The sequence below is a fragment of the Carya illinoinensis genome, chromosome 13 (genome assembly GCF_018687715.1).
Source record: "Carya illinoinensis cultivar Pawnee chromosome 13, C.illinoinensisPawnee_v1, whole genome shotgun sequence".
NCBI lineage: Eukaryota > Viridiplantae > Streptophyta > Magnoliopsida > Fagales > Juglandaceae > Carya > Carya illinoinensis.
This window is the reverse complement of record NC_056764.1, coordinates 33,432,360-33,644,847: the sequence shown is the minus strand read 5'-3', so window position 1 is coordinate 33,644,847 and position 212,488 is coordinate 33,432,360. Positions and strand designations below refer to the sequence as shown.

The 212,488-nt window shown below is 36.5% G+C and overlaps 8 protein-coding genes across 16 annotated transcripts; 2 read left to right on the top strand and 6 right to left on the bottom strand.

Moving 5' to 3' along the window:
- Positions 1-13,326: 13,326 nt before the first annotated feature.
- LOC122292525 (peroxidase A2-like) lies at positions 13,327-15,767 on the bottom strand. The gene is made up of 4 exons (XM_043100926.1): positions 15,462-15,767; positions 15,020-15,211; positions 14,087-14,252; positions 13,327-13,989 (listed from the first exon to the last, which is right to left on the bottom strand). Exons 1-4 carry the CDS (start codon positions 15,672-15,674, stop codon positions 13,574-13,576), a joined length of 987 nt encoding a protein of 328 aa, XP_042956860.1. The 5' UTR covers positions 15,675-15,767; the 3' UTR covers positions 13,327-13,573.
- Positions 15,768-24,766: 8,999 nt separating this feature from the next.
- On the bottom strand, positions 24,767-27,405 carry LOC122292570 (peroxidase A2-like). Of its 2 annotated transcripts, none has more exons than XM_043100983.1 (4): positions 27,058-27,405; positions 26,615-26,806; positions 25,471-25,543; positions 24,767-25,284 (listed from the first exon to the last, which is right to left on the bottom strand). In XM_043100983.1, exons 1-4 carry the CDS (start codon positions 27,274-27,276, stop codon positions 24,875-24,877), a joined length of 894 nt encoding a protein of 297 aa, XP_042956917.1. In that variant the 5' UTR covers positions 27,277-27,405; the 3' UTR covers positions 24,767-24,874. The 2 variants fall into 2 exon arrangements, with proteins under 2 accessions (XP_042956917.1, XP_042956916.1); XM_043100982.1 differs by having other exon boundaries at positions 25,378-25,543; positions 27,058-27,402.
- Positions 27,406-42,412: 15,007 nt separating this feature from the next.
- Positions 42,413-44,695, bottom strand: LOC122292558 (peroxidase A2-like). Its single transcript, XM_043100967.1, has 4 exons — positions 44,288-44,695; positions 43,744-43,935; positions 43,356-43,521; positions 42,413-43,231 (listed from the first exon to the last, which is right to left on the bottom strand). Exons 1-4 carry the CDS (start codon positions 44,660-44,662, stop codon positions 42,819-42,821), a joined length of 1,146 nt encoding a protein of 381 aa, XP_042956901.1. The 5' UTR covers positions 44,663-44,695; the 3' UTR covers positions 42,413-42,818.
- Positions 44,696-54,653: 9,958 nt separating this feature from the next.
- Positions 54,654-60,609, bottom strand: LOC122291861. Of its 4 annotated transcripts, none has more exons than XR_006236782.1 (3): positions 58,590-60,609; positions 55,656-55,716; positions 54,654-55,544 (listed from the first exon to the last, which is right to left on the bottom strand). XR_006236782.1 is itself a non-coding variant. In XM_043099884.1 (2 exons), exon 1 carries the CDS (start codon positions 60,232-60,234, stop codon positions 58,606-58,608), a length of 1,629 nt encoding a protein of 542 aa, XP_042955818.1. In that variant the 5' UTR covers positions 60,235-60,609; the 3' UTR covers positions 54,654-55,716; positions 58,590-58,605. The 4 variants fall into 4 exon arrangements, 2 of the variants coding, with proteins under 2 accessions (XP_042955818.1, XP_042955817.1); XR_006236783.1 differs by having other exon boundaries at positions 54,654-54,715; XM_043099884.1 differs by having other exon boundaries at positions 54,654-55,716.
- A 2,023-nt stretch (positions 60,610-62,632) lies between these two features.
- On the bottom strand, positions 62,633-151,085 carry LOC122291998 (callose synthase 9). 2 transcript variants are annotated; one of them, XM_043100125.1, is made up of 53 exons: positions 150,865-151,085; positions 150,468-150,622; positions 148,548-148,752; positions 141,604-141,701; positions 141,216-141,379; positions 133,491-133,587; positions 132,559-132,669; positions 132,342-132,467; positions 131,536-131,625; positions 128,421-128,518; positions 128,191-128,308; positions 123,895-124,020; positions 123,426-123,502; positions 123,256-123,334; positions 119,040-119,162; positions 104,995-105,097; positions 104,708-104,831; positions 104,393-104,582; positions 104,208-104,260; positions 104,005-104,065; positions 103,841-103,922; positions 101,427-101,476; positions 100,379-100,465; positions 99,823-99,908; positions 99,702-99,726; positions 96,421-96,515; positions 96,166-96,247; positions 95,866-96,026; positions 95,636-95,756; positions 93,325-93,422; positions 93,142-93,232; positions 92,813-92,973; positions 92,604-92,713; positions 81,500-81,634; positions 81,063-81,131; positions 80,809-80,986; positions 80,556-80,670; positions 78,819-78,938; positions 78,005-78,120; positions 77,829-77,912; positions 77,622-77,734; positions 75,601-75,653; positions 75,358-75,534; positions 72,660-72,707; positions 72,211-72,369; positions 71,360-71,473; positions 71,194-71,282; positions 70,749-70,907; positions 70,567-70,669; positions 65,071-65,190; positions 64,311-64,361; positions 63,990-64,172; positions 62,633-63,078 (listed from the first exon to the last, which is right to left on the bottom strand). In XM_043100125.1, the coding sequence occupies exons 2-53, from the start codon at positions 150,549-150,551 to the stop codon at positions 62,842-62,844; spliced, it is 5,799 nt and encodes a 1,932-aa protein (XP_042956059.1). In that variant the 5' UTR covers positions 150,552-150,622; positions 150,865-151,085; the 3' UTR covers positions 62,633-62,841. The 2 variants fall into 2 exon arrangements, with proteins under 2 accessions (XP_042956059.1, XP_042956060.1); XM_043100126.1 differs by lacking the exon at positions 150,468-150,622.
- Positions 151,086-157,077: 5,992 nt separating this feature from the next.
- On the top strand, positions 157,078-158,709 carry LOC122291185. The gene is made up of 3 exons (XM_043098824.1): positions 157,078-157,758; positions 157,926-158,043; positions 158,525-158,709. The coding sequence occupies exons 1-3, from the start codon at positions 157,078-157,080 to the stop codon at positions 158,707-158,709; spliced, it is 984 nt and encodes a 327-aa protein (XP_042954758.1).
- Positions 158,710-166,621: 7,912 nt separating this feature from the next.
- On the top strand, positions 166,622-167,086 carry LOC122291184 (uncharacterized mitochondrial protein AtMg00810-like). The gene has a single exon (XM_043098822.1). The coding sequence runs from the start codon at positions 166,622-166,624 to the stop codon at positions 167,084-167,086; it is 465 nt and encodes a 154-aa protein (XP_042954756.1).
- A 6,523-nt stretch (positions 167,087-173,609) lies between these two features.
- On the bottom strand, positions 173,610-208,880 carry LOC122291995 (callose synthase 3-like). Of its 4 annotated transcripts, none has more exons than XM_043100122.1 (44): positions 208,777-208,880; positions 208,543-208,581; positions 208,157-208,405; positions 207,943-208,043; positions 201,110-201,225; positions 200,920-201,013; positions 200,617-200,727; positions 200,404-200,520; positions 195,409-195,501; positions 194,333-194,424; positions 192,842-192,968; positions 192,239-192,376; positions 192,064-192,140; positions 191,894-191,984; positions 191,399-191,521; positions 191,186-191,303; positions 189,380-189,714; positions 189,144-189,196; positions 188,999-189,059; positions 188,698-188,779; positions 188,566-188,615; positions 188,389-188,475; positions 187,005-187,139; positions 186,814-186,908; positions 186,551-186,635; positions 186,316-186,476; positions 185,942-186,065; positions 185,747-185,847; positions 185,531-185,660; positions 185,299-185,450; positions 184,007-184,116; positions 183,765-183,890; positions 183,581-183,649; positions 183,266-183,452; positions 183,036-183,189; positions 178,432-178,551; positions 178,233-178,351; positions 178,019-178,102; positions 176,600-176,712; positions 176,273-176,502; positions 175,382-176,179; positions 175,213-175,263; positions 174,540-174,725; positions 173,610-174,095 (listed from the first exon to the last, which is right to left on the bottom strand). In XM_043100122.1, the coding sequence occupies exons 3-44, from the start codon at positions 208,359-208,361 to the stop codon at positions 173,847-173,849; spliced, it is 5,850 nt and encodes a 1,949-aa protein (XP_042956056.1). In that variant the 5' UTR covers positions 208,362-208,405; positions 208,543-208,581; positions 208,777-208,880; the 3' UTR covers positions 173,610-173,846. The 4 variants fall into 4 exon arrangements, with proteins under 4 accessions (XP_042956056.1, XP_042956055.1, XP_042956054.1 ...); XM_043100121.1 differs by having other exon boundaries at positions 208,702-208,825; XM_043100120.1 differs by having other exon boundaries at positions 208,543-208,851.
- Positions 208,881-212,488: the final 3,608 nt, after the last annotated feature.

Genomic DNA, 212,488 nt, shown 5'->3' with positions numbered 1-212,488 from the left:
AACCCATCTACCAAATAAAACTTATCTAATCATTAATAGTACCCTTAGGTACCCAATGTTCCTATCATTAGCTAGTCGTTCTCACAATCACTACTCTTGGTTCCCAGTTAAACTGTCAACATAATTTGAAAATATTATGAAGATAAGGGGATGAGTTGTCAATAACTCAGAACGTAAAGAACATATACTAGTATATAGACATGAGCCTTTTAAGAGAGTTCAAAATGGAGAAACAAAACATTTCAATTTCCATATACAAATCTCAAAATGTTATAAGAAAACAGAGCGACATTTTAAACTATTCATATTCAGAAATGAGCTATTCATAATCAAAGACCCTTTGGTATAGCATGACTGAACATCTTCATCTTATCATATGATTATTTCATATCATATCGCATACCATGTTTAACCGCCGTGGTATGGTTGTGTTATCCCTATTGGCCAAACCAGGTAGTATCATAATGTAAAGCTTTCCCTTATTCATTCTCGGAGCCCCGAGTGTGTACACAGGCAAAAACATGAAAAAAAACTACTTTATTTTCAAAGTGGATGCACTCATATTAGAGATGTTAGTACCAACCATATAACAGAATCAGAACAATTGTATCAAAACCATAAACGGAATAAGACATAGAATCAGAATAGAATAAAAAATTCATGCCAAAAGTTTTTTTAGATGCATATCATATCAAATAAAGTCCTAAACATATTCATATCATTTTCACATAATAAAAAACAGATTCAGAACATCTTCATATAACACGTACAAAATTTTTAGACCTCATGCTCGTTCTTTTGCACATTTTAAAAATAACATGTCAAAATATTGCTCATGTCTACACTGGTCATCCCAGAAAGCATTTTCTCCTTTATATAGATTTCATGAGTAATGCAGAATACATAACTGAGGTTGTTTTCATATTTCTTTTCAAAACATTTCATTCACATTTTCCTAAATTAACTTCAGTTTATTTTCTTTTTATACAAAGTCTAATATAGAAACTCCGCTTACCCTTGTAGCATATTATCTACGTTTTGGGATCGTAATGATCTGGTTGTGTCACAATAACCTAAATGAAAAAATATTTGTTCACATGTTAATACCCACACTAGTACATAACTTAATTAACAAAAATTCCACCTTCATTAGAATAGAGTAGAATGAGCTCATAACTAGTTAAGTACATCAAACAGCCCACAAACAAACAAATCCAATGATCAATCCAATACACTTCATCACTAAATCATCTAACATTAAAAAAAAAAAACAGCCTGCATAACAAACTCTAAAACATTTAATGTGGACTCAAAACTGTCAATATAAAAACCCCAAAATAGCAACCAAATAGCCAACCATCAACATACTAACCCGAACCTTCACATATCAACACACCAAAATCAACCCAACAACAGTCATAAAGCAAAACTGGACAGTCACGCAACTAACCAACATCAACCCAACAACTAAAAATATAAATCTAAACACAAAAATTCTATGTGCAGTCATATTTACGTACTTTTTTGTATACTTTATTGATGTGATTGGTTGAGTATTATAAAAAATTGATTCAACCAATCATATTAGTAGAGTGTACAGATAATACATAAAAGTGATTATACGTAGCATTACTCATCCAAATAACCTAATGTCAACTCTAATAGCCAATGTATAACCGAAACAGTAACAAATCAGCCACTCCTCAAACCCCGAGCATCCACACCATTCATTGCATGTCCAACACAATTAGTCCAACATCATGACCGGTCGAATACAATCGACCCGCATGATACATTCCACAAAAACATCACATCCACTCATATGCTATCCACCTTTTTTTATTTGAACTAAGAAATTAGAAATCGTCAATTCCCAACACATAACAACATAAAAAAAAAAAATTTCAATAGTACCAATATACAAATAATGTAAACAATATACAAATAACGTAAATAATAATACAAAGATGCTACTAACGCTCTAATTACCTTACCAAGTTTTCGTGCATTGAAACCAATGAAAATTGATAACTAGAGGCCGGACGCTGTCTTAGGTTTATTTCAATGCTCTGCGATAAAACATAGTGACATTAATCAAAATCTACATTTGGGGTTTATGTATGACAAGGTAACCCAAGCTGTATGGTAGAACTTACCCAGATGGAAAAGAGAATTTGCTACAGTGGTGGCTAAGATGAATCTGCTATGGCACCCATGATAATTGAGCAATAGACTTGACCGAAAGACAGAGAATAAGAGTAAGAGAGAGATCTGAAAATTTAGAGTGACAGGATTTGAGATGCTTACCGTCGTAACGAGAAGATAGAAGGTGGTGTTGGCAGCGGCTATGTACCTTGAGTATAGAAATGCTCGGCATGAGGAGGAAAATCAACCAGAAACAATGCTTGATGGCAGAAGCGTGTGATCACGTGGTGAAGGGAGGTAATATTGTGTGCGAGAAAGGGAGGGAATCTCTTGAGAAGATGCGGTGAGGTAAAGGAAAAAGAAACAGAATAGGGGGTAAGAGGACACGACAAAGCCACTTACCAGCATTGTTTAGGCGGTGAAGCTCGTTGGCAACAAGATTCTCGTACACCAACAATAGTGAAAGACCAAACCCTAGCCAATACAATATTAAGAAAAACGTAGAAATGAGAATGGATAAGAGGAAGAAGAAGTTCAAGGGAATCGGTTGACAGAGATTTGGGAGGGTTAGGCTTGACTTAGATGATCTATTTATTTAGTTTACACCAATTTTTGATCAAAGGAATTAATTAAATTTGGTATCACGCGAAGATCTTCATAAATTGTTTTGGATGTCAGTTCTGTTTGCATTTTGAGGCTTTCCATCTAGAAATGGCACTAGTTTACATGGACTTCCCGCAATTCATGGGTGAGGAAGAGGAGACAAAGAAATTTAGTTACAGTTTGGAAGTTGGTGGAAATGGAAGGAAACTTACTTGGAAAGGTATACCAAGGAGTATTCGTGATAGCCACAAGAAAGTAACAGACCATCAAGATGGATTAATCATTCACAGAAACTTAGCATTATTTTTTTCTGGGGCCAATATGAAGGAGTTGAAGCTAATCTGTGGTCGTATATGGGAAGTGCAATAAGAATTTTGAGACATGCACAAACTACTTTAAAAAGTATGTACGTAGAAGAGGCGCTGAAGTTGGAAAAATTGGAAGGTAGCTAGCTAGATCATTGATACAAGTATAACATTTTTATATTATCCCGAGAGACTGTAGAAAAATGGAGAAACAAAATGCACAAAATTGAACATAAATTTGACAAAATGGTGACACTCTCGTGAGGGTATTTGTCCCACAAGTTGGTAATAAATAAAGGGAATTAAGTAAGTAAAATTGTGCACCAATAACTCCTATTTATAGGCCATCATACACCCGTTGGCAAATAGCACAACCATTGGTAATTCAATGGTTGTTAAATGACACAACCTTAAGAAATGACACAACCTTTTGACTAAATCAAAAGGTTGTGTCTTTTAACATTTTATTAGTCACATAACCCAAAGGGTTGTGCCTCTTAACACTTCCTTAAACATCACTCCTTGTGGGAACCATCACCATGGAGAGGGCGTCATTCCAAGGGAAATACTGTTTGGTGATCACATCCATTAAAATTACATCTCTACTTGATCACACAAAAGGGTGATGATCTAGTTGAGTAAAATTACCTTGGTACCAATATGAGCTTTCCACTACTCAACTCTCATCTGCATACTCTTGCAGTTCGGCATCAGAACATGACAAGCCTCTACGTGCACATATTTTTGCCATTACCTTATCTGACCACACGCTTCACTATATGTGCTCCCACAGACCACATATAATGAGTGACTTCAATTCACCAAAACAAAATTTAGTGAACGGCATTAATTCTCTATAACTTAATCAATTACCAATAATCTTGTCACAATTGAAGACTTCAGGCAACTACATAACACATGTATCGACTTGCACTGAATTTTCATTAAGCACTTCCTCTAGAGGCTATTCTTGAGGTTTTCCTTAATCACTTATCAACGATTTTGCAAATGATTAACCGTTTACTTGGGTAATCAAATCACATTTCACTAAAACTTAGTGAATGACACTGAATTTTCGTCAAGTACTTCCTCACCTGAGTCTTTCCTTAATCACCTTATCAGCGACTTTACAAATGATCAACTTGTTACTTAGTCTTGCATTGAAATTTTATCAAGTACTCACCCTAAGGCCATTACTGAGGTTTTTCTTGATCACCTTATCAGTGACTTTTCAAATGACCAAAATTTTTATTTAATTATTACCATAACTCCAATTTTCTAGGTGTCCCCAGAATTTCTTGAGTTATGAATATTGACCATGAGATCGCTTCTTCTAAGTTTCTCTCAATCCCATTCTAGTAACATGTTCTCTGAATTTTTCCAAAAATAAACCTTTGGTCATCGAATCTGCTACCATCTCGGTTAAGGAAATAAAATTAACTTTGACCTCACCTCTTTCCACTATGTCTAAAATATAGTGATAATGCACACCAATGTATTTTCTTTTTTGTTAGTGAGATGGCAGACTGATTATCACAAAACACATTGATTGATTCTATGGATGTACCTAAATTTAAACTTTCAATAAAGTATTTCATCCATACCGCATTACTCACTGCATTACTACAAGCAATATATTCTGCTTCCATCATAGACTTAGCAGAAAAGCCTTGTTTCTTACTCAACCAAGAAACTGCTGTTCCACCAAACAGAAATATGTGTCCAGATGTAGATTTTCTATCATCTACATCACTTCCAAAATCAACATCACTGTAGCCGATTAATTCTAGATCACTGATTCCAAAGTGTAATTTTAAATTTTTGGTACCTTGTAAATATCTTAATATACGCTTCAATACTTGCCAATGTTCTTTACCTAGATTAGATTGATATCTGCGTACTAATCCTACTGCATGATAAATATCTGGTCTTGTACTTGTCATTGCATACATGAGGCTTCCCACAGCTTGAGCATAGGGAACATTAAGCATTTCACTTATTTCTTCCTCATCTTTTGGGCACATACTTTTATTTCAAGTATAACCTTTGAAAACAGGTATACTTAAGGATTTACAATTTTCCATACCAAATCTTTTAAGTACTTTTTCTAGATATTTTTCTTGATATAAATACAATATATTTGAATTTCTATCTCTAGAAATTCTTATACCAAGAGCATAGATAGCTTCACCCATGTATTTCATTTCAAATTTAGATTTCAAGATTTCTTTCATTTCATTCATCATATCTAGACAATTACTTGCCAATAATATTATATCATCAACATATAATGATAATAATGTTAACTTATTATCATTTTTTCATATGAATACACAGTGATCTATGTAACAGCCCGCTAGAAATTCAATTAAGGAATTTCTATTGACTTTAGGAACCTCGTGAAAACTCTGTAAGTTTACACGAATCGACTAATCGCATAAATTTTAGCCTGTCAACATAGTTAGTGTTATCACTCACTATGGTGCTAGAAATGCGATTTTAATTATTTGAGATAGTTAAAAGTGTCAGAATACATTATAGTCTACACCACTAGGCTTAATTAAATATTTAGAATTTTTTCAGTACTAAGTTTATTACGTTTATTTTTGGAGTGAATAGTAACCTCGGTAAATGTACTGAGCGCAGTGTTTTCAAAATCATAGTGTGAAATGTCCAAATTAGGATAGCGATATTTTATTTGGACACTTGGCAAGATCTTAACCACACATAATGAATAGTATTAGATACTTGGCACAAAGAGAAACCATTAGATGGAATTGTGAAGGAAATCAAGGTGTGAGATCATGACACCTAAGCAAAATACACATTTGGAAAATATCTTAAGAATAGAGATTTAAAATACACATAGAAAGATTTTAGCCACCTTACTCTTCCAAGTCTACTCCACATTTGGAAAATATATTGAGCTGATTTTTATAGATATTATTGGATAGAATATTTTGAGATAATATTTTATAGATATTTTGGGTAGGAGAAAACCACACTCAACTCTCAACTCCAGCCTTATCATCTCCCTTATCTCTTCCATAAGCATCTCCAGCCATCACCCACGAACTTATCTTCATTTACACGTTTCTTTAAAAGAATATCAAACATTCTCTCTCGGACAGCTTTTAGGAGTTCTTTTGCATGCCCATTTCGAAGCTGTTTTCCTCGTGATCGCGCTTGAGGTTTTATAAGAAACGCGGAGATCGAGGTAAGTTAGCTTTTAACTTACTAGCAGTCTACTGTGTATGTGTGCTAAGTAAAAGAACTATAGTGTATGTATGTGTGTTATCATATATGTCATGCCACGCCAAGTTATCACGTAATTGTTTATTATACAGAATTTATTCTGTCATCAATTTTTATCTGTTACATAATATATTCTGTTATGTATTACTGTACATTACAAGTACGTCATGCTAAGTATGCCATCTATTACATGTATGTCAAGTCATGTAATATTCACTGTTGCAAGTATGTCATGTTAAATATGTTGTCTATTATATGTTATGCCATGTTACGAAATGTTTCTATCTCAAGTTGGTCATGTATTTCAAGTTATGTTCAAGTCACGTTTCATCTTGAGTACATTATGTTTGTGTAGAATACATGGGGCCACAACAACTGTGGAGTATGTATTTTACTACAATTGTGATGCGTAGAATACATGGGGCCACAACAACTGTGGAGTATGTATTTACACGTAGAATACATGGGGCCACAACAACTGTGGAGTATGTATTTTTCATGTTAAGTCAAGTTTGTGTAGAATACATGGGGCCACAACAACTGTGGAGTATGTATTTACACGTAGAATACATGGGGCCACAACAACTGTGGAGTATGTATTTTTCATGTTAAGTCAAGTTTGTGTAGAATACATGGGGCCACAACAACTGTGGAGTATGTATTTACACGTAGAATACATGGGGCCACAACAACTGTGGAGTATGTATTTTTCATGTTAAGTCAAGTTTGTGTAGAATACATGGGGCCACAACAACTGTGGAGTATGTATTTACACGTAGAATACATGGGGCCACAACAACTGTGGAATATGTATTTTTCATGTTAAGTCAAGTTTATGTAGAATACATGGGGCCACAACAACTGTGGAGTATGTATTTTTAATGTTAAGTCAAGTTTGTGTAGAATACATGGGGCCACAACAACTGTGGAGTATGTATTTTTCATGTTAATTCAAGTTTCAGAGCAAGTTCATGCTAAGTCAAGTTTCAGATCAAGTTCATGTCAAGTCAAATTCAGTTCATGATTCAATTTAAGCTATGTCAATTATGCTATGTTGTACGCTAAGTTATGCTTTAATTACTTATGAATTTGATTATGCATTTATGCTTTTACTGTCATATATGTATCATTAGTCTGTATGGAAGTTTTTTGTTAACTTGCTGAGATTTGTAATCAAATCTCACTTTGGTAGTCTCAACTACCATTCCCCCCGAATGGTAGATCTTGTTACAGGACCTGAAGGAGAATCAGGAGCTGATCAACTAGACACAGTTGACTAAGTGACGGTGCGACATAAATGTTGATATAGTAATTAACGTAAATTACTACTTGTACGATTGAGTTGCATCTCTACTACTTTTTGGATCATAACCATTTTGGACTAGTGTTGTGATCTTAGTTGTTCAATGGATTTTTATGTATGAAGTATGTTTTAAGCATTTGGGATATTTTCAATTTGGTGCATAGTATTGCTAAAGAAAAAATTTATCCGCTGTGAATATTGCATATTGTTAGATGCATGTTAAGAATATTGCATCTTATATGTCATGAACGGGGGCAGGTAACCTTGTGTTGCATGTCTCGACGCTCTAAATGTCCGTCCGATCCCAAACGGAATTTGGGGGCGTCACAATCTAGCTGACTCATTTCATATCCCATTTCTAAAATGGCTTGTGAAATTTCAAGTACCACTATCTTGAAGATTGCTTAAGTTCATACAGTGACTTCTTCAACCTGTAAACTTTTCTTCATGTCCTTCAATTTGGAATCCTTCTGGTTGAATCATAAAGATATCATCTTTTAATTCACCATTAAGAAAAGTTGTCTTTACATCTAACTGATGTAATTTCAAATTCATCCTAGCAACAATAGACATGATAATCTTTACGGATGTGAACTTTGCCACAGGCGAATATGTATCTACAAAGTCTATACCTGGTTGTTGGGTATATCCCTTGGCCACTAACCTTGCATTATATTTTTTCAAACTACCATCAACTTTAAATTTTCTTCTTAAAACCCATTTGCAACCAATAACCTTTCTATCTTTTGGAAGATCTGTTAACTCTCAAATATTATTTTTGTTTATTGATTCTATTTCATCTTTCATAGCCTCAAGCCATTTATCTGAATCGATACTATTGATTGCCTCAGAAAAATTTTCAAGATCATTTTCTAAATTTTTCAAACTGGTATTCAGTGCATAATGATCTTGAAATAATATCGATGGTCGTCTGGTTCTTTTACTCCCACTATCTCCAACATCAATTCTTGAAGATTGATTTTCATCTGACTTTCTTTTATTCTTATTATTCTGTATTTAAATAATATCAGAATTTTCATTGTCAGTGTCAGTGGAGATCTGTTGATTCTCTAAATCATTTAATAATTAATCTATCTGATGAACTGGAGTAATAAGGTTTGTATTTTCTAAGAAAACAACATCTCTACTTTCTATCAATCCTCTTTCAGAATGATAAAATCTGTAGCCACTTCCGTTTTCTACATACCCAATAAACCTACATTCCCAGGTTTTACTTTTTAATTTATCCCTTAATGGCCTTGGGATAAGCACTTGTGCCTTACAACCCCACACTTTGAGCTTACTTAAGTCTGGTTTATGTCCTATCCATAACTCGTAAGGTGTAAGATGTTTTGGTTTGGTTTCAACTCTATTTAATATATATATTGCAGTTGATAATGCTTCACCCCAAAAATGTGTTGGTAGATCAGCATATGCCATCATTGATTGCACCATATCCAATAGAGTTCTATTTCTCATTTCTGTAATACCATTTTGTTGAGATTTATATGGCATAGTATAAATGTGTCTTATACCATTCAATTTGCAGAAATTATCTAAAGCTTCAAATTCTCCTCCTCTATCACTATTCAAACTTTTAATGGGGCCATCCAACTAGGCTTCTACTTGTAATTTAAATTCTTTAAATTTCTCAATTGCCTTAGATTTATGTTTGAGTAAGTAGATATGCCATATCTTGAATAGTCATCAATGAAAGTAATAAAGTACTCAATTCCTCTATGAGTTTTAGTTTTAAAAGATCCACAAACATCAGAATGTATAATTTCTAGTAAATCTATGTATTTTCAACTTTTTGTTTTTGAAAAAAATTTACTACTCATTTTTCATTTGATACATGGTTCACATATATCAAAATTATTTGAGTTTATTTGTAGTATTAATCCACGTTTACACATTCTAATCATCTTATTTTTATTTATGTGACCTAATCTTAAATGTCATAAATATGCACAATCAGTAGACATATTAAAATTATCAGAAATGGATACTTTATTCATATCAATATTCAGTACATACATATCGTGATCTTTCACACCTTTCACTGATACATTTTCCTTACTTATTACAACGGTTCCAGACTTAAACTCAACTTTATAGCCTTTTAGATCTAATACAGGCACTGATATTAGATTCCTACGAATACTAGGTACATATAATACATCACTTAGTAAAATAACGGAACCATTTACTTTAAATTTACACGTACCTTGATCCAAGATATCGTAGTATGTGTTGTTGCCTATGTACACTCTGTGCTCTCCTGTTTGTTTATCTTCAAGTTTGATAAACATATCTTTGTTCCTGCACATATGTCTTGTTGCTGCAGAGTCAACCCACCATGAATTTGATGCTGGTTTTACGAGCATTACTTCTGAGACTGTCATCACAATTTCCTTACTTTCTTGTGCTTTTCCCTTATTAGGGTATTGTGATTTGTAATGCCTTTTCTTCCCACACCTAAAACAGTTTCCAATAAATGGTTTCATTTGTTTCTTTTTCAACCATTTCTTTTTCTTAAACTGCTTTGGCTTCATTTTGTTTTGTGTGGAACGCATGTCCTGAGCCATTAACAAATTATATGATTCACCATCTCTATTCCTCCTCTTCATCCTTTCTCCTTCAAGTACTAAAAGTACTGGAAGTGATGTCATTGTTATTTCATTTCCACTATGTGTTAATGAAGTAACAATATGATCCCAAGATGAAGGAAGACTATTAAGTATAGTTATAACTTGCATTTTATCAGTGAGAGGATGACCCGCATCATATAGTTCTTTTGCAATCAACTCCATTTGAAGTACATGATCGCCAATGTCATCATTCTTTTTCATGCAATTTCGGTTATACTTATCTAATAATAATTATATATAAATATCCGATCGTAAACCATACTTTGCTTCAACTGCATCCATAATTTCTTTAGCAGTTTCATAGTCTTCAAATAGAGGAATAATGTAATCATTCATATAATGTAAGATTAATGCTTTTGCCCAAGCATTGTGTTCTACCCATTGATCTTCACTTGTCACGTCACTTCCATTTCCATTTTCTACATTTTTCAATGGCTTTGGTGTTGTCAATGTATATAAGGTTTTCTCATGGGTTAGAAGAAAAGTTATATGCCTTTTTCAAGCCCGAAAATTTCTTCCATTCAATTTTTCTATCCCCAAGGAATCAATACTTTTCTTCAGTGTCATAAGTATTAAACCTTAATAATTAACAACGAAAAAAATGTAGAAATAATAAATGTATTCTATTATAAATAAACTTAATACAATAGTTCAACTATGAATAAATTAAAAATTATTACAAACTTAATAATTATAATACTTGGATTTAATCCAAGGAGACAACCTTGATATTCTCCTATTTTTATGTAAGGAGAATAATGAAAGTGACGTCCCAATCGAGAATTTTCATGACCTTTCCTCGATGTTTCACCCCTTCTAAAGAATTTTCCAAGATAATTTTGACCAAAAAATGCTTTTTTATGATTTTGCACAAAATTTGGAGCACGACGATTTTTGAATGGACCAAATCGGGCTTGAAATGATCTCGAACGGCTCGAGAAAGCAAATCTGTCATGAACTGGTTCAGAAAACCGGCTAAACTGGTTCAGCATGCTAAAATCGAGTCTAGCAGAAAATTGATGGTCAATGTCTCTTGTCTCGGCTATGTCAATGGCTCCGTTATCGGCACAACTCAGATATTGGCTTGCAGCACAGCTTGAGAATCGGCTTGGAGATTGGCTCGTGGCTTGTTGGCTTGTGACTCAGTCAGCGGCTCTGCTGGATGGCTCGGCTTGATGATTATAGATTTATTCTTGGCCAAAACGAGATTGTCGTGTGGCATTATGGGCTAAACGACTATGTCATTTATCCCACACAGATTTTGATTCTTCTAACCGTTTGACGAAACAGTGTCTTCCTTTTTGCACTGCACCTCTTTTAAAACCCAAAAACTGGTATCCTTACTTCCGTCTGGTGAAATGGTCACTAGTGTTGAGGATTCTGACGTGCTCCCGAGGTCCACGAATTCTGGCAGAGGAGATGAACTCCGGCGACCCCCCGGAACGGTGACAGTGGGTGATGAAAAATTAGAAAATGCACTATGTTTTTGTGAAAAAAAGATTCCAATAATTTTCTTCAAAATAGTAACAACTTACAAGATTTTGAAGATTTCCAGTGTTTTCTAATCCTCCCATTGTGATTTGAAAAAAGTTTCTCTCTTGGATTTTCAAGCCTTAAAAAATGACTATAATATGCAAATGTGGTTGCCAAACCAAGCACTTGCCTATTTATTGTTTTCAAAATGCGTGAAAAAATTCTTTCTTACATAACCTGGCTCTTGATACCACTGTAGAAAAATGGAGAAACAAAATGTACGAAATTGAACGTAAATTTGACAAAATGGTGACACTCCCATGAGGGTATTTGTCTCACAAGTTGGTGATAGACAAAAGGAATTAAGTAAGTAAAATTGTGCACCAATAACCCTTATTTATAAGCCATCATGCACCGGTTGGCAAATAGTACAACCATTGGTAATTCAATGGTTGGTGAATGACATAATCTTAAAAAGTGACACAACTTTTTGACTAAATTAAAAGGTTGTATCTTTTAACACTTCATTAATCATATAACCCAAAAGGTTGTGCCTCTTAACACTTCCTTAAACATCACCATTTATGGGAACTATCACCATAAAGAGGGTGTCATTCCAAGAGGAACACTGTTTAATGATCACACTCTTTAGAATTATAGAGATATCTAGCAGCTTCTTACTCTGTAAATTTATGGGTACGTAGATTTTACATTTCTTGTCAAAGTTACGATTTGCTTTCAAAAATTTATCAGTCAAGCTAAATCTACCTCCCACACATATATGCATTAGTCCTAAGACTTGCGATCACAAATATTAATAATATTGTTCATGTAGTATTCATGCAGTGAGGCTCGATGCAAATCATATTAACTACAAGTTTTATTTGGCAAATGAAAGGTCTAATTAATGAGGATTATGGAAATTAAGGTAAACTTTGAAAACCAATTAGCAAACTAGAGATCATCATCATGGAGTTAATTAAGCAGCGTCACGTATGTAGTCAAATATCGGTGTAAAATGTGCTAATTTATTGCTGGAATATTATTCGAGTCCCTTGGATAGATAGACCGAAAGCAAGTAGTTAATATCCACAAGCTAACTTCCGCAAGAATGAATGATTACGTAGGCGTTAAGATGATTAGTATTGTTCATTCTCTGCTAAAGAAATGGGATTTTCTCACTACTTTCGACAGTAGTACTCAATATATGGGTGCATGGAACAGGCCGGCCGGCCGGCCGGGCTAGTCCAATAACCAAAGTTTTATAAGGGAACCTCTCTCTAAAGTGGGGAACATTGATATGCCGTTTATTTATGTAAGTGATGGGTCCATTAATGGAGGTTATTCACACACACACACATATATATATCCACTTTCATACAATTAACATATAAAGTACACCCAACATTTTCTGAAATTTTTATATCAAAAAACATCTACTAAAGTACTACATTACCCGGCCAGACGTACAGCAATATGAACTGATATTCTTCTCATTTTTACTACAATGCTCGAAAGAAAAAAAAACAAAAAAAAAAAAACTACTTTTAGCCACTAACAGATTCTATAAAATGAAAGTAAATCTATAAACTGAACTAACTTGACGTGATATATTAGATTGTAAAACTATTTTTTTTATAAAATAAATCTAACATATCACATAAAGCTATATATGATAGTTTATATATTTCCTTTTGTAAGATCTCTTTAAAGCCGTAACACTTCTAAAAAAATATTATTTCTATATCTTTTAGCATTGCTTGTTTCACACACAGACACACATAACATATATATATATATATATATGTATATATAAAATATGTATAAGGGTATATATTTCAGTTGACTCTTTTACAATCCAATCTAATCTCTCCATTGTTGCCAGTGAGGGGCCTTATATTTCCCATGTTGATCATGGACTGACCAAAGCTGTCAAAGAAGTCACTCTGACTATTAGCAAAACGATTGACAATGCCAACTGTATCAGCCCCACTTGTTGAGAACAACTCTTGATCTGTCTGGAGAAGCCCTTGGTTGTTCTGAAGGTTTGTGAAGTAGTCATTATCAAAGCCATCTGGAGAGGAGCGGTCAAGATTGGTTAGTGTATTGTCATTCGACCCACCTTGAGGACATGTTTGCCGAAGCGTTTCCAGGTATGTTGTGTCCAGGCTAGGGTCCGGGTTCCCACTGCTATTGAAGTCATAAAGGCGGTGGCTGAATGTCGCACATCGTGCCCTTCCAAATGTGTGTGCGCCTGCAAAATTATGAGAATGCTGATTAAAAAGATGATGAAAAATATTCACAGTATAAACGTATAAGGTTGTATATATATGTAGTTTCGTTTTAGTTACCAGATAAAGCAACAAGATCAGTAGAATCAAGTCCGACATTATTAAACTTTTGAGTAATCTGTTGAAGAGTTTCGAGAGCATTTGGAAGGGCATCAATAACTCCTGCTCGGTTGGCGGTCCTGCTATCTCTTCTTCCCAATTGAACTTGCCATGTGCGGCCTCCAGCCTACAACACTAAATACTATTATTCACTGGTGTTGGGGGGTGGGTAATTAAGGAAATACAATATTAATTAATTTCAAGATCATCGCGTACGTACGTGGTTTATTAGTATTGCTTAGAAAAAGGTTATAATTAATTAATGATGATGGTGCTTGCTAGAAATGCATGCATGCTCATGTCTTTTGGGATTTTTTTGTATTAATTTTTATATATATCTGTCTTGAGACAGCGTTTATATATAGTTCGAATATTTCTTCAACGACGTTAATATTATATATAGATTGTGACATCAAATTAAATTAATGTATGAGCACATCATGCATCCCGTACTACTGGCTTTCAAATGAATTATGAAAATATAGTATATGTGTTGTATTATTCATCCATTACTTATAATTAGTTTTGTCCAAACATTGTATGGCCAACATGTCATGCATGCATGCATGTATGTTGCATGTTTGCGTCCAGTCGGTTGACCTGTTTGAGTTTTGAAACATTTTGCGGCCAATAAGATTTTATTGATAATCATTATATATAAGTACTAAAAACTGAGCTTAGAAACAAAAAAGCACTAGAAACTGATTATTAAGAGTTCAGAGTACTTATAATAGTAACACGTACGTTTTTGGAGACGAATCAAATATATTTATTTTTCTACCAAAAAGGAATTCTCTCTCTCTCTCTCTCTCTCTCTCTCTCTCTCTCTCTCTATATATATATATATATATATATTATGAATTAATTGAGAACTAGTCATGAATAATTACGTACCAAAGAAACCGATATCTGAGAAGAAATGGCTAAAATATCTGCGCAGGAAACTACACCAGGGCAAACATTCTCTAAGGCTGTTTTGATTTCATCAACGACGCTAAATCCATCAACTGAGCCAGCATTAGGCCCTGCATCTTTCTCGCTCTCTATGCCATCTGCGTTATCCAGCAATATGGAGCCATCGCAACCCTACGTATAACGTACACCCAACATATACAGCTAATTAATTAATAGTCATCAGATCATCATCTTTCTGATATATATTGTACTTAAAGAAGATAAAAAAAAATCATTAAGAAAATTATTCTCTAGCTAGCTATTTCTGTCAAAATTATATATATGCAGGTTGACATGCATGCAGTGCTCGAGAGTTTTTGAACTCATGCTCATGGTGACCATCAAAGCCATTCATACAGGGAAAAGAGAAATGCTAACTTACATCAACAAAGCAGTCGTGGAAATGAAGGCGGATGAGTTTGGCACCAATTCTGACATCGTTTTGGGCAGCTCGCTCCACCACACCACGAACAACACTTGACACATTCGAACAAGTGCTATCGTAAAAGGTAGTACTCAGCTGAGCATTTGAACTCAGAAACATGATTAACAAACTGGCAAAAAGAATTGCCATTTCAACTAAAGACGAAGACATGATACTTCTTTTTTGTTTTCGATCTGCAGATCAGAAATAGATCGAACCCCTGTACTGACTGTTTGTTCAAAACTTTGAGTACTTGCTGTGAAATGGGATGATCGATCGATGGATTTGGTCGTAGTTATAATACTGTGACCCTAGCTTTGTAAAGGGGTCAGAGTACTACTGAGTCGTACGTAGTAAATGAGTCGGTGAGTCGTACGTAAGGCACCGCCTAATAAAACCGAGTCTTCTTTCTGCTCATTAAAGAAGGGACTTGAAAAGTCATCCTTCATGCTCTTGATTAAATGTGAATGAAAATATTCAGATTATGTGCGCTGCAAGATTGATCTTCTTTGACTTCTTATTTATTTATTTTTGGATAATAGTCTTTAAGGATTGAATGGATCTTCTATGAACGTAGAAATCTCAGAGAGACAATTATTTATTTATCGATAATATATAAATCCAATATATATATATGTGTGTGTGTGTGTGTGTGTGTGTGTAGAGCTAGTTCCGGCCATTAAAAGTTGGGGATCAAAAAGCCTCCGATCAGCCAACTGTTAAGACCCATGCACGTACGGGCCGTACAAAACTTGGTTCACCAATTTTGTTGTTGTGTTTTTTACGTATTGTGAGTAATGTGTGTGTATAGAATCGATCACATGATATATGGTGGTCACAACGGGCTTCAACGAATTCATAGATATAGGTCAAAGATTTGAGTAGGGTATTAATTAATGAGAACTGCATGCTAAAGATATAAAGAGATTATACAAAATAAATTCTAAAACTGATGTGATTTCATGAAATTCATTATATGCACTTTAATATAATAAAAGTAATTTTACTATCTGACATACCATATCGAGTTACATCAGTTTGTAAATTTACTTTTATATAATCTATTTGTGATTAAAATATTTTCCTTAATTAATATATGTTGAGTAGTACTGCCACAAGTTAAATTTCAACCAAGTCGAAGGATACTAAACTAGCTTAAAATATTGTCAAAGTGCGATCGATGAAGATCATGGATTATTCTCTTCAAATGTGGGAATTGTACATGCAAGTAATCAACACAATAATTCTCATAATATACATACACATATACATATATTAGAAGATAAATATTGCGTATATATATATATATATATAATAATCCTCATAAACGTCTAGTCGATATTCACGACGATTCTTTCAAATATCTTAATTTCGGTGTCCCCACTACGTCCCAATTCTGGAACGATTAGACTTGGCCAACTTTGTACACGGAAGTACTCTTGGTTGTCACACGACATAAGTTGAGAAAAGTAGTTACTCAAGTGTGTATGTATTTATATCGATCATTTAAGTCTCCCCCCCCCCCCCCCCACCCCCTTAATATTTTCTAAATTTGTACGTAGACTTTTCTACAAATATTGTATATGAATTATATATATAATTAATTAATGCATTTGCTTGAATATTAATTTGTATCGGACCATCATCATCAAGCTGTCAAGAGTACTATACCGTCGAAGTTTCAATTTTACCTAATATATATTGTGGAAGCTGGGGACACAGGGGCCCCAGCTCTTGATTGATCAATAATCGGGAAGATTTTTCATCTATGGTCTTGATAGTCAGCAGTACTACTTATCGCTTAAATAGTTATTTATTTAATTAATTAATTATACTAGGAATCTAGATTTTGATCTAGCTTTACAGTAATTAGGTTATACTTCATTAAATATAAATCAAGCTAGCAAGCACGCATTGGTTCTGCATCGGTTTGGTTGTTTTTTTATTTTTTTATTTTTTTATTTTTTATTTATTTATTTTTTTATTTTATGTATGCACGCAAGCTTTCGATAACAGTACAGTAATTACTTAATTGCCTCATCAGCTAGCTAGCTTATTTCTTGATCAGGAAGATCAATATATATATATATATATATTATATTGACTATTCATTTCTTGTCAACGCAATGAGCCATATATATATATATATATATAGAAACTTGTGGCTCTCTAGAAAATGGTTCTATCTGAAAAAGGCCGGTTTTTCATATTTAATTATTTGTTGTTGAAACCAGATTTTTATCCGGGCGTAGAATTAGGTCATGCACGATGATGGAAAAGTCGTATGATCAGTACCAACTACGTGGAAAAATAATGGAAAATGGATTTTTATCCGGGCGTAGAAGGTCATGCACGATGATGAAAAAGTCGTATGCATTGTCAGTACATACTACGTGGAAAAATGATGGAAAATGATGGAAGTGTCGTTTGATGAAAACTAGATCTGCATGAGGCTTTTATGTGGTTCTGTGTTATGGCCCATATATGAGTTGTTAATCCACTGTGAAACGTCATATACATGATATAACAATTGAACTTAATTTCGTGTCTTTGTTTTCCCTCTATATTAGATCAGCATTGGCATATATTGGCTTAGCCAAATGGTGCAAGTGAAGTATGCCTAACATCACTTGAGTCTGCAATAGATAAGGCATTATATATGGGATTTGGATCAATATTAGGCAGTATGCCTAATATCCCCGGAGGTCATATTTGGTTGGTACTATTCTAGCGCCCCATACCCACATCAGGGTCAGGTTTGTGCTATCCCCGATAGCCAAACTGGATAGAAACAAATTGTCATGCAAGAGGGTTTCTAGATGTAACATCAATAGGGCTGTAAATGAACCAGTCTATTCGACAGTCCCTAGGTATTCGCCCGGTTATATTTAAATCGAACTCGACTTGTGAAAAAAAAAAAAAACTAGATCGTGAAAGCAGATACTAGTTTGATTAGTATATGACACATACCCAACTAAATTCAACTTGATTCGACTAAGGCTTATTAAAGCCCGCTTGTTTATGCCCGAGTCAACTCGATTAAAACTCATCCTTATATTGATATATATATATATATATATACACATGCACCTATATATGTATATATAAATATATGTACTAGCTAATAATATAAGTATAACACTTTTATAATTAAATATATAATACGTAACCTAATTATTTATGCCTATATATTGAATATACTTCATAGCTATATATTATAATTTGTACAATAAGTATTCGATAAGATTTAATAATTACATATACTAATATGTGGGAATCATATATGAAATAGATATATGATATCATATTATGTGTATGTATTAATAAAATATGTAGGCATATAATATATTGCTATTATAGATAAATATCAACTAGCTACATATTAATTATTTATAAATGTTTAAAATGATATAATTCAATAGAGTTTGTACTTATTAGTTGTACAAATTCAATATTAGATTTTTTATTTATCTAATTTATTAACTATTAAATCTTATTCAAAAAAATAAACAAACTAAACAACTCGAGCCGAGCTCAAGCTCCGCTCGACTTGAGCTTGATTTTGGGATGAATTAGCTCAAGTTGAGAGTTTAGCATACTAAGTCGAGCTTAGACAAAGGTTAAATAAAAATCTCAAACTTGAGCTAGAGGTTGAGCTTGAGTTTTTTGACTTGGGCCGAGCTTGGTAAGCCAAAAACTGGCTCACCTCGGCTCCATTACAACCCTAAACATCATATCATTTATAATATTGAACATATACAAATATAGTCGTATACAAAATTTCAAATTTCAAGTTGACTCTTTTTATATAGTTGAGAACATAGTGCCAAAAAGGCTTATGTCTACACTAGTTATAATAAAAAAATGTTTTAATTTCTTGTTCTTAGATAATGAAATAATGCAGAAAAAGTGACCGAGGTTGTTTTCATAACAAAGTATTTTCACAAAGTCAACCGCATTCAATTCTATCATAGGAATATTACTTCTTTGAACTTTTCAACTTCTCTGCTTTCTTCACAACAGTGTTAAGAAAAATCGATCTTCACCTAAACATAATTATTACAACCTATAAATAATACAATTAAGAGTTTTGTTATATACAAGCAAATTACGCACTAATCTGCGTACTAAAATACATTCATTTATATTCAAAATTTAAATTAGCATTGTTTTTAATAAAGTCTACTTTTTGACTAATCACAATAGATTGATGCATATATTAATATGCATTTGTGTTTGCAACTAGATTTTTCCTACAATTAAACAGCTTGTACAACTAAAATAAATGATACAACTAAATGACTCCACGGCAATAATCCCATGGTTCCAATTCTTCTAACCTGTCTACTACTAAACTCCAAACCAGCAAAATAACTCCTAGAACGTCTTTGCCTATAAGAGACATTCACACCTAAGTTCTCTATATAGTTTCAGAAAACCACAAATATCCATTTGTAACTCAGTCTCCCCGTCCATAATTAACTCACGAAAACAACCCCCATTAAACAACCATAACCACTCATGGAACACCATACACCAACCCTATCAAACAACTACTAAAATTCCCATCGCTAGCTCAACCAAACTATCAGCTTCATAATGGCCTAACTGTGTAAATCCACAACTGTCACTAAGTATTCAATTATCTGAAATCTCTCCCAATAGTGCCAATCCACACATGCTTAGATTTTTGGAGAATATCAGCATTATATGAAAATCCCCAACATTTGATCAAACCAAACATCAACTCAACACTAGTAAAGTTCAGAGATTTACCTGTATATATATATATATATATATATATAATTATGTCAATGAAAATCGATCTTACTTGATCGACATATGTGTAAACTAAAGACAAGGTTTAGGTGGAATGTATAAGCTGCTAGCTAGGACCACGCATGAACCACATTACAGATTTCATTTAATAGGTTTAAGCTAAGGAATGATAGAGAGGTCCATTTCTTTTAATTGTCTTTTTTACGTCCTAGTATCACTTTGGCTTTCAGAAAGGTATGCATCCATGTAGTAGATAATTGTTGTTGTAAGTTTTGTATGCTTTTGAAAGCATGATGCATCAACAACCTTTGTACTTGGGATGCTATTCTTTCCAAGGAAGTATTTGCCTGTTGGCATCCTTCCTTCAATTAATTGCTCACGCTTCGTGTTGCAAACTAGCTTCCCCAAATCTAAGAAATTATATTGGGTTTGGAAAACTAGTTGCAGAGATTATGAGTGCAATTCATGTCTTTGGTGTTGAGATTGTAATATTTGATGATGAGCACACTTTCAGTTGGGTTAGATTCCTGACTTTGTGGTTATTGTGTTAATAGCTATGCTTCCTATTTACATATTCTCTTTTGAACTCGATATTTTATTTTGTCACTCTGGTTAATTTTCCTACAATTCCTAGTTTGCTCGAACTTGTTTTCAACAATTATTTATTTATTTTTATTTTGGTTCTACTACTCTAAACTTTCCATGCCATAGGGACTCTTGCTAGCCTTAAATTATGATGTACATAAGCTACTAGAGTGTTCTGTTTGCATGAATCTAATGAACCCTCCAATATACCAGGTATTTTTTTTTCTTAGATTCCCAACTTAGAACTTGAACAATGTCAAAAGGACTTCAATTTCATTACAGCTCTTAGCGTTCAGTCTTTGCAAATTAACTTGCTAGATGTGTTTCTTTGTCATGATAATATCATACATAATCCATCGTCGACATAACCCCCCCCCCCCCCCCCCCCCCCCAAAAAAAAACACATTTTTTGTTTTATTTTTCAATTAACAGTCATCTCTAATTCATATCTCCCACACACAAACACATCATTCTCAAAGACTCCAAAACCCGAAAACATAAATTCATCTACTTCCACTTAAAACATAAATTTATCCATAAGACCATCAATATGAAAATTCCAGAAACACAAATCTACATTTCCACAATCTCTAGTTACCAAAAATCATAACATTCACTTAATTACATAAATCTGATCAATAGTCCATAACAAATTGAAAACCCATCTACCTAATAAAACTTCTCTAATCATTAATAGTACCCTTAGGTACCCAATTTCCTATCTTTAGCTAGTTTTGCTCACAATTACTATTCTTGCTCACAAACATCTCTATTGAGTCCCACATTGTTCAAGTAAGATTTTTGTATGGCCTTGAAGTTCTATATAAGGTTGGTTTAGGAGGCCAATGCAGTGCACACTCTTATTCACAAGTCTAACACTCTTGTGAAAATTGATAACATAATTTTTATGTTATTAGTTTTTATAAATTATTGTTATATATATATATATATATATATTTTTTTTTAATTTATAATTTTGATTATATAATAATTTGGATTTAAAAAAATATTTTTGGCAAAAATAACTTTTACATCTAATGGGACATCAGTACCCTTGAAGTGGGCGGGGCTGGGGTGGATGTGATGTTCACCCCCGCCCACTTCAAGGGTACTGATGTCCCATTAATGGAGTCCCTAAAGGTTTCTTTCATTCCTCAAGAGGCCTAAGACATGGAGACCCCCTTTCTTCCTTACTATTTATTTTTGGCACTAAAGTTCTTTCTAGATTAATTGCTAGAGAAGAATCCGGGCCTTATTAATGGCATTAACATCAATAGGACTGGTCCTACTCTCACACACTTGCTCTTTGCTGATAACTTGATCATTTTTGGCAAAGCAACTACTCAAAAGGCCCAAACATTCCAAAACTATCTTGAAAAATATTCAAATTGGTCTAGACAGAATGTACATTATGGTAAATCTTCCATTCAATTCAATCATAACATTCTACCTTAAGAAAAAAGAAACATAAAGGAGCTTTTAAGATTCAAATATGCTTCTTCCAGAATTAATTATATATCTAGGAATTCCCCTTTCTTTTACTACTTCAAAGAAGATCTACTTTGATGAGATTTAGGAAACAATTGTTAAAAACTAGCAGGGTGGAAAGCAAAACTCATTTCTCAAGCGGGTAGAACCACTTTAATTAGATCTGTTGCAAGTGCTATTCCATCTTACATCATGTCAACCATTTGGATCCCAAATTCTATTTCAAAACACATGGACAGATTATTCATCAAATTTTGGTGAAATTTCACACAAAAATCTTGGAAATCAATTTGCCAACAAAAATCTATGGAAGGTCTTGGATTAAGGTTGACCTTAAACTTTAATAAAGCTCTTCTTTGCAAGTTAAGTTGGCAAATGATAAATGGGAGCAATTCCATTTGGAAGGCAATCCTTGAGCACAAGTATCGAAAAAATTCCTCATTCCTTGAAATCTCACCAAAAGTCTTAGACTCCTAGTTTTGGAAAGGGATCTTAAAACAAAGGGATTTGCTGAAAAGTAGTGTTTACCACCAAATAAACAATGGCACCAACACTAGAGTCTGGAGAGACCATTGGATACCAACTCAAAATACCTTTCTTCCCATCCCTTAGTCTTAATCCATTCACAAAGATCCATGTTTACTTGTAGATAAATTTACCCTAGAGGACCCCAGAAGATGGAACACTCCTCTACTTCAAGCTCTCTTTCATCAAAACATAGTGAATGAAATATAAAAAATCCTACTAGCCCAAAACAACTTCCATTCGAGAGGGGATAAGGTGATCTAGACTCCAAATGCTTCAGGGATCTTCTCAATGAAGTTTGCACATGCAGCAATCACTTTGAATTCTAACCAACACCAATCTTCAATAGCTCCTACAATGTGGAAAAAAGTTTGGAAAATCAAGATTTAGGATAGATTAAAACTGCTCATTTGGAAAATCCTAAACAATATCCTTCCCACAAAGCCCCTACTAAAAAATTGCATTCCTATGAATGACAATCAATTAAACTACCCTATATATGATTCTGAGGAAGAAACCCTCACCCACTGATTCCTAAACTGCGCCTTCTTTAGAGTACTATGGAGACAATCCTCCTAACCCAAAGACATCTCTTGTTTTGCTTCCAGTGGGATTACAAACTGGATAAAGTGCTTACTTACACCCTCAAATTCCCTAAGCATACCCTCTCTAGAAGAACATCAGTTTCAAATCTTTGCCGTACTAGCCATGGATAAGATATGGTTTCTAAGAAATGAACTTTTGCATGAGTACTGCTTTAATCCTACATTGGATATATTTGTTGATGGGTCCTAAAGAGTTTTAAAGAACATTGTAATGCTTAGGGCAATAAACAACTTAACAACCTTAAGAATTGGAGGGCTATATCAAAAGGCCATTATTTGCTAACATTTGATGTAGCAATGAAAAACACAGGAAGTACTACTGCAGCAGTTTGCAAGTCATAGGATGACTCTGTGGTAATAACTAGCTTCATAAAGAGTCAGAGCTCAAACCAGAGAGAAGCCACTGCTTTGTACATAGGTGTCAAGGAAGCAAAGCCTTAGCTTACTAGGAAAATTACAATCGGTAGAGACTCCAAGTGGTTATAAATGCAATTGAGGAACCAGAGAGATCTGGTGACTGGATAATTGAACCTATAATTATCAGAGACAAAAGAACACTCTTACAATCTTTAGAAAGTTGGAGTATTCAAAAAATAATTCGAGACCACAATCGATGTGCGCATTCCATTACTCAATGGGTGGCTTCCAATTATATATATGGAAGCATATCCCTCATTTCTATCCCTACTTGTGTGTTAGACTTTCATAGTGGAAAAGATCCACCTTAAATAGTATGTAACTAACTTAGTTGAATTGCTACCATTCCCTTTTTATGCAAGATCTTGAATTAAAAAATCAAAAATAAAAAAGTACTACTTGATCAGTATTGTTCATTCTTTGCCAAAGAGATTTTCTCACCACTTTTGACAGCACTCAATATATGGGTGTAACAGGCCGGGGCAGGCTAATCCAATAACCAAAGTTTTATAAGGGAACCTCACTATGGTAGGGAACATTAATATGCCATTTATTTATGTAAGCGATGGGTCCATTAATGGAGGTTCCTTTACATATTCACTTTCATACAATTAACATATAAAGCACACCCAACATTAATTTCTGAAATTTTTATATCCAAAAACATCTAAAGTACAGTAGCTGGCCATACAACAATATGAACTTATGAGAAACAAACAAAATCTGCGAGCATATTTTTATATAAATTAAAAATAAATCTATAAATTGACATAAATTGATGTGGTACGTTCGATTATAAAATTACTTTTCTTATAAAATAAATCTAATATATTATATAAAACTATATATATATGACAGTTTGTGAGTTAATTTATTTTAGTGGGATCTCTTTATGCCAGTAGCGCTATTATTTGATATATCTTTAATTTGGCATGGCTTGTTTCACACACACATGTATGTATGTATATTTCACTAGTTGACTCTTTTACAATCCAACCTAATCTCTCCATCGTTCCCGGTAAGGGGCCTTATATTTCCCATGTTGATCATGGACTGAACAAAGCTGTCAAAGAAGTCACTCTGACTATCAGCAAAACGTTCGACAATATCAGCCGTATCATCCTCACTTTTTAGCTCTTGATCGGTCTGGAGAAGCCCTTGGTTGTTCTGAAGGTTTGTGAAGTAGTCATTATCAAAGCCATCTGGAGAGGAGCGGTCAAGATTGGTTAGTGTATTGTCATTCGACCCACCTTGAGGACATGTTTGCCGAAGCGTTTCCAGGTATGTTGTGTCCAGGCTAGGGTCCGGGTTCCCGCTGCCATTGAAGTCATAAAGGCGGTGGCTGAATGCCGCACATCGTGCCCTTCCAAATGTGTGTGCGCCTGCAAAATGAGAATGCTTATTAAAAAGATGATGAAAAATGTTCACGGTATATACGTAGGTTGTATATATGTACGTAGTTTCGTTTTAGTTACCAGATAAAGCAACAAGATCAGTAGAGTCAAGGCCGACATTATTAAACTTTTCAGTAATCTGTTGAAGGGTTTCGAGGGCATTTGGAAGGGCACCTGTAACTCCTGCGCGGTTCGCGGTCCTGCTATCTCTTCTTCCCAATTGAACTTGCCATGTGGGGCCTCCAGCCTGCAACTCGTACTAAATACTATTATTCACTGGTGTTGGCCGGGGACGTAATTAAGGAAATACAATATAAATTCATTTCTAGATCGCGTGCGTATACGTTGGTTCTTTTGTTTGCCTCATTATTGTTTAGAAAAAGGTTATAGTTAATTAATCATGATGATGGTGCTAGCTAGCTAGAAATATTGCATGCATGACAATTACAGTGATCGATCAGTACTACTGATCATATCGAAATAATTTTATATTTATTTTTAATATTGTATCTACCATCTGCATGCATGCATGCTATCTTTTGGGATTTTTTTTTTTTTGGTAATTCTATATTTTTATCGAGTCAGCTTATAGTACTTCGATCGCATATAATTTCTATGATTGTTTAAGTTAATTTAGGCATAGTTAGCCCCAGAAAATTAAAAGATCATATGAATTAAGTAAAAGAAATGCTAACAAAGATATTACTAATTACCAGAAAATAAGTTGACTAATATCATACGTTATTTTATATTTAAACACACACACACACACACATATATATATATATATTATATAGCAGCTTGTGACATCAAATTAAATTAATGGATGAGCACATCATATATATATGCAAGCCGGCCGTGATTACGTTCAAATGATTATGAAAATATAATATGTGTTGTATTATATATCTATTATGTGGTGTTTATGCACTTTACGACTCTAAATATAATTTCTCTAACTTACTTCTATGTAAATTTTGTCTAAACATCGTGTGGTCAACAAATTAATTAATCAACTGCCATGCATGCATGTGTGTCATGTCCAGTCGATCGGTTGACCTGTTTGAGTTTTGAAACTGCATTTTGTGGCCAATAAGATTTTATTGATAAATCATAATTAGAAACTGATCATGAAAAGGTCGTAGACATGACTGATCATGATAGAAATTAATTTGTTTATTAAGAGTTCAGAGTTAGAATAGTACTATCACGTTTTTGGAGACTGAATTAAATGCATATATTTTTCTACCAAAAAAGGGTTCTTTATATATATATATATAATGAATTAATTGAGAACTAGTCATGAATAATTACGTACCAAAGAAACCGATATCTGAGAAGAAATGGCTAAAATATCTGCGCAGGAAACTACACCAGGGCAAACATTCTCTAAGGCTGTTTTGATTTCATCAACGACTTCAAATCCATCAACTGAGCCATTATTGGGCGCTGCACTTTTCTCGCTCTCTATGCCATCTGCGTCATCTAGCAATAAGGAGCCATCGCAACCCTACGTATAACGTACACCCAACATATACAGCTAATTAATTAATAGTCATCAGATCATCATCATCATCTTTCTGATGTATATTGTATTTAAAGAAGATAAAAAGAATCATTAAGAAAAATCTGATCTATTTCTGTCAAAATTATATATAAGCAGGCTGACATGCAGTACTTCTCGAGAGTTTTTGAACTCATGATCATGGGGATCAAAGCCATTAATTATTACATGGAAAAAGGGAAATGATCATCACTTACATCAACAAAGCAGTCGTGGAAATGAAGGCGGATGAGTTTGGCACCAATTCGGACATCATTTTGTGCAGCTCGCTCCACCACACCACGAACAACACTCGACACATTCGAACAAGTGCTATCGTAAAAGGTAGCACTCAGCTGAGCATTTGACCTCGGAAACATGAACATGATTAACAAACTGGCAAAAAGAATTGCCATTTTAACTAAAGACGAAGACATGATACTAATTCCTAGCCTTTTTGTTTTCGATCTGCAGAGAAAACGAACCCCCTTTACTGATTGTGTATTCAAAACTTTAAGATTACTTGCTGTGAAATGGGATGATCGATCGATGGATTTATAAAGGGATTAGAGTACTACTGAGTCGTGCGTAGTAGTTGAGTGTGAGAGGTACGGCACCGCCTAATTATAACCGAGTCTTTCTTTACCCTCATTAAGGAAACGAGTTGAAAAGTCATCCTTCATTCTCTCAATTAAATGTGAATGAAAACATTCAGATTGTGTGGGCTGCAAGAATCTTCTTTTTTTTCTTATTTATATATTTTTGAAAAATAGACTTTAAAAAATACTAATTGTACATAAAAAAATTAAATTATAAAAAAATGTACTTTTCCACATATTACCTAGTGATATACAGAAAATTATAAAATTTAAAATTTAAATTTTAAAAGAAACTGATAAAATGAATTTTGTAAATGAAATTATAAATACATACATGTAACACTATTTATATGTAGTCTTTTAAGGATTAAGTGGATCTTCTATGAACGTTAAAAAGAGACAACTATTTATTTTTTTATCATTTATAAATTATACAATATATAGCTATATAACTATATACAGTAAAAGTAGTACTTGGTCAACGAGCCTCCGATCAGCCGACTGTTAAGACCCATGCCATGCACGGGTACAAAACTTGTTAATTTAGAAATTTCTATGCACGGGTACAAAACGGATGCTGTTATAGCTAGCTAGACAATACGTGCATATTATGCATGTGTCCTCCACGTCGGTTTGTAAGAACATACGAGAGTTCTTTCAAAATATCACATATATAAATGTGGGTACGTATACGACTGGTGCCACATGATCAAACTTAATTGTATTGAGGCGATCAGACTTATAAATAGCTAGCGTGTATTTTTTTTGTTTTTGTTTTTTGGTGGTGTTTTCTACGTACTGTACGTGTGTACGTACATGTGTGTGTATATATAGCATCACATTATGGTCTTCACACGTTCAAGGTTTGACGAGTTCGTGTAGGTCAGATCAGATTTGAGTAGCGTACTATATGCTGAGTACTAGAGCCACAAGCTGTTAAATTTCAACCAAGTCGAAGGGTAAATTAACTAGCTTAAAATATTGTCAAACTAGTGCCATGAAGATCATGGAATGTTCACTTCGAATGTGGCGGGAATTGTACGTTCCAATAATTAAGGGAATAATCCTCATATATGTGTTGTGTGTGTGTAAGTCGATCGCGATTCTTTCAAAAAATGTCTTAAATTCGGTGTACCCATGCACTACGATCACCCAATTCTAGAACGATTAGACTTGGCCATCTTTGTACACGGAAGTAGTCCTGTTTGCCACACGACATAATTTTCATGCATGCAAGAAAAGACGATACATGATCAATTATTCTATGAGCTAGCCTTGCATGCATGCATATCATGTCAACAATTGCATGCATATGAATAATATATATATATATATATATAATGCTTTTGCTTGAGTATTTGTATCGGGCGGCCATGATCATCAAGTCAACATTACTGTAGTCTGTATTGTACGAGCGCGTCGACGTTTCAATTTTACCTAATTGTGGAAGCTGGCCAGGGATCAAAGAGCTAGGGGGCCCAGCTGATCATGACGATTAACCAATTCATGAGAAAACTCTTCGTCTATGGTTTTGATAGGCCGTACTTGTCGCTTAAAAAATAACCACTGATATATACTAGGAACCTAGATTTTCTTTACAGTAATTAAGTTGTAATTCAAATATATATATATAAATCGATCTAGCGCCTAGCACTTGTTCTGTAACGTTTTGGTTGTGTTTTTATTTGCAAGCATGCAAGCTTTCGATAACAGTACAGTCTGTTGAAATTACACTTAAGAAAATAGTTGCAGGAAGAAAGATTCACCAGATGAACGTGCCATGTACAAATAGGAGAATATAATTCTGTTATACTGAGCTGTAAATATAATTGTTTTATTTATTCTTTTGTATCTATAAATAGCAGTAGGTACTCGTACATGATAGTGCAATAGACAGGCAACTATAATTTTTCCTCTCCGGCCAATAACAGCTAGCATTCTGTTACTTGGTCTCCTACCTTGCACCCACACCACTTAGCTACTTCATCTTCCTCTACCTTGCGTCTATACCATTCTTAATATGGTATCAGAGCAATGAGTCAACATCGAATTCAATATGCAATCCAATCCTGAGACCAACCCCCATCATCCCACTAGCCCATTCTTCATTCAACCTGGTGAAGGAGCATCCTCTCCACTGGTTCTCAACCTATTAACAACAGAGAATTATGTGACCTGGGCAAGGACAATGCGTCGAGCCCTCAACATAAAAAACAAGTTTGGATCTATTGATGGTAAAATTCTCAAACCAACCAACGTTTCTGACCCTCTTTTTGCTCCATGGGAGCGTTGCAACGACATGATCATAACATGGATACAATACTCTGTTAGGTCAGAATATAGATCGAGCATTGCATATGCCGAAACTGCTGCCAATACTGTTTGGAATGACCTCTGTGAGAGATTTTTCTATCCAAAATGCTCTTCGCATTTTCCAACTTACAAAGTCCATATCCTCCTTAACCCAAGACACAAATTCCGTCAGTCAATACTACAATAAACCAAAAAGCTTATGGGGCGAGCTTGAAATTTATGAGCCCATGCCTCTATGCACTTGTGGCTCAGTCAAAATATTGCTAGAATACACCTATCGCAGCAAGTTGATGCAGTTTCTTATGGGACTTGACAATTCTTATGACTCTATTCGTGCACAAATTCTACTCCATGATCCATTTCCAGCTCTACATCGAGTTCTCTCCTTGGTTCAACAAGAAGAACGGTGCCAACAACTTCATTTTGTGTCTACACCTCTTGCAATGGTCACATGGGGACCAGATAATTGCCACCAAGTGAACTCTTGCAAAGATCGTTTGTTTTGCTCCCACCGCAACATACCTGGCCACTCTTTGGAGCTTTGCTTCAAAGCAAATCTGCACCTACCTATGTGCTCCCACTGTCACATACCTGGCCACACTAAAGAAAAATGCTATAAACTCAATGGCTTCCCTCTCGGCCACAAGCATAGCCTTAAGTTTACAACATTTGCTAACCAATCTTCTCTTGCGCAGGAAGAAATCAATCATGATTCATCTATTACTTAGGAGCAGTACAATCAACTCATTGCCTTGCTCAATCCATCTCACATTGACGCCACCACTCCTATTGCCAACAATGTGCACACTAGCTCCTCCCCTGTGTCTGGTATTTCATTTTCTAATTTTGCACACACATGATAATGCCTAAAATGCCACAACCTCATGGCTGATTATCAACACAAGTGCTAACGATCACATGATTTGTAGCCCCAATTTTTTTACACACAACGTCACCTCAGTTTCTAATATGATCAAACTCCCTAATAGATCCACCACCGAAGCCACACACATTGGTGATATTCATCTCTCTAACCAATTGATTCTTCAAAATGTGTTATGTGTCGCTGAATTTTCTTTTAATCTCATTTCCGCAAAATCTTTGACAAATAACTTCAATTGTTGTCTAATTTTCTTTTCACATTCATGTTCCAAGACCTTTCATCTTGGATGACGACTGGAGTGGGGAGGGTGCGTGATGGCTTGTATATCTTCAACTTGCAAGATCCAACTCGATTACTTTGCAATCCTTTTGTCATACTTTATTTCCTTCAATTTCTGTTAACAATGTTTCAGTCTCCAAGTTTGATCCATTTACATTATGGAATTATAGTCTTGGACATAGTTCCATGACTCAACATATATTGCATAATATTAACAAAGCCAGTTTCAAACTCTTGGCTACCTCCAAAATTTCTTGTGATATCTGCCCTCTTACCAAACAACACAAACTCCCTTTCCCTCAGTCAGAATCCAAAGTTAACCACCCATTCGACATTATTTTTGTCGATATTTTCCCTCTCCAATAACAACATTCTGTTACTTCGTCTCCTACCTTGCACCCACACCACTCAGCTACTTCATCTTCCTCTACCTTGCGTCTATACCATTCTTAATACAGTCACTTAATTACCTCATCTTTTTTCTTGAGAAAGATCTATATATATATATTGTCGACTCATTTCTTGCCAAAAACATGAACCATAAATATATAGATCAAACTTGGCTCTCTGGAAAATGGTTCTCTCTAAAAAGGCCGCATTAGATTTTACCCAGGTTCATTGATGATCAAATCGCATGTAGAAGGTCATGATCATGGAAGTGTCTTATGATCACAACTATGACAAAATGAGGGAAACTATTATGGAAAAGTAGATCACAAAATAAAAAAATTTCGGCACCTGTTATGGTACTCTACATCCACTCAAAAAATGAAGTGTAATAAATATATAGTTATTATCTCTAGAGCTATGCTTCCTATTTAAAATTTCTCTTCCTAAACTAATGTATTTTATCATGTCAATATATAGTGGCTCTTCCTACAATTCCTAGTTTGCTCGAACTTGTTTTCATCAATTATTTATTTGTTTTTATTTTGGTTCTACTATTCTCAACTTTCTATGCCATAGGCCGAGACTCAAGCTGCCAATGGAACTTTGAAGTTTCAACCATAATTGTAGATGGTTCTGTGTATTTCAGCTTTGATTTTCAATAAATTCAAGATTTCTGATGCATTGACCTTGTACTATCTTACAATGTAATTTCATACAAGTATAATATATTTTCTTTAGTTTTGAATTATGGGCCGGACAAAAGCTGATGCTCGGAAACATCTAACTAAGGCGGCCTTGGATATCTAGTAAACTTTGGTGCAATGTAAGAGCATTTGCTAACCGGTAATATAAGTACTTTAAGTGATCATATGTCGTCTCAAATTCCATGGATTGTGACCGTCACTACAAAAAAACCGTGACTTTTCGGCATTTGAAAAAAACCAACAATGGTTAAAATAAATGCCACTAATTGTCTAATGGCATTTATTTATTGGTGCAACCAAACACCAGTAATGGGTAGTCACTATTTACGGGTTCCAAATTTTTTCCGAACGCTGGGACTTGAAAAACCCATTATCAGCATTTTTGTACAAACTAATGACATTTATTTAAATGCTGCCACTAGTATATATGTTGTCATCACATTGAATAAATTAACAGTGTTTATCTAAATAATAGATCATTCCAATAGTGCAAGTAGGTTCTTACCTTGAATTTCTCATCTCCAATAAATGACTTCAAGATCTAGACAAAGGAGAAAAGGATGGCCATATCAAGTTAAAGAAATAAGGAATATGCAAAAGATAATAGAGATATATTGGAGATATACCCTTGTAAGATTCAAATCAATAACCTCATGCCATTGAGATTTCTTCATCCTCATTGGGTGTTAACCTGTGCATGCATGAAGTTGTTTACTAGGTTTTGCAATTCGATTAATTCTTTTCATATTTTATCGAACTCCTATTTGGATATAACATCTTCTAGCTTAGAAGTTGTTATCAAATACTGACAAGTTTGACTTGTAGGGTTTGAGCCAAACCCCAAACCGTGTACACATCCAGGCCATTCTGGGCTCATAACTTCATAATAAACATCATTTGATGTCCAAGCCATAGTTCATCTAAACCCGGTTTCCATGGGGTCTGTGTCTCGTGTCAAATTTCCTACATCTCGATTTTTAAGAAATAATAAAAATAAACATACTTCATCTTATAAATCTATTTTTTTTAAATAAAGTAATAAATTTGACAATAAGCATACCACTTTCTTCCTTGTCTTATCATTGAAGTGGGTGCCATTCTTTTTCGTATGAGTTGTGACAAACAACTGGGCTTGACTTGGCAAGACTGCCATTGATTTTTGTTGTGTGTAATATATGAGCTAAAACATATCTTGAAGGAAAGGGGCTGCCAGCTAGATGGGTGAGATATTCAATTTTACACCTGCGAATTAGGAACTAACACATATGAATTGCAAAAAACTAAACAATAGGCTGGCATGCAGGGAATCATTTTATATTTTATTTTTCTAGAAGGGATACATCCCACCCGATCTCTTTCCCCTCTCTCTCTCTCTCTCTCTCTCTCTCTCTCTCTCTCTCTCTCTCTCTCTCTCTCTCTCTCTCTCTCAAAAATCTATTAATATTGCACCTCTAAAAATTTACAGCAGAGAACAAAAATTAATAACTGAACCAAGAATCTACAATTTTTTGAAAAATCTATCATTCACGTACAATTTTTTTAAAATTAATAACAGAAAATTTACAACAAAAAATCTAATATTGCACCTCCAGATTTCATCCTCTGCAGCATCCTTATATGATTAAAACAATGTTTAAATGAATTCATATACAATTTCGTAACTTCTCTAGACAAACACATTTCAATTCCCAGTCCAATAATATTCGAACTGGGTTAATCTAAATGACCCTTTCTATTTGTTTCCGATTTCTTCATTTTTCAGTGAAAGGATGTGCCCCCTTCTCTTCATATATCTCTTTGTTGGTGGCTAGTTGTTTTTTCACTCATTGTTTGCAAATTACTCTTCATTTGCTCCCATTTCAAGCATCAAACTTACTATCCTACTTCAACTTCATGATCATTGGGACATGTTTGAGATCAAGTCAAAATAACAACCACAACCTAGCTAAATACGTAGAATAAACAAATAAGCAACTTACAATGCTAAAATTGATTGGGTTCTAGATCGAGTTGAGGGAAGGAGATGAGAGGAGCAAGGAAAGAGGAGATGAGAGCTGGGTTGTGAAGAGGAGAGAGGAGATGAGAGAATTGACAAAGGGAAGAGGAGATGGGAAAAGGGAAGAGATGAGATGAAGGGAGAAACAAAAATTCACTCAACTCACTCACACCATAACATACATTATAAGTCTCATATGTGTTAAAATTCTATTAGCCGGTGTAAAAGGAAAAAAAAAAACACCTGACTTGTTTGAAGCATTTCTCATATTGAAAACAAAGAACTAACAAATATTCAATAATAAATAGATATTAATTAAATAAGGGTAGTGCTACTATGCATCCTTAATTTGTCCATTTGGTGTGCCCCTAGTGCAAATTGCAATTTTCTTTTTCCTTTTATTTTTTCAAGCATTTTTAAAACATGTTTAAACATTTTTTTAAAAAAAAATACCAATATACTAATAGTTACTTCCTTAATCAGAAAGCAAAATTTATTTTTTTAACCAATATACTAATAGTTACTTCCTTAATCAGAAAGCAAAATTAAAAAAAAAAAAATAAATTCAAATGCATGAGAGGTCAAAATAAGGGGCATACTAGCATTATTCATTAAATAAATACCGCATCATGGGCATATCTTGCATAATTTTTTGATCTTCTATTGTGAACAACTACCTGCTACTTATGACACTTCTTGCCTCTATTACATTTTGACTACAACATCACAAAAATTATAAGAATTATGATTGCAATAACTAGTTGGTTGACGTTTCAAATCTCTAATAGAAATACGTTAATGTTACCATATATTTTAGATCAAACCAAAGATTGGCCAAATCTGTTAGTTGTGATAAGTCTACCATATTGAGACTTGCCTTTACCACAACTTGTGCTGCAGAGTTGTCCTTTTCAGTAAGTAACTTTTTCTTCAATTCTTGTTTGTAGTCTTTCCATTTATTCCTCAAATCCTTTAGCAGCAATTTTTTGAATACATATAATTTGTCATCAGAAACTTTAAACTTGCCCTACATTCAAAATAAAATCATACAGTATGTGTCCTGCTTTCTAACAAAATTTTCAAAATATGCCTATTTAATTAATAATAGTGGTTTAATACAAATTCTATACCATTATAAGATCTCATGCTTCCTCCTTTGTGGCTCTAGGCACCGACCCCCAATCTTTGTAAATTATTGAAACCACCCTATTAGTTCTAGCTATCAGGTCATCGAACCTTGCCACCTTTGAGTCTTTCTTTTTGATAGGTTGGCCGAGACTATTGAGCTCTATTGCAATTCACTCCCCTTTTCGTAGATGTCAAATATCATGAATCTAGTGCAACGGTCTTTTTACTCTACCCCCATTACTATCTAGTGACATTGTTAGTATTTCTTAAATGTGAATTCATAATAAAATAAATATGAAGCGGGAAAAAAAACATACCAACAATGACAATAAAATGATCCCCAATGTAAGAGAATAAGTTGACATTTTTTGCTTGCGATTGTGGTGCTATTGATACAGATGTGCATGACTGGGTCTCTCCTTATGTATGTGTGGATAGTTGGGCCCTCATTTGTATAGATGTAGAAGGTTGACCCTTTATGTGAGGATAGTGTTGGCTGGGAAAGACAATCTATAGAAGGGGGTGACCTATCGACAGAGAAGTATGATTGGGTCGCCCTATCAAGGGACGGGTATGATTGTGTCTTATGATGGCGACTGATACTAAAGTAGATTGTACTTAATTGCAAAGTTTTTGCCTTTTTTTTTGGCTCATTGTACTACCTATACAAAAACAAGTTATTATATTTGCAAATCCTTATTTGATTACAAATTAACATATGACCCGTAGAATTGTAAAATATGACAAAAATAAATTAGATAAAAAATAAAAAACATGAAATAAGAAATATTTTATTATTATATAGAGTTTAGATGGATAATCTAATGTGTGATTAGATTTTAAGTTGAATAAGCAAAAAATTAAATTATGTGATATTTGGCAAATTTGGCTAATGTGATAACCAACCCAATGCTAATGCTCTAATTACAAGGTGAAATGAGAGAAAATAAGGAGGCGGAAGGTGCTTTGAAATGGAGAAGAAACTCATGTCATTAATTTATATAAAAAGTCACCCATTGTTGGTACGGTCATAAATGTCTCATCCCCTCTCCCCTTTTAATTTGCAGTGTGTAGACAAAGGGTACGTACTACTATTGCTAGAGTTTTGCAATATATATCCCACTCCCAGCATTTTCTGGATATAAATTTTTTCCTTTGGAATTGATTAGGGTAAGATTGCATGCCCTACACATGATGCAAACGAATTCCATTGAAACTAACTAACATGCAAGTGTTCATTATAAGGCTTCCAAACCTCTTTCTATAACCAGAACCTCGTGGCCGAGTCGTGGAGGCTTCCTAAAACTGTTTTATGATGATACTCTTGCAGCATGTGACATGCATCATATCCTCGGCAAGTGCAAATAATATCTTACCATAAAATTAGATATACTACGTATATGCATGCAGCATCAATTACGCGGTGCATGGAATGAGATCCTAATAATACATCTATATATAGAAATATGCTCAATGCAAATCGATCTTACGTGAACGACGTTAGATTTGTAAACAAAATTTCTTAACGTTGGAATATATATATTAATCATCCGAGATTTTACTTTGTTACGTTCAAACAATTATCTAATAACGTGTGAATGAAACATTTAAACATCAAATCACAAATGTTCGAATGTAATAAAAAAAAAATGTTCGAATGAAATTCAAATGCTAATCGATCAGGTAGATGTTCAAACATTATTTTGTTACGTTCGAATGTAACTTTCTGTGATGGAATTCGACTCATAAAAAAATTCCACGTTCAAACATGGCATCTCACAGCAGACTTCCAATAGTCAACAAAAAAAAAAAAAAAATTGTGATAGATGGTCGTATAATAAACCGTTACAAAATATATTCTGTAACACCTTTTTGGTGACGGTTTGTGTCCAAGCCATCACCAAAATGTTTTTGTGACGTTTGGCTAATTTTTTGCATCAGTTTCATCCATTAAAAAAATATAAAATCTCCCCCAAACCCTTACCAAAATGTTTTTGTGACGGTTAGCTAATTTTTTGTAACAATTTCATCCATTACAATATATAAAATCTGTTGTAGTGATACGTACTAAAAAGATTTGTCAAGCCTGGCCTACTATTAATGCAGTCACAAGCAACATACGTGGGTATATATATAGAACCTGCTTAATAAACTGGTTGTGGATTCCGGAATCATCATGGATCTAGAAATTCAAGCCTAGTACGTACTCCACACCTGATCTCGTCAGGTTAGTTTAATTACCTGCATGCGTGCAAGCCCAGTACGTAGTAGATGCGTGCAAGCAAGCAGAGTGTTACCAAAATTCAAAATATTTCTTCTCATTCATTATGATAATTTTTTTAAATTTTTATATAAAATATAATAAATAATTTAATTTTTTTAAATCTCAATATAAAATTAATATTAAAAAATTATATTATAATAATATTTTATTCATTACTATTTAAAATATCTTATCTGATTTATATAATCAAACGAAAAAAAATTTCATAAACAAAAAGCTAAATTGAAAAAGTCCTACAGTACGTACCCCATATTCCTGCCTTCATAAAACCTAATTTTATTTAATAAATGATTGTTCAGAATTTTCAAGATCGAGACACATTTGAATTTCTAGAGAGTCAAGGCCAGTTAAGTACTACTGAAACACACACATGATAATATGTATATATATATATATGTTCGATGAACTTAATTATAAGTCAGAAACTTTGAATAAAGATACTACTACTTTTTGGTACAGATGATGCATTTGACAAGTAATACTACTGAGCATGCACAAGTTTTTCAACTTTTTGACAAAAAAGGCCAGGCAATTGTTATTATATTGGAATAATTACTGCATTCGAGCTGTGGCTATCTAGATCATACATGCTGCGCTTGATTGATGCTATTATTGATATATATATTATACATATATATATATAAGTCTGTCCAGCTGATCTGCATGCTATATATTATATATATATATATATATATTATATCCTTATTTTTTCAAGTTTTTACCCACATTGTGTGGTAGTAATATCTCATGAAGTCATGCTCGTTTCATTTTTCCAGTCCTCTCAGTTTCTAAATCAAGTATTAAATGTGGCTAGCTAGCTAGCAGCTTCATGTTCATCTGAAGCTAGCTTCTCATACAATTAATTAGTACGTAGCACTGATCGTGACTTAATTAAAATCCTTTAAAATATACTATCAGAGCAATGCTACACAATCTTCCAACTTTCACATACTACTTTTTTTTCAAATTTTTAATATTTTTTTTTTAGTTTATTCTTCTCAAATTAATTCAATTCTTTTATTTATTATTCATATATTAAATATTTGATAAAAGAAAAAAATAATAAAAATTAAAAAAAATATGACGTGTAAAGATGACGTGAATAATAGAAAGTTGTGTAGATATTTTCTTTCAAACTAAGCATGTGGTACTATTGTTGACAGAAAGCGTTAATATAACAGTAGAATACGTGTCACAACCCCCAGGAGATTTGCTCGGGACCACACCTCGGCACGACCCATGGAGGGTCATGACAGTCACATGGCTAGTCTGCTTGCATGCCTTGGCTCAAACCATGACACGCAGCAGGCGAGCATGGAAGCTACTGACCGTGCACAGACCATGCATGCAGGCTTGTGCGTGCCCTTGAGCGTGCATCTGCGTGCATGCATGCGAGCCCCCACACCACCTAGCGAGGCCAGCCCATGCCTTGCGGAGCAGGTCAGTAGCATGCCCACCAGGCATGCCATCCAGCGCATGGCTCCAGCACATGCCTTACAGACTCAACGCCCAGGCCACCAGCATGCCCATCATGCCGTGCACCACCATGGCTCACCTTCAGCAAGCCATGCCCACCATGCCGTGCACCACCATGGCTCACTATTAGCTAGCCATGCCGCACCACGCTGGCTCACCATCAGCCAGCCATGCCGCGCACCACCATGGCTCACCACCCAGCAAGCCATGACCGCACCACCTGACCATGGACCAACTTGACCACCGTGCACCACCTAGCCCACCATGGGCCATGCAATTTCCTAGAGGGACCTATTGGGGGTTTCCAATTTGTTTTTCTTATAAATAGGACCTCCTTCATTTGCTTTAGTATCTTTTGGCAAATTCCTAGAGGGAAGACTCTTGTTTGAGAGATCACAAACTGGTGCCTTTGCACTTAGACTTTTTGGGTGCAATTCGTGAATCCCAAAGAGAGAATCACACTTTGCAATTCGTGAATAAGTGTGATTCAATCTATCTTGTTCTTGCAACTTGGTGCAATTCATGAATCTAAGTTGTGTTTATCAATCTATGAGGTCTATTCATTACTTGTGCAATCCGTGAATCAAGTATTGATTATCCTCTTTATGTGTTTGTTCATTCAAGTTCATTAGTATTTTGCTATTGTTCTTGAGTGTTCTTTATTTTGTTCTTCATTGTTCATGCATGTTCTTCATTTTGTTCATGCATGTTCACCATTGTTCTTGAGGCGTTCTTATTGAATTTGGCTCATTCAATCCGCCCAAGCCCCAAAATTGCCCCACAGAAGTGTTAATCCACTTTCCATATTGGTTTGCTCCATCTTTCATGCCTTAGCCGCCCACCCCAATTGCCAATCAAGGTTCCTATAATTTAGGAACCCTAGTTGACCCATTCCATACTCCATAGCCGGCCATACTCATCATTCATCATATCCCAAGATTTTAGGAGAGTCATCTCCAAGATTTGAGGGAAATCATCTTCCAAGATTTTAGGAAACTTCCTAAAATCTTTCTTCCACGTCACTCATCTTCAATCCTAGCCACCCATCTTACCTTTTCCAAACCCTAAACACATCATCCAAACCCTAAACCTATCTTCCAAGTGGTGCCTACACCATAGCACTCACTAGTGCCGTGCGCCCATCACCCTTGAACCACACCATCACTCTTCATCTTCCATCACTCCATACACCCATCTTAGCCTAAACACTTAACCCCGCCATTCCCAAGTGGTCATATTGACCACCTTTGCATGTGAGCCAAGTAAGAGAGGAACCAAGGTCCGGTCATCGCAAGACCACAATTGGCGAGGAAGACTTAGTGTTTTGGGTCTAGACCGAGGACCCCAACAATACGTCTCTTGTTCCCATGAAACCTTATCCCTACGGTACTAAAAGATTTTGGAAGCCAGCTAGCTAGCTAGGCGTGTACGTACGTAGAGTCAACGTTCCTTCTCAACAACCAAATGATAGTCAATTAAGGTGTTAATTGGATAGTCAATTGACATAAAAATTAAAAATGAAATAAAATATTATTATAATATTATATTTTAATATTATTATTATTTAAAATTTTAAAAAATTAAATTATTTATTATATTTTATATAAAAAATTTTAAAAGATGTTATAATAGTAAAATAAAATAAAATAAGATAAAATATTTTCTATATCAGAGTAAAGGACAAACGCGGTCGATCGAGTAGTAATTTCGCTTAATTAACCCCAAGCCGAGAGCTTTCCGAGAGAGTACCTTCCTCATGCCAAGCTAGCCTTTGATCAACAAGTTGTGGGATGCCAAGTTGTCAGACAAGTATAAGAAGTAATTTGTATTACGTATAGAGGTGTCAAATCGTGTTAACAAGTCGTATTCATATCGTATTAAAATATGTATATACTATACTATATAGGTCAATTATAACTCAACCTGTTAACCTTATTATGTCAAAATCTTAAACCTTAATACGACCCATTAATATAATGGGTAGTATAGTGTTAACTCATTTTAACCTATTAGTAAATATTATGAAATATGTTAACATAACATAATACGATCCGTTTCAAACTGTTCATATAAATGGGTTGAATAAGTTCGAAATTAACTCGTTTGACTTGATTAAATTTAGCAGAATTTTAAATAAATGCTAAAATCATAATATCTATAAAAATAAAACTAACTAAAAGTTTAAAATTACAATCCAAATAATAAAAATATCGAAATTAAAATTCTAACAATTTTACTTTTAGGTATAAATGTATAATTGTAACTTTAACTTTCTTAACGTATCATAACGGGTTGACTCGTTATCAACCCATTAAGCAATCGTGTCTTAACGAGTCAACACGTTTTGATCCGAACCCGTTAAGACTAAACCATAACCCGCTATTATTGTATCATGTTCGTATTGGGTTAACTGATCATGTAACATATTGCCACCCTAATTACGTACGATCACCCATGTGTAAAATGGTGAGCAGTAGTCCTTCCCTAGCTAGGTTTTTAAGGGCTAATTTTATTTATATTGCGTTTGGATGTTAAGCTAAGTTCAATTCTTTATGAAGGAAAATACTTTAGCCATAAAGTGATTACACAAAAGTAATTCTACAAATTGACGTGGTTTAATGTGGTTTGTCAAATTGTAAAGTTACTTTTAATTATGTAAAGCAGATCTAACGGATTAGATGAAGGCATATCATTTTCTGGGTTTGTTTTTGTATGATTCCTTTGTGGATGCAGTAGTACTCATTTATGAATGGTAGTGAGTTGAGATAGTGAAGTAATTTTTGTAGGGCTCACCTAAGATGTGTTTAGATATTAAAATGAGTTTAGATTTATTTATGAAAAATTAAAAAAGGTTGTGGGACGTCCCGTGTGTAAAGATGTATTGAGTTGAAAAAAATTATAGGTCTCATATATAAAAAGATTTTAAATTGAGATGAATTTAATGATTTAAGAATTATGTATTTTAATATTAGATTTAATTTAAAATTAAATTAAACTGATTTGATTTCAATACACTCTAACAACCAACGGGATTAGACTTGTGCTAATTAGCTATCGCCCAGCAAGGACAACTGGGCATGCCGACAAGCACATTTGGGAAGGCCACTTCGAAGGCCTCTCAGTACCGCTGCAGCTAGCTAGGGGTCCCAATTACGAACGATCAGACTGCATATTAATTAATTCATTTTAACTGGATTCTGTTAATGCTATTTAAGCCGGCCTGTTACATCATGACTAATTGATTGGTTAATTTATATATATATATATATATATTTCGCTTCGATCGGTTGTACGTATGATCGATCTGCATGCATGGCTTATGGCTATTGCTCTATTGCAGTATTTGGAGAATTTTATCAACTGGATACATATATATACTCGTACGACGTTAATATATCATGCATTCATAAGTAATTATTTTAATTGGAAACGATATATACATGGTGATCTACCCACAAAGCATCATATCATATAGCAATTAATCAAGTAGTGCTACTTCCTTGTTTTCCAAGAAAGAAAAATGATAGAGAAAGACCAGTCGTGATATTGTTCTTATCAAGCAGAAAAACACATGCAGTACGTATATATAGTAACATATAATATAAATCTTTGGTCTTTATATATATATGTATGCCATCACGGGCGTTACATTAATTTCTCCTCTAGCATCGAAGGAGACAAACCCAAGAGCGAGCTAGAAAACACACCTGTCACATCACTGAGGGAATAATTAATTAGCAAATTATCAAACACTTAAATATCCCCCTCTCACAAATTAAAAAGATCGACTACTATATATCTAATCGATCATACCTGCATCGATCGGCCTTTAGGATTCAATGGCTTTTAATTTCTTTTATTAAAATATATATCCTTTTTAATTTAATATAGTTTGATAGATAGATAGTTTCATGACATGATATTAATTCAGTTGACCCTTCTACAATTCAACCTGATTTCTCCATCGTCACCCGTCAGGGGGCTTATATTTCCGAGTTTTATCATTGACCGAGCAAAGTTTTCAAAGAAATCACTCTGACTATCTGCAAAACGGTCGACAATGTCAATTGTGTCGGCCCCACTTGTTGAATACAGAACTTGATCGCTTGTAAGGATCCCTTGCTTGTTTTGGAGGAGTTTGAAGTATTCATTGTCAAAGCTATCGGGAGTAATTGGATCGAAGTTGGCAAGTGTATTGTTGTCTCCGCCGTCAGGACATCTCCGGCGAAGCTTTTCCATGTATGTCTTGTCTACGGTAGGGTCTGGGACGCCGGTGTTGTTGAAGTTGTAAAGGCGGTGACGGAAAAATATGCATTGCGAACGACCGAATGTATGTCCACCTGCAAATAAATTTAACAGCCATGCCTACCCATGATCACAACTTCGAATAATTATATCATGTTGAATTAATATGGTAAAAATATTTTATAATTTATCTAATTTTTTTATGGATAGATTAATTACCAGATAAAGCAACAAGATCAGTGGCGTCGAGTCCAAAACCATCAAACTTGATTGTAAGATTCTTAAGTGTATCGAAAGGAGTTGGAATGAGATCATTAGCTCCTTGTCGGTTGGCAGTCCTACTATCTCTTCTTCCCAATGGAATTTCCCATGTCGGGCCTCCAGCCTACATTATTAACAACTAATTTATATAATATAAATACTACATTTAATTGTTGTTTTTATGAGCTTATGTTCGATCGATCGAGACACAGAAAAAGTTAATTCGTATAACATACACTTAGAGAAAAATATATGATCACGTACGTATACTAATTAAAGTGAAGTACTTTAATTTAATTTCTAGCTAATTAATTATTAATTAAGATGATGATGATCATAGAATTACCAAAGAAACCAAGATCTGAGAAGCAAGGGCTAAAATATCTGCACAAGAAACAACTCCAGGGCAAACATTTTCTAACGCAGCTTTAACTTCATCTACGACTTCAAATCCAAGAGCTGAGTTGTTATTAGGAAGTGCCTCTTTCTCGCTCTCTATTCCATCTGCGTTGTCTAGCAAAATTGAACCATCGCAACCCTGCACCCATTCATACCTCTGCAGTTAGATTAATGTGCATGCATGCATGCGCTCATGTATATATGGTTATACAAACTCGAAGGAAATGCCACATGATCGCCTACGTATAGCAGCTTTTTCTCGGACTTCGTTCTTTTTTTTTTTTTTTTTTAAGGGTTTGAAGCTCGTAACAGTTCTATAAGGTCCTGATCGATGATAAAGAACTGGTCTATATTGATCATTCAAAGCGAAGTTCATCAATTAAGCATTGAACGATCCATAAATTTACACATGGATCGACGTACGTACGTAGGTACGTACTGATCATCATCGATCAATATTAATAAACGATATAATTAGATAAAAAACTTACATCGACAATACAATCGTGGAAATGGAGACGGATGATTTTGGCACCAATTCGGACGTCATTTTGAGCAGCCTCTTCTACCACACCACGCACGACGCTCGACACATTCGGACACGTGCTCTCATAAAACGTGGTACTCAGTCGAGTAGCATTAGACAGTGAACACCAAAAACTACTGGCAACAAGAGTACTAAATATTGCCAATTTAACTAAAAAAGAAGACATAATATCAATCTTCTCTTTTTTTTCTCTGCTAGCTGATCTAGAAAAGAAAAAATTAGATAAAGAAAGAGAGAAATGAGCTCTAGCTAGCTCTTTTATATCGAAATGGAACTCATGATCAGAGGTTGTTTGCTCATAACTACTGTATGCGCGCATGTGTGTTCTTAAGGTAATTACAATATGCAAGGTAGAGGCACTCAGCCTTATATATAGATCTAGGAAGAGTGATCATTGTTGATTTAGCTTGCCATATTTTATATATATGCACGTGACTAGACTAGCTATCTAGCTAGAAAAGTCATATATATATATATAGTAATTGATCATATACTTTGAATAATATTATATATATATATATTAATCTGAATCATATATATATATATATAATTTCGATCAGGCTGTGCCATATGATGATCGATCATGCATGATCTGTGATCGGCTAGTCAGTACTTTGAATTAATCTTCTTTCGTTCTTCCCTTTTGTTGATTGATTATTTGTCAGCTTGTTGGCCTTTTCGCATATGTACGTGGACGTGAATCGTCAAGCTGGCACTATCTTCGATTAACGTAGTCGATCCGGAGTATGTATTTAAAATTCAATGGAAAGAACTAAAAGCCATTAAGTACCTTTCATACATGCAAATAATTACAGTGCAATTTAAAATAGTTCTTGTAGCTTAATTTCTCCTCGATATTTTCACGTGCATGGAATTATGAATTAGTCATAATAATAATAATAATTGAGCTAGCAGCTTAGATAATTTTGTTATCATAAAATATTGGTCATGATCATTAGATATTAATTTAGACGACATCGACGTCTTTATAATTTTTAATTATATATAGCTAGCGTACGTGACTAATTCTATATATAGTAATACATGAATTGTTACGTACGTACTTACGTGGCTGGCCACCCTGCCTAGCTATATATACATCAGTCATTATTTCGCATATAATATAGATATTACTTTAACTAGCTAGTTAATTAATTAATACATTATTTTCCATTAGAAAATTTTCAACTATTTCTCATGTGCGTGATCGTGATCATGAATTAGGGGTCCCCCGTTTGGATATCCATCTCAAACCAATCTCATATCATTTTATTAATTTTCTTCTCAAACATATATCGATACGAATATTTTTTAATTTTTAATTTTCAATTTTTTCATCTAATTATCATTACCTAATCATTATAATTTTTTTAAACTTCTAAACAAACAACAAAAAAGAATTCAACTTTTCTAAATTTCAAAACAAAAATTATATTAAAAAATTATATTCTAACGATACTTGAATTTTATAATATTTTTATTCAACATTTTCTCTTTCATTTCACAAAATATAATAAAGCATCCAAAGTCAAACCATTTCACTACTATTCACAAATAGTCTCACTACATTTTATAGATTTCTCATCCTCTCATTTTAACATTCAAACAATGTCTTTAGTGCATGTCTAAAGTAGAATATATGGTACTTCACATTAATCATAATGATCATGTTGTCAAAAGTACTGATTAGCATGCATACATATATGTTGAAGATGTGCCAAGCTTTTATTTTTCCAACGACTTGCCGTTTGCTTTTCCGTGTATTTCATTAATGGCATGCTTTGTAATATTGGGTAAGTGGCAATTATGTAATTACCTAGTTATATATATATAAAGGCATGTGAGCCTTACGGGTTAAAAGCAGAGTTAGAATTTTATTTCCTTCTTCTTCGTGAAGACGACGCCTGAGAGATACAGAGATCAGTGAAACCCTAGTTTTTCATCAAGATCAAATCAGCACTTTGAGGAGAAGATCAAGTGCAAGAAAGGTGTGGTTTCGTTAGAGAATAATACAAGAAAGCCACCTTCTATTTTGTGCGATGAGAAATGGTTGTAAGTGATTGTAAGCTCTATTCTGAAGTATTCTTCAATAATAAAGACTCATAGACTGTTCCTGCCGTGGATGTAGACCATTAGGGTCGAACCACGTAATTTCTTGTGTTGATTTTGCATTTATTTTATTATTCTTGCATTTATTTTTGATCTTGCATGAATATATATTGTGATTTCAAATTTCTAACTTGTTTAAAATAGAAAACCAAACTGATCACGTTCATCATTTAATTTTCTTGAAATTTTGGTTGTCCTTTGTTCAAATTAATTGCATATTACAACTAGTTACATTAATTTGGTTATTTGAGTATTTGTTGTGAGAGGGTTGAAAATATAACATGTGGTATCAAGAGCCAGGTTCGATGGGGACTGCAAGGTTCGATATTGAAAATTTTGATGGAAAGAATGACTTTGGGCTGTGGAGGATCAAGATGAAAGCCCTTCTCACTCAACAGGGTCTCCAAGAAGCTCTTCTTGGAGAAAAGAAAATGGAAACTGTTGAAGAGAAGGATAAGAAAGAAATCTTGAGGAAGGCTCACAGCGCACTCATTCTTTCTCTCGGAGACAAAGTTTTGAGGGAGGTAGCCAATGAAGACACCGCTGCTGGAATTTGGTTGAAATTAGAGAGCCTCTACATGACAAAATCTCTAGTCAACCGACTGTACAAGAAAATAAAGCTCTACACATTCAAGATGTCCGCAGGTATATCGATTTCTGACAATCTAGATTCTTTTAATAAAATTATTTTAGATTTGGCTAATATTGATATTAAAATTGATGATGAAGATCAAGCAATTTTATTGTTGAGTTCTCTGGATAATACTTATGCTAGTTTGAAAGAGACCATGATGTATGAGAGGGAAATACTAACCTTAGATGAGGTTCAGTCCGTATTACACTCCAGAGAATTACAAGCCATGTCTGAAATAAAATCTGAAACTGGGGAGGGCTTGACTGTGAGGGAGAGAGTTGAAAAAAGAGGTCAAAAGGGAAAGAATAATAAAAACAATGTAAGGGGTAGGTTCAAGTCTAAAGGGAAGCAATTAAAATGCTTCTTGTGTCACAAAGAGGGGCATTTCAAAAGAGATTGCCCTGATAAGAGATCTAACAAAGGAAATGGGTCTAAGGAGGAGGGGGATGCCTCGGTTGTGAGTGATGAGTATGAGAGTGCCGAGGTTCTAAATACGTCCGATGTTGATTCAGGAAAAGAATGGATCCTTGATTCAGGATGTTCTTTTGATTCAGGATGTTCTTTTCATATGTGTCCTAATAAAACATGGTTTGAAACCTTCACTAGTTTAGATGGGGGGTTTGTGATGCTTGGTAACAATAAGTCTTGTAAAATCCAGGGTATAGGGTCGGTGAGACTAAGGCTTCATGATGGTATTGAAAGACTCTTAACTGAGGTTAGATACATACCTGAATTAAAAATGAACCTAATCTCACTAGGTGTGTTAGACCTATCTGGGTACACTTTTAGATTTGAATCTGGATCTTTGAGGGTTACTAAGGGTTCACTTATTGTGATGAAAGGAGTCATTAAAAATGGCTTGTATACCCTCATTGGGAAAACTGTTATAGGTGAGTTTTCTTCTATCCTAGAGAAAGGTGAGGATAAGGTAACTCTATGGCACAAAAGGTTAGGTCACGTGAGTCACAAGGGATTGTTAGAACTCCATAAACAGGGGTTGTCAGGTGAGAAAAAATTGAAAAATTTACCTTTTTGTGAGGATTGCATCCTTGGGAAAGCTAAAAGGGTAAGCTTTAAAACAGCCACTCACACTACAAAACAAACCCTGGACTATGTGCACTCGGACATTTGGGGTCCAGCACGGGTCAATTCACATGGAGGGAGAAGTTATTTCCTCTCTATAATTGATGACGATTCCAGAAAAGTGTGGCTATACATTCTTAAAAATAAGAGTGACACTTTTGAGAAATTCAAGGAATGGAAGAAATTGGTAGAAACTCAAGTAGGAAGGAAGGTTAAGAAATTAAGAACTGATAATGGACTTGAGTATCTCTCAAGTGAATTCGATCAGTTCTGTAAGAAAGAGGGTATGGCTAGGCATAAAACAGTAAGGGAAACCCCTCAACAGAAAGGTCTAACTGAAAGAATGAATAGGACCATATTGGAGAGAGTTAGATGTTTACTGTCAAACTCAGGATTCCCTAGGTCCTTTTGGGCTGAAGCTGCGACAACTGCAGTCCATTTAATTAATAGGAATCCTTGATCAGCCATAAGGTTTAAGACTCCTCAAGAAATGTGGACTGGAAAACCTTCTAACTATGACTACTTGAGGGTGTTTGGGTGTGTTGCATATGCTCATACCCAAACTGACAAACTGGAACCAAGAGCTATGAAATGTATTTTTGTAGGGTACCCTGAGGGAGTAAAAGGGTACAAATTATGGATTGATGAGTCAGGAATACAAAAATGTATCATTAGTAGAGACGTGGTCTTTAATGAACATGAGATGGCTCGGGTTAAAACTAAAAGACCTGAACCCACTCAGGATACTAACCCGGAGAAGATACATCTTGAGGTGGAGCAACCTGAGAATAATTTGAAGAAATTAGAAGGCCAGGATGTTGAGACTCAAACTTCCACTTTAGGTGATAAGGACCAAGGTGGAGTTAGTTCATACAACTTGGTCAGGGATAGAAAGAGGAGGGTTATAAAACCTCCCATCAGGTATGGTCAAGCTGAGCTGACTGCTTTTGCTTTGACCGTAGCATATGAAGTTGTAGAAATGGATCCTAGATCCTACAAGGAAGCCATGGAAAGTATTGAGTCTCAGAAATGGGTACAGGCCATGGATGAGGAAATGGATTCTTTGAAAAAGAATTATACTTGGGAAATGATTGTTAAGCCTGAAAAGGCTAAGCTGGTAGGGTCTAAATGGATCTACAAAAGGAAAGAGGGCATACCTGGAGTTGAGGGTCCTAGGTATAAGGCTAGGTTGGTAGCAAAGGGATTCACTCAAAGGGAAGGGATAGATTTTAATGAAATTTTTTCACCTGTTGTTAAACATAGTTCAATAAGGTTAATTCTATCTTATACTTCTTATGAAGATTTACACTTGGAGCAATTAGATGTAAAAACGGTTTTCTTGTATGGTGAACTAGATGAGAATATTTACATGCAACCCCCTAAGGGTTATATAAATAAGTCCAACACTGATCATGTATGTTTACTTAAAAAATCATTGTATGGACTTAAACAGTCCCCAAGGCAATGGTACAAAAGATTTGACTCTCATATGTTGGACAATGGGTTTAAAAGGAGTCATTATGATAGCTGTGTGTATTTTAGGCATTCTGGGAACCACATTATCTACCCACTCTTGTATGTAGATGACATGCTTATAGCATGTAGGGATGCCGAGCTAATTGAAGAAGTCAAGTGTATATTGAAAACATAATTTGAGATGAAGGAACTTAGGCCAGCTAAGATGATATTAGGTATGGAAATAGTTAGAGATAGGAAAAGAAGACTTCTCTATCTATCTCAGAAAAACTATATCACCAAGATCCTCAACAGGTTTGGTATGTCTAATTTAAAACCTGTTAGCACACCAATAGGACAGCATTCAAAATTGTCCATAAGTCAAGCCCCTAAAACCGAGGAAGACATTAGACTTATGCAAGGTATACCCTATGCAAGCATGGTGGGAAGCATCATGTATGATATGGTGTGCTCTAGACCTGACTTAACCTATGCTGTTAGCATGGTAAGTAGGTTTATGAGTAACCCTGGGAAGCCACATTGGCATGCTATAAAGTGGGTATTACAGTACTTAATTGGAACACAGTGTCTAGGTTTGAGGTTTGGAGGGGATGTGCAGCAGGGGAGTGAGTTAGAGGGATTTGTGGATTCTAACTATGCTGCTAATTTGGATACCAGAAAGTCTTTATCTGGGTATGTATTTACAGCATTTGGAGGGGCTATTAGTTGGAAAGCTAATTTACAATCTGTAGTTGCTTTATCAACAACTGAAGCTGAATATATTGCTATGACAAAAGCAATAAAAGAGGCTATGTGGTTAAATGTTTTTTCACATGAGTTAGGCATATTTAAAGGGGTTATCACAGTTCACTGTGATAACCAAAGCACTATACATCTTGCCAAGAATTCAGTATACCACGAAAGGTCTAAACATATAGACATTCGACTTCATTTTGTAAGGGATGTAATAGCATCTGGAGAGGTTAAAGTAGAAAAAATTCCAACTGAGGAAAACCCTTCTGATATGATGACAAAATCCCTACCAGCTACCAAGTTTAGGCATTGCCTAAATTTGATTAATATGAGAAGCTATTAGAGCTCGGATTACTTTGCAGGAACAGTCTAGAGGAAGAAGAAGATCAGTTTGCAAGGATAAAAGACTTGACAAGGTGGAGATTTGTTGAAGATGTGCCAAGCTTTTATTTTTTCAACGACTTGTCGTTTGTTTTTCCATGTATTTCATTAATGGCATGCTTTGTAATATTGGGTAAGTGGCAATTATGTAATTACCTAGTTATATATATAAAGACATGTGAGCCTTACGGGTTAAAAGCAGAGTCAGAATTTTATTTCCTTCTTCTTCGTGAAGACGCCGCCTGAGAGATACAGAGATCAATGAAACCCTAGTTTTTCATCAAGATCAAATCAGCACTTTGAGGAGAAGATCAAGTGCAAGAAAGGTGTGGTTTCGTTAGAGAATAATACGAGGAAGCCACCTTCTATTTTGTGCGATGAGAAATGTTGTAAGTGATTGTAAACTCTATTCTGAAGCTTTCTTCAATAATAAAGACTCCTAAACTGTTCCTGCCGTGGATGTAGACCATTAGGGTCGAACCACGTAATTTCTTGTGTTGATTTTGCATTTATTTTATTATTCTTGCATTTATTTTTGATCTTGCATGAATATATATTGTGATTTCAGATTTCTAACTTGTTTAAAATAGAAAACTAAACTGATAACGTTCATCATTTAATTTTCTTGGAATTTTGGTTGTCCTTTGTTTAAATTAATTGCATATTACAACTAGTTACATTAATTTGGTTATTTGAATATTTGTTGTGAGAGGGCTGAAAATATAACAATATATATATATATATAGAGAGAGATGATACTTTCAGTCGTTAGTGTACAAATGTCACATAATTATTTTTTTTTAAAATGAATAAATATGGGATCCACAAGAAAAAAAATTAATTTTTTAATAGTAAACCCCACTCTTTTTCAAAGCGGTTGCACTGTAATTGCACCCTCCATGATTGTATGTAGCAATAATCCTATATATATACACCTTAATCTAGTTTTTATATCAATTAGTACATATATATCATATCGATCTTTGAAATTTGATGGAACATGTTCTTTTGGTCTTTTTCCTTTTGCACTCCCATTACGTTTTTATACATCATGAATAATGTGAAACCTATTGATAATTTAATTTGAACATGTACTAGCTATTTATACAATGTTCCAAATTAGTAACTAATTAATTTGCACATGACCAAGAATATGGGTAGGGCCATTGGGACCTACCCATACAGAGTAAACCCTGATCCTGTATACCACATACTCGAAAGTTTCGAGAAATGAATTTTATATATATATATATATATATGCATTAGTTTGGTTATCACATCAAAATGAAAAATTTTATTTAAAAATCAATGTATAATGTTGGGCAATGCCAATCATCAACTGCAAGCGCCGCACATTTTTTTTTAAAAGAGTAACTCATTACTAAAAATTAATTTCTTATCATGTGGATCTCACATTTACTCACTTTTTTCAAAGTGATTGTGCGGCGCTTTCTCATTCCACGACTGCAAATATCATTTTTCTTTTAAAATTTTTTCTTAATTTTTTATTTTATTTTATTCTTATTAAAATAATTGAATTGTTCAACTTATCATTTATATACCATATACTTGTTATGGGAAAAATGAAAAAAGAAATTAAAAGAAATATTGTGTGTTGTGTATAGGGATAATAAGTAGAATTAGGTAGCATTTGGATATATAGTGAGATAAAATGAGATGGTTTTAGATAAAAGTTGAAAATTGAATAAGATATTGTTATAATATTATTTTTGAATATTATTATTATTTTAAAATTTGAAAAAATTAAATTATTTATTATATTTTATGTGAAAATTTGAGAAAATTATAATGTTGAAATGAGATAAACTGAAACTATCTTTGTATCCAAACCTAACTATTCAAATGTAAAAAACATTAGAGGATATATATTGTTAAAAGAAGCTCGGGAGAGTCTTGGAAAATGCTTGTAACACCAGCTCAGCTGCACCCTCTGTAGCATAGAATCTGCAATTAATACTATTCACTTCTCTAAAGACATGATATTGAATCATCAAATTCAATTCAATTAGAAGCTGCATCAATGGATATCATCCGCCCATACATCAATCTTCATACCAAATACTTACAATATTTCAATTCCTTCCTTCTTCACAATCCAAGTAGGAACCTTTGATTAATTACCTTCTGAATTAATGAAAAAACAGATGTCATAAACTCTGAATCTCTTCTAGAAACGACGACGACAAACAATAATCATATATAGAGAATTTTCCACACCATTCTCGCATGCAAACTCCAACCTCACGATCTCAACTGGTTGTGTTATTTGACTAAAGATTATTATTAAGTCCACGTCCCCTTTTTATTGGTCTCTACATGCACTACATATGTCTAGTGCAACAAGGTGCATCATTGTTTGACTGCCCGCCCTTCCTCTGCATGCTGAGGACAAAAGATACATGTGCTTGTAATCGAGCAAACTCATACGCAAAATTCGATCCAAGTCCTTTCTCAAACTTATTAGATGAATTGGTGCTCCTCTTCATGCGTCATGAAATAGGGAATTTTTGATGGCACAATCTGCCGCAAGTTCATAGTCCAAAAGGCTCGTCGTCTAAGAATTATAGTGGAGATAGTGGTACCATGGGCATGAGCTACATGGGTAGTTTGAAACTCTTGCTTTCCCGTTGATTGTCCCAAGTATAAGAATGGCATATGCTATCTGTGCCAAAAACCAGATATTGATAACTTTTTTTCTATTTCTATTTCTATTTGAAAAAATTTAGTTGCAAGCATAATTGTGCACTAATATGTACACTAATCTATTGTGATTAGATAAAAAGTAAATTTTATTAAAAACAGTGCTAATTTAAAATTTAAGTATAAAGAAATTAATATTGGTACGCAGATTAGTACACGACTTTACTTGTATGTGATAAAACTCTTTTTATTTTTGAGAAAGGCTATAACACTAAAAAGTGAAGCTAAGAGAGATTGTCAAGCTCAATTATCTACCTAAAGAAGACCCTAAAAGTTTACACTTGATAAATCTAATTCATTCATCACCTTTGAGAGTTTTACCAAGTCCATCTAGATAGGTGTCTCTTTCATACAACCGGTTTGTAGTCAAATTCTTTTTTCCTTATGAATTTTTATTACTTCTTAGAAAAAGAGTTTTAGCTGCCTAAGTACACCCAGTTTGGTTTCACATATGGTCTCAACCCATTCCATCACATTTCATCTCAACATTTAAATACATACATTTTCAACTTCAACTTTTTCATCTAATAATTACAATTTTTCCTAACTTTCAAACAAAATACAAAAATAATTCACCTTTTTCAAATCCCTAAATAAAAATAATATTAAAAAAATAATATTTTAATAATATTTTAATTTCATAATATTTTTATTCAACTTTTTCTTTCATTTTCTAAAATCCCATAAAACATTTTAATTCAAGCTACTTCACTATTATTTCACAAACTATTTAACTACTATTCATAAATTTTTCATCTCATCTATGTAACCAAACGAGATCTTAGTCCCTTGCTATCGATGAACCCTGCAACGATAACATCACTAGTAAGAGAAGATAGCCCTCATGTCTTACGCCAAACTAGAAAGAACGAGGCAAAACTGTGTTCGAGCCTGATGAACTAGCGTTTATGCTCCCAAGCTCCACGTTACATGGTAAAAATTAGTTTTCATAAAAAAAAAAAAAAAATAAATAAATAAAAGACATTTTTTTAGTACTTTTCATATCAGAAACAGATATGGTAGATTAAACTGAAAAGCGAAGTGCTATACACGAATGACCCGTGCTGCTTAATTTGCAGCACGAGTTTTTCCAGGTCAAAACTACCTTATTTCGTCAGATCTTACCTCCTGTTACATGATGCTCGACACGCCATAATTGATTCTGTTCCAAGGCTAGCAATTAAATTTGATGGTGTATTGATGAGTAATGTTCATGTACTTGCATAATCAATAAACCTAAAGAGCAAAAAATTTGAAAAGAGCCTCAGAGCTGCAACAAACAATCCACATCCATAGACGTACTTAGAAGAGGCACTAGCTAGCAGCAGGGGCAGGAAGATAATATAACAGAGGCACTCCCCATGAAGCCTAAGTTGACAAAACAATACCGCAAGTATAATTTAACCAGATGAGTTGGAATGATGAAAAATCAACTAGCGTAATACGTCTAATCATCATGCCAGCTTTTTGAGGCTTCCTCTACTCACACCTCTATGTGCACGCAGCACCTCCATATGGAGTAAGATAGGGTTCCCATGGAAAATCAGTAGAGAACACTCAGCTTTTCCAATTCAGGTCCCAGTTTTGGTCAAACCACAGAGCAGGGAACAGATCTACACCATGCCTGTTGCGCCATAATAAAATGGGGTTGATCTCAAAGTTGTGGTCTACCCCATGGCAGTACCTCCATAGGGAGAAAGATAGTCTTTCCATGTTCAATCAATAGCATGGCTAACACAGCTAGAGCTAACAGGTGACGAGTTATGAACCTCCACATTTCAAACAATGGGAGAGGACATAATCTTTTCCATTTCTGTCCCAGTTCAAGCTAAAAACCGAGAGCAGGGAACAAGATCTATGCCGTGACTATCAGCTACTCAATTAAATGGGGGATAGAGTTATCCTCCAACCCAGTTTAAAAATTGGCATGTCCCTTGAGCACTTGCGTGTCCTCCAACCCTTCCTCCAACCCAGTTTGGCGGAGAACTCTGTCCTTAAACCGATTGATCTTGAAGTTGTGGTATACCCATGGCGGTACTATTTATTCACCCAAGAATGAACCATCCTTTCATCCATGGTATGGGTTTCATTAGCACAGGCAGACCAGAAAATAGAAACAAAAAGGGCAAAATTTAATTTACAAAGCAAATAATAAAGAAATAAAAGGAAACACTACCTCCACACACTTTGCTAAGAACTCATCCCCATGAGAGTTTATTCCTCATGCCACTCACTACCTGCATAAGCCAGAAACAACAATGATCCAAGAAACTTCCGAATCGAGGTTTCAAAGCAATGATCCACCTCTATTGTGAAAATGTGCTTGTCCTGCAACACGCTTATACTTCAAACTCAGATTACCAATTCATATAACCAGTCATTGCCTGCATGCCACATTTTTAATAATGAATTCTAATTACTCTAGTCAACACTTTATAGTCAGCTAAACATTGATGATAGCAGTTCCTTGTGGGCATAAGAGTGATGCTGAAGGGCGGGTGTTGCTAAATTTAGTGCTACCCCAAATGCATTGCAGACAGTGATACACTGGATGTATATAATAGTGTGATTATATAAAGAATAAATGATTCGACAGTAGTTTGTAAGAATCACTGCACAGGACTTGTACATATTTATAGCTAAAATTTGGTTTTGATCTGTCACATTTATAGGTAAAAATTAAGCTTAACAGCAATTATACACTGGCATAAAGAGTTTTCTACCTTGACTAGCACAGCTCCACCTACCAGGAACAAATACCCAAATGATGCATGCATATAAATACATGGACCCAAACTCACAAAGATCCAAAAAAAATGTATTATGTTGCTCTAGGATCCTAGCAACAAATAATATATAAACTAGTGGTCTAGAAAAGCAATATTGACTGTCTTCTTTATTCTAATTCACTCCTCAGAGATGAGAGACAGAAAGAAGTAGTTACGGAAAGTGGATAGAGAAAATTCTTCTTTTTTGCTTTTTCAATAAGGCGCATCACTTGAGATAATGAACTTGAAACATGGAGCCCAAGCAGTCTGCGAGTGAGTGGTTACTGGCCAATAGCATCTTAAAAGATGACATTCCTCACCATGCTTGGTTCCCATGTCAAGAAGGTCCTCTACTTTGGTTGGTTAGTTGATCTTCCTTTCCCGAATTGACCTTTTAAACTTTTGGATCTGATTAAGAACTCAACAATCTTCTCTCGGATGGAAAATATCACGATGGAAAGGGACTTGTACAAGCCAAACCTCTGATTGACCCGGGACAAAATTCTCAGCCTCAAGAAAGATATGAGATTCCCTAACCAATTCAGTGAAAACTTTCTTCCCCCCCCCCCCCCTTCCTAATTTTGGGATAAGTAAAATTAATTTTTTAAAAACAAATGGGGTGGTGCATCCAAATACCCATGAAGTATACAAGAGATAACACTAATTTAAGTCTCGTTTGGTTACACAGATGAAATGATATTTTGTAAATAGTAGCGAAATGATTTGAGTTGAAATGTTTTATGAAGTTTTGGAAAATCAGAGAGAAAAAAGTTGAATAAAAAAATTATAAAATTTAAAAAGGTTAGAATATAAATTTTTACTATTAGTTTTGTTTTGGAGTTTGACAAAGTTGAATTGTTTTTTGTGTTTTATTTAGAAATTTGCAAAAGTCGTAATGATTAGGTAATAATTAGATGAAAAAGCTAAAAATTTGAAATTGTAAAGTGTTCATGTTTGAATGGTGGTTAAATGATTTGAGAGATTTGTGTAGCCAAACCAAGCCTTAATTATCTTTGCATGTCCGTCTGTTGCATCAACGATCGTGGCATCACTGTTACTGTACAATTTAAAACAAACAATTAAAGAGATTAACAGGAGTTGTTCGACACGCACACAGCATCGAGTGAATTATCGGTATCACACTTCAAAAATTATTCAATAAACCATGAAGTGCAAATCAATAATAAACTATGCAGAAGGCCTCTGAACTCTACTGTCTGCTAGTATATCAGAGCAAACTCATATTATTAGCAAGAAAAAATACGGCCGCCAAATTGATATCTCACACAATCCAGTAATAAGCTAGACTTCCAATGAAACACCAAAATGTTAAGAAAGAAAACTTCGCAAAACAACTGCAGCCAGTCCATCAAATTCAAGTCCTTCACTCCCTCAAAAAGAAGGAACTGCAGAGCCTAATGCACCTCTTTAATGAATTTTAAGCCCAACAACTAGCAGACTCCAGCATACTAGCCAACCATATCCTCTGCCAAAATCCACTGGTTTATCAGAGGGGCAGAGTCCATCAAAATGATATATCTCACACAATCCAATTAAGACCACAAATTTAAGATGAGAGGGCAGTGAACGAGATTCCACGGAACTCGGGAAGAAGTTCTTGCCCTTTATAATGTTTTCAAGGATCTCTAATTGTAACTTTGACAGGTCCTTTTGAAGCATAAGCTTAGATGTGGCTTATTTTATCTATGGGTTGTTGCAAATTTATGGCAGATGGACACTTTGCTTGAGTTCCTCGCGCTTAACTACCATACAGGATAGACAGCCTTGCAGAGTAATTGTGAGATTTTCTTTAGAAGCGAGCAAACAGCAATTTAATTGGTATTTGCAAAAATAAACAAAAATAATAATAATCACAATGCAGAAAACCTGCAACAGCAGCCCGAACAGAGACTTAAAGAGAAGTAGTATATCTCAGTTCAATTCAAGCACTAGACCCCACACAGTATATAATGGGTGTTTATGGAAGAAACAGAGAAGTACTAGCACATAATAGTCATCAGATTTACCGTACAAATTCACAGGTTCTTTAAAAATAAAAGTAATAATATATAAACATACAGCTTTAGCCTTGCAACATACGAAAGAAGAAAAGAACTAAGAAAGTAGAACTTAACCCTAAAGATGTTATTTTGAGGAATGATGGAAGATATGAGAGAACAATGCAGTTCTCTGTCTTCTCCTCATCAGACCAGCAATACACAAACCTACAAACAAGGAAACTAATAACCTACGTCTACTTTATCTCATATCCATATGTTGCGCAAATCAAAGACAGTAAATTATATGTTCTCGAGAAATATCTGTTCAGAGAAGCTACTTACATTAACGCGGGACAAATTAGTCACCGTCGCCAATGCTCTTCTCTGAGCACACATTCCTTTGTTCCTCATTCGTGAACTCGTTCTTCTCCGCAATCTCATTCCTTGCCATTTTCATCCTGGTCCCATCGTTCACCGAAGCCATCACATCTTTCGATGCCAAATCATAAGTAACCGTTTCAACTTTGAACTCCTTCTCCTTCTCCTTCTCCTTCGCTATTTCTGCTTCATCTGGTACGGACTCATTCCTTGGTTCTTCATTCTTCACTGCAATGACTTCATCCGTTACAAAATCAGTTCTCGTCTCCTCATCCTTTATCACATTTTCCTTCACAATTCCTCCACACTCGGTGTTTTTTCCATCTGCAATTACTTGTTTCGTTACAATCTCGTTCCTTTCTTCAAACTCTTCCATACAAACAGCCCCTACAGCCTCGTTATCCGATGCCCCATCGATGTCATCGTCAGCATTTCTTCCCTTCGCTCCACTTCCAGATACATACTCCATCATGTCCACATTATTCTCGCAACCCATTGAAGCCGGTGCATCCGACCCACCCTCGCTTTCGTTTTCAGACCCATTCTCCACCACCTCCTCATTCATATCCACCACCACTTGATTTTGTCTCTCGAGAAATTGCAACCTCCTCCTCAGGTCTCCCAGCTCTCTCTCCATCAGGAAAAGCCTCTCCTTCAACGTCAAATTCTCCTCCTCCAACTGCGCTATATGCGAATCCTGATCATCTACCCTATTCTCCAACACATTATTGTACTCAACCCCACTGTAGTTCGGGTATATCATTTCGAATCGACTCAGATCATGGTCCAACCTCCTCTCCACTTCCACGTGCTCCTCTACATCACTATCACTCGACCCACCATTCTCGTCTTCCTCCTCTTCGTCATGCTCATTCCCAGGCGACCTCAGTCGAATCAACCCTTTCATCGACCCATACCCATCAACACCCCACTCCTCTTTCGCCGTATCCCCCAACACCTCCCTCGAGGGCGAGAATATCGGCGTCGGGAGCACAGCAGGCGTCACAGGACATGGGGACACCAGCTCCGCAATGCCTCCAGCCTTCTTTGCCCTGATTATAAACGACGTCGTGTTCCTAGGCGCGTATGGCGCAAACCTATTATTGTACTTCTTCTTCTGGTAGAATTTCCGGGCTTTCAATCTATTCTGCGACTGCAGTTCGTGAAGAGCCGGGGGTTTATACCCTCCCCCACTACTACTTGGACCGTTCATCGCCGTATTAGGTATCGGCATCGGCATCGGCATTTGAACTGGCATCGGTTTTTCCAGTCTTCTAGGATCCTTGCGCTTATCAGACGTCTTGCCTTTCCAATTGCTTCGTCCAGGCTTTAAACCCGACACGTAATTGGGCTTCAAAGAAGAAGGGCTTTGAAACTTCTTCTTGTTAGGATAATCCAAAGAAGCCTGTACTGGCCACACTTTGTTGTATCCCCGGTTCATCATCGGCAGAGGCTGCTGTTGCTGCTTAGACTGGTTCATCATCATCATCTGAGATTGCTGAGCCTGGGACTGAGCCATCATCTGAATCTGCGGAGGCGGAGGCTGGCTCATCATCTGGTTCAACATCTGCGGAGGCGGCTGATTCATCTTCTGAGACTGATCGTTCATCGTTTTCCCACGAACTGAATCGAACGAAACCCTAACGATTTTAGGACTCTTCAACGTATACGATCGCAATCGTGTATTAGAGTTAGAATGAGAATCTTGTTTGCCCGTTAAATTGAATCCGAAATTAAGCAGTTACAGACAAATGAACAAACAAACGAACGAGCGAAGAAGAAGAGATCGAAACCCTATAAATCTATTCAATCACAGGTTCCGACCTTAATTTCGAGAACCTCTCTCTTAATTTTCCAATAAAATTTTCAATTTTCAGAGAAATTGAGAGGGTTAATTCCCCCTCTCTAGAAATCTGGAAAGCTGTGAGGAATCGAATCTCTTTCCGTTTTCTTTCAAAGGTACCGTTTAAGGAGTGCTCGGAAGGTCCCCTAGGGATCCTTTTATAGACACAGATAGAAACGGATGGACGGTCGGATTTATGGATATGAATGGACGGCTAAGATTCCCTAATCGTGTCTGCCTTATGTCATTGAGATCGCAGATGGGATTGGAATTTGGATTAGTTGGTTCTTACGAAATTCGAAGTGTGGAGGAAGTTTTGCTCATTAAAAAAAAAAAAAAAAAAAAAAAATTGTGGAGGAACTTCTAATAAAAGTTGCATCATGCCCCTTGATTTTTTTGTTTATTTTTCATTTCAGCTTATTTATTCAAAGAATCATACTTTTGTCCCCCAATTTCTACGGTCTCTTACAAAGTTTTTGCTTCGATTTGCCACGTTAGAATTTTTATCAGAATCTCAAAATTCTCATCTTATAATTACAATTTTCTCAAATTTTTATAAAAAATATATAATAAATAATTCAATTTTTTCTTAATTTTTTTAAATCTTAAAATAATAATAATATTAAAATATAATATTTTAATATTTCATCTTAAAACTCTACTATCAAACCGAACATTTTTCTTTCTCTTTGATTAATTGTAGAATTAGTTGTTGCGTGTTCACCACTTTGTAAAAAGTTTAGTAGATTTCATTTTTCACACATTACAAACTGATCTTTTAAGAATTCTTTATTTTAATCACTTTATATATTAAATAATATTATATACAGTTTAAAGATATACAAACTTTATATATTCTAGTTTAAAAAAAAATGAGATTTATCATTAAAAAATAACTTTTTTATATAAGTCTCAGATTTATTTATTTATTTATTTTAAAATTAATGCTTGCATACCTTAAAATTACAGATATAATTTCTCTTATAGATATCTTAATAGTTTTTTTTGTAAATCATTTCACATGTTAATCAATAAAAAATGGACAATTAAGTTTATGTTATTTAATTCGTTCCAATTAAATAAATATAAAAATTTTTGAAACAAAACTATTAATAAAAACTTTAAAAACTCAAAAAATTAATTTTCTTTAAAAAATAAAAACATAAAGAAATTGGCCATTATAGTGGCACGCTTGGGTGTGAGCCACCCGGCACCCACATAAGCAACCTTGTCGATGGCCACCATAAGCAACTTGTCGATGGGTCGTGGCGCTTGGCAGCTTGCTCTATTTTCGTCTTATTATATAGTTTTTTAAAGTCATTTTTTATTTTAGTAATTAAAGTTCCCTTGCTATTTTTTTTAATCTTATTCTATTTATAATTTTTTTAAAGACTTAGATTTTTTATTTTTAGGGTTTTTGTGATAATCTTATTTTGTTTTTAGTTCTTTTGGTTTGTTAATCTTTTCATTTTGAAATTTCATTCTTTTTCATTATTCTTTAGAATAAAAGGCTTTATTTAAAAAATAGACAGTTTTTATTTTTAGAAACTTTTTATTTTTATATTTTTTGATGTGATGACTAGCATGGCTCATAGATGCCACATGTCAACTTTCGATTTAATAAAATAATGTCATGTGGCAAATCTCCCATTAGAAAACTTACTAAAGATGAACAGATAAACTAAAGTGAGAGTTTCACAAAATGTAAGAATGTAATTTTCAAAAGGTAAAAATCTAGAACTGATTTTGCACTTAAATCATTTCTTAATTATGATTATATTAAATAAATAAATAAATAAATAAATAATGGTGTGAGTTTTTAAATTAACCAAATTTAAGATAATATTACATAACAATACTCAAAAAATTAAATAAAATATTTATTGTGAAATTAGTTTCATGAACTATAACTTACAAGACTCATTATTATAAATTGTAAATTTTGGTGAATAGTGGATAGTCTAAGCTATGTTTGTTTATGATAAAAACCTTTTTTTTCGTGTAAAATGGTTCAACTCGCCCTTGTCCTCCTATGCCTTGGTCTTCCATTTCTCTGATTCCAATGTTTGATCGATCTCACTTTATCCAGTCTTAACTTGATAATTGTAATAAGGATTGAGAAATCATATGTGGTAATTGAAGAATAAAAATATCAACAGCAACATGGTTTGTAGTGGTGTTAGTTTGTATTAACATTGACAAAACACAGCTATTCACAATGCATCTAAGCTGAAATACAAGCATACTGGGGTCTGTTACATCATGAAATTTAAGACATCCTTTGAAGTTCACAAGCAACGTCGAGATGAAATGTCTCTCTTTCACAAATTATATATATATATATATATATATATATGTGGTCAGATTTAGTCATCATATCCCAGTATTGGCGTTGTTTCCTGCAAGGATCAGAGATATTTCCAACCCTCGGCTGAATGCCTGGTTAAACATGAGGCGGGTTTGGAAAGTTGATACGAAGGGGAACCACGAAAATAATGCAACAGGAATGAAAATGAGCATCCCCATCCCGGCATCATATAATCGTGCGAGAGACCGGACTGATTTCCACAATCCCAGCCTTTTCACATAAGGTTTCCAAGCTCCAGCAATCTACAAATCAGAGTATAATTCCATGCTAAAAGGTCTAACAGAGAAGGTGCATTTATAAGTGCTAAAATTCAGCAATATAATAAATGCATTACATGAGCCTAGTGCTGCTGATATTTTTTGGTTGTGTTAAAGTTACACGTGTTAACTTCTAGTATTCCACCACTCTAAGAACTATTTATTAATTAATATTCTCGTGGTCTTAGATGACCTCTATATTACATTTACGATATTACATTTATGTTTCTCGTTGCTGGTTCATATGAATATTGTCAAACTAGAATGTTTTCTTAGTTCCGATTTCCCTTGATATTTTGAGTAAAAGAATTATCACAAGATCAAGTACGAGCAAATGATAATTTTAACAATTTCTGTCTTTATCACCATTTACAATATAACCAAGATGAACATTTGCTTTACCAACCATTCTTATTAGTCCCCCGATTGTGACAAAGAAAAGGAATAGTTTTAGAACAAACTTTTCATTATGTTGATTCCAAGGTGTAGTGCTTCTACCCCTATGATGCCTATTAATACTAGCGAAGGAGGATTGACCTTAACCCATGGGTTTAACCCTTTGCTCCATACTAATTTGTCTGGGTAAACATCCTCAACTGTTTCTGTAGGCATAAACCCCATTTTCCATCCCCAACTGTTAGTATAAACGGTCTTAGCACAGAACCATCCGTTCTTAAAAATTTATCATAATTGAAACAGAAACCTTACTTTGTCCACTCTATATCTTGTTTATAGGTTTTACTGGGCACGCCCCTTCTTGTAACTTTGGGCAACTCACTCAACGTCTAAAGTCTAAGAGACCCATTTGAGGCACAGAGAGACTAGTCAAAGTAATGGACCTCCCAGCGTGTGCATGTAGTGGAAAGTGAAAAAGTTTATGGAAGAAGAAAACTTACAGAAAGCATTCCCCATCCAGTTGGTACAAATGCCAAGATGCAAGCAAATATGTCAGCAACTGACAAATCCGTTAATATAACTGCAACGGTTAAACCAGCAAGTGCCACCAAAAAGGAGAGGCCTTGGATGAAGCGCAACAAAAGCTGGAAATTGACTGAGATTTTCTGGCTGAACGTGAAAACCTATGAACCCAGGCATGAAATGAAGGATTCAAATCACAAACCAAATAACATTTTTATTTTTAATAGTAAATCACAAACCAAATAACATTCATTTGAAAGTTGACAATCTAGTAAGTCATTATAAAATGTATTCCACACCTTGAAAAGAATAATAAGCACAAGTAGCACGATCCATGACAGGCCATACACCTGCAGATATACACAGATATTGTCATATAAACACGGTAAAATTGTGGTAATAAACACTAGCAAAATAAGGTCCCTCTCACAAAGTAGCCAATGGTAGTTTGGTTGGCCAATGCAATGCGATGATTTATCAACTCAATTGCAACCTAAGAACTGTAGCCAAGACCTAGACCTTGTTAACAAAAACCAAAGAGAACAAAGCAAAACAAATGGCACCGACAAATTAAAATGAAAAACAACAGGAGAACGATAGAAGTTGCCACCTAATGTACACTTGATCATCAGACGCAATCCGTGTCTTAAAAGATTTGAACTTCTCCTAAAAATGTGAGATTCCCATTCACCACCTTGCCATACAAGATCACAAAACCCGGAATATTACAATCTCCCCCTTTAAATCACCGAAGTCCTCGTCAAGCCAAGTCCAATCATATGTGGCATGGCTCAAGTCTCACACTTCTATTTAGAATTGCCTTTGATACCATTTTTAATGATCCAAGGAAGGTTTAAGCCAATCTAGACCCATACTCTAAAAGGACTAGTCAATGTTACAAATGGAGCCCCTTGGAATCATTATAATGGGCCATGAACTTCTTCCTTGGAATTCACTACCTTGCGATACACAATCACACAATTCAGGGTACTACAGCATCTCATAAAAATATTTAATTCGCGAAACTAGGAGAAGTGCATTGACTTGTGAATGCATTACCGTCAATGAGGTATTGGTTCCTTGCACATGCAGCTTATAGACAATGCCATACTGGAAGATGAAAAATCTTGCACTCAAAATAGTTTCTGCAACTCTCCCTCCCAAGGTCCGAATATGTGCCTGTAGATGCAATATGTTAGAATCCCCGCCAAATAAGGATAAAACATAGTACTAACGCATGAGTTCACAGATCTACAACGCACTACACAAACAGGAGGCAAAAGCAGTGTAACTAGGTGGGGTAAACAGAAGGCAACAGCATCTGGCCCTCGAGCAGTATAAATGACAACTGATTTGAATAACAAATAAAGGGTACAGAAAAACCACTCTCTTAAATATAAGAATTTGTTAACATTTCAACAAACATATTTAACATACAGGAAAGAACTATCCTTTGTATAAGATTTTAAGTCTACCTGAAGTCAAGTTACAGACAATATAATAAAAATGGAAAAGAAAATATATTGAGAAAAATAGTATTCCATTGTCTCAATTTAAATATCTTTTACTCTTTACGACATCCCAATATATGTCTACTTTTAAACCATGGAAATTCCCAATTTGAATTTCTATATAATCATAAACTATTTTCATAAAAGTATAATATTCTCATTAAAAAAGGCCACATCTAATAAAGTAAATGGCAATTTATACTTCTAAGTTTGTATTATTAATTTTGTAATTTCAAAGCTAGGCATCTATTCTAGTTATACCTCTCACACTGATATGTGTATAACATATGCTGGCATTCGTGGTGCTATGAACAGTGATAAGGCTCTTAGACCGAACTTTTCTTTGTTGCTTTTTGACAAGTATGCTAGGATGTGGTCAGAGAAGATATTATGGGATGGATTTAATAAATGAACGGTAAGAGAAGATATTATGGGATGGATTAATGAAATGAACAGTAAATTTGAAAAAAATTAAAGGCTACTTTAAACGATCTTATACCGAAAATGAGAGACGGCAGATTTTAAAGATTATAGGACCAGAAGTTTAGTGAGTAGGGTCTATAAGATCAACCTAAAGTTCTTGTTAATAGGTTGTATGTGGTGGTTGAAAAGATCATCCTGAAGCCACAGATGCCTTTGTTAGAGGTAGGCAAATGTTAGTCTTCATTCTTATTACTACTAAATGCCTGGATAGTAGGCTTAGATCTTGAAAGCTAGGGCTTTATGCAAAATAGATATCGAGAAGGCATATGATCATGTCAACTGGGACTTCCTTTTATACTTATTTAAGAATAAGAATATGTGGCTTCGGGGTGAGATTGTGATTGTTCTTGGAGTTTATAGGTGTTTCGACAATGGGATTTCTTAAACATGTAGTGATAGAATCTAAGGTTTTTTCAATATCGAAGGAAGGGAGCTCTGTGTATTACTGAGAAAAGTTGGAAGGTGAAGGAGTTGAGGTTGGGGTTGCCCATGGTGCAATGGGTTGCTAACACACTGGAACAATGTCTAAAGGAAGGAAGAAAGGACTTCTACACCACGGCAAGGGAGGGAAACCGCAGCTTTATGGCACAAAGATGTTCAAATGCTTGTGGTAGATACATGGTGCTAGTGGAATATGGTGGTGGTAGCAGGAACAATTTTATTTTCATACCTGAGGAGAAGGGTGGTCAAAGATGGAGGAGGTTGGCAGAGGCATTGTGGGAGGTCTTGATTGAAAGGAGAGGTATGAGTTAGAACAGAGGAGGGACAACTACGAGGCAGGTGGTGGTGGCGGTTCAACCAAACCAACGTTAGTATAGGGAGGCATTGGAGTTGACAAAACCTCGCGAGGGGGTTTGGGGCAGAAGCAGAGGTGCCATGGAAGTTGGGGGAGGAGCCCATGCAAGACAAGGCAACGGGCTTGGGGCTGGTAGAGCTCCTTGTACCATAGATACAGCCAATACATTGTGGAAGAGTGGCGGTGGAAGGGATTTTGTTGGCCAAGCAGAAGGGGACGTACATGGTACGCTTCTGAATTTGAGGACACAACTAATCGAATTGAAGGAGAAGGTGGAGGTGTTATTACAGTATGAAGAGGAGAAAGGTGGGCTCGAAATGGGCTTGGGCTTGGAAGCGAGAGGACCCAAAATGGTTATAATAGATGGGCAGTTGAAGGGAGGAAAGTGGGCTTCGGCTTGGCTTCTGCTGGATCCAATAGTGACTTACCAACTGAGCAGAGGAATGAGGTGCAGGTGGACCATGTGATTGGGCCTCAGCCCGCAGGGCAACTATCTGGAAAAGAAACACACAGGACTCGGCCCGTGTGGAGAATCAAGCGAAGGGGTGATCTTGGGCCCACGATCGGCGGGAGTCTAGTAATCTCGCCGGAAAAAGCTCCGGCCACCGCACAACAGGCTGAGAAGCCTTTGACAAAGGCCCAGATGGTGACAGTGACGATGGGGGAGGCGACAACAAAGGTCTCCAAAACGGCAGATGACGACTCTTTACGACTGTGTCAGATCTCCGGTGCATCTTAGCCAGGCAACGCCAGTGAGCAATAGGGGAGAAGGGCCTTATCCAATTGCAAGGCTTCTCAGAATGGGAGTATGGGAATCTTTCTGAGGAGAGTGAGTTGCGGATGCTGTTGGTTTCGTAGTGGGCTAACAAGGAGGGGGAACCCATTCAGCTTAATTGTATGCTTCTAGATCAGTCTACTGTCTTAGAATGGGTTCTTCAGAAGGTAAAGGAAATTCAACATTGTGTAGGGATGGAGTGTGAGGGTTTTTAGGAGCAATTTATGGCATTTCTTACCACCATTGAAGCTGGACATGTTCAACTTAAGAAATCAGCTTCTAAAAAACAGAGGGAGATAGAGAGGTTAACATGGTCTCTTAACATGGTGTTTGTGGATTAGATGGTGCATATTAACGACGAGATTCTGTGTTGGTAAATGGTAGTCCTATTGGTTTCTTCAATAGTTCTCAAGATCTAAGACAAGGGGATCCACTATCCCCATTCCTTGTCATTGTTGTAGAGGCGCTTAGCAGAACGACTTTGGCGTTGGTCCATAATGGTTTTATGGCTGGATTCTCGACCGGTGACCCCAGTAGGCATACTATTAACATTTATCATATGTTATTTGCAGATGTTAATATTTTGTGAGGTAGAACAAAACCAGTTGCGGGCACTTCTTTGTTTTAAAGCCGCATCAGGTTTGAAAGTGAACCGTGAGCTAGTGGATAACGTGCACAATATTCGGCAGTTGGCTAACACTCTTGGATGCAAGGTTTCTGCCCTTCCCATGAATTACTTGGGTTTACCATTGAGGCTACTTCAAGGGATTTACCAATATGGGATACAGTGATTGAGAAAATTGAAAATTGATTGGCAAGTTGGAAGAGATTGTACTTGTCGAAAGGTAGCAGGATCACTTTAATCAAAAGTACTCTCTCTAATCTACCAATGTATCTTTTATCTATAATCCCAATTCTAGCTAGTGTGGTGACCCAGATTGAGAAACTTTACAAGGATTTCCTTTGCAGTGGTATGGGGGATGCCTTTAAATTCCATCTAGTCAAATGGGATTCCTCAATTTCTTTGGGAGGGTTGGGTATTAGAAATCTAAAGATTTTCAATAGAGAATTACTTGGGAAATGAATAAAGGTGTGTGTTTTTTTATTTTATTTTATTTTTTTTGGGGTGGGGGGGGAGGGGTTATGGAGTGGGTTTATGGAAATAATGCTTTAAAAGACTCATTCTCTTTAGTATTCCAGGTTGCATGTGAGAAAGAAGCTTCAATGGCTGATTTTATGGTGATAAATAGGGATCGAATATAATGGAACATCACTTTTAGTAGGGCGACCCAAAATTGGGAAGTTGGTAGTTTGGAGGACTTCTATCGTCTTCTGTATTCCTCGAGACCAAGCAACCAAGGAAATGATATGTTGTGGTGGGTACTAGCAGGTAAAGGCACATTTTCGGTTAGATCATTCTATAAGTCTCACACAGGTACAAAACACTCAGTTTCCACACTCAGTTTCCATGAAGGAGGATCTGGTGTAATAAGGCGCCTCCCAAAGTGACTTTCTTTGCATGGACAGCTTCTCTGGGTAAGATATTGACGATAGATAATCTACGGAAATGCTGGGTGATCATAATAGATTGGTGCTGCATGTACAAGAAGAGTGGTGAGACTGTGGATCATCTTCTACTTCATTGTGAGGTTGCTAGAGTACTATGGAATGAGGTGTTCAGCATATTAGAGTTAGAGCGGGTTATGCCCCACCACAGTGGAGGCGCTTTTGGCTAGTTGGCCAATACAATGTGATTCCTATGGGCCATAGCTGTAGATTTTAATGGTCTAGGCGCTCATGATTTTCTTGTTTCCTTTTCTTTTTCCTAGATAGGTGTTTCCTCTTGTATACTTGGGCTACGCTTATTCTATTAATAATCATTTACTTATATAAAGAAAAAAAGAATACATGGCTTTGGGAAAAAACAACAATACTGGATTACACGCTGTATTTCCACACTGCCACTCTCTGGTACTGAATGGCTCTCCAAGTTTCTTTAGCAACTCTCATGGATTATGACCTTTCGTATAATAAGAATTTTACTCTGTGGTACTTCTACTCTGTGGTACTCAATCTGTCATTGTTAGAAAACTGTGGAAAATGGTTCCTATTTGCCTCATTTAGAGTATTTGGAAGGAAAAGAATGATGGAATCTTTGCGGAGCAGGAAAGAATGTTGGGAGGAGCTCATAACACTTTCTTATTATCAATACTCTTTTATCCTAGACTGCTTCCATAGACTTTAATGGACAAATCTATGTGACTTTCTTGTATCTTTATCTTCTTCTCGATGTGCATCTCTTTCATATATTTCTTGTGTACTTGATTTGCGCCTTTGCACTTTTTCATAAAGACTAACTACTTACCAAAAAAATAAAATTAATCTGTAATGAAGAAATTTTACATAGATGCGGTTATTATGGGAATGTTATTATCTGTAACAGGACAACAATTAGCAACCGAAGTTACAACTGCCAAAAGAAAAATAACATCCATCAAGAACGGAGATTTGTTTTTTTTTTGGATAAATCAGAACTTAATAAAAGTGCAAAAGGGAGCTACCTTCGTACAGAAGGCCTAGACAAGAAAACCACCTAACTATTAAGGTGAAGGAAAACGGAAAGACATACTCTCAAGTAAGAAAGAATGCTAGAAATATCATGAGCTGACATCCCACCATCAAGAGTAGACACTTTAGAACCACAGGCATGGCACAGAGAACATCAATAAGAAAAATTCTAAACATAAGCCCATACACCACACACCATCCATTTTTTTAAATTTTTTTATTTTTTTATTTTATCAAATGTTTAGTATATGAATAATAAATAGAAAAACTGAATTAATTTAAAAAGAATAAATCTAAAAAACAAATTTAAAAAATAAAAAATATGTGGTGTGTGGTGTATGGGGCTTATGAGTAGCAATGCTCCATCGATAATAGATTCTTTAGGTTCATAAGCATGGCATAGAGAGAGCATTGGAAATTACCAGTTCTTCATCCCACCAAGCTTCCCAGCTTTCTTCTCCCTTCACTCCAATCCCCCCTCTGTAAAGGAGCCAATTGGTCCAATCTCTGAAATCCTCCACTACCCTAGGGACGACAACATATGCATTGGTCAATAAAGCGAAGCAGACTTTCGATTCAGAAAACTTAAAATAGAGAGACTTACTTCTGCCACTCAAACCCAGACGGATTGAACAAATAGGGAGCAAAGAGCCAAGAAAGAGCCATAAACCAACTGCTGACTGTAAGAAGAATGTACGACATTGCACCACCTTCATTATACCCATATGCGAGAAACACTATCAACAAAAGCACAACTTCAAAGCTGGAAACAAGAGGATGAACAACATTAGTCATTCCAAGTCAGGTATAGCCACTTCATAGAAAAATTGGAAAACTATAAATAGCAATTTGACACCAGTGATATTTACATTTAATAAATCTTTAATCCAAGTATTAAGAGGAAATGCTAATATCATACCCTCAAAAATCTAATTACTGAATCAAATTTACAGAAATCAAAAAATTTTCTTAGACAATATGGACACGATATGGCTTTACAATTCATTTTACACACTAACACAAACAGAGAGAGAGAGAGAGAGGCACACCCTTTAACAAAATGACTGCGGGAGTAAATCCTATAATTCTCGGAGAATTTAATATGCCGTACGACAAATCCTCTCCCAGTTGCTTGATCCTGTTGAGAAATAAACATCAAGTTAACATTATAGACACCAGGAAAAAAATGAACAAGAAAAGAGAGGAGCAACAAACCCTAGCACCACCATGAAGAATAGTCCGCCCAAAGTAATGAGTTCTTGTGCCCAGAGAGAATGTGAAGAACACAGAACAAAGCTGAAACTGCATCGTAACAAAACTAACAATGGCCTGCAGCAGTAGATGTAAAGAAAACTTAACCAACACAGTAACAAGGAGTGGGGATAAAATAAGTCCTGAGAGCATCTGGCTGGATAAATATATATATATTTAATAGGTAAGAAAATTTTATTATGACAAGTAAATATATATATATTTTTTAAGTAAGAAAAATTTATTAATCCTCACAATTAGGCAAAGCCCAAGTACACAGGTAGTATACAAGAGAATACCTAATTACAACCTACTAGCAAAGAAAGAAGCATACAAGTCATTAAAATTAGCCCCTCTAATACAATGGCCTTAGCCCAAAGTAACAACAACAAAATACGGCATTAATTTAATTTACTCTACCCAAGTCAATGTATGTGTTGCACACTACCAAGGAAATGCAACTCAGAAATACAACAATACAAAGAAACAGATTTAAAGATTTAACATTTAACTCCCCCATATCCATTCCCAGTAAGTCTATTCAGACAACATTTTTTTGATAGGTAAGGTAAGTCTATTCAGAAAACTTGACGCCAAAGCTGTATATATCAGGGGCATAAACATTGTATCTAACCTTTGGTAGAGAGTAGAGGCATACTTTCATATACTTGAAACAATTATTTTCAGCACTAAGACACTATAAATCATGTGTTTATGGTTCATTGCACGATGCAGCAAACAGCTCTGCTTCCATAAATAAAATATACATAGCGAGAATAGAAAGGAGAAATAAATAATGCAGGACAAGCATTTACCCTCAAGAGACCTTGCTCCAAAATGAAGCCCAAAACCATTGGAACAGCAGTGAAAATACCAATTTGATAGAGGAACTGCGTGTTTAATGCAGCACTAAGGGCAGTGTTCTTATTTAGTTTAGCTCGAAATTCAATAGTTTCACCAACTCCAGATAGCGCCTGAAATGCAATCATGTCAAAGCTTTAACAGAGAGACAAACCCACTCAACCCCACAATAACTTGTGCTTAGATCCAGATGGTAATTAATTCTTTAAGACCATGATCTCTTATAAAAATAAACAAAATGAAGCACTAAAATTGCCATATAAGATTGAAAAGTGAATAGTCTAAACACAATCTTTATTGTAAATTTTCTTAAGATTGTGAAGTATATTTTCATAAAATAGGACATGCCTCTAGTTACAAGCACAATAGACTTGGCGTATGAAATGAATAAAATCCAGCTTACCAAATATGCCTTCCCATATAGGAAAACGTATACAGTCAACACCGTTAACTGCATAGGAAAAAATAGACTCGTTCAGTGATAAATATAAGTAACTGACATGAAAATTTACCATGTAACTTCAAATTAGTAATCAGAATAATGCGTCTGTAGCTAACATTTCTGGTATGAACTACTCAATTACATAGTAACAGTCGGCTAGAACATCAAAATTTCATTGAACCGTGTACACCGTTTTTCTAAATGTTCCATTGGCGATGAAAGATTCTTTTAACATTATACAGCCAATGACTTCATTTTCTTATCTTATCATTCCTTTTTTTTTTTTTCAATTGGGAGACAAAATTTTATTGATCATAAGAATAGACAACAGCCCAGGTATACGGGACATATACAAGAGCATCACCTGAGCGTGCTAGTTCAGTGATATAAGAAATTCATGGAAACTCAATGATCGCTCTCAATCTTCAAAGCTTCTGTTGTTCCTTTTCCTCTAAATGCACCACCATAAGCATATTGGCACCATCTTCCATATCATTCCTACTATTCTTCTTTGCCCATCTTAAGATTTTCTTTTAGACTATAAATTTTATGAGCAGATTGCTTCTTGCAATCCAACTTTTTTTCCCATAGAATGTATGTAGTTTGTATTGCAGCAGTGTTATCAAATCCTCCCTTCAATTTAATAGGTATTCCATGGTAACAGATACTCCCAAGATGCTTCTCAAGCTCAACTTGCTCGCACTTATTTTATGAGCAATATTCTCCCCAATCTCTACATCTTCATGAGTCATTGCTCAAGAAATAAAAATACTTGCATAACTATTAAGCTGTACTATTTTTTTTTTTTTTTATAAGTAATAAGAAATTTTATTGATATAAAGAAAGGCATAAGCCAGGTACACTGGAAGTATGCATGAGAATACACCACATTAAGAACTAGAAACTGTTACAAGGAAATCATGGAAGCTGAGACCATTAAAATCTAAAGCAATGGCCCACGTAAAAGAAGTCTTCCATAAAAAAATCCTAAACTCTTCTACAGATCGTTCGTGATCCTCAAAATGTCTACCATTTCTTTCACTCAAAATACACCAAAGAATACAAATGGGGGCCATCTTCCACATCACTGCAATCTGTGTTGTCCCTGAGATCCCTCTCCAACTTGCCAATAAATCAACTACCCTTCCCGGCATTGTCCATGCTAGCCCCATTCTACTAAAAAAATGATTCCATGTATCCCAGGCAAAGTTACAATGTAGAAGTAAATGGTCCATTGTTTCCCCACTGTGTTTGCACATAAAGCACCAATCCATAATTATCAGATCACGCCTTCTTAAGTTATCAATGGTTAGGATCTTCCCAAGGGCTGCTGTCCAGACAAAGAACGCAGCCTTGGGAGGTGCTTTATTCCTCCATATGCTCTTCCATGGAAAGTTGCGCGAAGGTTTGGCAGTAAGTATCTCATACAAAGAACCTACCGAGAATTTTTCTCTCCGAGAAGGTCTCCAAACCAACTTATCTTCAGTTGTGACAGCATGGGAGATATTATGAAGCAAGTTAAAAAATTCCACCAGCATACCCACTTCCCAATCATGAGCCTCCTAGTGAGATTGATGTTCCACGGTTGGGCATCATTTATACCCCGCAAGTCAGCTACCATCGCGTCTTTTTCCCTTGCAATGCTGAAAATAGTGGGGTAAGCAACCTTAAGAGCCGTATCACCCACCCACTCATCATGCCAAAAACTGATCCTCTGGCCATTCCCCATACACAGCCTGGTGTTACTAGACAATACCCCCAACCTTTCCTTATATGCTTCCATAACCCCACACCATATGCCCCCCTCCCCTCATTAGAGAACCAACCCCCCCTTGCACTCCCATACTTCGAATCAATCACCCCTTTCCATAAGGCTTCCCTTTCGTAATTATAGCGCCACAACCATTTCCCTAATAGGGCCTTATTAAATACCCTCACATTGTGAACCCCCAAACCACCCTCTATCAATGGTGTAAGCTGTACTATTCTCCCTCCCTAGTTCTGTTTTACTAAACTTACACACTATATACTTGAACCCAAAACCTTTAAATTTAGAGTGTCCCTCTAAACATCTAACTCTGACTCAACTCCCGCTCAGGCCTCATCAACTGTCATGACATCATCCACAAAAAAGTATATACCAAGGGACCTGAACTCGAATGGATTGGGTAAAAAGAATTATAACCAATACAGCTTGATCCTTGATGTAAACTTGTTGTGATAGTAAACATGCTTGACATACCTACACTAGTATAACTACTCCCATTTCCCAACTCCCCCATATTACCTCTCTATGAGCAAATATCTTTTTTTGATAGGTAAACAATAGTATTAATACGAATAGGCATAGCCCAAGTAAAACAAGAAGTTATACATATGAGCAAATATCATAAACATGAAAGAAATGAAATATGAATCAAAGATGCATACTTGGAAACCAAGCGACATATCGATGGTAATATCACTAATAAATTAATTAAAATAAAAAGAAAAAGAAAGCATAACATTAAATGAAAGAGAATATTTGTGAAAATAACAAACACCACAGAAAATCTGGATGCTGTTTATAAATATGGAGATCCCTTCACCTTCAGACCACCCAGCCATACCTAATTACAGAATAAGTAGGAATACTTATTATTGTGCAAAAATAGCATACCATAGTACAAACGTAGTATCCAACAGTTGTAAAGTAGAACGACATCATTCTAAAGAAATCAAAGAGCTGCCCCAGCCTGTATACATCTCGACTAAGAACTTGTTCACCATTACCACCAGCAACCTTCCCCTCGAATAGAGCAATCTGATTAAGCCCAACATCTCGTCCTTTCCCAACCTGTCAAATAGCATTAGAACATTCATGTCCAATTGATGCATCAACTGAGGAAATGAGAAAGCTTACCTGGATATACTCATGATGAGTAATATTCCCTTGTCGTAAAGTTGAACTGAATCCTGCATTTTGTCACCAGAAATGATTAGTAGGAAAAAAAGTATCAATGCCAATAGGGTTCAACTCAGCATAATTCTTGTACAAGGTGATAATATAAGTAGATGCAAGAAGTGTAGCAGTTGAGTATGATAAGTAATATAAATTTCGTTAAGAAGCACAAAGGTGCAACCCAGGTACACAGAAAAAAAAAAAAAAAAGGCAAAATGATATGACAGTTCAGAAAATTGTGAGAGAGAGAGAGAGAGAACACTAAATATGATATCCTATCATTTTTTTTCAAGGGAAATCAGAAGCCCTTAAACTCTTTGCTACATTTAAGGCATGCCACTTGATTCGTTGAAAAGGAGATACCTATTTACTTTTAAAGGCCTGAGATTATGGGCCATCGATACACCTCAGATTTTTAAATCTCACATTAGGAAAGTGAATTACTTTAGAGGTGGAAAAGTGTCATGTCTCACATTGGTTCTCTATTAGGTAGAAGTGAACTCTATAACGAGTGAATAGAATTCCATTTGGAACCTTAACCAGTCCTTTCAGAGTATATAAATGTGGCTTCTAGCTCAGTCCAGACTGTCCTTGGATTGTTACAACTCCCTTACAACCAAGGAGAAAAAGATCTTCGTAGATCACTATAACTTTTCAACAAACATGACACAACACTCATAATGATATTATTATGTGTTGCATCTAACAGGAAAAATGAGAATTACAAACTAATCTTTAGTAAAAATAACAACTTGCAGAAGATGAAGAACCAAAACAATTTTAAAAGCTCAAGCTCATTGGAAAAAAGTATAAACATGCCCTAGTGGCATGCCCTTCAAGCATGTTGACCTTCCTTTAATTTAGATTTCCCTACAACGGGTAAGCAGCAGGTCAACTAGACCTGCTCCGCTGTCCTGAGGCAACCTGCTCACCCACAAGCAGGGTGGCGGCTTGTATGTATTGGATGTCATGGGGTTAGGGCGGGGCCGGGATGGAAATGGCCGCCCAGCCCAGGCCATGTGTTGTTGTGCACCCCCCCGCCCGCCCGGGGGGGGGGGGGGGGGGGGGCACAGCCAGGAAGGATGCCCCTCTGACAAACAGCAAATACAGATTCAACTTCCATTTCTACTATCTTTATGAGCGGTCATAAAAATTATGTAAACAAGAAGTACACCACAGCATATTCATCATTCAGGTTTCTACACATTTTTATTGGTCCGATTTCTACACTAACTGATACAAGAGCAAGAATCTGAAACAACAGGAAGCATCTGACATGTGATGGCATCAGTATGCATCATAATATTATACAACTCTTGGTACAGCTCTTCCTACATCCATATTCTAATAACAGGAACCCAGACCTGACACAAAACAGTTATAAGAAGAGGTGCAAGGAATGGAGGAGGTGGCAAATGCTTCCAGACAGAATGTTTAATAATTTGAAGACTTCCTTGTTAAGTCAATGCAGAGTCACCTTCCCTCATCTCTCTCTTTGTGGAAGGGCTAACATTTAATCAAGAAGTATAATGAGGCCAGTGCTAGCATAAAGAAAAATAAAGGAGTGTTCCCACCCCCAAGAAAGAGAATAAATGAGAGAAGAAAGAGAAGCTGACAACTACAAAAAGAAGAAAAAGTGATCCATCCAGCAAAAAGCAACCTGAAATGGGAGGCCTGAGCAGATGCAATGGATGTTGGGAAGATCAAATCTCTAATCTTAAGTAGTTAACACAAAATACTGGGATAGCTTAACAGACCACAAAGGTGAAAGAGCAAGAGAACATATCTCCCACACAACATTTAAGTAACCACTTCACCCTCCCAACAATTAATCTGTTTTTCAGATGATTTGTTTTACATACCACTAGCTTGGTATAAGTTACACTCATGACAAAAACAACATAAATGGAAGAAAACAAGCGCACCTGCTTGATAAATAAAATGAGTAATACCCGATCAAAAAATAAATAAAAGAGTAACACCTGCAAAGATATCTTCACTAATATTGATAACACGAGACGCCTTGCTAATACCACCCCTGGTTATGTGGAATACTCTGTCAAAAACATCTGGATGGCCATAATGCATGCGAACCCTGTAAAATAACTTATGACGTCAATATCAACTAACCTGAATTTAGAACAATCAATAAGCCAATCAAATCACTTGCATAATTAAGATTAACTTACTTTAAAGGGTTTGCCAAAACACGCTGACCAAGAGTCACAAAGCTAGTTTCCTGATTAGACATGAATGAGGCTAAAGAAGAGACACTGCACATCAATACAAATGATAACTATAAATTAAATAATCAAAGAAATAGTCAAAAGTAACATTCAAAATGAACAGGGATTCAGAATAATACCTTCCAGTAAATACATGTTCCCGGACACCAAGAATGGTAGGAGGACGAATACCATGATCATGATGGAATTCTTCAAGAAGATTTCTCATCTTCAAGGCTTCCTCAAAATAATTATCCTAAAGTATAAATATGAAGTATTATGACAAGTAATCAGTGTTGCTAAGAAGATTTCCATACGCAAGCACAACACAATGCAACTAGAGCTTCATGATAAGTATCACAGGAAGAATAAGCCAATATCCTCCCATCTATAGGAAAACCAAATTAACTGAAACGTATGCATAATTAAAACATTAAGTTAGATAAACCAGGGATCATTCTCGAACATGAAATGGGTACAGCACAAGGTGAAAACTTGCAATGAAATGAAGAAGAATTGGGTTTTATATACACTTTGTCATTTAAAGTCAAAATTGGAAAATAGAGCATGGCAGAAACCCGAAAGAAGATGACACAAACCCAATCTGACAGAAAATTGATTATAGACCATTCCCCAAATAAATCAAGAACAAATAAGTTAAGAGTCCCTTCAAGATCAATCAAGCTGCAGATAGGAAACTGTTTTACTGGGTGTGTGTAAGAAATGTCAATGAAGATGCTTGAACAACAAACTAACCCCTGCTGTTTTAACCAAGAATCAAGAGTCTCAACGATGCATGTTAGAAATCAACGGAAGGCAGTCATCTATTTTTCTATTAAAACCAGCACAAGCAGATCTGCCAGTTTAATGTATCCGTTAATTCTTATTATCTCTGTCCTGAAAGATACTCTTTATTTAGATGGCATTTCTAGTTACCGGCCTAAAAACAATCACCTGATTCATATCAATTGTCTGAACTGCATTTCCACGTGTAAATATGATTGCATGGTTTTGGTTCTCAGGTTTTCCTTCACCAAGTTTTGGATCTCCAGGTAATTTTATGGAGTATATTTCCTGCGAAATAAAATTAAAAAAAGAAAGTTCAGAATTAACATAAGCTAACATCCACAAGAGAATATGAAAAAGGTCATTTTAAAACTTCAACATTATTCAAGAGAAGTCTCCACACAAGGACACTGAGAAAACCCAACAAAGTGTGCATCCAATTACAAACTTATGCATCAAATAAGTTCACAGTTACGAAGATCTGCTTCCAGCACTTGAGGTATCAGAGAAGATGACAACACAAAACAAAAGTATGACCTAATATGTGCTTAATCTACAAGTATGAATAACTGCTCCTAAATTTGGAAAGTTCCAGGATTTGAAAATTTCTGCATTCTGATACCTCCCCCCAAACTGAGGTTAGCATGGTCACTAGTTTAAAGTGTTCGAACAGAATATATTAGTTTTTTTTTTTGTTTTGCTAATATGCAAAAGGGCATCTGTATTATTTTGAAAGCTTCTGTTCAAATGGAATGCTTAAAACCACAGTATGAATTTGATAAACCTCAGGTAGTGAAGGCAGTCAATGCGGGTCTAAGTTTTGGTTTCTGCTAGCTAGCTCGTCCCTCTTGCTTTTCCTTTCCTATTTTTTTCTTCCTATTTGTCAAGCCCTTTAGTGCATATCAACAGTGAGAAAACAAGGATGTCTATTCACTGATGATAAGGAAGAGTAGCAATGAGTTTGGAAAGGAACTGACAGCAGAAAAAAGGAATGATTTGTGGTTTTGTGAATTTTTGTGGAATTAACAAGACTATCATATTGATTCTTTGCCATACAAGCAGGTCAGCAGCACTACTGAACTAATTCTAACAAGCAATTGAGAATTTAGAGATTGGAGATATGAACAAGAATATCTGGCTAATCAAATGGAAACAACAAAATGTTTCAGTTACCCATTTGATCTGGAATGTGCTCATTAAGTGGGATATTTTTTCTATAAATAATAAAACTTCATTAAAAAGTGCAAAAGTGCAACCCAAGTAGACAAGTTGTATATAGAAGAGACACCTATCAAAAATGAAAAACAGAAGCAAGAAATGCTTGAAAGTTAAGCCCATTAAAGTCTAAAGAAGCTGTCCAAATTTAAGCTCCTTGAACGTCTGTTCACGGTCTTCAAATTTACTATTATTCACTTCCCTCTAAATACACCATATGAGGAAGTAAGAACCATCTTTGACACTGCTCCAATTTACGGGCTGCCACTTCCCTCCCCAAGAGTCAAAAGGTCCAAAATTCTCTCGGTAGGGTGATATTTTCATTTTCCATTGTGCTCTCATGTCATCAATCCTCTTTTGTCAATTCAATGATTGATATTATTGTTGTATTACAAGAAAATATTTAGAAAAAAAATAAAATAAACATAAAGGTGACCTTTCCTCATTTCTTCTTAACAAAAATACTCCAATAACCCATACATTTAGACAACAAATTCTGCGCTTCCATACATAGATTCAACATTCAGACCATCAATCAACAAAAGAATTGCACTTACAAGTCTGAAGGAAAGGACACAAATGAAGACAAAATCTTTTAATCATCAAATGAGAATAACTTGTCTCGAAAAAAAAAAAAAAAAAAAGGCTAGTAGCTCAAACATTGAAGGACGAAAGAAGAGGTAACAGAACCTTATCTTGCCCATTGATATCAGCTTTCACAAGCTTTGAGTAGAATTCTGTCTGCGCTTGGCCATCCTTTGAAGTTTCAACAATATCAATAAAAGCGACTCGAAGAGCTTCATTTCTAGCATCAACACAAAATAGTGAAAATCAGATATCATAAGACTACTCATCTAATGCATTTTCTGGCAGATTTAATCGTATTAGAAATCCGTGAAGATAAACATCCTGAAACAAAATCTTTGCATAAGCTAAAGGCTACCTCTGCATAAGCAATGCGATATCACCAGCTTCAGGTTTTTGTTCCTCTTTCTGCTTTCCGTATATTTGACATGTAACCACATAAGTAAACTTAAGATCTGCCTGAGCCCGTACTTCAGGAGAGAGCTCAAACCCGCGAACATCAGTTGCTTCATTGCTAGAAACTGCAGCCTCCAAATCTGATATTGCCATCAGATGATGAGGTAAGTGGCCATGCAGGATAAAATAAAAAAAGACATAATTGATAGTGCTAACCTTCAGAAGTCATCCTCTCCAAATATGACTGGAGCATAAGAGCTTTTCTATAGTACATCATCCCACGAACTGCATATCTCAAACCAATTGCTAAGTTAGTTGAAAAGCTATCGTGCATTGAGACAAGCACAGATAGACATACCGGGATAAATGGTATCAACAAAATCAAATAAAAGAGTTTTGATATATATTTATATATATATATATATAGAGAGAGAGAGAGAGAGAGAGAGAGAGAGAGAGAGAGAGAGAGAGACAGACAGACAGACAGACAGACAGACAGAGAAACCAAGGAGGCTCCCTACAATATCAAACCTACAAACTACTAACATTTTCAAGCTGCAAGAGTATTAAATTGCTTGTTCCAATCTTTTTTGTGAAGGAACCAATTTTCAAGATTAAAACCATAAAAAATGAAATGAGAAAAAACGACATACCAGTTCGGGCCAATGTTTGCCCCCTGTAAGAAGCCCAAAACCGAAGTTCAAGGATCTCATTAGAACTATGCAAAAGCTCAGAATCTTGTGTAGTCTCATCACGACCAATTCGCGCAAGGAAGTTCTTCCACTCATCTGTGATGAAATAAGATTATGGTTATATGCTAGACAGCACAAAAAGCTTCAGTCCACAGAAAAAAAATGCAAGATCATTATTTGGGAGACAAGAATAAATCATATATAATAACTGATGAAGCAACCACGCATCGGAAATACTTAAATTTTTCGTAGCTATACATGCAACTTCAAATTCTATAGGTAATAGTTACCATTCTATTTCATCTGTCATGAAAATAATACATGATTATGGGAGAAGTCGAGATTAACAAAAAAAAGTAAATGTGAAGAGTCACAAAAGACTGGGATGGGAAATACAATGGAATGTACTGGATTTTTAGCATGTGCAACCACCAAACCCCAGACAAAGCAGCCTAGTTTTCTAAATTTTATTCTTGTGGAAGATAAGCAACTCATCCCGAGGTTGGCACATCTTGTTGGGCTTGGTGAAACATTGGGACCTGTAAGTGATGATCGAGGTCACCAATTCGTTCTCCTAGTTTCAGAAAGCAACCATCAGCCTCTGGCTTTGAGCTCTGTGATGGGGAGGTAGGTTAGATCTACCCTTTTTTTAATCGGTATAGATAGGTTTGACCTACCTATTTCCAGCAATAATTGCTACGAGGATAATTTAGGTCTATATTTAGATTGTATATAGCAGATAATTAGGCTGTAGATAATGTGGGAAATACTTAACGTGTACAGAAAATCTGGGTTGTAGATAACGTGGGAAATACATAATGTGTAGAGAAAATCTGCAATTAGGCGCTGAAATATCTAGCAACTATGTAACTCTCTTCTATAAATAATGAAAGGAACTTGATGGAAAAGGTATTCAGATCAATTGACATGGTATCAGAGCTTCTACTCTGACTATCGTTTCTATGTGGTCTTTATCATTGAGAATTTTTGAGGTGCGACGATAGGAAATTTTCTTTTTCTCTATTCTCACACGTTTGTCTGATTTTTGGTGGCTGTGGTGTTCCATGAAGTGCTCGCTCGCACGTCTGTGATGTTTTCAACTTCTGGGCTCATCACTTTGGTGGCTGTCGGCATTCTTTGGAGTTCCAAGTGCTGTTTCTGTGCCCGTTGTGGTGGCTGACAGCGTCTGTGGGTGGCTGTGAGGTTGTCGGCAGGTTCTTTGGGTGGCTAAGTGGTGGTCGGCAACTTGGACTCCTGGTGTGGCCAATGAATGTGACTGTGCATGCTTTCTTTATAGTTTCCTGCTCTCTCTTTGTTTGGGTATTTTCATTGGGCCATTTTTTACTGACCTCTAAGAACTAGTTCTGCTTGAAGTGGATTCTAGAAAGGCAGTCAGTTCTTTGATCCCAGGAGAGGCATCTCAATAGGAGCTGCTATAGGATACAAATCTGGCTTTGCTGCTTGAAAGCTTGGATTGGGCCAGTTTCCTGGTGTGAACTTGGGCCTCTTTTCATTTGGACTTGGTTTAGGCGTCCAGTTTTGCTTGGGTCTCTCTTTTGAGAATTATTTTGCTGCTTATTGCCGTGCGTTGCTTGTTACCGTTGCTGTCTGAAATTTTCTGGTTGGATTTCTTGCTATTTTAAGTGGCTTTCATCATGTTTATTGAGAATACTATTATTCGATTTACTGGAAAGAATTATCCTGTGTGGGAATTTCAGTTTAAAATAATTTTGAAAGGGAAAGAATTATCAACTCATATTGATGGTTCTAATCAAGTTCCCACTAATGAAAAAGAAATTGCACAATGGCAGGTCAAGGATGCTAAAGTAGTCTCTTGGCTGTTGGGGGCGATTGAGCCCCATCTTGTGACCAATCTTTCCTGTTGTACTACGGCTCAATCTATGTGGGACTATCTCCATCACATTTATCACTAGGATCATAGTGTTCGGAAGTTCCAATTGGAGTTACAAATTAGCAATTATACTCAAGGTAATTTGACCATTAAACAATTTTATTATGGTTTTATTTATCTTTGGAGCGATTATTCTGCTATTGTTCATGCTAAGGTTCCCCATGCAGCCCTCGCGGCTCTTCAAGCGGTTCATACTGAGAGTCAACGCAATTAGTTTTTGATGAAGCTTCACCCTGAATTTGATCTTGTTCGAGCTGGTTTATTGAACCATAATCCAGTTCCTTCTTTGGATATTTGTTTAGGAGATTTATTGCGTGAAGAACAACAGTTATCCACTTAGATGGGTATGACTTCTAAGAAGGTCTTTTCTGAGGCTGCGAATGTAGACCATGCAGCACAAGGGAGAGGGACAAACAAGTTGCAGTGTTTCAATTGCAAGAAATTTGGTCATATTGCCCGCAATTGCCCTAAGAAATTTTGTAACTACTGCAAGAAAGAGGTCATATCATCAAAGACCGTCGAGTGCGGCTTCAGAATTGCCAATCCCAAGCTTTTCAGCCTGCTGTTCAGTCTTCTTCTTCTTCTACGCCATCTACTGTAAGCTCTAATTCATCTGTTCTCACACTAGCAATGGTCCAACAGATGACTGTGCCTGCTTTTAAGGCCTTAGGCCTGCAAGGTACGGGTACTAACTCAACTTCTTGAATTGTTGATTTGGGCACTTCTAATCATATGACTGGTAATGCGACGGGTCTCCATGGTGTTCGTAAGTATAGAGGCACGCAAAATATTCAGATCGCTAATGGCAATACTCTTCCTATTACTACTGTTGGTAAATTGGGCTCTTCATTTAACTATGTTTTTGTCTGTCCTGATTGCCTACCAATTTAATTTCCGTTGGACAACTGGTAAATAATATTTGTGATGTTCACTTTTCTTGTATTTGTTGTCTTGTGCAGGATTAGGTGTCAGGGACGGTGATTGCGAAGGGGCCTAAAGTGGGACAGTTATTTCTTTTACAGTTTTCTATTCCTAATTTTATTTCTCTAGCTTGTATGGCTACTACCAATACTAATGAAATCTGGCATAAGAAATTAGGTCATCCTAATTCTGTTGTCTTGGCTCACCTTATGAAACATGATTTTTTGGGCAATAAAGATTCATTTTCTTCTTCTCCTGTATCTTTTGATTGTGCTACTTTTCGTCTTAGTAAAAGTAAAACTTTACCTTTTCCTGCGCATGGTAATCGTGCTTCTAACTATTTTGAGATTGTGCATACTGACGTTTTGGGTGTGTCCTGTTATTTCTCATGACCAGTATTGTTATTTTGTGACATTTATCGATGATTATAGTTGATTCACCTAGATATATTTTCTCCGTTCTAAAGCTAACATATTTTCTATCTGTAAAAAATTTCTTGCACTTGTCAAGACACAGTTCAGTACTCGTATCAAAACTTACACTCTGACTCAAGGGAGGGAGTACATGTCTTATTCTTTTCAGATTTTTCTTCAGCAAAAAGGGATCATTTCCTGGCGTTCTTGTCCTTATACTCCTGAACAAAATGGAATCGCTAAGCGTAAGAATCGTCATCTCTTAGATGTCGTCCGTACTTTTTTGATTGATTCTTCTGTACCTTCTAAGTTATGGGTAGAAGCTTTATCTATTGCTGTCTATTTGATCAATTGTTTGCTTGCTACCACTCTAGATTATGATTCTCCCTATTTTCGATTATTTGGCATATCTCCTGAGTATCAATCCTTTCATGCTTTTGGCTGTGTTTGTTTTGTTCATCTACCACCTGTTGAGCGTCACAAGCTTGCTGCACAGTCTGTCACGTGTGCCTTTATGGGATATAGTCCTACCCAGAAAAGATTTGTTTGTTATGATGCTCATGCAAACAAATTCCGAATCTCATGAAATGTAATTTTCTTCGAAAATCAATATTTCTTTCAGTCTTAGGTTATTTCTGATCCTCCTATTACTCTTCTTCCCGCTTTTGATGATATGTCTTCTTTTATTAAGCGATTTAAACCAAGTATGGTGTATCATCAACGTTTTTCCCCTTCTTCAAACTACAGACATATTCACTAAACCAGGTATGATGATGTGTCTCCCTCACATTTCCACCGAACGTCAAACTGCAGACAGATTCACTAAAGCTCTTTCTCGGCACCGACATCAATTCTTGGTTGACAAATGCTGCTTCTTCATCTACCAGCATCAATTTGAGGGGGGATGTGACAAGGATAATTTAGGTCTATATTTAGATTGTATATAGTAGATAATTAGGTTGTAGATAACGTGGGAAATACTTAACGTGTACAGAAAATCTAGATTGTAGATAACGTGGGAAATACATAACGTGTAGAGAAAATCTGCATTTAGGCGCTGAAATATCTAGTAACTATGTAACTCTCTTCTATGAATAATGAAAGAAACCTGATCGAAAAGGTATTTAGACCAATTGACAATAATAACTTAGGTATTCTACAATCATTTCCAATTGGACGATCCATTAATGCAACTGATGGAGGATTATATATGGATCAACTTTTTTATATGGACGGATACACAAGCATATGTTTCATGCTTGTTTGAAAGTTCTTTTTCGAGTGGTCATCTCAAACTTCTGTCAATAAAATAAGTCTTTTTCGAGTGGTCATCCAAATTCCAAATGAATGAAAATGTGACTGAATTGGTCCCAGTCACTCTTTGGGGCAAAGTGGAAGAAGAGAGGAGATTCTCAGACGAGAAAAATGATCCAACAACTTCAAAAGAATTGAATGAGGAATCATATGACGTGAAAATCTCATACATGGTTTTGTAGAGTGGGCGCAATGGTGACTTATCTATCAACTTTTGCACTACCACCACCAAAAAACCAAACTTTGCCTTACGTAAAGTTGCCAAAGTACACTTAACCTCAAGATTTGAAATGATTGCTTATATACCCGGTATTGGCCATAATTACCACAAATAATTAGGATAACTTCCTGTCAAGCATTTTTTTTCCTGACTTTTCTCATTCTCTCTCTTCTCAACTTACATATATGTGCCAGTTTTGTTTCTAACAGCCTTGTATCAGGCACTTGTATGCTAAGGAGATGAAGTATCAAATTACGGACATGATATGGAACATCAACTAGTGAGTTTGAGCAATTTTAAGTGCATTTAGGTGGACTATGGGATTTCTAAAACATTTAGAGATAGAATCCAAGGCGTTTGCAATATCAAAGGAAGAGAAGTTTTTGTTTATTACTAAGAGGAGTAGACGAGTGGCTAAGGAGACGACTTTAGGAATCCCCATAGTGCAATGGTTTGCAAAAATATTGGAGGATTGCCAAAAGGGTGAAAAGAAGGAATTTTATACAACAGCAACGGAGGGTTCCAAAAGCTTCATTGCACAAAGGTGTTCAAATGCTCGAGGTCGTTACATGGCCCTGGTGGAGTACGGTGGTGGTGGCCGATGAAGCTTCATCTTCATACCTAAAGAGTTGGGAGATAAGGGCAAGAGGAAAATGGCGGAGGCATTGTGGGAGGCCGTTATGGAGGATGGGCAAGAATTTCACAGCAGAGGAGTTGTAACACAGAGGCCAATGGTGGAGGTGAACCACCCGCAAAGTCAATCGTATAAAGAGGCTTTTGTGCAGCAGAAGGCCTCGAATCATGGTGCTGGTGCAACAGATGATGCTGACAGAGGTGGAAAGGCTCCACTTATGAAAGCAAGTACACGATTGGGATGGCAGGCCTATCGTGGGACTGGTAGAGGAAGACGTACATAGTAACTTGCTGGTAATGAAAACGCAATTGTTGGATTTACAAGAGAAGGTAGAAGTTCTAATACGGTGGGTTGAGGAGGGGCATAATGGGCCTAATAAGATGGGCCAGGGCAATGAAAGGGGCATGGGAAATGAGGATGGCCCAGGCTCTAAGCAAATAAACCTGGTCCAAACCAAGTTAACGTGGGTGAAGTGAGGCATGGTCCAAACCAAAGGCATTAGAAGGCCGGGCCAGACCCAAACTCAACGAGCCGCGCAAAGGTGGTGAAAATGAAGGAAAAATTTAGGGCCAAAACCCTGCCCATGTGGAGGGTCATGGTGGGTGGAGAGGCGAGGACTTCTGCAAACGGGAATCAACCAACCTTGCCGAAGGAGCCAGGGTATCTATCGGACCCTCTAGACACCCATTGGAGCAGCAAAACGATGACGGTGGTGCAAAGGAGCTCTTCAACGGTGATGGAGGATCTGCGAGATGGAGATGACGTAGTTGAGGTGTCGAGGACCACGGGTCAAGAGTCAATCAACCCATCGACGGTGGCTCAAAGGGTGATCAAGAAACTACCGACAGTTGATTTAGAAGTGGATCTTAACGTTATTTCATCAGCAAATGTGGGATCCCTAGCGCAACACACACAGACAGTGTCGATGGAAAGCAGGGACAAGGCTCAAGTGTTCTCTTCTCTGGTGAGGGCCTCTGGGCAATCTCAACACACATAGGTGCTCTCTTCTACGGCACAACACACACAAATAGTGCCGATGGACAGCAGGGAGGAGACTTAGTTGCTCTCCTCTGGCGAGGGCCTTTGGGCAATTCCAACCAGTCCAAGAGTTGGTAATGGGGGTAGAGGACATGAATTACATGCTTCAGTTGGCACACAGGGAGGTCAAGGTGGACTCAAAGCCACTATGCACATTGTCTCCCCTGCTTACACTAGGAGGCTCACCATCGGACTAGGTGATTTAGAAAGTGAAGGATATTCAAGAGTGTGTGGAGATCTCCTGCGACGGGCTTGAGGAGCAACTTAGGGCATTACTTATCGCCATTAAGGAAGGGCTGATCCAATCCCCTAAATCTGCTTCTAGGAAAAAGAGGGAGCTGAAACGTCCTACTTGTTCAATCAATTACAACAAAAGGGTGGAGACCACTAGCAAGGGAAGATCCAAGGGAAATGCTATTTTTCCCTATGAACCCTAGAATTCTCTTGGAAAATTAGGGGTCTTAATGATCCCAACAAGCATTCGTGGGTGAAGAGTCTCTTACGTCAATGGAAGTAGGATATTGTTGTTTACAAGAACGAAGATGGAATTCATGGATCGTAGCTTCATCACTAACATTTGGGGCTGTCCATTTGTGAGATCGGTATTTCTTGCCTTGGTGAGAGGATCCAGCGGCATCCTTATTATGTGGGATTCGAGGGTGGTTGAGTCTATTGATGTGTGTTGGAAATTACATGGTAGCGTGTTCGTTTAGAAATGTGGAGGACGGCTTTTGTTGGGCTTTCATTGGTGTGTATGGGCCAAACATGGAGTCACATAGGAAGGTCTTATGGGAGGAGTTAGCGGGTTTAGGCAGCTGGTGCAACTTACCATGGTGCATTGGTGGTGACTTTAATGTCACTAGTTTCCTAGTGAAAGATCGGGAGAAGTCTGGAATAGCCAGGCAATCAATGAGTTTTATGAATTTATCTTTGATATTGATCTGGTGTACTTGCCACTTCTTGGTGGTGTGCACACTTTGTCTAATAATCGGGCATGGTCTCATTGGACAGATTTTTGGTGTCCCCTTCATGGGAGGCACATTACTCTACAATGTTACAGAAGAGAATAGATAGAGTTTGCTCAGACCATTTCCCCCATTGTACTGGATTGTGGAGGCATTCACAAGGGTAAACGATGCCTTAAGTTTGAAAATAGGTGGCTGAAAGTTGAGGGTTTTGTGGAGAAAGTGAGGTTGTGGTGGACCTTGTACACTTGAGGGCTCACCCAGCTTTATCTTGGCTGGAAAATTGAAAGCACTGAAGTGGGAATTGAAGAGGTGGAATGCTAAAGTCTTCGGACACAGTAATAGTCAAAAAAGGTCTCTTATGGAGGATTTAAAGGATTTGGAGGAAAGGGAGGTAAGCGCTCCTCTTTCCGAAGAAGAGTCGTGCAGGAAACTAGCTACCAATACGAAGTTGGAGAAGGTGTTACTAATGGAGGAAATTTCATGGAGACAAAAGTCAAGAGCCCTTTGGTTGAAGGATGGGGACTATTGTACAAAAATTTTCCACCGGCTGGCTAATTCTCACCGTAGGAATAATGCTATCAAGCTGCTTTAGGTTGAGGGACAGGTATACTCTGATCATGATGCTATTAAGAGCCATATTGTTACTTACTATGAAGATTTGCTGAAAAATCCCCGTGGAGACCCAAATTGGATGGTATGCCTTTTGAGAATAATCATCAAGTAAACTTTGTGTGGTTGGAGAGACCTTTTGAAGTAGAGGAGGTTCTTCGGGTGCTTCGTGGGATGGCCAAGGATAAAGCCCTGGGCCAGATGGGTTTTCAATGGCCTTTTATCATGAGTGCTAGGATGTGGTGGGGGAGGATATTATGCAGGTTTTTCAAGAGTTATACACGTCTGGTAAATTTCAAAAAAGCATTAATGCGTCTTTCATTGCTCTTATCCCTAAAAAAGTTGGGGCTGTGGAGGTGAAAGATTTTCGGCCTATTAGTCTCATTATTGGGGTGTATAAGATTATTTCGAAGGTACTTGTCAATCGCATGAGTAAGGTTTTGACTAGTGTTATATCAAAACCCCAAAACGCATTTGTGAAGGGGAGACAAATCTTGGATTTGGTGTTGATCGCCAGCAAATGCCTAGATTGTAGGCTCAAGAAGGGTACACACGGGCTTTTGTGTAAGCTGGACATGGAGAATCCCTATGACCATGTAAATTGGGATTTTTTGTGTTATCTACTTGGGAGATGCGGCTTCGGGGAGAGATGGATTTCATGGATTAAGACAAGGGGATCCCCACTTCCCTTTGTAGTTTGTCATTGATATGGATGCATTGAGTCACATGTTGAGTGCAACTGTTAATAGAGGCTTTATTGCTGGATTCTCAGTGGGAGGGATCATTATATCTCACTTATTCTTTTCTGATGACACACTGCTGTTTTCTGAGCCGGACAGTGATCATATGCAGTACCTGAGGGCTGTATTACTTTGTTTTGAAGAGGTTTCAGGCCTGAAGGTAAATCTCTCAAAATCTGAAATGGTTCCTATGGGTGGTGTGAACAATATTCAGGGCTTGGCAACTATCTTGAGCTGTAAGATTGCTTCGCTGCCTTTGAACTACCTCGGTCTTCCACTGGGGCCTGCGTTCAAGACAATCTATTTGGGATGGTGTGGTAGAAAAAATTGAAAGAAGATTGGCCAGGTGGAAATGGATATATCTGTCCAAGGGTGGTAGACTGACTCTCATTAAGAGCACTTTATCTAATCTCCGTACTTATTTTCTATCCTTATTTTTTATACCCACAAATGTGGCTTCTCGTATTGAGAAAACTTTCTGTAATTTTCTTTGGGGAGGAATAGGGGTTGAAACAAAGTTCCATCTTGTGGGTTGGGATAAAGTTTGCTCACCAATACGATGTGGTGGGCTGGGGATGCGTAATGTAAGGGTCTTCAACAAAGCACTTTTAGGGAAATGGTTGTGGAGGTATCTAAGGGAAGGAGAGGGCGGAGAGAAATGATAGAGGCTAAGTATCAAACCATTCGGGGGCGTTGGTGCTCTAACGAAGTTAGAGGGCACATGGCGTGGGATTGTGGAAACATATAAGAGCTGGAGGGGGCAGATTTTCTCTTGGGATTTTCCAATGATCATAACTAGCCTTGGAAGGCAATCTGGAAGTGCAAGGTAGCTTCCAAGATTACTTTCTTCGTTTGGACTGCATCTCTTGGGCGGATTCTCACCTTAAATAATCTGAGAAAACGTGGTCTCATTATTTCAGTTGATAATCTCTTATTACGTTGTGAAGTGGCCCAGTGTTTATGGAATCAGGTCTTTAATAGAATATAAGGGTGGCATCGGTCATGCCTGGAAGAGTTAGGGATATTATGTGCTACTGGAGAAGTATCAGGGGAAATGCCCATATCGCTGCTGTGCGGAGAATATTCCTTAACTGCATTTTTGTGGTGCTTGTGGCTAGAGCGAAACAAGAGGTGTTTTGAAGATATGAGCTGAAACGATTTTTCTACAATACACTTCTTTCTTCGGCTTAACCCATTATTTGTAATGTGGACAACCTTCATGAGTTGCTTGTAACTCTTACTAGTGCTTAGATGTAATTAGGCATGTTCATTGTATACCAAGGCTGCACAAAAACCGAGGAAACCGGCCTTCACCAAAGCGAACAGGCCACCGGAGTACGGAAGTAGCCAAAACCAACGTAGAACCGGTCAACCGGCGGTATAAATAACTCAAAACCAATGCCGGCCAGTTCGGTTCCGGTTTGAACCAATATCAAAATGCCGAACCGGCCAATTATATATATAAATATATATTTTTTATATTATAGGTATATAAAACAACACCATTAAGTGAAACGGCGTCATTTTAATATTGACTTCTATAAAAAAAAAAAAAAAAAATTAGGTGAAACGGCAACGTATCGACCTGAGATTAATAAACCCCCCATTTCTTCTTCTTTCAGAATCAGCACCACCGACGCACAGCCCACCACTCCCCTCCTCCACAGTGACACCGACGGCAAAAGAACCACACCGACTCCCGCTGACACCAAGGCTGCCGGTTTTTTCCCCTTTAATTGGCCGATTCTGAACATCTCAAAACACTGTTGGTGCAGCGTCGGTTTTGGACTGAAACTGCACCAATGACATCGGTTTTCACCCGTAATGTATACTACTAGTGTACTCAGGCGATGCATCTTATATCAATAAAATTTTACCTTTACCTATTAAAAAAAATGGAACATCAAGTAGTAAAAGTATACCAGCCATTTTAATGAGACACATGCACAGCAAAATAATTATCAAAATTAAAACAAAACCAAAGATAAAAGTATAGCACTGTCCAGCACAAGCAATATGCTAAAATATACTGTACCATATTGAGGTCAAAATACATTCATTATGAGTGAACAGCTATAATTTAACTTAAATTTTTTTATCAGTTTAACAAATAACTAAAGTCTAATTCCCCAAAATTGACACAAACCAGGATCCGAAAAGAAGAAAAAATAACATTCAGAAAAAAAATATTAGTATTTAAAAGAACAAGGTAGCATTTTACTAGTACAACAACAATAATCAAATAACAGGGGAATCAAATAAAACAAAAAATTAAGCAGGATAAAAAAGGAAGTACCTGGATATATTTTTTGAAGGTAAAATAAAATCGATATACCATCCTCATTTTTCTTCTGGAGTTCAGACATACTATAAAGTACAGTCTCAGAATAATATGGAGTGAACACACTGCATATACACATGCATAAAGATGAGGGTGTAAGATTTGTCAAGCAGACGTATCAATGCATCCAAGAGTAAAAGAGATTAATGAATAAAAGGCGCAACCTGAATGACAACATCTCACGCACTGGCTTGGCTACAGGCATCTTCATAAAAAGGGAATTAGTGAAGAATTCCAGCCTGCGCCTGGCCTCAAGATTTCTGGGAATAGTTGAAGCCGAATCTTTCATGGTCAACAATGAATACAATCTTCTGACTTGCGCTCTCTGCACATCTTCTAAAATTACTCATTCTCATCCAGAAGTGGAATTAAACATATCTTAAAAGAGAGGTTCTTTTTTTTTTTCTTTTTTTTTCTTTTTTCTTTCTTTTTTTAAATAAATCTTAAAAGAGATAATTGAAAGAAAAAAGAATACAGATGTTCCCGAACATACCAACTCAGCACCTTGGGGCCACTTCAACTTTGTAAAAAGACGACCTTCAGTCCTTGCTTTTGACAATATATTCCAGGTTTCGTAGTGCTCCCTATAATAGATATATGTAAAACGTTATATTTTCAAGGGAAAAGCAAAATAAATGTTCTGGCACGAAAGCATACATTAGCAGATTCAACAGACCTCATATTAATAGAAAGGACATCATGTCGGACAACATCATAGAGCTCTTGAATAGCCTTTACAGCACCTTCTTCCAGCTCTGGTGTTTTAACCTCTTTCTGTAAAATGTCAAAAATAAGGCAGAATCCCATATTAATACTGCCACAAACTCCTAATACAGCTACTCGAAAAAACATTAAAATAACAAGAAAATCATATCTAGTTGTAAGAACCATACACAGGTGCATCACCTCATTACTGCATTACAAACATAAACACTATCCAAATATATCTTATTCCTCAACATAATAGGTGGGCACAGTTATCTCTTCCAAAAGTGGTAAGAGTTACGTTGATAAAAAGTACTATTTCCAATCTACCTACCTACTTCTTATCTCTTTTTCCAATACCATGCAAGTTGGTTAATCGGTTAGAAAAGTTGCAACCAGATTTCCCGGGGGGAGGGGGGGGCGATGGATTAAGAATTCAAGTTTCACTTGGTGAATTGGGATACAGTTTGTACTCCAATACATGAAGGTGGGCTGGGAATTCGTAATTTGTTGGTCTTCAACAAGGCTTTATTGGGTATAAGTGGCTATGGAGATACCATGAGGAGATGGGAGCTTTGGGGAGAGTTATCATAGATCTAAAATATGGTGGATTGTGGGGAGGATGGTGCTCGAATGAGGTGAGCAGACCTCATGGGGTGGGGCTTTGGAAACACATCCAAAGAGGCTGAACAAACATCCATCGATACACACGTTTGGCAGTTGGGGATGGTTCCAGAATTAAATTCTGGACTGATTTATGGTGTGGAGATCGAGTCCTTACGGAAGCTTATCCAACAATATACAGCAACACACGAAGACAGGAGGCTTCAGTAGCAGAGCTCATGGATCTTTCTAGTGGCTCTCCCCAATGGAATATCATGTTCCTTAGAGAGGGCCCAAGACAGGGAAATTGACACTTTTACAGATTTCTCTAATCTGGTGTATAATTGTAGAGTGAACGGAGGAGCTGATACGATTTTGTGGTCACCATCCTAGAAGGGAAGATTTACAATGGAGGACCAAGGTCCCCCTAAAAGCCTCTTTTTTTGTATGGACAGCTTCATTAGGGAAGATTCTCATATTAGATCATCTACGGAAACGGAAAATCATTGTGTTGGATTGGTTTCATATGTGGGATCATTTATTACTGCATTGTGACATAGCCATGAGTTTGTGGAATGATATATTTGCTAGAGCGGGGCTCCATTGGGTGATGCCACGAAGGGTTGTGGGTTTTTTGGCCAGCGGGCAAGGCATCCGAGGTACCACTCAAATTGCAGCTATGTGGAAGATGATACCGATATGTCTATGGTGGTGCATATGGATGGAGAGGAATGGTTGAAGTTTTGAGAATCGTGAACGGACGATGGATGAGATTAGAACTTTATTTTTTCATACTCTATTCCATTAGTCGATTGTAATAGACTTTAATGACTTGAACATACATGATTTCCTTGTATCTTTAGACACTCATGCATAGCTATTGCTCTTGTATATGCATGTACTTGGCTTCGCCTATTTTAATAAAATTCTTATTTATTGATAATAAAAAAAAATAAGTGGGCACCACAGAGAAAGAAGGCACAGTGAAAATGGAGTTATCCCAAATAAAGGGGACCCTTTGCCTTGAATGACATTAAGAAACTTTCCTCATCACCATTCATGGATTCATGATAAAAGGATATATTCAATCTAAACAGGGAAGGTCCCTATCGATTCAAACATCTCCTTGCATCACATCCCATGAGCATCATATTATTTTAGGTCAATTTTTCACTAGGCCACAAATGTACCAACAATTTTTCCAATTGATTTAAGCAACTGCATATGAAAACAATCAATATAAACACTGAACAGATAAAAAACCCCTATTTTGAATTGAGATTGTGGCAGCATGTATATTCTGTACTAGCCAGATGTATTTGTGTCGGACAAATCCTATAAGGTCACTACCAAGTTACAGTGAAATACTTTTACTTTTTTTTATTCTCTCCAATGTACCCTCTCTATAAAACTGATTGCTTTCAAGAAATGTATACATCGCATATCTGTATTTAGTGCTTCCCAGTTATTAACACAAAAGCACTAAGACCCATATCAAATTTTCTATTTTTTTTTTATTTTTTATAAAAACATTATCATAGGATTAGTGCAAGTGTCAGAGGGACAACCACCCCAGCAATGGAAAGAAAAGATATAGTGGATATCTGTCAAGTTAAAGAGCATTCACCATTAGGAATTTGTATCAATTCAAGCAAGAGGAAGATATCCCTAATTCTTACCAGAATTCCCATCAGTGCAGTGACTCGAGAAATAACAAGCGGCAGCTTACTGAGTTGAAAGTCAACCTGAATAGTCTTCTTCACAATACTTGCATGAATATCTTCACATATCCTTTCAACCCTGAAACAATAGGAGATAACTACAAAATAAAGCTATGTTCATTCATTATTCATATAATGAAAGAAACAATCAGATAGGAAGGCTATGGAGCATTTTTAAAGAAACTAACCACATCCGTCCTTCATCATCCAATAATTTGGTCAGGATAAGCCTAATCAAATGGTAGCACTCCTGAACAGCATACTTCATATAGTCATCCCTTGAGATCCTTTCCCAGAGTTCATCGTGTGAATCTCTATTCACTACGGCAATATCCTTGGCCAGAAATATCTACATAATCACATTGAATTAGACTTGATTAATTAATGTAATATAGGTTAAATACAACTGGAGATCCACAATTAAAAAAGAATTGGAAAATTAACCAAAAACCAGAAGCAAAGGGTAGCTTTTAAAGAAACTGAATGACCTTGCTAGAAAGAAGAAAAAGGGGCCACTGGACCAAGGAAATAATTCCAGAATTTTTTGGCATAAGCAGCAGCTCCATTTCCCTGCCCAAAAGATAAAAAGGGAGATGAGAGAAAAAAATAAGGAAAATAAGGCTTGTAAACATATCAAGAAGAAGAGAAAAAATCTGATGTGCTCTAAATTATGTGAATAAAAAGCATTAGAAATGAGAGCCATCAAAGTGATAATAACTAATTGAGAATATCTTGGAACTCACAAGTCTGTAATATAATCTTCATCCCTCAAACTTTTTATGATCTCATTCCAGAAAGGAGCAAATCGAGCAGCATCAACCTTGTTCTTCTCTACATCCTTCAGGGAAAAAAAAAAAAAAAAAAAAAAAACACTTTTAGTTTTCCAAAAACTATTTCCACAAACTTTTTGATCCTTGAGCTCAAATAAGGCGTGCAAAGACACATCACATTGTTAGCTCTTGTAATCAACTTGTAAAGAAAATGCTAATATAGAAATTAAATATCAATTTCCAGATCTTTTTTTCTTCTTTTTTATAAGACAAAGGGAAAAATAATGATAAAAAAACACTATCCATGAACACATGAAATATACATTAGATACACCTAACTAGAGAAGATAAAGAGATAAAAAGAACTCTGGAAACTAAAGCTAGAGAAACATGAGCAGCCATCCAATAGTAAAGAGCATCAAAAAAGAAAGCTTTGAGGTCCTCCATTATCTTTGCCTGCCTTAAGCTCCAATTGTTCCTTCCTGCCATATGACTACATTACAAAAATCAGAGTAAATATCCACAAGAGTTCATTGTGACCACTCTCGAATCTTCATTTTCAACACGCTAATAACTTTGCCACCCATCTAAGCATCAGCCAGTCAAACCCAAAACAGAATAAAACAAATTATGATGCTAGCTATCTCACAATGGAGTACAGGTGATCCATAGTTTCTCATCCCTCCTACTGCAACACCACTCCATTACCACCACACGTCTCCTTCATGGGTTCTCCAAGGTAAGAATCCTCCCTAGTGCAGCTGTCCAAACAAATAAAGCTGCTCTCAAGGGGGGGCCTTCTCCAAATGGACGTCCATGCAAAGCTATTACTCTCATAAGGGATCAGTGTATGATAAAACCAGTTGACTTTGAACAACCCCTTGCTTGAACGTGGCCCAGTGCATTTTGTCTTCCACGTCTCAACCCAGCATACTACAACCAAGCATAGAATGAATTAAAAATATTTTCTCCTCCAATTTTGTGCTACCCTGATTAAGTCTACTTCTCAATGAGGAGGTCCATTTGAAAGCTAGAAATGATTTGCCACCAATGCATCCTTGGCCCTAATAATGCAGTATATATCTGAAAAGTCTCCATCAAGAGGTTGATCTCCACCCCACACATCATGTCAAAAGTTTGTCTTGGATCCATCACACACCTCATATCTGTTATATAATGCAAACCCCAACAACCCCACCCTCAGCTGCAACACCCTTTAATTCTTGTCACCAAAAAACATGAGAGGATACATTTCAAGCTCACTGCCAGATAAACCCTTCCATTACAATCTCCTCATCGTCTAATGCCCTCTACTATTCTACAGCATCAAAGGTACTCAGCTGATCCAAAGAAGTTTTTTTCCTTTTCCCCACATGGCCAAACACACCTCGTCGTTTCAAACCTTTAAGTCTACTTTCAATGCACTAGACTAGTGTTCCAAGACAAAACTTTGCAAACCCTAAAGGCACCAGAAGTTCACCATTCTTTCGCCTTATGCACAAAGCTTTCAGATTTCAACAGCACATAGTGCTGAATTTTAGTAGGGAAATCAAAGCAAAGTCTATGCAATCCTCATAGGGCCACTTCAGGAAACAGGGTTTCCGATTAAGGGGTGATAACAAATCTATCATCTCTGAACCAAGAAAGTGTATCCTAGTTGTTAGACCGTGAAAAGCTGCCCCTGCTATTAGACTGAAGTACAAAATTCGAAAATCCCATCAGGCCTATAAATAGTGCATGCTACTCTTAACCTATTGCCCGAAAAATGAGTAACATTATAGTCACCACTTAAACACCAAGGAAAATCCCACCAACTACTCACAGCCCCTAGCTCATCCCAAACTAACCTTTAATCACGAAACAAGTTAAGGTTATAACTCCCACAAACATCGATGTAAGAGAATCGTCCACATTTCTAAACCAAAAAGGGACCATAAATTCCCCACACAATCTTTTTCCACCACATTTCTTTCCTGCATCATCAAAATCCCTTTGGAGGCCCCTCAAGATCCAAACAATGCCAATATACCTGTCCCACAAACTGCAAATAGTATTGCCGGTCCCATGCTTTAGTTTAGTTTTCTGAAGACAAATAAAGTAAGCCTTCCATTTTGTGAGCAAGTTCCGCTTCCTCAGGCCCTTGTCTCCCTCATTCGGCCATCTAACATTCCAATCTAATATCCTCAGCTTCATGGAGACCAAAGACACCAAGGGCTGTAAACAAATGAAACTGCTTGGTAAGTCTCTCATGATTGCCTTGGCTAAACTCAACTTCGATTCAATTCATTTATTAAAAGAGATGTTGGTGAACGCAAAAACGTGATTGATTATTAGACGATCAACTCGTATAAAACACAATCCAACCTGCACAAGCTCTTTTAAACTCGAATAATTCCTCATTTATTTTTATTTTTTTTTACTGGCACTTAGTGTCCGGGAAGAACGTCCCGACTAATCTCGGGGGTGCACAGGCCCTTAGCATGGAGTTTCCCACAAGTGCACCTTTGGTAATTCAAGGGGAAAAATTCCCCAATCCGATGGCCCCTAGAGATTGTTTGCACCCAATGGGATTCAAACCTTGGCCCTTGGAGGGAGCATACCACCAAGACCAAGGACTTTACCACTTGAGTACTTTTTTGGCAGTGTTAATTTTAACCTACAATGAGAAGTACTTAAAAAGATGAGACAGATCATGAACCTAATACAATCCATGCTTGAATCTTTATGAATATAATCATAGATATTTGTATGCATAAACTACATAAATTTTTTTACAAAAATCTTACTTTGGTTGTCAAAACTTGTTGATAAAGTTGTAAAAAATAATATATATATATATAATCTACTTTATCAAAATTGAGTAGTTTGTGAACTTATTTGAAAAATAAATGAACTATTCGTGAAAATAAAATGAAAATTAGTGATAAACTTCAATTCAACTCATGCTGAGACAAGAAATTAAATGAGCAGAGCTTGACCCCCCACCACTCACTTGATTCTACAACAACTTCAACCACTACAATGATTAGAGGCACAAAATACATAAAATAATCACATGCATCAAAAATATTTCTAATTTGCAATTTAAGTTAACAAAAAACTTTGAAAAATGAACCTCCGACAAGACTAAATATTCTAATCTTAAATTCATGTGTTTTCACCCTATCTTCATAAAAAAAAAAAAAAAAAAAAAAAAAAAAAAAAAAAAAAAGCCATTTTCTTCTTTTTAGCTGATCTTTTAATGGATAGCTCACCTGTTTGGAAGAAGAACCGGGAGTCCTGCAAAAGACATTGCATTCAGATGCAAAACTAAACAAAAACACAAAAGCACAGCCAAACGAATTTTGGTCAGCCAACAACAGGCAAAAACATAACCTGTTGGAAAGAGGAATGTGAAGAGTGTCCATAAAAGCTCCAGGAAACTGCTCAAAAAGTTTGTGAAGGGCTTCCAATGACCTAATCTGAGGATCACGCCAAATAAATAAATAAATAAATACAAGGAAAGAAAGAAAGTGGACCCCAAAAGCACTAATCAATTGGGGTGAAAATCACAGTTAAACAACTTTTTTTTTCCCTCCTTTTTCTTTTGTGGGTGTGGATGCGTGGGTTTATTTCAGATTTTTTTTCCTTACCAGTCACGGACAATGGATGAACAAAATTTTTAGTACAGGACTCAAAAAACATTACATTTTGTTTACATTTTATTCAAAACTTTGATTCTAGGTTTCCATCTCTCATCAAATATCTCATCGCACTTCCTTTTTTCTTCCTTTGTCAAAGTGGGTAAAGTAAAACAGAAGTGTGATTAGACTTCATCTCAAGCATGAGATCAAAGGGTGAATCCAGAGGAGAAATATAATATGTACACATGTAAAACAAAGCCATTATAGATTTAGTTTTAATGTGCATCACACAGTAAAATATAACATACCTCCCCAAGACGGTCTCTAGCACCAAGCAAGAATCCCCAAACAGCAGATACAAGGGTGTAGAACACATAGATATCTAAGAGATAGATCTGAAATATAAAGGATCAGAAACAAATGAGAGAGAAAGAGAGTAGAAACAAATAAAAAATACTGCCACAAAAGAAATAAAAAAGGATAATCAACCATGAGAATAGCTTCTGAAAATAAAAAATATCCAATTGAGCATTTTATACATATTTGAGAGGTTCACATCATTATGAGTGTGCTGTTACCTCATAGTGATAATCAGCTCCAATAATTGATTGGAGGTAGTAACTTTGCATTTTCCAAGAAAAATGTTGGAGTTAGTTGATTTTAAACAATATTGAAATATTTAATTTTGCAAATTATACCTTTAAAGATCAAATGAACTAAATGCTTTAGCAAAAAACCAGTGAGTAAAAGAGACATCTCAAAATTATATAAATTCTGGGAAAAAAAAAACGTTTTACAATATGTACATTATACTTTTAGCCCAGGCAACATTTAGGCTTATACTCCAAAATGACTAGTCAATTTTACAATTGGAGCCCTTGGATTTATAAAGGGCAATACCTTCTATTTCCCAAGCAATGTGTGATCTCATTCACCACCTACCATATTTAATAGGGGATATTACAATCCTCCCCTTTTAAATCCCCGAGATCCTCATCAGGCCATTCCATTATAGGTAGCATGGGTAAAGTCACACACTTTTGATGCAGAATATCTCTGATACCCTTTGTAATGACCCAAGAAAATCCCAAGCCATATATAGGCTTATACTCCAAAAGAACTAATTAATGTTACAATTAGAGTCCTTTGGAATCCAAAAAAAAGGGCAAGAATTTCTCCTCCCCATGCAATGCAAGACACGGTCAAAGGAATAATATGAAGAAAACAGAGGGGAAAGAAAAAAAATTCTCAAAACACGCACCACATAGGTAGATTAGATTGCTTCGGTCAAAAGAACTAAAATTCAAATCAAAAAAACATTGTAGGTCCAATATATATGAATAACAGGAAACTTACCGCAACTACTGGAGCCCATAAGCTAGTAACTGCCAATGCATTATGGTTATCTGCAACAAAAGAAAGCAACTTAAAGAGCCAGAAGCATTGCTGAGGAGAACTAACAGAAAGATCCTAATTTATTCACTTAAATGAGTTCTTTCTTTTTTTCCTTGGCAAACTTAAAAATGAGCTCAAGTGCATTCTTAAAGTGACACAGTTAAGACCCAATCAGAAACTGCTTCGGGGCCAGCCATGATCAAATTCAAGCTTTGAGGGCACTCCTTTTATGCTTTGAAGCTGCTTCAGGATTGAAGGTGAACTTGGCTAAATCAGAAGTAGTCTCAGTGAGGGACATTCAGAATGTGGAGAGCATGGCTAAAATTTTAGAATGCAAGATATCTCAGCTGTTGATGAAATATTTTGAATCGAAATCTATTTGGGATGATGTACTAGAAAAAATGGAGCAGAAACTGGATAGTTGGAAGAAGATGTATCTATCGAGAGGTGGTAGGGTCACTTTAATCGAAAGTACCATTTCCAACTTGCCAACCTACTTTCCATCACTATTTCCGCTTCCCACCAAGGTGGCTCACCGCAAGGAGAAACTTCAACAGAATTTCTTGTGGGGGGATGAATGATGAGTTTAAATTCCATTTGGTAAATGGACCAAGTTGTGCTCCCCTATCCCGGAAGGAGGATTGGGTATTCAGAACTTGCAATCTTTTAACAAAGCTTTGCATGGCAAATGGCTATGGAGATACCACAATGAATGGGAAACATTACTTTAGACTTTAACGGCCAAAATGTACACGATTTTCTTCTTTCTTCTTTAGTGAACTAGATAGGTCTTATCTCTTGTATTACATCTTGTATGCTTGGGCTTTGCCTATTCTTATTAATATTACCGTTTACCTATAAAAAAAAAAAAATATATATATATATATATATATATGGTGAACCACAGGGAGGATGGTATTCAAATGAGGTAAGTGGTCCAGATGGGGTGGGACCATGGAAACATATAAGAAGAGGATGGGATACATATGCAAGAAAGATCCCTTTTGAGGTGGGTGATGGGTCCAAAATCAAATTCGGCATGATGTATGGTGTGCCAAGGAAGCTTATCCATTTCTATGGCATAACAAGAAAGAAGCCTTAATTGCAGACCTCTTAATCCTATGGCGTAGCAAAAACTCCCCAATGGAACGTTACATTCTTCAGAACTGCACAAGATTAAGAAGTTGACACTTTTTCAGAATTCTAAGATCTAGTGTACTCTACCCGTATCATGTGAGGGAGCTGAAGAATAGATCTCTTGGAGCCCTTCTAAGAAAGGGAAGTTCATAGTCTGCTCCTACTATTAAGCCATGCCCATTCATAATACAAATCCATTCCCATGAAAGAGTATTTGGAAGACCATAGCACCCCTTAAGGCAATTTTTCTAGTATGGATGGCTTCCTTGGGGAAGATCCTCATAATAGACAACCTACAAAAAGATTGGTGTTGTATGTGCAAAAAGAGCGGAGAGTCCGTAGATTATCTATTAATTCAATGTGAGATTGCTAAGACCTCACGGCAAGACTTCTTTGCTCAGATGGGATTAGCTTGGGTGGATGCCGAAAAGGGTAATCAACCTCCCAGCTTCTAGGCCGAGCATCCAGGGCAACCCTCAAATTGCAAAAGTGTGGAAGACGGTCCCAATTTGTCTATGGTAGTGTATTTGGAGGGAGAGGAATGCAAGAAGCTTTGAAGATTGAGAGCGGTCAATTGATGAGCTTAGAAGTTTATTTTTCAATCCTTTACTCAATTGGTCGACTGTAATTGATTTTAGTGGCATGTCTTTTCATGAGTTCCTAGTATCGCTAAACTAGCATGCATAGGCGACACTCAAGCATATGTCCCATATACTCGGGCCTTTGTCTGTTTTATGCTCAATGGAATTTTCTTTACCAATCAAAAAAATAAAGTGACACATCACACAACTCACCGGATAGAGTTAAAAGAAATTGGAAACAATTTCAGAACTATATTCTCTCTTCCTTTTTTTGCAATTGGACAAAAAATATTGATGCGTACCAGGCTTATCCAGTGTTTTGCTAAAGTTTTATTACTCATCTGAAATGATAGACCATGCACTATATACAAACGAATATTATTTAGTCATTCAAACAACGGAAAGTGAGAAAGGAGCAGGTGGATAGAAAGAATACAGAAGCCATATATTACTAACAGAAGTCCCTGATGAAAAGGGGCAAAAGGACTTGAACAATTCGATGAGAAGTCAGAAAATATTCTTCTTCCATTCCACATACGAACACAACCACAAACAAGTAATAAAAGTCTACTTTCCATGAGTTCATAATATATACGTCTCTATATAAAGCTCACAAGCAAAATCTATATATCTTAAAATTCATCAGGAGGGGCTTACTTTTAGATACTAAATCATGCCAAGAATAGACAATAGGACTCATGGTTACTATATCCCTGGTTGGTTCCACCAATGGCCGGATCTGCAACAGCCAACAATATAAACACTCAAGACAATCAAAAAATCAACTTTTTACGCAATAAATCATGTTGGATGTTGCTAACCTGGAGAAAGTAGGCAAACACAAATTTTCCACTCAAAACAACAAGCCAAAAGAACATATACCTGCAACGTTATCAGAATACTTGATGAATTTCTCACCTTAGTCCAACAATAGACTAGAATTTCTCTTGATTCTTTGGTGCGTTCTAACTTAAAATGTGATATTAGATTTTGTTTTTCAACGGACAATGAAATTAAAGATTACTTGACAAAATCAGTGGTCCTCTCATACATGCCACGTCCAACATAATACCGTTCCTTTGATAAACAACGATCACAACATACGAACAAACAAAACCAATAAATCATCAAAACAACACAAGGAAATTAAATAAATTACAGAAATCACAAAATCCAGGTTTCAAGAGAAAATAAAATGATGACTAGAACCTGGCGCATCCACTTCACAAAGCGTATTAAAGGCCAGCGATCACATTGATTTGTTATATTGTGGCACAAAGGTATTCGCATAAGGAAACTAATGAAAAAATGGACACCACCATATATGCCAATTACAATCAGATAAAGTCTGAATATAACTGAATCTGAGTTTTGTTTACTCTCTTCCCCGAGAGCTTTCCTGTATGAACAGACAAAGAATCAGAAATGTTCCCAATGATTAAACAGCAAAGAGACGAATTGACAAACTAAACCACAAACCAGGATGTAGTTTAGGAAGAAACATTCAACAATGACAGAACTTACACATAAAGGAAACATATGAAGACTGAAGCAATACTAAACCAAAGAAAGCGGAGAAAGATTCTAGAAATGGCCATGCGCTGTGTTGTAGAGTATGCCCCATACATCATGATAATATCCAAAACACCTAAATTAGCCAATAACAACTTCAGTGACCAAAAAAATCGTTATGGTGAAATAAATAGAAATAATATACACTAGTTTGGTACAACAGTTGGACACCACAATAACCAAGAGAACAAACTAAAAAAAAAAAAATCATAACATTTTAGGCAGCCAGAGAAAGTTACTCTCAAATAACTTCATTACTACAAATGTTGGACCGAGGCTAAGAACTTCCCGTAACGTCTTGGCATTAAGATGTCCATCATTGAATGCGATGATGGTGAGTCCCTGAAATATTATATCTAAATGAACACAAAAAATATGTCCAATAAAACAATGCCTGGGCTGTCTTTTAAATAACATTCAATTTTAACTATAACATTCATATACAGATGAAAGATGACAATAAATTTCAAAATATTGTAGGATATAATTTTTTTATGAGTAAACCAGAATGAGACAAGCATTAAGATATCAACACAAGTTAAAATATTGTAGGACATAAAAAAGTCAAGTTGAGGAATTCAATGCGGAAAACAAACATAACGGAGAGGAAGATAATTTTTTAACTACATGTAATAAGGCACCCAAGATATTTCATACGTGAAAGACAAAAAATTTTGATAATTAATAAGAGATTTTATTACCAAGAATAGGCACAGCCCAAGTACATAGGAAGTATACAAAGGAAATACCTACTACACTCTAGAAGCAGGAAAAAGACTAAAACAGATTCAGTACATTATCATCATCCCTTACAAAAATCCTAGCCCACAAACACAAAGTAGAAAAGAAAAAAATTCCAAAGTTCTCCGAGAGAACACTCTGTCTTCAAAACATCTCTCATTCCTTTCCAACCAAATACACCACATTAAACACAAAGGAATCATATTCCATCTGATAACTACACATTTCCTTCCCGCAAAACCTCTCCAACATGCAAGAAGATCTACAACTTCCTTTGTCATCAGCAAATATAAACCAGTCCAACTCAAAATCTCATACCATAAAGACTTTGCCACCTCACAATGAAGAAAGAGATGATTTACAGATTCACCATCCTTCTTGCACATGACACGCCAATCAGCAATGCTAATACAACGTTTTTTGGTTATCCGTGGTCAAAACTTTCCCTAAAGCAACTACCCAACTAAGTAGGAACCTGAGTAGGAACTTCACTCTCCAAATGGTTTTCCAAGGGAATGCACAACCAGAATGACAAGTCAACACCTTATAAAAAGAACTAACAAAAAACCTGGACTTTCAAGCATGGTCCAACCGTAAACCGTCCTCTCTTCCCTGCATCACTTTTGAATTACAAATTCTTCCCAAAAAATCAGAAACATCATTCACTTCCCAGTCATTTACCTCTCTGATAAAATCAACATTCCACAGAATATTATTATCCGTATGTTGGAAATAATCTGCCACAGTAGCATTTTGATCCCTTGCAATCCTAAAAAGAGAGGGAAAATCATATTTGAGAGCTGATTCCCCACACCAAATATCATGCCAAAGAAGAATCATCTTCCCTTCCCCCACCTTAAAGGTAATATGTTTCAAAAACTCCCCCCAACCTTTCCTAATGAACTTCCATAAACTCACCCCATACACCCCTCTAACTTCATTAGAACACCAATCCCCCCACCCACTCCCATATTTTACTGCAACAACATTCTTCCATAAAGCATCAAACTCTAAATGATATCTCCAAAGCCATTTCCCAACAAGTGCTTTGTTAAACATCCTCACATTTCTCACCCACAATCCTCCACAAGACATTGGTTGGCAAACCTTGTTCCAACTAACCAAATGAAACTTTTTCTCCTCTCCTATACCTCCCCATAAGAAATTGAGATAAATTTTCTCAATTCTTTTTGCAACCCATGCTGGCAAAGGGAAAAGTGAAAGAAAATACGTGGGAAGATTAGACAGCATACTCTTTATCAAAGTAATCCGTCCCCCTTTAGACAAGCAGAGCTTTTTCCATCCAGCCAACCTTCTCTCAATCTTCTCCATCACCTCTTCCCATATGGAAACAGATTTGTGAGAGGTACCCAACGGAAGACCAAGATACTTCAGCGGCAACGAAGAAATCTTACCAGTCCAAAATATTAGCCAAATCTGAAATATTGGCTACTGCACCCACTGGAACAATTTCAGACTTGTTAAAGATTAATCCTTAGACCCAAGACGGCTTCAAATCTGAAAGTTAATTTGTCTTTCGCGATATTCCATTCCTAGTGCTTCTCGCCAGGGATGATCCTCAATCTTTCTGTTATTGTTCTCCTGTTTCGATTTCCTTTTTCTTCTTTAATTTTACTAATAGTTAGTTGAAGATGGAGCGTAGTTTTTGGATTGAAGTGAAGAGGTTTGTGATTAGTAGGTGTAGAATTATAGGGAGATTTAATTTGATGATCTGTCAGCAATGTTAGGGGCTAAGATTGAGGAGATCTACAGCTAACAGATCATGTTTTCTTATCCCATGATTTTAGGAGATTTAATTTGATGATCTGTTAGCAATGTTAGGTGCTAAGATTCAGGAGATCTACAGCTAACAGATCATGCTTTCTTATCCCAAGATTTTAGGGGATTTGGTAGTCTGTTACCAAATCCGTAGATATGAGTTTCCATTTTTATAGCTTTCTGTTTTAGGTAGTTTTGATTCTTTCCTAAGTAAGTTGTAAATATCCCTAAAATAGATGAGTATTATCATCTATATATATAGAGGGGAATGTAATCATTTTTGATATATTGGAATATTGAGTTTTTCCTTCCAATTTCGATATGGTATCAGAGCATTCTCTGAACCCTAATTCCCTCATATGACCAAATACGGGAAACGTGATTCAACTACTACCGTTTCCCAAATCACCTCCAATCAAGAAGCAATGGCTTCCAGCAACAGTAGTGCAAATAGTAACCTCATGCCCATTACAGGACACAAACTGAATGGGAACAACTATCTTCAATGGTCCCATTCCGTAATGATGTTCATATGCGGAAAGGGCAAAGACGATTATCTCAATGGAGTTGCTGTCAAACCGAACAAGACGGATGAAAAGTTCAAAGTCTGGAATGCTGAAAATAATATGGTCATGTCATGGCTCATTAATTCCATGACAAATGACATTGGAGAAAATTTTCTTCTCTATGGAACAGCAAAGGAGATTTGGGACGCTGCCAAGGAAACATATTCTAACAATGAGAATACGTCAGAGTTGTTCGAGGTGGAGAGTGTTCTCCATGACTTCCGCCAAGGAGAGTTAACGGTGACTCAGTACTTCAACACACTCATTCGCTATTGGCAGCAGCTGGACTTGTTCGAGGAGCACAATTGGAGCTGTCCGGATGATGGAATCAGGTATAGACAGATTATTGAACAGAAAAGAATATACAAATTTCTGATTGGATTAAATAAGAATCTCGATGAAGTACGAGGAAGAATCTTAGGATCCAAACCACTACTAAATATCCGGGAAGCATTTTCAGAAGTTCGGAGAGAGGAAAGTCGAAAGAAGATCATGATGGGCTCTCAAGATTCTGTGACAAATCCTAAGAGCTCCGCCCTTACAGTTAGAGGAAATACATCCAACAACAATGATCACAGACCAAAGAAAGGGCGACCATGGTGTGATCATTGCCGACATCCTGGTCACACCAAGGACACGTGCTGGAAGATTCACGGCAAACCTGCAGATTGGAAGCCTTCCCGGTTTGCCTATGACAAAGAAGGACGGGGCAACCTCGTCTCCATGGATGAAAAACCATCACCCGAACCCACTCCCTTCAGCAAGGAACAGATGGAAGTCTTACAGAAATTGTTCAGCCAATCCTTGCCTGCACCTGCCCCCACTGTGGTTGGTACTGGTTCCTTGGCACAAAAAGGTAATTTTTTGAGTGCTCTAAATGTTAAAAAGGAGAAGCTAAGTCCATGGATTATAGACTCAGGAGCATCTAATCATATGACTGGAGATAAGAAGCTTTTTTCCACTTACAATCCATGCTATAAAAATTTAACTGTGAGAACAGCCGATGGTTCACTCTCAAAGGTGGCTGGTACAGGTTCTGTTAGAGTTTCTAAGAACATCACTCTTGATTCAGTTCTCCTTGTGCCAAAATTAAATTGCAATTTATTGTCCATTAGTAAACTCACTCGGGATCTCAATTGTGTTACTAAATTTGGCTCCAATCTGTGTGAATTTCAGGTCTTGGACTCGGGGAAGATGATTGGCAGTGCTAAGATGTGTTCGGGGCTCTATCTTCTAGAGGTTAATGATCCTCCTCAAGGAACAACTTACCAATCTGCTTGTTCAGTGTCCAGTAGTCCTATTTCTTTGTTTGTAAGTCAGTCTACTAATGATAGTGCAATTATGTTGTGGCACTATAGGTTAGGTCATCCAAATTTCTTGTATCTTGAGAAGTTGTTTCCTTCATTATTCCATAATAAAAATCCAAATGAGTTTCAATGTGAGGTTTGCCAATTTTCTAAACATATTCGTAATTCTTATCCTAACCGATCCTACAAAGCATCTCAACCTTTTTCCATGATTCAAAGTGATGTATGGGGTCCTTCTAGGATCAAAAATGTTACTGGTTCTCGCTGGTTCATTTCATTTATTGATGATCACACTAGACTCACATGGGTATTCCTCATGAAAGAAAGATCAGAGACAAACCAGATTTTCAAAACCTTCAACACCATGATCCAAACACAATTCCAAGCAAAAATCCAAATTCTGAAAACTGACAATGCCAAAGAGTATTTCAACTCCATTCTTAATGATTATCTCTTGAGTCATGGTATAGTTCACCAAAGTTCCTGTGTCAACACTCCCCAGCAAAATGGTATTGCCGAAAGAAAAAACCGGCATCTTCTTGATGTTGCTCGCTCCTTAATGTTCTCTACCCATGTACCAAAATTTTTCTGGGGTGAAGCCATCCTCACTGCTGCATATCTCATAAATAGGATGCCGTCTCGTATTCTGAACTTCCAGACTCCCTGTCAAATTCTTCTTGAGTTCTTTCCCAATACTCGTCTCATCTCCACCATCCCATTCAAAGTTTTCGGGTGCTCAACTTTTGTCCATGTCCATCAACAACAACTTGATCCTAGAGCTCTTAAATGTATTTTCCTTGGGTATTCTCCAACTCAAAAAGGATATAAGTGCTACTCACCGGTCACTAAACAGTTCTATCACTCCATGGATGTCACATTCTTTGAGCAACAACCTTATTTCCCCAAATCTGATATTCAGGGGGAGACTAATTTTATCCAGGAATACCAGCTTTGGGATATTGAAGAATCACCTCATTTCTCTCCTAATTCTGACCAAACATGCCCATCACTAAATCATGAATCCATTCCTCCTCAAAATCTCTTCCTTGAATCTCCTTACTTCCTAGAATCTCCTCCTCAAGATCAAACCAATAATCCACCCCAAAATCTGGACACTATTCAATCAACAAAGAATGATGAGTTGATTACCTACTCAAGGAGGAGAAAGAACCAAAAGGAGATGGAACAAGAAGCATCTCTTGAGCAACCCCAAGAGTCTGACCCAAGTCCTAGATCAAGTGAAGATCCATCAGGTAACTATAATCCCGAAACTAATGATGATAGTGACTTTCCTATTGCTGTGAGAAAAGGTGTAAGATCATGCACAAAACACCCTATATACACATTTGTGTCATATGAAGGACTGTCACCGAAATTCAAAGCATTTGTTGCCAACCTTGACAACATCCAGGTTCCTAATAATATACAAGAAGCTCTCAGCTCACCTGAGTGGAAATCAGCAGTGTATGAAGAAATTCATGCACTTGAAAAAAATGGAACTTGGGAAATTTCAAAATTACCAGCTGGAAAACGCCCAGTAGGCTGCAAATGGATCTTCACAGTCAAATATAATGAAGATGGGAGTGTTAATCGATTCAAGGCACGGCTGGTTGCAAAGGGATTCACCCAATCATATGGAATCGACTATGAGGAGACATTTGCCCCTGTAGCCAAGTTAAACACAGTTCGGGTTCTACTATCTTTGGCTGCAAACCTTGATTGGCCTCTCCACCAACTAGATGTCAAGAATGCCTTCCTAAATGGGGACCTAGCTGAAGAAGTTTACATGGAAATTCCTCCAGGATTTGAGACACAAACTACACGCAACAAAGTTTGTAAACTTAGGAGATCTCTATATGAGCTCAAGCAATCTCCAAGAGCCTGGTTTGAAAGATTCACAAAGGTAGTTAAGAAATATGGCTACTCTCAATGTCAGACTGACCATACTCTATTTGTTAAACACTCTCCTGCAGGAAAGCTTGCTGTCCTCATTGTATATGTGGACGACATAATTCTAACAGGAGATTATGAAGAGGAAATCAGCACCATCAAAAGTTTTCTAGCTGCAGAATTTGAGATCAAGGACCTTGGGAATCTCAAATACTTCCTAGGCATGGAGATTGCAAGGTCAAGAAAGGGAATCTCTGTCTCACAAAGAAAATATGTCCTAGATCTCTTAAAAGAGACTGGAATGCTCGGGTGTAAGCCAGCAGATACTCCTATGGATCCAACAACCAAACTAGGCACTAAGGAAAATTGTGCACCCGTGGATAAAGGGAGATACCAAAGATTAGTGGGTAAACTAATATACCAATCTCACACACGACCAGATATTGGTTTTTCTGTCAGCATGGTAAGTCAATTCATGAATAATCCAAATGAAGAACACATGGAGGCTGTGTATAGAATCTTGAGATACCTGAAACTAACACCAGGTAAAGGATTATTTTTTGAGAAGAACCAAAGAAAAGATATTGAAGTGTTCAGCGATGCAGATTGGGCAGGATCAGTACAAGACCGAAGATCAACTTCAGGGTTCTGCACATATGTGTGGGGTAATTTGGTCACATGGAGAAGTAAGAAGCAATCAGTGGTGTCAAGGAGCAGTGCAGAAGCTGAATTCCGGGCAATGGCACACGGCATTTGTGAGGGAATTTGGTTAAGAAGGGTGCTAAAGGAATTAAAGATTTCAGATGAAGAACCTATGAAAATGTTCTGTGATAATCAGTCAGCAATTAGCATTGCCAAAAATCCAGTACATCATGATAGAACAAAACATGTGGAAATTGATCGACATTTCATAAAGGAGAAGATAGAGGAAGGAATAATCAAGATGTTGAACGTGCCTACATGCCTTCAAACAGCTGACATTCTTACCAAGGCTCTACCAAGAAAGGTGTTTGATGATCTGAGTTCCAAGCTGGGGTTAATAAATATTTACCACCCAGCTTGAGGGGGAGTGTAGAATTATAGGGAGATTTAATTTGATGATCTGTCAGCAATGTTAGGGGCTAAGATTGAGGAGATCTACAGCTAACAGATCATGTTTTCTTATCCCATGATTTTAGGAGATTTAATTTGATGATTTGTCAGCAATGTTAGGGGCTAAGATTGAGGAGATCTACAGCTAACAGATCATGTTTTCTTATCCCATGATTTTAGGAGATTTAATTTGATGATCTGTCAGCAATGTTAGGTGCTAAGATTCAGGAGATCTACAGCTAACAGATCATGCTTTCTTATCCCAAGATTTTAGGGGATTTGGTAGTCTGTTACCAAATCTGTAGATATGAGTTTCCATTTTTATAGCTTTCTGTTTTAGGTAGTTTTGATTCTTTCCTAAGTAAGTTGTAAATATCCCTAAAATAGATGAGTATTATCATCTATATATATATATAGAGGGGAATGTAATCATTTTTAATATATTGGAATATTGAGTTTTTCCTTCCAATTTCGATAGTAGGAAAGGAGGAAACTTTTTTTGTATCACTGAAAGGAGCAGGAAGTTGTCTAAGTTCCTTCTTCTCAATGGAGGAATGGTTGTGGATGGCAAAGGTTATCAAAGGAAACTAGGGTTTTCTTTACTTAAGATGCGGCAGTCTCCTAATAGGATATGTTTTCTAATAGTTATCTTGTATTTAAATTAAACTTGTACATATTTAGATAGGATAAAATCAAATTAGTTTAGATAGAGATAAAGATGTAGTTTGTTGAGAATCAAATTTGAATTCTCAATCTTATCTTTCTAATTATTTCTATATAATGAGAAGGAAGCACCTCAAAGGGATTATTCAGCCAAATCTGACATGGTATCTAGAGCAGGTTCCTAATTACTGTACCTTCTGTGATTTTTTTTTTCCTGGGATTGTATTCTTGGTCTGGGTATTCTCGGCACTTCTGTGCCTTCGTGCTTATCATAGACAGCCAGGGTTCTCTTAGTCTGTCGGCATTTTCTGTGCTGAGTTATACTGTTTTCAGCAACTAGGTTGCCTTGTTTTGGCACTCGGCTGTTTAGTGACTTTCGATCTCTCGGTCCAGACCACCAGGGAATTTTTTGACAATCTCTGTCTCAGTTTCTGGCTCTAGAAACTCTGTTTGGTGGTGATTTCCCAGGTCTGGCCATTTTTTACTCTCGGAATTTGGCAGGTTTGTTCTCATGGCATCTGAAAAATCTGATTCCTTGTGCATTCGTTTCAATGGTAAAAATTATTCTGCATGGGCATTTCATTTTCAACTTCTTGTCAAGGGTAAAGAACTTTGGGGTCATGTTGATGGCAATATTCCAGCCCCAGAAAGTGCTACGGAGAAGTCTAAGTGGGAAAGTAAGGATGCCAACATCATGTCTTGGATCCTAGGCTCTATGGAGCCTCACATAATTCTCAATCTTCAACCCTATAGAACCTCCAAGGCTATGTGGGAGTATTTGAAGAGAATCTATACTCAAAATAATTCTGCTAGAAGGTTTCAGCTAGAATTTGAGATGGCTAATTTTTCTCTCAAGGTGCCTTATCTATAGAGGAATTCTATTCTGGTTTTTCAAATCTGTGGGCTGAATACACTGACATTGTGTATTCCTCTGTCACCATCGCCGGTCTCCCTCATGTGCAAAGAGTGCATGAAACCAGTAGGAGGGATCAGTTTCTTATGAAACTACGTCCAGATTTTGAATTTGTTCGTTCTCAATTAATGAATAGAGATCCAGTTCCTTCTCTCGATGATTGTTTGGGTGATTTACTTCGGGAGGAGCAACGGTTATTTACTCGGAGTACAATGGAACAGCAACTGGCTCCTCCAGCTCAAGTGGCATTTACAGCACAAGGGAAATCAAAGGGCCGAGAGTATAGCACTACACAATGCTATAGTTGCAAGGGTTTTGGTCACATTGCCACCCATTGTCCGAAAAAATTTTGTAATTATTGCAAAAAATCTGGACATATTATCAAGGATTGCCCAATCCGACCACCTCGAAAGCAAGAGCGTGCCTATTCCACCTTGGTTGATTCATCAGGTGCATCCTCTTCTACAGCTCCTGCTGCCACCACTAATGTTTCAGTGCCTGCTGCTTCCAGTTCTACTACTCTTACTCCTGATATGGTACAACAAATGATTATTTCTGCCTTTTCCGCTTTAAGCCTCTCAGGTAAAACAAAGTCATCCCCTAATTCATGGCTTACAGATTCTGGTGTCTCAAATCATATGACTAATAATTCCACTTCCTTACATAATCGTCGGTCCTATAATGGTCCTCTCAAAATACACACGGCAAGTGGTAGTTCACTACCAATTTCTGCCGTGGGTGATGTGTCTACTATCATTCGAAATGTTTTGGCTTCTCATAACCCTTTCCTCTAGTTTACTTTCAGTTGGACAGCTTGTTGAAAATAATTGTAATGTCTCTTTTTCATCTTCTGGTTGTGTTGTACAGGATCGAGTGTCCGGAAGGATGATCGCGAGGGGTCCTAAGGAGGGTCGGCTATTTCCAATAAATCCTAGTACAGCTTTTTTTGAGTCTAGTTCTTTTCTTTCTTGTAATGCTGTCAAAACAAGTAATAAAGATTGGCATCGTCGTTTAGGCCATCCCAATCCTAATGTACTCCAAACTCTGTTTAAATCTGGTGCTATGGGCAATAAAAATTCAGTTTCAATGGAAATGAGTTCTTTTGATTGTACCTCTTGCAAACTTGCCAAAAGTAAAGTGTTACCGTTTCCACAATCTGGTTCTCATACCTCTCGGGTGTTTGATATAATTCATAGCGATGTTTGGGGTATATCTCCAGTTATATCACATGCTCACTACAAGTATTTTGTTACTTGTATTGACGATTGCAGTAGATTCACTCGGATCTATTTTCTTCGTAATAAAAATGAATTTTTTTCTGTTTTCAAGGCCTTTTTCACACTCATTCAGACACAATTTGCTTCCTCTATCAAGGTCTTATGATCTGATTCTGGGGGTGAATATGTCTCATGAATTTCAGAATTTTCTTCAAGAAAAAGGTATTCTTTCCCAACGTTCTTGCGCATCTACACCACAACAAAATGGTGTCGCTGAACGTAAGAATCGACATTTACTTGATATGGTTCAGGCTCTTCTTATTGATTCATCAATTCCATCTCGTTTTTGGTGTGAAGCATTAGCTACTGCTGTCCATTTAATTAATCGATTGCCCACACCAGGTTTACATAATGTTTCTCCCTATTTCATACTGTTTGGTCACACACCTGACTATTCTGATTTGCATATCTTTGGTTGTGTGTGCTTTGTTCATCTCCCACCACATGAAAGACATAAATTAACTGCTCAATCAGTTCGGTGTGCTTTTCTTGGATATAGTTCAACTCAAAAAGGATTTCTTTGCTACAATCCTAATGCACGAAGAATTCAAATTTCCAGGAATGTTGTGTTTTTTTAACATCAGCAATTTTTTCTCTCTCATGTCGATACTATCTCACCTAGTTTTTCAATTCTTCATGATGATCCCGTTCTCTTCCCTATGCCAAATCCAGATACTTCGTCTGCTCCAATGACTCGTTTTAAACCTGGTTTTGTCTACACTCAACGTCATCGCACTCCTTTGGCCGAGTCTTCTATGACTTCTCAAGATTCTCCTCCTCCGGCACCTGATCCGACACCCACCATAGCTCCTATTGCTCCAGTTCTTAGAAAATCTATCCATGTCTCTCGGCCACCAGATCGGTATGGTTTTTCTTCCCCTACTTCTATGACTGCTACATTATCTTCCATTGCTATCCCTTCTTCTTACAAACAGGCTATGGAACATGAGTGCTTCCTTCTGGAAGCAAGCCATGCACACAGAACTTGATGCACTTGAGGATAGTCAAACTTGGGATGTGGTACAATGTCCTCCTTCGATCAAACCCATTGGTAGTAAATGGGTATACTCGGTCAAGCTTCGTTCCGATGGCTCACTAGAACGATACAAAGCTAGATTGGTTGTTTTGGGGAATCGCCAAGAGTATGGCATAGATTATGATGAGACCTTTGCTCCGGTTGCCAAGATGACTACTGTTCGCTTGTTACTTGCCCTTGCTGCTTCTAAATCTTGGCAATTACATCAGATGGATGTCAAGAATGCTTTCTTGCATGGCAATCTAAAGGAAGATATCTACATGAAGCTCCCATCTAGTATGCCTATTTCATTCCCTGCAGCTGTATGTAAATTGAAGAAGTCGTTGTATGGTCTTAAACAAGCTCCTCGAGCTTGGTTTGAGAAATTTTGTAATACTTTGCTAAGGTTTTCTTTTAAGCAAAGTAAGCACGATGCTTCCTTATTTTTGCACAAGGGCAATGCTGGAGTAGTATTTTTATTGGTTTATGTAGATGATATTATCATCTCTGGCTCAGATGGACCATTGATTCAAAAACTTCAGCAACATCTCCATGATGTGTTTCACATGAAGGATCTTGGGGATCTTACCTACTTTTTAGGGTTGGAAGTTCGGTCTCAGCCACATGGTTTATTTCTCAATCAACACAAGTATATTCAAGACTTAATTCAGTTAGGGAGATTGGAAGATACTACTCCAGTTGATACTCCTCTGGAGGTGAATGTTAAGTATAGAAAAGATGAAGGCGGCCTACTCCCAGATCCTACCTTATATCGTAAGTTACTTGGCAGCTTGATTTATCTCACCATCACGCGCCCTGATATCTCTTATGCTGTCCACACTGTTAGTAAGTTCATGGATTCACTTCGACATCTCCATTTGGTAGCTGTTCGTCGGATTATTCGTTATCTACTTGGGACTCCTAATCGTGGACTGTTTTTTCCTAAGGGTTCTTCTCTTCACTTGACTGCCTATAGTGATGCAGATTGGGCTGGCTGTCTAGACTCTCGACGTTCTACTACTGAATGGCGTGTCTTCCTTGGGGATTTGCTTATCTCTTAAAAGTGTAAGAAGCAAGATTGTGTATCTAAGCCATCTACAGAAGTTGAATATAGGGCAATGTCTGCTGCATGTTCAGAAATCATGTGGTTACGTGGTATTCTTTCAGAACTCGGGTTTGCACAAACACGTCCCACCCCTCTTCATGGTGATAATACAAGTGCCATTCAAATTGTAGCCAATCCAGTTTTTCATGAACGTACTAAGCACATCGAGGTTGATTGTCACTATATTCAAGATGCCTATGAGTCTAAAGCTATCATTCTCCCTCATATGCCAACTGAACACCAAGTAGCTAATATCCTCACCAAAGCTTTAACTCGACAACGGCATCAATATCTAGTTAGCAAATTGCTGCTAGTTCACTCACTAGCATCAATTTGAGGGAGGGTATCAAAGGAAACTAGGGCTTTCTTTACTAAAGATGCGGCAGTCTCCTAATAGGATATGTTTTTTAATAGTTATGTTGTATTTAAATTAAACTTGTACATATTTAGATAGGATAAAATCAGATTAGTTTAGATAGAGATAAAGATGTAGTTTGTTGAGATTAGATAGAGATAAAGATGTAGCTTGTTGAGATTCAAATTTGAATTCTCAATCTTATCTTTGTAATTATTTCTATATAATGAGAAGGAAGCACCTCAAAGGGATTATTCAGCCAAATCTGACAAAGGTGGTGGAGGTTTGGCTAAGGTTATCGGCCAAAAAGGAATCTTTTCAGACAAAAAGGGAGGGTCAAAGTTTTTATGGTCCAAAGATGTCAGAATGAGTTTGGGAGGTTTGTGAAGCTGATTGAGTTTGGTACTGGTATGGGGAAGGGTATCATTGTGATTCCAGAAGGGAGGAAAGGGTGTGGTTGGGCTGGTTTGTAAGAGAATAGTGAGAGAGATGATAGATTATTGAAACTCTGTTTCAGCTCCCGATAACAGATTTGTTTCTTTGATTGGGGGTGGTAAGAGGGATATCAAAGGGAAGAAGGTGATTTCGGCTAATTCCCCCCCCCCCCCCCCCCCCCCCCCCCCCCCCCCCCCCCCCCCCCCCCCCCCAAAACAAAAAAAAAAAACCAAAAAAAGCCCATTAATATCCATCATCCACAATCTTGAATCGACAAGCCACCATAAATTCTCCCAAATAATACCCTATCATCTCCACTACCCTCCAATCCCACATAACAATAATACCACCCGAAGCCTCTTTCAAAACTAAATCAACCCATCCCACACTATGACAACTCCATAAACCGTTAATGCTTGTTTGATTAACCATTTTCAGCTTAGTTTCTGGAAAACAAATAACATCGGTCCTCCACTTACGAATCAAATTCTTTACCCAAAGGTGTTTTCTATAGTCATACAGCCCCCACATTCCAAGATATGATCATTGGTTTCATGGTTGACTATAGACAGCCCTCTCCTTGCCTTTATCTCTAAAGGCACTTCCACCCTTTGAGTTATAATTTATAGAAAATGATAATCTCTTCAATTCCCTCTCCTCCTTAGCAGAAGATCTAGCCAAGAGAGGTTGACTAGCCTCTATAGCTATTAAAAGTGCTCCAAACTGTTCCTCAAACATGACACAAGAGATTCCCACACATTCCTTAATTTCATCCACCGAGACAAATTAACTTTCAGGATCTATTCTAGCAGAAAACAAATTAAAATATGAAATGCGGGGAACACAAGAAACAATAAAAAGACGAATCAACATATTTGATTAGTGCTCTGAACTTTTATTTTCACTTTCCTTCTTCATAGAGAGAGAGAGAGAGAGAGAGAGAGAGAGAGAGAGAGGTTGTCAAAAGGTGGAAGAAACTTTTATATTAAAACAAAATGCAACGAAAAAAAATGGAAGGCATTTGGAAATGAAAAGAATGGGCATGCAAGATCTTAAAAGTAGTTTCAGCAACTTAACTAATGGTTTGAGTTCACAACAGAAGAACGATGCACATTAAATATAAGCATTAAACATGGGCATGCAAACCTGAAACATCATAAAAAGAAATATCCAGAGACGGTGAAAACTATGATAAAGATGAAGAAATGTCCGATGCTCAACAAAGGAAGTTTTCCCACGAGGCTGACTTCCACCAGATACAAGCATATTCTGTGACAAAAATACATGGCAGAAAAATAGTCAGACAAACAATGGACCATACAGATTAATTATTCAGCCTAGTTGTCAACTGGGATGCAAAATTCAGACCTAAATTCAAATAAAAATGCAACAGAATCAAAACGAGCGACACAAAATTGGTGCAGCATTCGAAGTACAAAGTTTTTTTGCACAATTACAACATATGGAAATTTCTCTCTTTTTTTGTCTATTTGCGAATGTCTGCATTTTTCTATGAACAACGTTGAATACTGTTTTCAGAGTTCGTCCAACCAAAATAACAAATTTCATTAAGTGATTTGTTTTTAGCTAGCTACACTGATACTTCCAAAAAATCCAGAAATTTAAAACTACATCTAAGCATGGTAATCGAGAGAAATGAAAGAAATAGGTTTGGCAACTCATCTTCATGGTTTTGGTTCCCATCATCCCAAGTCAAGAGTATACGATTATGTAGGTCAAACCGAACACAACCCATTTCATTAAATGGATCAAACTCCTCAACCCTGACGAGACCCATTTAAATAACGGGTCAATACACCCGCATAACCTGTTTAATACACAGATCGTTGGGTTGACCAAAACATAAATCATTTCAACCCATTTATTTTCTAAGGGTTGAATTGACCCAAACATTTCATAAGACTTCATCAACACAATCTTTATATCTTATTAAGTACAAAATATAACAATTATTCACACCGACATCTAGATTCATCACAAAATCAATATCTATAACCAGAATCTAATTTGTTAAGGCATATCTAATTAAATAATAAAACAATCCAATGAAAAATTTCTAACAAAACAAACATCTAGCAATAGGGTTTCTGAGTTTTTAGGGTAAATAAATAAAAACACAATTTTAATTTATATTCGTTATAGAAGTCAACTGCCGCTTTTGCAGATTGCCCCGTTTATTAATCATGTTTAATCAGGTTGACCCATTTTGATCCGAATCCAATAACACTAAACCATAATCCTTTAATCTTATTTTAGATTTATGTCAGGTTCAAAAATCATTTCAAACAACACTAGCCCTATAAAGGAGAGGAAGGGACACAGACTTCTACATTATTTCAGATCATAAATGTTTTCTTCCCCTCACAAGCATTTCAAATCACTTAAGTTATGCTGGACATCAGAAGATTTGTTATCACAAGCTAAACATCTGGTGTCAGTTCAACTTAGTTCTCAATGCTATCAAAATAAGCACATCAATGAGCTTTAAATACTCAGACATATTCAAGTCTGAAGGGAGGTAGCTCAACTGGGGGGAAGTCTAAACGGAGGGCAATGTGAAGACGGGAAACACAAGGGGTTGGGGTTGGGTATTAGTTCAACGAGAAACAAGGGGTTGAGGTTCAGTGTAATTTTTGGAAATTTTGGATAGTTTTGGGATTATTATATTTTGGATTGTTTTTCACGGACTTTTTTGGGTCATTAGGGGTGCTTTATTATGGGCTAGGTGTTTTCATGTGTACGTTCATCGTACTTGATTACTCCTTTTGATATATAAAATATTTTTTACTTATCAAAAAAAAAAAATGTAACAGCCCGCTAAAAATTCAATGATCAAAATTCTATAGACTTTAGGAATCTCGTAAAACCCCATAAGTTTTCACGAATCGACCAATCACGTAGATTTTAGTTTGTCGGCATAGTTGGTATTATCACTCACTATAATGCCAGAAGTGCAATTTTATTTATTTGAGAGAGTTAGAAGTGTCAAAATGCTGATGTTCTAATGAGGTACAACAAACAAATGGGATGGGGCTCTGAAATTACATCAGATGTTGGGATCTATTAGCTAGACACTAGACTTGAGGTGGGGGGTGGTTCCAAAATCAGTTTTTGGCATAACATATGGTGTGGAGATAAGGCCTTAAAGGAAGCCTTCCCAATAGTCTATAGGATCACGCATGAACAGGAGGCCTCAGTGGTTGATTTATTGGAGATATCTGGTGGTTCTCAACAGTAGAATGCCAGCTTCCTCAGAGAAGCTCATGATTGGGAGGTCAATGTCTTCAAAGAGATCTTTAATTTGTTGTACAATACGGGAGCAAAAATCAATGGTGTAGACAAGATGCTTTGGAGCCCATAAGAAAGGGAAATTTTCTAAAAACAAATTCTCCTCTTTTCACTGCCCATTATAGCAAACCCTTTCCTAGGAGTATTTGGAGGAGCAAAGCAGCGGCTTAAAGCAGTTTTCTTTGTATGGACGGCATCTTTAGGGAAGATTTTAACTATGGACAACTTAAGGAAACATCGAGTCATAGTGATGGATTGGTGTTGTATGTGCAAAAAGAATGGCGAAACGATAGATCCTTCCTACTTCACCACAACGTTGCTAGAGGCCTGTGGAATGATTTCTTCAATAGAGTTGGGTTGGCATGGGTGATATCTAGAAGGGTGGTTGATCTTCTTGCAAGTTGAAGCGGGCTTATATGGTAATTCCCAATCGCAACAATGCGGAAAATTATCCCCATATGTTTGTTGTGGTGCATTTCAATGGACAGAAATTACCGGAACTTGGAAGATGGTGAACGACAACCGGATGAACTTAGAAACCTCTTCCTTGATACTTTGTTCCTATGGTCAGCAGCTATAGATTTTAATCGACAAATTTTTCATGATTTTCTTGTAGCTGTTTCTGCTTCTTAATAAAGTGTCTTCTCTTGTATACATCTTGTGCACTTGGGCTACCAAAAATAGTTGAAAGTAATAGTCGTTTACACTGTCAGCGCACTAAATTAATGAAGAATCCCGTAACAAGTATTAAGTTTGAGGTTGGAGAGGGTGCAAGTATTCGTTTTTGGTTCGATGAATGGTGTGGTGAGTGAGCTCTTCATTCTATTTTCCTGGTTGTTTTCAGCTTAGTTGGAAATCAGCAGGCTGCTGTTTCAGAGGTGTTGAGTCATGCTAATGGGACTGTGCATTGGAATGTTACGTTCACTAGAAATGTACAGGATTGGGAACTTAACGAGATTGCAGATTTTTAAGTTTAAGTTTCTTGTATTCTCTAAATATAGGAGGAAATTAGAGGGATCAAATGCTGTGGAAACACACGGGGAGCAAAAAGTTTTCATTTAAATCTTATTATAAGGTGTTGTCTGTTCAGCAGCAATTCTCTTTTCCTTGGAAGAGTATTTGGAGGGCGATTGTGCCGTCTAAAGGACAGCCACACTTGGTAAGATTTTGAAAGTTGACAATTTGAGGAAACGTGGCAAGATTGTTATGGAGTGGTGCTTCATGTGTAAGAAAAATGGTGAATCAATTGATCATTTACTCTTACATTGTGAGGTGGCTTGGGAGTTATGGGTTGGGGTTCTTAGTAGAGGTGGGTTGAGTTGAGTTATGCCAATGAGAGTGGTGGATCTACTAGCATGTTGGAATAGGCAGCACAGAAGCTCTCAGTTGGCAGCTGCATGGAGAATGATTCCTTTGTGTATTCTGTGGTGTTTTTGGATAAAAAGGAATCAGAGGTGCTTCAATGACAAGGAGCAAAATGTTGAGGATATCTGGAAATTGTTTGTCTTCTTTGCTTCAGTGGTTTTCGGCTATTGTTCTTAAGGGAGGGAATGCTCAAGAGTTTTTGTTTTCTTTTCAGGTTTCTAGAACGTAATTAGATGCTTCTTTTGTATACTTCCTGTGTACATGGGCTTCGCCTAGTTTCATTCAATAAAGTTTCTTACTTTAAAAAAAAAAAAAAAATCCATAACAATGTGCTAATTGGCCTTAATCCAAGTTTTCTAGTTTTCCAAATTTTACTTGAAAGTACATATAGCTAAGGTAAAGACAGGAAAAAAAAAAAAAAAAAAATTACCAACAACCTTTTTCGATAACATTCACTACTCTTCTGTCCCAGATCAAATATGCTGTTTCTAAATGACATAATCGCTGATGAAAAACAATATATTTCTAAACTGCCTTCACTCTATATTAGGTGGATAGGGCCAATAAGAATCCTCTTGATTTAGAAAAAGTGCAAGCAATTCAGAAAAATGTAAGTAACCTGACAAAACAGTTATTGATACGGAAAATATTTCAATAACCAGTTTCCAACAATTAAAACAGTTAGAACCTTTGATCTGCGTTTTGGCTTTAGGAAAAATGACGAACTTCTACGCCAGGGCCAACTAAGCTCAAAGCAATGAAGTGACCTGACAAAATTAAATGATGAAAAGAAGAAAAAGTTAGCCTTCAAGATACAAAAAAATTTATGGATCCATAAATTTTTTGCAGAAAACTCACCAAAAGTACTCATTGAAGTCATCATAATTTCTCCAAGAAGAATGAGGTGCTCGTCCATTTTCATTGTTTGCAGCTTCCTGTGCATTTTTTGCAAATAAGTCGACCATAAAACATTAAACTTTATGGAAACATCCATGACAAGCAACTAGCTCCCACTTTTTTCCCATTTAATGCACAATCACATTAATTACCAAGATCTTCAGACAATAACAGCAGCTATATGATATAACAAAAGTTGTCACTCAATATACTTGAGCCAAAATAAATATCTATAACCTCCTTTCAACATCTAGAAACAATAGAAAAACTATGGATGGATATAAAAATCTTTGCATGGCTGAATGGTAAGTCAGAGTAGCTGTTGGCCAAAAACAAAAGCATAAAGAACAGTTTGAATTACCAAAGTGAATGCATGGCTAAAACTTAAATATCAATATCATATTAGCCAGAAAAACAGGCAGAAACATACCGCAGCAACAACTTCGTACAAAGGCAAGATTACTTGATCAAGGAATGACACACCACTTTCAGAATTGCAACTATTGGCTGGCTGTGCAGTCTGCTGCCTCAAAATCTCATCCATTTCCCTTACCATCTGGACATTAGATTCATGACTCAGAATTACCGAAGTGGGGTGAAAAAGGCAGGAGAAAATTATTAGAAAAGTGACAAGGTTGTGGAATAAATATCAAATAACTTCGACTAAACAAATGCACCTTTAGTAGTATATCAAACAGTAACCCCAAACTACAGTGTGCTAACAAGAAAAACAATAAATGACACTAAAGCAAAACCGGAAAAGCATCTAATGATACAAAGATAAGAGATCAGCAGAAGATATCTTTTTATGCAGTAAAACTTCATCGAAAAGTACAAAAGATGCAACCCAAGAAGGCAGTTGCTCGGCCAGTCTGCAATTCTGCCCAGTCCGCTAGGGTCATGGCTGGATTTTTTAGCCCATAACCCCAGGCAACTGGAAAGAGTGTAAAATACAGGTCCTAAATTAGGGTTTAAAATTTTAGTATTATTATTATTATTATTTTAGTAAATATTTTATAAGATCTGTTTTGAGATAGTAATTCTATTTGAGTTGGATTCTTCCACTCTGTACGCCATTTATCCCTCTGTTTGATTTCCTGGTTCAAATAGTTTCCTAATCGGTAACCAACACTCACCTCAAAACCCTCCCATAAATCTTCTCTTTTTCCTCTTCACCAAACCCGCGAAATCCTGCGGTCAGAACCCAGTGAAGTCAAATTTCACTACACGGCAAACCAGCCCTCACAACACCATCATAGCCTTCCTCACAGCAACCAAGCACCTACATCGCCAGAAACCACCACAGAACACGCCAATGTCCTCCATCGACCACTAGAAAAGTCAGGACACCTCTCAGGAAACTCAGAAACTGTCGGCCGCTCGCTTCCCGTCGAACTCACACCTTCCCACAGCTTGTGCCGCCGGTCACTTCCAGCCACCCAAACCGACGTCGCAATTGGTTCTTCTTCTCTCAGTCACGAGCTACGAAGTGAGATTATGGAAGCATTGCTAAGAGGTAAGTAGCATCATCATAACTTTATGTGTGCTGTTAATATTCTGTTTTTGCATAAAAAAAAAAAAAATGTGATGTTTATCTACTCTACGCTACGAGCCAATTCAAGGTTAGCCCTTTTTCATGAACCTCAATGAAATTCAATGATACGCTTGTGAATGAGACTATGAATGCTATGCTGATATGGATTGTTGTTATAATGGATGATATGTTATAAGATCACACGTATGCTATGTAATGTTCATGTAATCTTTAGATCATGTTATGCCATGTTTATGCTATGCTATGTTGCATAAGATTCATAATAATATGCCTTGTTTAATGTTATGCCATGCGCAAGAGTATGTCATGCCATGTAAATTCATTAAGTCAAACATGTTAACATGCATTATGAAAGTTAGTAAAAAAAACACATGAATGACAAGTAACCTTTAAGATTGGCCATAAGTTATGGGTGGATGTGCAAGCCATGGACTCAAGTGTGGTCCACCACATGTTTTGAGGTGACATGGACTCAAGCGTGTTCCACCACAAGTATGATATGTTATGCGGTTCCATAGACTCTTCCGTGGTTCACCATGTGATATGTGATAACACGAACCCAAGCATGTTTCACTACATGTTATGATACGTTATACAGTGCCACGGACCCAAGCGTGGTTCACCACATGATTTATGCGGTCAATAACAATTGGACCGATGCACATATGTTATGATGGCCACTAAATAAGTGAAAGACAAGATGAATAAGTTATGTACGAATGATAGAAAATACATGGAGTCAGTCATTCATGCATCGATGTTACATATATTGCCATGATTATGTTTAATTCTGCTAATGTTACTAATGAATGATCTATATGTTACGTGTATTTGTGACGACATATGTACGTTTTCAAAATTAAGCCTAATGTTAAGCTAAGTTAATGTTACAGTATGATGTGCTATTACTGAGTCTTCGACTCATTTGTTTGTTTCTATGTTTTATGTTTTAATGTCCCAGATGATGAATTCGTGGATACAGAGCAGGAGTGCCAAGAGTAGAATAAATTTCCTCCAAAGACTTAAGTGTATGATTTAGACATTTAAGCAGTGTCAGTATTACATAAAACTAGCTTATGTCATTTCTTTAATGTTTCAACTTTGATGTTATGAAATACTATCAGGTTAGATAAGTTTAATGTTCCAATAGATGAGAGATAATTTCATAAGATTGAATCTCTTTACCGAGCATTATGTTACAGATGTACATAATATTCCTAACCTATGGGAAGGGTGTTACAGAGTGTTTCTTAAAACACTCACATGCGAGTGAGGGAGGGTTGAATACCAGCCCGCCAATATATAACCTGCCTACCTGAATAATGTTTTTATTAAAAACCCTTTTTTTTACCGGTGTTTTTATTAAAAACCTACCCACAAAACAATGTCGTATAAGAAATCATTTGTAACTTCAACTCTTAGGCTCTTTTTTTTTTTTTTTTTTTTTTGGATAAGTAAAAATTTTATTCCACGAATGAAATAGGCAAAGCCCATGTACACAGGAAGTATACAAAAGAAACACGTAAGAACATTCAAGAACTAAAACAGCGAAAACAAAAACTCATGGACTGCCCCACCATTAAGAACAATGGCTGAAAACCAAGAAAACAGGGAAAACATAAAAAATTTCCAGAGATCATCTACAGAACATTCCCTATCATTAAAACACCTCTCATTCCTTTCCATCCAGATGCACCACATAATACACAAAGGAATCATCTTCCACGCCACTGCAACTTGAGAACAAGAATGAATTCTAGGCCAGCAAGCAAGAATTTATGTCACTGATTTTGGCATAACCCAGGATAGTCCAATTCTTAGCATTTCATCTCGACATTTCCTAACCTCTCATCTCTTCCTTTATAAACCTAGAACAGCTCCTGCTCCCTTTACCTCACTTTTTTAAAGCTCAGTGCCTTAGCCCATGTTGATGCGACACCACTCCACTCCTCTCCTCTGAGTCTATGCCACAGTCGGCTTCCCTCGTCGCTGCTCAACTCCTCTCCTCAACTCTAAGTCAATGCCGCATTGCTCCACTCCTTTTTGTTGGTGCAAAGCTCAGCCCAGTGTCTGCTCCCCCACCCTTGTCTGAGTCTCCCTCTCTAGCATTTTCCTTTATCGGTAAAAGAGTCTCCCTCTCGAGCATTCTCCTTGGTAATATTCTCTCCGCCAATCTTTTTTGTTCTGAGTTTCGTTTGTGCCGAGAATGTGTGATTTATGTTTTCTGAATGTGAATGTGAAATTTTTTTACTTGTGAATTTGGTTTCATTTGGTTGTGGTTTTTTATAAGTCGCATAGAAAGTTAGAAACCATCTTCCACACTGCTGCAACTTGTTAGCTGCTACCGAACCTTCTCCAGGAGTTGAAAGGTCCACTATTCTTGTGGGTATGTCCAAACCAAACCAACTAAAGAAGTCACTTCAGAAAATGCTAGCAATCTCACAACACCCACTTCTCTTACACATGCACCAGCTCAATCACCACGAAACGCCTTTTCCTTAGATTAGCCATGGTGATAATCTTCTCTACAGAGACTGTTCAAGCAAAAACGCAACTCTCGAAGGAGCTTAGTCCGCCAAATACTCTTTGAGGGAATTAGTTGTTATCATGAGAAATGGGTTAGACCTTAATTTCTATACCCCAAAAAAAACTTGATAAAAAAAACCTCCATCAGCAGATGAAGAACCAGCAGATTCCTAACTCCCAGCCCTCCTCCTGAGATCGACGTGCATGCTGTAGCCCAATTCACCAGGTGAAATTTGAACTCATTATTCATCCCCACATAGGAAATCACATTGTAGTTTCTTTCCACAACTAGCCACCTTAGTAGGAAACAGGAACAAGGACAAGAAATATGTTGGCAAAAAGGATCAACCTTTTTTTTTATAGGTAAACCTTTTAAAGCGGAAAAAGAAAAAAACTTCAACACAATTAACAATTACCACAAATTTAGTTGAACAAATACACAGAAAGGGCATCTTGATGCGTGTAGTTTTACACTAAAATTAGTTACAATGAAGTCTCAGCAGAAGCACACTAGAATTTTGGATCAACTTAATTGCAGGGGAAAAAAAAAATCAATGAGCAAGGCTGCTAAAAACAGGAACTAGGAAACAAACTAAAATGACCACAAAGAAATTTTACAAACTAATCATCCATAGATTGACTTACATGATGAAATATGTAGCACAGGCATTCTGGAACAAATCTAATGTTTGCTGCTTCACCCCATATCAGAAAGTTAAGAGAGACAAATAGTAATTTCTTTTCCTTGCTAAGAGCTTCCAGGCTGCAAACAATCCACATTTAAAGTCTCAATCACTAAAGACCATCCACAAGAATTCGATCCTTAAGGCCTTAAAGGGCCACAAGAAGCAACATAAGGTTTTAAAAATCCATACTTGCTCCAAACAGGCTGAATGCACAAGTAGTTACACCATTTAATGTAGTTATCAAGGGACTTCAGAAATACATTCAGTACGGCACCCTCATCCAATATCTGGAGCAATATAAAGACACATATCAGCCTTTGATAAGCCGAAGACCAAATAATGGATAAACAACTCTACTCCACCATAAATACCAGCCATTTCACACAAATAATATTCCCAAAACTAACATTTGCACAACAAGAAGGCAAGATTTTGAGACATAACAGCTTAAATTATAAGGCGTAAAATAGCAGATATTCCCCCACTGTCCCACATTCAACCATTGAAAAAAACCTACCAAAGTTGAGCTCTGCAAAATAATAATTTGTCCATTTAAATCTCTTCAAACCCCGCCTACTCTTTGTACCAACTCTTTTTTTGATAAGTAATAAGAGATTTTATTGACAAGTAAATAGGAATAGCCCAAGTACATAGGAAGTATACAAGAGAAAACACCTAAATACAAGCTAAGAACAAGAATAGGCTAGGAGCAAATCATGAATGTTTATCTCCATTCAATACAAGAAACTTAGCCCAAATACACAATGTACTAAAGAAAAATTCTCTAAGTTCTTCCATCGAGCGTACTCTATCTTCAAAGCATCACCCATTCCTTTCCAACCATAAGCACCACATCAAACATAAAGGAATCATCTTCCATATCGCAACAATACGAAGGCTCCCCTTAAAACCTTGCCAACTCACTCATGCTTTTAATTCTAAAAAATATATAATTTCACTTTTTATGTTTGAACAGTTTTTTAGGATGAATCACACGTTAACTCATTCTAATGAAGAGAAACATCACTACAAAAAAAAAAAAATTATCGCCTTACCTTGACTAATAACTGAAAGGAAATGATAGATAAGTAATATGCCACATGCAAGACATTGGAAAAGCAGTAGAGTATCTTCTACATCGTTGCAGTTTCGCAAGGGTTTATAATTGCTGGTTTCTCTTCATTTACGACTTATTGGATTACACCTACACCACTGAAGGTGTCATTGGGGCATTGGAAAGATTTAAAAGACCCCTAAATAGTATCCCATGGAATCCAACACATTCACTTATGCAGAGCATTCAAAGGGAGAGGAATGCTTGAGCTTTTAAAGCAAGAACACACAATGATGAGATCTGAATATATTTCTTTTTTTATTGGCACCAGGTGTCTAGGAACAGCGTCCCGACTAATCCCGGGGGTGCACAGGCCCTCAGTAAGGAGTTTTCCGCAAGTGCACTTCTAAGTAATTCAAGGAGAAAATCCCCCAATCCGATGGCCCCTAGATATTGTTTGCACCCAAGGGGATTTGAACTTTAGACCTGGGGGAGCATACCCCCAAGCCCAAGGCCTTTACCACTTGAGCCAACCCCTAGGGGTCTGAATATATTTCCAATATCTGTTCTCAACTTTATAGGGCGATTAGGACTTTCTCCTATTTTTCCTTCTTGGAGTTTTTCAGTTTTTGTAAATTCAGATCTTAGCTGATTTTTTTTCCTGATATTCCTTTGCATTTTTCTTAAAAATATCCCAAATACCAATGCTGGACCTTTTTTATTATGAATTATTTTTTTACCACTAATCAAAGAGAACAATACACCACACAAATAATCATGAGATTTCTTTTCTTTTTTTAATAGGTAATAGAAGAAAAGAAAGCCTGAGTACAATACACCCCACAAAATCTTTTTTTTGAAAAGTAATACACCCCACAAAATATTCCTCATAATGGGTAATATAAGAGGAACATGTGACTAAGAAATCAGGGAGCATACAAACTCAGGACATTTCCTCTGACCTTACATATCAACAAGTAAAATAGATGCACTCAAACATAGAGCCGCACCAGCCAATTTACTTTTAGAATTAATATTAGTGCATGACCTCAGGTGATTTTTATGAATTCAAATTTGTATTTTTTAGGTTTTTCAGATCTAGAGCAGTTTCAGTTGAATATCGATTTGTAGAAAAAAATAAGTTTGAATTTTCAAAACCTTCCCAATATAAAATTTCTGCATGCTACTAAATCCTGGAAAAGCAACTAAACCAAAAGCATTTGATTGCGATTTCTCCAAGAGAGGATGAGAGAGAGACTCTTTGATGTATTTATTTTGTTCTTTTTCTTTATCCTGTTTTTGTTTTTCAGTAAATCCTTTGGATGGATCCTGATCGTCCATTTGACACAATAATCCAGTAGCTTATAAAGAAAATTATTCGAGAATTTTTTTCCCTAAAACTTGACCAAAAAGTGAATGTAACATATCATGAAATGTATGTTTGCAACGTATATTTGATATACACATCGCTGTATTGGGGCCCATCAACCTTATTTTGAACTATAGATATAGGGCATTTGTGTCTGTCATCCTAAAAGTGAAATTAAAAAAAGAAAAGGAAAGGTGATCTCAGCCAAGGCATACCCTATATGTATACTCTTTCTACCACATATTCTTGGCTATGCTGATACCTATTTTGGACAAACAATATGAGCTTTACCAACAATAGGGTGCCTCCAAATAGAAGCTAATACAATCAAATAAGTAAAAAAAGCAACGAGCACAGCAATAAAATAATTATGACTTGACACAATCTTAATATAAATAACTGCTAGCTTCAGAATTCCTAAACCTGTAAACAACAGAATCTTTGCATACCAAAGAAATCCTACAAATTGGAAGAACAGAAAATTCTGAATCAGGTTGCACAATGCACCTTTAATGCAACAGTTTTGACAACAATGGAGCAATTACACGCTGTTTTACTGGAGATTCTTATTCATGTTATTCTCTGTCATCAAATTCTCCTCTTTTCATTTCTTGCAGTCTTAAAATATCTTGTTCCCATTGTACTTCTCCTGTGATTCCTCTCGTTTACTCAGACGTTTGCCAATGCTTCAGTCTCCGCATTTGCACTTTTTTTAAGAACTTAATCAATACCAAGAAATGAAAAGTGGAAGTACTTTTCTACTTTCAATAATCATTAAAGATCCATGGAAACTCTATTATGTGTCCTCTAGGTGAATATATGACCATCTAATCCAGTATCTTGGATTAATGCAATTGCAACAGTAAAGATTAGAGATTCACCAGTTCAGGTTCTTCAGGAATATGAAGCCGTGATTGTTCGTTGGCAAGGAGATGAATTATATGTTCCCGCTGATTGGAAACATTGTCCTTCTGGTAAACAAAGACTTTAAACATTAGATGCAAGAAACAATTTTATGACAGTAACGTCCCAAACTAAGAAATCTAACAAACAAAGCAGAATCCCAAACCCAACATATGGACATGAGAGGAATACAACCACAAATGAAAGAGACAAAACTTTCCAAACCATCCAAAATGACACACATAACAACCCAAACTCCAAAAGATAAATAAATAATTGGCATAAATCAATCCCATTGAGATAAATAAATAATTGGCATAAATCAATCCTTGTTGTACATCATTCCTTAGTTGACTCCCATTAAAAAATGAAACACAGTTCAACTCGTGTTTTCCCATGCATAAGAAAAGATTCACATTCCGGATGATGAGTTTTCAGAACCAAAAGAACCAACATGCAACAGGGGATGCATGAAAAAATCAAAGGACAGAGCTTCCAATCCAAAAGATTCCAGCAATCTTGAACACATGAACCACCAACAGTTAATCATATCACTCAAGGATTATGACAATCAAATGGACCACCTTGCCCCAGGAAAAAAGGCTTATTTCCACATAACCCTTGAAATTGTCCAGAGGGAAAGCCATCTAAATTTCACATTAACCCCAGATTTTAGAAAAAATACCCAAAACAGCAGGCAAGACCCTTACTCCGTGTTGCATTACGTTCTGGGAAAAGTCCAACCATTCTAACTTTAATATTTAGAAATTATAGATGTACAGACCTGAAATCCAAATATGTAATGCAGAAAATCAAGTATATCAGCATTCCTCGTCGCAGGAATGAGAAAATCCACAGGCAATTTTGGTAAACCCCTAAAGTACTTTACAGCTGACACTGCAGCTCGCACCTGGTAATAAGGCCCTCAAGTTAGATAATGGAAGAAATAATCAACAGTTGCTTTAGAATTACATTAGTTACATGAAAGGAAACAAACTTGCCTCAGGCAAATCCACAATGGCATTTGTTAAGGACGGACCATCCAATGGTATAATGTTATAAGCAATTAAATCTTCAGTCATTGCAGCATCAGATTCCATCACCCGTTTAAGCTGAAAAGAAAAGCAATGAAATAAAATTACATCAAATCAAATAAGAAAACTACATTATCAGCATATTTCATAGTAATTTGCACACACATAGGGGTTGTAACAAATACCAAACAAAATATAAAACTCACGAAAATTAATCAAATCAACAATCAAATTTGTAGTTTGCAATGAGTCCAACTATGAATTCCTGGTAGCCTACTAAACAGCACATTGTGAAGTGATCTTAAGCACGGGAACCACTCCCCACCTCACTGCCACAAACTTGTCAATTTTTTTTTAAATGTCGGGGAACCTCTCCAAGACAAGGCCCTTTGGACCCACCCTTGCAAAGTAAACCCCGGCCCCATGCACCGCACCCTCGGAAGTTTCCCTACACGGAACTGGTTAAATCGCTGGCTTTTCACCAGGGGGTGTGGCCCCAAAGGATTGTTTGCACCCATGAGGTGTTGAACCTTTGACCTTGAAGGGAGTTAGACCCTAACACCAAGGCCTTCACCACTAGGGCCAACCCCTTGGGGTTAAAACTTGACAAAATTACTAAAATCTGTTCCCAGTTTTTTTATTTGACAAGTGGTAGGATTTGTAAAAATCCAACCCACCAACTTTGGGTCCGACTCCGCACCGTCATAGTTGGAGCTCAACAAATTCATAAGATTAAAAAGAAAAGAGTATGTGCTTCACACTTCCCCTTTCAGCATCAGATATCCCACATAATTGGGCAACTCAAAAGGGTTAAAAAGAAAAATACTAAGAAAATGAAGCCAAATAAAAGGTAGAGGCTTAATTCCTGCAAATCTAAGAAAAGACAGAAGATATCCAACCTCTTCAGGAATCTCCTTGGTCAACTGTTCCAGCACCGTCCCTAAAACTTTTAAAGTTGCAAACACCCGTTTTCTCTTTACTGTCTTTCGCTCCAACCTGAAATCAACAATCAATCAGTCAAAAGAGAAATATTGAAAACAAAGGAGGCACATCATATAGGAAGAAAACATTATTTTCAATATGGTGCATGGTTAGGACATATGTTTTACACCATTTAACGGGAAGATGACACATCAGCTTCTTAATGTTTTCTGAAAAATCAGAGAAGTAGAAAACATGAGAAGCTCCAAATCATTCCCCAAAACAAGACAAATCCCTTTACGACTTTTTTTTAAATATGTAAATCCCTTCACAATCTCCAAACGATGTCTCCATAGAAGGAAAATCTATGTTCGGGCATGTTTACTAAACCAATTTCTTCTCAGCCATGAACTTCAACAAGGTGGACTCAGCAAGTTTCACTCTACAAACTCAATCTAAATTTTAAAATTAAAAATAAAAAAATAGAATTAAGGAGAACTATCTTTGGCTATGTAAATTAGCAACCCACGAAACTCCAAAATTAAAAGTTACCAACCGTGGAGAGTCTGGGCATGTTTTCTCTCAGTATATGATACCAACTGCTAAGTTGTTCCAGTGACTTTTGCCGGAATCAAGCTTCTCAGTTGTTTTTCATTTATTTATTTGTTTTAGTTTACAAGGATGGGCCTCTTAAAACACATACTGATAGAAACAAAAGTGTTGTTTTAACGTTGGAGGGGGCGAAATGAATTCGTATCATTGAGAGGAGTATGAAGGTTACAAAGGTGATGGTACTAAGTTGGGCTAGTACACATTGGTTTGCAAACACTTTGGAAGAATGTTTCTTATCGGAGGGCAAGATAGATTTTTGCAAAACTTATTGAGATGGAAACAAAGTTATCTTCACTCATCATCTTCTAATGCTTTCGGACGTCATCTAGAACTAGCAAAATATGGTGTAAGTGGGCAGCGAGGACTTTTAGTGATCCCAGAAGGAATGGAAGGAAGGGGGTGGCAAAGCTTTTCTTTGGAGATCAAGCATGCTCTCATGCTCTGTCCATTATCCCGACGGGTTAGGCTAGCATTGCCTTTAATCCCAGTCAAGGTGGTATACAAAGGGAAGGGGAAGCAGGTCAAGTCGTATGCAGAGGCAGCGATGGGTGGGGCAGGGAAACTGGTGGTGGTGTCACATAGTGCGGGCCACTCACTGGCATTGCAGCAAAGTGATAGGGGTAAAGAGGGAAGAGCAATAGGGGAGACTGTTACCATTCCAGAGAAGCATGGTCAAAGGTTGTTTGAGGTGCCAGAAAATCACTCCAGAATTTACACAAAAAATGATGGTGGTGGTCTGCTCAACGTTGGCTCAATAGAAAGTGAGGCTAGAGTGTCCTAAAATGCTTAAAAGAGGACTTGGGAGTTTTGAAAAAGACGGTAGAAACACTAATTTATAAAGTGGATATGGGCCTGGGCAAACGAAAGAAGGAACTGGAAACTTTAGATGGAGGGATGTTTAGCAACGGCCCGAAGCCCATCAGCCCAAGAAAAGTAAAATTAAAATTGGATTGGTTCGGATCCACTCCAATCACTTACCCAGGAAGAATTGGACTCTTAAAAGGGTTGAGCCCTCTACCTTCGAAAGGGGCTCACCGTCAGCAATTGTGAAAGAGATGCCGAAAGACCAACACCACCGGCCAGGGGTGAGACAAAACCACCCGCCAGTAACTCTTAGGGCTACATCCGACACCACTCTGCCAGTATTGACATCAGAAAGTGAAGAGGTAGGTTAGAAGGAGACGGCCACACAAATCCTTAAGCCAACTATAGGGGCAAAGAACGGCGTGGAAGCACAAAAACCTGTACCGCAGATATTTGGGCTGACAACCATTTCCATTGCTGCGAAGTTGACGGTACCGGCACCAGAGAATGAAATCGTAGCCCAAATGGTGCCACCTGTCGATGAGAAGGAGGAAGAGTCGTCGGGAGGGCCAACGCACTGCAAGGTGGCACGGAAACTAGTGTCGGAGTCATCCATGCCGATGACTTACAGCCTTGCTACAACGGTGACTGTAGTAGCATCGGAAAATGATGTTTTAGCTCCGAAACATCTGTCGATCGACTCTGAGGGCGAGGAAACAATGGGGGAAACTCAGTGCACGGTGGGGAAATTCAAAACGGAAGGAGCTTTGGTTTTGTTGGAGTCTAATAGGGATGGGGAGCAGCAAGGGTTGTCAAACATGGTGGTTGAACGGAGTATGTAGGGATGGGCAGGACAACAATTGATGGGGAGCAACCTATTCCTCCAAACTCGTTTCATCCCAACGTGTCAGATTGGGTTATTCAAAAAGCTATGGAGCATTGCATAGGGATCATGTGCAAGGGTTTCGAAGATGAATTACATGGCATTACTCACAGCTATAGAGGCTGGACATTCACATTCCAGCTCCATCCCATCTCACAATTAAGCCAAAAAAAGAGCAAGAGAAGTCAACAGGCTTACATGGGCAATGAATGATGATGTAGGAGAGAGAAGCTCTAACCAAGGGTGTCTTAAGGGAAGGGCAAAGATGGTCTCTTTATGAAACGAAAAATTATATCATGGAATGTACAGGCGCTGAACGAAGAGTAACAAGCGGCTCAAAATTAGAAAGAAACTTTGTCAATGGAAGGGTGATATAATCTGATTACATGAGACCAAGCTGGAATTTATCACTAGAGAATTAGTTTGAATTCTAGCTTCACCTTTCTTTAATAAAATTCATATGTACCAATCAAAAAAAAAAAAAAATTAGTTTGAAGTCTATGGAGATGTCAACATGTGGTTGGTCATACTTGCCATCTAAATGGGCATCCGGGGGTGTTTTAGTTATGTATGACAAAAGGGTGGTCAAGAGAACGGATGAATGTGTAGGAGAGTTTATTGTGGCTTGCTCCTTTAAGAATATAGAAGACAGATTCTTGTGGGTATTTGCAGGAGTATATGGCCCTAATCTTGATTCGGAAAGAAAGATATTGTGGGAAGAGTTGGTGGGGATTCATAGTTGGTGGGAGATACCAAGCAATATAGGGGGGACTTTAATGCCACTTGCTGCCAGAGTGAAAGATCGGGTGCGTCTCATATTAAACCCGCTCTGCAGGAGTTTTTAGACTCCATTTTCGAACATGAACTTATGGATATTCCTTTAACTGGCGGCACGTTCACATGGTCGAGCAGTCGAGAGCATCCATCTTGGTCGAGGATCGATAGGTTTTTGATAACTCCTTATTAGGAGTTACATTTTCCAGATGTAATTCAAAAAAGACCACCCAAGTTATGGTTAGATCATTTCCCTATCATCCTAGACAATGGAGGCATCCAAGCGGGCAAAAGGTATTTTAAACTTGAGAATATGTAGCTTAAAATTGGCAGTTTTGTGGACATGACTGCACAATGGTGGTCATCGTACTGCTTCCAAGGCTCCCCAAGTTTCATAATGGCAAGAAACCTAAAAGCATTGAAGGATTATTTGAAGTGATGGAATGAAGAAGTTTTTGGAAATGTGGGCCACCAGAGGTGCTCTCTTTTGGAGGAGTTATAGGCCCTGGAGGGAGAGGCGGTAAATATTCTCTCTAAAGCTGAGATAATCCGCAAGAGTCGGTAGTCACAAAACTTCAAAGAGTAACATTGATGGAAAAAATCTCTCGGAGACAAAAATCAAGAGAAATATGGCTTGAGGGAGACAAGTGCACAAAGTGCTTTCATCAGGTGGCTAATTCGAATGGGAGGAATAATGCAATTGAGGCGCTAATAGTAGATGGTGCAGTTTCTTCGGACCAGTTAATTATCAAGAATCACATTGTACAGTACTATGAGTGCCTCCTCTCAGAATAGCACGCATGGAGACCGAGAGTGGATGGTTTAACCATTGAATCATTAGACCAACAAAGTTCGGGGTGGCTTAAAAGGCTGTTCAAAGAAGATGAAGTATGCAAAGTGATCCGTAGTGGCGGTTTTACCATGGGTTTCTTCCAAGTTTGTTGGGAAGCGATCAAGGATGATCTAATGAGGGTGTTTCAAGAGCTTCAAAAAAGTCTCAATGCTACCTTTTTAGCCCTTATTCCTAAAAAACTGGGGTCCGGGATATTAGAGACTACCGCCCTATTAGCCTTGTGAATGGGGTGTACAAGATCCTTTATAAAGTTCTAGTGAATAGATTTGAGTATGGTGATGGAGAAATTAATTTTGAAGCCACAAAATGCATTTGTCAAAAGCAAACAAATTCTTGATTCAGCATTAATTGCAAATGAAGCCCTGGACAAACAACTCAAATCTAAACAACCTGGATTACTTTGCAAACTAGACATAGAGAAAGCTTATGATCATGTCAACTAGAACTTCATGATTTATCTACTTGCAAGAAGTGGTTTTGGGGCAAAATGGTGTGCTTGGCTAGCATATTGCATTTCTACAGTTTGCTTTTCTATCTTGGTGAACGATTCGCCGATGGGTTGACTCCTCCCATGGTTTGAGATGGGGATCCGCTCTCTCCATTACTTCTCATTATCGTCATGGAAGCTCTTAGCAAGATGATTTTGGGCCTCATGGGAGGTGGCTTCTCTATGGCTTCTCGGTGGGGAATAGTGATTATGGATCTATTGATATTTCTCATTTGCTTTTGGCCGATGATACTCTCATTTTTGTTGGAAAAAATCATGGGCACATTCAATATTTGAGAGCTCTCCTTTGTTTCAAAGTCGTCTCCAGTTTGAGAGTGAATCTTTCAAAGTCTAACTTGTTGCCTACGGGGGTTGTCCCAAATGCAATGAATCTAGTTCACCTCCTAGGATGTAAGGTATCTTATTTACCTATGAAGTATTTTGGCACCGTTGGGTGCTTCCTTCAAATAAAAAGGGATTTGGAATGGCGTGATTGAAAAGGTGGAACGTAGATTTGTGGGGTTATACTTGTCTAAAGGGTGTAGGCTTACCATAATCAAAAGTACCCTTTCTAATCTACCAACCTATTTACTATCCTTGTTCCCGCTCCCTACGAAAGTAGCCAATCTTATTGAGAAGCTACAACAGGATTTCTTGTGAAGTGGGATTGGGGATGAGTTCAAATTTCATCTAGTGAACTAGTCAACTATTTGCACACCAATGTCTGAGGGTGGATTGGGAATCCATAATTTGATGAAGTTCAATCAAGCTCTTTTGGGTAAATGGTTTTGGTGGTAGCAACAAGAAAGGGGGGCCCAATGGAAGTCAGATATAGTTTCAAAGTTTGGGGAGTCTTGAGGAGGATGGTGCTCCAATGAGATCTACGGACCATAAGGGGTGGTTTGTGAAAACACATTAGAAAGGATGGGAGACTTTCCTGAGCCAAGCATGTATTGAGGTAGGTGATGGTTTTCAAGTCAAATTTTGAAACGACAATGGTGTGGTGAACAAAGCCTTAAAGAAACATTTCCTAACAGTTTTGAGCTTGTACGGGTGAATGATGCTTCAGTATCTGATCTCTTGGTCTTCTCTCTTAGTTTTCCGCAATGGAATGTAGATTTAATCAAGATGGCACAAGATTGGGAGTAGGAGTTATCTCCGAGTTTTTTGCCTCACTATATTCCATCAGGGTGAGTGCGGGCACCTTAGATAAGATCAGTTGGAGCCCCTCTAAGAAAGGTAGATTCATAGTTAGATCGTTTTACCAAGTTCTAACTAACCAGAGCATGACCACTTTTCCATGGAGGAATAGGGAAGACAAAAGCTCCTCCGAAAGCAGCTTTCTTTGTTTGGATAGCTTCCCTAGACAAGATTCTTACAATAGACAATCTAAGAACAAGTTGTGTAATGGTGCTAGACTAGTGTTGCATATGTAAAAAGGATGGGGAATATGTAGATCGTCTGCTTCTATATTGTGAGGTGGCTAGGACCTTGTGGGAAGATTTTTTTGTGGGAATAGGATTGTCATGGGTCATGCCTCATACATTGGTGGATTCTCTAGCAAGTTGGAGAGGACTCCAAGGCAATCCACAAGTGGTAGCAATATGGAAGATGGCCCCAGTATGTATGTGTTGGTGCATTTTACAGGAGAGAAATGATGGGAGCTTCGAGGATCTCGAGAGAACAATGGATGAGCTTAAAGTTTTCTTCTTTAAAACCTTGGTTCTTATGGGCAGGGGTCATTGATTTTAATGGACTTGCCCATGATTTTCTACTTTCTAATATTTAACACTTCTAGTTAATATCTCATATGATTTCATTTTTTTTCATCAAATTTTTTCTAGTTAATACCATATGATTTCGTTCAATGTTCATGAGCACCTCAAAGAAAAAGAAAAGATTGTTTGCACCCAACGATATTTGAGCCTTAGACCTGGGGAGAGCATACCCCCAAACCAAGGCCTTTACCACTTGAGCCAACACCTAGGAGCCTTCGAACTGGGGGATTTTCTCCTTAAATTACCCGAGGTGTACTGGCGAAAAACTCCTTGACGAGAGTTTATGCACCCTAGTGATTAGGATGTTGTTCCTAGACACCCGATGCCAATATAAAAATAAAAAATAAAAAATAAAATAAAAAAAATAAAAAGAAGAAAAGGTAACTAATTCAAAATCCTTGAATTCATAGCATCAATAAAATAAATGATAAAACCCAAAGATCAATACAAAGAATGGACCTTCATTCCTTGTAAAGCACCTATTGTTCATTTCCCACCATATGCTCAACAAGAACATTGAAGGCATTGCTCTCCAAACAACAGAGCACACTGCTTTTGTGAACAAAGTATGGGCTATCCATGTCCAAGACCCCTCCCATTATATGCTCCACAACAACATGATGGCATTGTTCTCCAAGATATTGAGCTTCTAGTACAGAGTTTTTGTCTAACTCATTAGGAGTCCTTGTCCAAGTAGGATAAGAAAGACCCCAAAAGTATATGGCAAGGCTATAGATTCTTCAAGTACTTAATCGACATTCCCTTCTTGAATTCTGACTTTGACCTAAACATGTTACCTAAGTTATCTTCTGCAGGTTTACAACTTGGTAAAACCGAAAATCAGGTCCAATTTAAACCTCAACCTACCTCTAAAATTTACTTTGATAAGATCAATGCTTTCCTTCTGCAAGGATCAAACTTTACAAACGATGAACTAGAATAATTCTTCCGATATTTAGCCACAAATTTCATATTATATTGCAGACAAGGAAAATTCCATTTTTTTATAAATACAAACAAGGAAAATTCTAGCACTTATTGGAGAGGTTCCCCCCCCCCCCCCAAAAAAAAAAAAAAAAAAAAATCTAGCACTAACTACAAAATTTCCTTTGTCCCTGTCAAAGCCTCAGTTCTCAAATCCCCAAAAAAACACTGATAGAAACTTCAAAATAATGCCCTATATAAATTATGTCAAACATGAACATACTCCAGAGAAGCATTAAAAAAGACCTTGCTTCCGGGGAATATTAAGAGAACTCACGAAATCAATTCCAAAAGAAAAAGAACATAAGATATCGAAATCTGGGCACCCTCGAGCAACAAGCAAATGAAAAGTTTGGTTTTTAATTTCTATTTTTCTATTTCTTTTTTTTTGGGGGCGGGGGGGGGGGGGGGAGCCTATAGAGAATAAAAGAAGGCAGGCAAGAACCATATTAAGCGAGAGGTGAATGGTTCGAGAGCAGAGCTTAATTCAAAATTATTAAAATGTTATTTCCTAGTTCAGAAACATACTCGCCCAGGTTTCCACTAAAAGCACTAGACTCCCTCAACTTCATTTCTTCTTCTCGTAGCTTGTCCACATTATTCTTCTCTCTGTACAGTTTGTAGAACTCTTGCAACCATGCAACGTCTTGACTTCTATCTATTGGACCAACCTCCTTCTTTGCTAGTTTTTGCTGAAAATTGCTCAAAATGACAACATATTACATGTGACATTAAAACAAAATAAAGCCCAAGATTAATTGAATTGGTGGTAAAAGTGAAAGTCTCATATTTAAGAACCAAGTAAAATATAGATTCAAATATAAACAAGATATTCAATACGCTAATCCCTAATGTCCAAAAGAGCAATAGAGAGCTTGTACAAAACAAAATTTAGCATTTCAGCCTGAACACATACCTTGATGACTGACATCAGTCCAGTTTTGAATTGTAAAACACCTCTTCCTTCACTATTAGGATCCAGATTTTGAGCCAGTGAATAAGCATGCTCACATACTGCAGATAAATAGCAAAAAGTTGGCAATTTCAAACAAATCTAGAGGTTTCCATTAACATTTAAGAATTAGTTTCATATACAGACTACTAATCAAAAAAAGAGTTTCATATACATAAGGGTGGTTGATCTTCTTGCAAGCTGAAGAGGTCTATATTGCATTCCACGATTGTAGCTATATGAAAGATGGTTCCCATATGTCTACTCTGGTTTTTTTTAAAGGTAAAATAAAATTCCACTGAGTCAAGTGAATAGGTGTTGCCAAAGTGCATAAGAAGTAAACAAAAGATAATGCCTAGTTACAAGTTTTTTTTTTTTAATAAAGTTTATGGATATCAAAAATAAAAATAACTTATTAGGAGAGCTTTGGTTTATTTTATTCCAATTTAATTTAATTTTAGCAGTAAATTTATCCACACTGTCACCTCTTCAGAACAACCTCATGGAATACTTTTGTATTGCTAAATATCAGATTTTGGCATGGGTTTTCATCTGTTTTGTTACGGAATCAAAATACTCTGAAATATTGGTAGAAGAAGGGATACAGTGGTACATATTAGTGAAAGAAGTAGGAGCATTTAGAGATCAGTGTGTCTGAGCCAAATTAGTTTAGCATGGATGGGATCAACAATGGAAGCTTTGGTCAAGCAGAAAGCACCAGGAGTTTGTGTGAAAGTCGAGGGTTAGAAACAGAGCAAATATTGACACAGTGTTCCAATTCATATGCTCATTATTTGGACTTGCCAGAGTACATAAGGCGAGGTTCAATGTATATTGTCGTTCCAAAAGATTTTATAGGGGTGGGATGGCAGGGTTTTGTTATAGAGCTTCTGAAGGTGGCTTTTTTTTTTTTTTTTTTTTTTTTTTTTTAAGTTAAAGGTGGTTATTTAGTTCCAATCAATTATCAACGGCAAATTTTCAAATATAAAAAATAAAAAATTATCAGAGGCAAAGCCAAAGCTGAGCATTCTCACAATTTCAGAAGTGTAGATGTTTTTTTTTTTTTTTGTTGTGGTGTTCACTGGGGGGGTTCTCTTGATAAGAGAAATGTCTCAGATGTTGACTTCAGATTTATTGTAAACTGGGTAGTAAAAAGTTGTACATTTGGCCAGAATATAAGGCTCATAACAGGGGACTCACGTAAGAATTTCAAAGAAAATTCATGACTTAAGTGAGAGGTGAGACAGGAATTAGAGTTCTTTTAATATGTAGGAATTACAGTATCTACTACATCCAAGAATTTTGCTAGAAGTAAAAAATGAAATTTGGTTTGGAGAGTTTGGTGTCTTAAATGTTAATGGAGAGAAGAAAATGAACAGTACTTCAATGAATTGAGGAGCTAGCTGTTCAAAATTCGAGAGGGTGTGCTCATGTTGTAAAAATAAGTGTACATACAAGTTTTATCAGGTTAGAAGATGAGACCATCAAACAAGGTATTGGGGACGAGTCTATAATTCGAATAGTTATGAAAATGGCTCGGCCTCGTAATAGAGGTCTGTGTGCAGTTGGCCAAGCAAACAAATTCAATAAGGCGAAGGGTTAATGGATCTGGACTTTTCAAGCACAACCCGAACCAACTCTTTCTTCAATGCAAAATAAAGTCAAGTAGATCTTTGAAAAAGCCACATTATCAAACCCAGGTGCAAGGCCTACACTTCACACTGCCAAAGCTAAGACTTCTCGGTTTCCACACAATAGCAGCCAATCTAAGTGAGGCCAGCAAGTCTGACATAATAGGGAAACCCTGTTCATGTTTATTAAGCTTTGGAAGATTTTCTTCCAACCAATATCCAGCAATTCAAAGTCCTCCATCCAATACAAAAAATGTTGATGTAGCTGCTTCTATAATTATTTTCTACGGTGGAGGTAATTTGGTTGATTCTTTATATTGTAATGGCAAAGTGCATGGCGAAGACATGGGGGAAAGCCTAGCTTCACGTCTGGATAGGTCATATGAGAATTTAGCACTCAATTCTTCTAATAATTTGCCTCCGTTGTTAAAGGACAGGGTCAAAATGCCCATCCTTGTTAAAGGCCTTTACCACTCTAACCCCTTAGGGATCAAGTGGTAAAGGCATTGGTCTTGGTGGTATGCTCCCTTCAAGTATAAGGTTTAAATCCTCTTAGGTGCAAACAATTTCTAGGGGTCATTAGACTGGAAGAGCTTCCCCTTAAATTACCCGAGGTGCACTTGCAGAAAACTCCTTACTGAGGACCTGTGCATCCCCAGGATTAGTCGGGACTTTGTTCTCAAACACCTAGTGCCAATCAAAAAAACATGCCCACATCCCATATCTAGATTTATTTTCCTTGCAGGAGGATAGTAGAATAGAAGGGATTCTTAGAAGTTCTCAATAGAGGGTGAAACTATTGCGGGTTATGTTGTAGGACGGTTTTCTAGTATTGGTAATGAACATTTTTGCCAAGACCCGTGTTGTCAATCACTTGGAAAAGTTACAAAGAGTTTTTTTATGGGGTGTCTTGACAAAGGAATCAAAGTATCATCTTGTTCGGTAGTCTAGAGTTTATTTGCCATTTCTAGGATGGTCAAGGTTCAAAGGTTGCTCTTTTTCAAGTATGCCTTATTGGGGAAATAGTTATGGTGATATGCAAATGAGAGAGAGAGAGAGAGAGAGAGAGAGAGAGAGAGAGAACTTGTGATGGGTAGTAGCAAATGCAAAATAGAGTACATCATGGAGAGGATGGTGTGATAATAAAGTGAATAATCTATATGGAGTTCATCTTTGGAAGAATATAAGGAAGTTTTGGAATGATTTCCTCTAGCTTAACTAGTTCTAATATGAGAGATGACTAGCCATAAAGGTAGTCATGAGTGCTAAGATCCATATTGGCTACTTACAGGTGAAACTGGGACTATAAGTGATTCTAAGGAAGTTTCAAATTGACTTATCTTTTTCAAGTCAAGCACATACCTGGCTAGCACTTCCCTGGACCATTATACGCCTATACTGGTAATACTTCCCATATGCAACTGATATAAAACTCTTCTAATCCTCCCTACTTAATTTTTGGTAAAAGCCACCTCTTAATCGAGCAACCATACTTTGTTTTTCATACTACAAAATATATCCATCCATCATCAGCTAGGAACAAAAACTTTAATCCCTAGTATTTCCTCCCACCATTAACACTACACCTAACATCCCTATAGCTCCCTTAAAAACTTACTGCTACAAAATCCAGCAATAATTACCAATTTTTCAAGCAACTAAAATCCCGTCAAGATTCAATTTTTTTTTACAAGTAAAAATATTATATATATATATATATATCAATAGGAGTAACCAAGTACACTGGACGTATACAAGAAAACACCTAGCCCATAATAGAGAGTTCCTAATGACCCAAAAAGCCAATGAAAATTAAAAATCTATATGAAATACACTAAGCCCAAATTGGAATAGAACACACCTCCCCATCCCCAACCCATTGTTTCCCTTAAGACTAATACTCCTCTCGAAACTCCCTCTACGAGGACGTCCTCATAAAGCCCTCACTTTAGTCTTCCCTCGACTTGAGCTACCTCCCTTAGCGTCGTAGTTGATTGCCCAAGAAAGACGTTTTAACTCCTGGCTTTTCTTAAAACTCAATTTGTTTCAAGCGAGTAGCCTGCCTCAATCTCAGTGAGTAGTACTTTAAATTGGTCTTCAAATCCTCCATATGAAAGCTCCACAATATGCTGAATCTCATTAACCTTATGCAGAACCCAATCCGATGGTGAACACGCTATATTGTTTATCGGATGAAGAGAAACTAGGGGAACAACATTATCATCCCCAAACACAGTTCCCAACTGCACTCCCAACCCTAGACATTCCTCCTCACAGGGCACCAACGACAAACCCATAATTTCCTCCTGCTATATCCTGCATTCAAATCCCAAACCTCCTCAACAGCTATATTGTTGATGTCCAATGTTGTTGTCATCATTAAAGATTCCTTCAGCTCCGGCATAGGTGTTGTCATTCCATCAATAAGGACATTACTTGTAGGTGCCCCACCCCCCGACAATCCTTTATGTGCCACTTTGTTAAACCCTATAGCTCCCTCAGGAGGCATAGAACAGGCAGGGGAAGCACTACCTTCTATTACCCCATTTTCATCTTCTGAAAGATGCTTATCTGCTTCTTCCAAAGTACTCAAAACCCTGGAAAGACCCTCATCTTCAACGGAAAGTGAACCCTGGAAAAAGGTACCAACCTCATTTGCAACTGGTGACTGAGGGCAATTAGACGGCAAGTTGCCAATATCTTGAGTGATACCGACGTGAACTGTGATGCCGACGCCCACCCCTGTGCCAGCGCACTTGAGGCCTTCAAACCCATAGGATCTACCCCCCGACCCCCTCGTCCATTTTCAACCCACCACCCAACCCCGTGACTAGGTAAGGGTGAAAACCGATCATCACGGTTCGGTTTTAGTCCAAAACCGAAACCCAACAGACATGATTTTCAGGGGAGGATACCTACCAAAACCGATCGATAATGGATGGGCAAACCGGCCGGCATATTTTCGGCCGGTTGCCGTCGGTTCATCGACATTCCATCGGTTCTCAACATTCAACAATAAAATTCAACAAATTTCTCAACATTCAACAATGAACAATCAGATCAACAAATTTAAGGCAAACAATCGGGAGATGAGAGGGAGTCTGTGTGTGGCATTATGAATCCTAGAAGAAGATTGGGGATGACGATGGGATCTGAAGGGCAATGGAAGTGTGAAACTGAAGAAGTGAAATTCGAAATTTCAAATGCTTACGTTAGAAGTGAAATTCATCGGCGAGAGTGGAGAAGATAGTGGCTGGCAATAGTGAGTGACATCGAGGAGGAGGAACTGAAGACGACGTGAGTCCGTGACGATGGTGAGAGAGAACACAAAGGTGAGAGTTGAGAGAGAGCACAGAGCGCACAAGGGTGAGTGACAGTGGAGTCGAAGAACAAAGAAAGGTGGGGGTTCCTTCAAAGAAGCCTAACCCTATCCAGAACAACGCCGTTTGGTATCAACCAAAGGGCACGGTTTCATTAATGTTTGTTTAAAACTGTAGGATCTAAACGCCACCGTTTCACTTATTTATTTCACTTAAATAAGTGAAACGGCGTCATTTTGGGTATATATGGAAAAAAAAATAAGGAAAAGACATCGGCCGGTTCAACGGTTTTACCCTGGATCGAACCAGGACCGAACCGGCCAACGTCAGTTTGACTTAAATCCTACCGCTGGCCAACCGGTTCTCTGCCAATTTCGGCCGGTTCCCAACTCCGGTGGCCGGTCTGATAGGTTTCCAGCCTGTTTCTTCAGTTCTTGTACAGCCCTATGACCAGGTCTAGCCCCTTATCCACTTTAATCATAAGATCTCTCACATACTCCAGAACTCTCGTCAATTAAGGTCTTACAACCCACAAGACCCCCTCCACTTCTCCCACCCTCAAACACCTAACATAGGCCAGCAATTCCACCCTGCAACACAATGTGCTTATCTTCCACTTCTCCCAATGTCACCTGACAGCCTTTGTCTCCTCCAAGTGCCTTACCCTTTCCTTCCACCGTGGAGCTGTCTGCCGGACTACCCGTCAATGACCTCTACACTAAGGCATACAAGGCACCTTTGACCGAGGGAGGCATTCCCACTATCTTTCCATCAACAAACTCCCATTTGTTTGCATGCTTCAGAACAACGGCTTTGGACCCAATGATGCTTTGAATGGAGTGTAGAAAACCTTTCCATCTGATGTCAATTGCACCTTCCGAGATCACCAAAAAACCTTTCTTCCTTCCATTCCGAAAATCTGGGAGCTGCAAAAAATTGCCCCTTACGTTAATATGATGTTGAATGATGATAACTCCATTACCCATCCTTGACTCCCTGAAGAATCCCTGATGACAGATGAGTTCTAAGCAATCATCTATCCCCTTAGCCACCCATAAAGTTGTCGTCCCACATAGACACATGAACTTCGCTATCCTTTTACTATGTTCAAAGATGCGAAAAATATTACCTCCCTCTTTCGTAAAAATGAAAATTTTTTATTCTACCTTCAACCACCTCTCACCATCCATCTGAGACATCCACATCGTACGTCGTCATCCTCTGATACCAAATCACAGGATCTCCATCTGCCTTTTATATAGACAATCTGTGCATCTCTTAGGAAACCGAGAGGAATACGGCTGAAAAAGAAGGATTTGCCTAGTCCCCGGAGTGTGTCGCCAAAGCTCAACCTTGCCTATGACAGACCAGGTCTGCGTTGATGAAGCCTAAAGGAAGGCTTTCTGTAAGGATCCCGGTCACCGAAGGGAGGGCCATCGCCGGGGTTTCCGGAGCCCTTTGGTTTTCTCTGTGGTGGCCACACATTCGACGGTGCCTTGTAGATCTCATTTCTCTCTCTCATCATCTCTACAATGTGCAAGGGCTGCACGTTCAGACTTATGATAGTCTAACGAAAAGAGGGGTTCAACGACACAGCAGGATCGAGTGGGTACATTGGTACGACGGCACAGTATGATCGAGTGACTTTCAATTACCAGAGGCCTGAATACTTGGGCATAATTTTGCCTCTACTAGGAGTCTAAAATCCCAACTAACTGTATGTAAGCTCGTAAGGTTCAATTTTTCCTCTCCAAACTAGAAAAATTATAATTCCATATCCCCTCATTAAAATATTAATCCAGCAAATAAGTTTCAATATTAGTCATTCACCATCTAACAACACAACTGGGTAATGGGAACCACAAGTATGCAAAACAAGCCATTAAAAAGACAATGAGACCACAAAAATTCACATAAACAATTATCTTCAAGAAAATAAAAAATGAAAATGACATACAGATTCTAGAAATATTGGGATCTTCATCTTGAATTTCATCCGCAGCCCTCAAAATTTCATCAATATCCCTATTGTTTGCAAGTGAAGATGGTACATTTCCAGCAATGCCAATACCGGGATGCCCATATGCATCAGCGCCTACCCTTTCCCTACTTAACACAACACGTACTAACCGCTCCCATAGTTCTTCAGCTCGTGACATTTTCTATAAAAGATAGAGCACAAAAGAGGAAAAGAAGTATCAGCACAAGTATGCCATGAGTTTTTTTCAACATTCATTGAGACTGGCACATATAGACACCCATTGTCACTTCATGTCAACGAAAGTAAGATCAAGAGCTTTTCCTATAATCATAATTTAATATACAGACTAAAAAAACCAATAAAAGTAGCACCAAGAAATAGAAATTCCGCAGGCAAACCCAAAGTTTTGTAATTGAGTGAGTGCAACTCAACCAGGGTAATAGAACAAAGAAACTACGTAGAAAATAAGCAAACCTCAACAGAAAAATAAATTTTTAAGCTGAAAGTAGATGGTAGAAGTTTCTTTCTAAAAACAAAAAAAAAAAAAAACCTGAAAACGGGTCATTTCAAAGCAACCAGGCTGCCTATGAACAATTAAGAAGCCCCACCCTTGTAGAGTAAACCCAAGTCCCGTGCACCACACTCTCGGATATTTCCTTACACGGAACTAGTTAAATCGCTAGCTTTTCATCAGGGGGTGTGGCCCTAAAGGATTGTTTGCACCTATGAAATGTTGAACCTTGGACCTTGAAGGGAGTGATACCCCAAGACCAAGGCCTTCACCACTTGAGCCAACCCTTTGGGGTTCTTGAAAACCTTCACTTAATTAAATGAGTCCATACCACACAAGTTAAAGAAAGTCAAACATTTCAATTTTTTAACCATAAGAAAAAGGAACATACAAAGCATCTTAACCATTCTTTTTTCTTCACAGTATCAAAACAGAAAAGGTATAATCAAAGTTTTGAATTTCATTTTATGGAATATTTAAGTAACAGTGTGTCCGGTGTACCGTTTCGGAATTACCAATATATCTAAGTTCATAATCGATGAAACAAAAAAATAACCAGTCATATATATAAAGTTCATACTTGATCATAGCTTCAAGATTTATTAAAATATGTTGCATTGAGCGAATTCAATGTTCTTAACTATTATTCAATAAGAACTCAATCTTTCCGATTTACCTATATTATATATGTTTCAACAAGTATAAGTACACAATAGACCAATTCTTATTCTTCTTCAAGTTCTTTGCCTATTCTTAATGTTTTCTTCTGTGGTGATTTATTGACTCTAAACTGAAATTTCATCTATAGACACAACTGTCAATAATTTATCTAGCTTTGTATAAACAATAATCTTGATAACCAACCCCAACTTCCAAACTGAAAATTGGGTAAATTATTATAAACCCTACATAACATGAAACAAACAGAGCTAGATATTTGTTGATATATATTCAACAACCCTGATAATCATCATTTATTAATCATAGCTTGACTATTTACTGAAATATATTGCATTAAACACATTTAAAATTTTCTCAAAGTTGTAACTAAGAGGAAGGCAAAGCCACAGATTCGGAAAAGAGCAGTCACATACAATGTATAATACATTTCATAAAAGGGGAAAAAAAAAAAGCGTTGATCCCAAAATCAAGCCATAATGTTAATTAATCACTTTCATTTCAAAAAATCCAGCGGATATTTCACTATTTCGCCTCGGGGTCCGAATTTAATTAGTAACAGAGGATGTGGTGTAGCCGAAGAGGGTGGCAAACCATAGATAGGCAGACTGTGGCTAGGGGTGGCTGAGAAAGAGCGATAATATCCACCGTTAGGCGTCAACACTAAAGAGAACACACACACACACAGAAGGACGAAATTTGCCTACCGTTGGCGCTGGCTGGGCCGCCTGGTGGGAGTGGTGCACGTGCAAGAGCAACGAGCAAGTTGGATTGGAGTTGTGGAGGAGCATGCAGGCAACCGGGTCACCGTATATAGCCAGAGGGAATGGAACGCAGGAGAGAGTGGCTCACAGATTTAGGGCTGAAAAGTGAAAATACGAGTAGAAGAAGAAGGAAAGGGTGGGTATCCTTATTCTGAAGCTTGAATGTGATGAAGAATGACCAAAAAGCTTTTTAACCCCAGGAACGTCAGGCGCCGATTACCAAACAATTCAAACAAAGTCGAGTATTCCACTTTCAAGAACCCCAACCCCACCCCCCAGTCTACCCCCAAAATTAGAAACAAAAGTCGCAAGATCAGAATGTGAAAAGGATGGGCATTACCTGATCTAGGGATAGAAGACCCTAGAGACAGTTGACGACGGACGAGTGGAATCGGTCTCGGACTCGGACCAAATCCAAAGGCGGGTCTCTTCTTTCTGAAAAAACAGGAATCTGTGCTTCAAGTTTTGAATGAAAATACGAAGGTGGCAACAAAGAAGGTCATGGTGCTTTTGCTAAATCCCGGCGGTAGTATAAGGGAGGGATGTTTACCGGATTTACGGGCTACAGCCGGTTGGACACGGCAACGTTTTTATAGGGTTCTTAATATTCTTTTTTTTTTACATTTTTGTCTGCACAAATAACGCGGAGAAGAAATCCTTGACGCGTAACAGCCGGGTAATTTTCTCAAAGACCATATTATCTTATCAGCACTGCTGTACGCAGCTCCAGATTCAATACATCAGTATAAAATAAAAAAGAGTAAAATAATAAATTTATATTTTTTAATAATATAAAAAAATATGAGACTGCTGTGTATATTTTTTATTATCTTATTATGTCCCAATCTTAATTATAATGATTTTATTTTTATAAATAAAAATATTATATATATCAAAATAAGTAATCAAATACACTGAACGTATACAATAAAATATCTCACCCATATAAAAGAGTTTTAATGGCCCAAAATATACTAATCCCAAAACAATCCAAATTACTCAAAAAAGTACACTGAACCTCAATTCCTTATTTTTCGTATAACTAATACTCAATCCAAACCTCAACTCCTTCTGTTTTCTATCTACACTGCCCTCCTTTCAAATTTTTCTCTACTTGAGCTACCTCCATTAGTATCGTAGTTAATTGTCTAAGAAAGACGTTGTAACTCCCTGTTTTTCTTGAAACTTTTGGTTTCAAGCGCATAGTTTGCCTCGATCGCAGTCATTAGTTCTTTTAACTAATCTTCACATCATTCATGTGAAATCCCCACGATGGCAAGGGTCAAAGAAGGAAAATCAAAAAAAGAATGAGAATATCAATTAGGAGGTGAATCATAAAGACCCAAACACATCCACAGTGACTAGTCAAACATATGCGGCAGCTCTAAAAATGGGTCATGCTTATGTGGCTCAGAGTGAGGGGAACAATGAAAGTGGTCTGCAGATCACGCAAGGTCAAAATCAACTTGAAGCGATGCAAAATTTTCTAAAGGATATGGAAACTCAACTTGTTGAATTGAAGGCAGCGATAACATTCTTGTCTACGAAAATAGACACACTTTCAGTTGAAGGCAACAAGGTTGTTAGAAACAAGACTAAGTTAGGCTCAAAACTTTTATAATAATGTAATGAGATGAAACACTCTCTAAAAGAGGCTTAAAGTCTATAAGTTCATATTTTAGCCAAAGTTACAAGTTTAAATCAATTCATATTTTTTAGGATAAAAAATGTATTTTTCCTTAGTAATAATATCAATTTTAAATAAAACTACCCTAAATTATATGACCTCGAAATTATTAAAATGGTCTTGCAATCCTTGATTTGAGTTGTACTTTACATTTTGACTATTATATGATTTTAACAACAAAAACATTATTAAAGATTGACAAAATAACTTTTTTCATATACAATTTAGGAAAAATTAGATTTCTCATCTTCCAATTATTAAGGTTTTTTTTTTCATTTTAAACTATCAATGCTCCTTTTGTGAGTGAGATGGGATAATAATTTTGTGAATAATAATAAGATAGTTTGTGAATATCAGTGAGATAGTTTGAGTTGAGTATTTTTTTTATTTCAGAAAATGAGAGAAAAAAAAGTTGAATAAAAAATATTATAAAGTTAAAGTATTGTTAGAATATAGTTTTATGATATTATTTTTATTTGGAGATTTGTAAAAGTTGACAAAATAAATTTTTTCATATACAATTTAGTAAAAATTAGATTTCTCATCTTCCAATCATTAAGTATTTATTTATTTGCATTATAAACTATTAGAATTGTCAATTTACACTTTAAATCACTAAATTTTGATCATTTGTAATGTTGGTCAAGATATGGCAGTTGAAAAGAAATTGATACATTTAACACTTTATGATGTAAATTGTAAAGAGCAATATTACTCTTCATTCTTGATTTTGTCATCTTCAATCACACTTGTTGATATAGCAAATTTTTTAAATGGCTGATATATAAAACCACTTATAATACGCAATATAACAATTGTTACTAAGGTAACAAAATCAAGGATGAAGAACATCATTTCTCCAAATGAAAAAATACTACTAATTGTGGGATGCAAAATATAATGGTCCTACCATTTAGATTTAAATGTATACATGTCTTTTTGTGAAAATTCAAGTTTAAAATGCTATGGTGATACTTATTGAAATATATAATTAGCTCTCTTTTTTTTTTAAATAGGATGTTAAGGTTAAAATTCACATTTCAAGGGATTTAAAATTGAGTAATGATATGCATACAATCTCTTACAAAACCATGTTTTAAATTAGAATATTTTTTTAAAATTAATGAGCATGTTTTAAATAAGGGGTACTGTTATAAAGCTACTTATAATTGAAGAAGTATTGTGAAATACACACAACCTTAATTCTATTATTTTGTATTGTGTGTCAAATTCACGAATCATGTCAAATATTGTCAACCCTAATCATACTCATATTTATGTTTGGGATACTCATGTTGTTAAGGATATCAAAGATATAGATCCCCTGCTTCCTACAAACTAGGCTATTTGAGTTTCAAACTTGTATTCTATGTATATCTCGAATGATATGCTTGTTGTTATTGTAATCTGATCTCAACTGTAAAGTCTATATAATTTTAGTGATACATACGATTTTGGTATCTTGCCAAAACCATCTTCCCTCTTTATTATCTTACATGGTATCATGAGCCAATCTAGCTTACGCTTTAAGATCCTGCTTCCACTTTTCTAAACATGGCTGAGTCTGGTTCCTCCTCCTCATCCAATTTTATTCTTCCCAATCCAATGCAACTTGTCTCTATCAAACTTGATGAGACAAACTATCTTGCATGGACTGCTCAATTCAAACCTATCCTCAAGAGTTACAATCTGCTTGCTTTTATTGATGGCTCTAACCCATGTCCTCCTATGTTTGTTGATGATAATGCTGCCAAAAGTGAGTCTATGAATCCGGCCTACACTAGTTGGCAGAGTCATGACCAACTTCTATTAAGTTGGATCATCTCTTCTATTTCTCATTCGCTGGTGGCTTCTCTTTATGGTTTGGATTCGTCGTTTTTAGCTTGGCAGTTACTTGGCTGATCAATTATCTACTGTTGGAAAGCCAGTTGATGATGATGATCTCATCTCCTTTATTATTGGGGTTCTTAATCCCACTTTTATACAATTCATCTATTCTTACTCCTTCCATGCTCGAGAGGCTTTTATGTCTTTTCTTTTTTTCAAGTCTGAACTGCTAAATCATGAAATTATTTCAACCGTCATGCTCCACTCAATCTTGCGCCAGAGACGTCTTCCTTTGCTCTATTTACCACTCGTTCGAAGTTTCAACTTATGAAGTGTAAACTGCAGTTTTCTGGTTCCTCTAGCTCCAACACTACCAAGCTGAATTTATCCATTAAACCTTCGCCCCTTATATCTACCAAGGATGATCACCTTACCTCATCTTCTAATTATGGTGGTCGTTCACCTTGCCAAATTTGCAAGGGCAATAATCATTAGGCTTTGGACTGTTTTCAGCTAGTGGATTTTTCATTTTAAGGACATCATCCTCCCACAGAGGTGGCTGCCATGGTTGCAGATATTAATGCTGATTTTTTGAACAGTCAATGGCTTGCGGACAGTGGTGTTAATGCACACATAACCAATAATGCTAAGAATCTTGATTCCAAACGCCCGTTTGATGATAATGAGCAGTGTTTTTGATACCGTACCGTACAGGTCGGTACGGCCGGTACATATCGTACCGGTACAGAAAAATATGTATTTCGTACTGGTCAAAATACCGGATGTATCGGCCGGTACGGGACTGTACCGGCCGGTATTCCGGATTTCGGCCGGAATAGGTGTTTCGGCCGGTACACAATTTTGAATTTCTGAAGAAAGTTTCAGCCGGTTTTGTTATTATGGCAATTTTGTAATTTATGTGAAAGGCCAAGGTTATTTATGTCATTTAGGCATTTAGGTTTACTTTTAGACTTTAGTTGCTTTTACTTTTAGTCTTTACTGATTCCTCTCATCTTTCCCGTGAATTGCCTTCTCTTTGCGTCGTGCAGCTGTAGCCCGTCCTCCTGGAGTCCATTTGCATCATCTCCAATTCTCCATTACAGGTAGCAATAGCATAGATAAAAAGATGATAAATTAATAATTACTACTCATTAAATTGATTAGTTGTTTTTTATATTTTGGCCTATTTCTCTTATTTTTTTTTCTTCTCTGATGATCTGCTTGTTGCCGGCACTGTAATTTTTTTTTTCCTTCTCTTCTTGGCATGCAGTACACTTGCTGGTTTGCTTGTCCCATTTTACTTGCTGATTTGCTATTGTTTTGGTTGGCCATTCGGATTTGATGATGAAGGTATTTTACATTTTTTTTTTCAAGTTTTAACTTCTTGAATTTTTTTTTTAATCTTTATAAGAAATGAAAAAATAATATTTCATGATTTAGCAATAAGAATTAGCAATAAGTATATAAATTTGATATTTAAAAACAAATTATTTTTTAATGACAAGTCTTTTTTTAAAAAAAAAAAAGAGTGCAAAATTTACATGTGTTAGAATTATAATTTATATCTAACATTATTCTTATAAAATATAATTTAAATATTAGATTTATTTCTAAAATCAATCGTTAATATCTCTATGATGGATCAAGCTAGCCTATTTTATATTTGCATGTAATGCCAATATATAAAAGAATGTTTAGGAAAAGCTCTGTACGTGTTAAAAAAAGAAAGCATATATTATAGTTGACTAAACTACAGCAGACAAACAAAAAGAGTAGGTTTAATTTTGTTATTTAAATATCAAATAACAAAAAAAAATTATTGTTACTCTTTTAGGTTTTACAACTATATAAATCTATAAGTTATAACAGTTATATTGGTATTCATATGCAGAAATCATGATCATCACCACTCTCATGATCACAGTCATGATCCTAGCGTTTCTTCTGTCAACATAGTTTGTGAAGGGAGCTTAGACTTTGAAAAGGTTGGATCTCTCTCTCTCTCTCTCTCTCTCTCTCTCTCTCTCTCTCTCTCTCTCTCTCTATATATATATATATATACGCATGCATGTATAGAAACTTGAATTTATTGAGGCTAATTAATTTACAAATGACAACAGTATTTTTTAATCCATTTGATAAATTATGTTAAGTTTGAATCTATTAAGTGTTGAACACTTAAATTTGAATAAGTGTTGAATTATGAGGTTGTTTTATAGGAATATAAAAATGTCTAGTTGTCAATCAACCGGTGCTACATCTACAACACTTGCTCCTATAAGATCAGAAGATCTAGTATGGGCCCATGCACGTGCAGTGCCAGGGGCAAGAAATAATATTGAATGTTTATACTGTAATAAAGTAATTAAAGGTGGCGGGATCACTCGATTGAAGTATCATCTAGCTGGGATTCCAGGCAATGTAGAGGCATGTAAAAAGGTCTCTAAAGATGTAAAATGGCAAATGAATGAGTTGCTTGATGAAATTAAAAGAAGCAAAGAGAAGAAAAGAAAAATAAGCTCAGAGATTGGAGGTGATATAGATTTAACATCTGATGATATTGATGATAGTAATAGTATGGAGGGACAATCTCAGCTTTCAAAAGGTAAGGGGAAGTCAGGAGAATCTGGAACTGGAAAGTCAGTGGGGGGATTAAGTAGATTTTTTGCTCCAAGAACAACTCCTGGGGCCCAATCTTCAATTAAGAGTTATATGTATTCGAATGAGATGCTTGTACAAGCAAAGATGGCTGTAGCACGCTGGTGGTATAATTCTAATCTGCCTTTCAATGCGACTCAATCCAAGTTTTATCAACCAACTATCGATGCCATGACTGTTATCGGGCCAGGATTTAAGGGCCCTTCTTTATATGAGTTGAGAGGAAATTTGTTAAAGATGACTGTGAATGAGGTTCAAGATTATTTGCAATAAATTAAGAAGGTTTGGAATGACATCGGTTGTACACTAATGACATATGGTTGGACAAATCAGAAGCAACAATCAATAATCAACTTTTTAGTTTATTGTCCGACAGGTACAATGTTCTTGAAGTCTGTTGATACATCTGGCCTTAGAAAAGATGTTGAAACATTGTTTAATATCTTTGATGAGGTTGTTCAAGAAATTGGAGCTGAGAATCTTGTGCAGCTCATAACGGACAATGATGCAAGTTATAAAGCTGCAGGAAAAAAGTTACAGCAGAAGTATGGCTCTTTCTACTGGTCCCCTTGTGCAGCTCATTGCATAGACTTGATGTTAGAGAATTTTTCTGATCCAAGATATTTTCCCCTTATTGATGATACTATAAAAAAGACAAAAAAGATAAGAAAGTTCATCTATAACCATGATTGGGTTTTGGCATTGATGAGACAAGAGTTCACCAAAGGTCATGATTTGTGTCGTCCTGCAATTACAAGGTTTGCAACAAATTTTTTAAGTATCCAATGCTTGCTCTTGTTTAAGAAAGAACTGAGACAAATGTTTACTTGTGATAAATGGATTGCATTAAGCCATTCTAAAAGCATCATAGGGAAAGAGATAGCTGGGATTGTTTTAGAAGATAAAGAGTTTTGGGCTCAATGTCAATTTATTGTTAAAATTAGTGAGCATTTGGTTTGTGTTCTACGACTTGTTGACGGGGATGAGAAGCCTGCAATGGGATACTTGTATGATGCAATGGAAAGAGCCAAAGAGAACATAAAAGCAAGATGTAATAACAAAGTTAGTATATTCAGTCCATTCACCAGGATCATTGATTCTAGATGGGATAAGCAGCTTCACAGTCCATTACATGCGGCGGGTTGTCTTCTTAACCCTGGAATTTTCTATAACCCCAACTTTAAAAAAAAAATGATGTTATAAAAGGTTTCAACAGTTGTGTTATGAAGATGGCACTTGATCCTGATGACCAAGACAAGATCATTGAAGAACTTGACTCGTATAATAATGCAGTAGGTGAGTTTGGACATACTTTAGCAATCCGCCAGCGTGATAAGCTTAATCCAGGTATTATCATTTATTAATATCATTTGTTAAATACTGTGACTTTGTACTTTAAATTTTATCTTATTTTATTTTACTTACATTTAATTAATAATTTATAATTGCATTATTGTTATAGTTGCATGGTGGACCCAATTTGGTTGCGAGATTCCAACGCTTCAAAGGTTTGCTGTTCGAGTACTAAGTCAATGTTGTAGTGCAACTGGATGTGAGAGAAACTGGAGTACATTTGATTTTATTCATTCGAAGAAGAGAAATAGATTAGTACATAAACGTTTGAATGACTTAGTATTTGTTTGTTATAACTTGAAGCTGCGAGAGAGGTAAATTTTTTTAATATTAATGTCTTTCACTTTTGAAAATATATATAATATTTTCAATTATGTTTGATTTTATTTTGACAGGAGCATAAAAAAGGGAAGAGATGTTTTAAATCCAATCAATCTTGAAAATATTGACTTGATGGAAGAATGAGTGAGTGAAGAATCTGAGCTTCTTGATGGAGAAGATTTGGATTGGGCAAGTATTGAGGAGCCATTGATCTCACTAAATGAGGAAGACGTTGATAATGTTGGTGTTGATGTTGATGATGGTGGTGACATTGATGAAAATATTTTGATCAACATGTCGAATCTTGATCCTTATTGTCTTTTTGATGAGGATGAGTGATTTTATTTTAATAGTTGGATTAAGAACTTATTTAGTTTGTAACTTAAAACTTAAAACTTGTATTGAGAAGTATTGAGTTTATGACTTATTTTGTTATTATTTTGGAATACAGTTAATGCTTATATATATATATATATAATTTATTCAGGTATAAACTATTCTAAAACGGTACACGAAACGGTACCGGTACCGAAATATTATTCCGAAACGGTACACGAAACGGAACCGGTACCGAAATATTTCGTTCCAGTGACTTAACCAGTATGACATCCGGTACGGTATTCAAAACTTTGATAATGAGACTATTGGTGTAGGTAATGGTGCAAGTTTGTCTATTAAACATACTGGTTCATCCATTGTCTATTCTCATAACAACACTTTTCTTCTTGACAACATCATTCATTGTCCTCAAGCATCTACTAATCTTCTTTCTATTAACAAATTTTGTACCAATAATGATGTTACTTTTCATTTCACACATAATGCTTACTTGATTTAGGAAAATCATATAAGAATCACACTCCTTCAGGGTCCAAGTGAAAATGAGCTCTATCCTATCAATCTTATCAACTTGTCACACAACAAGCGTAGAGAGTTAACTGCCTTCATAGGAATCAAGGCACCTAGTTCCCTTTGGCATCAACGTTTAGGTCATCCCTCTGAGTCTGTCTTGCATCATGTCTTATGTAATTGTAATTTGCCCATTGTTGGTTCTATACAACAGTATGTTGTTTGTGAATATTGCAAACTTGGCAAATCCATCAAACAACATTTTTTCTTCTCTCATCGTAAGACTTTAGGTCCTTTAAATTTGGTACACTCTGATGTGTGGGTTACACCTCTTGCTTTGCCTAGTGGTTTTAAATTTTATGTAATATTTATTAATTATTTCAGTCAAGTCACATGTCTGTATCCGATTGCAAATAAATATGATGTTTTCAATTCCTTTGTTTAGTTTCAGTTACTTGTGGAAAAATAATTTTCATCTCCAATTAAATGTTTACAAATCGATAACGGTGGATATAGGTTCTGCTTGGCCATTGAGAATTCCTAGATGAGAATTTTGAGTTTTAAGATTAAATATTAAAATATTATATTTAATATTATTATTATTTTGAGATTTGAAAAAGTAGGAAAAAAGTTAAATTGTTTATTACATTTTGTATGGGGATTTGAGAAAGTTGTAATGATGAGATGAAAATTTTATGTTTGAGATGAAAATTTTGTGTGGCCAAACAATACCTAAATCTTCTATCTTTTTACTCGATATCTCATAGAAAATGGTATTTTACATAAGCGAATATGCCCGCATACTTCCCAACAAAATAGTACTGCAGAACATAAATATCAGCATATTCTTTAGGGCTGAGCACCGATTGAACCGGAGTCGGATTTGGCATCCTCCGACTCCGACTCCGACTTTGTCGGAGGCCGAATCCGACCTCCGACTCCGACTCCGCTTACACCCTACTCCGCTCTGACTCCGACTCCGACTTGTCGGAGCGGAGTCGGAGTTGGGCTTTTTGTTGGGCTTTTTTATTGGGCCTTTTTTTAGACTTTTTTCTTTAACCCAATTAACATTTCAATTTTACAATTTGCAACTCTAATCGGATTTGGACTTCTATATCAATTTTTTTTTAAAATATAATTTGAGATTTCTAATTTATCTAACCAAAATCATCACATTAGAAAATAAAACTAAATTCAAAATCTATCACTATAAAAAATAAAACTAAATTCAAATGCGCAACTAAAATTAAAAACTAAATTAAAACTAAATACACACATTAAAATTACATAACCAAAATTACAAAATGTTAATTAAAAAATACATAACCAAAATTAAAACTTAAAATTAAAAATACATAACCAAAAGTCCAAAATTACAACCTAAAATTAAAAATACATAACCAAAGGTCCAAAAAATGTAATTTTTCAACTTGTGCCTGAAAAAAAAAAAATTAGTAAAGAAATAAGATATCATATAAATTTATAAAAATAAAGAAAGCAAAATTGAAATAAGATACCAGAAACAAGATTGTCAATCCTCTTCACGGAGTATGCTGGCCATAGAATTGGCTAATTCTGCATTAAGATGTTAAAGTATAGGAAATTAGTATTACAAAATGTTAAAATCAACTCATATAACAACTTAAAAAAAATCTCTAAATACATTACCTGAGTCTAGCTTATAACTCTCTGCATCATCAATGGCTTCAGAATAATTTTGACTCAAGCATATGGGAGTAGACTTCAACCAATTTTGCGAGCACACGAGAGCTTCTACAGTTCTAGGAGCCAAAGAGCTCCTAAACGGATCCAGGACACGGCCTCCTGTGCTAAATGCTGACTCAGATGCAACGGTGGTGATAGGAATGGCCAAGATATCTCTTGCCATTAGAGCAAGAACTGGATACTTGGTAGAGTTGACTTTCCATCAAATTAAAATATCGAAACTCCCCGTAGGAATCTCAATATTCTCCAACAAATACCGCTCTAACTCTGACTTACAATCCATCAAAGATGCTGTATGCTCTTTATGGAACTCCCTCAAAAAATCCAAGGGATCATAGTCTGTAACTGTACTACTACTCCCCATTGATGCACTAGCTTCACCGCTTTGAGTTTTGTTAGCACCAGTTACGCACCCACCACCAAACTCTACATATGCCTCATACAAATATTCCATATCCCTCTTGAGGAGTGCAACAAATTCCTCACCCTTCGCCTCACCCAATGTTTTCTTGAACCAATATGCTTGAGTAACCAATTTAAACCGCGGATCAAGAATAGCAGCAATAAACAACAACCGATTTATTTTTTCAAGATCACCCCAATATTTATTATACTTTGTCTTCATTCTGAAAGCCATTGAACTCAAACGTCGATTACTATTGTCACAAAAATTATTCAAGTGTTTATGAATGGCAATAAGCTCCTGGACATAATTATTTGATGTGACATATAGTGTACCAGAAATGCGCAATGTAACACCATAAAATATTTGAAGAAACTTCGAAAAGTTTCTTATGGTCTCCCAATCATCCGGCCCAGGAGCTCCTAGACCCTTTCTCCCATGTCCATCCTCAGACAAATAAACTCGTGAGTAGGGATCTTCATCAAGCAAAAGTTGGAAGGCTTTTTGATACTTCTCAGCCACGTCCAACATAAGAAAAGTCGAATTCCATCTAGTAGGCACGTCAAGAGTCAAAAAACTAGAGCATTGAACTTTTGATCTATCAACACAAGACTTGAAAGTGGCAAGTCTTTGGGGAGAAGACTTCACATACTTAATCAGATTTCGGACCCTTACAATTGAGTCATCAACATCTTTCAAACCTTCACTCACAATAAGGTTTAAGATGTGTGCCGTACACCTCATGTGAATAAACTCGTGATTTGCTATACAATCCGCACTTCCTATTTCCCTTGTTCTCAACCAATCAATAGCAGAGTCGTTAGAGGTAGCATTATCCACTGTAATTGTGAGGATTTTGTCAATGCCCCAATCAAGCATACACTCCTCCAACTCCCTCCCAATCGTTGCCCCCTTATGGTCGCTAATCCGAACAAATGAAATGATCCGCTTATGCAACTTCCAATTATTATCAATGAAGTGAGCGGTCACACACATGTAATTAATATTTTGGATAGAAGTCCAAGTGTCGGTGGTTAGGCATACTCTTTGTTTGGTGGTCAAAAACATTTTCTTCAAGCTATCCTTCTCTCTCAAGAATACCCTCATACAGTCACGCATTACGGTAAATCGAGAAGGAATAGGAAACCTTGGATCAAGGGCTTTAACAAATTCCCGAAACCCTTCTCCCTCAACACATCTAAATGGTAGCTCATCCACTATCACCATCCTAGCAAGGGCAGCTCGTATTTTTTTCTCATTATATTTGGCCATCCCTAAGGTCTTCTCCCCTTCCCCTCCTTCACTTCTTGCTTCCGGGACCAAGAATGTTTGACTCTTATCCAATTTACTCTTACGGTTTTTGGGGCAAAGTTGGATGTGTGTTTTCATGGCCGAAGTGCCTTGCCTTTTGGGATGGCATTTCCATTGCCTATGACAATGATTACAAGTAGCTATAGGCTCTTCGGGATCACAATCGGGCACTCTTGTGAAGTGGGACCATACCCCAGACCTATTCTTAATATTTCTACTACCAGGTGGAGGGCGAGGGGTAGAATGAAAGGCACTAGGAGTACCTACTGAAGAGCCTATTGGTCCGCTAGACTCATCAACTATTGGAATGGGAATATCAATCGGTTGTTCTGGGGCTGGAATGCCAGGACAAGATGCACCTGTGGATGTAGGAGTGTTTGTGCCTTCCATATCCATTATTTAATAACTAGAACTGTAGAGCACAACAAATAAGATAAACATAAAGAAAATAAATTCATGAACTAATGTAAAGATTACTCAAGTAACTTATATGATATACATATATACTTATATAGTAGTAATGAGAAAAAATGTCCTATGAATCTATAAATGTGGTTGCATCGCTCGACCCTCGCTCGACACTTCGCTCGAGCGAATTCAGGCAGAGTGTGCCGCTCGACCCTCGCTCGACACTTCGCTCGAGCGAATTCAGGCAGAGTGTGCCGCTCGACCCTCGCTCGACACTGAGCTCGAGCGAATTCAGGCAGAGTGTGTCGCTCGACCCTCGCTCGACACTGAGCTCGAGCGAACTCAGTGCTTACTGGGTTAAAAGCTTCTGCGAATCTGCTTAGTGCTTACTAGAGGAATGGGAAAAAACAAGTAATAGCATTTCAGATCATCAAGGGCTACTGAAGGAGATTGATCCTAACAACATTTAGTGTATTTCATAGTAGATCCTAACAACAAATTCCAACAAATTCCATACTTCAATAAATTCTAAACCATTTGTACACTTAAACCCATGACCCCCATCCATCTCTCATGAAGAAAACCCATGGCCTTTCATAAATAGCACACAACAATCCTAAAATCCACGACTATCCAACGATTCCAGCACACAAACAAACCTAATATCCACAACTATCAAGAAAATGAACAAAAATAATGCAAAAATAGTTAAGATATACAAATTATAGAGAGAGAAAGAGAGAGAGAGGCACCTCGGTTTTGCAAAGAATGGGCTTTCAGAGGAGTGATGGAGGTCGGAGGGGCGACGACACGGCACGGGTTCAGATGAGAGGTGAGGCACTGAGGAGTGAGGAAGAAAATGAGCTGTGAAGGCACTAAACACTGAAAGTCTGAAGGGGGGGAGGGGAGGGAATCGGGGGGGGGGGGAAATGAAAAGTGGAAAACCCTAATGGGTTAGGCTGAAACGGCGCCGTTTCAGCCTAACCCATTAGGGTTTTCCACTTTTCACTTTTAAAAAATTGGGAAAAAAAAAGTTAAAATACAAATTAATAATTTAGTAAAAATAAATTAATAAGTTAGTAAAAATATATTTAAGTTAGTAAAAATGTATACTAATAAATATATTATATATTAGTAATATACTAATACTAATACTATTAGTCTATTAATATATAGTAAATTAGTAATAATTAGTAACTAATAATATCCCTTTCAAAAAAAAGTAACTAATAATATCTAATAACACTAGTTACACTAGTACTGATAGATAATAACTTAAAGATACTAATTTAATATACATATAACTAATAGTATACTAATAAATATATTATATATTAGTAATGCACTAATACTAATACTATTGGTCTATTAATATATAGTAAATTAGTAATATTTATTAACTTATTTACTATAGTCTAATAACTAGATAGTCTAGATGTAATAACTACTAACTAGTAACTAATAATATGTCCATAACACTAGTTACACTAGTACTAATAGATAATAACTTAAAGATATATATTTAATATATATGTAACTCAATAGTATACTATTGAATTATATTAGTAATTTACTATATATTAATAGTCTAATACTATTAGTCTATTAGTAAGTTAGTATATGGACTATGGTATAATAGTAAATTAGTATATGGTATAATAGTAAATTAGTAATATTTATTAACTTATTTACTATAGTGAATGGTCTATAACAAATATGTAATAACTAGATGTAATAACTAGTAACTAATTATATGTAATAACACTAGTTACACTAGTACTAATAGATAATAACTTAGAAGATATTAATTTAATATATATTAACTAATAGTATACTATTATATATATATTATATTAGTAATAAACTACTACTAATACTATTAGTCTTTAATATATAGTAATATTTATTAACTTATTTACTATAGTCTAATAACTTATAACTAGATAGTCTAGATGTAATAATTAGTAACTAATAATATGTGATAACACTACACTAGTACTAAATTACTAATAGATAATAACTTAAAGATATTAATTTAATATATACAACTAATAGTATACTATTATATATATTAGTAATTTACTATATACTAATAGTCTAATACTATTAGTCTATTAGTATATAGTAAATTAATAATATTTATTAACTTATTTACTATAAGTTTATAACTAATAACTAGTGCTAATTGCTAGTATATTATTAGATTTAACTAATGATGTTACTATATTTATATTTATATGATTACTATATAGAAAAACACATATTTTTTACAAAACATGTACACTAGCGGAGTCGGAGTCGGAGTCGGAGGGGCGGAGTCGGAGTCGGAGCGGAGTCGGAGTCGAATCCGGCTGGACTCCGACTCCAACTTTTCTCGAGAAAAAACTCCGACTCCGACTCCGACTTGTCGGAGCCGGAGCGGAGTCGGGGTCGGAGTCGGATTTTCGGATTTTTGCTCAGCCCTAATATTCTTGATATGGGACTCACTTTACTTGCACAATCAGGACTTGCTAAGAAATTCTAGGTTGAATCATTTTTAACTATCATATATTTAATCAATAGGTTGCCTACGCCAGTTTTAAATAATGATACTCATTTTTCTAACTTTACAAAGTTGCACTTGATTACTCTTTTTTCCACAATTTAGGATGTCGATGCTATCATTTGTTGCGTTCTTATGGTAGAAACAAATTATCATATTGTAGGATTCCGTATATTTTTATTGGTTATTGTTCAAGTCAAAAGGATTATAGGTGCCTTGATCCGTAAGTGAGTGTGTTTACATCTCTCACAGTGTTGTGTTTGATGAAAGATATTTTTCAGCTACAATTGAGATCCCAAATCACTCTCCTGCATTATTAGACAATGGCACATGGTCACTCTGTCCAGACCATCTTCTCATCATATTGTTCGCAACAAATGGGTTTACAAGATCAAACAAAAACCTGATGGTTCTATTGATCATTACAAGAAGAGGTTGGTCACCAAAGGATTTGATTAGAAGTCTGGCATAAACTAGTTTGAGGCTTTTAGCCCGTTTGTTAAACCAACAACTATTCGTATTATTCTTGCTTTAGCTGTACAATTTCATTGAACTACACGGTAACTAGATGTCTCCAATGCATTTCTTTAAGGGTATCTTGATGAGGAAGTTTATATGGAGCAACCAAAGGGGTTTATCAGTGTTGAACATCTTGACTTTGTCTATCGTTTACATCGCTCTCTTTATGGCCTTAAGCAGGCACTATGATCTTAGTTTACTCATCTCTCACAAGCACTTTTTGATCTTGGTTTTACTAGTTCGCATGTTGACTACTCTCTCTTCACTCCTCACATAGATAAATTACATTTTTTTATACTAGTTTATGTTAATGATATAATTGTCACTGGCAATGATGATTCTACAATTTTTTATATTATTTCACAATTGAAGTCTGAGTTTGTAACAAAGCATTTGGGTGACTTGAGCTATTCGTTAGGAATAAAGTTTGCACGTGATGATATTGGTTTGCACGTCAATCTAAGTATATTGCCAATTTACTTGATCGTGCAAATATGGTTGGTGCTCGACCTTACAAGGCTCCCTGCGTTTCGGGTTCGAAGATGTCTAAATTTGACAATGATTTATTGATCGATCCCTCTGAATATCACCATATTGTCGAGGCCCTACAGTATGTTACCATTACACATCCTGATATTGTATATTCCGTCAATCAGTTATATCAACATATGCAAGCTCCCACTAGCACCCATTGGACTTTGGCTAAAAGAGTCATTCGTTACTTAAAGCATACTATCGATTTTGGTCTTCATTATAAACCAAGCACTATTGCCTTACATGCCTTTTGTGATGCAAATTGGGCGGGTAAGCCAGATGATAGGCATTCTTCTAGTGGCTATGGCACCTATCTTGGACAATGTTTGGTTTCTTGGTCTTCTAAGAAACAACTTGTTGTTTCTCGATCCAGTACCGAAGCGAAGTATCGAACCTTGGCCTTAACAACAACTGAAGTATATTAGATCCATATGCTTTTGCGAGAATTGCGAATTTATTTGTCTTCCCTCTACGCTTTGGTGTGATAATCTCAATGCTATGTCTTTGGCCTCCAATCCTATTTTCCATGCTCAAACCAAGCATATTTAACTTGATTATCATTTTATTAAAGAGAATGTGGTTAACAAAGATGTGGTTGTTTGCTATGTTAATACATGTAATCAAGTTGTAGATATCTTCTGTGACGTTCTCAAATTCCGTTTGGGATTGGACGGACATTTGAAGTGTCGAGACATGCAATACAAGGTTACCTGCCCCCGTTCATGACATATAAGATGCAATGTTCCTAACATGCATCTAACAATATGCAATATTCGCAGCGGATAAATTTTTTTCTTTAGCAATACTATGCACCAAATTGAAAATATCTCAAATGCTCAAAACATACTTCATACATAAAAATCCATTGAACAACTAAGATCACAACACTAATCCAAAATAGCTATGATCTAAAAAGTACTAGAGATACAACTCCATTGTACAAGTAGTAATTTACGTTAACTACTATATTAACATTGATGTTGCACCATCGCTTAGTCAATTATGTCTAGTTGGTCAGCTCCTGATCCTCCTTCAGGTCCTGTAACAAGATCTACCATTCGGGAGGAATGGTAGTTGGGACTACCACAGTGAGATTTGATTACAAATCTCAGTAAGTTAACAAAAACTTCCACACAGGCTAATGATGTATGGATGACAGTAAAAGTATGAATGTATAATCAAATTCATAAGTAATTAAAGCATAACTTGATGTACAACATAGCATAATTGACATAACTTAAATTGAAACGTGAATTGAATTTGACTTGACATAAACTTGATCTGAAACTTGTCTTAACATGAACTTGTTCTGAAACTTGACTTAACATGAAAAATACATACTCCATAGTTGTTGTGGCCCCATGTATTCTACGCGTCACAATACAGTTAAATACATATTCCACAGTTGTTGTGGTCTCATGTATTCTACGTGTCACATTGCTGTGTCTCACGTAGTGTATGCGTCACAATTGCTGTGACCCCATATTTCGTGTGCCACAGTTATTATGGACCCCACGAAACTGAATGTAACTCTAGATGAAACGTGACTGGAATACGAAAGGACTGAAACCCTGATGTAACATAACATGAGTTGAACATAACTTGAAATACATGACCAACTTGAGATAGAAACATTTCGTAACATGGCATAACATATAATAGACAACATATTTAACATGACATACTTGCAACAGTGAATATTACATGACTTGACATACATATAATAGATGACATACTTAGCATGATGTACTTGTAATGTACAGCAATACATAACAGAATATGTTATGTAATAGATAAAAACTGATGACAGAATAAATTCTATATAACAGACAATTACTTGATGGCTTGGCATGGCATGACATATATGATAACACATATACATACATTGTAATTCCTTTACTTAGCACACATACACAGTAGACTGCTAGTAAGTTAAAAGCTAACTTACCTCGATCTCCGCGTTTCTTATAAAACCTCAAGCGCGATCACGAGGAACTGTAATTAGTGATTCTAAAAGTTAGCACTAAATCAATAATAATTTGAAATATGTAAAATACTAACTTAAAGAGTAAAATTTTCATTTTACTCTCTACATGTAGGAAAATGACCGTTTTACCCATAACTTAAGGATTTTGCATACTAACTCTAAAAGTCATCAAAATTTACATGCCTCATGTAAATTTTATCCTCAACTTAAATATAAATTTAGAAAAATTTAAAACTAATCACAACTATTAAAACTCCATAGGGCCGAAATTCCCATATGCTATTTCCATTGATTTTTGTTTCTAACTTGTTTTGATTAACCTTTTTATCTATGACTTATAAAGATGTGATCTTCAAACCAAATCATCACATAGTTTAAAAATATGTCCTAAAACATATATAAGTTTCTAATTCAAGATCATACGGTTAAACATAAACCAAAACATAAATTGAGCCAATAACATCCACACTTTGGCCTATCCGAATATCTCTTTGCATACAATTTCATATCTTTGAAACTAACATCAAATATCTTCAAAATAATAATATAACATGTATATAAGATGCTTAGGATCCTCCAATAAAATTATCAAAGTCATTGGAATAGGTTTAGACCACCAAAGAGTTAAACTTTCACAAAACAGAAACTGTTTTTCCTCTTCCAGTTTCTAAGTTTCTAAATCTAAGAAAATCTTTCATCAAAATCTTTAATCATGCAAAAATCCTCAACCAATAATCATATACACATGTTAACAATATTCCATAAAAATTTCGGACCAATATCTATTCATTAGCTTGGTCAAAAACTCCAAATTATAACATATTCTCCAGTTTATCTCCCATAATGACCTTTTTATAGTTTACACAATATTTGACTGACCAAATGATTTTCAAATGGGATAAATAAGATATCTACGTAAACTAGACTAAAAAAAACAACTTATATGAAGGAGATTTTATGATAAAAATACTTACAAAAACTACAAAATGGGTGTGCAAAAGAACTCCTAAAAGCTGTCCGAGAGAGAGTGTTTGGTATTCTTTTAATGGAAAGTGTAAATGAAGATAATTTCTTGGGGGGTAGCTGGAGATACTTATGAATGAGATATGGAAGAGATGAGGTTGAAGTGAGAGTTGAGTGTAGGTCTCTCTTACTTAAAGTGAGAGTTAAGTGTAAGACTCTCTTACCCGATAATATCTACAAAAATCATCTCAAGATATTTTTGCTCAATAATATCCACGAAATTAGCTTAAGATATTTTTATCTAATAATATCCATAAAATTAACTTAAAATATTTTTATCCAATAACATCTACAATTTTGAACCGACGTTTCGTCCTAAAATATGAAAAAATGTTATTGCGTCATAAGACCTTAAATAACATTCCGAGTCTAATGGCACAAACCATAATACATTTTGACACTTCTAACTATCTCCAATAATCAAAAACACACTTCTGATACCATAGTAAATAATAACACTAACTATGTAGTTAGACTAAAACCTATACGATTAATGAATTCGTGAAAACATATGGAGTCTTCACGAGGTTCCTAAAGCTAATAGAAATTTCACAATTGAATTTCTAGTAGGCTGTTACATCTTTACTAAAGGTTATACTGTTAATTGGTTTTGTATTTTACATGACAAATTGTTAGTCTATTCCTTACCCTCCAATTTGAGGGAGGGTGTTAAGGATATCAGAGATATCAATCCCCAACTTTGAAAGATATCAATCCCCTCCTACAAACTAGGTTATTTGAGTTTCAAACTTGTATTATGTTTATATCCCAAATGTTATGCCTGTACATCCTGAATGATATGCTTGCCGTTACTGTAATCTGATCTCAACTGTAAAGTCTATATAATCTTAATGATACACACTGTTTTGGTATCTTGCCAAAACCATATTTTCTCTTTATTTTATTATCCTACACATGCAAGACGAAAATAAGATTTGTATAAATATCCATAAAATCTAGAGCCTAATCTAGATTTGTATCCATAAGATTTGTATTTTACATATGCCAAAATCTAGAGCCTAATGACAACACGTGACTGATACCCAAATTTTCCTTTGGAAGATATGTCTATTGAAGACGGAGAACTAAGTGGGATTTACCCCTAGGAAATATAGACATTTCCATAGTTGTTGGATAACGTTGCTATGTAATCCTTTATGCGTTAGAAAAATTTTGTATCTCTTGTTAGCTACTCAGAGACATCAATCTACTCTAGATGTATAATTCATACGTATATTATGTTATATAAATATTCACAAATGCTCGTTACTAGGTGAGCGATTGTCATTGGGCAAGCAACGTAAAAAAAAATATTAAACACCAGCCCAACCAGTCCGTACAAGAAGGAACGTTGCACACGTGAACATGGATAATTATGTTCGCCACCTAGATGAGTAACTTGAGGAATAGTGTGCTTGCCATCTCAGTGAGTGACGTAGAAAGTAGTAATGTTCGTCACTTCTACGAGTAATATAATTGATAAGGATGCTCACCTCTTAGAAAGTAAAGGCAACAATTATACCCATATCTTAGGCAAGCAACAATGAGATTCAGTTGCACACCCCTTGGCAAACAACGTAAATTCTATCTATAATGGAGAGTGAGAAGGCTCTAGTAGGGTGATAATGCTCGTATCAATGAAATAAGTAAGGTTATCGCCCTTTTGACTAGCTAAGACACAAACATGCTCGAACATCGGCCGAACTCATATTGGGAGTGGATTCATCAACAAGATCTAGTCTAATTATGCCAAGTACATGGTTTAAATCACCAATCTAGTAATATTTGCATTATTAAATAGGATTAGATGGACAAAATGCGCTTATGAAATAGAATACCAACGTATGTCTATAAAGAGAGCCAAACATCTTGGAGACTATATATTAGATTGAGCTTTAAAATAAGTACATGAAAAAGAAAAAATCCATAAAAGTTTTATTCACATGGAGGTTGGTGCATTCACAAGATAGAAGGGGAACAAGATCTATTGGCGGAAGATGCGAAACCTCCACCTAAGAAATTCAAGGAAAAAGCCACCAAGACACCTCCATATTCCATTACTCCACAAACCAGAAATACTAAAAAAATGATGCAATTTATATGTAATCAATCCTTTAAACTTTTAAAATTCAAGAGTTGGGAGATGATTGAATGGCTTCACAAGAACAAAGCGTAGATAGATGATAGAATTAGATGTCCAACATGTTTTTGAATGTAAACTAGTCACTAAAGGGTAAAATGAACATGTTTGTTTCTTGGTTTCCTCAATACTCTCTCTTTTCTTTTTCCCATGAAAAACATCCTTAAATATTAATTATTCTATTTACGCTTTTATGCTTTGGAGCATGGATTTTGTGAGATTGGGAAACAATGTTGGTCCAAGAAACTTGGTGACGAAAAAAGAAATAGACTTCTTTGTAGAATGAAATTGACCCACAAGTAGTAAGGAAGATATAGAGATTGCTCTCCCATAGTATTTCCATCTCCAAACTCCCGCTCATCGTTTTTGGCCTAAACAGAAGTAAGGCAAAAGTAGTGCAAGTATGATCTTTATATGATTGCATGGTAAGGAGCTCAGCTGTTCAAAGTGGCCATCAAAATAATTTGAAGGTTCATTGTTTTAGTTCATGCGTTCAAATTTACTTGTGATTGACAATCTGAATTTTGAGTAGTTTTAACTTTTATTGACACTTGGTGACGATCACACAAAAAGGATGAAATCTAATCTTTAGGATGATCCAACGTGGGGTGAGAACAATACTTGAAGGTTAACAATAGCAACCAGTTCAAATATTAAGTTAGAACAAACTAAATGCCTCCTAGATAAGACTCAAGGAAAATGATAATCCAAATCAATCATGTTTTTCTTGCAGGCTTTCTTTTGCATATACTACCCATTACATTAATACATTTTGCTCTTATTTTCCTGATTATTTACAATACAGGCAAATCCTATTTAGGAGATGATGGATATTATACAATTCTGAATATAACATCAATCTAGGAGATGATGGTTTTATTATAGTTGTGTCATTCAAAATTGGAAGAGATAATAATAAATCCTAAAATAAATCTATTATTTTCTTAGAATCTTTTGCGAGAAACACCAAAATAGATGCTTCTTGCCAATAATACATGCACATAGGTTACACTCAATTAATCCTAGTAGGATGTAGTCTTGTCATTAATTTTGTCAAAAATTATGTAAGACAAGTACTTCAGATTAGAATGGAAAAATCAAAATTATTGAAGATTCCATTTTAGATGTGATTCCACTCATGAGCTTAAATACTATTCATCATCAATTTAACTACCAACATTTTATCATCTCCTGAGGCATCAACTATTAATAAATAAGTGAAAAATAACAAACAATTTTCTAATAAATAATTTGATTATACATATCAAGAGATGATAGGATAACAGTTAAGATGAAGAGCACTTCTATTTCACTTTATCACCAATGTATTACTAAGTTGACCAGGTGATTGAAGTATCCTTTTGAAATTATGTTTATGCAGACATGTAATCAAAACCACAAAATTCTTTTTTCTCTATTCACATCAATGAATTGAGGAAAAGAATGTAAGGCAGGCACACAATTGGATAAGAAAAATAAGAATGTGGTATTTATTTATTTCTTTTTCATTTTTACTCAGGAAATCATTTCAAACAAGAATCAGAATATCATATCAGCTTAGATGATACACTTCATCTATCAAGCATAGGTAATTGCCCTTAATAAATAAAGTGGCTGATTCTTGCTATTTTTGATGGATGAAATAATGAGAGTAGTCTAAAAGTTGTTGGAGTAATAAGTAATGGTCCCTAGTCTTGCCTATATAAAGGGGGTTGTGTTTTCCATTAGATTCACCTATAAAGTTCTAAGGCTAAAGACTAGAAGTCCATTCCCTACAGAAAATTTCTATCATCTTTTGTAAGTTTTCAAATCAATTCTCAAACTCAAATGACTGGAGGTAAAAGATCCTATAGATCTCATTATTCTTTCAAGTTATTTTCTAACAGGCTTCACCATAATGGAATATAGAAAATTCCAGTAATGCAGCTCAATTACTTCCATAATCACAACAACTAATGAAAAATATAAACATTTGCGCACCATATTAATGGAAATTGAGGAATAAGCATAAACAATGGTCTTGATGACAGTAAGATTACTCCTTGTTCCGTGATGTACGATCTTTCCGGTGGCCACCAAGAATACGAGAAATCTGTAACCCTCGGCTAAATGCTTGGTTAAAGAGCATACGTGTCTGGAATTCAGAAACAAAGGGAAACCACGCCAGGAATGCAACTGGAGAGAACAGAAGCAAACCCATTACAATCTCATAACCACGAGCAAGCGTCCTAACTGATCCCCAAAACCCAGCTTGCTGAACAAGAGGCTTGCAAGCTTGCGCAATCTGGTGCAATTAAGGAGAAAAAAACAAAACATGTAAATTTGTTCTTTTCAAAATTATCGGATCATCATGAGTGAGAGAAATTGCAGCACCCAATTAGCACAAATCTTTTGCTGGTGGAGGCTACAATGTATACTAGGCTTATTTTTAGAGATTTAAGAACCCAGATTTCAAGTTTAAGACATGCAATAACGCTTGTTTTTTTTTTTTCTTCAAAAAATTACATCTGCAAGCTAGTGTGGAGGACACTCTCCGCACTGACTTGTAAGTAAGGCTTTTATTTTTTTTGCCACAATAGTGGAGGGGGAATCGAACCCCGGCTCTCAAGGTGAGAACAGGGTTTGGTGCTAGCATGACCAAAGGCCACTGGCATGCAATACACTTGCTTGCTCCAACAAAATATAACTCCAAAATGATGTACAAGTGAGAACAGAAACATTAGCATACCAAAAGCAGCCCCCAACCACTTGGCATGAAGGCAAGAATGCAAACGATGATGTCTTGTAATGTCATATGTGGGAGGGTAATCAAAGTGACCAGAATAGAGACAAAAGTCAGGAATATCATTCCTTTGATTAGCCGGAACACAAGTTGGAAGCTTGCACTGAACTTTCGCCGCCCAACTGAGATAGTCTGTCGAAAGGAAGAAAAAAAACTTTTCAAGAAGCAGCAATTCACATATAAACCTCTTTAAATATGCAAGGGAACTTTACAAAATAAAAGCTTATAAAGAGTAATGCTGAAGTATATTATGATGAACTGTGCAATTAAAAAACAATGAAAAGAATGTCCAATGGTCTGCATTGGGCTGCCAATCTTTACATATTTTTTGTCCACAAAATCAATTACTTGCCATCACTTCATAAATGATCAGATTTATGTATGTGTAAACAAATGTCTTCACTTGCTAAATTCTCTCACCAATAATCAGCTCAAATAAATTTAAGTTCATTCTTAACACACTCCTAAAATGAAAATAAACAAAATCCCAGTGCTAGCCTTTGACCAAATTGCTAATGCCTAAATGAAAGAAAATGGATTGCTGCTCAGAGGAAGCAATCTTCTTACTGGTCACCATGGAACATGTGATAGGTAAATATATGAAAAAGCTTACACTAACCTTCATTACAAACAATATAAGAACAATCACCAGCCAAGATAATCCATAGACCTGTGAACCGGCAAAAAGATTATATGATTTTGCTACTAATATTTACTCTTTTGATAAGAAATTTTGCCATTAATATTTCACCAGAAACAAAATTACAAACAATGACCAACATCCTTACCAGAAAACTTTGTGTTTTTTTTGTAATTGTCAAATGATACACAAGCCCATACTGATAGATAAAGAATCGCAAAGCTAACAATATCTCTGCTACGATACCATGCATTCCAGAATGACGAAGATGCTCTTGTTCTTTTTCCCACCATGATTCCCAACTTTTTTCTGGTGGCACACCTATGCCGCCTCGGTTGCTGATCCACTTATTCCAATCAATCCAATCATCCACAATCTTTTGCCACTCAAAACCAGAAGGGTTAAACAAAAAGGGAGCAAAAAGCCAGGTGCCCACCATAAACCATAAAGATATAGTGACCAACACATATGCAACAACACTTCTATAAGTATGACCAAATATTTGGTACACAAGAAGCAAGATTAGGAGCTCCATACCCTTGACAAAATGACTACGGGAGTATAGTCTATAGTTGTCAGCAAACTTGGCATGGAACACCACAAACCCTCGACCTGTAGGCCTATACTTTGCACCCCCATGAAGTAATGTCCTTCCATAGTAATGGGTTTTTGTTCCAAGAGAAAATGTGAAAAATACAGGGGCCAGTTGTAATTGCATCAATATGAACTCACTTAATGCAGTTCGAAAACCCCTTTCCAAACCAATTTCCATCAACATGGGCAAGGCCATCAAAAATCCAATTTGAACAAAAGATTGAGAAGCAAGAGCCACTTGAAGAGGTTTATTGTCTTGCATTGCTGGTTGAGTAATCAGACATTCTTCAAGCCCACTGAGGACAAGATAAAGGCGGCCATAAAGGAACACATATACAGTGAGCACAGTGATCTGACAGAAGAAAATGAGAGAATGATCAGTCTTAGGCTACATACATAGTATTTCAAAATGTGGAAATAGTAGCTAGTTAAATTATGTACGTACAAGAGTACTAAAGTAGAAACCAATTGTGGTGAAATAAGCTGATAACATTCGAAAAAAGTCAAAACGGTGTCCAAGGCGGTACATATCCCTACTCATTGTTTGCTCTCCATTGCCATTTGCTATCTTTGCCTCAAACATAGAGATCTGGTAGAGGCCCACATCCCTCCCCTTCCCAACTTGTATGTACTCATGATGGGTTACATTGCCTTCACGAAGGGTAGAATTGAAGCCTGTGCGTGCAGCCAAATTAAAAATTATTGGATAAAGCCAAATTGATGCACAAAGACAAACGAAAACAAGAGTATGAAAGCTTATATATCGGCATACCAGCAAAAATGTCTTCACTCAAGTTAATAACCTTGGATGCTTTACTGACACCCCCTCTAGTAAGGTGAAAGATCCTATCAAACACATCAGGATGACCATAGTGGAATCGGACCCTAGATACACAAAAACAATAAGAATTAGTTTATTATATCTCTAAGACACAAGATTATGTAAAGAAACAGCTGAAAGACACATCTAAGGTAGGCGGGTGGCAGGCATCCCCGGTTCCCAAAAAACAAATTAAAGCATCCACCTTTACTATCCAAAAACCTAACATAATCATATTTTTCTTGAAATTTACTTTCAAAAAAAATTTCTAAAAATTTTAAAAATAGATGCTTAGGTTTCTATTAAAATTCAACCTAACCCTAAATATTATAAATATTTGATTATACTTTATAAAATATTTGGAAGTTTGTCCCCAAAAAAATTTTAAGACAAAAATCTATATATACATATATAAACTCATAGTTTGTAATCTTTTTCTATTCCTCAAGCCCCCTTCAACTTTTTGTTGTTCTCTTCTATCTTATTTTCTGCATATGACTTCAAATCCATTTCCCCTTGAGTTCCCTTTAACATTCTTTTATTTATTTATTTATTTTTTTATAAGTACCAATTTTCCTTGTTAATGCTAAATATATCAGGTTTTTAGGGGGTTAAAAAGAGAAAACCCTTATCTATTAACTGCGACCTTTTTATTTCTATACATGTACTTTATATATCCCTAAATCGATGAGTATATGGATAACACTTTTTGTTCTTGCTAAAAATCATATGCCGCAAAAACACGTCTAATACTTAGTGATAATAAATGTCCAGTTTAACATCAGTGCCTGTTTGCAAGCGTCTATCCAGTTCTTAGAGGTAGGAACATTTTATGGCTGAGTAAACCATATAAGTGATAGGGTTGAATCTTTAGCAGCAATAAATCTACCAAAAACCCCAAGGCCTTCCATCCTAAAATGAATTATTTTCTTTCATAAAAGGCATTTGATTTGATACTTTAACAATCAATAAGTTTAACATTATTTTCTAATTTTCCTTGCATGCATTTTCATAAAATGTCAACTTCATTTCATAAGAGATATTAAAAATGAAAAAAGCTTGACACCTGAGAATCATCCATGATTCATGAACCCTCAATCTCAACTCTACTGTGATGATTTGTTGGCTGTCATTAAAACTGCATGTACGCTATACCCTATATGTTCATAGAAATTTATTTTTTTCCCTTTTCATGGCTTAAAACTGGAGATAGAATATTAACCAAGTGTGCTCTACAAAATTTACAAATAAAGCAATGCCCCCCCCCCCCCAAAAAAAAACAAAAGAAAAAAAAGTATTAGAGATTTCACCCTGTTTTTTCACTTCTACTTCAAATTTCATGGGACTAGGAACAAGACAATGATAACTTACTTCAGAGGGTTGGCCAACAGTCTCTGCCCAATTGTCACAAAACTAGTTTCCTGATTTGACATGAACCAAGCAAGAGAAGAAACACTACACGAAATTGGATTATAGTGGTTAGTGAAACATTAATACTATATGCTGTTTTTCATTGCAATTAATATCATTACATTGATTGCAATGAAAAACAGCATATATCAAATAACAAAATTCAGGTGCCTACCTTCCAGTAAATATATGTTCCCTAAGCCCAAGGATTGTAGGGTACCTCACACCATCATGCTTTTTCAAAAATTCTTGAAGCAAGTTCCTCATTTTTAATGCTTCTTCCATGTAGTTATCCTAGAAAAATAGACATCTTAACCAACAAAAATATGCCAATAAAGATAGTATGATATCTACTTAGATTTGACAATCATCACCTGGTTCATATCTATTGTTTGCAAGCCTTCACCCCTTGTAAATATAATTGCATGATTCTGATTTTCAGGCTTTCCCTCACCTAAGATAGCTGGTCCTGGAAGTTTTATTCTATAAATATCCTGTTTGGACATTGAGACAACAAAATACAATATATTATGAGGTTGTTTGTAAATTGATCAAGAGAAATCTTTTTTTTTTTTTTTTGTTTTTTGTTTTTGGGAGGGGGCTAGGTACACACACAACTAGAAATTGCAAATTTAAACAATCAAAGAAAAACCCCAAATGAAATAGAGGAAAAGAAGATTATGAAGTTCAAAAGATATATATTTTTTTGATAGGCAAAAAGGAATTTGTTAAAACCACGTAATTAGATATAGCCCAAGTACACATGGAATATATAAGAGAAAACACCTAATTACAAACTAAGAACAAGAGAAAGCAGCAAAGAAATCATGAAAACAAGTTTGATCCAATACAATACCTAATGCCCAAAGTAATAACTTATGGAAGAAAAAATCTCTAACCCTCCCAACAAGAATTCTCTATGACGTGTTTGGGGCTCGATCTTCTCGAGGTTAATGATCCTCCTCAAGAAACAACTTACAAATTCGATTGTTTAGTGTCTAGGAGTCAAAGTTATTTTTCTGTCATTCGTTCTAATAATGATAGTGCAATTATGTTATGGCCCTAATAGGTTAGGACATCCAAGTTTCTTGTATGTCGAGAAACTCTTTCCTTCATTATTTAATAATAAAAATCCAAATGATTTTCAGTGTGAGCTGTGTCAATTTTCAAAACATGTTCTCAACTTTTATCCCAACCGACCCTACAAAGCATCCTAACCCTTTTCAATGGTTCATAGTGATGTGTGTGGGCCATCTAGGATCAAGAATATTATTGGATCTCGTTGGTTTATATCTTTTATAGATGATCACACTAGACTTACATGGATATTCCTCATTAAATAAAAGTCAGAGGTAGGTCAGATTTTCAAAAATTTTAACACCATGATCCAATCACAACTCCAAGCAAAAATACAGATTGTGAAAATTGATAATGCCAAAGAATATTTCAAATCCATTCTTGATGATTATCTCTTGAGTCAAGGTATAATACACCAAAGTTCTTGTGCCGACACTCCTAAGCAAAATGGAGTTGCTAAAAGAAAAAACCAACACCTACTAGATGTTGCTCGCTCCCTCATGTTCTCTGTACATGTATCGAAATACTTTTAGGGTGAAGCCATTCTCACTGCAGCCTACCTCATAAATAGGATGCCCTCTTGCATTCGCAATTCCAAACTCTCTGTCAAACTCTACTTTGGTCCTTTCCTAATACTCAACTTATCTCTACTATTCCCTTCAAAGTATTTGGATGCTCAGCTTTTGTTCATGTTCATCGTCAACACCGGGATAAACTTGATCCTAGAGCCCTTAAGTACATCTTTCTCAGGTACTCTCCAAACCAAAAGGGTTATAAATGCTATTCACTAGCTACTAAAAGATATTATCACTCCATGGATGTCACATTTTTTGAGCAACAACCATATTAACCCAAATTTGAAATTTAGGGGGAGATTACACAAGAATACCATCTTTGAGATATTGAACAGTTATCTCACCCTTCTTCTTATTCTGGCCCTTCTCACCTATGACAAATTTCTGAATCTATTCAAACTACTAACTCCATTCCACCTTCACATCTCTTCTTAGAATCTCCCATGAAACATCAGCATCTAGATACTATTCAACCAACAAAAAATGATGAGTTGATTACCTATTAACGGAGGAGAAGGAACCAAAAGGAGATAGAACAACAAGCATCCCTTGAGCAAATCCAAGAGTCTGATTCGAGCCCTAGATCAAGTGAAGATCCACCAGGTAACTCTAATCATGAGACTTCTTATAATGAGTTAACTAATGATGATAGTGATTGTCCTATTGCTGTGAGAAAAGGTGTGAGATCATGCACAAAACACCTAGTTTACACTTTTGTATCATATCAGGGGCTGTCATCGAATTTTAGATCCTTCGTTGCCAACCTCGACAAAATCCAAGTTCCTAATAACATAAAAGAGGCTCTCGGTACACCTGAATGGAAGTCTACAGTTTGGGAAGAAATCAATGCACTAGAAAAGAAGGGAACATGGGAGATCACAAAATTACCAGCTGGAAAACGTCCAGTAGGTTGCAAATGGATATTCACTGTGAAATACAATGAAGATAGAAGTGTTAACGAAGTCAAAGCTTGGCTGGTAGCAAAGGAATTCACTCAATCATATGGAATCGACTATGAAGAGATATTTGCCCCTGTAGCCAAGTTAAATACAGTGTGGGTCCTCTTATCTATGGCAGCAAATCTAGATTGGCCTCTTCACCAACTAGATGTCAAGAATGTCTTCCTCAATGGATTCCTAGCTGAAGAAGTCTACATGGAAATTCCTCCTAGATTCGAGACACAAGCTACACACAAGGAAGTCTGTAAACTTAGAAGATCTTTATATGGGGCTCAAGCAATCTCCAAGAGCCTAGTTTGAGAGATTCACAAAGGTAGTTAGGAGGTATGGCTATTCTCAATGTCAATCAGATCATGCACTATTTGTTAAGTACTCCCCTGAAGGAAAAATTTCTATCCTCATTGTATATGCGGACGACATCATTCTAATGGGAGATTATGAGGAGGAAATGAGTAGTCTCAAAAGTCTTCTAGCTAAAGAATTCGAAATCAAGGACCTTGGGAATCTCAAATACTTCTTAGGCATGGAAGTGGCACGGTCAAGGAAGGGAATCTTTGTCTCCCAAAGGAAATATGTTTTAGATCTCTTGAAAGAGACTGGGATGCTCGGATGAAATCCAGTAGATACTCCTATGGATTCAACAACCGAACTAGGAGCCAAGGAAGATAGTGCACCAGTGGATAAAAGTAGATATCAAAGACTAGTTGGAAAACTTATATACTTGTGTCACACCCGACCTGGTATTGGCTTCTCTGTCAGTGTGGTGAGTCAATTCATGAACAATTCCAATGAAGAACATATGGAGGCATATATAGAATCCTACGATATCTGAAGCTAGCACCAAGTAAAGGATTATTTTTTGAGAAGACTCAAAGAAGAGATATTGAAGTATTCAGTGATGCAGATTGGGCAGGATCAATACATGATCGAAGATCAACTTCTGGGTACTGCACATATGTGTGGGGAAACCTAGTTACATGACAAAGTAAAAAGCAATCAGTTGTGTCAAGAAGTAGTGTATGAACTAAATTTAGGGCAACGGCACACAAAATTTGTGAAGGAATATAGCTAAGAAGGCTTCTAAAAGAATTAAAGATTTCAGGTGAAGAACCCATAAAGATGTTCTGTGACAATCAATCAGCCATTAGCATTGCAAAGAACCCATTGCATTATGATAGAACCAAACACGTGGAGATTGATCGACATTTCATAAAAGAAAATATGAACAAAGAATAATCAAGATGTTGTATGCGCCTACATGTCTCCAAACAGCTGATATCCTTACCAAAGCTCTACCAAGAAAGAATTTTGATGATCTGAGTTCCAAGCTGGGCCTAATCAATATTTACAGCCCAACTTGAGGGAGAGTGTAGAATTATTAGATATCTGTCAGCCTTTATTACAGGCTGATCTTTAGGAGATTTACAGCTTGTTAGCTATTTTTGGTTCCATGATCCTACAGGATTTGGGTAGCATGTTACTCGATTCTGTAGATGGTACTTTCCCATTTTATTGCTTTCTATTTTAAATAGGATATTCTATTTTCAATAGGTTGTAAATATCCCTAGTAATTAGATGAGAATAATCATCTATGTAGAAGGAATGTAATCTTTTTCAACAATTAGTGGAATATTTAGTTATCTTTTTCCACAATTCAACACTATCAACCATTTGTTGCTTCATTGTGAAGTAGTAGGGTCTTAGGGATCACGATCTTCCACCTTGGAATTGAATGGTAGATGCCCCAAGGGTGGTAGGGTCAATGGTAGCTAGGGGAGTTTAATCGGAAGGTTACTTGAGTAGTTGTGTTGAAAATGGCTCATTTCTCCTTAAAGCAGAAAGCTTGTCCATTCTTTTGTAAGTTATAAATCTTTCTTGATAAGCTCAAAAGACGCAACTCAAGTGGAGTATTTTTCCTTAAGATGGCTGATTGTCTTCCATAACTTTGAAGACTATGAGCGAACATAGCCAAAGTTAGAAACTTCTATGCTTAAATCTAAGTACGAGAGGACTACTGCCCACTACAATGTGTGCTTTGCTTCTTTTTTAGATCTTCTGAATTCGTATTCCTCTTTCCTTAAACTAGTTGTTATCATATCTATGCCCCCAATGTCCTTGGGTTTCACCCTAATGCTCATTCCTAAAATGCGGCATGATTGCTTATAAAAAATGATAGCCTAGTTACATTGCTTACATCCTCACTTAATAATCAGCTAGGTTCAATATTCATTTTCCAATCAGTAAACATATCCTCACTGAGAGTTTAGCAAGTGTTGCTTAGACATAAGGCATACTATGTATGGATAAAGGCAATTCTAGATGGCATGATTATAAGATGACTCCCAAATATGAGTAATGAGCTTTTACCTGGTCCAAATTCTGTGCGGGATCTGAAGAATCAAACTTTGACAAATCAGCCTTCACTAGACAAGAAAAATAAATCTTGTCATTCATTTTCTTGGATTTATCATTGATGGGTTTCTCTAGCTCGTCAATGTATGCTACACGAAGTGATGGATATCTGCCAAATAAAAATATAATCATCAGTTGAAAGTAATGAAGATGAGAAGATCGTATCATCGAGTTTGGACAAATACGTTCTCATGAGCCTCAAGATGTCCTGTGCACGAGGATCGCCAGATCGCTTGTGAATCCTATATTGCTGGCACGATATCACATAAGTGAACTTCATATCAGCCATAGCTTGGCATTGTGCCCATAACCTTTCCCCATTTGCGTGGTCCTCTAAATTTAATTCTATGGCTTTATGGCCTTTCATTAAATCTGAACAATCACAATAATCAAATATGAAAAGAACAATTATTAAGACATAGATAACTTATCAATAGAAAATTTATCTCATCCTACAATAAAACTATAAAAATATGTTTTTAAAACTAAGGAATAGATACCTTCATCTTTGGCCATATCAAGGAAAGCTTGAAGCTCCAAAGCTTTTCGGTAGTACATCATACCTCTTGCTAGCATCAGCAAAAAAATTTTAGCCATAAGATAAGAGAGAGAGAGAGAGAGAGAGAGAGAGAGAGAGAGAGAGAGAGAGAGAGAGAGAGAGAGAGAGAGAGAGAGAGAGAGTACTAGTTCTAGTCAAAGTTTGGCCCCTATACGATGCCCAGAGGCGAAGTTCTTCCTCTAAATCATCAGATCCTTTAAGTTCTTCTTCACTAGAGCATTTCACTCGTTCAAGAAAGTTGGTCCATTCATCTACATATTCATACTTGTCTAGTTATTATGAACCCTCGACCAAATGTCAGAGATGGAAATAGAATGAAAGTTTAACTTCTCATACGTTTAATGCAGGTAATAGGAGCATAATGAACCTGGAAAAATTTTTTGCAAGTAAAATAGGATTGAAACACCATCTTCATTTGGCACTTCCAGCTCATGCAAGGAGAAAAGGACGTCTTCAGTGTAGTATGGAGTTAACACCCTAGAGGTAAAATTATTACATTAAAAACATACACAGAACAAAATTAACCACTACAACTGTATGAATAGTGTTCAACTAATCTGTATATGATCTTAGATCACTATATCTTCATAATGTATGTGTTCAGTTCCCAAAGTAACTTTTAGGAAAGTTCGGGTCTAGAATAACTTGACATGTACAATGGTACATACGGTTCACCACTAAATTTTGTGCTTTTTAACTACGTTCTTAAATTGCATGAATGATTTCTCTTGGTACCCCGTCAAAGCTGGTGCAAGTCAACGGAAACAACAACAAAACATTAGATTCTCATCTTCTCCATTGATATCACCTCATTGTGGTATATAGAGAACTAGACTTACCAAGTGTACCATTGTAGCCAAGATGGCAAGGAAGAGCTACAATCCCACACAAACTACAGGGCAAAATATTCAACAATGGCAAAACATTAAGGGAAAAAATGTATATCATAAGACACAACATTTAAATGAGAAAATAAATAATGAGCTAGTATACATTTAGAACTTCCAAGTGTTAGGATTCTGAAATGTGGAGCCAATAACCCAATAAAAGAAAGCTCTATCACAAGCTTTTACTTGAGACAATTGACATGAGCCCTTTGTTATTGTGCTTCATATACTCATGCATTGCAAAAATAGTAAATGATACACACTGATAATGGTAAAACTACAGTGTTTTATTTCTAACTTGTGAACTCATTGCATCACCATTATGAGCACCACACTCCAATATCCTGGCCACCGTTTTCTTTTTTGTCCCTGGGTAGAAATACGCGAGTCACAAAAAATGTACCTTTGGGTCAAGTAAATCCCCGCTTTTAGAAAAACCAATCTAGTTCCTACCATGGGCTCAGTACTAGTAAGGGATGCCTTTAATTGACAGGAATGTGAGAAACTATGCCAACAAACTACTTTATAAACTGTAAAAAAATGTGATTAACGATGGATAGAAAGGGACAAATTGCAAACTGGATCTATGCCAACCAATCTGCTTAATAAACTATAAAGAAAAGGTAATTCACAAGGGATTGGAAGAGACAAATTGCAAGCTGACAAGGATGCAAGAAAAGCTCAGTCCACGTTAGTTTGAAATATAAAGATTTTTCAGCAAGATCAATGCATTATGCAAAAGCCACTACTAAAACTACTAAGAAGAGCTTACGAGAAGGAGAACATATTGTGAACTTTGGGTGCAGAAGGCATATCCATAAACAATGAATTTGAGAAGAAGGATATACGCCTTCTTGCTTCTAAGTTGGACGGTACATCCATGGCAGATTCCTTTGTAGTAAGCAGTAAGTAGAGCCGTTTGATCTGAAAATAACATATAGTACATAAGTTATTTATTTAATACCAAAGTTCTCATTTGCAATGTATTGGTAACAATGACAAACCTTCTCTGTCCAAGCCTCTGTTACTTCAACTGGAAAGTTGATGGCACCAGAAGAAGCAAATAACTGATATGGATGATCAAGGGGGTCCTTCCCCTCATGCCTAGATGCACCATGACTTAAATCTACCAAACTATCCAAGAAACATTAAAAATGCTGAAGTTTAGATATTTAGAATGCAAATGTATTTGAGGAGGAAATTATATCAAGATGCACCACCTGGATGTGTGATCCTCTAGCATTATGTCTCTGGTCACAACTTCCAGCATGTCTTGAAAAAATAAAACAACATTTTGGCTGTCCTCCTTCTTATTATCCAACTGCAAAAATTAGACTGACTTGGTCAGAGCTCCTCATTAAACCCCAAGACTATTGACTGAAGAAATTGTTATTCAAAATTGTCAAGAATATTACCAAACATTTCATAAGCTTGACAAATGAGTCATAAAGGCTTGGAAGAGCACTCATCTTGAATTCGCGTATTAGTGTAGAATCACGAATATGCTTGTCAACTTCACCAAATATAAATTCGATGACCCTGAAAACCCCCATCAAGAGAATAACAAGAGTGGTATTTTTTTTATCTTTTTTGATAAGTAATATTTTTATAAGTAAAATAAAATTTGTTAAAACAAGTAAATAGACATAGCCCAAGTACATATAAAGTATAACAAGAATGGTTTAGGATCAGAAATGTATCCAAAGTTAATTTCTTTTAATAGCAGTAATAGGATAGTAGATGAAACTAAATTCCTCCTTGATTTTCCTTACATTTTAGAGAAACTTACTTTTTTTCACTCTTCCCTCGAACCAAGAAATTAATAATGCTCCTAAATGACGCATAGCATTCATGAACAGCACAAGACATGTAATTGTCATTGTCAATTCTCTTCTGCAGCTCTTGATCCTTACCATTGCTATCCTTAGCCATATCCAGTGCAATGGGAATCTAGACAGCAAATACGTGATAACTATTTAAATATGAAAGATTTGGAAATTCTCAAAAGAAAGGTGTAAACAAACCTTGTTAGCAAGCAAAAATGGAGGCCATTGTGTGAGTTCTAGATCAGGTTCAGCCCAATAAGGAACAAGCAAAAGATCCATTTCCCTAAAAATTATAACAATTTCAGCTTACAACATGGTGAACTAGAGTAAATAGCACATATGTCCAATACAAAGAAAATGCTATCAAAGAAACAATATCTTTTTTTATAAGTGAAGAAACATTATCTTTTGACAAGAACTAGATCAAGAATATATATTTTACAGCAAAGCACTCAGATTACCGATAACTTATGAGATCTTCCTCCCTAAAACTACTGATTATCTTGTTCCACAACTGTGCAAATCTTGCTGCCTCTTTCCCCTTGTTTGGTGGGATCTGTGTTAACAGCCAAATGTGTAAAACTCAAGGCAAGGACAATATTTTTGAAGTTACATGAGGTCAGAGATTATAAAAAAAATAGGAAGAGTTAACCTCATCAAAGTTACGAGACAATGTGGACTTTAATCCTTTCTTTTTTGGTTTAGTCTTCTCCTCTGGAATCAAACAAGCATTGAAAGCACCAGGCAATGATAGAAAACGAGATCGAAGCATTCCTAGCGTTTGAATCTGGAAACAATTAAAGCAGTCAATTACAACAACAAGAGAACACTCAGATGCTGGGGAATTGAGGTCATTTAATGGTCTAGAAGGTTTTCATGTTCAGGGAAAGACATGATAATGATTGGTTTAATTGGCTACAATAAAAAAATGGAACTAGAAAATTTTATGTAAATATCTTGCCATGCATAGATGTCAGAAATGCATGGGGAAATCAAAAAAGAAAGAAAAATTTCACTCTCAATAAGTAGCATGCAACATCTAATGTGTAACAAACAAGAATCTAACATCCTGTGTAACTAGGCTATACCTAGTTCTCATCAATAAAATTCTTATTTACTAATTACAAAAAAGAAGAAAGAATCTAACACCAGCAGACATAGTCATGGTTATTTGTGCAATTGTAATATACGTAGTGATAACATTTGAAAGGTCATCTCCACTGACAAAAGAATTTGTGTACATGACTAAAGAACATAGTAAGAGCTAAGATAATGGCAACTGATGCACTTTCAAACAAAAAATTCCCATCCACTAGCAGTTGGCATATCGTGACACATTTTGACACATCAAACAAGTCACTTTACAAACACATGCAACTCACACATTCCAATTCAAGCAAAACTATGAGATTAAGCAAGTTACACATTCGAGTTTTTTTTCATGATGTGGAACCTTGGACCCACTTCTGTGGAGTAAACCCCAAATACATAGTCCCATCCATCAGAACCGTGTATCAAAAATCCAAGGGAACCCCTAGAGTGGAATCAAACCTAGGATGTCTCAATCTACTGGTCATCCCAAACCTACCATTGAACACTAGGCTGCATCTTGATTGGTAACCGAGATGTAGCAGCTTCAACCTTATTTCATGATAAAGAAACTAATAATAGTATTTTTAAGGCTTTAAAATCTTCAGTTCTCGATGGAACTAATTGGAGAAAATATTATGAAACAGATCCTTCTTTCACAACTACCATCCATGTAGTCAAAGGAGAAAAGACTTGTATACTTAGGTAGCAATCATAATACAAGCTTGCTAACTATGCCCAGCACATCGACTGAAAAAAATGATAAGGAATTGAAGATTTTATTAATAAACGCGAAAAGAGCATCCCAAGCACATAGACAGTATGCAATTGAAAACAATTAATAATTTCAACTAGTAAAGGCAACCAAGAGAAAAAAGAAAATTGGAATAGTTAAAGTAAAAGCTATGTTAAGGGCTTTAAATTAAGAAAAGAAATGGTCCACTAACCTCACCAAGGCGACGAAATGCACCATAAACACCTCCATATATTGTAGAGAATATGGCATACCAAATTTGGGTATCCATAAAATAGACCTAAAGATATAGGTGTGTCAGATGTTATATCATGTTTGTCGAGAGAGAGAGAGCGAGAGAGCGAGAGAGAAAAGAAGGCGTAATCCATACAAGAATAATTGGAGCCCAGAGTGCAATCACAACACCAATATTGTTCTTTGCTGCAAAGCAAATGAGCAGGTTATAAACCTTTCTTTATAAAACAAATATTTCAAATATGAGGCAACTATTCATAAGATTTACCACGGGGAAAAAACTCATGCCACTGGTAATTACTTATTTTAACATCCATTATAGCTTTTGTTGGACCTACTAGTGGCTTTATCTGTAAGAAAACATGCAACATCATAAACAAGAAAGATAATCAGCCTATTAATAAACAACTGGATGACTTCACACATTACAGCTTTGTTACTTCCTCAACCTATTGTCCTTTTGTTCTTTGTGACAGGTTGCTAGGGCATTCTTTATAGTTATTTTAATTAAATTGATTACTAATGTACATAAAAGCAACTACAGTTATCATGATGTGTAAAAGAATTACCTCTATATAGTAGCTAAATGCCAACTTTGTCACTATAAGAAGAACCCAGAACATTGTGTACCTGCAAGTTTTGGATAAGAGATATCATTATTGTGAATCACAATATTATTTCTAGGATTTCAACCCTTGAGTACTAGATTTTTACTTGAAAAGAGAAAATGTGCTCTCATGCATTCCCCTCCCAACATAAAGCCGAGGCTGCAAATTTGTAAGGCATACATAAAAGTGAATCATCATGTATAGAAGTAGATAAACACAAAGTTGAAGATATTTTTGTAACAGTGTAGGTACCTACAATATAAGGTGTAGTGATCATACAAAAAAGTTTGATAAGTTAAAAACATAAAAGGAAATAAAATATAGGAAGGTAATGTTGCACACCTGCGACCACCACATCATGAGCATCACAATCTTATAATTTGACCTCTCAAGATATCGACGAATGAGGGGGAAAAGAAACAATATCGCAGCCAGCATATTTGGCGACAAATAGATAACAACAGCCAGTATAAACAAGGAAGGTGAACTTGAACTATTTCCAAACCAACTTTTGATGGTTTGAGCAAATCCAGGAGGATTCTCCCAAGTATAAGCATAAGTAACTGGAAGAACTATCACCCAAGAGGTAGCTGAAACCACTTTCAAGATGTGTCTTAGCTTAGAATGGAACGACATACTCTGATGTGCTTTCCAACTAAGAATTACATCAAGGACAGCTGCACAAGTCAAAAGAGAATTCATCAAGTGACAATTTCAGCAATATACAATGAGCAGAGGCATTTAAGAAAATAATAGTGTTCACGTCATTGGTTGCCAAAAAAAAAGGGATTTCTTTCAGTGCCTCAGCATTTATTTGTCAACAGTTTAGCTACAGACTCAATATCCATGGGTAAAAAAATAGGGTTGCATATACTGTGATAGCTTCAAAGACAACCCAATACAACAATTTTCAGAACTTATGACAGCAGTTGAACTTTCCATCATCACTTGTAATGCATATGCTAGCTATTCCCCCAAGAAAAGTACTGAGAACCCAAGGAAATTTGTGTTTATTCCTAACTAACATCCAAACTAAACTACACATTCAAAATCACACTTTGAGAACAAAGTGCTTGATTCCCCAAGGTTTGATGGCACAAAGTACACGATGTATACAAGATCCATGCCTATCTTGAATATGCAATGATACAGTACGATACCTAATGCAACAATCACATTAGATTACAAGAGATACAAAGGCGCTGGACACCACAAATATTCTCTAAAGTCTCTGGATTGCAAAAGAACTTGGCCTAAAATTTTAAAATTTCATAAAGAGGGGAGACCTGTCACATGCTTATCGTATGGATGATCTCTAATCAAAATTTCAAGTGAATTTTTAGCTCACTCATCTTAGTCTTACAAGCACTCAAGAGCCTTCTTTTCTTCCCACTGCTGAAACCATCCCATCCTAGCTTAAAAAGCTAACAAGCGAAAAGATAGAATTGATTTGATCCAAATCTGTGTAGTTGGTTTGTCCTACTTTCCAATCAAGGTTGGTAATCTTGACGACTACACTGGTAATCAAAGACTCAAGAATTGATTTTGTCCAAATGTGTAGTTTAATATGTCCTACGTTCTAATAGAGCTCAAAATATTAAATTACAAAAATTAGCTGTTGACTAATTAAATTCATCCCTTAACCAACCCCTTCATGGTTGAAAGCCTAGGAGAAATTTTAAAATCGCCTGCATTTGGGTACTGAGAGTACCTCAGGTACTCTCAACACTTCTCACTATATTCATTATTTTATTATTACTTTTCACCTACTTTTACTACTATTCATTGCTTTTCACCTATTTTTTATTACTATTCATTACTTTATTTTTACTTTTTACTATTATTCACAACTCTTCTCAACACCCAAATCCACCTAAATCATGTTCTTGGTCACTATTATGGAGCACAATGAATGCACTTCTAGAAGTGGTTCTTTACACAAAATCCAGTTAAATATATATATATATATATATAAAATATGAGAAAGAGGGAGGGAGGGAGGGAGGAGGGAGAGGATATAAAGCGCATTTATTTTGGGGCTGGGGTGGGGTGGCATCAACAAGAGGTTGAAGTTTCATATGACATTATATTTTGATTGATTTCAGCCAGCAAATCTGGGGAACAACATATGAAACTGGAGTTGCCTACCTTGCCCAAGCTTCAATATTGCCGCCGTTATAAAGATACTCAATACCTTCTTGAATACATCAGAACTAAAGATTGAACTTGGGTCCCCCGTGCCATTCCAAGCAACAATGATCATAGCCTAGTTAAAAACTAGTTTCAGCTCCATTTCATAAATAATTGGAGACATAAATGAATAATTTTACAGATAAAGTGCATGTAAGTGGAACTTGGTACCTGTAAGCATAGGATGAAAAAGCTCCACAAACGGTCAAAGCTTCGAAAAATATGCCCAAATGATCGTATCTCCACAAAATTAACTTTTCCCATCCATCGATCTTTAGTAGTTGGCTTGTTATCCTGAGGAGCAATATTTATATTGTCAAACATAAGATTATGAAATAAAAAATAAACTACTTTCACTTTTCCTAGTCCATCCTTCCTTGAACCTTAAGTAGAAGAAAGCAAAACCATTTTGCATGTGACATAAATTGCATTGTCACTAGTTAAAAGGACTCGGACCAATTTAAGTCTTGCCTTTCTCCCTCTTACCAACTCGAGGACAGTAAAAAACTTGCCCCACAAAGAAACTAAACAACACCCCCCCCACCCCTCCCCCACTCACCACCGAAAAAAGGGTCACCAACAAGTTTCCAAGTACAACAAGAGCCAATGTTTGGAAGAGGGATAAAATACATGAAAAGGAAAATAGAAATAACCATCATTGCTTACTCCATTGTTTTCAAAAGTCTGTTCAGTGCGCAAACAAAAAAAATCAGCTTCAGCACGCATTGGCCAGCCCAACCGGAAACAATCAACTGACCTATAGTTATATAAGAGAAAATCAATCCATATAAAATATAGATAGCAAGGAAATGACTTGTAATAAGGAAATGGCTTACCAAAAGTATTCATTCAAATCATCATAGTTTCTCCATTGCGAATGCTTTGATCTCCCTTCCTTGCTTCTTTCAGCTTCCTGTAGAGCAAAGCAATCATAACATCTGAGAAGATATACAAAAATGAAGAAGCAGCACTCGAATAAACGACCACTTGAGAAGGGACTGGACACAACACCTTAGCAATCACATTGTATATGGGAGTAATAACTTTCCTCAAAAATGCCTCATCTTCACCTCCATAGGCTGGCTTTGCATTCTCTCCAGTCATGGGACTTACATTCCCCGCTAGCATTCCATACAATTCAAACGCCATCTAAAGAAGCAAAACAAATAAGCACAACTGCTACTCTATGCAAAGTACTTCTATAAAAGAACATGTTGGTTCGTATAACCAATTCTAGAGCATTGAAACTAAATATATTGGTATGAAAATGTTTCACATAATTGCATTTTTATTCAAACAAAATAATACTACAGAAAACGGCGACAAATGGCTAAAACTTTCTATTACCTACCTATATAAAAAAAACTTTCTATGTTTCTTCACACCTGTGAGAACTACTAAAAAAAAAGTTTCTTTAGACCAATGATGAAAAATAAGCCATTTTAGAATACAACTCTTGTTGTCTTCACACTTGAAGGGCTGCACATGCTGCCCAACTAAACAGATCTATATTAGAACACTCAATATTTTGAGTCTGCTGGGGGGAGGGAGATGGTTGAAGTACATACATTAATACAAATAGCCACTAGAAGAAGAGACCATCTAGAAACATACATGATGATAAATATAGCAAAGGCATTCAGGCATGAATCTTAAATTGGCAGCTTCCCCCCATATTAGCAGATACAGACCCATGTATAGTAGTTTACGCTGTTGCAATTCTTGTTGTATGGCTGGTAACCTGCATGTTTAGAAACTTAAAACCATAAAATAGATTATAGAATTTTTTTTTCCTTAGAAAGTAGAACATTTATAGATAAATTAGCGAAAACAAGATACAATTTCGATGGGGTAGGAGTCCCTACAGTTTTTCCAAAACCAATACAGATTACAACACAAAAAGAAAAAACTAAAGGTTATTTTCTTTTGTATATGTAATCAAATATTTTCTTAAAAAAATTTAAAAGGATTAGGCCTGATCAGCATTGGCCCATTTTCTTCATAATAAGCGACTATTATTCGGCTTAAGCACTTATGGATCACCCTTTTTTGACCCGTAAAGCCTCTCATAAAGCGCTTACACCCCTCCAAACCTTTCATACTTACTAAGCCCAACGCGCCTCGTAGTTTTTAACCATAATGGTCCAAGCCCACTTCCACTCTATTTAGAATATTATCGACTTCCTCTTTAGTTGCAGTACATTGAACTTCACTGAAAATAATGTTTGTAGAGCCTCTGGAATCTTCGATTGCAAAGTGGGAGACTCAAATTTTGCTACCTCGGATCGGCCAACTCTTCTTTTGGGGACTTCGGAGCTCATCTCTGTTCATTGGCAGCTTGTTCTTCCTCTTGCAAGATTGGGTTTCTGTATGTGCCCTAACAGAGCATCAGCATAGGCCGTTTCCCAGTCAATATTGGCTAAATTGATGTCGCAACATCTGCTGAAATCCTTCTGTCCGATGTCTTCAACCTATCTTGCAACTTGGATGATCTCATTGTTTTGTAAGCAGAACCTAGAGGATTTGAAGGAATCTGCGACCTTGCTCAACTCTCCAACAAGTTCCATTCGTCCTTCCAATGTGGAAATAAAACCTTTCCATCCACCTTATCTGTATGCTTCTAGCACCAAGTATCTCCCCTATCCGTTTGAGAAGCATCAAGCATATAGCCTCTGTTTCCTACCTTAAATCCTTCAAGAGATATGTTCTTCCTTCTGTCTTTGAAGGAAAGCAACCAAAGCACAATGACATTCCCAGAGACACCTAGTGGAGACAAACCTTGCATCTATCATTTATGCACACTACTGAAGTTCCTCCCCCTGTCAAAAACTCAAGCACCCTGGACTCGATGATAATCCACTTCAAATCATCCATTTGCACTTACAAACGTCTAGCCAATGGTACCAGTACCGATTGAAGTTACCGGGAGACCAAAAAAGGGTTTATTACCATAATCTCACCCAACAAAGAGAATAATATAAGCTTCATAACAAGCATACTAACACCAATTAGCATATAAGATACAGACAGGTCATTGAAACCAGGGCATTGCCACAAGTGAGCAGCTCCTATATCAATCAATCCTATCAATATGAGAAGGCTTACCAAAGGCTACTTTTCCGACCCAGGAATTTGCACCATTTTTTGTAGCTCTTAAATAGTTTCTTCATCACTTCTGTCAACGCATGTTCATCCAACTAACAAGAAATACGCAGAAGCATGTTACAAATAGATAACAGGGGAATTGTTAAGTTTATGGAGAGAAATTTTTATATTCTTCACCTGTATTTAGAAAGCTAGAACGAAAATACTCTTCACTAACTCCATTTTCATGTGCCATTTGAAAAGTCAAATGCAAAAAACCTCTTTGATTGTGAAACCATCCCTATGGAGGCAAAACTTAAAACCAAGATACAGAGTTAAAATTTCATTTTGGCAATTCACCACATTATTTTGAGGAGACTGTGTGTTCCGCTTAAAAGTTGCATTCCAAAATAGATTGGCAATTTATTCCTTTTTTTTTTGTGGGAAATATATGTTCCTTAAAAAGTTTGGACTCTTGCAAAAAAGAACCAATGGGATGGAGTGGAGGGAATATTTATTCCACATTGAGTGTCATAACAGAATCATTACATGCTTGTTTTCAAGCCCAAATTGCTTAGATGGTGGGGTTACTGAACATGAGAAAACTGTGTAATTCTCATTTCTCTCATTCAGCATATTGAATAGCAAAGATGGCATCAATAGCGAGATTGGTTCTCATAGCATATTTATAGCAATGAGAGTTCTTGTGTCAACAGATATACCCAAGAACACCAAGAGGGTTTGTGCAATGTCCCCAACTTTGCAACAGAAGGGCTGTGAGTAGGATTGGCGGACGTTTTCATGAAGGTAATTGGCAATATACATAAGTTTGGGTGCAAGGACCACAGAGGGCATTGGTGGAATTGGTCCTATGTCAACATCACCAAAAGAGAACAAGTCCTCCAAAAACTATAAATTATAAATAAAAATACAATCCATTAACTTAAGATTGTTGTCTAGATAAAAATATCAAGTATTACCAATTATTACAAATTGCTGATTTGTAGGGGATTGAAAATAAAGAAACAAAAGCAAGGGGTAGCAAGGAAATTAAGAAACATAAGTGGACAAGACTAGACATTTTTGCAAGGACCAACCTTGGGTTGTTGATCAGGCTTCGGAAATTGTCGTATGTGTACATTTGCAAGCAATAAGATCAGGTGCTCCCTTTGATTTGCCACATTATCTTTCTGCATATTGATAAATATTATCCAAGAACATGGCGTGATTATCCATGAATATGAGAAAATAAATGCAATTGGCTTTAATAATTTCAAGTAGACTATTCCTAAAATGCCCATGGGGTACCACCTAGTGGTCAATGGGTAGACATGACATGAGTTGTAAACTCAGGCACCCTCAGTTCGATTTCACACAAGGAGTTCCCCTGGATTACCAGATACACGGTCTAACTAATTGTTGAGCCTCTAACCTGTCCGAAAATCACACAAAACAATTTTAAAGTGGTTCAGCAAATTGCTTACATCCACTGGAGCCTCTTTTATAGAATTTGTACAAGATTTTCAGAAAATCTACAAAATTCTATTTCTCTCTCTCTCACGTCCCTCTTCCTTTCCTCACCCACTGCCCTTGATCTCTCACCGCAGTGAGGATGAGTTTCTCTTCAGAATTCATCTCCTTTTATAGGAGAAATTATGGGGGACAAAGCTCCCACGTTTCTTGACCAAGAGGGAGGTGTATTTCGGTGCAGCTTGATCAAGAGCTCTCTTGGTCCACATTTGCTGCAGAATTACGGTGCCTAATACAACAAAGGAAGAAACGGTGCACATGTGCAGCCCTTCATACTTGGGTTGATTCAACAATCACCCCCTCCACCCAAGTATGCCATACCAGGCTGCTTGTAAACTGATTCATTCTTCAAATGAATTCACCTCTTTCTTTGAATGCTTGTCAGCCATGAGAGATCCGCTATCACATGCATCTTCAGGTACGTCTTCAAATGGATATCCAGATGCCTCTCCAAATGCATCTTCAAATGCATCAGCATAGTCTACATCCACGGAGCTTGCAAGGGATTTTCTTCAGAGGAGATTTACCAGTGCTCAATTGCACAATCTCAACTTTCTAGGATTCTTCTTTTGCTTGAGTCCATGAGTCCGCACTCATGTACACCTTGAGCAAACTGAGCTTCGCTCTAGGCTCATCCGAGCGAACAATCTGCTTCGCTCTAGCCACATCCGAGCAAATAATCTGCTTGGTGCCTTTACAGCTTTCAAACCAGGCTCCATAATCCTACAATCACACCAATCTCCAACTTGGAGACTGGTTCTCAACATGCCGAGTTCTATCTCCAGCATGATCCCTTATACAATTTTACAGCTCATGTCTTCAACTTAGAAGACTAACTAAAGTGATGCATAACTTTAGTTCATCACGTACAATGCCCTTAATCAACACATCTACATAGGGCAACACATCTCCCACTGCACTGGGAATCAATGGTCTCGCACAGACCTTGACACATATCAGAGAACCTGTTGCTGAGGTCTCATCTCTGATCTGGGTGACTGACCCTTCATCCTGCTGCTATCTTCAGTCGCATGTGTCCATCTTGTGTGCAGTCTCCGACTTGCATAATCTCCCTTCTTGCAAGATTTTTCTTCATACCGTAGTTCACTACCTTCATTCAGCAGGATACATTTTAAGGTAGTAACCACCATGGAGGTCTGATCGTCTTGGCAATTCTTTAGGTGTAGATATCCCTGGAACATCTGACGTTTTGTTCCCATCTCTCACACCTGTACTTCATGTCGTGGTCTAGGGAGATTTCTTTAGAAAAGTAAAACTGGGTTCCTTTTACTTTCTCTAATTCACACGACAATTAACCCGAGCCAAGACCAATTAATCCTTCGTGACCTTCCAACACCAAATGCTATTGGCAACAAGAGCAACAATCTCCACCTTGTGACTTTGACTGGTCCCACAGCCAAGCTCCACCTCAATGAAGATCTTCATAGCTCCCGCTATCATGCTTCACCATAAAAGCATATCCACTCAGAATAAACTAATTCCAAGCATTTCACTTCGGCCCATGTCGAAAATAATCTTGCTGAAAACTATGGTGTAACTTTCACGTTTGGCTCTCCTGGAAGTTCATCAGCCATCGACATGAATTTCCACCACACACCCTGCATTAATGCCAAACCAATGCCTGTGTGTAAACTTGTGGATCTGCTAACATTAACACATCCTCTATCATGGCAACTCATGCCATGAGGATATACATGTCTCTTTTTTCATGGAGAGAGACACAACATTAGCATCAATACCAGTATCTCCATTTACTGACTTGGAGCCACTTGCCGAAACTGCTCCTTGTACTAGCCGTTTCACCAGTCGCTAGTATCACTGTTGACTTCAGGGATTGATTTGCCCTTCAACGCCTTTGAGAAAACACTACTGAATGACTGCTGCCTTCAGGCTGTCTTTAACAGCATTGTGCACTGCAAGAAATGCAACGCCATGTATTTCTTCAGTCACCATATTCACAGCATCATTCTCAATTTTCTCCTGATTTTAGCAGTCTCTTGTGGCCTGACTTGCCACAATTTCTAGCGAGTCATCTGTTGTCAGATCTTGACTTGCCTCTGTCCTTACAATCAACATTCAGGACCAACAACTCGAAATCTTGCCAGAATCTCTTCTGCGCACTTCCTCATCCAGGATAAGATCTCTTACATTGAGAAACTTCAATTTTGACTTCTTTGCAGAATTACTCATAGCCATTCTCATGACCTCCCAACCTTTTGACCACAACACCAAATGCTATTGGGCAACAATAGTACCTTCTGCCTTATCTGAAATTGAACCGTTTCTCCACCTCAAATCTGACAAGATTTGAAACCTTACTTCCTGACATTGCTTTAATGAATTTACCGTAGAAATGAATAGTACCTCACTAAGTCAGTTCCCAGGAAAGATTGGAGGGTCACAATGGACACACTTAAAATTTCCAATCTCCTAGACAGAACCTCCTTAGACTGTACGTATCCACACTACCACATCAAAGCTTCATCTGCACTTTGTTATTTGTAACTGGCTTTTCAAAGAAAGCCACAACGAGATCCGATGCGGTTCTCCTCTTAATAACAATATGCTCCATGAGTTGTATGACTGCCAAAACCTGCTGATATAACAAGTTAATCAGCATTATCCAATGATCTGAAATTTGCTCCATCAAATTTCACGATCCCAACTGGCTCAAATTAAGCCCAAAACCAATGAGTCCATCATGACTCCAACTGGCTACGATCAAGCCCACAACTGATCTGCAACACGTGGACGGTTCAGATCAAATGTACCGATGGCGAATCTCAACATTTCCACCGTACCGATGAGTCCGGAATGATCCAAATAGTTTGCCACCACTATTTGATCATCGCGATGGAACTCCAACTGGCTACGATCAAGCCCACAAATGATCTGCAACACCTCGACAGTTCAGATCGACAGTACCGATGGCGAATCTCCACATTCCCACCGTACGGATGAGTCCGGAATGATCCAAATAGTTTGCCACCACTATTTGATCATCGCGATGGAACTCCAACTGGCTATGATCAAGCCCAAAATGATCTGCAACACCTCGACAATTCAGATCGACTGTACCGATGGCGAATCTCAACATTCCCACCGTACAGATGAGTCCGGAATGATCCAAATAGTTTGCCACCACTATTTGATCATCGCAATTGAACTCCAATCGGCGTAGATCTAGCCCAAAATGATCTGCAACACATCGACAGTTCAGATCGACAGTACCGATGGCGAATCTCCACATTCTCACCGTACAGATGAGTTCGGAATGATCCAAATAGTTTGTCAACACTATTTGATCATCACAATTGAACTCCAACCGGCGTAGATCTAGCCCAAAATGATCTGCAACACATCGACAGTTCAGATCGACATTACTGATGGCGAATCTCGACATTCCTACCGTACGGATGAGTCCGGAATGATCCAAATAGTTGGAAAGTACTATTTGATCGTTGAAATCGGACTCCGAATGGCTTAGATCTAGCCCAACAAAGATCTGAAAATCGGACGGTCCAGATCTCTCTGGCGCGTGTACCACACGCGCCGCAGTAGGGCGTCTGAGGTGCGTCTGGCGCGTGTAACACACGCGCCAGAGTACTCCGAGTGCGCGTGGGGGCGCGTGAGCGCGTGCACTACACACGTCTTCAACCCCCAGCCGCGCGTGAGGGCGCGTGGGAGCGTGTCCCTCACGCGTCTTAATCATCTGCCGCGCGTGGGGGCGCGTGAGGAAGTGTCTTCCACGCGTCTTCTTCCTCCAGCCGCGCGTGGGGGCGCGTGGCGCGTGTATCCCACTTCGTCTTCTTCCTCCAGTGCGACTGAGGCGCGTGCATCGCACTCTCCGACTTCCAGGGGCGCGTACGGGCACCTCCGACATCGGTTTTCGACGCCGTTTGCGGCTACGGATTCGTCTTGATGAGAGGAACATTGTGGTATGATCGAAAATTAATTTTGAACAACTTGAATTTTCGGACAGATCGAACCAGAGCTCTGATACCACTTGTTGAGCCTCTAACCTGTCCGAAAATCACACAAAACAATTTTAAAGTGGTTCAGCAAATTGCTTACGTCCACTGGAGCCTCTTTTATAGAATTTGTACAAGATTTTCAGAAAATCTACAAAATTCTATTTCTCTCTCTCACGTCCCTCTTCCTTTCCTCACCCACTACCCTTGATCTCTCACCGCAGTGAGGATGGGTTTCTCTTCAGAATTCATCTCCTTTTATAGGAGAAATTATGGGGGACAAAGCTCCCACGTTTCTTGACCAAGAGGGAGGTGTATTTCGGTGCAGCTTGATCAAGAGCTCTCTTGGTCCACATTTGCTGCAGAATTACGGTGCCTAATACAACAAAGGAAGAAACGGTGCACATGTGCAGCCCTTCATACTTGGGTTGATTCAACACTAATGGGTACGTGTATTGAGGGCTCTGCCTTGGTGGGGTTCCACATCATAATAAAAGTAGATAATTCCTTAAAAAAACATGTATGATCCAATAGTATTGGCAAAAAGATGATAGAGTTCTCAGATTTCACCTGAAACCCAAACATTTGGTGAAGCCAATCCAGAATGTCGTCATCTTCCTTCTTCTGGTAGTTGTTTGGCCAAGGGAGTCCCCTAACATTACGAAGAGAGTAAACAACAGCTTGAATCTGCAAATCAAGATGATAGAGAACAAAATATTTCAATGGTACAACAAAAAATGACCATGCTGAAGGATAGCAAAAAGTGTGAAAATTGAAAAATACCTCGGGATATATCATAATTGCTTGATCTTTACTGTCGGGATCAAGAGGAAGGATATTGTAAGGAGCATAGCACTGTGTCTTTTCAGCAACTTTATCTTGAACGTCCAAAATCTTGCCAATTGTCAATCATAAAGATATCAATCAAACATCCGACGTTATGCAGGAACTTGAAATTTTTAAGATGATAGTTCAATCAATGTAATTCCAAAATGAAGAGACAAACAAAGCATCATTGAAAAAAATAATAACAATAATAATATCTGCTTTAGGCATCAAAGTTCAATAAATGGCACATAGCTTCACCTCAGGATCAAGCTCCATAGATTGATTATTATTCACAGCCTTTAAAACTTCAAATAGAACATTAGCGGTTTGGTATGCCTTTGTAAGCTGTGCACTAGGTAAAAACAAAAAAATCACAGTCAAGTAGGGTAGCCAAAACGCAATTTCCAAGTATACAAATTGAAGACCTAATATCTTATAGAGGACCCACCGATCAGCTTTATCAGCAGCATTTTGCAAAGCTTGAATATACTTCTTGTAGTAGTTTTGATAAAAACTCCGCATTTCTCGTGCATCATTTCTTCCCATTATTGTTGGATCATTCTCCTGATAGAGTAACAAAAAGATCAGAAAACTAAAGCACAGACAGTTAAAAAATAGGCTGTAAGCATTGGTAAATCATCCTGAAGGCAATTGAAAACACTACAGAGCTGCACCAAATTTTACAAATTTTATCTCAGAGTGGGTCAATGTTCACAAAATTTGGTTTCAGGTTCTTTCAACAAAGCAGAAAAAAGGCCAAAGCAAAGAATTACCAATCAAAGTAATTTGAACTGCACCTAATACAGTTTTGGTGTTTTGTTTGAAATGCATGATTTACTGTTCCAAGTGCTGTTCATTGTTATGCTTGTTAAGCTATATGCTATTATTAACTAAGTTCTATGTCGTTTGTTTATGTGCAAGTTATGAATCTTCGATAGTAGAGCTCTTCAATTGCCAAGATGCCTAACATGAGAGTATTAGGATGTATGAAGCAGTTAACACGAGATATTTCCACCCATATTTTTTTTTAGCATTATAAACTTTATAAATGATCAAAATCTGCATCCATTCTTAAACTAGGTATTACTTAAAAATAAATTTCATAACCTAGTCGTACACCCAGTAATCCATCGTTGGACTACTTTTAGCAATGCAGATACGTAAAATCCTGCTTTAAAAAACATTAGGATCTTCTCCTTTATACACTTGTTTTGGCATGAACATAAACTGAACATATAATACGAGTAAGGTACAAAGATAAGCATATGGCGTCATGCTGACATTGCTTTCCTTTTGGAATTTCTATGTTCCTATACACTTATCCATGTCCCTGTCCAACACTCTTTAGTTCTTGCCAAAATGTCAATATTGTTGTAACAAAATCAAATGTTTGGGCTAGGCCTATCCATTATAATCAATTAAGTTTTGTGCCTATCAAAATAATAATAATCAACAAAGTTTTGTTTACCTTAAAAACAAAACAAAAGCATATGTTTGTAATGACAACTTGGGGACAGAAGCATGAGAATTTTAGTTTGGTGGCATGCAGAGCAACCCCCTTATGTCTCGTGCAGTGTGCATTTGGTAGGAGGGAAATAGGAGCTTCAAAGGTGTATAGAATTCCACGGCAGAAATCAAAGTTTAAACCCCATAGCGTCCTTGTTCAAATGAGTTTTAGTTCACTCTTCACTTGTCTCGTATGTTGTTCTTATATTTTTCAATTTCAGATTTTCACAACTTCAAGTCTTGAGCAGTAATCTTTTGCTTCTTTTACTTAGGTAATCCCATTTGTATAATACATGTGTATTCAGGTCACCCCCAATTTTTTGGCACTTCTATTTTTATTTTAATAATTTTTCAAAGAAGAAACAACCTTTAGAATATTGTGAACATGTTGCATTGTTGCACCCAACATGAGAACCAATAAACAGAGAGACAATGTATCATCAAAGCTTAATCTGTCAAAACTGGCGAACTGGATCAAGCAATTTGTAGATTTCACTGGTTTAAAATCCAGGTCATTTTCCTATCTTGCTGGATTGTGGTGGTATCCAAGGTAGGCATTGGTACTTTAAATTCAAAAATATGTGGTTGAAAATGGAAGGTTTTGTGGATAGGGTTAGGCTATGGTGGTCTTCATATATATCAGATTCGTGGCACCCTAGTTACATCTTTGCAGATAAATTGAAAGCTTTAAAAAAAGATCTAAAGTTTTGGAATACTCAATCCTTTGGCGACATAGGTGAACGCAAGAAATCCAAGTTGGAGGAGCTACAAGACCTAGAGAGGGTATAGGAGAGTCAGGTTCTTTCCTCAGAAGAGTTATCTCAGAAGTCAAAGTTGATCTTAGAATTAGAGAGGGTTATCTTATTGGAAGAGATCTCTTGGTGTCAAAAATCAAGAGTATTGTGGTTGAAAGAAGGGGATTGAAGTACAAAGTTCCTTCATAGAGTGACTAACTCTCATAGGAGAACAAATACTATTGAGATGCTGAATATAGATGATGTGGCTTGTATAGAGGCCGCTGTGATTCGAGAACATGTTGTTGATTTTTTTGATTTGCTTACCAAGCATGAGGGGTGGCGGCCAAAGTATGATGGACTAGGTTTTGAGTTTATTAAGCCACAGAATGTCTCTTGGTTGGAGAGGCTTTTTGAGGAGGCAGAAGTTTACGGTGTGGTGAGGAGAATGCTCAAAGACAAAGCACGAGGTCCAGACGGATTTTCTATAGGATTCTTCCAATCATGTTGGGAAGTAGTGAAAGAGGATCTAATGAAGGTGTTCTAGGAATTTTTCTTAACTGGAAAATTTGAGAAAATCCTCAATGATATTTTTATTGCACTTATTCCTAAGAAAATTGGGGCATTGGATGTAAAGGATTATCGGCCCATCAGCCTTGTGAATGGGTGTATAAGATCATCTCAAAGGTACTTGCAAATCACCTCAGGGAGGTATTAGGGAAGATCATTACAAAACCCCAAAATGCATTTGTAAGGGGTAGGCAAATTCTGGACTTATTTCTCATTGCCAATGAATGCCTAGATAGTAGACTAAAATATGGCAGTACAGGGATCCTTTCTAAGTTGGACATGGAGAAGGCCTATGATCATGTTAAATAGGACTTCCTAATTTATTTACTTGGGAGGTGTGGATTTGGGGAGAGATGGTGTTCGTGGATTAGATTGAGCATATCAACGACGAAGTATTTAGTTTTGGTGAATGGTAGTCCAGTTGGCTTCTTTAACAGCTCTCAAGGACTTAGACAACGGGATTCGTTGTCCTCACTCCTCTTTGTCATTTTTATGGAAGCCTTTAGCAGAATGATCTCGACTTTGGTTAATAATGACTTTGTGGTTGGATTCCTGATCGGTGACCCCAATAAGGATACATGGTACTATTAACATTTCTCACTTATTGTTTACAGATGATACTCTAATATTTTATGAGGCAGACCAAAACCAGATTCGGCCACTGAGGGCACTTCGACTCTGTTTTGCAATGGCATCAGTTTGAAAGTGAACTTTGATAAATCAAAGGTGGTGATAGTTGACAATGTTCGTAACATCTAGTAGTTGGCTAACATCCTTGGATGTAAGGTTTCCTCTCTTCCCATGAATTACATTGGTATACCGTTGGGGGCTGCCTCAAGGGCTAAATCGATTTGGGATATAGTAATTGAGAAGATAGAGTGTAAATTGGCAGTTAGAAGAGACTGTACTTGTCAAAAGGTGGCAAGATCACTTTAATCAGGAATACTATGTCTAATTTACCAACGTACTTCTTATATCTATTTCCAATTCCAGTAAGTGTGGCATCCCGGCTTGAGAAACTTTATCATAATTTACTTTGGAGTGGCGTGGGGGATGAATTCAAATTCCCTCTAGTCAGTTGGGGACAAGATATGCTCCCCAATCTCCTCTGGTGGGTTGAGATTAGAAATCTAAGAACCTTCAATAGGGCATTACTCAAGAAATGGTTGTGGTGATATAATAGGGAACTGGAAGCTCTATAGAAGTCAGAGGGTGGGGGGTTTTTACTCGTCATACTAGACTCGTGCTGGGAGATGGCTCTAGAAAAAAAATCTAGAGCGACCTATATATGGTGTTGAAATAATGCCTTATAGGACTCATTCCCTTCAATTTTCCAAGTTGCATATGAGAAAAAAACTTCAGTGGCTAATCTTAAGGTTACATCAGCGGATCAAGTCTAATGGAACATCAACTTTAGTAGGGCGGCTCAAGATTGGGAAGTTGGCAGCTTTGAGGACATTTTTAGTCTCTTGTATTCCATGAAATTGACCACTCACGGAGTTTACACATTGTGGTGGGTACCCGCAGGTAAAGGTATATTGTCGGTTCACTCTTTCTATAAGTCTCACGCAGTCACAGAACAATCAGTTTCTATGGAGAAGGATTTGGCGAAATAAGGTGCCTCCTAAAGTGGCATTTTTTGCTTGAACATATTCTTTGGGTAAGATTTTGACGACAAAGAACTTGCATAAATGCAGAGTGATCATAATTCTAGCGAACCATTGGACTTTACACTCCTCCAAAGCCCACTTTTCAGCCCTTCTAGTCAAGTGCACATACCGTCCATCCCTTACCACCTCAAATAACTTAGACTTGATTACAACACATTTTTTAGAAAACATTTTCCTTCCAATACAGCCAGAACCATGCCGTCAAACACCCCAACCACAATCAAACGCGAAAGGAATACAAACGGATGGTTAAGTGTACGGAGAGAAAAAGCGCTATGTACATAGCTAACTCAGCAACCAAACTATTGTATAAGGAGTTTTGCTACATACAAGGACAGTTGTGCACTAATCTGTGTATCAATACTGTTTTATTCATACTTAAAATTTAAATTAACACTATTTTCAATCAAATCTACTTTTTGACTAATCACATCACATTGGTGTACAGATTAGTGCACAACTATACTTGCAACTATATTTTTCCTTGTATAAGTTTCTCAAATTCAATTAATGAGTCATTTCATAGGGATTTGTAAGGGGACGGAGAAAAACAAAAACCGTGGGTGGATTGAGTTTAGGAATCCAATCAGAAAGTTAATGGAAAAAACAGAAGGGAGGTGATTGGTTTGAGAAGAGCTGTACACTACTTACTGAAAAATGTTAACAGTGCATATATTAACGCCTAAAAATGAGGAGGTATTATTGCATGTGGAAAGGGAAAAGGCAGGAATTCTACACATCTCAAAACTGTAATTAGCTTCCGGGTTACATGGCCCAAGGAAAATAATTATGAAAAAATATAATTACAAGTTTAACTGCGTACTAATATGTGTATTAATTTAATATAATTGGTCAAAAAGTAAATTTTATTAAAAATAATACTAATTTAAATTTTAAATATGAATGAATCAGTTGTGGTATATAGATTAATATGCGGTTTTATTTATATGTAGTAAAATTTAAAAATTATTTTACATATTAGTGCCTTACAAAATCTTTGGGTCAACCCTTTAAGATGAATGTCTGCTCATCTCAGCCCACTCCGACTCATTTCTTACAGGTGGTTCTTCAAAAAATATAGTCGCTAGGAATAGGTTGATTAATTTATATGAAAGGATTCTGAAAGAAAATTACTGCATGCTCGATAAACAAAGAATTCTCTAAGGTGTGGATGATTTATTATAGAGGTCCAGGTAAATTTAAGATGCGTTGATTTTGCTGCTATAACGTCTAATCGCGTCCTGTAAGAATGAATTAAGCAGCCGATAATTCAATATTGCACATGATTTTATTTCTTCCCAGAATCAGAATGTTGATTACAGCAGACAGCTAGTAAATATAATTGGACACGATCAACAAGGCACAGCTGTTCCTGGCAAGTGTTACCGCAGGTTTAGGATTGCGGTGGAAAATATAATTTATAATTTTAAGATTTATAATTTATAATTTAAGTAATAAGTTTTATTATTAAAAAATTATTTATTATTTAATAATCATATATTTAAAACACTTTTAAACATATTATGTTTGTTTAGAAACAAATTTAAAAAATATTTTATGAGGTACAAATGACGATTATTTAAATTTTTAAAAATTATAATCATATCCTTGAAAATTTGAAAGTTGTAATTATCTTAAAATTGTATGGATATTTTCGTCAATTGACAATTTTTTTAAAATTTGAATTACGTTCTATATTATCCAGAAAAGTTATTTTCGTCAATTGACAGTAGGGGTGGGCAACGGGGCCCCGCACCCCGCTACCCCGCCCCCGCACGACGGGGCGGTATACACCGCCCCGCATGGGCCGGGGCGGGGGCCCCCGCCCCGCATCTAGTCCCCCTAGCGGGGGCGGGGGGCGGGGAGAGCCCAACCCCGCTCCGCCCTCACCTATATATATATTATATATATATAAACATAAATATTTATATTTACAAAAACATAAATATATGTTTATATATATTTATATTTTACAAATTGTGTATATATAAATATATATTATAATTTGTTAGACTTGTTCACAAATTATGCATTAGTAAATTTAAAAACTATATAGTTTAAAAACTACTACACTACAACTTACACAAAATATGCATTAGTAAATTTAAAAATGACATAATTTTTAAATTATAGTCATATTTACAAAATTTAAATTTACAATTTAGATCTAAACATATATTTTTTTTATCACTTTTAGATCTAGAAATAATTTTTTAAAATAATAAAATATAGTTCATATTTGAAGTGAAAATAAAGCGGGACGGATTGGGTATCCGCCCCGCACCCCGCCTAGCGGGGCGGGTGGCGGGGAGGGAAACCCCACCCCCGCATGGTGCGGGGCGGGGTGCGGGGAGGGGGCTACCCCGCACCGTATGGTGCGGGTAGCACCCCTAATTGACAGTTATTTTCGTCAACTTTTTCTCAAACGTATTTTTTAACTTATTTAATATTAAAAATGCTTTAATATTTAACACCTAAGACCTAATTTTTTTCATTAAAGAGCTTTTAAAAATATTTAAACACCTCTTAAGACTCTTACCCGCAACCCCAAACAGACTCTAAAACACTTTCACAGCTTTTTCCTCACCATAGAATGAATGCGTACCAAAACTTCTGTTTCCCGTATCTTTAATCAGGTTAATGGCAAAGCATCCGGTAATTTTAGATAAATAACTGTACTTGATTGAGAACTGTGCTATAAATGAGACGATAATTCTTCTCATATGCCAGCAATAGAAAAGCAAACAAACAAAAAAGCAAACTTGGCATCAACTTGAAATGAAGGGGATAATAATGCTTACTCTTTCGAGACGTTGAAGGAGAGCAGTTTTAAATTGACGAACTCCACGACCAACAGAGTTGGGATCCAACCTATGAGCTTTCTCAAAGGCATAAAATCGGCCTGCATTAAAGCCAAAGTATGAGTCAAATGCCAGGCTATTCAATCAATTAATAACTGATTCTTAAAAAGAGTATGTTTTTCTTTTCCTATTGCAAAACTAGGCATGGACTTACAGAGATTAGCCACTCTGGCGTTGCTCTTTTCGACTTCATTGGCAACACGAAGAAACGGAGCGATCCCGACGACCGCAGAAGGCACAACCTCGCTATCAAACATCGTCTCGCCAGTCCCGGCAGTCTGCGTCCTCATGATCCGCCTCTGCCGGTTCGGTGGCTGATCAGAGCCCCCACCTCTCGTAGAGGTCGACGCGGACGACATGTTTCCCGGACTCCGATCAGAATCTTAGAACCCAAACACCCTTACTGTCCCAAGAAAGAAGACGCAAATAAAAACACAAATTCAAGACATTGGAACTCAAATCAAAGCAAAATAAAGGGGAAAAAAGCAAAAGTTCAGAGAGAGTGAAAGAGTTTAACAAAAGAAAAGATGATCTTTTTACCAGCTGGTTTAGAAAGGCTTAAGCTTCTGAATCTGACGTCTGCAGCATTACAGAGAAAACTAGTGAGACACTGAAAAGCTAAGAAGCCACATGTAATGTGGACAAGATATAAGAAAAGAACCCGAAAGCTTTGGGAAAAGAAGAAAGGAGAGCACACACGAATGGAAAAAGAGCTGCAAATGGGTTTCAGAAGAAGCACATGAAAACCCAGAGAGAGAGAGAGAAAGATGGTACGTTAAGCTACTTGGGAAGGAAGGAAACGAGAGCTAAAAGCAGAGCGACGTCGAGAAAAGCAAAGTGACGAGGAAGAGAGCTGGCAATGGCCAAGTGCGTGCTTGTGTTACTTTTTTAGTAGGATAGAGAGCGTCGGAGTCGTATGTTCTACAAAAAGGGGCCGCATGTTCTTTGAAAATACGAGAGTGCCACGGCATCCCACGGGCACGTAAAAACTACTTGTGCAGTCGAGTTGAATTTACTCAAAAACCTTAAACCCTTGGGTTATATCAATCGAGTCCATTCAGGCCTTGTTTTTTCTCTCCCTTTTTTTTTTTTAATTGTTTTTATTTATATATATTTTTTATTTACTACAATGGAAAGAAAATGTCTCCGAAATCATTATAGAGTTGTTAATGTCTAAAATTCACATAACAGGCTGAATGGAGAAAAGAATCATCTTAGCTCATGATGATGGTTCAAATGTCGATACGGTACTCTTCGTGTTTATTTATAAAATAATAAAAAATAAGTAAATAAAGAAAGACATATGAATTTACGTGGTTCGGCATAAAAGCATATATCTACGAGTTGTTTGGGGGCGAAATCCATTATTATTAGTGACTTTATAATTTCTCATGGTCTCACACATCTCATAATACAATGAAGGAATTTAGAAAAAATCTTTTAGAGTCGCTATGTGTGGTGGAGTTTGTACATAAGGAGCTTATGTGGAGGCCCTTTGAAGAGTTTCCGGAGAGTTCATCATATTTGTGAGTGATCTCCTCTTTATATAGAGGTTTATTTATTTGAAGTGATTGAGTCCAACTTACCTTATGAAGTCTTTTTTTTTTTTAAGTTTGAGTCTCTTTCCTTTTAGTAGTCTGAATTTCTTTCTTTTTAAGAGTCAGAGTCAATTTGTCTTGTTTATTATTGATTTTATCTCTTAGCTTAATTTTTGATCTTATCTAAAGGTTAAATTATAAGCTACTAATTTGACCCTACAAGAATTTTCTTTTTAAGTAATTTTTGATCATAGACTATTGGTTATTTTTATCTATTAAACATTCTTTTAAGGTTATTTGGTAAGTAGGAAGACATTAGTTTTGATGTTAGGAAATTTTCACAATAATATTTAAAATAAAATAGTTACAAAGTATTTATATATTCACTTAGGCATTTTTTTTTAATTTTTTAATTTTTTTTTTATGAAATGAGAACTAATCTCTTAAATTTATTGAAACCTCACTTTTGGTAAAGTAATACCTTGAAAACATAAATAAACAAATGAAACAGTAAAAGATTTTTCCTTTTAAATCAAATTCTAATATAAAGAAGTCCAATTTGTCAGCCCTTAATTAGACCCTTTAGTAAAATAGGGACCATAACCAAAGACTCCAAGTAGTAACACAATCCTCATACGCTAACTTTGCCAAGAAATCTGTTGGGCTATTGCCATGCCTATAAACATGCCGAATGGTGAAGTTGATGTTCTGAAGTAAATCCATGAACTCAATTCAATAGTCTTCTAGATACCAAATGGGACAATTAGAGGCAAAAATCCAATTTACAACAACCATAAAATTCTTCTCTATTTCCATGTTACTAAAATCCAATATGCTCAAATGTCTATCCCCAAGCAACAGGGACATGAACATTATGCATAGCTTCTAATTACCAACGTAGATATTTTAGTGAGCACTCCAACGGCAGAATCCTCTCGACCTCGAGACGGCTGTTTCTTATTCTTAATATGACTAGATGATATACATAAACAAATTATAACAAAAATGTGTAGTCTATTTCGAGTTTAGCTAATCAAATATTTGAAAGAAAATCCAGTAAAATATTGAATTGAATAGTGTCCTAAGCCAGTTTGGAACTTTGGATGATAAATGCATCTCATCTAATTATTATAATTTTTCTAAATTTTAAAATAAAATATAATAAAAAATTTAATTTTTTCAATTTTTAAAATAATAATAATATTAAAAAATAATATTTTTTGTAACTTTCAACTTTCATTTCAACTTAACTTAACTCAATTCAACATTTAAACGCATTAATTTTTTTTTTATTGGTGAGTATAAACTTTTGAAAAATAAATATAATGGAATGATAGTCTCACGCTTCACCTATTATTTATATATAAAAAAAAATGATAGTTGTAATCGTGAGCCAGCAAGCACTGTATAATTATTTTGAAAAAAAATAAATAAAGACGATACCTATATATATAAATAATTAATTTTTTAATAGTAAATTCTACTCTTTTTTAAAGGGACTATATTGTACTTACACACTTTATGACTATACGTAATACTACTCAATTATATTAGAAAATGTTATTTCTTCACGAGAAAGGATAATTCTGCCAAATCGACCGATAACCAAACTTGTAAAAAAGACCAAAAATACGAGGGCATCTTTGGGCAGGCAGTTCTAAATTCAAATATCCGTAGCTTGCAAAGGCAAAAAATAAAAAGTAGCCGTTTTATTGTTAGAAAAATTTAATTATAAGTATAATTATATATTAATATGTGTATCAATCTAATATGATTAATTAAAAATTATATTTTATTAAAAATAATATTAACTTAAATTTTAAATATAAAAACATCGATATTGATACGTAAATAAATAACAATACTGTTTATTATTTTGTTTATACATTGCAAAACTGTTTAGTGTCACCAAATTAGACTTCCGATTTCGACAGGAGCGAAACGACGGCGGTTCAATATAGTAAAAGCAGGACACATCGTTAACTCCCCGATTGGCCGATTGCCCTTCTATTTGCTGGTTTGTTTACTTTTTAACACTTGGACGTTAGGGAAAGTTTTGGAAAATAGTAGGGGTAGTTAAGACTTTCAACAAGGTCTTAGATTATCTAATGAACTCGGACGACGATTAGTGGTCGGTTTATTTTGTCGTTAAAGGCGGAACTTTTAAGGCACGTGGGGAAGGTGGGGCTGGCTGACACAATTACACGTACTCAGTTGCTGACCGACAGGAGTCTACTCTCCTGTTAAGGAAACCAATAATGAACACGTGGCAAAGGCATATTCTCTGGCTTGGTTTGATACTGTGTCTGTACGACACATTCCTTATATCTGAGCTGGGACACAGCGCGAAGAGATCCGATGAAATAAGGAAGGAAAAAGCTCCTTTGCCGCCTGGGGTTGACCGGCCGGGTTGACTGCTGGGTAAATTTTTTTTTTTTTTTTTTTTTTTTTTTTTTTTTTCTATTTAGTAATTAAAAAAATAATTTTAAATATATTAATATATTTTTTTTACTTAATAATTAAGAAAATAATTAAAAAAATATGAAAAAAAAAAAAAAAAATCGTCCAGCGGTATATTTGGGGTGGCATAGTAGCCAGACCTAATACTATAGTACCGATGTTGGTACTGATAATTCAATCGTGCATTTTAAAGTTTTTTTTTTTTATAATTATTTTATTTTTTTCTATTATTTTTTAATATTTTTAAATAACTTCATAATATTTACTTACTTAATCATTAAAATTTTTTAAAAATAAAAATAAAAATCTTTAAATCATTATTAAATCATTAGTGCAAACAATATTATTCACACTTAGAGTTTTGTTACGTACAAACGAATTCGCATACCAATATATGTACCAATACTGATGTCTTCATATTTAAAATTTAAATTTATATTATTTTCAATAAAATTTATTTTCTATCAATAACATTGAATGGATACACG

Excerpts from the sequence above, each read along its gene's own strand:
- LOC122292525 (XM_043100926.1), bottom strand. The coding sequence starts at position 15,674 with ATGTCTTCGTCTTTAGTTGAAATGGCAATTCTTTTTGCCAGTTTGTTA. Across the intron at positions 15,212-15,461 it reads TCCACGACTGCTTTGTTGAT|GGTTGCGATGGCTCCATATT; the intron begins GTAAGTTAGCAT and ends CGTTATACGTAG. Across the intron at positions 13,990-14,086 it reads TGATCTTGTTGCTTTATCTG|GCGCACACACATTTGGAAGG; the intron begins GTAACTAAAACG and ends ATAATTTTGCAG.
- LOC122292570 (XM_043100982.1), bottom strand. The coding sequence starts at position 27,276 with ATGTCTTCGTCTTTAGTTAAAATGGCAATTCTTTTTGCCAGTTTGTTA. Across the intron at positions 26,807-27,057 it reads TCCACGACTGCTTTGTTGAT|GGTTGCGATGGCTCCTTATT; the intron begins GTAAGTGATGAT and ends CGTTATACGTAG. Across the intron at positions 25,544-26,614 it reads CTCAGATATCGGTTTCTTTG|GCTGGAGGCCCCACATGGCA; the intron begins GTACGTAATTAT and ends TACGAGTTGCAG.
- LOC122292558 (XM_043100967.1), bottom strand. The coding sequence starts at position 44,662 with ATGCGCGCATACAGTAGTTATGAGCAAACAACCTCTGATCATGAGTTC. Across the intron at positions 43,522-43,743 it reads CTCAGATCTTGGTTTCTTTG|GCTGGAGGCCCGACATGGGA; the intron begins GTAATTCTATGA and ends TTAATAATGTAG. Across the intron at positions 43,232-43,355 it reads TGATCTTGTTGCTTTATCTG|GTGGACATACATTCGGTCGT; the intron begins GTAATTAATCTA and ends ATTTATTTGCAG.
- LOC122291861 (XM_043099884.1), bottom strand. The coding sequence starts at position 60,234 with ATGAACGATCAGTCTCAGAAGATGAATCAGCCGCCTCCGCAGATGTTG.
- LOC122291998 (XM_043100125.1), bottom strand. The coding sequence starts at position 150,551 with ATGCTCCTCCACAACTCCAATCCAACTTGCTCGTTGCTCTTGCACGTG. Across the intron at positions 72,370-72,659 it reads TATATGGGAAGGCATATTTG|GCGCTATCTGGAGTTGGTGA; the intron begins GTAAGCTGGATT and ends ATTGCATTTCAG. Across the intron at positions 71,283-71,359 it reads TTCTTCATGGTGGTGCTAGG|GATCAAGCAACTGGGAGAGG; the intron begins GTTTGTTGCTCC and ends ATTTCTCAACAG.
- LOC122291185 (XM_043098824.1), top strand. The coding sequence starts at position 157,078 with ATGTTCTTGAAGTCTGTTGATACATCTGGCCTTAGAAAAGATGTTGAA. Across the intron at positions 157,759-157,925 it reads AAGCAAGATGTAATAACAAA|ATGGCACTTGATCCTGATGA; the intron begins GTTAGTATATTC and ends TGTGTTATGAAG. Across the intron at positions 158,044-158,524 it reads GCGTGATAAGCTTAATCCAG|AATCTGAGCTTCTTGATGGA; the intron begins GTATTATCATTT and ends GAGTGAGTGAAG.
- LOC122291184 (XM_043098822.1), top strand. The coding sequence starts at position 166,622 with ATGGTTGGTGCTCGACCTTACAAGGCTCCCTGCGTTTCGGGTTCGAAG.
- LOC122291995 (XM_043100122.1), bottom strand. The coding sequence starts at position 208,361 with ATGTCGTCCGCGTCGACCTCTACGAGAGGTGGGGGCTCTGATCAGCCA. Across the intron at positions 185,848-185,941 it reads TCAAGCTTATGAAATGTTTG|TTGGATAATAAGAAGGAGGA; the intron begins GTAATATTCTTG and ends TAATTTTTGCAG. Across the intron at positions 176,180-176,272 it reads GTTTCTACTTTAGTACTCTT|ATCACTGTGCTCACTGTATA; the intron begins GTACGTACATAA and ends TTCTTCTGTCAG.